The 252,479-nt window shown below is 46.2% G+C and overlaps 1 protein-coding gene and 2 long non-coding RNA genes across 5 annotated transcripts; 2 read left to right on the top strand and 1 right to left on the bottom strand.

Moving 5' to 3' along the window:
* Positions 1–30,597: 30,597 nt before the first annotated feature.
* ADGRB2 (adhesion G protein-coupled receptor B2) lies at positions 30,598–188,381 on the bottom strand. Of its 3 annotated transcripts, none has more exons than XM_083453080.1 (31): positions 187,716–188,381; positions 142,087–142,888; positions 123,529–123,612; positions 113,862–114,026; positions 98,854–99,018; positions 91,752–91,916; positions 90,208–90,309; positions 87,411–87,517; positions 86,357–86,551; positions 85,180–85,248; positions 84,993–85,101; positions 84,242–84,388; positions 83,186–83,261; positions 82,977–83,079; positions 81,991–82,034; positions 70,319–70,445; positions 64,814–64,917; positions 63,242–63,344; positions 56,107–56,257; positions 52,714–52,783; positions 51,991–52,057; positions 51,534–51,619; positions 48,763–48,861; positions 42,555–42,726; positions 40,367–40,462; positions 39,348–39,387; positions 37,771–38,435; positions 35,625–35,660; positions 33,156–33,260; positions 31,989–32,042; positions 30,598–31,586 (listed from the first exon to the last, which is right to left on the bottom strand). In XM_083453080.1, exons 2-31 carry the CDS (start codon positions 142,871–142,873, stop codon positions 31,404–31,406), a joined length of 4,476 nt encoding a protein of 1,491 aa, XP_083309206.1. In that variant the 5' UTR covers positions 142,874–142,888; positions 187,716–188,381; the 3' UTR covers positions 30,598–31,403. The 3 variants fall into 3 exon arrangements, with proteins under 3 accessions (XP_083309206.1, XP_083309207.1, XP_083309205.1); XM_083453081.1 differs by lacking the exon at positions 187,716–188,381 and adding an exon at positions 186,233–186,717; XM_083453079.1 differs by lacking the exon at positions 187,716–188,381 and adding an exon at positions 184,884–185,064.
* On the top strand, positions 31,593–35,618 carry LOC310683330. Its single transcript, XR_014514366.1, has 3 exons — positions 31,593–31,732; positions 32,626–32,717; positions 34,445–35,618. It is a non-coding gene; the product is annotated as an uncharacterized lncRNA (long non-coding RNA).
* A 55,351-nt stretch (positions 188,382–243,732) lies between the features above and the next one.
* LOC310683337 lies at positions 243,733–249,620 on the top strand. The gene is made up of 2 exons (XR_014514375.1): positions 243,733–243,886; positions 249,038–249,620. It is a non-coding gene; the product is annotated as an uncharacterized lncRNA (long non-coding RNA).
* The last annotated feature ends 2,859 nt before the right edge of the window (positions 249,621–252,479 follow it).

The following is a 252,479-nucleotide window of genomic DNA, read 5'->3' as shown; positions in this document are numbered from 1 at the left end:
ACATGACTCAGCACATAGATGCTCACAGGAATCCTGCACTTCTGGTCGCTAAGTAGCTGGCCTGAGAGGGACCATCCATGAGGTTTTAAGCGCTCCTGATACCAGATTTACTGTATTATTTTCCCCACAACCTCTCCTTGCACAGTGGGAGTCTAGAAGGTTTGAAGTGCCACGAGCAACATCAGACCCTTCAGCTTGTTTCACAATGGGCCAGGCCAGCTTAGAACTTTGTTGCCTCAGCTAACCATGTAAACACACAGAGCCTGGAATCCAGAGCCATACCCACCACTTTTGGAATCCAGACAAATTTACCGTATTTTTCGCCCTATAGGACACACTTTTTCCCCTCCAAAAATGAAGGGGAAATGTATGCATCCTATGGGGCAAATACAGGCTTTTTCTGAAGCCTGGTGAGCGATAGGGGTCGGTGCGCACCGACCCCTCTCCCTCTCCAGGCTTCAGAAAGCTCTGCGCAGCCCTAGGGAGCCCGGCGCAAAGCCGCGCCGGGCTCCCGAAGGTTGCGCAGAGCTGCCTGCGCTCCCGGGATCGGCACAGCTCTGCACAACACCCCGGAGCCCGGCGCGAAGCCGCGCCGGACTCCCGAAGGTTGTGCAAGCTCCCAGAGCGATGCCGAAGCTCTGGGACCCGTTCTGGTGGCTGGGGTCGGGGGAAGCTCGGGCTTCCCCTGCCCCCAGCCACGCAAGCTCCCAGAGCGATGCCGAAGCTGCGCTCAGCTTTGGCATCGCTCTGGCTCCTGTTCTGGGGGCTGAGGTCGGGGGAAGCTCGGGTTTCCCCAGCCCTGCGCCTGGGTGGGGGGAAAATAATTTCCCCCCCCCTTTATCCCCCCCCCCAAATCTAGGTGCGTCCTATGGGCCGGTGCATCCTATAGGGCGAAAAATACTGTAGTTGTTCTCTTATGCCCCCTTTGTAGCTATGCAGGCAAGGTTGCCAATTGTCCTTCAAGCCCTGCTCCTATGCTTTTTCAAACAGCCACACATCCGGAAATTATGCATAAGATTGTCACATGTGCCTTACACAGGTGTGAAAAAGGAGGGATTTTGGCAGATCTCTGGTATGATGTTGGTGCACCTGCCAAATTCCCTCTATTAATAATAAGATTAAGAATGTCACCACCCCCACCTGCTCTGCCTGAAACAGTGTTGAAACAAGGTGGAACTACATCAAAGAATGCCATCAATTCTCAGGCAGGTGGCAAAGCCCCACATGACACACCTCCTCATGACGCACCTCCACAGCCTTCTCTTGCAATGTTGGGGAAAAGGATCTGTGCCATAAGACTGTGTGACCCCAGCATTATGACCCTCTATAAGAACAAAGTGACTGCCATGATTGTAAGAACTACTGTGAATCTTCTTTCTGAGCACTGTGGGGGAAAGCCTTTGCCTGTGTATTTCTCAACAGATTACAGTTATTCGCTGACAGGGTCTATCCCAAGTCACAATGCAGCTTTAGAGCTCAGAGGTCAACAGTTGACATGTTTTTCTCACTGTGGCAGCTGCAGGAGAAATGACAAGAGCAGAGATGCCCCTTGTACATCGCCTTCATAGACCTGGTGAAGGCCTTTGCCCTCATCAGCTGAGAAGGCTGCTCAACAAAATAAGGGTATCCACCTAAGCTCCACAAGACCATAGAATTGTAGCATTAGAAGGAACCACGAGGGTTATCTAGCCCAAACCCCTCACAATGCAGGAATCTTTTTCCCAATGTGGGGCTCAAACCCACAACCCTGAGATTAAGTGTCTCATGCTTTACAATCTGAGCTCTCCTTCCAGGAGAACATGCATGGCACCATCCAATATCCTCAGATGCCTTCCTTATAATGAGCAGTGTAAAACAGGGCTGTGTTCTCACCCTAACTCTCTTTGGCATATTCTTCTCCCTGTTGTTCTCCTGTGCCTTCATCTCAGCTGTGTGTACTGGTTTTGGCCTATAAAGCCTGTAACTTCTCAAGGCTGCAATATCTCAAGGATGTCCTCTCCCCATATGAACCAATCTGGGCAATGCAATCATCTGCTAATGACCAATAACAAAATGAAGGTCTACCAGGCTTTTGTATTGTGCTTTATGGAAGTGAGTTGTGGGCAACTTACACCCTCCAGAAGCAACGCCTGAATGCCTTAAATATACACTGTGTTGGGAAGATTTGGGGCAGAGTCTCAAACATAGATGTGCTCTCCCAAGCCCACATTCCCAGCATGTTCACACAATTCTGTCTCTATGCTGGTTTGGTCATGTACACAGAATGGAAGCTGGGAGAATCCCCATGGATGTGTTCTGCAGGGAGCTGGCTTCAGGCACTAGGCCTGCTGGCAGACCAACTCTGTGTTACAAAGATGTCTGCAGATAATCATAGTACCTGGAGGCGTTCAGGTTGTGTATCCACAGCAGTGACCAGAGGAGGAATGACCATTGGAAGAAGTGCAGAGAGAAGAAACATCATGGTGAATCTGCAGCGGCAAAACCAGATGCCTTCATCTGACCCACCAACAATAAAACATGTCTCTCCCATATCAGTCTTTACAGTCACAGCAGGTTCTGTAACTCTCCAATGGTTTGACTTTACCCCAGAAAATGCACTCTTCCATTGTCTCCTGAGACAGACGTATGCCAACAACTCACTGCACACAAATTTGCTGAATTATGAAAGATTTTCCGCTTGGATCAGAACTGTCAAACTAAGAAATGCACCACTGCCAAGTGTGGGCCAAAGAACATGCCCATCAATGTTCACACTCCATATGGCCTGTTTCCTGACAGCCGTGTGTGCAGGAGGAGGAGGAGGAGATGGCTTTTCTCTCTCTCTCTCCTTCTCAGATAATATTAGAATATTGACACCCTGCAGACAAGTCCTACCCATGGCTAGAAGCACGGAGATAGAAAAGTGGAATTTCTGTATTCAGATGCGGTGTCTGAATATCAGATGCTTGAGGAGCTTCCTGGTGACATCTGGCCTAGCCACTCTTGCAAGCAGCTCAAAATGCACCTTTGCTCTGATCAGCTCAGGCCTCTCAGAGTCATTCCCCAGGCCTGCTTTCCTCTGGCTAACAGCCAGAGGTTGAAGATGCTGAGGGAAAAGAGGCCACTGCTCCAGCCGCTACCATTGTAGGCAGGAAACAATAGACAGGGAGGCAGCAAGCCATCTGGAAATGGTTACATGAGGAACTGCAAGTGAGCATAAGCACAAAGGGATTTCTGCAGAAGGTGTGACTGAGCAGGTGCTTTGGGTGGCCACTGCCTTTCATATCACAAGTGTTTGATGTTCTCTGTACAGTAGGAAACCGGGCTCACAGCTGCTTCTGTCCATCTAGCATGCTGGGTGCTTTTGAAAAATCTATGTCTGCCCTCCCTGGGTCAAATTGATCCCGCATGCAACTCTGCCATTTCTGTCCATGCCTAAGGAGTTCTTTTTTCTCTGGTGGACTGAAGACTGCATCTAGTTGCCTTCATTTTGGCTTCAAAGGACCAATGTTTTCAAAAGAGCACAAGCGTCAGGGTTTCAGAGGCACAGCCCTGAAGAATACTGGAGGATTTGTAAGGAGACTTCAGGAAGCTCAAAAATAACCTGAAGCAGTCTGCATTTAAATCTGATCATGGAAGACTTGGGTAATTGTGCAATGTGGACCATGTGGATGGAGGTGGATTTATATTTATGGCAAGGCTTTGGTATGCCATTTTCCTCAGGTGGCGGTAGCTAGGCAACACCCCCCACCTATGTTGGACTGAGGCCTTCTATTGCTAAGTTGTGGTGCTGGAACGTGGGTGGCACTGTGGGTTAAACCACAGAGCCTAGGGCTTGCTGATCAGAAGATTGGCAGTTCGAATCCCCGTGAAGGGGTGAGCTCTCATTGCTCGGTCCCTGCTCCTGCCAACCTAGAAGTTTGACAGCACATCAAAGTGCAAGTAGATAAATAGGTACCGCTCCGGCAGGAAGGTAAATGGCGTTTCCACGAGCTGCTCTGGTTTGCCAGAAGTGGCTTAGTCATACTGGCCACATGACCCGGAAGTTGTATGCCGGCTCCCTCAGCCAGTAAAGCGAGATAAGCGCTGCAACCCCAGAGTCGTCCGCGACTGGACCTAATGGTTAGGGGTCCCTTTACCTTAAGCTGTGATGCTGTCTCCTCTAGTAGTGCTGAATAAGGAGTGCCTCCTCCTTCAATAGCTATTTATTACTTCTTTATTCAATATGTGTCTATACTACCCTTTGTCATAAAACTGCACCACCACCTTAGAACTGCTTACACATATAAAAGCATTAAAACTATAAAACACAGTAACGTGCTACATATAAAATAGAAATGATGACATTTGTGAACTTGGGGTTGAATATCACCCAAAAGGACAGGGGAACCAGTGAGTTTTATCAATAAAGGGGGGGGGGAGGTTCTGTCATATTGTGGGCCCCTGCTACCTCCCTCCACAGCAGCTGCTAGTTCTACTCTGTAACAATATTAGGAAAGGGCTGAATTGTTGGCAGTAGCTCCACTGTGAGAACAAGATGTGGGGGCTATAGTTTGATGCAGCGATGGCTTCATCAACAGGAAGGTTAAGATTAGGTTCAAAGATAGGAAGAACCCACTATGTTTAAGCTGCCATTCCGTTATTAAATACACTGTTTCGGGGCACTTGGGGAGGTTGTGAGTAGAGATACCCAACAGAGGATAGAGTAGACCCCTGTGAGAGATATCCAGCCTTTTGGCGAAGGGGTAGATGGGCTGACCGGGTTCCCTTTCTGAATCTCTCATCCTATGTGATATAACTGTGGGTCCTAAGAGACACAAAGGGGGGGGGGGGAGAGAGAGAGAGAGAGAGATTACAAACCTCCAGGGCTTAATTTGAGGCAGGGCTCAGCCCCAGAATCTGTTTTCAGTGCCAGAGCTTAACTTGTAGTCAGTCCTATTTTTCTAGGAAAAGAGGTGCCAGAACTCACCACGAACCGCTCCCTTATTCTCTTATAATAGCAATGGTGCCCACCTGAGAAGTGCCGGAACTGAGTTCTGACTGAAAAAAAGCCCTGCTTGTAGTAGTAATAGAAGAAAATTCCCACCAGCTGGTGCAAAGTGCATTTTCCTTACACATATATAGGAAGGAGGCACAGCACAGTGGTAGAGGGCACTCTGTGCATGCAAAAAGCCCCAGGTTCAGTCCTCAGCAACATCTCCAGTTTAAAAAGTATCAGGTGATGAGAAAGTGAGACCTCTCTCTGCCTGAAACCTTAGCCAGCCAGAGTAGTCAGGACAGGATTGGACTGGACAAATCTTGTACTCCCATGAGTTGTCATTTTCCATTAGAGGAAGCATAGGGTAGTGGTTAGAGTCTTGGATTAGGCTCAGAGAGACCCAAGTTCCAATCCCTTCCAGAGTCCTGAAATGCACCAGTCACTGTGTCTCAGCCTAGCCTACTTCACACAATTGTTGCGAGGATGAAATGTGGTGGGGTCTCCCTCTTAAAAAGAATAATGGGGCAAAAGTGTAGAATAAATAAAAGCAAAGCAGAAGAGATTGCCTTCCTGGGGAACCTCAAACTGCACCACCAAACCCAATCCTGTCATACCTCTCCTGCCAACCAAGTTTCCAGAAACCCAAATCGCCATTTCCCTAGTTTAAAAAAAGATAAAACCAAAGTAACTTCCATTTTGCAAATCAAATCAGCACATCCATATAAAAATAATTTTGTGTGCGTGCTTATTGAACTTGCCAGTTTTATTACAGCAGTACAATTTGGTGCCATTTTCAATCACAGAATCATTAACACGAGAGCCGAGATGAAATTCTTCAGAAGGCACTTTATCAGAGAAATCTAAAAGGAGTTTTGTTTTGTTTTTCAGACCTTTAGAAGAAGACAGCCGCTTTACAGAACTTTCTCCAAATATTCTTCACTATATTTGTGGGGGTGGGGGGAGGTGCCAGTAGCGCCAGCGTCATGCCTTAAAACAGGAGCAGGGAACCACAAACCTCAGGGCCAAATGCAGTTCTCCCAGCCTCTCTTACCAGACCACACCCTCTCACTGGCCCTGCTTTGTACCCATCATTGAGAGTTTTTGCCTAGCTGTAATGTGCCCTTGAACACATTGCATAATGCCCTTTGCATGCTCGGATGGAAGATGGTGGCGCCAGAAATTAGTTTACTTCAGCTCTAGCATGTTCTGACCTCTGTTTTATAAAGTCAGGTTCATACAACATTAGCCACGATTCATCTGCAGCCAGTTGCTTTTTGAGAAATACTCCTCTTTGATATGCTTTCCCTCAAACCAGCTTCTGTGCAAACTGAAGACGGAAACTCCCATTCCATTGTGGTTTGAACAATTTAGGCAGCTTTTTTAAAATTATTATAATATTTTTATTGGTTTTACATAATTTTATACATTTCAACTTCAACCATTTCCAACATTAAAATAAAAGGTTCCTTTGAATCTTCAGACCTCCCTCCCTCCCTCCCTGTGTTCCATAATTAAAGTTTTCTGCGTCTTTTACCATTATCCATCTGTTATAAATCCATAGTTACCCTAATAAATTCAGGTGGCTTTTTTGCATGCGCAGATGGAAGCTTCACCAACTTGGAGGAAGAAATCACTGGGCAGTAACATCCCAGCCCCCATTCTGATGTGAACAGTAGTGGGAGAAAGTGACTTGGACATGTAGCTCCAGGAAGCAACCTCACGACATTTCAAGATGGTAATATGAACGTAGCCAGAAATTCCTATGATGCAGTGTGAGGCCTGCTTTGGCTGGTGGATGGGTGTGGACAACTTGTTGGGACAACCTCTCCATTATTGTGCCATTTTGAGCTTGTACTTGGACCCTGAACTTGAGAGCCTTGGTCTTGTTCATAGATCTGGGACAGGAGTAGCCAATTCCCTGCTGCCGAGTCTATTCTGTTACTCTGCCTTAATAAAATTTTAGATCTAACTTGGATTTTAGAGCATCCTCTGTTGTGATCTGGGACAGGAGACAAGACACCTTAGGACAAAATGACGAAGCTATGCTGCTGTCACTATCAATGGTGACCCCTACCTTTGAGAAACTGTTGGAGAATTTATACTTCAGTGAAATTGTCCCTGCAATTTCTCTGTGTGCAAATAAAGGTGGAAGATTTCAAGAAGCCATCCAAGCATAGATCTAACTGACACACATGCAAAGCTGCAGGAGTCTCTAATATGTAGTGTAGGTGATACAACACACTGTACAGCCTCTTGCAGCTCTGGAAACGACCACATAAAGGATGGAGTATATAAAATGTGCAATGAGGTTTCACAGGGCCAAGAGAAGCTGGGAAGTGAGATGGAATCCTAAAGTAACCATCAAAGAGTGTGGGGGGACTGGTGGTCACCCACCATCAGTCAGCAAGAACTTTAATGGTTGAACAAAGCTGAACTGTTGGTAACCTCCAATGTTTTAAAGCACTTTCTTAAAAGGAGAATGGAAGCCTTCATCCAGGTTGCACAGTGTGCATAACAGACTTTGGGTTTCTTCACAAGAGGAGAGACAAAAAAGAGATTGAGAAGTGGAAGGTCACAAAGAGAGATGAGAGGGTTTCTTTGTTAAGCAGTGGCAGGGGTTTGCAAGCAGATGTGGCCCAGTAGCAGGAAACAGTGCACAAGAGAGAACGAATACTTTTGGGCCAAGCAGGAATTCTGAGCGTTGGGACAGAAATAAGAGGTGGTGGGAAGGCAAAGGAGGAAGGGTATCTCTTGGGGAAGAGCTGCAGGTCAGTGGTGGAGCGTCTGCTTTGCACACAGAAGGTTCCAAGTTCAATCCCTGACATCACCTTGCAGTGCTGGGAAAGATGCCCTGCCAGAAACCCTGGAGAGTTGCTGCCAGTCAATGTGGACAATGCTGAGCAAGATGGACCAATGGTCTGACTCAGTATAAGGCAGCTCAGTGTGGGCCAGGGCTGCCCCTGCTGCCATCCAGGGAGCGTAGTGAGCTGTGTGAGGTGCGAGCAAGCACTGGCTGGGCGGCCATTTAGCAAGGGAGCCGGCCTCGGCATGGCCTGGCTTGGAGACTGAAGGGTGGCCTGGCCTCAGGAATGTGCCCTTGGCAGTGCAAGGAAGGTAGGCCTACTTTCATGTAACTTGATTCCATTGGTTTGGGTCCTTCCCTTCAGAGCAAGAGAGAAGAAGCTTGTTCCATCCTCCCATGTGGCAGCCCTTTAGATATTTGAAGATGGCTCTCATATCTCCTCTCAGTCTCTTCAAGCTAAACATACCCAACTCCCTCAACCGTTCCTCATAAGACTTGGTTTCCATACCCTTGATTATCTTGATTGTTCTCCTCGGCATACATTACAGCTCATTGATATCCTTTCTTAAATTGTGATGCACAGAACCGTGGTCTGACCAAGGCAGAATAGAGTGGTATGGTTACATTCTTTGATCAGGATGGTATACTTCTGTTGATGCAATACTTCTGTTGATGCAACCTAGAAGAGTATTAGTTTTATTGCTGCTGCATCACACTGTGGACTCATGTTAAGCTTGTGGTCCACTAAGACCCTAAGAAACTTTTCACATGTTATAGAGGCAAGCTAGGTTTCCCCCATCTTATATCTGTGCAGCAGGCTATTCCTGTCTAAGTGTAGAACCTTATATTTGTTCCTATGGAAATTCATTTTCTTAGTTTTGGCCCATTTCTCCAATCTGTTAAGGTCATCTTGAATCCTGATTCTGTCTTCTGCAGCATTAGCTGCTGTTTGGTGTCATCTACAAATTTGATGAACATCCCCTCACTTTCTTCATCCAAGCCATTTATAGAGACATTGAACAACAACAGGCCCAGGACAGAACTCTGTGGCACCCCACTTGTCACTTTTTTTCCAGAATGATGAGGAACCATTAAGCAACCTCTTTGAGTTCAAGCAGTCAACCAGCTCCAAATTTACCTGACAGTTATCTCACTCAGCCCACGTTCTATCAGCTTCTTCACAATAATATAATGGGGGACTTTGTCAAAAGAGTTACTGAAATCAAGATACACTACACTAGCATTTCCCTGATCCACCAAGCTTGTAACTATGACAAAGAAGAAGAAAGAAATGAGATTCATCTGGCATGTAAAATGTGACTAGGGCTAGTGATCAAGACATTTGGGTCAACAAGGCCCAAACTGCAGACAAATCCCATGCATTGCAGAATCATAGGATTGTAGCCAACTAAATCAATGGGCCCAAGTTAGTCAGTGGGTCTATCATTAGATACAACCCAGTGAACTGGAAGGAGTTTTCAAAACCATCTAGACCACCCCCTGCTCAGTGCAATGCATCCCTGACAAATGGCTCTCCTGCCTCTTCTTCCAGAGGGAAGCAGAGAAGGTAGAATGCCCCTCTCACTGCCTCCTGAGGGAGGGACCCCTCCTACCACGAGGAAGTTTCTCCTTGTCAACCACAATCCACTTTGTATCCATTTCCACCTCTTGGTCCTCATCTTGTTCCTCTGGAGCGACAGAGAACAAGCTTGCTCCCTCTTGTGTGATGTGCTAGCCCTTCAGACATTGGAGCAGAAGGCCTTTGTAGACATTTAATAAATCACGAAATTAAAATCCATTTCCATATTACCCAAACCTCCATATTTGGCGCCTTGGAGATATTGAAGGATGTGTAAGACAGCTTGAAATGAAATGGATTATTGAATTTTATGCTAATTGCTAATTGCTAAATTGTTTGGGCTTTTTAAGTTATCATTTTAATGGCGACTTATTTTCATTTGACTGAACAAGATGTGATTTTGTTGTTGCTGTATATTTTGTCATTTCTATGGGTTGTAAACAGCCTCGAGTATTACAATATAGAAAAGTGGTGTGAAAATTAAAAGTTTTATACATGTACGTGTATATGTGTGTGTGAACGTGCTGGGCGTTGAAGCAAAAGAAGGAAAGGGCACCTCTCATTTTCTTTCCCATTCCCTATTAGTTATGCACTAGAAACAAAATAACCCAAGACGCCAAACAAATGTGATCTTAACTTGAATTTAACATTTGCCCTCTGCAATTAATACTAGCCAAGCAACTTGAGCTTTCGTTGCTTGATTAAAATGATTCAGCCTCCATAAAGCACTTCTAGCCCAAATCAGCTCCAAAGGCAGGTTCTGCTGAACAGCTCCTAAACCCTGCTCCATGGTGACCTTGATTGCAAAACGCATTCTAGAATTCCCTATTGCAACCCAGTGTTTTCCACACAAGTGTAATAAATGACAGCTCAACAATTAAGGGTAAATTTGTTGAGTCCCTCTGACAATTAAGGCTATCTGAAGAGTCTGCCACCCCTCATGTAGATCTCCTCATTTTTATTGCTTTACAGCTTTGTGGGCCTCATGGGTGAAAACGTAGGGTTGTTTTTAAACAAACAAACAAATACACAAAATATCTGTGTTGATATTTGGCTGCTGTTTATCCTTGCTACAGCTAAAAAATATATTACAGTACTGTGAACAGTGCACCTCCCCCAGCTGCATTTGGAACCTGCCCAGGAGAACTTCCTCTGATGTTCAGAACTGGGGATCTGTAATGGAAAACTCAAAAAATCACTCATTATGAGGTAAGGCCACCATTCCTAAAGCTTAAAAGGTAAAGGGACCCCTGACCGTTAGGTCCAGTCGTGAATGACTCTGGGGTTGCGGCGCTCATCTCGCTTTACTGGCCAAGGGAGCTGGCTTACAGCTTCCGGGTCATGTGGCCAGCATGACTAAGCCGCTTCTGGCGAACCAGAGCAGCGCACGGAAACGCCGTTTACCTTCCCGCTGGAGCGGTACCTATTTATCTACTTGCACTTTGACATGCTTTCGAACTGCTAGGTTGGCAGGAGTCCCAAAGCTTAGGCCCATATTATAATGGGCTCACCACCAGCCATTACTTGATGCCTATGTCCCCCACCCAACACATTGATGCAGTGATTAGCCACTGTAAGAACAGGGCTATGGGCCTGATCCAGCAGGCTGCTTTTATGTTCTTGTGTAACAGCAGAAACCTTATCCTTAAGGCCTTGGTGCACCCATTATTGGAGTTTCTGGTTCCATGAAATGCTTCCCAGAGACAACAGGTGTGTCAAGGTCATGCAACAAACAGGCTATTGCCATCACAAACCAACTCCCCCACTACCAAAAGATTACATTGATTCGAGGAGGAGTGGGAAGGAGGTCTGAAAGGAAGCCCCCTCCCCAGTGAATCAACACCCCCTCTAACTTTCTTTGAGAGCTCTTTGCATTTTTAGCATTCCCCTGTTCCCTTAGAAAACCCGGGGAAAACAAGCAAATTAATGAGGTGTGTTGGAGAGAGCTTGACAAGTGCTATCAGATGAGAGGCAGCTCCACAAGAATATTAAGGGGGGGGGCAGGTGGAGCCCTGAGTTTATGGCTTCACTCAGAGCCTAAGGGCAGCTGGTAGCTCCTTGGCGTGCTGCTGCACAGACCGAGTAAGCTTTTTTGTTCCATTAGGGTGGCAGAGGCCTTTTGCTCTGCGGCTTCCTCCCCCTGCCCCAACCTCCCTCGGGCTCTTCTTACTGTACTTTTGCCTCTTATTTGTAAATCAAACTGCAGCAGGGAAAAAAGCAGGAAAGAAACAGGCTCCGTCAAGAGCAATCAGTCCCTGTAAGCTGTAAATGGTGTTTTACTGACCCAGAACTAATCATGAGAGAAAAAGAAAATTTCCATTAAGTGCTAAGTGCTCAGTTATTAAGCATATTTATGCACCTCGATTCTGTTTGGAATCCAGGGGGGGAAATAAGGCATGTATGTGTTAGCATTCCACCTCCCCTCTTTTTTTCCGTTAAAGTTTCCTTCCCATGGCCCCAGGAGAATTTAAAGAAAGTTCAGAATGGAGAACACGTGTTGATCATCAGCTCAACAATGGTTCCTTTCTAGGCGCCTCCGTGAAAATAACCTCATTCTTTCTTAGATCTGAGATGACCTGGAAATGGGAACCAGGAGGCACTGATGAGAGTTCAATTATCAAGTGAGGAGCTGGGACTGAAGGCCAGGAGAAGGCCATTCACATTTTTGCAAAGCAATTTCCCCATATATAATGCATTTTTATACGTTCATATGTTATAGGTTGGATGGCCATCTGCCTGGTATTCTTCAGTTGTGGTTCTGGCATTGCAGAGGATTGGACTAGTTACCCTGTGATGCCCCTTACAGCTCTATAATTCCATGATTCTATGATATACAACATTGTACAAAATATTTGGCTGGAGAACTACATTGCAAAATTTAGACAAATGTGAATTTGAGAGGACTGCCGTGAATTGGTTCATGTATTGTTCAGGAAAGTACAAATTAGGAAGGTTCACCTTTAAATATGGATGGAGTGGAATTTCTTCCCCATCTCTTCTCCAATCCCTTGAATAATTTCACCCTCCTTTTTAAACCTCTTAACGAGCTCCCTGCTGCTTTCTGTATTGATTTCAGACTCAGAAGACCTAATGCTGTTACGGAGCTGGGTGATATTGTGACCCCAAGAAACTGTGCTAGATATTGAAATTCTGGTAGCGTTCCCTCAAAATCTTTCTGCAGAGTCACACTGAGATTTTGCCGTGGGCACAATCTGGCAATATCCTACGGCTGTGCAAAGTCTCCCTTGGAGTGTTGTTAATCTCGTCAAAATTTATCTGCCCGTGGCATTCCTCAGCTGTTATGCCTGAGGATGATGCCCACCCCACACCCACAAAAAACTCACTTTGAATTTGACTTCAGGTGAAATGTTGGCATTAACTTCAATTAAGATTATTCAAGCCCTCAGATAAAGCACACCCAATCTAAAGCAACAATAACAATGTAGTAAAGCAAAATTACCTTTAAGATGCTAGTGGGAAAAGAACAGATACAAAACGTGAGATATAACTAAGCAACTTGGGCTGCTATTCCATTGGGCTTTCTGAAATGCCTGTGGGTCGCATACAATGTTAGTCATACTAAGAGTAGACCCACTGAAATTATCAGGGGCAACTGACTTAGGCCCATTGATTTGAATGGATCTACTCTGGGCAAAGCTTAACTGGATACAACCCTGTGTCATGTTTATTTGGAAATGGGTGCCAATGTATTCAATATGCTTACTACCAGGTAAGTGCACAGAGGGTTCCTACCTTATTCAACCTCTTAAAAGCCCAATATAAAGATATTTAGAGTCACTCATAGATCTTTCAATAGTATTATTGAACAAACAATCTTGAGGCACCTTAAGAACTATCAGCATAGCTTTGTGGCTGGTGCTTTTGGGGACCCACCTCATGCACTTGCTAAAATTTTATACTATGATTGTCTTTAAGTGCCACAAGACTCTGTGTTACTTTTGGTGGAAAATGCTAATATACAACCATCCTTCCTCACCCCACTGCCACCCTCATCTGTTTGGTTTTGTGCTATTGTTTTGCTTCTGTAGAAATTCCACAGCAATTCCTTGAAATTCCTAGGCAAAATTTATGGGTGGAGTGTGGGCCTGACTGGCTTCCCTGGGTGGGGGTGGGGGGTACAGAGGGTACCACCACCAAAGAAGGCCCTATTCCATATACACACCAACTTAAATGCAGATTGGCATGGTAGCCAAAGCAGGGATTCATCAGCAAACAAACATACAACTCCTCTCTCTCTCTCTCTCTCTCTCTCTCTCTCCCCGTGTGTGTGTGTGTGTGTGTGTGAGAGAGAGAGAGAGAGGGGGGGGGAGGAATGGGGGATACAGAGGGAAATACAAAGATGCACAAATGAATGACAAAGAAAAATGGTGCAAGAGAAAGAGCTAGGAATATGTAGCAGAAAGTGGTGCTGCTCCATTTCCACACACACCTCTGCATTCTGCTACTACCTGTTTGGAGATGGGGTCCTAGGTAGAGATGGCTTGCCAGGAGCACTGAGGTGTAACAGGGAGGCTTTCAGATCAACAGCGCCTGCACCCCTGCAGAGTCCTCTTGTAATTAAAAAGCTCCCTTCGGCGATGCGGTGCTGCTAAGGCACTCATCAATCAAACCTATCCAAAACCCAGCTTAGCTGATGCTCCAGCCCAGCTGCACAGCTGGTTAACAGTGGGTCCAGCAACATGTAGAAATGGAGTGGCAGCTCTCTGGTTTACAGGTGGAGCCAACCATGGATCTGTTTTAACTTTTGGATTTGCAACATATATAGACAATGCAGTCTTCAATCATTTTCTGTCTAGGGTTATTTGAATTTTAATAATGAATTCTAGTATTACTGATTTAGCATTTGGGACTTTTTAGTTTAGAGGAAAGACAACCTAGAGGTGATATGACAGAAGTTTATAAAATGATGCATCGGATGGAGAGTGTGGATAGAGAAAAGCTTTTCTCCTTCACTCGTAATACTAAAACTCCTTGACATCCAGTGAAGCTGAATATTGGAAGATTCGGGACAGATAAAAGAAAGAAGAAGAAGAAGAAGAAGAAGAAGAGGAGGAGGAGGAGGAGGGAGGAGGAGGAGTTTGGACTTGATATCCCGCTTTATCACCACCCTAAGGAGTCTCAAAGCGGCTAACATTCTCCTTTCCCTTCCTCCCCCACAACAAACACTCTGTGAGGTGAGTGAGGCTGAGAGACTTCAAAGAAGTCTGACTGACCCAAGGTCACCCAGCAGCTGCATGTGGAGGAGCGGAGACGCGAACCCATGCTAGTCTGTCACACAGTTAAACTATGGAACTTGGTCCCACAAGAGGCAGTGATGGCCACTAGCTTCAATGGTATCATACAAGGACTGGACAAATTCATTGCGGAGATCTGTGGCTACTATCCATGACGACTATGTTCTACCTCCACAGCCAGAGGCAGTAATGCTTCTGAATCCCAGTTCCTGGAAGCCACAGGACGGCAGAGTGCCCTTGTGCTCAGATCCTGCTTGTGGGCATCTGGGCAGCCATTGTGAGACTAAGATGGGCCATTGGCCTGATCCAGTAGGCTCTTCTTTTGTCCTTAGATGGGGCCAACCAATTCTAGCTTTGTCCCCATTGCTGTCTTGTACAGGGACAAAGCATAGACTGGGGAGGAGGAACTGCACAACCAGGGCCTTCCTATGAACTGCTGGCAATTGAGAAGCCAGGCAGGTAATAGAGAAGGGGAGGGCAGTGCACCAGTCCCCAATGGACCAGCCTCCCCCTGATGGCATGCACAAGACCACAGGCTCAATCTATGGCATCCTGAGGCCAATTAGTGCTGGGAAACGCTGGCTTTTGTAGTTCTAGCAGCCTGTTTAGAAGAAGAAGAAGAAGAAGAGGAGTTTGGATTTGATATCCCGCCTTTCACTCCCCTTCAGGAATCTCAAAGCGGAAATCTCCTTTCCCTTCCTCCCCCACAACAAACACTCTGTGAGGTGAGTGGGGCTGAGAGACTTCAGAGAAGTGTGACTGGCCCAAGGTCACCCAGCCACTGCATGTGGAGGAGCGGGGACACGAACCCGGTTCCCCAGATTACGAGACTACCACTCTTAGCCACTACACCACACTGGCTCTCATCTCCCATCACTGCCATTGCTGTGGCATCCCAAGAGGCCAAGGGGCAAAATGGACGTGAGGTCCATGCAGGGCAAATGCACCATCTGACCCCTGCTGGTGCAATTGCACTGTTCTGACTGGGTGGTGGGAGAGGTTTGGTAAGTCGCCCCACCAGATGCTACTGGTTTTTGCAATTGTTAACCAACTGAGAAGCTGAAATCCTTGCAGATGAAATGCAAATCATCTGGAAACCTACCTGCAGATTTCTATCTACCTCTTGCCCACCTCTGTGATGAACCCACGGGGTCTCTGGGTATAATGTTGCTTTCTGGAGCCCTATGTTATCTCAAAGTCCAATCCTTGCATTAGCAGAAGAACTTGGGAAGCATTTTCCAGATCACACATTGACAACCATGCCTGAATATTCTGTTGGCTGGGGTGGGGGAAGTTTCTACTTTCCAAGTGTGATCTCCGAGTCAGGAAACATTCACTTCACAGCTCAGCCGGCAGCTCACTGGCCTCATTAGCCTTAAGGAATCTCCTACCACTAAGCCTCAGTGCCCCTATCCGCAATATGAGGAGACCATAGGTCTACCCCACAGGACTGCTATAGGGATTTCAGCTCAAATGCCTGTGAAGCATTTAGAATCCTTCAAATGCAGTTTCTAAATCATGCATATTTAGATTGTAACCCTGTTACTTCTAATTACTGCTTTGCAGCCTCTAGTACCTGTAAGCCTCCCTTTAAAAAATAAACAAAACCAGAAATGTTGATTTATTTAGCACGTCCCCACTAACACACACTGTACAAAAGGGTGAAGCAGAGGGCCCGGAAAACAAGCACTAATTCTTCCTAAGATTTACGTGCATGCATGATGAATGATGCAGTTCCCAAGTATTTGTATTTCTAAGTTTTGTCTGGTTAAGGTACAGATGAACTTGCAGAGTTGGAAGATGTGAAGCTTTCTGCAAGCAATAAGGCTGCACTTTCCTCCAAATCAAATCCCCCTGTGGAAGGAGCATGGAGCAGTGGGGGGGGGGGCGGGCGAATGGCATGCTTGGGAACTCTCCTACCCGCAGAGAAAGCCCTACTCACATATGCACAGGTAGGCGAATTCCCTCCGGATGGCCATACATTATTTAACTGGTTACATTCTAATTACGCAGGCCCTCCAAGTGAAAGCGTGAGCTGGCAAATAAACAGCATTTCTCACCCTCGTTAGCACCTCCTCCACTCCCTCAGCAGAGATGCACGTACACCAATATACAACTTTTATATATATAAAAAATTCACTTTCACTAAAATAAGCTATCCATTTATTCTCGTTCTTGGCCTCCTTTGAGGTTCAGGGATTTCTTCCCCCGACTTCCCGAACTGCTGATGGTTGCAAACTAAATATTTCTGTTGCAAAGCGTTGGCGAAGAGAGAGCCATCAGGAAAGGCAAGGAAGAAAAAGATGGATGGCTTCGTCAGAGGAAATTAGCCAGGCAGCTGGGCCCATCAGGGGCCGCTCCAGACGTCCTGTTTATGGTGTATTTATAATGACTTGGGCCCATGATGTTTCCAGGGTGGTCATATGTGACCTCTGTCTTAATACTCAATACAGAAGACATCTGAAGGCAGCCCTGTTTAGGGAAGTTTTTAATGACTGATGTTTTAATGTATTTTTAATATTTTGTTGGAAGCCGCTCAGAGTGGCTGGGGAAACCCAGCCAGATGGGCAGGGTATAAATAATTTATTATTATTATTATTATTATTATTATTATTATTATTATTATGCCTGCAAAATTTTCAGGGCAGACATACTGCTTTGCTTCCAACTAGTGCATGTCCTGTCATTTCCTGGAGGAGAGGGCTATTAGCCATGATACCTATGCTCTGCCTACACAGCCGAAGGCAGGAATGCATCCGAATACTGGTTGCTGGAAAACACAGCAAGGGAGGACGCACTTGTGCTCAAATCCTGGTTGTGAGTTTCCCACAGGCATCTGGCTGGCCACCGTTAGAACAGGATGCTGGACTAGATGGGCCACTGGCCTGATCCAGCAGCAGGGCTCTTATTATGTTCTTAGGTTCCTGCTTAAATCCTGTCCTTCTAGATGGCAATCATGTAAATTGGGGAAGAATCACAGAACAACTAATAAAGTCAAATGATGAGTAGACAGTCCAGTATAAACCCACCACTAATGCATTAGAGGCCACTGTCACAACCAATCCAGCATGCTCCTGCCATCTCCCTTCTGGCCAATTAGCTGGTATCTTCAGAGAAAGGCTGTAGCTCAGTGGTGGAGCATCTGCTTTGCACACAAAGGTCCCAGGTTCAATCCCCAGTATCCCCAGAAAGAGCTGGGAATGCCCCTTGTCTGAAACCCTGCATACCACTGCCACTCACCCCATGTGCTGAGCCACTGAACTGCTGACATTTGCCTTGTTCTGGATTGACTCTGCCCACACAGGCTGACCACTGGCTTTCTTTCAGCAGGCAAGTGTATAAGCAGTTTCCTTTGGCAGCTGAGTCATACATGAACAATAAGGTGTCCCGAATCCCTGGACTATCTGGCAGCGATTCCATATATCATGTTCCCAGTCAGTCCAAAGTCCAGACTGAAGCATAGTCCCACAGAGATCCTAGAACATCCAAGCTGAGGTCCAGTTGAGCAGGCACAGATTTGTTGCCCTTCTATACTTTGCGTGCTGATTGCAGCATCTGGGCTTGACGAGGCATGGGACCCTCACCTGTTCCTACTCCAGCTGAAGAATCACATCCCTCATCCCAGAGCTAGCGAGCCCCACCTGGCCAGCTAGGGAGCTGGGCTGTGGGCCCTTGCCTGACTCAGCCTCCTGGAGCACCTCTCCTGCTGCTGCTCCCTATGCCTCAGAGCCCACTGTGTTAACGGAGACAGTGGTCCCTTTGGCTCTGGTGATGGGTCCTGCTGCTGTGGTTCCTGCTCACTGATGCCCATCCCTTTGCCATCCTTCATCACCCTGTGAGTACTTACTTCCCCATCCCCTGCCTGCCCCGGTGTGTCCCAGCCCCAGCTACACCCCTCACTGGGATCCTCTTCCTCCTCCCCATTGTCCTGCCAGTTCATGGCATCAGGTCTCCCTAAGCTCTGGTTTGTTCCTGTGCCCTGAGTTGTTCTTTGGCCCTCCTTTTAAGGAAGGGCCATAGCTCAGGAACAGATCAGCTGCCTTGCATGCATAAGGTCCAAGCTTCAGTCCCCAGTAGAATCTGCAGGTAGGGCTAGAATTCCCTGCCTAAGTGCTGCTGCCAGTCAGTAGAGACAACACGGAGGCAGATGAACCAAGGGTCTGACTATAAGGCCATTTCCTTCCTTTGGGTATTCAGTGCTAATCCTACTCAGAGGAAACCCACGGGCATCAGTAGGCACAGCTAGTTTAGGTTTCAATGGGTCTAACTTTGAGTAGGACTGAATGCAACCCTGTATTCCTACACCCCTTGCTTTTTGCTCCTGACTCCTGGCTTGCTCTTGCCCTCTAGTCTGTTATCTCGTCATAAAACCATGAAACTGTGCAGTTGGAAGGGATCTCAAGGTTCATCTAGTTGAACCCCCCTGCAAAGCTGGAATCACAAAGAATCCCTGGCAGATGGCTCTCCAACCTCTGTTTAGAACAGGGGTCTGCAAACTTACTGCGCCTTGGGCCAGTATCTCCAGCGCTGATTGCGCGATGGGCCGGAGGGTGGGGGAGCACATGCCCACATGTGTGTGCATACATTATTTCCGGTGCACTTTCGGGTTGGAGGAGCACCGGAAATAGCTTGTGCGCATGTGCACGGGCCTCCTCCAACCTGGATGTGCACTGGAAGTAATGCTTGCGCATGCGCACAAGCTATTTCTGGTGCTCCTCCGACCCGGAAGTGGGCAACCACACAGCGCAGCGCCAGTAAGAGTGGGTGGCAGCAGCGGGCAGTGGGGGTTGCCGTGGGCTGGATAAATGAGTCCCTTGGGCCTTATCCAGCCCGTGGGCCTTAGTTTGGGGACCCCTGGTTTAGAAACCTCCACAGCCTGGCTTGTTGATTCCGACCACTGGCTAGTCATGCCTGGCTCCTGGCTCAAAACTCATGGCTCACGACCCAACTCTGAGGCCCACGTCACCCCCAGAAACTTCACTGTCACCCCCACAGCACAACAGATACCCAGCAGGTAGGGCTGATTGGGCCGAGGGCTACTGAGAACAACTAGCGACACATGCAAGACCAGCGGTGGCTTAAGGATGATGGATCGGAGAGCTAAGCCCACCTGACAACTTAATTAATGCTGCTCAAACCACTACACAGCACTGTCTCGCTGTCATTGGGTTTAGAGGGATGATTTAGCAGGATGTTCTTACGAAAAAAATCATTCTCTATCAATCCTATTTCCTTGTGGAGTTAGCAATCTGCAGCCCTTCGGCCTCTGATCCATTAGTGTTTGTTTCTTGGGAGTTTATTTGAGGGATAAATCTTATAAGCAGGGGGTGGCAGCTCTTTGGCAGCGCTTCTCCCTGCCCCCACACTTGTACACACAGTTCACTGTGTGTTGCTGTGAACAGTAACAATGCACCAGCTCCGGAGAGTCACCTCTCCAAAGACAGCGAACGCCAACTGGCCCTGACCTCTGGGTGGTCATTAAAGAAAGCCACAGCAACATTCATAAATGCTAAAAGGCAGCAGGCTCTGCAGCCTGGCCAAGCGCCAAAGAGGGTAATTGACTTCAGCATCCCTAGATCTACCGGCAGCCTCAGCCGGAGACAGGATCCATAAAACTTCCCATGTTGTATGAGAAGCAGCAAGGCGTTGAGAGCCTTGAATTGTTTCGTAGCAAACCCCTGGATATCGGCATCATACGAGTGGCAGACAATCTCTGCTTCTGACCTCAGGGCTTGGAGGCTCCACTGGGGACCACTAAGGCACTGTTGCACAGCATCGGGAAGAATTGCAGTGCAGCTCAGGGATCAGCCAGTACAGTGGTACCTCAGGTTAAGTACTTAATTCGTTCCGGAGGTCTGTTCTTAACCTGAAACTGTTCTTAACCTGAAGCATCACTTCTAATGGGGCCTTCTGCTGCTGCCGCGCTGCCAGAACACGATTTCTGTTCTCACCCTGAAGCAAAGTTCTTAACCCTAGGTACTATTTCTGGGTTAGCGGAGTCTGTAACCTGAAGCGTATGTAACCTGAAGCGTCTGTAACCCAAGGTACCACTGTAGCTTGGTCAGAGAGCTAGTGCCAGCTGTATTTAGAGGGATTGGACCTTGCTTCCGTAATCCAGGAAAGAGTAGTCATGTATGAGGCTGCCCTTGAAGACAGTGGAGCAGAATTCTGGTCATGAATGCACAGCGATTGGTGCATATGGCCCCAGTCAAAGGAGCCCAACTCAAAGTATTGGCTTTGACCTTTAAATCAGGAGTGGGGATTTTTTGACACTTGAGATGTCCCCGTTGGGGGGAACCCCACTGCCCTGCCCTTTTCCTGCAATATTTCTGTTCCTGCTAGACGAAAAGAAGAGCGCTGGCCCCTTGCCCTCCCCACTATCGTGTCAGCCAGATGAAATAGGTGAACAACAATGCAGCAACAGCAGCAGGAGGAGACATAATTTAGAGGGATTGGTTTTTCCCCAGAGCACCAGCTCCCTGGCCCAATGAGGGATGAGAGGAGCTGTAATGGGAAGGTAATGAACCTGCAGAAGATGAAGGGGCTTTTCATTCACAACACAAAGGCAACAGAGGGCAGGGTGATCTCTGCAATCCAACCCCCACCCACAAACCAGCACTTTCTGCTCAAGTGATTGTGCAGAGGGCTTCAAAAAGCTTTGCCCCAGAACCTGTTGGGTCAGTCCCAGACTGCACTTGCAGAGTGTTTCGGTCACTTTCCGACAAATGCCAATCAAAGTGATGCATAATAATAATAAAAAAGAGGGCAAGGCTGGTGGCTTCAGGTACAAGGAGGCCGGTGGCAAATTGCCCTCCATTGGCCCCTCACAGCACTAGCAGCCCCTCCACAAGTTGCCTTGCAAGCAGATCCCATGATCTGCAACAGGTGCCTGTGAACCACCCACCGTTTTGACCTTCCAACAACCCTCTGGTGTAGAGAATGTAGTTGGAAAGCAAAAATGGCTGCAGTTCCAACACCTGCTGCTTCCATTTGGCAAAATGGAGGATGGAATGTGGGCAGGGTGAGAAGGGGACCACACAGGACAGGTGCTGCCACCAGTCATAGAAAACTCCTGGCAATCTATAGAAGCAATTAGTTATAACTAAAAGTAGGTGAGATTACCAAGACGACGACAATGACAACAACAACAACAACAACAACAGGAAAAAGCTCATCATCCTGTGGCTCCTTTTATCTCCCTATATGCTAACATTTTGATAGAAAACTAATTTGTGACCATTGGCCCTGGCAGTGCACATAAAATCATTTAAAGTGCATTATATTTAGTTAAAGAGCACTGAATTTGTTGAAGGGCATTGCATAGTGATTTCCCCAGTTTTCCATAAGAAAAAACTACTACTTTGCATAGCATGGATCACAGAAACACTATGGTTAAAGAGGTGGGGATACTGAAATGTTGTAGCAAGTAAAGCACATAGTGAGTCTGGCCTTGTTTTTTGTTTGTTTGCTCTTGAAGAAACCAGCTTGGCTGTAATACTTGAGGTACAACAGTAAAAACTGGCAATCTATACTGCCCGAAAGCTAAATTTGAGATGTATGTGAAGAATTCTGCCCAGGCAAAACAACTCTAGGATTATTAGTTTTTGCAGGGTAGGAATGGAATTTCAATAAAATTGGCCGTGTGAGTTCCACACAGCTTGAGGTTGTGAAATTTGAGGTGCATTTAGATGGTCCAGTGCAGGCAAGAAATCCACAAAAATTATGCTAAGACTGTGGGTAAGATAAGCAAAACTTCTCGAAGGGAGTTTTGTACATCTCTAGAATGCTGGTCTTCATCTAGTGGGTCAAGATCCACTGGTGGGACATGACCTGATCCAGGGTGGATCACAACAGGAGCACTACCACCATGTGGTAAAAGGTTACAAAATGGTTTGCCAAATGCCCGTTTGGGTTAGAAGTGGGACCTGGGTCTGAAAAGGTTGAAATTACCAGCTCTAGAAGATGTAAGACATTTATCACCAAATAATCTACTGTAGATGGAACTGCATTGGGGGTGGGAAGAGAAAGAGACCCCCACAATTCTGTTCTCAGAAATGGCTCCAAAGGAGAGTTGATCTGATAGTGGTGCTTTGCTCTTTTTTTTACTCCACCGTTCGCTTCTCCTGCATTCCAAACGCATCTCTTTCTGCATCCGAGAGCAATTAGACCAGCATCTCTCTCCTTTAAAAGAATGAGTCCATTTGCAGTCGGGTGGTGTTTCCTGTTTTTTGCTTTTCAGTTCCCTAATGGGGCTGAAATGAATAAACTGGCACTGGAGGAGAATAACAGAGAAGACAGCAGAGGGAGGAAGAAGGAGGGAGCTTCCATAATGAGGAGGGAAGGCAAGTGGAAGAGGGGAGGCACCCCGGTGTTCATAGCGTGCAGGACCAATCCTGCCATGAGGCACAGTAAGGCAACCATATGCCAGGGAACAGGAAGTTATTGGTGGTAGCATCGCCCTGCCCACCTCCAGCCACTCTTCCTGGGCTGGTGCCCTAGTGATAGGGATTCTTCTTATTGGCCTGGTCTGGCTGGGTGTCTCACCTGGGATGGGGAATATTAGACGCAGGGGCCAAATGTAACTCCCCACTCCTGTCTATCTGGCTCTCAGGACTTTCCCCAAAAACATTCAAAATAGGGTGGGGTGGAGAGATTTCATCTAATATTCTCTGAGTTGGGGGACAGAGGGGAGGGAAATTAGTTTATATGGGTAGATGAAGGAAGTGCAGAGCTAAGAGTGGAGACTGGAATGAACAGGGGAATCAAGCAGGCCATTACTTTTTGTAAAAAAAAAATAACTTTCAATAATAATAAAACTGGATCCACGATTATGTCCAAAAATCTTATTTAGGGATGTTGATATTGAGGAGTCATGTGTTTGTGTGGGTACGGGCGTGTTTAAATTCTACAACAGTTCGGGGGGGGGGGATTGGTTGAAAAAATGAAATTTTCAGAAAATTTTGACAGATCATCTCTTGGGCTATGACAAGTCAATCTGTTTCCCATTTCTTCGCCGGTGCTCTCTTGATATATCTATCTTCATTTAAAACTGTGACACTGTGGTGGACTTGTATTATTCGAGTTCAGGGTGGGGAGCCTGAGGCCACTTCCCCTCATCTGGAGTCTTCTGGGGGCCCACATGCCAGCGGTGGATGTGACAAATGGCAAAGGAGGCAGAGCAACGGATGAAACTTTTGTACAGTTGTGCCCCATTCCAGCCATGCAGCAGTGGGGTATTTCTGCACACCTCTCAGCTTCCCCTCCCCCCAGAAAACCCTCTCAGTTCAGGCAAGGAAGACTCTGGCACAGTTCAAGGACACATTCCAAGCAGGCAAAAGATGTCAGTGCGCACAAACCTCCCCTAGCTGGCCCACTAGAAGGAGTGCCCATTTCCTTGCCCAGCTGTTAAATGCTGTGCCAACCCTCTCTTTCAAAGAAGGGTACAGGGGCCATGTCACCTGCTGGCTCATCATCTGAGCTTGTGCCTTTGACTCCTAGTGCAATCACTCAGCCTTGCAACCTGGGACTTGCCTTATGTCCTATTCTAATCCGAAAATGGATGGGGTTTTGTTTTGTTTGCAAAACTGCTGTCATGAGTTCCAGTTCATCAGATGGGGAGAGCCAGGACAGGTGGTCCTGTTCCAAAAAGTCAGATGTCCAAGTGGCAGGGAAGGGAGACCTTCTTATCTGTCTCTATATGCTTAGCAGCCAGAGTTGCACCAACCAAATGGCCAAGCCTCAGTCAGCAGTGTGGCTGGGTTGTTTGCCATTGGCTCTTCAGATCACCTGGTCTGGCTGGACTGATAAGATGCAGGGGGGCACTGTAGTGGACTATTCTCTCCTTCAACCTACAGATTGCCCCAGTGGGGCAGGGAGTTAAATCACCTGCCCCCTGTTGCCAGGTTCTCTAGTTCAAGCTCCCTGGTGCATTAATCTAGAGCTGGCTCTAGGATGGGTAGGGCATTAGGCAACTTCTTTTCATCAGGTGCCCCCTCCCTGAGTACCAGTAAGTTTGCCACCTTTCACTGCTATTACTACTGCCTAGCTGGCCTCCTCTTTCTCTGAACCCGCCACCTACTCGAGGCAGAGGCAGAGGTGTGAGTGGCGGCTCCTTTTAATACTCCAGGAATTGGGTCCCTCAGGACCAGAGGCCAATTACAGCCCCCTGGGTCTCTCTGTCTAGCCTTTGAGACTCTCTGCAGGCTGCCTCCCCCCCCCCAATGGACTTACTTTGCAAATGCCTTGAGTGTGTTTGCCTGACTGGGAGGTGTCCTGGAACTCCGACCATGCTTCTTGCTTGCTTGGACGGAGGATATGTGAGTGCATGTCGAAACTAGCCCATTGTACCAAGAGAACAGTTACATCCATTGCTTAGATTGCAGATGTGTTTGTTTTTAGAAGCCTTTGGCGCACCAAGCTGAATGTAGCCCATGTGCCCCATTTTGTGGCCTGCTGGGTACTCGGCAGGTTTTAGGTTTATTTATTCCTTTCTGCAGACCCAGGCCAGCAGCAACCAGCAGTTTTTTTGAGCAGTTGTTCTAGCAAACCCAGGTGGGCTCATCGAGCCTCGGGTGGACCACTGTGCAGAACTGTTGTGCTGCATCCAGCCTGGTGGGCTGTTTGTTGTGTTGGGGACAGCTTTCGTGTGCCCTGGGACTCTGGCAGAAGAGTGAGCATCAGGCAGCATCATGTTAAGCACTACAAACCCCCAACCATGGAGATGGAGTTCAAGGTGCCAAAAGTGGTTCCAACAGCACACAAACACACAAATTCACTCCTGTCTTCGTGTTCAAGGGCAGTCCTGTTATTCAAAAGAAATAAAAAGCCACAAATGTCTGTGTGGGTGATTTGTTCCATTCTATTCTTGAGCCATCTGAAATATTAAAAAATTGAATTGTAACTCAAGGCACAAAGCACACTTACGCGTGCCTGCATGTGCGTGCTCTCGATTAAGAGCCAAGACTGGTCTCTGGCCCTAGAGCCAAGCCATCCATTATGTGGCTGAGTGATGGGAGCCTCACACCCTCCTTTCCTTTCTCCCTTCTGAAAAAGGGGTCAGCTCCCTCCCTAGGTAATGGCCCGCCTTTTCGTTCTCCAGGAGGAAAATGAAAATGCATTTGCCCGAATCCGCGGGGGCAACTGCCTGACTCCCTGCCAAGTGAATGGAAGAACCGACATGCAACCTTTCTGCCATGCCAGCTCAATCTCTTGGTGCTTGTGACGAGAGGAGAAAGGCAGGAGGGAGGAAGTGGCAAGGCGAATGAACACAAGAAGACATGGGAGAAAAGAGGGTTACTAAGAGGGTCACCCACTCCAGAGGAGTTGGGAGCCAGGAGCTCTTTCTCACACAAATATGCATTGCTTGGTTATTTGTTTAATCTGTATACCCAGATCTGCCACCAAGGAATTGGTGAGTGTGTGATCCCTGCCTCTTCTCCTGCTCCAGTTTATCCCAACAACAACCCATCAGGGTAGGCTAGGCTAAGAAACAGTGCTGAGTCCAGTGAACTTTGTGGCTGAGCAGAGATTTGAACCCAACTCTCCACCAGTCCAAATTCAGAGTTCCTTCCATGTTAGCTGCCTATCATCATAGCTGATTGTGTCAAAGGAAAGACGTTGCAAATAATTGCTTGTGAGGCAGTGCAATTCTGTACAGGAGTTTGATCCTGAATCACCTATTCAAGGGCATCTGTCAGATGAAGACTGTGTTTGTAGGGATGTCTCAAATCTAAGAAAAACTCACAAGTTGTATTGAAATGCTTTTTTGGCTTCCATTCAGGTGAGCCAGAGGCATCGCTACAGAACACATTTGAGGACACATTCCAGCCTGGCTCAGACACTCCAGGAGCAGGAGTCACTGAGAAGCCTGGCCTGGTCAGAGTCCTGAAGTCTGCATTTATCCCCTGGAACTTCATAATGAAGGAACAGAGGGTAACAAGAAACTGAACACTCCCTTTGTATAAAGCTCTGGTGTCTCTGCTTTTGGCAGTGTGATCCCTTATTACTAACCTGTCTGCCCATTATAGACTTGGATTAAATCTTACTCCCACATATCAAACCTGTTTTTAAAAGTCTGCAGTTCTCAGGAACTGTCTGGGGTCAGTCTCATTAGAAACCCAGCCAGATGCTTCAGCACCAACTGGCCAGCTGTTGCAGGAGGCAGCAAATTAGCAGTGTCCAAGGAAAGCCAAGAGGCATACAGTGGATTGGGTGATGCAGACAAAACTGGTGGGACTGGTGTTAATGGGTGAGTGTGCTGTGTTTAGGACTTTTTCTTGTTCATGGCCTCATAGAGCAGGAATTAATCAACTCCAGAACTCTGTTCCAGGACAGAATCCTCCATACATCAACTTCCCATGGACCTGGTTCCAGGAACTCAGAATTATTATTTTTCTTTGGCCCATGCCCTTTAAAAATTCCATTTTTAAAATGGAAGGGCATAAAGAGGCAACCCTATTATGGAATTAGAGAATTACATCCTCTCTTTCTTTGGGCTTTTAAATGCCTTTGCCAGATACACAGATTCTGTTCTAAACATGTGTTTGTGTGTGTGGTGGCCCGCACTGCTGGCAGCTTTCAAAACAAGGAAGAGGATCCTGTGGCTCTTCAGACATTGCAGAACTGCCACTGGCACCATCTCTGATCACTGGACAATGGTGACTGGGTTGAATGGGAGTTGGGATCTCACACTGGTGCACCCTGTTGGGCAACTCATAATCTCCTGCACTGAATGACCTGTCTTGGTTGCCAATCAGCAACCAAGCTAGGTTTAAGGTGTTAGTCTTGTTATCTGAGAGGGCCATGTTATCTGAGAGAATGTTCTCTGGTCTGTGGTTGGGGTCCTCCTGACCATACAATACCCTTCAGACACCCATCTGGTAGGGGCACACAGGAGGGGCTTCTCCATGGTAGCACTTACCATAAGGAATACTCTTCCTTATTGAGATCTGGTGAACACCAACCATGTCTCGCCAGAGTAGTACATGGTTTGGTCATCTTCCGCTTGAACTACTGCAATGCGCTCTACATGGGGTTACCTTTGAAGGTGACTCAGAAACTACAACTAATCCAGAATGTGGCAGCTAGACTGGTGATTGGGAGCAGCTGCTGGGACCATATAACACTGGTTCTAAAAGATCTATGTTGTCTTGCGGTATGTTTCTGAGCACAATTCAAAGTGTTGGTGTTGACCTTTAAATCCCTAAATGGCTTCAGCCCTGTATACCTGAAGGAGCGCCTCCCCGCTCATTGTTCAGCCCGGACACTGATGCCCAGCTCAGAGGGCCTTCTGGCAGTTTCCCCATTGCGAGAAGCAAAATTACAAGGAACCAAGCAGAGGGCCTTCTCAGTAGTGGCACCCACCCTGACATCCCAGCAGATGTCAAAAAGTTAAACAACTATACAGCTTTTCATAGACATCTGAAGCAAGCCCTGTTTGGGGAAGTTTTTAAGGCTTGATGGTTAGGATAGGTTAGGTTAGGTTAGGTTTCCTTATCCATCTTCTTTCCCTCTGTATTTTTGTTGGAAGCTGCCTAGAGTGGCTGGGGCAGCAAAGTGAGATGGGTAGGGTATAAGAATTTTGTTGTTGTTGTTGTTAAAGACCTACCTGTTCACTTGGGCCACAGGTAGCCAGCACAAGCCCCTTCAGAACTCCCATCAGCCCCAGTCTTCATGGCCAATGGTAGAGGAGGATGGGAGCTGCTATTCAGAACCCTGAGCCAGGCTTTCCCTGATCCGTAATATTGTTAATAACCACTTACCTTGGTTATTGTGTTAACTTTATTGATTATTTTTTTATTGGATAGTCTTACATTTTATTCTTGTCTGAACTGCTTCAGAATTTCTTTTGTGAATGAAAACCAAGATAGAAATCTTTTGATAAATTGCAAACACCTGAAGGTCGATAAAAAGAAACGGGGGCAGGGGGGGGCACTACCACCAATAAGATCTCCCCAAACCCAGACAAACCAGTTCAAAGGGTGCCCCCACCAAATAATAACGGAAAGAGCCTTCTAGATTCATCAGTTGTAATTGGGAGGCATGTGAGTTGTTTCACTTCAGCCCCATCTGAAGGCCTGATTGGAGGGCAGGGTGGTGGTGTGGACAGATAGGGCATGTGGGGCATGCCACAGATTGTGTTTGGTGCCTCCCCTCATTTCAGAAAACACAATTTCCCAACCAAATCTGCAAACTCTGAACTGCAGCTGGGTTGGAAATTGCCAGCAGTTCTAGACTCCTCCTCCTCCTCCTCTTTCTGGGCAAGGAAGGATCAATAATCGCCGCTCTTCCCTTCTTCCTTTTGTGTTGCTCTGGAACAGCTGCCAAGCAGAGCCTGCACTTGGCAGCAGAGCCCTCCCAAGGAACCAGTCCAATGTGGCTGCTTCCCATCTGTTCTAACAAGGTGACTCAGGCTGAAGGTGTTCTCCAAACTCCCCGCTGGCTGCATTTATTGTCAAACAGTTTTTGCTTTCCCCGCTGCCTCTGGAAACGTGCGGAGCAGCTGAAGATGCACAGTCATTTTGTCATTTTCCTTTCAGGGTACTCTGGAGCCCAGCAGAAATAAACAGCGCCAGCCCAGGGGTGTGCAAAACCTCACTCAGATACATTATCACTGCGATATATATGACCTAAGTAGTGTGTAGCCAGAGTTCCCCTGTGTTCAAGGAATCCAGGTTCTGTGATGTGCAAAAATCCTGAGACTTGCATCCGTCCCAAGTTTGATCCCTTGCATCTCTGAATAGGGCTGGGAAAGTCCCGTCTGAAACTCTAGATACCCACAACCAACAGTGTACAGATCAAGGGAAGTAATAGCACTACTCTGTTCAGTCTTAGTCATACCACACCCCGAGTCCTGTGCCCAGTTCTGAGCACCACAATTGAAGGATATTGACAAGCTAGAATGTGTGCAGAGGAGGGTGACCAAGATGGTTAAGGGTCTGGAAACCAAGCCTTCTGAGGAACAGTTCAGGGTTGTGGGTTCGAGTCCCGCATTGGGCAAAAGATTGCAAGTGGTTGGAACAGATGACCCTCTTGGTCCTTTCCAACTCTATGATTTTATGATTCTAAGTAAAATACAGTCCACTAGCCAGGTATGGTGACGCAGCTAAGGTTCAGTTAATATTTTGGTTGTACTGTCTGGTCAGAAGCCTGCATTTCAAGCATCTGGAAGGACCCCAGAGCAAGCTGGTGGGCTACATTTGGCTTAGCAGGTCCCAAACTGGGGAGGTCAGATCAAAATTGCACATGATATTACATCCCCCTTTTTAAGGAAGAACAAGCCTACCCAACCTTCCAGGCTGAAGACAGCCCAATAATATCCATTATGGAGGCTTGTTAGGGGTTTAGTAAGCCCCCAAATTTTGCTACTTCGCTGTCAATGCAAAAACCAAGGACAGCGGCTCAAGCATGAGCCAGCTTTGCTCTCTTTGAAAAGAGTGCCTTCTCAAGGCTGGAGTTCACCTATTTGGTTGAGTATTGAATTGCCATTGCATAGTTCCATTTCAGGCTGACCAGAAGATGATTTATGAAGCAGAGATTGATATTAAGTTATCTTGTTGCCGGAGTTCCATCGGAATTGCATCAGCAACAAATATAGAAGTAGAGAGTTATTCTCTTGGACTCTGCTTTTTTTCTAAAAAAAAAAAATGTTTAGGGGCACTCTCATTTTCCTACTCATATTGAAATGCTGCCCTTCAATGAGGCCAAAATTAGATTCACAAAATGTTTAGGGGTATGCGCCCCCCCCCCAAAAAAAGCACTGCTTGGACTTATTGCAAGAATATTGGACTGCTTGGCTTTGAAATATTGAGTTGTGTGTGTTATTTTGGCATTGTAAATATCATTTAAAACTCTTAAGTATTAGAAGTTGTTGAATTTTGGAACATTACTGTTAATGAATTTTCGTCAGCCATATACTGACTTGGTATAAGGCAGGGCGTCCTGTGCTTGTTCTTACATCATTGGTCAAAGAGCAGTAAAACCAAGAACGAAACAGCAGCAAAAGTTCCACAGAGTGAATGTTTTATTTCCAACAAACATAGCGCCCGCCCGGCCTGGGATAGAGCAGGTGAGGATGTGGAAGGAAGACGTGGGGAGGGTGTTCCAGGTAGGGAGGGAGACTCAGATTCAACCTGGGGCAGAATGGGGCAGAGAAGGAGCCAGGTCTTCTCCCCGTCTGCCCAGGCAGGGAGATCTGGTGCTGGAGGGAGGACGGTGCAAGGAGCCGAGTCTCAAACGGGGAGACGCAGGGCAGTGGCGACAGCTATCCCAGACTGCTGGCCGTGCACACAGTGCATGGCGTGAGGAAAGGTCCAGATAGAAAAGAGTTAAGGTTGGTTCTCTTGCCCCCAAGTGGGGGGAAACCTGCCCCTGCCCCTCCAAGTCCTGAGGCCGGAACAGCTGCTGGCGTGATTGTGTGAGCGCTTTTGGATCCTGGCGGTGAATCACTGCACGGGGACAAAGAGGGGCTGGCAGAAGGTGTGTGTCTTTCTCTCTGTGTGTGAATGCCTCCCCGCCTCATCATGACCTCCAAGTGGAGCAAGTGCTTATGTGGGGTGTGTGCATGGCTGTGCCTTTGTGACACTTCGGGAGGGTGCAGCTCCTGCTATCCCGCCCCGTCTCCTCCTCCTCCTGAGGACCATCTAAAGAGGTGGCCACTGTTTCCAAAACTGCCCCCCTCCTCAGTAAAACCGCCGGAAGGGGATGGAGCTGTCTTTTCTTTTTGTCTTCTTTTTCCAAAGTGTCAGTGTGAAAATATATATATATATTTATATATATTTATAGATCGATAAATCCCAGAGTTCACGAGGCTCACACTTCTGTCTGGAAGTCCCCCTCGGATAGATCCAGGCTCATGCAATGCTTCTCCCAGTCGGCGGAGTGCAGCTCCAGTTTCTCCCGGTGCTTGGAGGGCAGGGAGCTCAGCGTCATGGCCTTGAAGGTGCTCCAAGACTTCTGCTTCTGCTGCCGGCTCTCTGGGCTGGTGACTTCCTGCTGGGGAAAGAAGAGAGAGCGAAGGGGAGGGGTGCTGTTAGGCTACAGAGTGAAAAATAATCCACACAAGATACACAGAGCGGCTTCCGCTGAAAATGGCTGGCCCAGAAATGACTGTAGCAGAGCACATACAAGGATGCCTCCAGGTGGGACTGGAATCCTGTCCAAAACCCTTCATAGCATGACTGTGGTATTCTCTACATATAGCAATTGCCTATGCCAAGGCTCTCTGGTGTCCTGTGGACTCAGCAATAGCTTTAGAAGCTACAGATGCTCCTCTTGATGGCTTTGGCCTGTTTCCTACTTTGTATATTAGGTGACCAGCACCAGCAAATCCTCTCCCATAATGCCTCTCTCTTCTTCCTTCCTCTCTCCCGTTATCAAAGGATAACAAAAACTTACGCCAGGCATATTCTTTTCCCCACTCCCTGAAGAGACGCTCCACCGCTTTTCTCTCTGTGTGAGAACAACAAGAAGAATTAAGCCCATAGACTATGCCTCCCCTCCCACTCTGTGATCCAACTCAACCTGGGCCCAAACTGTGGTATTTCATGGTGTGGAATTCAGCAGTGTGGCATTCAGCAGTGTGTCATTCAGCAGTGTGGAATTCAGCAGTGTGTAAGCAGTGTGGATGGTTGGGGTTGGTCAGGGGGAAACAGCAGAAAAAGTACAGATGGTGACAGTTCAGTTAGAGCCAGAATACATGTCAGAGAAGCACAGTGACCCTTTTCCGATAGCAGTGATAAGTGCCAATCAATTTGGCAATGCTGGGTTAATTATTTACTGTTTTATTTCTTAAAATACATTCAAGGACCCCAAAGTGGTTTATAGAACAAAATTCATCATTCAAGTGTTAAGAGCATAAAATCTAAATAAAATCAACAACAAACTCTAAACAATGCTGGGGATATGTACATTATCTAAGATTGGCCAATAATGTAGTTGCAGAAAAGCCCAAGCAAACAAATGGGTTGGATGCAATGCTAGTCCTGTTTGGAGTTAATGGACATGACTAACTTAAGTTCTTTAACTTCAGCAGGTCAACTCTGAGTAAAACTTAGTTGGATACAACCCAATGTCCTCTTAGCTGCCTTCAGAAACACCCTACTGTGGATGCCTCCTATATAGCAGGTGAGTATAGTATTGGGAAAGAAAACCATTGTCTCTATTCAGACCCAAAGAATTTCAATTCTGTTCATCAAGAAGTGGACTCTATTGGTCCATAATAAGATTCCTAGTTTTTAAGGTGTCATGAGACTCTTTTTTTATCTTTCATAGTTAAATGCAACTTTCTTTAAAAAAAAATATCAGTGGTCATCCTGTCCAAACGAACCCCAAATGTGAAATCTGTGTTGCACCAATTAAATTATTTCAGCTGCCCTGACTTCTGCATATGCTCAGGAGCATTATGATGTCACAAGTTCCAGAGGCATTCAAAACAGGTGCTGAGTTTGAACCACACACCCCACCCCTGACAATCAGATTAAGCCCTGCTCAATACTATTGCCAGATGCTCTCCGAGCCTTAATGAGGAAGGATTTTGTTCCTTTGCTTTCCTCCTATTCTTACCTTTGCTGCGTTGGTAGCTGGAGCCCGATACCGGTCCAGTGTGTGGAATTTTTGATTCAGCTCGTGGTAAAGTTCTGAGTGGCGCTTTCTTGTATGCATGACTTTCTGCAGATTTTTAATCAACAAGTCCCAATAGGGGAGGGAGAGAGAGCAGAGAAAGAGCAGAGAAGTCAGTGGGCACAGGAGTTCATCTCCCCAAAGCAACTCTGTATGGTTCAAAGCACATGAAATGTGAGGAGCCCCTTGCCCATCCCAGCCTGAGCCTTGAACTCCTTTGGCAGCCTTAAGCCAGCACTTGCTTGTGTAGCAGGAGTGGAGAACCTCATGTGGGCTTCTGCAGATTCCTCCTCTGTTCACATCCCTCCTGCACACCCTCCTCCCCAGACACTTTTGCTTGCAGAGCAGGAAGATGCTGCATTAGACCATTGGTCCTTCCAGCTCAGCATTCTCTGAACTGTGATAATGCTTTTTGTGTATGTGTATGTAAGCTCTGACATTTACATGGCTGGAATGTACGTTAATGCTAAAAAAAGAGAGAAGAAGAGTCACCTCCATTGCTCCACCCACCTTTTTGCCTTTCACCCTGGCAGGTTCCCCTCACCCCAGAAGGTTGTCCGGAAGGGAATACAGCCCTTAGGCTGAAAAATGCCCCGCATCCTTGTTGCAGATGATGAGGATGATCAGTACTGGTCAACATTGCAGGGCTGTTCTGAAGATTTTTGAACCGGAAGAGTTTTGTGCTCTTAAGGGAAAATCTCTTTATTTCCCCAGATGAGGTGAGCTGGGATGACCAATAATATACTAACAATAAATACATCATCCTGATTAGTGTGGCACAAGGAGTAGCCACTTAGATAACAAGCATGAAGCAAACTCCATCATAGAACTGTAAAGTTGGAAGGGACCAAGAGGGTCATCTACTCTAACCTCTGCAATATATCCTTTTAGTTTTTGAAGGGGAAATTCAAAAGCATTGTTGAATTTCCACTCACAAAGAACCGGGGCTGGCTGGAGGCAGGCAGTAGTTTTTAAGAGAGCTTTAGGCGGTCTGAAAGAGGCATTGTTCCCTGTGGTTTTCTCATTCCTTGTGTCCTGTTGTGGTCTCAGGCTGTTGCAGGTTCCTGAAGCACTACAAAGCCTAGCAAATTCTATTCACAGGATGAGGTGGGTGCAGCCTGGAAGGTTCTTATCATACCTTGTGTCAATGCTCTGGAAAGTTATTGCCTCTCCCCTGCTGGATGTTAAGTGGCTGGCAGGATGGCCCAGAGTGTTGTTTTTCTTTTCCTCAGATCAACGACCAGAGAGTCTGTCAGGTCAACGTTTATGGGCGGAAATCAGTTGATGATGAGCCTTTAAGGCTGGCTGGAGCTGCACCCCACTATCAAACCTTTCACAGTAAGTGGAAGGATATTACCTCTTCCCCCATAAACTCAGCTAAAATACTCGCATCTCTGGCTCCGGCATTTTAATCAACTGCTAACGCTCTTTATTGCCTGTTATAAAACTTGGGGGCCTATTTCATCAGATTATGCTTAAATCAGAACCAGGAAAAGAGGCTTGAGAGAGGAAATAAACAAAATGGGTATTGCGGTGCCTTTCCCCTTCCTCATGCATGACATATGAGACTTTCCAGAAACTAGCTGGGCTTCTGAGAAGAGAAAGCCTTAAGTAAAGGGGTGGGGTGGGGGTTCGCTCCCCAATCCTGTTTTGTCTCCTTACATACCCATACACCAGCTGGCCAAAACCTTCTCTAACTTGTCACATGATTAGTTGTGCTCATGACTGCATTGGAGTGGTTACACATGGTGCTGCTTTCAACTGTTTGTGTAGTTTTGGGATGGAGATACTGCTTTGTTTCCCATCAGTGCATGTCCCATAACTTCCTGCCAAAATCCTGTAACTTGCTATGTCACACACATTCCATTTTGCTTGTTTTGCCCTGCTTTTCTGGCACTGTAGTGCAAGAGATCCCTCTCCAGACTAGCAACAATGATATAACACTAGGAAAGCATTGCAGAACAACTAATAAAGTAGAATGATGTGTGGATGGTCCCGTATAAATCCACCACTAACAAACTATTGCTGTATTAAGGACAGCTTGCAAAATATACCCAACAACAACAAGAGTCTGGAGGTGCATGCCATATATCCAGACTACAAACCTAATTGGTTTGAGACCAGTATCACTGACACAACCTTCCTCCAAAGAATCCTGGGAACTCTTGCTTGACATGAATAGCTAGAAATTCATAGGCCTCCTGGGCTCAGAACTACACTTCCTGAGGTTCTGTGGGGCGAGTGTTGGAGAGGGAATTATTCTTAAACCAGTTTAAGTCTGTAACAAACTGAAACTGATAGAGATCTGTATCATATAGACATCTGCTGTGCAGAGCACAAGAATAATCTCGTTGGGGCAAAGGAGGTCTCTTTGCAACATCAGGAAGAAGAGAAGACTGGGCAGGCACTTACCTCGAAATCCAGGTCAGAGTACCGCAGTCTTTTTCTCTGGGGAGGGATGTAGGCATATCACAAAGGAAATGGATGCAAAAAAGGAAAAAAAGGAAGGGAGGGAAAGAAGCCTTTACTAATTTGTTCAGCATTTAGAGATACAAAGTTCTGGAGAGCACATGTATGGGAGGAGGGCAAGCCCCCAAAGCCTAATAGCACATAGGGAAGAAAGGAGGCCCATCAACATGACTTGGGATGGGAGGATTGGAGTACAAATCTGTCAAAGTATTTTAGGAGGAAGAGGAGAAAGGAAGACCCAAGCAAGTATGACAGCAGCACAAAAGCAACGAGAGGCAAGGGTCCCAACCCAAAATTCCTGAGACAGTTTGACTGGCACTTCCTGTTTCCAGCTGAGTAGAGAGATTCAGGTAGCAACCAAATGGGAATTGACCCATGCAATGGTTACAATGCTTAGGACTTTTCGGTTTGGGGGAAAAGATGAGTAAGAAGAGGCATGATAGGGCAGCATAAAATTATGCTTGGTGTGGCTAAAGGGTTCCCCCCTCCCTATTTCATAATTGTAGAGTTTGGGCCCATCCAATGAAGCTCAACGCTGGAAGGCACAGGGTAGATAGACAAAAGAAAAGTATTTCTTCACACAGCACATAGTTTAAATCACAACTGGGGGGATCGCCAATGCACCCAGGTCCTGCTTTCAGCTTCACATAGGCACCTGGTTGACCACTGTGAGATCAGTATATAGATGGGCCATTGGCCTGATGCTGCAGCCGTGTTCTTCTTAGGTTCTTATTGGTAGCTGAGAAACTCTTCCACTCCCCCAGAAAGCCACATTTCTCTTCCCACATTGGAAAAGCTGCTGCCTGTGGCTTTGCACAAAAACTGTGGGCGCACATGTGTGTGTTCATTAGCAACTGCCGGTGAGCTGAAGCCAGCTCTTAATTAATGGGAGGTTATTCCCACAATCAGCTTTGTCTGCAGTGACTTCTTTTCTCCTTTGAAAGGCCAGACTTGAGGGTGGAAACCCCCCAAAATCTGCCTTTTCACAGCTGCAGGGAATCTGTTTTGCAAACAAAGTGGGGGGTGGGAAAGGACACTGAGCAAATGCTACATTTGGTGAAGAGTGGAGAAAAAGAGATGAAGCAAAACCCAGCTGGTCTCCATACTGATCTGTAGGGTCCTTTGGAGGATAGAAATGAGTGCCAAAGTGGGAAGGGGAAAGGCACCTTCCATGCTGATCATGAAAGTCTGAATGGGAACTTCTGCCTACTGCAGTAGCCTTTGGCAACCCGATGCCCTCCAGATTTTTGGACTATAACTCCCATCAGCCACATTCCAAAGCATCTGTAGGGAACCAGGATGGCAAAGGCTGTACTACAGAAAGAACGCTCTCCCTCCACACAATTCTTAACCCTTGCTGCTTGCTGCCGGCACCTCAACTTTCAATGGGTGTAGTGATGCTACAAACTTAAAAATAACGTCACAATTGCTCACCTGTGGAACCCTGGGGACTGTAGCTGTGCAAGAACTAGGCTTGTGTACCAGCACTTTCATTATAGTGCTGTTTCCAGGATTCTTTTTTTGGAGCTGGGGAGCTATGACGCTAAATTGACATAATTCAGCATTCTTTGCTGCAGATTGGCCTTTACATCCTTTGGAACATTCCTCAGCCATTGCATTAATTCATGCACACTCCCCTCTTTTGTGGCACCTTGTATTCATGCTCAAGCCACCAACTTGTGCATCCTTCTATAGATTTACCTGCACAGACATAGATTTTACCCACGCACCCTCTCTTCTAGCGGGTGCATAATTTATTCTTTTTGTAAACCGCTTTGAGGTTTAATTACAATCAAGCGGTATATACATCTTTTCAAACAAATAAATCAATAAAGTGGTGGCCTGCAGATAAATACAGATGTAGGCATCCAGACTCGATGCCCATTCCCACTTCAAGAAAGCACCGTCTACACCAGCCTTGCTCCCATCAGCTACAGACAGCACAGCACTGTATTGGCCAGAGCCGATGGAAGTTGCCATCCAACATACTTGGTGGGTTCTACATTGGGGGAGGCTGGCCTGCATGTCCACTGCCTCTGCATGTCATCAAACAGGCTCCCGGCCTGCTCCCGCCCACTGCCGCTCTTACCTCCAGGGAGCCCACCTTCATGGCGGAGCCAGGCACAGTGCGTGGCATGGTGCGGCTGCGCTCCGACAGCTCTGAGGCCAAGATCTGCCGTACTGTCGGGTGCTGCTTGAACTGGAGGCCGTAGGGGTGCTTGACTGTCCCGTACGGCTGGTTCAGGTTCACGTTGATGTGGTCCATGGAGGCAAAGCTGGGGTAGGCTTCGGCTTCCATGGGGTGGCGGCCCTTGGCCAGGCCCGGCGCGTCATCCAGTTTAATGTTGAGCTTGCCCTCCTCCCTGGTGAAGGGCTTAAGGCTCACTGTCCGCCGTGGCAGCACCATGTAGTTGCTCTCCAGGGTGGCCTCCTGTGGCCGCAGCCACCCATAGTCCAACTGCCGCAGGCTGCTGTCACCACACAGGTACACCGCACCCCGAGCTGGATCCAGGTTGACGTCCTTCTTGGCAGGAGGGTCGTTGAGCTCGTTGAGCCCTTTCACCACGTTGTGTGTCATTTTGGGCACCTGGACCAGGATGGAAGTGGGTGGGATATTCCCAGGAAGGGTGGAGAAGCCCAGGCTGCCCTCGGAGCTGGTGTTGAGCTTCGGATCCTCGTCCCCGTCCAGGGAGATGCGTGACAAAGTGCTCGTGATGGTGGCTGGGTTGCACGTGTTAACCTCTTTGAAGAGGACTGGGAGGGAAGCGGACAGTCAAATGGAACATGAAACAGTTTCTGGGAGAATTAAGGGGAGCACCTGCACTTAGGGAATGCTTCAGTCTGTGGGTTTGGGGCCGGGTGGGAAGGAAGAAAGGTGGAAAAGTCCCTTTAGCGGGAACGCTTCTCAGCCTGAAGAGCACACCAGGGGAGGGTGTTAGCTGGCGCTGTTGTCATGAATGGAGGTAACCAGAGCGGTTTTTCCAGGAACCTGGAGATCCGGGTTTGCTTAAAGAATGGCAGGCCAGAAGAACCTGGAAGATGAGGTGGAACTGTCTCTGGGCACCTCTGGGCATGCAAAAGCTGCAAGCTGGCATTTGCTATCCTGGTGCCCTCCCAATGTTTTGGTTTTCAGTTCTCGTCAGCTCCAGACAACATAACTATACAATGCTGGGGGAGATGACAGCATGGTCATGCTGGCTGGGGCTGATGGGAACTGGCTGTGGAAAATATCTGGAGGGGACCAGGTTGGCAAAGACCACAGAAGTGAAACTGTGAGCTGGGTAGATGACGTGGGACAGGGGAGTTCCTTGTGGCCAGTTGTGAATACTGGTGTGGGTGATTAATCGGAAGCCCCCTAAGCCTTAAGCTGGAAACTCATGGGACTGACAGCTAGTCTCTTTTGTCACCAGCTTGACCTAGCCCTTCCTATTTCCTTCCTGCCTGTGGGATGTGCTGTTCCTGGGGGCCTCAGGGGCTGGTTGCCCAGCAAAGAACCATTCTTGCCAAAAACTATGCTCCTGATCCCTCTTCCCTATGGAGGCCCATGTTCTACAGTGTCCTCAAAAAGAACTTTAACTGGCCCCTTCCCTATTTGGTGATAAGCTCTTCCCAAAGCCTCCCTGGCTGACCCATATGGGTGCCAGAGAGAAAGGAAGAGGGACTCACCTGTCTGACACGCCAGGTCAACATCCTTTTCAAAATCTGTCTATAAAAACACAGAAAGAGGGGGAGAAAGGGAGAGAACGAAAGAGAGACAAGAGAGGAAGCGAGAGGAAGAGACAGAGAGAAGGTGGGAGTGGAGAAATGAATGCATCGTGGGCAACAAAGGTGGCTCAGTGATGTTCCTTAGCTTTGAGCCTTTCAAGAGGCATAAATAATATGCTGGATAAGGAAGACCAAATGCTTTTTTGAACATTTTTAGCGAGTTGCTGCCAACTACGTTCTACTCAGAGCACTCAAGGAAATCAGTGGGCTAAGTTAGTCAATGCCTCTACTCTGCGTAGGCCTAGGATTGACTAAAACACTTTGTGTTGGTGATGCCATATAAAACCCACTCACCCAACCAAGCTCAAATGATTGTGCTGTATTTTCCTGTTCATACACAACCTGGTGGTGTTAAAATCTGACAACTGATATATATACACATACAGTATCAAAGATGGACATGCCTAATCCAAAATGGCAGCATTTCCAAAATGGCAAGTTTTGCCACCTTGGATGTGTTGAAAGGCTAAAACATAGTGGCCAAGGGCTTGAGCTATGCAAGCCAGTGATTAAGTCTCAGTAAACATAACCTCCCTAGATCAGTCTTCCCTAACCTGGTGCCCTCCAGATGTTTTGGACTAGGACACCCATCAGCCCCAGTCCCCCTTTGTGTCTCCTCTGTAAGAAAAATAACATTAGCTTAGGCCACAGAGCACTTGTAAGAATCACTGACAGCATATGTGAAAACACTTGTGGGAAGCACTATATAAGCACGGACCATTCCTTGCTGTGTGTGCCCAGAAAGGTTCTAGATCATGTCAGCATCAGCCCTGCGAATATCCCATCAAGGAGGACTCAGCCAAAACAAGCTTGTGAAGGCCTAGAAGGGGATGCGCGCGGGGGGGAGTGCAACACCCTTTGTGTACATGCGACTGGTTCTCCCTCCCCCACCCTACAACATGGGCCCCACACTCACTCACCATGATCTGGACTTGCCCATTCTTGCAGGAGTCAGGGGAGTTCTCATTCTCGTCACTCTTGCACACTCCGATCTGGCACTTCACCACATCTTGTACCTGGGAGAGGTACAGACAGGCAATGTGGTCTCAAGTCTCTGGAGGCCTCAGACCTTCTCCCTCACTCTGGCTCCTGTTCTGTTGCTACTTCCCCCACCAACCAGAGCCAACACTGGCAGTAGAGAGGATCAGGTTCCATCTCCGCCTGTTAGCTAGACCAGGGGTGGGAAACCTTTTCAAACACCGAGGGCCACATTCCCTCGTAGGCAACCTTTCGGGAGCCGCATGCCAGTGACTGCGGGGGGGGGGAGATGCAGAAGTGGGCGGAGCAAAATGGAGGTGCATGAGCTGTGGGCGGCATGTGCTTGGGGAGGGCTTTGCATCAGTTTCTGCTTCCAATCATGCGGCAACAAATTTCCTATTGCTGCCTATACACTGTTACCTTGGGAGTATTTGTGAGCTAGCATCAAGCTCCCTTCAACCCCTCCTCCCCCCAATGCTTTTGTTTATTAGTCTGCATAAATTGTGACTTGCTCAGCTTGCGTGCCTAAAGCACACCAGCCATTTCGGACGAGCTTTTTAGCACCCCGGTGCCAGCCTTAATGCCGCTGAGCGACCAAATCTGTGGCAAGGACATGGCTGTTACTAGCTCCTCGCTCCTGACAGGAGAGTGAGGAATGTGGAATGCAGCTGGCAGCAGCGGGCATTGCATGGGCCACCTCTGCGGGGCCTGTGCTTTATGTTTATGGAGCAGTTGCTCACCACCCATCGGGCGAAGATAAATGGGGGAGTGTAAAAAGTCAAGGGTAGGGAGAAAAACTCTGGCCTGCAGAGTGCATATGGATGAAATACGAAGAAGGTTGTCTCCATGTAGGCTGAGGGAAATGTAGCCAATTCTCCACCCATGTCCCAGGCAGCCATTAATTGGACTGACTGATTTAGAACCCAAGCAAATGAAAGTGGCTTGGGATGGCAAAGGCCGTTTATTTATTTTTTGCTTCATAAAAAATATATACTGCTTTGATAGTAGGGAAAAACCTCAAAGCTTTGAACAGTGGGGTGTGTGTGGAATAAATACATTGGGGGGATTCTCCTTCCCTGTGTCCCATCAAAACGACTGCCCCATCTGTGTAGGTCAGGGGTGGGTAACCTCAGGCCCAGGGTCCAAATGCGGCCCTCCAGGCCTCTCCATCAGGTCCATGGACTGCCAGGCCACACCCTTCTATGGCTCTGTTTGCCCACCAGGTGTGCAGGTGTAAACGTCTCGACTGTGCATGGCTTGCATGTAGGCTATGTAACTGCTATTTCTCCCACTTTTTAACCTCTGGCTACATCTACCACTGGTATGTGGCCCCTGGAAGGCTGCCCCTGAGGGAATGTGGCCTATGGCCTGCAAGAGGTTGTTCACCTCAGTGCAGAACAGTGATTCCCAAATGCTAGATAGGAGAGGTCGACTTATTATCTAAATGAAAACTGGAAAAACCTGCTGTTCTTAAAGCTAAGCTGAAATGTTCCATCCCCAGGAAAAATGGGAGCACCAGCAGGGGCAGACTTAAGTGGTTTTTATTTGGAGGGGATGTCAAAAAGTTCTCTGTATATGAATTTATTGTCAGAGAAGGAAAAAGGCTCGAGGGTTGTTGTTGTTTTTTAGATGCCTGTTAAACCAGCCTAATTTTGAGAGGCTACAAATTGGAGAAATGTATTATTACATCCCACTTTTTTATTTCAAGGTGGGGTGCATGGCTCCCCCCCCCCCCCATTTTATCATCACAAGAACCCTGTGAGGTACGTTAGGCAGAGAAATGATGACTGGCCCTGGTCACCCAATGAGATTCAAACCCCTGGTATGTCGTGCCCTAGCCCAATGCTCTAACCACTACACAACAACAGCTCTTGGAGAGGAGGCACCCATCAGTTCGTTAGAGCGTGCTACTGATAATGCCAAGGTTGCAGGTTCAATCCCCATAGGGTCTACCAGCACATTCCTGCATCTTGGTACTGCATCCAAGGATCCCCTACAATTCTATGATTCTTTTATCTCTCCTTCATGTGTTTTGTGGTTGTCTGTTAAAATAACAACTCAGGAAAGAGAAAGCACAGCAGGAGGACACCCAATGAAAGTCCCAGCACATTGGCAGTGCATGTCGCCCACCTCTCTGCGCAGAAAGCAGTGGACCGTGATGATGACGAAGCCCTGGACCGAGTTGAAGACTGCAAAGAGGACCTGGAAGAGGATGGAGCGCCGGTCGGTCATGGCGAGCACAGCCGACATCCAGGTGAGCGCCAGCAGGGGAAGGACCACGCAGGAGCTCCATAGCGATGCCCTGGGAGGGGGGCGGGAGGGGAGAAGGTGTGAGAGAGAGGTGCAGGAGCCAATCACAAAGGAGAAGGGGAATGCACACAGGCCGGGTCACCCATGCCACCCGACAAGAGCCCCTTTGCATACGATTGGTAGGTGACCAAAGGAGTTTGGGAGGGGGCAGAAGGTGATGGCAGGAAGCAGTTTGGTGCTGGCAGATGAGCATACATTAAGCAACATGGCAGAGGGTGGAGGGTTCCAGGAACATACGGATCTGTTCAGTTATGCTTATATTTCTAGAGAGATGTTTGGGCTCTGTGCAGACACCATGAAAAATGTATGGGCTCCCTGCTTCCTTCAGTGAAGGAACACACTCTGCACCTGGTCAGAGGCATTGCCCACTTGTCCCTTAAGGCTCTATGTTGCAGCATGGCAGTTAGATACACCCTCCCATGTCTAGTGGATTCTGGTGGCCTTTAATGATGAGGAAGACCAAGATTCCCCTGCATCTAGCAGCTCAGTTATTTTCCTTTCCTTCATTTTTTAACGACCTCAGCCTTGTCTCAGCCACATCTCAGCTTCTTACCTCAGTCGCCCAACCCACCCTAACTTATCTGCCACATAGTTTTGCCTGTCTGGGCAACAGCCACATGGCTTCTGCACCTTTTCCTTGCAAGTACACCAGGGGTTGCTAAACCCCAGTTCAAGGGGCCTGATCTGCCACACTGCCTGCCATTTTTTCTGCTCCACCCTCTGCAGCACCTAACAATTGTGGGGGTGGCAACAACAACAAAAATCAGATCTGGGGGAAAAATTGGCTCCTCCATGCATACCAGTATCCTGATGGGGACGCAAACCACCTCCTTCCCTGGTCATTAGAGTGATCATTTGATGACAAGGGAGGGTGCAGTAACCCATGTCCTCAGCTGATCTTCCTGGATTAGATGAGAAACGGGGGCTGTGTGCACCCTGTAAGAGTTAGGGGTGTCCACACTGACTTCTGGCATGTGGTCCCTGGAGGGTGGACCAAAGGTAAACATGGCCCTCAGGCCACAAATTGTTAGCCACCCATGTAAGGTAAAGCTAAAGGGACCCCTGCCCATTAGGTCCAGTCGTGACCGACTCTGGGGTTGCGGCGCTCATCTCACTTTATTGGCCGAGGGAGCCGGCGTACAGTTTCCGGGTCATGTGGCCAGCATGACTAAGCCGCTTCTGGCAACCTGAGCAGCACACGGAAATGCCGTTTACCTTCCCGCCGGAACGGTACCTATTTATCTACTTGCATTTTGACGTGCTTTCGAACTGCTAGGTTGGCAGGAGCAGGGACCGAGCAATGGGAGCTCACCCCGTTGCGGGGATTCAAACTGCTGACCTTCTGATCGGCAAGTCCTGGGCTCTGTGGTTTAACCCACATCCCAGCCACCCCTGTAGTAAGTAATAAATAAATGTAATTGCAGCCTTGGCATTGGCAGGGTCCCGGTATCCAAGAACTGGGGCAAAAGAGGCAGCTGACCTGGGATTTGAATTTCTGTGAGGCCTATGCATTAGCTCCCAGCTCTGTCTACACTGACTGGGCACCCTCCTGAGGTTTATTTCTTCAGTGACCCCATTGGTAAGATTGTGGGTCAAACTAGACAAGCTGGTGAGAGATCCATAAGCAGCTTTTTCAATAGGATGTAGGCTTCACAGAGGCCCAGAAAGGGACTGACGACTGGGTAGGCCAGGAGGTTAAGGAATAACTGCACCCTTTGCCCTCACCATACCCCACCCCACAATCCAATGAGTGTGGTACCCAGTGCTTCCCCCCTCCCCTTAAAAAGGTTTGGGGGTACTCTCATTTCGACTCAAGAAAATCACCATTTTATAGTTCAAATTGGGTAAAAGAAGTTCAGTAAATGGACAAAAGTAAAAAGATTCACAAAATGTTTAGGGGGTATGCGTCTCCCTGCGTCGCCCCAGAAAAAAGCACTGGCTGTACCACATTTTCTCTAGAGGTATCCTAATTGTTAAGAAGGAGTTGTCTTGCAACACGACAGCACTTTTCTTTTTCTAAGATGAGAACTGTCCATATCAAAACGGCTCTAGCAGAGACATAGCACCTCCTCCCTAAATTGCACATCTGGTCACATTTGAGTGGGGTGAGGAGAAATGTAAAAATAAAATTCGTTTTAGAACTGCTGTTTAACTCCATGCACATTGCCCTCTTTGCCTTTCCAGATCAAAATGGAAAATTTTCCCAGATGTGATGGATTCCCTTCATTTTCTCTCTGTCATGCAGAGAGAGAAAGAGAGAGAGATGAGAAAAGGGAGGCAGCCGCAGCTCATGCATGTGATTAATTAGACCTAACTATCTTTTAATTCTAACGTCTCCTCTTGTGCTTCGCTCGGCTGTTAAAGGCTCATTATAGGAAATGCAAGGAAACAGGGAGAATGTTCCTGGCAATATAATCGGGAGAAGACACTGTGAAGGGGAAGCGGATGGAACCAAGTGGCGCCTATTGCCAGTTTGCCAAACATGACCTGAAGGTTTGTTTCCACCAGTGCATTTTGTCTTTTGCATAGTCCCTCGCTCCCCAAATTGTTGAGCGTCCTGATTTTGGTCTTGCAAGAAAGCGCAGCCCGCCAGGCAAGGCTCCTGCACAAGCCTTGTCAAGGGCAGGACAGACAGAACTATAAGTAAGGATGCCATGGAATCCAGTCGTAAATGGAAATGGGGACAGAAACTTCCGTAACTCACATGTTTTGTGCAAGGTCTGAAACAGAAACCATGCAAGCAAACACAAGCGGAAGTGGCTATTGTTCTTTCTTCAGCCCACAAACGTTATGTTAAAAATTACATTCTTTTCTGCAGTGTTTGTGACGTTTCCCTTCCGTTGAAATGCATCAGAATTAATTATGTCAGTTTTGGCTAACGCTGATAGTGAGAAATATAATGTAGGTTTTAGTGGAAGCCAAACTGTAGAGGAACGGAAATGGAGCTGATTGCAATGGACAGGGCCAGTCACTGACATTGCTGTAACTTTAAGAACTTCTGCTTGGGCTATTTCCTCCTCCCTCCCCGTTCCCCCTTTTTCATGTGACATGATGTCTCTTCAGTCTGTGAGCTGAAGGGCTCAGACCCCCTTAGAAATGATTTTTGCCTACCACTCTGGGAGCCTCCCTGGCTATAATGGGCGGGGCATAAATGCTTTAAATAGATAAATAAGAAAGGCTCATTAAGATGAATGGGAGCTGTGCTGAAGCGTGAGAGTGCTCTGGGTGCTCAGCTTCTCATTTTTACTACATTTAGTTTGTCCCACTTCCACATAGGCTGGTTGTTTAAATTTTAAGTAAGCCCATGTGAAAATATGTGTGCATTTTTGTGCACGTTAATCTTGACATGTTCCCTATGTCTAGAATATGCATTTTTTGCAACCAAATCCCACCTGAATATGGGAACCTGGTGGTCTTCCAGATGTTGGTGGGCTCTTAACTCCCATCATCCATGACCACTGGCCATACTGGCTGGAGCTGGTGGGAGTCGGAGTCCAACAACATCTGGAGGGCCACCAGTTTCCTACTACATTTGCTTGTCTGTCCTCCCCCCCCCCCTTTCTCTTTCATTCAGAGAAGAGCAAATTCTGAAGCAGAGCTGTGTTTCAGTTTGCGTACCGTTTCAGGAAGTGCAAATGTGGCAGGTTCACATTAAAATGCAAACAGAATGGATTTCTGTCCCATCCCTGGTGGGTGCCAACCGGGCCTAATTCTAGAGGCTTATAAGAATAATCAATTTGCAAGAGGAGATGGAGGAACTCCATGCTGCCCAATTCTCCCCTCCCCCCGGGTAGGTTGGACAAGCTGGTACATGGTTTCTGCCCTGCTGCCAAAATAATTTCCATCTGAAGCAATTCACACATAAGGGGATTTTTCAAAAAGTGCTTCTTCAGCAAGGTGGTTTTTGTGTGTGTGTGTGTTTTTACTGCCTTTAAAAATTAAAAAACCCTTAAGCCACAGTCACTTCGCTTCCCTGCTCATCTCCCTGGAGCAAGCCCAGATGCCGCTGGCAACAGACCTGGGAGCAGAAGAGCAACTGATGGCAGCGGAGTCAGTGTGTGTGTGGGGGGGGGGTGTAGTTTAGCCTCAGGGCCTTGCAGGTACTGAGGAAGAGCAGGTGGCTCACAGTCCTTCCTGGTGAAGAGAGCAGAAAGGAGCAGAGTGACATTCTATGGCTCTACTACTGCAGCTGTTATATTGAAGAGCTCGGCCCAAACGTAATGCAGCGTCTGGGATTGCCTTGTGGGCACCCTAAAAGGACAGTAAACGAACAGTTCTTCAATTCATTAGATTTTTAAAAAATAGTTTTTGAAAGTGTCTTTTTTTTTAAAAAAAAAATGACCTGAAGGAGTTTTGACAGTTCAGTGGAGAGAAGATTCGGAGGTGATAAATTCAACTGCACAAGCATCCCTCTCGACTGCCATTGCCATTTGGGTGAAGGCCAGACCTACTGGCTGCTTCTTGCAAATAGTTTTGGCAGTGCTGAAAAACATCTTCCATTTCAAAAAATAAAATAAATAAATGATGTTGATTTTTCAGCACTACTGGCAAATGAAGTTTTTCCTCTGTTCTTTAAACTGCCTTCTCTTACGAACGTCCTGCATGACATCATGGAGCTAAATTCTGCATCATCAACATCATGACATCTCATTTGCTGCACGATCTAGGTCTGCAACCTGGTGTCTTCCAGATGTTTTGGCCTACAACTCCCATCAGATGTGCTGGTTAGGGCTGGTGAGAGTTATGGTCCAAATCATCAGGAGGACACCATGCGGGGGGATGCTGATCTAGGTGACAGATTCAGGAAGGAGGAGGTAGTTGAAGCACCCTAGGAAAGGCAGCACAAAGGTGAAAACAGCCACGTGAAGGGACTATGGAGCCACCACACAGGGCACAGGCCACTTGTAGAGCCTCGGTGCTTTGGGGGATGAAGTTCCACCCCACTGAAATGGCAGCTTCCAGCCTGAAATCAAGAAGCCCTGGTTTGGCAAGGAAAGAAGAGGTTTCAGTGGTGGAAAAGCATATGTGCTCTGCATGCAAAGGTCCAAAGTTCAATCTATGACCACTGGCGGAGGAACGGGAGTGTGGGGGGAGCGGACCGCCCCCAGCACCACTATTCCGGTAAGGTGCCATCGCAGTGGGCCCCCTGGACACATGCCACACACACACACCCCCCACACCAGGTGCATTGCCCTCACAGGTGGGCAGCCCCTCCCCCGCCTGCTCTCTGCCCCCGGTAGTGGAGCATGCAGCTTCACCACTCTCTATGGCATCTCAAAGATTGAGGATCACAGGAATTCAGAAAACAGAGACCTTGGGAATTGGTTGCCAGCCAGAGTAGACAATAGTATGTGGTGGGGGAGGGGAATTGGATCTGGCCCATGAGCTGCATGTCCTTACCTCCCCCAGCCCCAGAGGGGCCAAGCTAAACAGGTAGATGGGGTCACCCCCCCTCCCTGCCATCTGACAGCAGATCCATTTCCCTTGGCCTAATCACAGCAGTGCTTGTGAAGGTGCAGCACTTCCAAAGTACCAACAAGCAGCTGATCATTGTTGCTCAGGGCTTTCTTTTTAGGTAACTGTGCAAGCCCTACTTTTGACATGAGCCACGTCTTTACCTGCCCCTTACCCAGTGTCACATAGGAGCAGGTGGGTGTGACTTGGCTGAAACAGCCTTGTGGGCTGAATGGGGAGGTTTGGTGGACCTAATGAGATTCGGAGGCTGGAGGTTCCCCATCACTGCTCCATGGTATCCATCAACCGGCACTATAAAGAGGCTCCACAGCATCAAAAGTAATTGCTAGCCAAGGAATTGCGCCTTAAGTAAACGTTAGCAGTTCCCGTGAGAGCAGGTGACATTTCTAACTGTAAAATTACAGAGCCCAGCCAAGTGAAAGAAAAATTTAGCACCCATCAACATGCACTGTCAACAAAGCAGCCAGAGAGAGAGAGAGAGAGAGAGAGAAAGAGAGAGAGAGAAGGCAGCCAGCAGAGCAAGTGCGTGAGGAGGACAGAGAGAGAGACTAACATGGCGCTGTTGGCAGTGGCGGTGGGCAGGGCTGTGCTGGAGACCACACCGCACTTGGTACATTTCAAGAGCAGGCTGCTACACGGGGGATCCTTGAAGCTGAGAGTGGTCCCCGTTCCACACCGACCAACATGCATTATGTTGCACCCACCAGCCCATCAAGGTGTGGAAGGGAAGAGGCACAGCAAGAAGACAAAGTAGCCAGAAGGAAAAGGAGGTGACAAGGCAACAAGATCAACAGGAGGAGGAATGGGGAGAAAGCAATTGAGGAGGGGGAAAGAGAAGAGAGAGAGAAAGAGAGAGCTGGGTTAGTTGCAGGAAGCACGGCTTGTTAATGGCCAGCATGAAGCAAGGCAGGCAGAAATTCCAAGGGCAGGATTTAGCCCCTTTGGCAGGTGCTGAAGAGGCGGGGAAAGGCTGCCTTTTTGGGAGAGAGGGTGGACTTGGCATTGTCCCTCTTCTATCTCAAGCTGTGCCATACATACTGGCATTCCAGGCAGAGGCTGAGCCCTCCTCCCTGCCACGCCACCATCAACTGCAGCTCTGCTGCCCCAGAAGCTTTGAATGAGGTGTTCCTAAAATGAGGGTTTGAGCTTTTTGCCACTTTGTGTGTGAGAGACAGAGGCTGTACGATCAGGGCAGGAACACTCTACACAGTGGGCCACTGATGTCTGCACATGGCAAAAATGGCACTTTGAGGGTGAGCAGAGCTCTGACTCTCAATGTAGACCTGGGCAATTTGGGCACCCAACCCTCTAAGATTGGCTTGCGCAGCCGAGCCCTGCTGATGACAGGAATGCCGCTTGCCCCAGTGTCTCATCCCCAAAATAAATTTGGATTTTTGAGTGTGCATTACTTAATAAGCTTTTCAAAAGATTGATTTGCTCAAAAATCCCATTTAGGGGCCGCTCCCCATTTCCTTGAAGGCCTTATTCTGGAGAAGGACAAGCAGATAATGAGTTCTCATCAACATGCAGCCAATGCACAGTGGGCCTTTTCCCACTGGGGATTGTGGGGCTGTTGATCCTGAGCAGGAAATGCCATTCCCTGGGAGGGTTTATGTTCAAGGGAGCCCTTCAATGCACTTTACCCTCCTCCCTTCTTCATGGTAAGAGGCTGCCAGGGAAATACAGTGCTGGGATATTAGTCAGTTCCACTCTGAGTCAGACTCTATTCAAAGAGGGGCCTTGAACAATTTACAGTGGCCCGCCTCATTCAAGTTGAAAGTGTTCTTTCAAACCTCCCCCATTTCCAAAAGTAATTTTATGCACACGCATTTATGCATGCATGCACAGACTCACATATGTGCACATTCCCATTCATTATTTTAATCTCTCTAGGACTCAAAATAGGAAGGGAAAGTAGAGTAGATGTTTTATTGCCATCATTAACTCTGAGCAAAGCCGCCATGGGGTGACTTTAGCGGTGCATTTTTTCAGGACTCGCTTTCTCAACCTAAACCCACTGTTCTCAGCTGAGCCAGCCAGTGTTTCCAGCAGCTATTGCAGCTGCCTGTGGAGAGCCCCCTCGCAACCCTTCCTCCCAGCATTGCTGCTGTGTTCCAGCTTGCTCACCCTCCCTCCCACAGAGCCTAGCTTCTTCTTGGGTTTGAAGCTGCATCGGAGAACAAGCGGGCTCTCAGCAGGCGGTTGTAGCAGCTGTTGGAACAGCTAGCTGCTACAGGCACCTGGAGGCTTCACACCATGTGGCACTCTGTTCGCAAGCGCTTGTGTGAAAGAGGGCTTGGAGGAGTTGATGCTCTTTTCCCTAAAGTAACAAAAAACTGGTAACTAAGTGAAGTCTGAGCAACCACGCAGGCAGCTTGCAAACCTACCTTGGGAACTTGCATTTCTGATGCATTATAAAAGCTTTTCCCCAAAATGGCATCCTCCAGATGCATTGGACTATAATGCCCATCAGCTCCAGCTAGCATGATGCTAGCTTCCCAGCGGCTGAGTCACTGTTGCTTACTGGGAGAGAGCCCCTTCTATATATAGCCAACATGGCTGGTAGCCAGATATCCATATTACCGTATTTTTCACCCTATAGGGTGCCCTGGCCCATAGAACGCACCTCATTTTGGGGGGCGATGAAAAAAAATTATCCCCCCCCCCCCAGCCACGGGGCTGGGGCGGGGGAAGCCCGAGCTTCCCCCGACCCCAGCCCCCAGAACAGGCTGCTATCCGCAAGCCTTGCGAGCCCACAGGAACTCCCCCCGGGCACGCAGGCTTGCGGACACCTGCGCGAAGCACGGGGTGTCCTCCAGAGGGCGCCCCATGCTCCGGGCTGCAGGCTGCCGCCCGCAAGCCTGGAGAGCCCGCGGGAACTCCCCCAGGCGCGCAAGGCTTGCGGATAGCTTCCTGAAGCCTGGAGAGTGAGAGGGGTCGCACCGACGCCTCTCGCTCTCCAGGCTTCAGCGAAAGCCTGCATTCGCCCCATAGGACGTACACACATTTCCCCTTCATTTCTGGAGGGGGAAAAGTGCGTCCTATAGGGCGAAAAATACGGTAATTATTTTCAGAATCTGCTATAAGAATCAGATTGCTGGGATTTCTCCCTATGAAAGGGTAGTGGGGTGGGCTCCCCCCCCCAAAAAAAACATTTATATTTTGTTCAGCAGGAGACAAGCACCCTTCCTTCCTACATCATTGCCCCACCACATAAATGGCACCTTGTTCTCCTGGCAGGTATGCCAGCTTCAGCATTTTGTCACAAAAAGAGTGTCTGGAATTGGTGTGTGCAGTGTGTGTTTGTGTGGGGGACGGCCTTACCCAGCTCGCTGCTTTTTGGACTTATCTGAGATGCCATCCCGAGACATAAGCTTGTTGAAGACGATGATTCCGATCAGCATGTTGACCTGACAGTGGAGAGAGAGAGAGAGATCCACAATCAGCAGCATCCACAGGGCTATCTAATTTCTAGGGCCCTTAAAATTCACATTGCAGCAGACAGCTGTTAAATGAAAAAAGATGCCTCAAAGTGACTTACAATTCCATAAAATGCAAAAACAGTCCCTTTAAAAGCAAACAAAAAACATCAACAACAATAAAAGCAAAGGGCATATCAACAAAATTTCTTAAAGTGCTCAACCTAAAAGGGAGAAAATGGCGTGTCTCCTAAAGGCCTTTTGATCACCGGCATGGAAAGCGATGAAATGGCAGCATAGTAAATGATCCGCATAACAAGCTAACGGCCACCAACACCACTGGGCAGCATTTGAGCACCTACCAGAACAATCACAGCAGCAGGGCCAACAAAGGCGTAGAGCAGCCCTCCTTCAAGGGACAGCCAGCAGCTGGGGAGAGAAGCCAAGAAAGAGGCGGAAGGGTCAAGAAAGATCTCAGAGTTTAAGGCTCCTGGATTCCAAGTTTTTAAACAGGGGCAGGAGAAACATTCAATTTTGGTTTCTCGGTTTCTCACTTTTCCAATTTTAAGTTCAGCTCTCCATGTTTCATATTAGTTCGATATTTATATATATATTTTAAAATCCTCATGAATATTCATCAGCATTTCAGTGTGAATTTCTCCTTACATAAACACATTTTTGATGGAAGCCACCCAGTGGGTGGGGCAACCACTTAGATGGGCAGGATACTACTACTACTACTAACATTAAGCAACTCTGTCTTTAAATGCAAACATTACCATAGCATATGCATTTTTTCCAAGCATTATTTGGCTGGAGATCTGCATTACAATATTTGGAAAAATGTGAACTTTGAGGGTTGACTATGTTTCAGTTCACTTGTTGTTTTGGAAAGTGTGAATTAGGCTCATTGACCTTTAAATGCAAACTGATTTAAATCCTCCCTCCCTATCTATATCTACACAGCCTGCTCCCATCTCAGATGCGGTTCTTAGGTTCTCCTTAGATGTTTCAATTCTCCTTCCCCCTCCCCATTTCATTTTAAGAAGATGAGACCAGAAAGCTTTGGAACCCATGGAACCTACTAGCTGGATGTTCCGTATCCTTTGGTCCGAGTAAAGCCGACAGAGACAGCAACTACCAAGGCTGGCAACCCTAGATGGGAAATATAGAGATGAAAATGCAGGTAAAACCACAAAGGAATTCTGCATCTGAAGCACTTTGTGGAGAACCAGCTACCAGGGACAGGTGAATTGGGTCCAAGCGATGGGGAAAGGACCCCCCCTTGAAACACACACATTTTCCCCCCTAAGCATTTGCATCATTAACTGCATTGCAAAATTCAGAAGGCTATGAGATTCTGACTGATAGCTGTGTTCTGCATGTTGTTTGGCAGTTCTGAGCTTGGACTGTTGAACTAGGTTGATTCACTTTAAAATGCAGCCTGAATAAAATCCCCATCCATTCCTACATCTGACCATCTCACAAACCATCTTGGTTTCTATGAGCAGTCCTTTGGCATAGTCCCAAAATCCACAGGGGGGTTGAGAGCACTTGCAAAGAATGCTCACAAAACTCAGCACGATATATTTTTAATGCATCCTTGGAATGGAGGGGAGAGGGGCAGCAGGAGAGAGTTCTGCTTACTACCAGTGAAACATGCAGGCCTGCTAAGCTTCCTGACCTTGAAGTGACAGTTCTGACCATGCTCAGACCCACCATTTTCTGCTGGGACCAATTGGGCTGTTCTGAGTAAACTGCAGGTCCCTTGATCCCACAAGGAAATTATGTTTCTGAGCATGCTCACCCTGCTTGATAGTGACCTCGGCATGCTTCCAGCGTCAGTTACTCCCCCATTTTGCAATAGTGAGGGTTATTTTTCTTTTCTTCCAAAGCAATTTGGAACTGGCAGGGGAGGGCATTAATGACTTATTCTGAGGACTGACCCAAAAAGGTGTGTGGGTTTGCATGAATCAGGTTTCCCTCCCCTCCTCCCCCCACCACAAGCAGTGTTTTTGTTTTGCTGCTTTTGCATTTTGAGTTCCCCTGTAAGTTTTTGCCCCGTTCCTGGCACTTGATTCACACAAACCTCTGTAACAAAGTGGTTAGAGGGTAAAGTTGTCACACACAGATTTTGAATTGTACTGATTAGTTACAGGTGGAATTTCCCTATCTTTATCTACAACCAGCCTACCTTTTGTCTCAAAGAGCAAATGGAGGAACGTTCGACTTTCTACCAAGAATTCTTTGATTGTGTGGCCCAGTCTTACCTTTCTCTCCCTCCCTACCCACAAGGTTAAGTTTGGGAAAGGGGGGGGGAGTGAAATGAATAGCAAGCAAAGTTGGCATAGAGGTGAGCTAACTACAGACTGAACTGCTGGTTTCAAAATGAGCCAAGCCAATCTGCAGAGAGGGGTTTGGCTCACCTTGCAATGGCTCACCTCATAAGCTGGCCTAAGTTTTCCATTTTCTGAACATCCCCAATTCTGGACATCTGGGGTGCTTCCTGACTATTGCTTTTTGCAGGCGGGAGTTAGTCACCTACCAGCAAATTCAGGTCGCACTATTAAAGTTGCCTGGGAGCTCTTGTGCTACAAAACTGCTTCCCCAAAAAGATATGAGATAGCGATAAGGAAGATGACAGGGAAATGCACTGGAAAGTGTTGGGTAATAACACTTGCATCTCCCTGCAAAAAGTAAGGATGCTCAATAAACTGGTCTGGAAACCCCCTTGATGCCATGCCAAGTTCTGATTTTGTTGCAGCTTTCATTCTCCTCACACTTCCCAGTTTGTGAAACTCCTCCTTCCAAAAGCAATTGGGTGCAAACTGTGTTTTGCCGAGATCAAAGACTGGCTTGCAATAAGCATGCACATCCCTTGACTGCTCTGCACCTTACTGATTGCCTTCATCACCAAAGCATTGTGCTGGTGATGACAGCAGGTGCTGAAAGAATTCCATTTGCGGTGTTAGAAGCTGGCAGTGAGGAAAGGCTGGAGGAAGCTCTGCCTGCAGAAGAGAAGACTGAAAGAGCACATGGCAGCATCCTTTATACAACTGAGAGCGGTTTCACACAAAAGGTGAGAAAGACTTGCTGCCTGCTGCCCTACAAGGCAGGACTAGATCCAATGGGCTGAAGTGACAGGAGGGTTAGTTTTGGTTGAACATTCGGAAAATAAACTTCGTTAACAGTAAGAGCAATTTGACAATGGAGCCAATTGCCCAGAGGGGTGAAGGGCTCTCCCTTAAGGGTGCTGGGACTGTTCTAGTTCTGGATTCCTTGCACAGAGCAGGAGTTGATCAGCCTTCCCCAATCAAAAGCCCTTCAGATGCTTTGACTACAACTCTCATTCGCCTCGGCTAGCACAGGGCTGATGGCAGCTGTAGTCCAAAATACCTGGAGAGCACCAGGCTAGCAAAGGCTGGTCTAAGTGGCCTAGAAGGCCCCCTCCAACTCTAGGATTCTGCTGGTTAAGTCACTTGCACCTTCAAGCCACTTCTTGGATGCTATTGCTGCAGTCAGTAAGGTTTGTATCTGATGCACAGGTTCACCTTGAAGCTTTATTATTGTTTATTGCCAGTGGGCACGACAATAAAACACACATGTGTCAAGAAAGATGATCATCAAACCAATAAGACAGGGATGAACCCTGACAATACAATAAACAAGATTTAAAACATTCATTTATTAAAAACGCTCCCCTTAACATTTAGCACTGATCCAATTCAGAAAGGCCTCTACAACTAGTGAAAATAAAGTGAGCCTATAGCCGACGGATTCTCCTAGATCAGCTAGCGGCCATCTTATTTTAAAATCAGCTGGTTGGGCTTGTAAGCAGTAAGCAGTAAGATTAAACTTAACCTCCAATTAATTATATAAAGAACAATGTAAGATATAGTGCACCATATTCAATTTCACCTGTTCTGCATACACAAAAACATTCATTTTTCTGGCCAGTCAGAAAATCTAACAGGCAAATATTAAGTTTGGGATCTAAACTGGGTAAAAGCATGCCTCTAAGGCAAAAAAAGTTAATTCCCACAAATAGGTAGCCCTTTTATCATCCAGTTTTATTATACAAAGTGGCAGGCTTACAATTCTTAATGTGCTCAAGATCCAATATAGTGTGAAAGTCACCAAGCAGTATATTTGTTGCACTGGCAGAATGTTGCTGCACAAGATAAAACACAAGCACTTTACCCAAGATTGTTATGCAACAGGTTGCACCAGAAGAAATAGTTGTTGCACAACCTGCTTCTGCAAGCACAAATCTTGTGTTGGATTTCTTTGTTGAGCAACATTTAAACTCCTGCACTAGTGGACTGAGAATGTTAGATGTGCCCGCAAGCAACGAATGTTCCTGCACGAACCAGACCTATAAGGTGATTCCCCCTTTCCTGATGCCTCCTTGATCCTCCCCACCTCCCTGTAATCAGGGAGACAACACTCTGGCTCCAGAAGAGAAGATGCCCTCTTACCCCATCCGAGGCAGAGGAAGCGTTTACGAACTAGGCGTGTCCGGATCCTGCCAATCACAGCCAAGTAGGATTGCCAGGCCTCTGTCAGCACCCAGCAAAAGGAAGAGAGGAAGAAGAAGTGGAGGAATGCAGCAGTCATGGTGCACACGCCCTGGAGATTGGGGAAGAGAAGTAAGAGAAGGGAGTGAATGAGAGTCATCAGAATGCAGGAGCGTCCTACATAATTGAGTTGGGTTGTATTCTAGAACAAATGGCATGCATGCAGCCCCCTTGCAATTGAACCCCTTTCCTTGGAGATTCACTTTCCAAATCTAACTAATAATGCTTTTTCGCATTTGCGTATTTCAGGAATCAAAAGCAGGGGTGAGTGGAAGGCAGATTGGGATGCTGTGATGCATTATTGCACGCTGGCTGTTCAGGAATTTAGTATGAGCCTCTGTACTTGAACCCTCGAGGGGAATTTCCTCCCATACTGGCAGATTTCTGTGTAACTTGCAATAGATCAGAAAGGGTTTGTGACGTGCAACTGTTTAACAACAAGAATATGACCTAAATTAGGCTGCTGAAATAAAGAAAGCCAACCTCAGGAGTGGACTCTTTGTGTGTGAAAGGACTGGTGAGCTCAATTCAGTTCTGGCACTGAAAACAAATTCACGGACTCAGATGTGCCTCAGAGACACCCTGCCCTTTCTTTCTAACTGTATGTCTTTTCAACCTGGCTCTGGTTGACAAAAGCACGAAGTTCTACTAAAAATCCAAGTTGATATGGCAAACTGGGAAGTCTGGCCCAGAAATCCACGACCAAGCAAAGGGATTTCCTGTCTCACTCTTAGCCAGTAGCATATTGTGTGACTCTGCTTTTCCATGACATTGTCATCACTGATACATTGCTGTGATGTCATCGACCCAAATCACATGGGTCACCTTGACAATCAACTGGATTAAAACAACAGTGTGGGGAAATGAGGCCGATGATTGCAAAGGGAAGGAGCAGGATGGGGAAAATTGCATGAAGGAGAACAGTATAGAAACAAACTGAAGGTAGGATGTGCTTTTTGACACTCCTGAAAAAGTTGTACTGTGAAGAAGGAGGCCTTTAAGCATCTGTGCTTGTTGCAATGGGCATATTCTAAATTGTGAAGGCATCTGGTGCATGAATGCACACACATGTGCATACAGCTCCTGAAACACAACGCTGATCACAGGGCCCCAGTAGGGATGGGAAAATCTGTTGATTTCAGTTTCTCTCAGTTCCTCATTTTTCCAGTTTTATGCTCAGTTTTCCACATCACTTTGCAAATTCCTTTTTGAAAAAAGCCCTCATGAAAATTCACCAGCATTTTAGGGCTAATTTCTCCTAACAGATACATATTTGCAATGCTTTTTTTCTGGGGGGACGCAGGGGTACGCATATACCTAAACATTTTGTGAATCTTTGCACTTCTGTCCATTCACTGTATTTATTTTCCCCGATTTGAACTATAAAATGGTGGTTTTCTTGAGTCAAAATGAGGGTACCCCTAAACATTTTTTTTAGAAAAAGCACTGTATATTTGTATGCATTTTTGCCTACTACACACATTTTTGCACAGTGATTTCCCCTATCATGATGCATTTTAATGCTGTTTTCACTTATATACACACTTTTATGTGCATTTTACCCTAGCATATGAATTTCTGAACACCTTACATGGCCAGGGAACTGTACTGCTAGTTTTAAAGTATGGCTAAGTTTCAGAAAGCGTGAATTAGGTAGGTTTCCTTTAAATGTGAACTAAATCAAAGTTCTCCCCCACCCAGGGGCAGAAGAAGGGGGCGGTGGGCAGTGGGGGCGGTTCACCCCAGGTGTCAGTACTGAGGGGGGTGACATTTGGTGTGCCACCCACCTGCAACTCCCAAGCCTACCCCGAGCTGTTGGGGGAAGGGGCGGAGCTACGCTGCCTTACTGGCAGCCTTCCCCCCTTCCCCCTTCGTTTTGACAGCTCAGGGGAGGCTTGGGAGTCGCTGGTGGGTGGTGCGCCGTTGCCTCCCACTCCCCGGCTGTTTCCTGGGGGGAGAGAGCCTCCCCCGAACTGTCAAAAGGAAGAGGGAAGGGAGAAAGGCTGCTGGCAAAGCAACACAGCTCTCTTCCCCCCCTGCCCAGGAAGCAGCCCACCATGGGTGGCTCGCTCCACCCCCCATGCATAGCTCACTCCACCCCACTGGGCATCTCACCTCCTGGGACACTCGCTCCGTCCCCACGGCCCTGCCCCCGGGTGCACAGCATGTGCGTCGCTCCAGGTGCCTAAGCAGCTGGCTCTGCCTCTGCCCCCACTTCTGGGTTCATTTGCATATGGAAATTTATTCAAAATAAAACGGGCCCTGTACTTGAAAGACACTGCAAGCCCTGCACTGTATCATTGTGGGGCTGGATTTCAAAGTCTAAGGCAAGCGACACAACTGCCCCTTCCCAGATGCTGGATAAAAACTGGCAGAAGTGGCTGTCATACCCACCAGCCTCCACCTTCACGCTCCCACCGACTTTAATCAGTCAATTGCTGCATTAGGTTCACTGGCATTATAACAAAGAGACAAGTGCTAATAGGGCATGCCTGGCTCTGGTCCACAGGCTGGAGAAGGAGCTAAGCATGGAGAAGGGACCCAAAACACCAGCAGTGCACAAGCACAGTTTGGGCCATGAAACACAGGAGATTCCCAATGTTGCAACAAACAGCAAAGGGATGGTCCACAAGCAACATCAGCTAACGGGCTCTGCATTTAGCCTAAGCCAGGCCTGCACAATGTGGGACTAGGAACAGAGAAGAAATCCATTTTAAATGGATTTAAACATGGAATTTGTCAGTTCGAAACCACCCCTTGCATCGAGTGCCTGCTTTTGTGCATGTCTCCCATGCCTTGTTTTCTTAAGAGCCTGACTATGCATATAAACACATACAATAAGAGTCAAGTTCCACACTGTAATATATTCCTGCAGCATAATGTCACAAGTATATTCATATATACTAAGATCAAGCAGGTGCCTTCACTGTACTCTTTTCAGGGCCTGCTGAAAACATTCTTTAGTCAAGCTTAGAAAGTTTAGGTAATTTTACTCTGTTTCGTATTGTAACTTCTAAATCATGAGTTTTCCCACGATTTTATTATTTTATCTTTTTGTAAGCTGCTTTGAGGGTGGGTGTGTGTGGTTTTTTTTTTTAAAAAAAAAAACCAATCAAGTACTGTATACATTTTATGATAAACAAACAAGCACATACAACCCATTAGGTACATTTTGTATGTATTCGCTTCTCTGCTGGTTAATTTAGGAAACCTGCATATTTGTATAATATGTGATTAGCCTTAGATGTTTCAGCTTCTCATGGAGATTTAGGGATGGACAAATATGCCACTTCACCCCATGTTTGTGAATTTCTGTGTGCATTACTTGGTTGGAGAACTGCACTGCAGAAGCGTGACTCTTGAGGGATGGCTGTACTTTGGCTTGCATTTTGTTTTTGGAATTAGGTACGTTCACCTTTAAATGTGAACTGAATCAAATTTCTCCATCACCCCTATGGCGATTAAGGAGCGAGACAGGAATTAGGACAACTGATGTGGGTAAGGTAGACAGCAAGAGCCTGCCTGTGGCCCATGAAGCTGAACACAGCCCACCAGCTGTGCATTAAGGCCTTTCAGGGGCTTGGCAGCTGCCCTGTTTTTAGACCTAGCATGGCCCAAAGATTTAGAAGCAGAGTGGCAGATGGGACACCTGAAGGCGGGGGGAGGGGGGGTATATGCACACACGTTTGTTTCCCTCTAGCATATATTTTAATTTCTCTCTCAGAAACTTCAAATTGTAAGCAGGGTAGAAAGAAAGAAAGAAAGAAAGAAAGAAAGAAAGAAAGAAAGAAAGAAAGAAAGAAAGAAAGACTATCCTCCTGTGCCCCATTACAATCATATCTAGTATCTTTTTGTTTTTGGAATGGAAACCTATCTAGGCCAGTGTGCCAGAGGTTCCCTACCACTGACTCATAGGGTATAGTGGCTGGGGAAACCCCACCAGATGGGTGGAGTATAAATAATAAGTTGTTGTTGTTGTTTATTTATTTACACGTGCTAAGCAGTGAGAAATTTACAAGATACTTTTCATTCCCAAAAGAGCATTGTTGAATACCTAGGAATTGGGAAACTTTACAATCTGATAATCTGCAGTGCTGAAAATTTACGTTTCAACTTACTTTGCAATAGTTTTGTTTGTTTTGCAATGCATGCTGGCAATACTTGCTCAATCGCAATACGATTCTCTCTTTTGAAAACCAAGCAACTCCTAATTGCCTGTCTCCAGCCACAGTCCAGAAGCAGCAACTCCCCCAGCCATTTCATTAACAAGGGTTTCATCCAGCAAGGCCCAGACGTGCTAGCAGCTCCTCTGGCATACACGTGCCCCTCCTTGTACTACTCATGCTTGCAACATGCTTTCCGAGTTCCTCGATGTCTCTAGTACATCAAGAGGAAACGCTGCAGGGTGGTGATCTATTATGCACGAGGTCCCTTGCACAGCAATGGATGGGCTGCCTGGGGGCTGAGAGGGAGGCTGCAGCCACCTTTGATCTCCCTGGGCTGAAATTCACATGTCAGTTCTGGAGGATTTGCACTGGAGAAAGGATAGGTGTGGAGGGGAGAATGGATGAAGATATGCTGCTCCCCAGCTTGTATCACAGCAAATGGAACCAGAGCCTGACAGAGTTGTTTTTCCCCCAAAGAGTCAAATATGGCATGAAAGAACAATTGTTGTTTTAGATGGGCACGTTCTTTTCTTCCCTATCCCACTGGATAAAGAGATGCTACAGGTTTTGGAGTGTCCTGAAACCTGCAAAACCCATGTCACCAGGGATAACAGTTGGACACAAGAAATGAGTGTGTACACCACAACACTTTTGTGTATAAAGTTCTGACTAGTACAAACATTTTTGCAAGCAAACTCCTCTAAACTAATCAACTTCTGTATGTTATTTTCACTGTCATATGGAACCACACAAATTTCCCCCTAACATATGCATTGGTGTGCATTCTGTGAAGTGCATCGCAACATTTGGAGAAGTGTGAAATTAGGCAGTTTCTCAGTAAAATGCAAAGTGAAATTTCTCCCCCATCACTAGTGGTGGCTGCTCTGCCCACCAGAGCTTTGGGTCCAAAGGGACCAGGCAGGCTGGAGCAGCTCCTCTGAGATTACAGTGGTGGAGAGGAGCAGGGGCCGCAAGAATGAGATGACTTTAGTTGGCACTATGGGAAGGGGTGGGCCGTGGGAATGGTACAGTCCTCACCCCTTACATTTTAAGGGCGCTCGCTGAGGGCATCTTATCCTGGACTCCTCTCCTCCCCTGTAAAACTGCTCCCCCCACCTGCAAGTGATGCCCACGTTCTTTCAAGCCAACATCTGCACACACCAACAAGAAACAGACATTCTCAGGCACTGAATTCTGTGCCCAAGCGCTGCTTCTGCCTCTCTTAAATAAGAAACATTTCCCAGCACACAGTGCTTCTTTACTCGGCTATGGAGCATTACCCTCTTTTCTTCTTGGATGTGCAGGCTGCAGATAACCAAATATTGCAATTTCCTTCATGCAGACAGGCACTAGGGCAGGCTCTCTCACTCAGTATGACTCATCTCCCAAGCAGCTGCTGCCTCCTTCTTCCCTCTCAGTGACAATGATGTAGCCAGAGAGAGTTAGGGGCGATGGGGGGGGGGGAGAAGTGACTGGGAAAGCTCCTCAAACTCTTTTGAGGTGGAACATATAAAGAGTTCTGGGTGGGGTGGGAGCTTCTCTAGGTCAGAGTTCTGTTCCCAGCTGCATTCAGCTTGGGAATCTGTGCCTTAAGGCACAGATAGTCTCTATACACCTTCAAATATCAGGTTCCAAAGGCAAACGAAAGGAAGACACACAATCAGAAGCATAACCTTGAGAAAGAAGGTTGGGGGGGAGGCACACATTATGTGAAAAGCTGTAGAGAGGATCCCCTTCATATGAATTTAGAAGTCAAAATTAAATAGAAATTCTTTATGAGCTCAACTGTGTTTAAATATTTAAAAACAAGGTATAAAATACTCCATCTGCTGGGTTAATATTTAACATTATATTATTTCATGCACCCCGACTAGGTTGATAAAGTACTTTTTAGGTGCTTACATGATGCTATTAATATTATTTAGCACCCAATCTTGCCCAACTTTAAACTTTTAAATCCCACTGATCTCAGTGGGGATACTTAACCTCATCTTTAAATTAAATCTTCTCTGAAAGTTCTCCAACGGGACAGTTCAGCCTAATGTTGGTAGCTTGTGGGAGCACTGAAATCAGTGCCACCTTTGCACCACTGTTGTTGCCACTGCTGCTACAGTGGTACCTCGGGTTAAGTACTTAATTCGTTCCGGAGGTCCGTTCTTAACCTGAGGTACCACTTTAGCGAATGGGGCCTCCTGCTGCTGCTGTGCCACTGGAGCATGATTTCTGTTCTCATCCTGAAGCAAAGTTCTTAACCCGAGGTACTATTTCTGGGTTAGCAGAGTCTGTAACCTGAGCATATGTAAGCTGAAGCGTATGTAAGCCAAGGTACCACTGTATTTCACATGGCGGCAGCAAATGCCAGCAGTGCCTACTATTTTCCCATATAACCCTTATCAGGACCATGTTACATTATGATACAGCATTGCTTGGTAGACACCCTCACAGCCTTTGCTTTGTCCTCAAAGGCCACTGAGCTGCTCCTCCTGTCACTTTTGCAGTCTGCAGATGGTGCCAAGAAAGTGGTGGAAGAGCCCATTGACTTAAACCTCCCCACTGTGAAATCAAAGAGGTTCACAATTGCTTAACTTTAAGATAAATCATTTCCCTAGTGTTCCATTCAAATCTCCATCTTAATCAAACTGTAAAATCAAGATATCACGCATTTTGAAAAGGTGGCCTTTTTATCCAGATTTTGAATATCTGGCCCAAATTTTGAGTTTCCCTTTAGCTTTATAGAGAAGATGCGTTTTAAAAAGTGGAAGGTGGACAGATAGAAATGTATGTTTGAAGCAGCATGGAGCCACGCCCTCAAAGGCTGAAACAAAGCGGCATGATCTGCAGATGTCTTGCAAAGGAGTAACTTTTTTCACCTTACTGAGCATCTGGGACTGCCCCACCAGGATCAACACGTTGGAGGCCAGAATGGAGACACAGAAGTTCAGGAGAATGATGGAGCGTTCCGACTTGATAAACCTGCAAGAAAGAAGGTGATGGGGATGAGCAGCTTTGAGAGATACTTGGAGGACAGGGGCCAAGTTGCACCCAACATTGGGGGGGCTGGTGTCATATGCATGATATCATGTATGCAATTACAATAAAAGGGGGTAAATGTAGTATTCATTATAGAACATAATTCAAAATGACTTCGTGGCGTAACAGATGGGTCTTCTTGGATTCAGCAGTACCTTCTCTATGTCTTCCCCACTCCCTTTAGGATGCTGATTTTACAGAGGGTCCCCGCCCTCCTGATTCTATGATTCTTAGTTGCAGGCTTTTAAATGGTGACCTAGTCCAGCAGTTCCCAATTAGCTAAGTACTGCAGACCAGTGGCGTAGCGTGGGTTGTCAGCACCCGGGGCAAGGCAAGTAATTTGCGCCCCCCGCTGCACTGTCCCTCCCCCAGATAGTCCCTCGCTCTCTCTCCGCACCGCACCGCACGCCTGGCACCCCCCCCTCGACAGTGGGCGGTGACCCGGCGGCTTGGATCGGATTCGCACAGCCAGCACTGCAGTGAGAGAGTGTGAGTGAGCCAGGTAGGGGCAGAGAGCTGCGAGCGCCCCCCAAAAAATGTTGTGCCCGGTGCGGACGGCCCCCCCCCTGCACCCCCACGCTACACCACTGCTGCAGACCCCCTGTTTTTCAAAAGCCAAGCCATAGACCTGCTACTTTTGAAAATTTTGTTATGTGATTGGTGCCACGGACCTCCCGGGTGGGTTACATGGACTATCGATTGGGAACCATTGCGCTAGTCTCATGGGATGGGCTCAAAGAAAATCACCTCCCGTGGAGATAGCGAAATGCTTAAAGGATACCTCCCAAACTGCCATTTACCTGGCAATAATTGCTGCCTCCCCACTTATCTTCACAATCACTAATGTGGAACTGATTGGCAAATCCATACATATGCATGTATCAAAAGTAAGGGGAGAAAAATGCCACCCTTTTTGCTAATCTGTGGCTTAAATATTTTATTTTCAAGCACATTCACACCAAAAGGTCACTTTTTCTAATGGGAGGCTGTTTTCTTTTTTTACAATATCCTCTTTTATATATGTTGCTGAATTTAGGAGCTTTGACAAAAAATTTGGGGGAGGGGTTAATAAAGTAATTATCTTGATGATAGAATGTTGCTTTCAAATGAAGCAATAAAATGTCTCTTGCTTTAAAACAACCCTCTAAATCAAATCTTAAAAGGAGAAAGCAAAAGAAGCATCTAAAGTCACACTTATCAATGCCCCAAATTTCTAACGTGTGCAAGATTTTATTTCAGCTCAAATTCAGAATGCCATTCCCACCTCCCTCCCACCCGCCCCCACTCACCCACCCCCACCACTCCATTCGGAGGTCTCTGTCACATCTCTACCAGGATTTTGGTTAACCGGAGCTAGCTCAAAGAGCAGTTCTCGAGTCTACTTCTAGCCATGAATAGCTGAGCCAACCTACCTCCAAAAGGCAGCGTAGATCACCAGGAGGGTCAGTAAAGCCATACAAGAAACAGCACAACCAATCATAAGTGGGACAGAGGGGGAGCTGCCAGATTCCATGGCCTGCAAGAGTAGAAGCAGAAAATGGAGAGAGTGAGAGTGAGAGAGACCCCACCCCTCATGCAAGGTGAGCTAAGTCTGGCAGGACAGCTTACTCTATGGACTTAACCATTTGTTATATGAGGCTGGTTGTCCCACAGTGCCAGGCAAATGTTACCCACTCTTTCAAGTGCATTTCCCTGTCACTTTCCTTATTGCAAAAAGTCTAATCTGTTAAGCAAGTGAGTTTGTGGCACAAGGGCTCCAGCTCAACTCTAATTGCCTAAATCTGAATTTGTCACTTTGTGATTGTACCACACCAGAAAATAGCAACAATCTGGAAGCACCCTGAAATGTTTTCCTTCAGGGTCCTCCACTAAGGGTCCTTCAGGGTCCTCCACTAAGGACCTGCTTCCCAGGAGAAGCTCAGCATGTAAGGAAGTCTGAGATGGTTGCTGAAGCTCTGACCTCATGGCTCTCACAAGCTACTCTTGAGTTCCTGTACCAATAATTTAGGAAGTTTCATCACTGTAAATAAACCAAGTTTTACTGCCTGTGCAAGTTTGTTTTTTTATAAATGCTGTATGGAAAAGCACATGAATCTGACCTAAAGAGAGTTTGTGAGCAAATCATTTTTAGCTTACCAAATGTGTGGTCTTTTTCTAGGCTGGGGAAAAAATAAAGATTTGGAACCCACAAAGGCATATTTAAAAAATCTAACTGCCTACATTTCCATGCTTAATTTTGCTTCATATTTTGTGATTTTGAATCTCTGTTGGGGTTCTCTCACCAAAGAATACTAGCTCCAAGCTTAGATCTTGGCACCCAGGAATTCTTCTTTATATCTATATTTATTTATTTTTCTTGCACCAACAAGCACAACGTCATCTAACCACCCCACAAGCAAGTAAAAATGAATGCTCAATAAATAACTGCTGTTGTCTAAGCCCCTGGAAACAAATCAGTATGACTGCTCAGCAGAAAGGTCACCTGGAAATGACCAGAGGTGTAATAGGAAACTGCGATACCAAATTAACACCCTCCTCCCTCTTAGAAAGCAAAGAGTGGTCTGCCAACTGACCAGCAGGGGTAAAACTGGCTAGATTAAAGATCTGGCTCCAAGATTCTTCTCACCACATTTGTTAATAACTTGGGGCCGAAGTTTCATGCAGAAAGCATTATGCACATACACACAAATGTGGTAATTGTAGCTTAGTGATGGGCCTGGGAATTCCTGTTCCACAAACTACAACTCTTACGGCCTTCCTATAAGAATCTGGTTGGCCCCTTTGAAAGCAAGTTGCTGGACTAGATGGGTCTTTGGCCTGACCTGACAGCAATGCTGTTCCTATGTTATTCCAGTTCCCAGGGTTGGGTTGGGGGGAGTAGCACCAGAGAAAAATTCTTACAAAACCAGTTTGTGCCTGGTCTTTGGTCCCTGTTGAGATGGGGGAGACATGGGACAGCTTGAGGGCCCCTTTGGCAGGCGTCTGGCTAAAGCCTGCTCCCTTCTCCAAAGTACAGCCCCTTCTCTGACAAGCAAGAAGGTCTGCATCTCTGAATAACCCAATCTCTCCCTGCCACCTTCTTCTGTTTTGCTTCCTGTGGCACATGGCTTGAGGTCTCGGGTGAGGGAGGGAAAGGGGAGAGAATCCGTTGCCGCTTCTCTGCATTCCTTAAGGGTGGCTCTCCATCTCCTTGCCAATAGGGCATGCTTCCGGAATACCAATGACCCCGCCTGGGTAGGGAAGCATGAAAGAGGCTTGTGACCAAGGGATGCAAGCAAAGCTCCTCTCTCTCCCCTGCCTTCAGCGGCATCGCCAGCGTGGCAGAGGAGGATTCCCAAGCACGCCCCCAAGATGGTTGCCCATTTGCTTCTGGCACGGGCTCTCTATTCCACCTCCCCATCGCTAAGCATATTAATGCTTTGAAGGCTCGCTAATAACTCTTATAAATTTCAACCACTCTAGCAACGGGTGAGCGTGGGGGGTGAGAAACACTGCAGAGAATAGATCCACATTATCTACGGCATTATCTACTTAAAGGCGTCTGGAAGTGGGAAGAGTTCAGAGAGAAAGTAGGAGGGTGGAAACAATGGGAAGGGTGAAGGGGGCTGCTGAAGAGGAGAGCGGAGGAGGTAGGCACAGAGAGGAGACAAAGGGAGCAGATGTTGGGGAGTGGGGGAGGTGAGGAGTGGGAGAGAACAGTCACTGCCATAGGAAAGAGTTGGCGATTCAAGTCTTTCTAAACATAAAGCCTACGCCCTTGAAGTGTTTTGCAAATGTGTGTGGGAAGCTGACTCTCACCGCTCACTGTTCAGGGAACAGGTAACCTGCACTTTGCACATGTGCTGAAGCACTTTTTCAAATGTCTCCTCCTCGGTGGTGGCAGGCATCCTGATGATGGTATGCTCTCCCCCCCAGAAGTAGCAGCCTTGGCATTTTGGTGCCATGTTAAATCATATCTGTTTGCCTGGACATTTGCTGCAGTTGTTTCTTTTATACTGCAAAAGAATTTAATTCTTATTCTTTTCCCTGCTTTTATTTGCTGGATTATTTGTGTTGTATTAAAAACTATGGCAACCTGCCCTGGGATCGATCAACTGATGAACAGTGGGTTAAAAATGCCTGTGATATGGAATGAATTTATTTTAGGTATTTATAATCCATCCTTTCACTCAGAAGTCGCAGGATGGCAAACAATAACATTAGCATCACAATTACCAGTAATTACTTGATTATCACTGTTTTTTATATTTTCTAATATGAACCAACCAATTAAATAAATCTGAAGCCTGCATAATAGCACCAAACAGAGCTTTGTTTAAATGTCTGACACCTCCTGCCCATTCCCTCTCAAGACTTTGACTGGACACAGACTCTTGCGTTTTCCCCATCAGCCAAACCACTTTTGTCTCATAGCACTTGTCTGATTAGCCCTTGGTCCAGTCTTTGCCAACCTGGTCCCTTCCTTTGTTTTACGCTACAAATTCCATCAGTGGGTTGTGGTCCAAAACACAGGAAAGGAATCAGGTTGGCAAAGGGTGATTTAGCCTGATGAAGAGTTCTGGAGAACTTGAAACCTTGCCACATTTTGTTAAACCTTGTTAAACCTTGTCACATTTTGATTGACCTATAAAGGAAATCCTCCATTATGGACGCTGTGATTTTTCTTATGGGTCCAAATGGCTACCTTTACTCCCCACCAACTTAAATATAATTTTGCATCTCCTTAGATCAATGAGAAGAGGGATACAAGACTCTGAGTCGGGTACAACAGCAGTGGGAATGGATGGCAGAAAAACTGGGGAGGGGGGCTTGTTGATATACATTTACAAATTACCACCCCACCCTCCCCAACTACAACTTGAGGCTGAGCTATCTCTGTTCTTTTGCATACTGAACGTGGTTATGTGTGTGCAGATGTGTGTGTGTGTATCACTGTCCCTTAGTGCAAGCCCATCGCTGGCAGGGGCCTAATGGTGGCCATGGAAATGATATCGGTTTAGATCAGGCTGCAAATAGTTATTGTAAGGCCAGCATGAAACAGCCTTCCAAAATTCTCCACCCTATTTATGGATGGCACAAATAGTGTGGGTGTGATTTTACCAAATATTTTTGGTTGAGGGGACAAAATTATTATTATCGATTATTATTTATTGGACTTATTAGTCACTAATTGACGAGGTGGAAGAAAGAAAAATCAGAAAATGGTCTTCTGTGAAATTTCACTTCTGTTAACATAGAGCAAAACTGTATTGTTAGCTCACACTGATGACCAGAGGAAGAGATGGGCTATGAGAGAATGACTGGTACTCCTAAAGTCCAGCTTGTTGCCTTTCTTCAATAATATTCGGTTTGTTTTCTGAGAAATTTCAGCCTACCTCTGGGTTTAGGCCTAGCTGGAAGGCTGTGTCTTCCCCTCAGGCATGAGCCATAGGCCTTGCTTTCACAGCCTGCCCCTTAAAAACAAGGCATTCCCTTCCTTTCCACCCCTTCAGTACTGTTTTTTCTAACTTTGGCTCGGACATGCCCTTAGAATGTTTTCAAAAGGTAGGGGTGGTAACATCACAGAGGTGACTGCTTATTTGCAAAAGGAAAAGGAAATGAAGTGGTGTCAGAGTAAGAGATCTGTGAAGTTTCTGGGTATGTATGCACAAGCACATGAAAGAAAAGGCACCCAGGGAGAATTCAGGGATGCTTCAGGGATATGATCTTGGTCAGCTCTGATAAAATCTGATATGTTCCATATTTCTATACTAGAGTGTGGATGAGAACTTGGTTATCCACTGGTTTTTGAACATCCCAAATGTCCCAATACAGCTCTCATTTTTTTTTTTTTAAAAAAAGTATCAAAAACTCATTTTTAAATGTGTACTTTTGAGGGATGATGTTTAAAAATGCATTCTTTGAGAGGAATTGTGTTTACCACAGACTATTTGAGACAGACTGATCCATCTATATCCCTAGGAGAAATGAGTACATCTGCTATTTTAACAATAATGGTAACTCTAACAAAAACAACACACAATAACACTACTAATAAAAACTTGGTATTTATATCAACACTTTGATGTGTGAAAAATGTTCCATATAATAATACCTCAATAATCCTTTCAACAACATTTTAAGGCAACTCATTGTAAGACATAATAAACAACATTTCATTATACTCAGATTGCAAGATTGAGGTTGTGAGATTGAGGTATTGTGTATAGCTACCTCATGAATTCACAGTGGCGAAGATTTGAACCAGGGAACATTTGAACCAGGGAACTTTCCACACTTTTAAACCTTACCTCAGTAATCCTTACGGCAACACTTTAAGGCAGGTCAGAATTCTTATCCCCCAAATTGCAGATTGGAAACTGAGGCTGACAGCTACCTGGTGAATTTACAGTGGGCGGAGGTAAGATTCGAACCAGGAGACATTCCAGCTCACATAGCCCACACTATCAGCCTTTGCAAAGAGCTCTCAGGGACAAAGGTAAAGAGAGAGAGAGGTGGTAGACAAGAACATGCACGGGGAATCTGGGTAAGTGTTCAACAAAGTTGTGGGTGTGCACATGCAACTAAGCCTATCCACCCTGCAGGGATGCAACCTTTCAAAGTCCCTTTGGGTCCAGATCAATAGTAGGCTTGTTGAAAATTTCTCATCCCTTAACAACAGTAGACCTCCATAAAGCACACAGTACCTCTTGCAAACTCACAACTTCTTCCCTTAGCACACATGCAAAGCTGAATGATGAGCTTGTGTCCTGTGGGCCAGAGTTGCCATTACTCTTGCCTGGCTCCTTACTCTGCCACCTTTAATTTGGCTATCAGGCCCTCCTGTCTCAGGGTTGGGCCACCTCCGTTGGTGGGAGGCAGGAATGTGGCGCTGGCCGAGAGCCCAGCCTGCTCTCCCTCGTTCTGTCAAAACTTACCAGGTCTTTGGGCAGTTGGGCGATCACAGCAAAGGTGGAGAGCTGGCTGCAATGGCACTTGGTGTGAGCCGAGAGAGTTTCCACCGTCTGGCAGCTTTCGGTCTCCCAGTTCCCAGCGCCAACCTCCCTGATTGATGGAATGCGAAGGAGAAAGGAGAGAGAAGGAGAGATTTCAAATGATCAAACACTCACACAGCCCACATCCCTTCAGCGCATTGCCTGCATTAACCCTTTGCATGGCACGGCCCTAGTGATGTACTGGGTGAAGCAGGCTCTCTCGCTCTGTGTGTGTGTGTGTGCAAGTCAGGCACCAAGGTTCTGTCTGAGCGGCTTGCTTTATCTCCTGACCCAGTTGTTGGGGTGAAACGTCTCCACTCCCTCCCCATCCTCCGGCAGAGATCTCAGCCCAGTGGCCCCCCCCCCCCGCCAATCCGCTCCCGGCATAGCCCTATGTTGCTACAGACTCATTTCCCTGGTGGGGAAGATTGGGGGACGGGGTTGTTTGTTGCTATTGCAGTAAGCATTGATTTAATTTGAAGGTTGATGCCGACAGGGATTTGGGAGAGGGAGAGACTGAGATGGGCATGGATTCTGGATGAAGGGGGGTGTGTGTGTGTGTGTGAGAGAGAGAGAGAGAGAGGCAGGGGTTCTCCATGGTTTAGAGACAGTTAGTTTTCTGGCCTGCTCAGCAAACAGCCAAGGGTTGATGCAGGCTGCTCTGGTGGTTTCATGTTTGCATGATAATACAGCACAAAGATGGAAACCTCAAGCAAATTGAGGAATGGAGGGAGAAGCAGGAAGCAAATGTACAAAAGAAGGGGGAAAGGAGGATATTAGAAGAGAATGAATTTCTGTATTTGAAACTCCCTGATGAAGGATCTCAGGTCTGAAATGCACTGGACATTAAACTTTGTCTGCCAATCCTTTGTGTGAGCATGATAGAGGAGGGGCAAGGATACCATCCAAGAATTGAGAGGGGCCACAAAAGCTTCTGAGAACTAAATGGATACAGCTGATCGTGACTGGACCCTGTCTCAAACCCAACAATTAGCAGTAAATTCCTCAGTCTGCATCATGAGACAGTAGTGAAGATAGTCATGTATAGCTTTTTTTAAAAAAGGTATGTTTATGTGCTAGAGGTCCCCCCCCAAAAAAAAAAAAACAGTGCAATTTTTTTAAATGAAACAGACACTTGATCTATCACACAAAAGCCTCCAGTGTGCAGAGCTGATGCTTCAGCCGCACATCTGGATGTGTCCTTAATCCCATCCATATTGCAGTATTTATCTGGGCTGTGTCTACGGACACTAATTGTTGCCTGTGACTAGAAGTGGATCAGGGCAATTATGGGCCGATGGTGGGCTGAAAGGGAGGGGGAAGGAGGGAGGGAGGGGTGCAAACAGACTGGGGCAAAACCTCCCCTCCCCCATGAAGGGCTATTGACTTCCAGCAGAGGTGGTCAACCTGTGGCCTGTGTGTCCCCTGACGCCTGCTGAAGGTGCCCCATTCTTCCATCACAGTACAGGTTCTTCCTTTCTGTTACATTCATCCTCATTTTCTCCTGGTATGTAAAAGTGCCCCACTGCCACACAGCTCTCTATGTAGTTGTAAAACAACTGGAAGGGGAAGTATTCAAGCACCTAGCTGTTTCAGAGCAAACTGGTAGGCTCTACAGATATGTGTGCATGTAGCACACTAAAATCAGAACGGAATAATTTTCAGTTGCTTTCCTCTTCACTTCCTTCCTGACTCTTTCGTGGAAGTGCTTCCTCTGAGCAAGAATTTGGGGGGTGCAAGGATGCTCAGGGAATGGTGTACCTGCCTCTGACAATTACATCCACTATTGGCTCACACCTGGGAGACAGGATGTTGGTTGGACAGGATGCTCGAGGACAAACCCTCCTGCACACCCAGAATTCTCAGACACTGTAATATGCAGGCTCTTCATGAACCATCCAGGCCACCATAGCCTCAGCCTCTTCCTCCTCCCTCTGGAGTTTCAGCTCTGCTTTGCCCTGTGCATGCTTTGTCTCCCACCTCTCCCTTGTGCGCACAAGCAACGCTCGAGACTGAAGCCCAGGAGCAAAGAGCAGGCCCACAGCACCCTGAAAGCCCAGAGCAGACCTAGAGGGGCACATAGACTGTGTGGGGTAAGGCTGCAGGCCACATCTGGTTTGGGACTTTCCCCAGCCCTTGGCATTATTAGGTGCCCAAAAATAGCCTCTCAAAAATGACTGACATTTAGTTTGGTACACCATCGGCTCAAATCTCTCTGACATTGTCATCTCCTATTCATGTTTCCATTTCAAGCTTCACATATTGCAGCAGCCTTTGCCAAGGTAGTGCCCCCCAGATGATTTAAGATGCAACCCCCATCAGCCCCAGTCAGTGCACCCGCCTAAAAAAAGGATAGTCTCTGTGGCCCTGATGTCACTCCAGCTGACTGGGGCAGCAAACTGTCTTGGGACAAGCATTGGGGAGGGTGATGGCTCAATAATGAAGTGCATGTATTGTATGAATGGAAGCCCTGCCATGTTCAGCACTCAACACCTCTAGCCAAAAAGGGCTCTCAGGTAATAGGGCTGAGAATAGCCTCCTTCTACCGGAGGCCTTGGAGAACTGCTGCCAGCCAGAGCAGATAGTATAAAGCTATGGACATGGGAAGTGGCATCATTCCAGAACAGGCTATTTGTCCAGTATTGCCTATTATGGCTGGAAGTAGCTCTCCAGGATCCTAGGCAGAGAAGACTCTTTCACATCACCTCCTACCTCTTCCTTCCAACTGGAGATGCCAGTGGTTGAATCTGGCATGCAATGCATGTGCTCTTTGGCAAACAATGCATGTGCTCTGACACTAAGCTACATTCTCTCTCCCAAACTAGAAGCAGCAGTGGTCTGAATCAGTATAATAGAACTTAACGTGTTCAGTGGAAAACAGAGGCATTGACTCCTTTCATTCACAGTGCCAAGACTTTGATCTTGTTTACCTACTCCACACCTGTTGGGGAAGCAGTGGATATTGCTGGCTTAGTAGATTGTAAATTCTATGGAGGTTTCAGCATCCTCAATAACCACAGACTGCTGAGGCTGGGACCTCCAATTTATTTATTCGGCTAAAAGGAAAGCATTCTTTCTCTGAGCTGGAAGAAGCACTGCAGCAGAAATGCAATTCCGTTTACTTGTAAACTGCACTGAAAGGATTTGCATCCTGAGAGGGAGGATGTAATTAATTGTAATAAATAAATACATGGCTATGATGTACCGCAGAGATAGTGGCAACTGCTCTTTCTGATCTCAGATGTGCAGATACATCAGAAGAGCTTCTGCTTCACCAGCACATTTAGCATCTGCTGGCACAGAAAACTCCCCTCTCTGGTCACACATTTCTAAATGGTTAAGAAGAACTGAGAAGCCATTTTTTAAGGGTCAGGCACAGTAGGAAGATGCTCTATCTATGCTGTATCCATACATAAGCCTAAAGGATAAGACGGGAGATATTCTGGATGGGCCGGAAGATGGAGCCAGGTCAAGAGCAGAAGAAGGGGTTAAAAATCAGACACGAAGGGTTTTGTAGGATTGCCAAACTTTAGAACTTCAGTTTGTGTTAAGATGAAGGCAGGAGATAAATCACAGAATGTAGCTGCACATGGTTTCAAGCTGTGGGACTCCTTGGACTTTACTAGGGTTTCTCAATGAGAAGATCAGCCATGTTGGCCAAGCTCCTTCAAAAAACAGCTTGCAGGTATGCAAAAGAATTATTGGTACTTTCTGGGCCATACTGTTCTAGTCCATGTGAATAAACAATAAGACCCAACAGGCCCACCACATAAATCAAGGGTGGACCCTGGAACAATGTCCCAGATTCCTCTGCAATATACAGGTATGTGCCTATACTCTACATTTAACCAGGTATGGAGGGGTTGCTTGGCAGTCAAGTCAATATGTTTAGGCAGAATGACTCACAACCCTGAAAGTAAAACAAGGAGCTGCTACTTTCAAGATTCTGTTATGTACAACTGGTGCACTGTGTAGAATCTAGAAAGGATGCAGCCCATAAGAACATAGGAAGAGTCTTGCTCCTAGATCAGGCCAAGGGCAGAATTCTGCTCTCACAGTGGTGAACCACATGCCTTATGTGGGAAGCCCACATAAGGGTGAGTGCAGTAGTGCTCTTCCCACTTCAAATTCTCAACAACTGGTATTCAGAGGCACATTGCCTCTGACACTGGAGGCAGGACATAGCCATCATGGGCTGTAGCCCACACCCAGAAGGCTTGTCAACTGTATTAGACTAGGAAAAATGAGTACGGGAAAAGAGGTGAGGGGTTTGTAAGCAGTAGCAGCAGGGATGCAGTAGGGAGTAGGAGAAGATGCTGTTGCAACACTTGCGCCCATCACTCAGCCAACTGCTACTCAGAATGAGTGAGAAGCTTAGAGGATCAGGAGGCAGGAGTGGTACTCAAGAGATGTGGTTCTGCTATGATGTTAGCATCCATCTGTCTTGGGAGACAATGGAGGGGTTCTCCTTGGGGGGGGGGGGAGGTAAAAATGCTGGATGGTTTCAGTGCCTGCTGAGGCTGTAGAGACCGATGTGGGAGAGACATGCTTTGTTGCAGTTGGGGCAGATGAAGGCCTCCAGTTCTGCTGCTGCAGATGCACCATGGTGTTTCTTCTCTGCGCTCCTCCCAGTGGTAATTCCTCCTCTAGTCACTGCTGTGGATACACAACTAGTCTGCTTGTTTTTGCAGGCACTGCAGTCATCTGTGAGGGATTACCACATGGCAGGGTTGGTGTTGCCAGTCTCCATGGCACCTTTGCAGACACCTTTATAATGCAGAATTTGAGGATGCCCACAGCACCCAGAGACAAAGAGCTGCTGAATGCCAACTGCTGGGAGGTTACAGTGGGAGTGGACTATTGCCCTCGAACCCTGCCTGGAGGCTTTCAGAAGCAGCTGATTGGCCGTAGTTAAAAGTAGGATGCTCGACTAGATAGACCTTTTGTCTAATCAGGCAGGCAACCCAAGAAATGTCCTGGCGCACTCTTTGTATCTTTAAGGGACCTTTAAGCTCCGTAATTATTCTGTAGCTAAGCAATACAGCAGCACTGGCAGATAGATGGACAAGCCTCCAAAGAATGGCAACAGAACACTGTTGCCTTGAATTCCCAAGGTTTTACTGGAGTAATTTATCAAATGCTATTTATTAGGAAACAAAGCACAGAGACTCACAAGCAAAAACGAGACAGTAACACTGAATTATAAAAGCTAACTTATGCTGCAGGATACTGAAAGTGTGTGTGTGTGTATATGAGAGAGAGAGAGAGAGAGAGAGAGAGAGAGAGATGGCTTCCCCACTTTTCTTCCACTGTTTCCCCAGTGGTCACCCATTCAAGTGCTGACCAGATGCAGATAGCTTCAATAAGGTGGTGGCTACATGTGCCTTCAGACCATACCACTGGAAGAAGGCTGGACTCTCAAGTCTTCTTACAGATCAGGCTACTATAAGTTTTTCACAAAGCACTTCACACTTATGCCATGCCTAGAAAGCATGGATCTGAGCAGTGTTCTGTTTGACCCACACTTTCTAGGCACAGGTTTTTCCCCTGCCCCACTCCTTTCCAAGGGAAAACCCACTCTTTAGTGATAGATCAGAACAAATGGCACTCCAGAAAAACCCCAATTGCAATTTGCTACAATTGAACACTAAAGAACAGTTTTCCTTGGTGGAATTGGGTGGGGGCAAGCAGTAGGACAAGAGGAAGTGTGGATAAGCCCCAAGTCTCTTGTTCCCTAGGCACTGCTTGGGTTGTAGGGAAGTGGTTTGCTATATCAGTTGAAACACAAATACTAACACTTGTTTGGAAAGGAAACAAAATGCCAAGAGGAGATGACTGTCTTATAGAGCCATGTGACTTCTATCCAATGGGGTCTCACAGCTTGGTTTATAATAACTAATTTCCTACAGATGTAAACATCTGTGCATCACCCAACATATTAAACCCTACTTCCTTGCAGTTCAAATTCACATTAAAGCATGCAAACGAAGCAACACATGCAGGCATCTGCTTCAGCTGGATATGAGTTCCAGTGATTAACAAGTTCGCAGGAGTTATCACCAAATAACTCTCCATGTTGAATGTCCATTCACTGTTCATGAACTAACCTCATGAGGTGTGGAAATCTCTCTTCTCAACTAAATTCTTTGATGTGAAGGGAGACCCCACTTCAAAGGAAGGGCGCAATCTTAGTCGCTTTGCATTGCAAGCATCATAGGTAAAGATCAAAGAGTTTTTAAAGGGTTATCTGCTGCAGGAACAAATCCATCATTTGTGGAAGATAACTTTGGTGGCAGAAGAATGTCTAATGGATTTCTTTGAAACTTGCAATCAAACTGACAGAGTTTCGCTTAGACAAATTAAGAAGGCTCAAATCCACAGGAGAAACAAACATGAGAGCTCTTTTGGCCAGAAGAAGAAAGAAACATAAAACCCATTGAATAGCTTGGATCCAAACCTTATTAGTGCACGGATAGCAGACAATGAGGAGTCCCACCTAAATTACTCTGAACTACCGGTACTCTAGGAAAGGGATGCGGGTGGTCTGTGGGTTAAACCAAAGAGCCTAGGACTTGCCGATCAGAATGGGTGAGCTCCCCTTGCTCGGTCCCTGCTCCTGCCAATCTAGCAGTTTGAAAGCACCTCAAAGTGCAAGTAGATAAATAGGTATCGCTCCGACGGGAAGGTAAACAGTGTTTCCGTGCGCTGCTCTGGTTCGCCAGAAACGGCTTAGTCATGCTGGCCACATGACCCGGAAGCTGTACGCTGGCTCCCTTGGCCAATAAAGCGAGATGAGCCCAGAGTCGGCCACAACTGGACCTAATGGTCAGGGGTCCCTTTACCGTTACTCTAGGAAAAGCATGAGGCCATTATGCAAATAGATACAGACATGATTGCTTCCAACTAAATCATACTCAGAGTAGACCCACTGAACTCAGTGAACTCATGACAAACTTAAGCCTACTTATTTCAATGGGTTTACTCTGAGTATGACTTAGTTGGATATAACCCATATGAAATAAAAAAGATAAGTGATACAGGGGTACAACATTGCTTGTCCTTTTCCATTGTTACCAGTAAGCAAGGTAAGGGTCAGGATGGCGAGTAAAAGAGCTCAAATAAGAAAACAGATCTTAATAAAAGCTGTAAGCCCTATTTTTTTGTGTTACACAGCTGCTCACTGACTAGGTTCCACAATTCATCTAAGGAGGAGGCAGGTAAGATGGTTACATCTTACCCCAACTCCTTTCATCTTAGGCTGGTTATGTCAGTTTGAAAAGTACTTGTCCTGTGGAAAGAAGAGGTTCTTCTTGTGAGTCCCCAATTTTTTCTCTTACATGAATTAAAATACAATCCAAATGAGAATTTCCACCTTACCACCACCAACATCCAGTTGCCCATTGAAAAACTATGATTCACAAAGCCTTCAGTGCTGTGTCAATTTACCTGGTAGTAAATTCCACTGGATTTTCTGCTGAGTAGGCAGAAAAAATTGCTATGTAAGAGTGCTGGAAGGGGAAGAGAGGGCAAAATCTCCCTCTTCTTCTTTTGCAGTGGGAATGCTACCCTAGACCTGTACTTTTTAATGGAAGAGTGAGGAGGGAGTTTGGGGGATGTGATTAGGTGGGATGTACAGAGTCAGAGCAGGTGGGAGAGCTAGCCAATTTGCACTGGCTCAAAAATGAACTGTGTTATTTTCCCCAATTACTATTGTGTTAGCTGTGTTCATTTCCAAACCAAGTGAAGCAGAGCTGGGGAGCTTCTCCATCACTAGGGAAAAGCTATCTCCTTATTTATTGTCCCAAGCAGTTTCTCTTTACAGCTAAAGCCAGGAATTAAAGTTATAAAACAAATGGGGGGAAGTGACTCAATGGACAAATGCTTGTTTCATGTGCAAAGGATCCTAGGTTAAATCCCTGTTACTTCCGGGAAGGGCTAGGGAAAATTTACTCAAAAAACCCTGGAGAGCCACTCCCAGTTAGTGAAAGCAGTAATGAACTATGTGGAATAACAGTTTGACTTGGCAGAAAGCTGTTCCCTATGTTCCTATTAATCAGTCCTTGATGGAGATTAGGGGAATAACTTGGTTAGGAGTCATAAGGAGCCACAGAACAAGAAAACGGAAGAGGAGGCATCAGCAGCAAAAGGGGCTTAAATTCTCAGTGGGTGGGAATGGGCACACAATTCTAGCTGCCTCACACATAGCTCTTGCTACTGGTTATTCGTAAATGTCTCCAAGAATTACATTTGCCTCAGCCTACAATTCTAAGGTCTCCTCCAAATTCCATTGGCAACAGGGATGTCTAACATCTGGCCCAGGGGCAGGCTCAATCCCAACTCCCACCCACACAAATGTTTCTGTCGTCCCAATACAGAATTGGTAAATATATATATTTTTTAAATGAAGCAGACATAGCATTTAGTTCCTGCCTAGCTCAGTGCCCCATTTGGAAGGCAAAGTTCTCCCTCTGCGGACATCAGATTTAGCATTTCACAAGTGGGAAGAGGGTGAGAACCCCCCCCCCCCCAGCTGAGTTGCTGGGTAGGTGCATGTGTGAATGCAAGAGTATGGGTGGCTGCACTCACTGCTGGTGAATGTGCCCCTTGGGTCAGAAACGGTTAGCTCGTCCCGGTCTAGAACAACAGCTTCAACTACTGCATCAGCTTGTGGGTGTGCCTCTCTGTTGTTCTGAAGCCCAGCTGGAGGCTTAAGTGCAAACCAAGAGATGAGCACTGCAGCTACTCCTGTTACAACGTGTTTCAGAGGGGAATCTGTCCTATTTTATCCTCTGCCACTGTCCTCCCTCCCGGCCAGCTGATAATGAATTACATCTGGCAAGCAGGAGGCATCCATCTCTAAGCACCCGCTAATCAATAGCTGTTATTAACAAAGTTAACCCACAGTGGGGAGTGCAGAGGGGAGGGGCAGTTGGCCTCGTTAAGGGAGCCTGTCACTCTTGGCACAGGCGAGGAAGCGAGAAGAGATATTGTCAGGTTCCTTTTTGATGTATAATAATGAAATGTGCAACTACAATGCTGTGCTGCAAATGAGGGACATTTCAGCACTGAAGGACTGGATAGCTCTCCTTGCCAGCTCCAGGTAGCATTGAGAGAAAGAAAGGAGAGGGATGAGGATCTCACAATCCCTGCTGCTTTGCTTAAGACCTACATTCTGCAATCTTGGGGGAGAGAAGCTTTATCAAAAACCAGTATCTGGGCATTGTGTCTTTGGAGAAGGGATATGGAATAGCTGCATCCTTCAGAGCCTGTGTGGGATAGTGGCTGGAGTGCTGGACAAGGACCTGGAAGACCAGGGTTCAAATCCATCCTCAGTCATGAAGCACACCGGATGACCTTGGGTCAGGCACAGTTTCTTAGTCTAACCCTCCTCGGAGGATCATAGTGATGATAAAATGGGGAGAGGCAGTACTAAATACTCCACCTTGAGCTCATTGGTGGAAAGGAAGGATATAAATGAAAATTATCATCAAATACAACTGCAGAAAAACAGTGCTGAAAAAAGGGAAAGGAAAATCTTCTTTACACTGAAAAGTTCTTGAAGTAGGTTTCCATAACTGAGAGAGGGAGAGAGGTGTTGCAGTATAAGAATAGCTAACTAGGTGGTCCTCCTGTGCCCAAGCTATCCAAGTATCTACAAGTCAGCTGTGAAACAAGAAACCTGCTTTTTTAATTTATTAAGATATACCAGGCATGTCCAACTTCCAAGTGCGTTCTACTCCCACTATAAAAAACTGGCAGTGATCTACCCATTGGCTTTTTGGGGGGAATAAGACCCAAAGTTGTTGAACAACAAGGTTGAATTAATCCTAAATTGGGCCTGGTCTGAAATGAGTTGAGGTAGTTTCAGATGGGTCCCAAGTAGGTTGAATCATTCTGAAGGGCTTTGTACTGATCCTAGACCTACTAGTAGAGTGGATCCCTTGCACTCTACGAGCTTTTACGAACTCATGTGAAGAAACAACAAGGATGAGAAAGTTATGGCCATTTTACTTTTAATTTTTTCATTTCATTTTTTGAACAAAGCAAATTTTAAAGTGGCCAGCACAGAAAACCTGGATTTTACTGTCTGAAATTTGTAACGATTAATCCCCTCTTGGGGGAATACCATGACTCCATGCACCTATTGGGGGGGGGGGGACTGATATGTCATGGCCATTTTGGTTTCCCAGTGCAAGTTATGGGAGGACCAAAGGTTTACATTTCTGGATTTGGGGTTTGACTCAATTCAAAGCAAATCAGGGCAACAAATCAAGGTCTGAACTGAAATGGGGGGGGGGTGCTGCTGCTTGTGCAGCCTTAGCCATCACTAACTCTTATAGTAGCAAACTCCTGATGTTCTTTTTTGGGTCCATTTTGGATCTTCCAACATTCAGCTTCACTTGCTCCCCCTAAGTTCTTGTATCATGAAAAAGTGAGAGGATCTCTCTGTCTACTTTCTCCTCGCTGTGCATAATTTTATGCACCTCTATTAAGTCCCACTATACTTGCCTTTCCCCCCTAAACTAAAAAGCCTAAATGAAGGTCACCCTGTGAAAACTACATATGAGCAGAAAATTGAGTCTGGCCAATCTCAACATAACCTTCAAGCTGGTGGACTCAGCTAGGGAGTCTATTAGGCAGCATGGCGGGTAGAATGCCAACAGAATTTCTAAACTATTCCGGGCCTCAAATTCTAGGAGCACACCTTCCTTCGTAGGCAAGACAGCCAGCCACTGGGTAATTTTGAAGAGCCAAAATACTTTTACAGATTGCTGTCATTCCACATCCACGGGCAGAGACAATCTTGATGGCCCTCCATCCTAAAGTGATACTATTACAAAAACATATCTGAGCAAACACAGATGCCGCAGCCAACCAGGTCTCACTGATGAACAAAGATCCCATCCTGAATGTACTAAGTAAGAGAGGAGAAAGACAGAGACAAAAGGTCTTGCTCCTTGCAGTCTCGAGCTCATAACAATATTCTCACTCCCACCCTCTCAATTCAAACAGGCTCCCCATACATCCGTCCTTCTTTCTCCAAGGTCCAACTACTGTAATCCCTCCAACACGCAACATAGGCAAAGAACGACTCTGATCCAACACTTCTAAGATGGCTTTTACAAATGTCAAACCTTCAGTACATGGTCACAGAAAGCTACAGTGAAAAGATTCAGTAGGATCCAGCTCATGGGGCTACCCTAACACAACATCTGCAACTCAGAAGTGCAATTAGCCTCTCGCCTATTCCCTGGATTTGAGTAGCAATGTAGTGTCTAGCCAGGGGTAAGTGTTATTACAATGCTCTCCTGCCAGTTAGTACTCCTTCCTGCCACAGGGGGAGAATCTAGTGTCCAGGAGAGTGGGAATGGCAAAACAGAAATGGAAGAAATAGGATAACATTAACAGTGGGTTAAAAATGACTGTTTGCAAGGGATGACCTGTGTAGATGCATCTTGTAGCTGTCCCCACACAAACTTCATTCCTATGCACTAGAGACTTCCCTGCTACCCAAATCAGTCACCCTTCCTCTCTCTTAGTCACATGGGTGTGCCCACCATCTGCATGTGTGCTCTTACACAAACCCACACTATAGCAGGATGAAGTGTACTTACACTTTGGTGTACTCCCAAGTCACACACTGTGGATGCGAGGTGCCCTGTGGACAAAGCAGAGAAGGAGTGTGATCAGTTGGGTGTCAAGTGCCAGCATGGCTAAACTGGGTATTGTGAATACAATGAATATAATTTTCTGGTTTCAGTGGCTACTTATGAGGGTTTTGGTTTTGTCCTCAAAAGGGCAAAGCTCTGCCCAGACGTGCAATCTATTTCAGAAGGTTGCATTTCAGAAGGGCTTATTGTCAGCTGCCCTAAGAGCAGTGCTTGAAGGGCAGGATAGAAACATCCTTAATAATGAAAGATCTTCACCATCTGATTCAAAGGAGAATTCTTACTCCTTAAAAAAACTTTTTTAAAAAGAAGAAGAAGCTGCCATGCTGAGCAAAAATACATTGAGCCATGGAATATTTTTCTTTTCTTTTTCAGAGAAGTCTTATTAAAGAGGATTTTCCCTTGACAAAAATATTTTCAGATTGCACAGGGAATAAATACCAGACTGTGTTGCTGTTTCTTTTTGTGCTCATTTCTCTGTTTATTAATAATTCTTTTTGTTCCACAATTGTTGTTTTTCTCCCTGACCACCAACCCCCCAAAGACTAATGGGGGGGGGAGAGAGAGAGCACGTCTCCCCTTACCTTGCCAGACATATATTGTTTTCATTAGGGAAATTCACTTTCCCTGGAAACCCAAGGCTGTTTTCTACTTGAAATTCTGTGATTGTGGCTATTTTGTACCAACTATGTTTGAGGGGAACACAAGTCACCTTCATTATCCAGCTTTTGTTGTATGCTGAAGATACACCTCTTCATGCTGTCTCTTGAAAGACATGTATTTTAGGACACACTCTACTTGTGACTTAAATTTGTTTTAAAGGGTTTTAAATGTTGTATTTCACACTGATGTGATTTTCCCTTGGACCTCATCGTGAAGGGCGGGCACTAATGGGTATGGGCACTACAGCAGGAGAACCTTATACCACTTACATTGATGATATGGGACAACTCCACCATGATCAAGGGCTCCATGGCCTTGGTTGGGGGCTTCACTGTCACCGTGAGAACTTTGGACATGACAGCCAGAGGACTTCTGTGGGTGGAAGAGAAACAGGTTGTTTGCAAGCAATCCTTTTGGCATTTGAGTGTGTGATGTCATGCACATACCCCTTCCACATGCCACCTCCACAGCCACTCACCTAGGAGGAGGCAGGATTAATCCCAATGTGCGATACAAGATGGCACCAATGACAAAATAAGATGATTCATCTGTTTCTGCAGAGAAATATGGGGGAGGGAGGAAAGAACAGTATTGATTTACAGTAGGTTGTGGTTAGAGACAGTTCTAGACCAGCTCATACTAGTTGATGGGGGAGCTCATTTGGGCTTGAATTGGAATGAGCTAGCTCTGGGCAAGGTAATTTGGACTGGCACGTGCTTGAATGAAGCTGGTTAAGGTTGGCCACATTTTATGCTATGGTTCGGTTATGCTCCCATACTGGGAATATGGGACTATGACGAGGTCTGCAGGCTGTTACACCCCAACTCTCCTGAGATTCTCATTCTCCTCATAGAGATGTATGGGAAGGGGAGTGCTGAAATGGCTGCTCACACTCCACCCCATTCCAAGTCAGGCCATTGGTTCATCTGGCTCTGTAGTCTGATTGGAAGCTTTGCAGGGTTTCAGGCAGGGAGCGTTCCCAGTTTTACGCTGGAATATTTTGCATGCAAATCACATGCTCTATCAGTAAGCTACAGCCATTCCATTGTTACAACAAGGTCAGTATTATTTACACTGACAGGTAGTGGCTCTCTGGTGTATAATCCTGGAGTCTTTTCCTGCCCCACCTGGAGAGGTCATGAATTTAATCTGAGGCTTTTTGTGTACCAAGTGTGTGAGCTGTGCCCCTTTCTCTTCAGGAAGAATCCAGGCTCTCTTAGCTCTCTCTTCAAAGAATGTTTAAAATTCAGATATAGAATGAGAGATCTAAGAGGCTCCCAAATTCCAGGGTCACAGAACAGTACAGGGGCGTGGGAACATAGGAAGTTGCCTTATACCAAGCCAGACCATTGTTCCATCAAGCTCAGTATGGTCTACACTGGCTGCTAGGCTTTTACACAACTCTCCAGTGTTTTGGACAGGAGTCTCTCTCTCTCAGCCCTACCTGGAGGTACTAGGGGCTGAACCTGGGACCTAGATGCATTCCCACTGAGCCGTAGCTCTTCCCCAACACACACGGACACAGACCACATACCAGATGAGGAGAGGCTGAGCACTTCCTTGGGGATGAAGATCTTATCCTCAGAGTGGCGGGCCCAGTCTTTCATTCCACGCCGCCCCTTCATGGGGAAGTTGATGTCACTGGAGACAGCAGAAACCGGCTCTCTCTGGATGCTGATTACTGCCAAGGGTGGGAGAAAGAAAGTGGGGAGGGGAGGGTGTCACTACTGGGTATTGGGGGGGGGGACTCATTTTGCCCCTCTGCCAACACTCCAGACCTCTAGAGCCTCAGTGGTGGAGGGACCAAGCCTAGTATGCTAATTGGGACAGTGAGGACAGTGGACTCAGAGCCCCCTTGACTGCAAGTGAATGTGAGTGGTATTCCCTATTGTTTTTTTAAGTCTGTGAACACTATCTAAATAATTACAATGTTTCTGTAATGCTTTTGACATTCCCCTTCCCATTGAAATGCCTGTAAATTAATGATGTAATCAATCACATAGGTTTTGGCCCCCAGTGGATAGTGAGACAAGATGTGGGTTGTAGTAGAAGCTGAACTGTAGTGGAATGGAGGCAGAGCTGATTGCAATGAATGCAGGACTGGATGGAAGTTGCTGCCTTCTCACCACCATACTCAAGAAGGTCTAGCAAGCGACCTCAGGGACCCTGGATTGGAGCAGACACAACCTCCAAGACTGTGGATTTGGTGTACAACTACCCTGCCCTGTTCCCTTCCCTACAACCAAGCAAGGAAGCCATCCCTCCATTCTCTTCCAGCCACTCACCCAAGTTGTCCGTGACGATGAGAGAACTCTGGAAGGCCTTGAGTGCGTCTCCGACCAGGTGGATGAAATCCTCCACCACCTTCATCAGGAGCACAGAGCCAGGCATGACCTGTGAGGCAGAAGGAGGTGTTAACACAGGCTGGGGGTCCCCACAGCCTAGCCCCGCACACAAGGCATGTCAGCTCACCTGCTGTGCATCTTCCCACTTCTCCCTGTTTTCCGCATCCACCATGTAACTGACGACTTGGAAGAACCGCTGTGGGAGCAGAGGAGAGGTTGAACTGCAGGTGCTGGGAAGGCTCCAGCTGTCAACCTTCACCAACCTGGCATCCTTCAGATGCTTTGGACTACAGCTCCAATTAGCTCCAGCACATTGCTGGCTGGAGTTAATCAAAGATGTAGTCAAAAACATCTGGAGAGTATCAGGTTGGCGAAGGATGCTGTATTCAAAATTGATCTTGTGTGTAGGCAGGAGCCCTCTTGAGAAATACTGCTATTCATGAACACTGTTTTTCTTTTTGCTAAAGTGTTCATATGAAATATTAGCTGATATCATCATGTGTGTATTAAATGATTCAGCTCAGCAGGAACATCCATAACCTCAACATTTTGCAGTTGGTAAATTACATTAGGCAATTCTCCTCAAAATCCAGCTTTTGGCAGGGGAGAGGGAAGAAGCCTAAGTGCGCAGGGATGAGTGTGAAACTCTGCAGGCAGCACCTGGCAAAATCTCAAGGCACAGGGAATAGCTAAGCCGAGTTTCTAGTGGCAAGAGGAGGAACACAACTGCCACAAGTCACTTAATGCAAAATAAGCAGATCTCTGCCAGCCTGTTTGATCTGCAAAAAATTATGCAAGTCACAGAATATTGCCTTTCTTGTGGAAGAATTTGGTTTTGTTTGAAAGACATCTGGATTCATGGCTTCTTGTTGCTACTACTGCCTATTAGGGATACTGGACTATTTTGCCTGGTCTACATTTCAGTGGATCACTGAATTTTCAGTGACTTGACTTAATTTGCATTTCCTAGACTAATGTGCAAATTATAACACAGTTACTCTTTTGGCCTGTAAAAATTTTGTGATGAAATTTTTGGCTCAAAATTTGCCTTTTTGGGGGGTGGGGAATGCAGACTAAAATGCATTTTTTAGGAGAAAATATTTAAATGTGCATTTTTGTGTGTTTTAATCATAGAAAAAGAGACAGAATGGACTCATGACTGAACACATGGAAAACTGACACTAACAGGAAATTGGCTGATTTGTCCATCCCTGTCATATAGTGAGGCAAACGAGCCTCTTTTGTTACAATGGCCCTGCAACACGTGTGCCTTGAAACTGCATCTTTCCCATTCAGAATGGTACCTGAACATCATCTGAGGAAGGGATGTAGGTGGCTCTCTTGTAAGTGTCTGTGACATTGCGCAGGATCTCCACTGAGAAGAGCAGGTCTCCGCTGTAGTACGTCTTCCGGGCTACAAGCTCCAGCAGGCCACGGACCACCTGAGACATTCCCTCACCCGCCAGCATGCGCTGCCCCTTGGCCAAATGCTCTCGGAGCTTTGATCAGATGGAGGAGTGTGGGAAGAGAGAGAAAGAGATGGAGAAAGATAAGGCCAGGGATGGAGTAGGATCTGTGTGCCATTAGGCTTACAGTGAGAGACCCTGAGTGGAGGATTCTCTAGCCAAGGCCCATTGTAATTCAGTGGAAGAGCAGCACACCTGGTTTGCATGCCCAAGGCTCCTGTTTCAATCCCCAGGAATGCCAGTGAAAAAGGATTTCATGTAACAGGTCCGCCAATGCAGATCAGCTTCCACCCACCCGGTGCCCTCCAGGTGTTTTGGACTTTAGAACTTCCATCAGTCCCAGCAAGCATGGCCAGCTGGCTGACTGGGGCTGATGGGATCTGTACCTCAAAACATCTTGAGGGCACAAAGCTGGTGAAAGCTGGTACAGATAATAATACAAAGATAAACGTGTCAACAGACTACATAAGGCAGATCCTCGGACTAAGGGCTTGTATCTGAGCAGGCACACAAAGGATTGCATGTTCCTGTGATAATTACTTAATTAAATACTTCCCTAACACATTTTGCACTACCTTTGCCAGGGGAGAATGCAAATCCATACATACATGCTTGCCCACCAACAAGCTCATTGCTGAAAACGCCAGCATCAGTCATAATTGATTTGATCGGTATCAGTGCATTCATCTAAACTGATTTTGCTACTGCATTTTCTGTGCAGTTTGTGCAAACCTCCCTTTCCATGCTTAGCAGCGCCTGTCCCACCCCTACACCAACTCCCCCCCCCCTTTTATATATAAAAAAGGCAAAATAGGGAAGGGTTGAGACCATAGCCAAAAGGGATAAAAAGGGAAGAGAGAAGGTCTGTTTGCCAGCCAGAGTCTGCACCTACTGAGAGATGTAAGTATCGGTACTCGTGGGAGATGCAGCGTGCGAAGCTGGGCGTGCCCCAGAAAGCCACGCCTTGGGAGTTGAGCAAGCACCGGCGGCTGGCAGACCCTAGGAAAGAAGGTAAACCAACAGGTAGCACTTGTGGCTGAAGGTGCCCCAAATGCCCAGCCACTTCCAGGCCAGTCCCCAAGAAGAACCCCAAAACAAGGGGGTGTTTGCAACAGGAAATGGGCTGAACTTTGGAGAAGAAGGACATCTGGTGGTCCTTTTAGGCTCACAAACTGCCCAGTAAGGCATATTTAATGCATGTACTTTTTGGGATCCCATCCTTCACCACAAATCCATCACAAGGCAAGTCATCATAAGCATATTATGTAAATCCCATCACATCCAGGTACATCACAATCAAACTAAAAAGCAATCTACCTCTTCCTACCTTTGTCAGAATGACTATCTTAAAACAAATTGAACTTCAGCAGCTCTGGCAAAACAATGAAACACAAAAAAGAAATGTTTTTGCCTAATACTGAAAGCTCACCAGTTCAGTGACAACCTAAATTAGGGGTGCCATACAGATATATCTGGAATACTGCAGTCGGCAGCAGTGTCCGGGCAGAAATTGCAGGAAATGTCTGGGGAAATCCAGATGTATGGTAGCCCATGTTGGCAGTGCCATTTTTGCCATTTTCCCATAAAAATAGCTTCAAAACATATTTTTTAAAGCAATTTTCCCCAAAAAGCTCAATAACAACAACAAAAAGCTCAACAACTTTTCTGTCCGGATTTTCACTGTTTGAAATATGGCAACCCTAGCCTAAATCTCCTCCGGAAGTATGTTCCACTATTGGAGGAGGACTCTCCACTGAGAAGGCCCTATGATTCTGACTTTAGCCACAGAGGTTGCTCCAGCAGCTCTCAACCCATGAACTAGGGTGTGTATTCCCAAACCGTTTAGGGTTTTATAGACCAGCACTTGGAACTGAGTTCGGCAGATGGTGCAGTTACAGAAACAAGCAGTGCAGATTTGTCAAGACTGGTACGTGATCTCATGCAATCTCTGGGGCATCTTTAAGAGCAGCCCCACATAGAGCATATTACAATAATCAAGTCTGGAGATTATTAGGGGATGGATTATTATGGCCAAGCGATCAGAGCTTAGGAGCAGCCGCAGCTGGCCAACTAGATGGTGTTGGAAACAACCACACAACACTGCAGCCAACTGAGCCTCTAGCAACAAGGTAGACTCAAAAAAGGCACTCAGACTACAAACTTGGCCTTTCAGAAGGAGTGCAACCACATCCAGATGGGGCTGATCACCCAGTCCTTGGACCCCCAAACCACCAATCCATAGCACCTCCGTCTTGCCAGGATTAGACTTCAGTTTATGGTCCTCATCCAGCCCACTATCAAAATGCAGATTTATCACCTGAAGAGCTTCATCTAATTTTGATGTTAAAGACAGAGCTCCCACCAGCATCCCACTCATGGAACTCCCCCTGGTGCCCACATTGTTTCTCAGGTGCCAGGAAAGGACCTTTTGATGTTCCCAGGCTCAACAGTCCTGATCTATTTGAATAGTTGTAAAGACCTGTTGTAAAATGCAAAGGTCTGGTTCTTGAGCTTCTCAGCTATGCCAGCCTGGAGCTGACACACCTAAAAAAGGAGAAAAACACCTCGCTGCCTTTAACCCTAGCATGAGCAACAGGCCTTGGATGCAGCTGTCACTCTGCTCTGCTGCTCCCCAGATGAAGCTTAAGTTTCCTTCAGAGAGCTAGTTTATTTGGGTGAACATTTTGCAAATCCTGACATCCCTTGCCCCTGTCCTGCTCCTCACCATTCATCTTGAAGACTGTTATCTTTAAATCCCTCTCCCCACCCAAGAAACCCCTCTCTTTCCAACTATGTTTGTAAATGTGCTTGTTATGGGGCTTGAATAAAAACCTTTAAAATATTGTACCTTTAATAGACATTCTCAGCAGACCATGGCACAGACATGAACTCCAGACCCAGAGAGGTCAGGGCCTCTAGTACCATCTAATTATGTTATAGAATATGATGCTCCTGGGTTCCCCATGTGCAGTGCTGAGGACAAGCCTTGCACACTGCATTCTATTTCAGTGTGGGCTTCTTTCTCCCTTAGCAACTGAGCTATTCTTTCAAGTAGTAGTGTTTATTTCCATTAAGAAACCCCAATAATGTAGAAATTGCATGCAGCCAGATCTGTGCCTTTTTCAACGCTGTTAAATTTGCAAGTGCCCACAAATCTGCAAGGGGAGCAGAGGGAATATTCAAAAAGACATATTCATTGGAGGCTTGCAAAATGCAAGGCTCTGTGAAAATTTTGCAAAGGAAGCTGGAAAGAGGTTTTGGTTTTAATGAGGAGGTAAACGTGTGTGCAATCTGATTTCTTTAATATTAAGATCAACATGGGTGAAGAATGAAATGCAGGGCAATGCCCAAGAACTGGGGAGTTGCCAAGAGTTATTCATAGACACTTGTACGAAGATAGCCTTGCCAACTTAGTTCCCTCTGAATGCTATTGTACTACAACTCCCATCAGCCCCATCCAGTAGCTGGGGCTTATGGGAGTTGTGGTCCAAAACATCTGGAGAGCACTAGGTTGGTGAAGGATTTGAATATCACGGGGGGTTAGCAACTACCATGGGACAGTTCTACTTTGGGGACTGAAGAAGCCAGTCATCTTGCAGTACAAACCAGAGCAGAACCATGTAGCTGAAATCTGCTCAGCTAGTGCAGACATCCCTTATGAAGTGGCACCCACCCATGCAGCTGCCTACCTGTAGCATTGGATGGGCATTTGTTGTAGACAATCTCACCAGCAGCAGCTTTCTTCCAAGTCATCAACATCACATACTCGTCTTTGCACATTTCATGGTAGGCTGTGGGAGGAACAAAAGAAGAGCCTTGATGTTGTTGGATCAGACCAAAGGCCTATCTAGTCTAGCAACCAGATGCCCCCTGGGAAAGTTGAATTTTCCAACTTTCAATTTGCAAAAATGAGGGATGCTAAAGAGCTGTAACATGAGTTGTGAATTCAAAAGATATTTTGGTTAAATTAATAAAATTTAGTTTTGCTTGGTAAGTAAACGTGTGTACAATAGAAACCATTAAAACGATTGCCAATTACTTGCAGTTGTTATTGTTAAACAACCAGGAGTTAGATAACCTCCTTTTTAATCAGCATTTTAGTGTTCATTTCTCCTCATATACACATTTTTCCATGCAATTATGCCTAACAGAATGTTTCTTCACTTATATATGCAGTTCTATGCATGTTTCACCCCAGTATATGCATTTTTGCATACATAACTTGGGTGGTGAGCTACATTGCAAAATTCGAAGACCTGTGAATTCCAAACGGTGGTTGTGTTTTGGTTTGCATATTGTTTCAGAAAGCTGTATTAGGGAGGTTTGCCTTTCAATGGGAACTCAGCTGAATCCATAGTTGATGAAATGTGAACAGGCTGATGTATGAGTGGATGGTTCGCTCAGCATAGCAGGTGTATGTATGTATCAAGTGAGAAAAGCCACAATTTTTTTGAGGAATGCATGCATGCATTTTGATAGACTTTTTGGATAAGAGAGTTTGCTGTACTTAAGGGGAAAAACAACCAGACTGTCAGAACCAGGAATGGAGAGCATATTTGAACCCTTGACCTTCTGGGACTTGCTCTATTGACCAGATAGAAGCCAAAAACCATGATCCTAGAATTCATATCAGATCCTGTAGATCTAGGGCCTTCATAATGTCTGTCAATCACAAAACATGAATGTCTTGTCTCTTTATTACCTTCTCTTCCTTAGCAGCCTGGACCCACACAGTCCTAGGTGGCTCACTAGGTTGATTCATCTTCCCAGAAACCCTGATATAGTAAGGTTACCAGATTTTTTTTCAATGAATCTGGGGACACTTTTCAACTTCAGTCGGAATGGGTGGATTTTGTCAGGGGACTGATTTGTAAATCAGGGGACGTCTGGTAACCTTATAATATAGAGCTGTGGGGAGGGGTTGGGGGAAGGGAACTGAGAGATGGGCAACACAAACCAATTGGAGAGGTGATTTGCAAAGATACAAATTGCAGATGGGCAGCACACCCTGTTAGGGGTGGTGGGTGGGCAGAAAAAGTGAAGGACCAATAGAAGGATAGGCTGCTCAAATGACACAATGAGGCTGAGTCCTTTTAGTATGAATGAATGAATGAATGAATGAATCCTTTTGTTAGAGGAAAGGCGAGGACCTCTTGTCACTTTCCAGAATAAACTGGGATGTCTGGTGGAGCGCTGCTTGGGAAGGACTCAGCCAGGCGGCAAGGCCAGTTACCTGGGCATTTCTTCTCGTTGCATGTCTTGACTTCCTCCCCACTGCCCTCGCATGGGTAGCCTTGCACGCCCGTCCCCTGGCACATGCGGAAGCGCCTCTGCCAGCCCGTATCGCACGTCTTGGAACACAAACTCCAGTGGTTCCATGGGCCCCACTTGCTATCAGCTTCAGTTCAGGGGAGCAGAAAGGAAGAATTAGTAGACCTTTCTAAACCATCTCTCTCACTCGCTCACACACCCTCCCAATTTAGAGTCATATTAGCTGGAGGACTTGACAGAATGGCAAGGAGATAGAAGAAGTCCTTCTTTATCATTGGGATGCAACTGTGCTGGCTGATAATTACTTTAATCAAATATTCCACAGATGATTAAACGCATTTATCAATAATTCAGATCTCATTTAAGCTAAAATGCCCCTCTCCCCTTCCCAACCAGGCCATGACCGCAAGGGTGCCCTTTAACAAATGGGATTCATTTTCATTCCTCAGGAGGCAAGTTTCTTTCAAGGTTCTGAATCCTGCAGATTTCAACCAGCTTGAGTTGCAGGGTTTAGTGTGCCTTGCTACCAAATGCAGTAAGAGACAACACCACATCAAGAACCGAAACCCACCTCAAACCAACAAGCAGACAGCTGGCCAGATCTGGATCCAGGTTTCCCACATTCAAAGCCAGCACAAAAGCCTCCAATTTCCCAAATTTCTGTTGATAGCAGAGGCACACTTTCCTTGAATTAAAACTGGAACCACACTTCATCATCTACCACCAAAAAGGCTGTGCAAGAATTGCCCATCCTTGGAGGAGTGGAGCCACACCTTAGTTTCTGTGTGAGTCCTTGCTCTAGGCATGCATCCTCTGAGAGATCATTGCCTCTTGACTGAATGGCCCAGAATCTCCTGTCTCCACGGGAGGCTGATTGCTCTGGCCTTGCCTTCTTCCAGTGACTCACTCAGAAAAACAGTGGGAGGCCTCTTCCACAGGTGGGTAATTCTATTGCCTCTCTGCATCAGGAATGGTCCAATATTACCTAATATAGAGGTGCAGTAGATTGCTCACGTATGGCAGAGGCAAGTTGGAAGAAAGCTAGGCTGGCACAGGAAACCCTTCAGAGACACAGTGGGCAGATTCATTTATGGGTATATACTTTGGGCATGGAGGAGCCTTTTCTCATTATTGCAGGGGTTGCCAACCTTTTTGAGCCAGTGGGGGCATTTAAAGTATCATGATAAAGTATCACACAATAGCTCTCATGGAGCGTTGGCATTACACAAAATGACTGCCATGTCCAAAGAGCAGAAAAGGAGACAGGACCAAAGTTTTTTTTTCTAATGAGCAGCTAGACACGTTTTGTGCAATGTCAAAAAAGGGCTCAGGGTGAAATAAGCTTTTGCACAGTTGAGTATATGGGATTTAACAAGGAGTTGAGTAGATTCTAAAAAAGGTAGATGAGAAAAGATAAAAAGAAACAGAAAATGAAGATGTATGCTGGTTCCTTTCAAATCTTCATAACCTTGTCTCAATCGTGTATTATGGGACCAATTACTTGACTAGTCAAACACATTTATTGAACCATATTGAACTTTACTTAAACAATATATATAGATATAAAATCATTATATATCACCACAAAACAAACACAGAACAAAAGATCACACAGTTGTGTCATTGGGCCCCCTTTCACATTATGCTGAGTATGATTCTATGTTAAAAATTAATTTTGATTCAAGATGGCCAAATTGTCTGGGACTGGAGGATGTGAGTAGTTTTGCTCTGGGGGGAAAACAAAACCACACCCTTAAACATAGCTACAAAATTTGTGTTGGTAGCACTGGCAGAGGAAGGGGGTGCAATGGGTGCAGAACACCCCAGGTGTCATCCCTGAGGTGGGGTGACATTGCCCCCTGCCCCCCTGGGATGCTCGCTGTGGGAGGTGCCCCCCCCCCAGATGCTCGACCCTGCCCCCGGGTGCACAGCAAGTGCACTGCTCTGGGTGCTGGAGCAGCTAGCTCCGCCTCTGGTTGGTAGATGGTGTATGATGCACAAGGTGGTAAATTGTTGGGTGCCACCAGGAAGTGCTGCATGGGAGCTGATTTTGCACCAACAGCCTTAGTTGGATATTTCTTCATTCTTGTACAAAGTGCTACCACCACAGTCTTGGCAAAAGGAAGTTTTATGTTGAAAGCATATACAGAATATCAGCATCTGGGGTGGCTGAATTGAATGCATGGGTTAAAAGAAAGCAGTATAACCAATTTCCCTCCTTTGTCTCTATCTAAACATCCCTACAGACACAAACTATGTGTTTGTCTCAGCCAGCAAGAAACTATTTTCTAGGGGAAAGTGGTGCAAATCAGTGTTCAGCAAACTGTGGTCCCAAAACTGTCTCCATCTGCTGCAGTTCTCCTCAGGCCTTGACGTGACTCCTTGCTGCTCGGTCTTTCAGCAGAACTTAAACCTGGTAGCACAGCTAGTTCTCTATATTTCAACAGGGAGCTTGGCAAGTCCTGCCAGTCTCACATAATCAGAATTGTAGGGTTGGAAGGAACTCAAAGGGTCCTTTAGTCCACCCTCCTTCAATACAGAAATCAGAGCTAAAGAATGTCCTTTCAGCTCTTTGTGGAGGCTCCTTCTTTCTCTAACCCCTCCATTTTCTATTGCTGATCATAACAGTAGATGCAACAGAGGACAGGCCCTGTCCTATGGGTCACACAACAGTTCCTAAGATTCCTGGAGCTTTGTTTCTGTTTGTTTTGTTCTTCACCTGCCATGGAGAACTAATCCTTGAAGATGACTCATCTCTAATACTAAAGACTTCTGGAAAGTTCATTTCACCTTAGAGACTCCCAGACTGACACAAGAAGGCCTCTCTCCCTTCCTCTGCCAGGCCCCACAGACTGCAAGTCTTTACAGGATGGAATAGGTAGGACCAGTGGTGTAGCGTGGGGGGTGCAGGGGGGGCCGGCCACACAGGGTGCAACATCTGGGGGGGGCGCTCGCAGTTGCAGCTCTCTGCCCGTACCTAGATCCACAGGTTAGGGGGCGCAAATTACTTGCCTTGCCCTGGGTGCTGACAACCCACGCTACACCACTGGGTAGGACAAGAAGCACAAGGCAAACTGAAGCCCCAGACAGACTCAAGGACAGACAGATACATTGATATTAATAGGTTTGTGTCCTGGGCCTTATTCCAGACAGTGTTGTAAATAATACATGGGTTATAGGTAACAACTTTTCTGTCTTTGAGCAGCCATTTTGTGAAGGTGCTCCATTAACCCTCAGTACAGAATCTCCATCATATTTTACAGCTGTTTTGTAATAGGAGGCAAATTCAAGTCATTTCTGGTGAGAGCACAGCTTCAGTTATGCTTTGTGGGGAAAGGGAATCAATACAGGTTAAGGAAGGGAGATAATATCTTCCTCAAAATAACTGGAGGAGGGGATTCTTTTCAAGGCACCTCTGTTTTCTTGCTCCCTCACTATCTTTTTCATTTCTCCAAATTTCCTGTTTGTCCTCCGTTCTCTGTTATTTATTCTTCTTGTCTGTAGATTCTTATGTTCTCTTTCCTCTTTCATGTTATTTCTTTCAGGTACAGAAAGTTTGTGAGTGGGAAGTGTTCTGCCTGCTTATGCAATGGGGTGGGGGGAGCTTAGAATAAACCCTGGAGAAGACCACAGGGTAGTATGCAAACGTGCCCCTCTGTGGCCACCCCATTAATGGAGGGAGAGGCTCTAACATCCATGTTTGCTCATGGATAGAAGCTCTTTGCACCTCTCATCTGCTCAGAATGGAAGGATGGACATCCAGTGCAATGTGGACATGATCAGTGGAGGAGAGGCTGAGCCAGTGCAAACAGCAGGAAGAGCAAACAGTCTCTGGTTCATTGTGAATTTTTGAGAGGGTATTTACTGAGACCTTTATGAAGGTAGTATAGAAGGCACGGGGGGCACACTGTTGAGCCCCGCAAATGCATTTATCAGGGACACAATAACAGCTCTTGTCTGGCACAGTTGGGGAACGATTGCTCCAGCCTCCTCTACTTCTGCGTTTAAATCCCAACTCCTCTGTCAGTGCTATTGCCCTTTTCCTAGGCATTTCAGGATATTCAGGTGTGGTCCCCTCCAATGGAGAGACAAACTCCTAGCACACAGGCTGATAGCACATCATGTTCTGTATGTTCAATGAGTTTTGTTTCATTTTTTAAAATGGAAGAACACTTGAACTTGGCAAGCCCACCCCATGCTCATGCCTGCAGTAGGCAGAATAAGGCTTTTGCCTTATTTTACTTGCTATCAGGCCCTGATTTTCTATATTTAAAACTATGCTTGAGCCTATCTGGGCTGGACAAAAGTTTTGCTCCCAGAGCCAGCCCACTGGCAAATCCTCCATGAGCCAACCAAAGCACCCACCTCAACTGGGTTCCTGCCTTTCTGCATACTGAGATCCTCTTTGGGGCCATCTTTAAAGGTCAGCATGAGAAACTGTCCCCAATAGAGACAGCCAGGGCTCAAGGTCACAAAGAAGCAATGTATAGATAGCAGCACCCATGATACTGTTTTACTCTTTTTGGTCCACCTGTCCATCCGAGATGCTCTTATGCAGCATTTAAAGGTTAAGAGGCTTTTTGCCCAGTGAAACCTTTTTTGCTTAAAGGCTGAGCCAGTATGAGCAGGAAAGGCAATGTTGAAATTCAAAGGCATAGCAGAACCATTATACAGAGAGCTTCTCATACTTATTAATTTCAAAGCCCACCTTTCCCCCAAGGAGGTCAAGGCAGTATAAATGGTTTCGTCCAGCCACCATTTTATTGTCACAACAACCAGCAGTGTGCGCTAGCCAGCCCATTTCTTGAACTGCAATGAAAATTGCAGTAGATCGGCCACAGGATCGATCTCATAGATAGCAAGTCAGAATTAGATCAGGGAGGTCAGAGTTCAAGTCTCGCTTCTGTCATATTTACTATGTGAACTACTGCAAACTATGAACATCCCAGAGTCTGAAGCAGGTTTGCAAATTTAAAAACCAATGAATAAGAACAGAAGTTGCTTTGGTCACCTGCAAAAAGAAGAAGCCCCAGTCCTGTTGGCTAGGGCTAGGAATGGAAGGATCAGTCAATATTGGTTGACTCAGTTTCTCATTTTTCTTATCTTAAATTCAATTCTCCTCATTTCAGCAGCAGTTTGCAAATTTTGTTTTAAATCCTCATGAAAATTCTTCAGTGTTTTTGTACAAATTTCTCCCAATAAGCGCATGTGGTATACAGTTTTGACTAACGTACACACTTTTGCAAGCGATTTATAATAATATAATGTATTTTTGTATGTTATTTTCACTAATATTTTTCTTTTTAGGCACACTTCCCTCTAATATATGTATTTTTTGTAAATACTGCTTGGTTGGAGAACTGCATCGCAAAATTAGGAAAGGTGTGAATTTGATGGACGATGGTGTTTTGGTTCTCATATTGTTTTGGAAAGAGTGAGTTTGATTGATTCACCTTTAAATGTGAGTTTTATAGAATTTCTCCTCCGCCACTATCTGCAGCTGATGGCAGTTGTACTCCAAAACATCTGGAGGGCACCAACTTGGCATAGACTGGCTTCAGAAATCTCATGACCCTACAACCAGTCCTGGACGCAGCCACTTGTGGATTTCAGGTCCCCATCACTGGCTGTCACTCCTCAATAAAAACTGGCAAATGAAAATTGATGCCAGAGGGGGAAGAGGAGGCAGAAGCCGGAGGCCATCTGTCACTGCCGCTGGATGACTGGCATCTCCGAACCCGCCGTATTAGGAGCAGCGGCTTTATGGAGAGCAGCTGTCGCTCCAGACAGATTGGCAGAGCACGGGGCTGACGTCAAAGGCCTGCCTTGCCAAGCTTGAGCTTGTGGAAGTCAGACGGGGAGCTGGGTGGGAGCAATCCCAAGGTCTGCATCACAGTAGCAAGACAGGACTTTAAAGCCAGAGAGCTGCACCTCTTACTCAAGGGAAGGGCCCAGACTGAGAAGCACCCTCTTTTCTCTTCCTGTTTGTCCTTGGCCATCATCAGAGGCCTTTCACCAGGTGTCCCTGACTTCTGAAATGAGGAAGCTGGTAACTAAAGAGAGGCCTTTCCAGTTGTGGGATGCTCCCTGCAGCAAAGCTCATCTACGCCACTTCTGACGCCTTCCTGGAAATCTTGTTATCTTCACCCCTGGCACAGCATGTAAACGTTAGCTCGATTTTGCTGGATTGGCTGTGGTTCCCCTGCCCCCTGCTGTTTTAACCTGGTTGTTTTAACTATATTGCTGTTATTTTGTTTTATAAATTGCTTCGTGATTGTTTTAAAGATTTTCATTTGATGGAAAGCCAACCTGAGAGCTAAGTTGACGTGCACATAATGATCACAGGGTGGTTTTCCTTTTTAAAAAAGAAAGAATAAATATTCCCCTGTCCCCTGACTATGGGCAGCAGAACCCGAAATGAGACTCGGACAATTTGTGCTTCAGACTGTGGTCCCTGGAGGTCTGTGATGATCAGAGCTGGAGGCTTGAGTTATTTAGAGATAATTGTTCCTTATTTGCTGCACTGATAAAACCACTAACTGTCAGAAGAAACTGTACGCAGGGTGGTGAATTGTAATGAAAATGTTTGAGGCTAAAGCAGCTATAGCCTATGGTGCAGCAGGCAGGGGCTCTGCTGACCAGACAAAGGAGGTGACCAGGCTCAGCCACTCTAGAGACTTACCAATTGCAGGTGCTGACTTTGCACACACAGATACCTGTTCCTACCTGAAGGGGACGCCAAGGCCTTAGTGCACACACTCTTAGGTGACATACAAGCACCAGAGGCCTCCACTTTTCTCATCCTGTGGCTTCCCAGGGAAATGACGTCTTTGGAAGAGTTACCTGTGATAGCTTGACCTGCCTACTCTCCTGGGAACTGGCTGCAAAAGACCCAAGCTGTGCCCACAAGCCACGGCCACACCCAAGCTAGCCATGTCCATCACTCGCATGCTGGGAATTCTCACTTAGATGTGGCGAATGGCTCTGCAGTCCCTCTGGAGCAACAACTGCAACCTTCTCCTGTCTGCTTGCCACCTGCGTATGGAGACTCGTGGGATCCCTACCTGGACATTCAGGGTTGTAACACTCCCTGGCGTCGGCATGAGCCCCTCGGCACTCTGCCCAGCCATGAGCTGAGACGCTGCATTTGCGGGTGCGCTGCTGAGTCCCGTTGGAACACGACACCGAGCAGCGGCTCCAGGATCCCCAGTCCAGCCACTGGCCTTCCACTATTAGAGAAAAGCACAGGGAAAAACTCAATTAGTGCATGAGGAGGTTGCACAAGGAAATGCTCCATGAAGATGTCCCTCTGCCTCTTTTCTGGCACCCAACCAGTCCTTGTCAGCTTCTCACCCACCTCCTCTAAGGCAGGATCTTCCAACCCACATTTGCGCCATACATTAAACTCTCTTCTAGCTTAACCTTCACTATTAGTGTAAGAATCTCCATCCCACGGCAGCTCACGGGGCCAACTCCAATTGATAACTGGCCAGCTCTCCTTCCTACCCACCATGCAGGTCACTTCTGGCCGGGATCACTAGGATTTGGGAAAATAAATCAGCTAACAAACCCCACCCACCCTGTCTATCCTGGTAGAAGGGCTTCTGGGTCAAGAGTAAAGAAGGAGCAGCAGCTGGGAACTGGAAGCATAAGCAGATGGTGGGGTCAGTGGACACGGCCTTGGGGGTCTGGGCCCAAGGAGCCACCTACCAGCTAAGAGCATGAGAATAGCCCTGGTGGATCAAGCCAAAGGCCCATCTCACCCAGCATTCCACAGGGATCAACTAGATGCCTCTGGAAAGCCTGCAAGCTGGACTCGTGGTCCCCAGAAACCACTATTCAGAAGTTTGTTGCCTCTAACAATGGATGTAGAACAGAGACCTTGTGATTAATAGTCACTGATAGCCCCATTCTCCATGAGTTTGTGTTACCCTGCTCTGAAGGTTTAGCATGACTAAGCTCTCCCCAGCATGAGCTGATGGAAGGATGGTTGGAAAGCGGAGAGATGCTTTTTGATGCTGGTGTTTCTTTGGAATTTCTTTGGATTTGTCTAGTCTAATCCTTTTTTAAAAAATTCTGTAAATTTTATTGCTTTAACATTACTGAGCCTGTAATCTTTTGAGTGTTATCTTCTTGTGCATCCCTTTGGTAGCTTTCAGTTGTGAAGCTGTTTATAAATCTGCAAATGAAATAAATATGCAATACATAAAAGCCATCCAAGCTGATGACCATCATCACTACACCCAGTGGAAGCCCATTTGCTAGAAGTCTCTTCCCACAAGGAACAGCTCAGCAACACCACTGAGACGCTCCAGTCAGTAAGCTCAGTCCTGCACCACATGCAGGGCAGGGAAGAAACGAATGGTGAGTCTAAAGGCCGATTGATAAAAATAGACAAAAATATGGTGCCTGTGTATCTAGACTCGAAGGCTCGACATATACATGGACCACATTTGCTTGTAATAATGTCAGGGTGCATTCCTGCTTTGCTCCTCCCTTGGTGCAAGTGGGAGATTCACAACTGAGTTTGGCTTCCCATTGCGTCCTAACCATCCTTTGCTGGAGGGAGGCAAAGACAACTCCAGAGTCTGTTCCAGTCCTACTGTCCCCTCCCATGCACAGGACCACTAGCCTTGTGGGAAGGAAGAAGAGAGCAAGGGAGGCAAGCAGGGAAAATACCTGCTTCAGTTGGTCATGACCACAGGGTCACCTTTGGGTTCAAAACTATGTATTTGTTTTAGCGAGTTTAAAATAAAATCACCTTAAGTACCTGAGCAGAAAGGCAGTATATAAATTTAAACAACCAATCACCAGGGATTGTGGTTTCTTGTTCCCTAACAAGCCATGATCTCTAACCAGCTTTAAGCCATGGTTTGTTGAGCCCTTACAGAGCATGAGTTGTTAGGAAGCAACAAACCACAGTCCTTAGTTCAGGCAGAAAGGGAAGGGAAGGCTTCACCCTGGTTTGTTTATCCAGGGAGGGAACAAGGTGGAAACAACTGAGCAGCCAGCAGCAGGCTACTGATTTCTGCTAAACCATGATAAAACAGAAACCCTCAGTGCCCCACTCTCTTCTCCATCCTTGCTGGCTCTGCTTCCCCCACCCTCACCTGTCTGTGGTTCAGCATGACTTGGAGGCTCAATACAGAATGTCAAAGGTGGCTCTGTTGAGATGGTGACTTCATTGGCCAACTTAAGGCTCCAGCCAATGCCAAGCATCAGCCAAGACAGAGATATGGCAGAGGCAGAGGGCAGTGACACCTCTGTTCAGCTTTGACTTCTTGGTCTGATGCTGGATGAGCCACTAGGTGTGTGTTCCCTTCCCGCCTTCTTTGCCTTGCCCTTTCCACTGCAGACCACCTCTCCAGTCTGGGACTCCTTACTCCTTGGCATCTAATCAGCTAGCCAAGTGCGGCTTTGGGCAAGGGCCATAGTGCAGCATGCTAGAACACATGCTTTGTATGCAGAAGGTATCAGGTTCAATCCCTGTCATCTCCAGATAGGGCTAGGAATGGGGATGTTCCATCTGAAACCTTGGAGAGCTGCTGCCAGTAAGTGTAGGCAATGCTGAGCTAGATGGACCAGTGGTATAAAGCACTGTCTAGGAGCCACAGCTCAGTGGCAGAGCATTTGTTCTGCACAAAGGTCCTAGGTCCCAGAATCTCCAAAGAGGGTTGGGAAAGGTCCCTGTCTGAAACCCTGGAGAGCTGCTGCCAGTCAGTGCAAACAATACTGAGCTAGATGGACCACAGGTCTGACACTGAATGAGGCAGCTTCCTATGTTCCTGAAAATTATCCACTGTTTCCAAGGTCTGGTCCTGCCAACAGCCAGAGACCCTGCAGTGTCTGACACATGGATATAATTGCAAAAATCCTCACTCAGCACAGAAGGTTGACAGAGGTCATGTACGAAATCAGTCATTAAGAAGGCCCCTTTGCCCAATGAACCAATCAAACAAGAAAGGCTTTGTTTCCAACAGGGCTGCATGACACCAGACACTCTTCTCCTTCCCATTTTTGTGGCCCCAGGCACCAGGCAGCTCACAAAAATTGGATGGTGAGCCGTGTATGGCCAGAGGGGCTCCCTATTGTACAAGCCTGGCCGACAGTCTTGCTCTGAAAAGCACACAACACCCGAAGGACAGGAGCAGCGTGGAGAGGAGGAAAAACAAAAGCATGCGGGAGGCAGCCCACTTGGTTTCTCTGAAGAGATTTATGGCAACCAGTGAGAGTCGCAGCCTCCTTAGTGGAACTACAGACAGGCTGTGATCTGACGCTACTTGGTTCTGCTTAGAACCCAAAACACCTTCTTCTGTAATGCTAAAATACCCAACAAGCTATATTTCAGAACAATTAGTACTGGAATGCACAGCTGAATCTAATTCCATTTGGCATTCACATTTAAAAATGCGAAGACCCCCTGCCATTAATGCAAAGCCACGGTTATTTTAACCATAGATTTTCAACAAACCACAGATCACCTCACAGATGAAAAAAGAAGACATGGTTTGTTTCCTCTAAACTTGGGTTATTTTCTAGCTGTTCTTGCCTTGTGCTTTTGTAGCTTGATGAGAGTGTGGGGTGAACAAACCATGGCTGTTGGGTTTGGAAAAACTGCCAAACAATAGTTAAAACAAGCCACAAATTGTAAGCCAACAACAAACCACAGTTAGGCTAAAGAAAACAATGGTTTGCCCGGTGCAATGTAGTGGCTAGAGTGTTGGACTAGGACTTGGGAGACCAAGGTTCAAATCCTCAGCCATGAAGCTCATTGAGAGATCTTGGGCATCATCTTTCAATCCAACCTACCTCACAGGGCTGTTGTTCTCCACCTTGGAGAACAGCTGGGATATTGAAATAATAACAGAATAAATACATTTAAAAAGGGTGAGCCATGCTTTTAGATCGAAGGCATACAAACCAGATTTTGCCTTGGAGGGTGGATGAATCGAGGCTGATGAGCAGGCTAAGGTAGTTTTCTTTTTAAACAATTTTTTAAGTGTGTGTTAATTGTACTCCAAATGCTCTTAAACTGTTGATTAATTATTTGTCACTTTATATCTTAATGGGTCTTAGGACACTTTTGCGTTCTTATTTCAAATATTTTGTTGTTGTTGCTTCAAAGCAGTAGTGAAAGTTATTGGAAGTCCGATTTCTGAGTGCAAAGGTCTTTGAGCCAGCTGGGGGAGAAGTTTGTTTGTGTTCTGTGCTAGTGATGGAAGCTGCAGGCATCGAGTGAAAGCCTGAGCTTCCCTGGGGAGCTAACTCTTTATTCTTTTATTTCCACTACCTGATAAAAGCAGTGGGAGGAAGCATTATAGCCAGGAGGGTCTTTAATTCACTTAGACATCCTGCTTCCTGACACTGCCTATCACTAATAGTCCTAAGATTTCATAAAGCGTGTGTGTGTGTGCTGGACAGAGATTGGGGGAAGGATGCAAATCTAAGTCAATTCCATACATCAGAAGAGAGATCCCTACTGTACTGGCTCCAGCTAGAGGGTGGAAAGAACAAGGTCTATTTTATCCCCCACTCCTTGACCTGTCTTTTTCACTCAAGTGGCACTCCAGTGATTCTGTTCAAAGGCACGGCCCCTCCTTTGTTTACTCTCCCAGGAATGAGACCTTTTTCTGTGGCCAAGTCTAATTCAGGGCCTGCATGTGAACATCAGTATGTGGCGAAACGTTTCCTGGATTATACCATGTGAGAGTTTCAAACGTTTGACTACTCTGTTGTGGGGGGTGGGCAGTGGAAAGAGAGAAAGACAGCTCCTTCAAAGAGAAAGACAGCTCTTCAGGTGAAAGGACTTACACTCCTTTTCTATGGGAACAAATTGGTTACGTTTAGACTTAATGCTAAGCTACGGTTTCTAATGAGTAGCCACATTTAGTTGGAAACAGAAGTAAGAGCTTCCAGTCTTCACATTGGAAGCTTTCAGTTTTGTTTTCCAACTAGCAGAAGCCATGCTTTTCACTATGGTTTAAGAAAACAAGCCACCTTCAAACTGTGGTTAGTGCTAACCATAGTTTAGGGTAAGGCCAGTATGTGTGTGTTTCTGTGTGGTTGCAGCATTCAGCAATGCAGTTTGCCTCTCACCCAGGAGGAATTTTAGCCCCAAAGACCATTTCCGAGGAAAAGGCTACCACAAGCTGATTTTCCCTCTCACACTCCCCACTTCATGTTGAAAAAAAATCACAAATTACCTAGGCCCTGAAAGGCTGAAAAACAACTTCAACCCCCAGACCATGTTAGTGATATCAGAAGACCATTTTATCATGCTTAGAAATGATTATGTGACTCTGTCTAGTCAAGGGGCAGAGGACTTAAAGCTCACCTGAGGTTGTAGGACTCCAACTCCCATAAACCCTAGCCATTATCGTGAATGGTCAGGGGTGATGGAAGTTGTAGTTCAGCAATATCTAATAAGCCAAAGGTTTGTGACCTCTGATCTATTAGTACAGACTGGAGACAAAAGATTACTTATCTTTTGGGAAAGTAGGAAAACCTTGGCAGGGGTGAAGGAAGGGAGGGGGGGGGGATCCAAGGAGCTAATTACTAACCAGGGCAGAGAGCGATATTGCAGGATTTATTCTGCACCTCAGGCCCCTTGCAGGCCTTTCCGCCGTGCTGTGGAGCAACGCATTGCCGCATTCTGGTCCGCGACCCTTGCCCACAAGTCATCGAGCACAGACTCCAGGGGGACCAATCCTCCCATAGGCTGTGAACTGCAACACAGCACACAGCAATCATGGCTGGGCCTCCATTTCAGCCAGGGAGGGGAAAGGCATGGGCTTGGGAGTAGCAGGGCAGGAAAGGCGTATCGGGGGTACAAAGAAGGTTTGCACAGGGTCAGTGGAGGAAAAATGAAACAGAAAAAAGGAGTAGTGCTTCGCCCTATCTTCTGAGGATAGAACGCAAAGCAACTGGTCTGAGACGCGGGGTGCAGAGGTACAGGCACACCACTATGAGTAACTTTCTACTTATAAGGCTTAACATTATGAAGATCTTTCTTCTTATATATCATTGCAAGAAAGGGCTGGTGAATTAGATGATCTGACAAATCCCATTCAATGCTGGTGTCTTGTTTTGTTTTTGCTTTTTTGAACCCATTACAGTGAATACCCAAAATGTGGCCTGAGGGAATTCAGGAGTGGATTCAACCAGGAACCCCAAGTTCAATTCCCAACATCTCCACATTGGGCTGGGAAAGACCCCTGACTGAAACCCTAGAATGCCAATACTTGGTTGTATAAACCAATGGTGTGACTGGGTAAAAAGGAAGTTATCTTTTCCCTAAGGCAACAACCCAACTCTGGCCAAAGGAAGGACTGCAAAGAAACAACGTACACCAGCCAAGGAAGCCTCTCATTCAGCCAGAGTGCACCATGTGACATTGCCTGACCTTATAAAAGCTGCCAGATCAAACTAATTTATCGGCTTGGGCAAATAGAGTTCAAAGCTGCTCCAGTGCTCCTGTGTGAGACTCTTTTCCAGCCCTCTCCCTGGATCTCTAACCATTTCAAGAAATGCTTCTCATCTTAAATGTATCCATGGAATATCCAAACTGTATGAAGTTTTAATGCTAGTCAATCCTAGTTGACAAGGTCCAGTTGATCAGAGCCCATATTTGCTAGTCTGTCTACTGAGTTTCTCTAGCAAGTCTATCCAGATGGGAGATGTGGCCAAGGTAACATCATTCTCTGTGGCAGCTCCTAAGTTGTGGAATTCCCATCCCCACAAAGGTGTGCTTGACACCTTCATTGCTTCATTGTGCAGCTTTTGTCACATATGGAAGATACACCTCTTTACCCTGGTTTTTGAAATTTGAGATCTTATGCACCAGGTTCCGGGCCCCCTGAGTGCTTCAGCCCCCCCCCCCCCAGCATTCCCTATGAAGGGGTCAGGTACCCATTTTTTGTGTCGGGCCATATGCATCCAACATCAGTACGTCCAATGTCAGCACATCCACTGATGTCTGTGTGTGACGTCAGCATACTACGGTGGCAAGCTGATATCAGGTGCACACACTGGTGGGCTTGCTGACATTGGGCATGCATGTACATCCATGGCATGCATGACCCTAGGCACCCACAGTCACAGGTCTAAGCTGGCAGGCCTGCTTGAGATATATAATGATCCACACTAGCTGTGATTGAAATTTGTTTCAAACTTTTTTTAATCTTGTATTTTACATTGCTGTGACCCACCCCGGGACCTTCTGGCGAAGAGCATGTAATAATAATTCTGATAAATAAGTAAGAGATACCTTGTCTCTATTGTGTGCTAGGAAACATCTTCCCCAAGGCATTTAGTTGCCTAGTGTCAGAAGGCAGAATGCTGAATTATCTGGACTTTCCACCTGCCCACAAAGACAGTTTTTATCTTCTGTCGCATTCCCCCAAAGTCAAATCAGTGCTCCGTCATTTCAAGAGAGCAGCAGAATCCCCATTACTGAAAAATAGAATACATTTTGCTTCCCCTCCTTCCCTGTTATGAAAGTACACAGCTACATAAACAGACACTGGAGCTTTATTACGCCCTCCATTCTGCTGTCTAGTCCAGCCTGGGTGGAAAGAGGAACAGACAGGCAGTCAAACTCTGTTCTAAAAATGGTCGGCATACATCACGAGCACATCCTCTTCTTGATTTAAGCTTTGCAGAGAGCTGGCTAGAAGTGTTCAGTTTTTTAAAAATGCAACTGGAATTTATCTGCTCTAAAAGAAACTGCAATCTGAAGTGTTCTACCTTTCAGGGATAACATTGGAAGATTGACAAAAATATAAATTTGGCTTTTTTTAAAAAGCTGGTAAAATTAAATCTTTTTTGAGTATAATTGGGTGAAGCATGACAACAAGAAATGTACCAGAAAATGAACCTCTCTACACTTCTGTAGCAGGCTAGATTGTTGTACAATTAAGCCAATTGTGCATGCAATGTGCAACAATTATCGAGATCTGCATAAATGTATACTACACTCTGTGCTTTTGAATGGGGACAAGCATGATGTGGAATTAAGGCAGTTGCACATGCAATCCATGACAGATACTCATGTCTGCATTCATTTATGCTCCAGTTGATACTTATGAATGAATGGGGAGGGTGATGCGCAAGGAAAATAAGCTCAGTACTAAAGCACATCCTTTGCATGCAGAAGGTGTCAAGTTCAATCCTTGATGGCATCTCTGAGTAGGGCTGGGAAAGACTCCTGCACGAAACCCTGTAGAGCCATTGCCAGTCAGTGTAGAATAGCTTTTCCCAAGTTGGTGCCCTCCAGAGGTTTTGCACTACCACTCAGCTCCAGCCAGCACGGCAATAGTCAGGGATGGTGGAGGCTATAGGGGACATTTAGAGGACATGCTGGGAAGGCTGGTGCAAATAATACTGAGCTACAAGGGCCAGTGTGACTTAAGGCAGCTTCCTATGTGTATGCAACGAGTGACAATGATTCATATATGCACTGCTGCTTTTGCTCCTGAATGGACAGCATAATACCTGCAGTTGGCTGCCACCAGGGGATGGAGGATTTCATCTGCCATGCCCCACACGCTTTATGGATATTCTGGCTTAACCTATTAGTAAGCTGTACGCTTGCTTAAATGTTAATATATGTTAAATGAATGGTTAATTGTTGATTATTATTGTTGCAAGGTTGTTGTTTTTTTGGGAGGGGGAGTAAGGTTGTATGCTGCATCCCATCTAATTCCTGAATCCAGCAAGGGTTAAAATCTAATGGCAAATTCAATTCTTGAAATAGCCAGGCCAGCTTCTTGGTAATGGTCCTAAGCATGGGTCCCAGGAGGCAAATGGGTCAGCCCACTCCTAATGGGCCCTCTCCCTCACCTGGCTAGAAGCAAGAAAGACAAAAGATAGAGCTGAGCATGTGAGCTGGGCTAGAAGCAGGCTGTAGGCAGAACCATGAGAAGGAAAGCCATTCTGGATTTCTACTTGGATCCAAGGCTGTGATGACTGGAGGAGCAAAACCTTCTGGGGTGTTGAGCCCCTCCATCATAGGCTCAAGTTGTATATATTTGTAAATAAACCATCACAAAAGCACCACAGTCTCCATTGTCCCTCATTCAATGGAAACTGAACCCTTGGTAAGTGCCTGGCACCCCTGGAATCTTGCACCGCTTGGAGATTGGGGTGGTGTACAACATGATTATTTTAGCAGTTATAAGTCTAATCATGCATTGTTACTGTATTTAGATTTAGATTTTTCTGCAAACCACATTGAACAGAGTTGTACTTTGGGGTAATGTGGTCTATCAATAAACTGGAAATGACAACATTGACAATTGGCAATCACAATCTGGATCTGCTTTTCAAAAATAAAAAAAATGACACATCCACATTTGCTGATGACAAGCCTCTCAAATGTGTAATGCTTCTCATGTGGGAAGGAAGAAATACCTTCCAGGGCAAAGACGCCAGTTTGCCACCCCACCCCTGTTACATAATACCAACGTGTGGTTAGAATAATAGAATGAAGGAATCCTGCCCACAGCCACCCCTGGGTAGGTTTGAAACTACCAATCCTCTGATCAACAGCCAGATGCATTGACCCATTGTGCCACTGGCGGGGGCTGGCCAAGAAAGAACAGCTCAGCATCAGTGCCCTGCAGTGGAGGGCTCATGCATGCACACTCTACATGAACAATACTTCATGCTTGGATGCAGAAACGCCTCTGGAGCAACAACATGCTAAAATTGCCCACCTGACATTCTAAGAACATAAGAATGTCAACACAGTGGCCAACCAGATGCCTGGGGGAGAGCAGCAAGCATGACCTGAGCACTCTCCCTTCCTTTGGTTGCAGCAACTGGTATTCAGAAGCACTGCTGCCTCCTAATATGGCAAGTAGCTTTTGATAGCCCTCTCGTTCATGAATTTGTCTAATCCTCTTTTAAAGCCATGCAGATTGGTAACCACCACTGCTTCCTATGGGAGTGAGTTCTGTAGTTTAACTATGCACTGCATAAAGAAGTACTTTCTTTTATTTCTGCTGAATCTTTGAACGCTCAGCTTCATTGGATGTCCACGATTTGCATGTTATGAGAGAAGGTTCACTTCCCCTCCTCTACCCACTTTCTCCGTGCCATGCATAATTTTATAAATTTCTATCATGTCAATTTTGCTCACCACTCTCTAAAAGATCATTCCAGCAACTGTTCCTGATGGGATCAAGTGAGCTTTGGGCTATGGTGTAATTTTAAAGCACATTCAAAGCACCGTCCTCCACTTAGAATTGTAAGCACTGCAGTTTATCCCTCACAGAGTTACAATCCTCCGCAACTCTTAACAAACTGCCCAGAATTATTGGAGGGTGGAAATGTGCTTTGAATGCATACCCAGCCAAAATTTGTGGTCATTTTGATCTATTTTTCCAGTCCCATTTCTGCCTCTTTCCACAAGCTTTCAAAACAGAGGAAAGTAAGTGTAAAGGTTAAGCTGCCATCAGTTGCTACCAAACCCATGTCTCTTGGATGTGAGATCACAGCAGCCATTACAAATAATATGAAAGAGGGAGAAATTTCCCAAGATAATTTGGGTTTTGCCTTGACAGTGGATGAAGATACCCAGAAAACTGATTTCCATCATCCAGTTCCTCCCAGGCTGATAACTCTTTGGAGAACACCTGAACAGCTTCCTGGTCAAACTTAATCAATGCTTCATTTATCATGAAATCCATTCACAATATCTTACATTCAGACTTGCAGATGTTTTAATGATTGAAATTAGAAATGGAGTATGGTACTTCATTTTCTCTTTGCAAAAACCTGGGGAAACTGTCTTTGAAGTCTGCTACATTTTCCAAAAATTAATATTCAGCTTTGCTAATGTAAGAACTAGCAGGTTTTCTTTTTAATTCTGATCTCTCTGCCTTACAAGGGACCCAGGAGTTGTGCTGATTAGCGCTCAAGACAGATATTAATAATTACTGGCTTTTAATATTTTCAAAGGGAGAGAGGACATTGTTTGGTTATACCAGCATACTTTGGGGAAACCTGAGACCTTTTGTGACGTGCAGAAGCCAGTGTAACGGGCTTTTACAAGTAGGGAGTGATAATTGGGCTTGCTTCACATTTCAATTGTAAGCCTGTCTAATTCACACTTTCCATAACAATATGCAAACCAAAGCACATCTATCTTTTGAAATTTGCACTTCTCTAAATTTTGCGATCCTGTTTCCAACCCCAAAATGTATGTATTAGGGAAAGTAAGCATAAAATGCATATATTAGTGAAAACAATATGCAAAAATGCAGTTTCAAAAATGTGTGTGTTAGGCAAAATTGCATACCAAATGTATTAGGAGAAATGTGCAATAAAAATGCTGGTGGATTTTCATAGGGACTTTTAAAAAAATTACCAAAAACATAGTTTGTTCTTCTGATCTTTTTGTTCACACATCCCACTTTTTTCTTGGATTTGGTTAATTTCATGCCTGAGGAAACAAAGCAGCTACTGGACTACTTTCTAATTTCCAGCTAATCCAACGGCCATTCCTGTGTAAATTATTCCTTGCTCTCCCCCCCTTCCCCCCCCTAATATGCCTATTGGATGCCTTTTGCTGTTCTCCAGAATCTAAATACGCTTTCTGGGTTGTTTATCCATTGAAAGATTCATGAGGTGAAACCTAAAACAAGATGAGGAATTATTTTTCACCTCCAGCAGGCCAACGAGAAATTCAGGGATATCTAGCCTTTGATGAGTTGAGATTAAACAGAATGATGTGGAGGGGGGAAAACAACTTTTATACAGATATATAAATATTTCTACAATGACCTCCTGAGCTCTCCCAATTCAGCTTTGTTCAGTGTTTTCACGCTGGCATTAGATTTTTCAAGCAGATAGTGATCCATCATTGATTAGCTGTCATAGGCTCTGAATGCTAATTAATGCATTTCAACTCTTCAACGTCCTTTAAATCAAAGATACTAAAACCACCACAGTTTTCCAGGGCATGCAAAAGCCAGCACGACTTGAAAAGAAGAAGGAAGCCCAAGGACACTTTCAAAAGCATGCCTAAAGTAAATATTCTTATTTTTAAAAATGAGCATGTCAATTAAGTATGTATGTAGCACCAGAGTTCTGAAACTTGCAACTGCAGCATGTCATGCTAGAGATAGACACTGACTTTGATGGCTTTAAAAGACAATGAGGCAAAGTAACATTAGAAGAATCTTCTGGATCAGGACAATGGTCTATCTAAGCCAGCATCCTGTTCTCACAGCAGACAACCAGATACCAGTGTTAGAAACTAAGATATGAAAGCTAAGAGTTAAATGGCTCCTTAAACCTAGGTGATGGGCACAATAACGGAATGTCTAGGCACACTTTTTTTATAACAAGAATACAAAGCTGAAAATGAATGAACTGCAGCTAAAATACTATGTTCATTTTTCACATGGTCTAGTCCTTCCCCTGCCCACCCCCCTAATATTCTTAAGAGGGTCTCTTCTCCAGTCTTCAGAGACTAACTGGAAGTGGGGAGATAGAAAAAGGTCCTCCTTTCCTTCTACTCTGCAGTTTTAATCTGAAATTTTAGGTGCAGTGCTGCGCCCAGAGCTCAGAAACTGCTCACACTAATGAAATTCCCTGTCGCAAAATGCGCCTAGAACAATGGGAGCTTCGAACACTGCCAGATACTTGTGGGAAAGCCGCAAGCAGGACCTGAGCACAAGAACATTCTCCCCTCCTGCAGTTTTGAGCAACTGGTATTCAGAAACCTTTCTGCCTCCCTCCACGTCTATTAGCCATTGATAGCCTTCTCCTCCAGGAATCTGTACAATCCTCTTTTATAGCCATCCAAACTGGTGGCCGTCACTGCCTCCTGGAGGAGCAAGTTCCATAATTCAACTATGTGCTGCATGAAGAAACACTTTCTTTTAACTGTTCCAAATCTTCTACTATTCAGCTTCATTAGAGGCAAAACTGGGTGGACCAGGAACTTATCGAGGGAAGAATTTGGATCTGAAGAACTGAAACCTTCCTAGTCCCCTGGCATGCCCACCAAAATGAGGGAGGTGGGGATATACCAGCCATGCAGCTGGAATAAGCACTTTCCTCCCAGTGGAAGCAAGGAGAGGGAAATTGTAAAACAAAGGGAAAACAAAATGCAAGAGAAGACTCCCACCCTCCCTTCCTGTGCCTGGCCAGGCTTTTGATATCTCTGATATCCCTTTGGCTCTCTCCCAGCCTAGAGGCAGGATGCCTCCCAGCAGTGGGGCTGCTCCTATATTCCCAGGAATGACCCACATTGAACCTCATGGGAATTGCTTCTGAGTAGGCATGTGTAGGACTGCAGTTTTGGTAATGCTTCAGGGGTGTGCAGGATGACGAAAGGCAGTTTCTAAGAATTCTCAGGTGGGGGTGGTGGTCCTTGTTTACAAGATGGCCAAGGGGGCTTCCTCTTCTTTTTGGATTACAACAGCGACAAGAGCAACGACAGCCTTGGCCCCACACTTTGAAGTGTGGTTTGGCTTGGCTCTCCTCAGCAGCTCAGTTCAATGCCAAACCACCCATTATGAAGGGAAACCCATGATTTTATATTCATTCATTTATTTATGGTTGTATTTATTGCTGAATGAAACAAAAGCAGGCTGGGGGAAAGGAGCAACAGTGCCGGGGTCAGATGTTTCATTCTTTCACCTGACAACCCCATAATCTCAAACTCACCTCCAGCTGCTGCCTACCTTGCATTTTCCCTAAGCAGGGAAAGGCAGGAGAGGAAGGGAAAAGAGAGATAGAGAAAGAGGGGAGAGGGTTAAGTATCCCATCCTCAGCACCAGTGCCCCCAATTCAGTATCATCCTGCCTGCTTTTAAGACAGCCATCCTATGCATGCTGACTTGGAGTAAGCCCTGTTGAACATCCTTCTGAGTAAACATGCACAGGATTGTGCTGGAAATAAAATTCTGTATATCAGGGAAAGCCAACACTGTGCGCTTGTTTTGAACCACAATTCCCATCATCCTTGACCATTGGCCATGCTTGCTGGGGCTGATGGGAGCTGGAGTCCAAGAACATCTGCAAGCCACTGTGGTTGGCTACCCCTGCTGAATCTGTTTGGGAGATGCAATCACCCAGCTCTCAAAATAAGGGTCCATTTAAAGTAAGGTGGTTCAATGCACGGCCCTTTTGTGCCCCTTACCCAAGACCTCACACTGCCTTCCCAAAGCTGAGTTAGTGAGGTGCTGGGCTTTGGGAAGGAGGTGTGATGGCTCTGACAGGGTCCTAGAGTCCTCCATGCTCCTTCCCAAAGCTTAGTTAGTGCTTTTCCAGCTTTGGGAAGGAGGTGGGAGAACTCTAGGACCCTGGGATGTGTGTGTCAAATTTTGGCCTCACTCCCCCACCCTGCAGGACAAGCACTGCAGGTTCAAAGTACTCTTGTGGCTCACTTGGTAAGGAAAGTTGGGCTGCCCTGAGGTAAAGGATTCCTGATACACTCACTGGCTCAAAGGAGAACCGATTCAGTTTCTACACAATTTTGCATTACAGTATGTCCTTTTAACGGAATGGGGCATTGATCAGGCAGGAGAGATGCCTTGTTGCAGGATGGATAAAATACTCTTTAATTAAACAGGGCACATTAAAAAACGTGTGGCAAATTTACGGCAAGCTGTTTTAGTCATTTTTATTTCATTAATACTTCACAGTACTTATGGGTTATGGCTGAATTGGCTTTATAACTAATTAAACCTATTAAGTGTCTCATCCTTGCGAACCAGAATTGAACCTGTCCTTGGGGGTGGGGCGGGGCGGGGCGCCGAATGGGTTTCTAAATCTTCCTTGGGACTGAACTGGAAGCGACAGAGGCAAAGCTAAATCGAAAACAGAACAGAACCAAATATTTCAGAGGATGTTTATTCCTGCTTCTAAGAGTGCAGCCACATTAGCATATGAATGTTAATAATGCCAGTTGGAATGAACATTCTGGGAATACAAAACAAAGCGCGATGACAGACAGGCATCTCTCACGAAAGCAACCTGACACAACGAAGGAAGACGTAACAAAGGGGTGGAAGGAAGGGGAAACAGCAGCAAGCCCCCTCCCCATTTGCCCCGTCTACCTGGGCAGGTGGCGGTATTATTGCATATCCGGGTCTCCCGCAACAACCCGCTACATAGTGTCCCGTAAGGCGATGAGACGCAGGAGCGAGTCCGCACCTGGGTGCCTTGGCCGCAGGTCAGTGAACAGACGCTCCACTGGGACCACTCCTCTGCTGCAGGGTCTCCTGTGGGAAAGAGGGAAACACGCACACAAGCATACAGACACAGAGAAAAACTGGTTCAGCCACCTCCAGAACAGACGGAAGACCTGAAAGTAGCTCTGATGCTGTGCCCACGCACCTAGGGCTGGACAAATCAGGCTATTTCTGGTGGGCATAACTTCTGCTGGTGTTTGAGCAATTTTCCATTCTGTTCTCTTTCCACATTAATCTGTGTATGTGTGTGCATGTTTTCTTAAGAGCATCAAACATTTCGTGCAAATGTGTGTTCAAAATACTTGTATTTTCTCTTAAGATGTCCATTCCCATTCTCTGTCAGACTTCTGGGGTGTGCACTGACCACAGGATGTGGTTCAGAGACCAAATCAGTGCCTGATTTAGAGTAATAGAATCAGAGAACTGTAGAGCTGGAAGGAACCCACAGGGTCATCTAGTCCAACTAGTTGCCCTCGCAGGAATGACAGCTAAAGAATCCCTGGTGCATCTAGGCCAGTATTGATTGATAGCAATAGCTCTCTAGATTTCAGAGGGTCTCTTCTTGCCCTACCCAGAGGTATCGGGGATTGATCCTACGAGCTTTGGCATGCAAGGCAGATGCTCTACCGCTCAGCTATGGCCAAGCAGCCATGTATGTGTAAGGTTCAGAGCTGAAGTAGTGCACAGAGCAGCAAGCAAGCAAGCACAGTGTTTGGAGGAGGCTGCCACAGGCAAAATGTCTATCCTAACTGAAACAGCCAACTCAGAAGAGAGAAAACTAGCAAAGCACATAGAACAGACAAGATCAACATCCCTCCCACAAAGCACTCTGGCCGGAGGGCCTTGGCAGATCCTTTTTGTGTGTGGATGGACTTGTTTTTAAAAATTGCTATATTTGTATTGCATTGCACTTTGTATTTATTGTTGCTGTTAAATCACTCAAGATTTATTTTTGGGGGGGGGAACAATGCACAGAGTGACTAACAAACAAATATAGAATCCCTTCTGATTAGAAGTAAGATGTGTCAGTCACAAAAACACACACGCATACTGCCTCACCCTCCCCCCACCCTGGCAATTTCCATATATTGTATGGGAAAATTGGGGAGAAACATTGCAATTTTTGCAGATCACGTTATCCACAGCTCTGTTTGGTACCAAATTTTCTAATTGCTCACAAAGCATTGGGGGGCCCCAGTTTTGGTTCAGAGGGATTTGAAGGGAGCTCAGCCTTGGCTAACTCCAAAATAAGCCCAATTTCACATAATCCTAGAATTGTAGAGTTGGAAGGGGCCTCTAGGGTCATCTGGTCCAACCCCCTGCAATGCAGAAATTGCAAGTAAAGAATCCCTGGCACATGGCCATCCAACCTCTGCATAAAAACCTCCAAGAAGGAGACTCCACCAACTTCTAAGGGAGTCCATTCCACTTTTGAACAGCTCTTATCAGCAGGAAGCTCTTCCTAATTTTAGTCCTATCTTGTAATTTGAATCTATTGGTCTGGATCCTCCCCTCTGGAGCAACAGAAAACAAGCTTGTGCCATCTTCCACATGGCAACCCATCAGATATTTAAAGGTCACTGTCATATCACTTCTCAGTCTTCTTTTCTCTTGGATAAACAGATCCAGCTCCCTCAGCTGTTCCTCATGCTGCTTTGTTTCCAGAATATTCATCATCTCGGTTGCCCTCCCCTGCACACATTCCAGCTTGTCAATATTCTTCTTAAATTGTGGTGTCCAGCACTGGACACAGAACTCCAGGTGTGGTCTGACCAAGGATGAGGAAGGTACTATCAGTGCTTTTTTTCTGGGGGGATGCATATCCCTAAACATTTTGTGAATCCTTGCACTTTTGTCGATTTACTGTATTTATTTTTCCCAAGTTTAACTATAAAACAGTGATTTTCTTGAGTCAAAATGAGAGTACCCCTAAACATTTTTTTAGAAAAGAAGCACTGGTCTTTTTTACTTGCCTTGGTTTGGACACCATACTTCTGGTTCAGGATTCATAAAAATCCAGTGCTCTTCACTACAAAGTACACTTTTAAAACTGAGAATTGCATGAAAAAAGCTGGCACTAGGAATTGCAGTCAACTAACCTTTACTCAGAGTAGACCCATTGACATGAATGGCCCTTATTAACTTAAGTAAAGGTAAAGGGACCCCTGACCATTAGGTCCAGACGTGACCAACTCTGGGGTTGCGGCGCTCATCTCGCTTTATTGGCCGAGGGAGCCAGCGTACAGCTTCCGGGTCATGTGGCCAGCATGACTAAGCCACTTCTGGCAACCAGAGCAGCGCATGGAAACGCTGTTTACCTTCCCACCGGAGCGGTACCTATTTATCTACTTGCACTTTGACATGCTTTCGAACTGCTAGGTTGGCAGGAGCAGGGACCGGGCAACGGGAGCTCATCCCACGGCGGGGATTCGAACTGCCAACCTTCTGATCGGCAAGTCCTAGGCCCTGTGGTTTAACCCACAGCGCCACCCACGTCCCTCTTATTAAGTTAGGTTTCATTTATTTTAGTGGGTCTACTCTGATTAAAAGTCAGTTGACTACAAACCTTAGCTCCAATATGCATGTTAGTTTAAAAGGTGTGGATTTGTTTCTGAATCTGCAAAGATCAAATTCCTCACTCATCTCTAACCTGCAATCTGCTGGGGGTGGGAGGCAGCTGGAATAGCTAGACATTTAGCTGTTTCCCACAGTGTATCAAACATCAAACAATAACCTGAATTGAGACAGAACCGACTAATCACCACTGATAGAACTTCCTTACCCTATGAATCACCTCAAATGCTCATATTTGCTTTACAAACTAAACATAATGAGGTGGTAGAATTCTGGGCTGCATCATTTCAGGTCTGACATCAGGGTGTGGGTGGGTTTTGATGTTCCACAGACAAAAAGCTCCTTGCTGCAGGGAGAAAACTTGCACACTAGGGAGAGGTTGCATCCAGAAACCATCTCCTTCATCTGTTTATTTTTGCATGCCACCCCAATCTTCAAGTAGTGCAAGATTTCAGGGGTCCCAGGAGCTTGCCCAGGGTTCAAGTTTCATTTTGGAAATGAGGCACTGTGGAGACTGTGGTGTCTTTGTGGTTAATTTACACATATATACAACATCCACACTCAAAAAGTATCCTCTCTCAAAGCCACAGCCTTGGCTTCCAGCAGAATTCAGCCATGGCACTCCCTCTCCCTCCCCCCCCCCCTCTCTGCATTTCTAGCCTGCAACTATTTGCACCTGGGTCACATAACACACACACTTTCAACTCTAAACTCTGGCTTTTGTCCATTTCACTATCAGCCCTCTCTCCTTTGCTTTCTTAATGGCCCATCTTGTTTCCTTTTTTCTCTTAATGGCCCATCAATCGTCATCATCACACACACCCCAGTGATCACCTGAACACAGGAAACTAAGTTAATTTAGCTAACTAAAAAGCTAAGTTAATTAGCTTTTAACACATGCTGGGTCCAGGGGTTAGCTTAGGTGTTTGGCACCCAGTTTAATACCCCAAGTCTTGATTAAATTCTAACACTTACTGGATCCAGGAATTTAGAGGGGTCTGCCACCTTTGAACTCATGACAATATACAAAAAAAGTTTCTTTTTCCATGGGAGAGGGAGCATACAGAGATATAAACAAGGGGTACTACAATCAAGAATTCTACCACTTTGTTCTGCAGAAATCAGCCATCAAGTGAGTAATTGAGTGAGAAATTACTATGGGAACTGTATAACTTAGAGAGGAATTAAGGCAGTGTAGTTCAGGGTGTCCAAGAGGTGCTTGTACCCAACCCCATCAGCTTAGAACCCACCCAAAGCCTCTCAACACAGGATTTCAAGAAATCCACCAATAGCTTCTCTAACAAATACCTTTTATCTGTGGCACAAGAATATTTCTACCATCTTGCAGCTGTGTAAGTTCCAGAGAGATGACCACACATCCATTCACATTAATTTTCCATTGGGGTCCCTTCCAACTCTACAATTTGATGATTCCATGTTCAGATTCCTGCATTGCAGGGGGTTGGACTAGATGACCCTTGGGGTCCCTCTCAACTCTACAGTTAGATGATTCTATTATATATATATATGGCACACCATATATATTTTTCACCCTTCAGAGCTTTGGGTAACCCTCTCATGTAGGAAAAGTAGGTTTCAGCACTGTTCTTTTGGACAGCTCCCTGGATGGATGGCAAGGACATCCTAATACCTGACAGCTAAGATGAGTCTTCGTTCCCCACTGGAGCTGCTACTGAATTTTCACAGGAACATAAGAATTTCCCTTCATAGAATCATAGAGATGGAAGGAACCCCAAGGGTCATCTAGCTCATTCCCCTGCATTGCAGGAATCACAGCTAAATAATCCAACAGATGGCCATCCAACCTTGCAAGACCACAGGTTCACCTAGGCTGCAGCTCTCCAGGGTTTCAGCCAGGAGAACATTCCCAGTCTTACTGGGAGATGCCAGGAATTGAACCTAGACCTTCTGCATGCCAAGCAGAAGCTCCATATACCACTTAGCTGCATCCCTTTCTTTCCCTTTTGTTTCACAAAAAAAATTCAGAGTAATTCTGGAGGCATTGCCTTCAGTGAAAACATCTAAAGAATTGTGAGAAAAGCCTCTTCATCACTACATCACCATCAAGAAAGAAACAAACGAACGTTAAGGACCTCTAATGAAATTTCAGAGAAGGATTCTGCACATTCCTAAGCTACCACCTGTGTGCTCCTAAAATTAAAAGCATTCTAAAGTTTCCAAAGCCCAAAGTTTCTGTAAGACCAAAGAGAGATTTCTCTGTGGGCTTTTTCACCCTGGCCTAAAAACTGATGTTTCTGTTGTTGAACTCTTGCAAATCTTTTCTGTAAAAATTTTTTGTGGGCATTGGTGCATCTGAAAAACAGATGGCATGACTGGCCCTCTGCCCTTGAGGGCTCCCCACTTTTTCAGTCATGCAGATGCCCTTCAGAAAGCCATTGTTGGCCTGTGGAGAAAATATGTGGACCCGTCATTTGCTGAAATATGAGGCGGTCCACTCCTTGATGACCCCCAGTCAAGGCTGGTGGCTGAGGCACAGACCTGGTTCAACCAGCCTGCCTCTCTTTCCTTCTGCCCTGAGCAGGCAAGGCATTGACATTTACAACAATCTGGCTCTTTATTAGACTTGATGATCTATCTGAAGTTATTGGACGGGCTTGCCGTAGAGGACATCCATTTAAATTACGGAGGAACAGATGGAGGAGGAAGGAGGGAGGTGGGCTACATTTTTCCAAAGAGCAAGAGAGAGAAAGAAAGAGAACGCAAATATTAGCCGAAAGGGGCGTCCATGTGAGAAGTCATTCCTGCAGAACACTGACCTTCAAGTATGAGGGTAAAATGGATATTATTGTGTGTGAGAGGGGGGTGGATGCCTTCTGTTACCAGTATGCCTGGAGTAGACAAAATAAGACTCTGCTAGGAAATAAGAGGCCCAAGCCACAGTTGGTGAAATCCAGTGTATTTCCAAGGACATCAGGAGATGTCAGCCTTGGGAGTATGGTTGCTATCACCACGCTGTGTTTATCTTGATTTAGGGCCTTCTTTACAAGCCAGGAACCAATAGTTTCAGCAGGATATTTCAGAATGACTGGTATTTTTTATTTTATTTTTAAAAAAACATGTAGCTAGTCCGTAATTCAACCCTTCATCAGCCCATGAACACAACTGGATTTTTATAATAATTTTTGTAATAACAAAAAAGATTTCTTTGGCTATGTTTGAAACAAGAGGAAGAACTAACAAGTAGGAGGTCCTCTGCGCAGAGAAGCTGGAGGAATGCTACTGGGTGACAGAGAAGGTGAAACTGCTCGACACCTATTACCCTCTGTTTTCACCCAAAAGTGAAGCAGGGCTTAACCTGGGAATAACAGAATAAATGATGCAAAGAAGGGAGCTGCAGCCCAAGACAGGAAAAGTGGTGGAAAGGGAATGCCTAGCTACTTTAAATGAATTCAAATCTCCAGGGTCTGATGAGCTGCACCCTGACTCCGTTCATGACTAAGGGGACAGTGAGTGGGGAGGCTCAGAAGCTTCACAGGCTCCAGAGTGAGACCTCATGGGTGTCATGTAAGCTACAGGCACCACATTGGTGACCCATTCAGTAGCCATTGCACCAAACAAGCTTATTTATCAAGGTCAACAGACTTGCCACTATCTATATTTGCACAACTGGCTCAGCAGATCCCTCTAAATTCTCCAGGATTGTAGCTCCAATTGTCTTCGCAGGCAGTGCACACAATGGCCCAGAGACTATAAATCAAAGGCAAGGAGAAAGGGAGAGGAGAGGGGAAGTGAATGGCGTTCACATTACCCAGACGAATTTGCTAAATAAATACGCAGGAGCTAAACAATTAATACATTTGTTTTCTTTATGGGTCTCCAAGGAAGGTGCTAAGAGAACGCATAAATGGAGCAAATTAAACTCAGTTGCACCAGGGAGGGTGGTGGTGGTGGAAATAGGAAGAAGGGATAAGCGCACATCATCTCAATTCGCTGTCGCCATGAAAATGATGGGGCTCGGGGGATTGGTGGGGATTGAAGATGAGATGCAGGTTTTTCAGTCATTGGAGGCTGCATCTTAATTAAAATGCATGTGACTATTGGAGCTGGAGGAGAAGCTGGTGATGAATAGCTGGTCCCAGCTTAGACGAGCTACCAGTTGTAACATCTGGCAGGCGTCTTCACCCCAAAATTGGTTGCCTTTGAGCAATGCAAGGCTGTTGTGAGTATTGTAAGACAATAATAATGCTGTACTGGCAAAAGCACAGGCCAGCCTTTGCCAACCTGGTGCCTTCTAGACATTCAGGACTGCAACTGCCCAGCCCCAGAAAACACAGACTGCGTCTGAACACCAACAATGCTCTTGTGCTTGGATCCTGTTTGCCGGTTTCCCTTTGGGGGATCTGGCTGGCCACTGTGAGAACACGATGCTGCAACAGATGTATCCAGAAGGACTCTCCTTATGTTCCTATACCATCCTTCATCTAAAATTATTTCAGGGTGCTTTGCAAACTGGGAGGGAGGGAGATTTGCTGAAATGTTTCATGGTGGGACATTCCATGGCAGCGAGCAGCTGTGGTCTCTTATTTCCATCAACCCAACTTATTTTGAATATATACTACACAGTATATATTTAAGTATTCTTGCCACCATCTCTTATTGGCAGAGGAGCTTTATGCATGGGGACCAGCCTAAAGCTACCATTTCCCCTGTCAAAACAGAACACCCAACTCCAAAAATTAAGGCATTATCACTATGGAGCATCACTTTAGGGGCATTCTGGTGTGAGGTGGAGCAGGAGGAATGATGGCATCTCTCCACTCAGAAATGAGAGCAGGAATTATATGCTTTAAAATTGAGGTCCCTCATGTGGGCACCACAGTGCCTTCAGGCATGACCCCCTGGGGGCCCACCAAGGCCACCTGCCACTGAGATATTTATTTTGGCTTTTTGAAGAGATTTTTTCTTAGGGTAGAGTTCCACTTATTTGTCTGCTTGTTTTTTGTTTTTGTTTTTGCCTGTTGTGGTGTGTTTGTGTGTAAGCATTAGTAGTTTCCCATTGTGAAATGGTATATTGGGGGGCCCCTTGGCAGTATTTTATGATTTTCAAATGTGTCCCCAGGACCCAAAAGATGAGGGTCCCTGCTTTCAAAAGAGTTTTTAAAAAAGAAACAAAAGTGAATCAGAGTCAAAGATATTGAACTGAACGACAGAAAGGCCAGACCTTCTGTTCATCCCTAGCAGGGAGGCACCTCCAATGAGCAACATCTCAGTCAAAAGCCCTCAGAAATTAGGATATTTCTGCTAAAATGCAGAAGGTGTCTTAAAAAGTTGGTGTCTCCTTAAAATTAGCGATGATTTCACAAGTCTAATTAATCAGTATTCAAAATCAGTGATGTTGCAAGACTGGTAGAGAAACTAACTATGCTTGTGATGCTAATGTTGTAATTTGCAATTCACAACATGGAGGTGTCTGAAAGCTCTTGAGGTCTCAGCATCAGCTGAGGGTTTATGGGCTCCAGTTCCCACTGGGCCCAACCGCTATGGCCAATGGATAGGGTTGATGGGAGCTGTACTAGAACAGCATTGCTTTGAAGCAATGATTCTTCAACATCAACTTCGTTGGACTGGTCATGTTGTGCAGACGTCTGATAATTGTCTTCCAGAGCAACTACTCTATTCCGAACTTAAAAATGGAAAGCATAATGCTGGTGGTCAACAAAAGAGTTTTAAAGACTCTCTCAAGGCAAATCTTTTTTAAAAATGTAGTATAAACACAGACAACTGGGAAACACTGGCCTGTGAGTGCTCCAATTGGAGAACAGCCTTTACAAAAGGTGTCATGGGCTTTGAAGACACTCGAACTCAGGATGTAAGGGAGAAAGGTGCTAAGAGGAAGGCATGTTTGGCAAACCCTCACCATGATCAGCTCCTGCCTGGAAACCTATGCTCCACTGTAGAAAGATGTGTGGATCCAGAATTGGCCTCCACAGTCACTTATGGACCCACTGTTAAAACGGTGTTTATGGAAGACAATCTTACTCGGCTACAAGTGATTGCCAAAGAAAGAAGACTAGAACAACATCTGGAGGGCCGCAAATTCCCCATCCGTAAGCTAGTTTAGTTGAAAACATAAAAGGCCTTTGCAAAAGCTATAGGCTGGTCAGGCGGGGGAGCTTCTTAATTCTTGGTCAGTGATTGTACATCTCTCCCTCAAGGCTCTGGAGGTTCTTACTTCAAAATCCTCTTATGGTGACTTTGTTGAGCTCTGTCTGGCCATTAGCACCTGAGACTTGGATGAGGAGCACTGATTATATTGGAAGAGGAAACTTCAATGCAAAATAGCACAACTAGCACCACAATTTAATTTCGGAAATCAGGGCAAGTTGGTGGGGTGATAAGATTCCAAATGTCCTCTAGAGAAGCTGATCCAATTCCAAGTTAAACTGATGGGAGTTCAGACATTAAAATCCTTTCCTTCTAAATTTTTCATGCTGCTCATTCTGATGAAGAACCTTAACAATTTGCTTCAAATTTCAGTTTAGGAGAATTCTGGTGAAAATTGAAAGAATATGTGGAACCTCCCCAACGCCCCCTCACCTCTCAACCACCTCCCATCCTCAGAAACACTGCAAGTCTCATCAAAACTATGCTGTATTCCCACGGAATTCCTGGTATGTTTCACCTCAGGAGGACGCCCCAAATGTCATTCAAAATGTGTTTGAGGTGAAAAGCTGATAGCAAAACTACCATTGAGTCCTGGTCTGAGACTGTGCTAATAGACTAAGTTGTGGTGTGGTTATGCTGACCACAACAACTTCTTCAGTTTGCAAATATGCCCACGGACCCAATCACACCACCTGGCACGTACTGAGGAGAAGACTAAAGACTGGACCTGGCTGCAAGGAAGGATACCCTGAGAATGCCCTGATGATTTTTCTCATTTCCCCATGCTTTCCCCGGCAAGGTCATTTATTACCTGTTTGTGCCATGTACACCCCTGGTTCATCTGCTGACCGCGGCCACTGTGTCTTCACCTTCTGATCTGCTTCCACCCCATCACCTGAAAGAGGGAGGAAACCATGAAAGAGCTATCAGAGCTGGTGAGTGGAGAAAGTGGGGAGGAAGTATCTGCATGCTCTGAAGGGCATGCTCTGTACTCTGCAAAATACCATCATCATCATCATCATCATCACGTGCTATCAATGTGCACAATATTTTACCAAGTAAAAGACAAGCTCCTGCCTCAAGGAGTTGCAATCCATTTGAAGCTGGAAGGGCCACTGAAAAGATGGAAGGGTCAGTAAAACTAGGGAAGCAAATGGGTGGTCTTCAACCAAGTTTAACTCAGAGTAGAGTAGACCCACTGAAATCAATAAATGTAGCTCAGTCAGGCCCATACATTCCAATACTCAGGGTAAAACTTAGTTGAATACCACCCATTTGCTTCAGTTACATCTGGTTAGTTTCCCCATAGGGTGAGGCTGACGAACTAAGCCAAAGGCATTGTGGGAAAGGTGAGCTTTGAGAAGGGGCTTGAAGGTAGTGAGAGAGAGATACTCTGAGGAAATTTCAGGTATAAGTATGTAAAGTAAGCACTCATGTATCTTAATAAGGGGGGGGAGGTTGGGCTGGGGTAGGTTGACAAAATAGAAATTTATACAATGATGGAAGGAAGAAAGAAGGTATCATGTGAAACTAAAATGCAGTAAGATGAGGAGAGACAAAGTGTTATTTATCTGAGTGTTTCATAAGCCACACTTTCTCCTGAAATAAGCGCACTCCAAAGGGCATGCAGGGGAAACTAATCCTGAATCACAAAACGAAAACGAGTACTTCACACAAATGCACAGTCAACCTAAGGAAGCTGCGTGGGTTCCAAAAAGAGACGAGACTGGAGAAGGACAGGCCTGGCAACAACTGCTGGAGCAGAGCTGCTTGCCCACAAGCCACACAACTACTGATTTGGTGAAACAGCAAGAAAATGTAGAACAAATTATGCACAGTGAAACCAAAAATGTGCCAGTTCACCCTAACTGCATAATTCAGACACATCACAGAATCCAAATTTTCTTGGCAGGAATCTTGCATTGCCTGCACAACATTTTAGTTTAATCTTAAAATGCAGAGTACACATGATCTAGGACTTAGCTACACTGGCAAAGAAAAAAAAAATGCTTTATATGCATTGCTTATGCATGCTAACACTGTGACACCAGATGGCACTGTGGAGTTCTGTTTTTGCTAACCTGATTTCTCATACAAAGTTTGCAACATGTTTAACTGAAAAACAGCTTTGATGTGTCTAGATCCAGCCCTGGAGGTGAGGGATAGCAAGTGTGCATGCGCAGGGCAAAAATGGTGGGTGTCTCAAGCAGGGTTGCCATATTTCAAAAAGTAAAAACCAGGACACCCTGAAAACTTTTTTTCCGGTTAACTTGCCGAAGATCCTGGACAAACCGCCACCTTCTGGAAATCCCACAACTAATCAGGAGTGTGACAATGAATGGGTGTGTATGTGGATGAATAGCAGACTTCCTGGCACACCAACGAATATGCAGCCCACCCACCACCACCAAGGGCTCTTGAGGGCAAATGTTTGCCCACCCATAGTCCAGATGATCCTAGTTCAGTGTTGGGCCACTTCTGATGTTCTCCTGAAGTGGTTGCTGCACCAAGGACTCTGCCCTTTGGCTGCTTCCTTCCTTTTGCACACTATCTATGGAGCTCCTCATCCCCATTGCGGACTTGGTGGGTCTCCATTGTTTTCAAGTCTCCCTCTAGAGACAAAGGAACCAGCAGAGGTTATTTACCATATTTTTTACTGTATAAGACCACAAGACGCACCTAGTTTTTGGAGGAGGAAAACAAGAAAAAAAATATTCTGAATCTCAGAAGCCAGAACAGCAAAAGGGATCGCTGTGCAGTGAAAGCAGCAATCCCTCTTGCTATTCTGGCTTCTGGGATAGCTGCACAGCCTGCATTCGCTCCATAAGACACACACATGTTTCCCTTTACTTTTTAGGAAGGAAAAAGTGAGTCTTATAGTGCAAAAAATACAGTATGTACAGGGCAGCCGTGTGGAGATGTGGATCACAGAGACCGTCATGCAGGGAATGTTACCCCCATGCATACAAACAAAGGACACAATGAGCAGTCAGGGGTGTGTGGGTGTGTGGGTGTGGGTGTGTTCATGAGTGTGCCTGAGAGATAAGACATTCTACGAAGTGTTAGAGTGTGCAAGCCTTCTTGCCCTCCATCAAGCAGAATGCATGCCTCTGAGCAACAGCTTTGCTTTCAGACCTCTCCTTGGTGGCATCTAGTTCGTCACTGTGGGAACCCTCTTCTCAAGCAGAATTTGTTTCCTCTGCAAAACATTCCGCAAGAATTCAGTGTGTGTGAATGAATCTGAGATGAGGGGATGGATGTTTGAGGTATAGCTCAGTGGCAGAGCATTTACTTCAATCCCCAATGGCATCTTCAGGTAGTAGTAACAACAACAACAACAACAACTTATACCCCACCCATCTGGCTGGGTTCCCCCAGCCACTCTGCATGCCTTACAGCATACAGTCATATCTGGGGATAAATATGCTTCAGGATAAGTATTTTCGGGTTGCGCTCCACGGTGACCCGGAAGCAACAGAGCACATTACTTCTGAGTTTCGCCACTTGTGCATGCGAAGACGGTCAAAATGACGTCATGCGCATGAGCGGAAGCAGCAAAATGCAACCTGCCCACATGCAGATGCGCTGTCGCATCTCACGTTCTATTCAGGATGCGAACGGGGCTCTGGAACGGATCCCATTCGCATCCCGAGGTACCACTGTATATAAAAACATAAAAGCATTAAAAACCTCCCAATGCATGGGCTGGGAATGTCCCGGGGCTGAAACCCTGGAGTGTCACTGCCAGTCAGTGTGGCAGTGTAGATGGACCGAGGATCTGACTCAGTATAAGGAACTTCCTATGTTCTTAAGTTTGTCCACCACCATAATAGGACTGTCCCCACTTTGAGTGGGCAATTTCTATCTTCCAGTTTCCCCTGCCTGCTTGTGAGGGTTAGGTGGGGAGCATTCAGAATTCTCAAAGGTACTTCACCCTTCCAAAGGAAACCAAGAGAGAGAAGCAGAGGGAAGTGATGCATCAGGTTAGAACTGGGCGTGGCAAACTAATCATGTCAAAGAAAATAGTTTTATTCTGAGCCCAGTTCGGACCCTGTCACATGGCAGATGACATTGCAGCACAACAAGGTTGGATTCCACCCCTCATTCTCCAGCCCCAATCCCGATTCCTCAGTGGCATGGAAGATTTCCCAGAATTCCTGTCACTCATGGCACAATTACAATAATGGTTCAGGTGCCAGGGAGGGAGAAGATTTGGGCATAAGAAGGGCCTGGCTGCTGGATCAGAGCAGAGACACATCTAGTCCAGGTTCCTGTCATCACTATGGTCAGTCAGATGATGGTGATAACATTAATTTTCCACCCTTCAGCAGCAAATTCCAGGATAGGTTACAATTTGACAAGGCGACTCCTATTTGGGACATGACAACCCATTACTGCAAAGAGTGTGCTCTGAGGGAAGGAGCTTGGACTGAATTCCTAACCATGACCTATAATAAATTTGGACGCAGAAGGGAGACAGAGTAAACGAAGTGTGTGAGGGTGGTGGGGGAGGTGTCACTTAAACTACATTTCTCTTGGCCTCTCCAGAAGAAGTAATTGGCACAAGATAGAAGCACCAGGTTTAGGCAGAGTCTTCTGGTCAGTTTCCACTCCAACTCTACCACCTCTGGGAACCAGCATATCTCTCTCGCTCTCTCTCTCTCCATGTGGTATGTAACAGGCACATGCAGACCCACAGAGAGCCCTTCTTCCTCCCCGCCACCCTCAAGATGCACTTAACAGATTGCTACAGTGAGATGTCACAAATTTATGGCTCAGCTCACGAAAAATAACAAGAGATCCATCAAGGGCACTTTGCGTGAAATTAACAGGAACGTATAAAAGCCTGACAAAGATGCATTGTCAGCTGCGAGTCAGGAAGGGGAAGAGAGGGGAAAGGAGTAGGGGCTGTTTGATTCTTTTCCCCTTATCCTACTTTCCCCATCAAAGGTTTTTTAAAAGCCACCCAGGCAGATTACACACCATAGATTTAGAGGACATCTCCTCTACCTCCCCCCCAAATCCTGGGAAATGTGGTTTACCCATCACAGAACTATAATTCTCAGCACCCTTAACAAACTAGAGGGCCCAGGGTTCTTTGGGGTTGGGTGGTGGTGGAATGTGCTTTAAATATATGGTGTATATGCAGCCCTAGTCTGGAGAAGGGGGTCTTTCTCAAATACAAAACGAGAAGCAAAAATCATCAGTCATGGCACTTATGCCATGCTGGACCAATCAGGGGAATTTGTGCTCTCAAAGGGGTTGAATCGGAAGCCTTGCTTGTTAAGCTGTTTGGCCCTGGGTGCACCAGCGCTGGAGGATGAGGCATCAGTGCCTGCGATGACCAGGTCTGGTATATGTACCCAGAGCCCAACCTCCTAACCTAGTATGGACAACACAGGTGGGCCTCTTTACCTTCAGGCTTTAGGTCAGGGGTATAGTTACATTCCTTCCTAGGCAAGCTTCTCAGGAATGGTGGGGGCACATACAATTTATGTATTATTTATTTCACAAAAGCTATACACTACTTGACTGGTTTTTTTAAAAAAAGTCAAAGCATATAAATGTAAATAAATAATAATAATAAAGCAAAAAAGACGATTGAAAGGCACTGTAGGCTAGTTTCCAGGCACCGTCTCACATCCCTCTCTTTCCTCCATCCAGGCAAGCAAGAAACATTATCAGAATTCAGAATTCCAGGCACAAACCCTCAAGGACAGTGAGACGGAGGGCCAGCAAAGGGTGTGGCCTGGAGAGAGTTCCAAGGGCCAGGTGGAGAGGAGCAGAGGGCCACATGAAGTCTCCTCTAGCTAACTCTGGCAGGTCATTTCTCCCTGGCTTGTGTCATGCGACGTTTTCCTTTTTATACTGCAGGTTTTTTATTTTTATCGGCATTTTAAATTGGGTTTTATTATTCTGTGTTTTTTATTACTTGATTGTAAATAGCTTTGAATACTTTTAGGAGAAATGCCACTAACACATTTATATATACGGAGATAAAAGCTGCCCAGGATTTTCCCTGTTCAAGAAAAAGAGCTTGGGGAGATGCGGTTGGGAGGGCAGCTCAGCTCAAACCAATCTTACAGAATTTCACCCTTTCTTCCCCATTTTGAGGGTTTATTCCACAGAGCACGAAGGGTCTCTGGGGAGGGTCCTGATGCCCCTCCCCACATAGGATCCCCATGTGATTACCTTGCCGCAAAGTCTTACCCTCAGGGTAAACCGAGCAGGACTCTCGGCTGTAAACTGGACCAGCTGCCTTCTTTAATGACTCCATAAACTCTCCAGTGCAGGGAAGAGAAAAGCCAGGCGCTGGCAGGCTTCCTCCGGCTGCTCCCTGCTGCGGAGAGGGTTTGAAGCAGGCTGGAGGTCCGCATTGCTCTGAAAAAGGTGGGTTGGGCAGTTGCAAGATTTAAAGAGGAAGGAAAATGAATGGATATTGATTGATACTTATTAGTAACTTCGTATTAATGTAACATTTTTATGTGTGACTGCGTACCTTTGCAACATTTTGTTTTAGCTGTCTGCTGCTGCTGCTTTTGTGTACACCGCTTGGAAATATGTATTTTTAATACATTAAGCGGTATAGTAATTAAATAATCAATGGGCTATCCTGGTACCACCTGAGAAGCAAGTCCCACTGGGTTTAGTGGTGCTTGCTACGTAAGAATGTTAAAAGAGCCTGTTGGGTGAGACCTGCTCTCCCAGGGGCCGGCCAGCTGCTCATGCGAAGCCTGCAAGGAGGACATGAGCACAAGAGTGCTCTCCTCTCTGGCAGTCTCCAGCAGCTGGTATTCATAAGCATTACTGCCTCCGGCCATGAGCAGAGCCATCATGCCAACCAGCCACCCATAGTCTTATCATCCACTGATAGCCTTAACTGCCATGAATTTGTCTTCAAGCCATCCAAGTGGGTGGCCATCACTATGTTGTGTCCTGCCTCTGGAGTGCTGAAGGCAGTATGCCTCTGATTGCCAGTTCCTGGGAATCGCAAGAGGGCAGGGGGCTTTTGCACTGAGCTTCCTATGGGCATCTGCTTAGCCACTGCACCTGGCCCAGGAAAGTGAGTCTCCTGACTTCAGCAGTGACTCTGGGAGAGTGGCAGGAGAAAGCAGTGAATGGTGATGTGCCAGCTCTGACCACGAGGAAGCCTCATCCGCAGGTAGGTCTTGGGGCACCCCCTCATCTCGGCACCCTGTGTGGGAGAATCGCCTGCACTGCCCTGCATCATGCGCCCTGTCCTCAATAACAGCCAGAATGCCCCCCACCGCAATTTAATGGCCTGAAAATGAAGCCAAAAAATTGGGGGCATTATTCTCACCAAGACTCAGAACTGCAAACTCATTTACAAAGTAGCTCAGTTATTTTCAAATACAGCCCCAAGCCACTCGCTATAGCACAACAAGAAATAAATCACATTCAACGTTCCCCAGAGTCAAAGCTCTTTGGTCAAAGAGGGGATCCAACTTTCACTGCCCAGCCTTGGTCCTGCCTCTGCTAAGCAAAGGCAATGCTGCCATCTCTCTACACCAACACTCTAGATACAAAATCTCAGTAGAGCTGAGAAGAGGACCTTGTATTTGCTTTTTAAGTGCTCTGTTGGTGCATTTGGGTCCTCATTTGCTGTTCCCTTTTAGATAGACTGTAATAGAATGACACTGCCCTGGCTTTCTTGGGGTTTCCAGTAACAATAAATACAGGAAAGGCAACGTGATGCTCATCTGCTGCAGTAATGGGGGCCAGATTGTGTCATCTGTGATCGACAGAAGAAAAAATGGGCAGCAATGAAGGCGAAAGGAGCCAGGAATAGAGCGGAAAGGGGGTTATCGGGGAGGGTGAAAATTCTATTAGGCAGGAGAGTGAGACTCCCAAGGGAAGCAGCAAAGGACGGCAGGAGAGGGCTTATTTAAAATCGGCCCAGGCAATGCCAGTGTGAGAGAATGTGCAGTGATGTAAAAAGCAACAGCAGGCTGGGCTTTTACTGCAACCAGAGGTTCAGGACCCTGGAAACCTCCCCTAGCAGAGGAATGGGGACAAAGAAAGAATTATATATGGTTACAATCAGGGCTTTTTCCAGCTGGAACTCACTGGAACTCAGTTCCGATACCTCTCAGGTGGGTGCCTTTATAAGAGAACAAAGGAGGTGTTTGTGGTGAGTTCCGGCACCTCTTTTTCTAGAAAATAGCACTGGCTATAATAGGCAACAGTGTAGGGGCAGCCCCAAGACTGAGCCAAAGTCATCCCCCAAGACGACCAACACCCCACCCACCTTACCACAGCACCTGATGAGGGGGTGCATGAGCCACACACACACACATTGGAACTCCCCACAAAGGTGTGTCTGGCACCTTGATTATACAGCTTTTTGGGGGGAGAGAGATTTATATACTGCCCTTTATCCACAGATCTCAGGGCGGTTCACAAGATAAAAATACAAGTCAATAGTTAAAACAGAAACAACAAAACAATAATCCACAAACACTTTTCAACAGCTGTAGACTATTAATCAGCCAAAGGCCTGGGTTGAAGAAGAACATTTTTTGCCTGGCGTCTAAAAATATATTTGTGCATTCCACAGATGGGGAACCATTGCAGAAAAGGTCCTTTCTCACGTTGCCACCCCCTGGACCTCATGTGGAGGAGGCACACGAAGAAGGGTCTCAGATAATGAACACAGAATCCGGGTCAGTTTATATGGGGAGAGGCAGTTCTGAGCAAATGCTGGAGACCCTTTACCCTGGCCCTTGACACCTGAGATTTATATTGTTGGGACAGATTTTCCATTCCGTACACACCAAATGGGCAACAGGTTTTGCAAATGTAGTCTGATTGTATCTTATGTGCATTTAACTTAACGCAGTTTCAACCATAGGAGTTTGGTGGGTGGCTGGGCAAAATTTCGCAAGTTAAATGCGGGTAAGGCCAGGTTTTCCTGGAGCAGAAAGGGCTTTTTAAGCTCTCTGCCTTGCTTGAGGGGCATGGCCCACTCAGCCTGCCAGCTCTGGAAGGATAGGGCCACTCGTGTGGGGGCAGATCCATAGGAATTGTTGGGGAATACATGTTTTCGTGTCTACATGGCACTCTTGGAACTGAACATCCTCGTAAGATGTGGTCGCACTGTAGAGTCCCCATTCTGCACTGATGAAATGCCATCTCTTGGGTTTCCTGCTTGTCACCTCCCCCTCTTGTCCTACCTGAAAAGTCAAGAGGCTTTTCTTTGCAGGAAAGAGAAGGAAACGTTGAGAGGGCTTCCGCACATAGCAACACCATCAAGCTGCACCCGCAGGCTGCAGCACCAGCCCTAATTAACTCCCTTGCCCTTCAGATGTGACAAGAGGCTTTCCAAGCTCTTCCCTGCTTAGCCATCAGAAGCGCTGCCAGGTTTCCGCCTCCCTTCTTCTCCCCCCTTCTCCTTTTTATTATTATTAGGCACAACTCAAGTATTGCTGATAACAATCTGTCAATTACACAAAGCAGGGCTATTTGCCACTCCTGATGATAGCCTCCCATCTGGTCGCAGTGGGCGAGTGCTGCCACAGACGGCCCACACAGGGCCTGTGCTCATGTCCAGGCAGGAGGGGGGGGGCTGGATGGAGGCTGCTTCCCCCGCCCCGCAGACAGTCCCGTTATTGGCCCAGCAGATGCTTCGTGTCACAGGAAAACAAATGGCCACGAATAAAAAGCAAACATGCTAATTGGCCTTAATATCACCAATAATCTCCCTGGACAGAAAAGAGGGAGCGTGGGGAAAGAGGAGCTGCCACCACAGCTCCTGCTGGAGTTCAGGCAGCCCCTGTGGAAATGCTCCCAGGGATCAGGCCCACCAATAGCATGGGCCTCCTTGCACCCACCTGGGCTTAAAGAAGCTGCACAGGGAATGCAACACAAGACACTTGATGAACAGAGGTCATTTGAGGCACATCTGCAGCCTGAATAAAAGAAACTAAAAAAGGTAAAGGTAAAGGACAGTTAAGTCCAGTCGCAAACAACTCTGGGGTTGTGGCGCTCATCTCGCTTTACTGGCCGAGGGAGCCAACGTTTGTCCGCAGACAGTTTTTCCGGGTCATGTGGCCAGCATGACTAAGCCGCTTCTGGCAAAACAAGAGCAGCACACGGAAATGCCTTTTACCTTCCCACCAGAGTGGTACCTATTTATCTACTTGCACTTTTGGGTGTGCTTTCAAACTGTTAGGTTGGCAGGAGCTGGGACTGAGCAACAGAAGCTCACCCCGTCACGGGGATTTGAACCACTGCCAAAATCTCAACTGGCCAAGAACATTATTTGCATGCAAAAGGTGACTGGGAGAGACCCCTGCCTGATGTTCTGGAGGGTCACTGCCAATTAGTGTATACAATACTGTGCTAGCTGGACCAGTGGTCTGATTAAGGGGAGGGGGCGTAGCTCAGTGGTAGAGCATCTGCTTTGCAGGTTCAGTCTCTGGCATCTCCAGAAAGGGCCAAGAATGTCCACTGCCTGAAACCCTGGATAGCTGATGCCAGTCTGTATCAGGCAGCTTCCTGTGTTTACCTGATGTGGTCCTGTTGGCAGGCAGTGGGGGAGGGGAGCATTTTAGCAATTTTCAGAAATTGTCATTGCTCCTCTCAGAATATCCCTCATTAGCTTCTGTGGAAGTGAAGAAAGATGGCTGCCTCCCCTATATCATCCCATAGACATGAATGGCAGCCACAGACACTTGCACACAAAATGATTCTCCCCTCCCATGGTGCCTTGCAACATACTGGTGTCCTCTCCAGACTCACCCCACTGACAGACTGATGGTCATCTTACTAGCCAGTTACAACTATGGTTGCCTCCGGGCCCTTACTATTCAGTAAGAGGGATCCAAGAGCACACCACAACTTTAGGTTCATGCAGTTGAAGTGCATTAAAGCATTCTGTTGCCTTAGCACACACAAAAACGTAAAAACAAACAACAACTGAAGTTCGGCAAGTGGCAAAGAAAGGCATTGAAAAATGCAGAATGGACGAATCAGTAACCCAAAGAAGGGCAATCACCGTGCAAGTACTGTAAATCAGGATGGATGCTCATTGTCATAAACAAACCAGAATGAATGCTCAATAAAGGCTGGACATGGTCTAACCACCACGTAAGCTTTGTGCAAGCAAATCAGGATGAATGCTGAACAAACAGGTCATCTGGAAGGGCGACATGTCTGGAAGGCTTTTAGCAGCGTAATTGGGAGTCCATCATCGCCTCCTTTAGGACTTGGTCACTGGTGCGATTTATCAGCAATTCTCTCTTCCGTTCCCTCCCAAGCTATCAAAACCTGGGCATTATCCTCTCAGCACACAGGCATACCACCACCACCATCCCTGAAGCGAAAAGTCCACCAGCCTCTCTGTTTGAGGCCTTTCTTGCTCCCCCTGCTGCTGCTTCTGCTGCACTGATCGCCTTGACACTTATTGGCTCCATAAAATGGGTCCAAATTTACTAACTTTCCCTGCACACTCTATAATCCGTGCCCTGACGCTTTCATCGCTGAAAGCATTCATTCTGCTGCATGCAAGCACCATTTTAAAAAATAAAATAAAAATTCCACCAGGGGGAAAAAACAATCCCCTACCAGCTACAGAGGAAGAAATTTATTCTTCCTTAAAACAAACCTACTTCTTTACTGCCACCATAGTCCTAGGAAACAGGATCCACAGTCTAAAACGACAGCATTGCAATGATGTCCTCCACACACACACACACAATTATTAGCAATAGAACATAAGAAGAGCCTCCAAAGGCTGATTTAGTCTAGCATCCTGTTCTTGCAATGGCAAACTAGGTGCCCTGATGGGAAGCCCACAAGCAAGACATGAGCAAAACAGCCACACCCTCCAACTGGTATTTAGAGGCATACTGCCTCCCACAGTGGGGACAGAGCAGAGCCAAGGGGTGGAACAAGCCGAGATAATGTACCAATGACAGGGCCACACTAACCCCAGCTTGTCCTCCAATCAGATTGCAATGGGGAGTCATGTGACCCCACACTGTTCCAGATGACACAACCCCTTCAGACCAAGCAGATGCCACCAGGCACAGGGATCGTGTAATCCATGCAGCATTTATACTCTAGGCACGTTGCAACCAAGCTACAGGAATCTGCACCAAGACCTAATGGGGAGTGGGTTGTGTGACTCCTTTACCTTGCTGCTTATGTGACCCTTATTGCTTTGTTTGATTATTTAATATGTATATAGGCCACCTCTCTGCCCCAAGGCCCCCCAAGGCTGTTAACAGCTAAATTACAAACAGCAATTAAATTACTATGAAAAAACCCAAAACATTCACAGTGAAAACATACCAGTAAAAAACCAAAGAATTTACAGGTAACCACAAGCCTCAAAAGCAACACCCTCACCGAAAGTCCAGCAAAATAGTGCAGATCTTGACTGGGGTGGAATCTGTCAATCTTAGTCCTCTCAGTTTCTATTTTTTCCTATTTTAGATCTCATTTCCCACATTTTGACAGCAATCTGCAGATTTTGTTTTGCTTTTAATCCTCATGAAAATTCATCAGCATTTTGGTGTGCAAAATTTTCCCTAATAAACACATTTTTGCATGCCATTTTGACTCATGTACACATTTGTGCATGTAATGTATTCTAGTATAATGCATTTTGGTATGTTATTTTTACTAACACTTTCATTTTTAGGGACACATTTGCCTTACTTTCGTAAACATTGGTTGGTTGGGGAACTGCACTGCAAAATTCATAGATGTGCAAATTTCAAAGGATAGCTGTGTTTTGGTTCTCACATTCTTCTGGAGAGTGCAGATTTGATAAAACTGGATTCATTTGTGAACTGAATCAGATTTCTCCCCTATCTCTAGCCGTGATGGTCCAATAGAAATCCTAAAGCATAGGGAGCCTTGACCAAACCTCCAGGGGGGACAGCATTCCATTGCTTGGATACTGCTACTCTATGGAAGGCTGGTCCATTAGGATGAATGGAGCACTGCCCCACAACCTCAGTCAGCCTCTGCCTGCCTGCCTTCTAATTTACAACCAATCCAGAGAGTGGCAGTGATTGGGTGAGCTTAGTCTTACTGTTTACCTCAAAGACCACATCAGGCAAAGAGGATGAGGACTGAACTAGAACTAGCTGGCTCCACCTTTCATTGGCTCTGGCTCCACCTACTATGGCCTCCTTGCCTTCCACCATACCAGTCCAAATGGGCATCAGCCACCACAGCGCAACACCAAAGGCCCGATCCCCTCTTGCCTGTCCTTGATAGAACCTGGCAACTATGTGAAGCCTGAAGTTCCACTTCTGATTGAATGAATAGACTCAAACCCAGAACATCAAAGTGTTACTTTGTGGCGTACCTGCCTTCCAAAGAACAGACCACCCATCACAGACCCCAACCTACCAGCACTGTTCCTCTTTCCGTGAGCTATTGATTCCCCTCCACCCCATAAAACCAAGCTGAAGATCATACATATTTCTCTCCTCTCCCTAATCATCCTTGCATAAGGCAATTCCCTCTGGCATACCAGTTGCCATGGTGACCTGATGGTTTCCTACGATCTTCATTCTAACCTCCTCAGCAGAGTTGTCTCCAAGGCCGGTGTGGCACATGCCTGAATGGGGGGGGGGGACCAGGGGCCTGTGAATTGATTCGTTTCCCAAAGAGCCAGCCAGCCAGCCAGCCAGCATGGCACGAGGGGAGGGGGTGCCTCCACAGGCCCATGTTTTAGTGCCACAGAAGGCATATTGGCCCTGCAGGGGTTTTTGGAAGATTCTCTCGCATAGTAAGAAAGGAGCTCTGCGTGCCAGCGAGCTGCACCCGGGCAGCGGAGAAATTGCATGACATCTGTGAGCCACAGTGACAAATGGGCCAGAAGAGATGCCAGCGAGATAGACACACACAGCCCGCAGAAAAGACAGCTGGGAACCATCAAAGCCCAGAACTGCGAATTAAAGATGTGAGAGGTGCCAGCTCCGGCCATGGTGTGAGTCCAGCATGCCCACAGTCCTGACTCTGACAGTAGCCAGAACAAAGTGACTGAGTGGAGTTTTCTGTCCTCTGTCAATCATCCCCAGATTCCCAAAAAAACACTATTCTGAGCACATTCTCATGCTGTATATTTCACCCACATGCTCAGATGCACTCATGAGTCCTGGAGGGAACTGTCTAGAGGGCACAATCGGGACCAATTTATGCAACCAACAGAACTGGGGAGATTTGACAGAGGGTGGGGGAGAAGGGTAGTTAAAGCTTTCCCTGTTACTGTTTCAGGGTGAACTGCTTTGGGGAGCTGTCACAATTTTGCCTAATATACAAATCTTTGCACAGCATTTTTTCCTATTATAATGCAGTTTTGTGTGTTGTTTTCACTAATACCTGCATTTACATTGCACACTTCACTGTCGTATAAGTATTTTTGTGCACAATATTTGGCTTGAGAATTGCACTGCAAAATTCAGAGAAGTGTGAATTCTGAAGGATGGCTGTTTTTTTCTATTCTTGTATCTTTTTGGAAAGTGCCACTTAGGCAAGTTTGTCTTTAAATGAAAACCAAGTCAAATTTCTCCTCCATCCCTACTGCTGTCACATTACCCATAAATAAGTCATGCTTTGGCTTACTATTACCTCTGAACTGATGAACCACAAGCATTAAGTCAAGGACAAGCCTTGGATACAGTTCATGGTTTGTAGGACTTGAGACAAACCATAAGCCTGAGTTTGGACATAATGTTAAGCCAAACCAAAGAAAGAATAAAGCTGCCACAATATTTACTGTGGGCACCTGCATCCTTGCATGTTCACATTTGGCCATGGTTCGGCTTGGAGTTATGTCCAAACTGGGCTGAAGGGTCAATAGGTTTTCTGCAAAATTGAACCTTAAGGTATAACCATTGTATTACGGTGAAACAAACTTCCACAAACTACAGTCCACTTCATCAGATACATGATGAATCAGGTTTTCTGCAACTCTGTTAGAGCTGAAAAACTGAATGCTTAAAATAATGAAGCTCTGTATTTATATAGCACCGTAGAGTGCTGAATGAGCTTCCCATAATTATGTCAGGGATCCTTACTGCAAAGTAATCAGTACAATAGGCAAGTCGACATTATGGTCTCCATATTTCATGTTGGGAAAGGCAAGGACATCATGGTGTTTTCAGGCAGTGTTGCACCCAGGAAGGCTGTAGAATGCAGATCAGCTGTGAGATGATTTGTAGAATGAAAAAAGGACACCCACATCCACTTGGAAGCTGCCAGTGAAAGAGGTGAGGCACTCTAAGTCTGGTAGCTGTTTCCCTAGCAAAACATGAGACAATGAGACCTACAATCTGGGGCTCCATCCAGGACTCTTTATCCTGCCTGCCACCCACCTTGAACCTACTCAATACAAGTCGACTTTTGCATAATCTCAAATTTCTGCAAGACTGATAGTATGGACTGGCAAATCTGTCAATTTTAGTTAAACTAATGTTAATACTAATAATAATTTATAATTTGTACCCCACCCATCTGACTGGGTTTTCCCAGCCACTTTGGGTGTCTTCCAGAATATATAAAAACATAATAAAACATTAACAAGATTACCTATACAGGGCTGCCTTCAGATGTCTTCTAAAGGTTATATAGTCACTCATCTCATTGATATTTGATGGGGGGGGGTGTTCCACAGGGTGCGCTCCACTACTGAGAAGGCCCTCTGCCTGATTTTCTTACTTTTCTATATCTGTTTGTGATTATTACTATTATTTTTAAAAAAAGTATTCATGAATATTCATCCATATTTTCCCCCTAATACATACCTTATTGCAAAGAACTTTTCCTAATATTTTTCACGAATATGTGTGTTTTTATGCACACTTTATCCTAGTATATGAATCTGTGCGGACATTATTTGGAAAGAGAACTACACTGCAAAATCAAGAGACCTGTGAGTTCTGAAAGATGGCTGAGTTTCAGGCTGTGCATTGTTTCAGAAAGAGAGTACTAGGCAGGTTTGCCTTTGAATCTGTGCAGAACTGAATCTTTCCCCCATCCTTAGCCGAGACACCTTCCTTGAAACTCAGCTTTTACATGATGCCCAGTCCCAGCCTGGCTCTTTTTCAGCCACCTCTCTTCCCCACCCCCTGCCACCGCCCCACAACTGCAGTCGAGGACAAGTCCAATTCCCTCTGGCCCAGTGTCTGATGACTCTGCAAATAAAATAATGTATAAAAAAACACATTACCCCCGCGACTTTCCAGCTACACTAACGTTTTACGTCCAGGTGCCTCGGGGTTTTAATTGAATGTCAAACATAATTTGAGGAAGGTAACGGAGAGTTCAAGCTACTGCCCTTCGAAAGCAATAGCGGCTCTGGCGATTGCAAATTTATCCACATGCTTGCCGCAGCAGAAGGCTGGGAGATTACTCTCCCCACACTCCACCCCACCCTGAAGATTTCTCCTCGCTGACACTCGGCCCCGGCAGCTCAGCAGAGAAGGCAAAACTCCAAGCTGAGCTTTGGGGTTGAGCAGTTGAGATGAGTGAAGTATGTCTCCCCCACCACAGAAACATGTTACTTGTGTACACTGCAGCCTGCCAAACAGCTTTTCAGGAGGATGAGGAGAGTGCAAGTCACTGTAATGAATTTGGCGGCAGGTCAGGTGAGTGAGGTCAGGTCAGAGGGCAGCGGGGCAACCTGCGAAGGTCACAGGACACTCCTACACAGGCCACATTCAGCCCAACTCGGTTGTAAAGATCCCCGGGTTCATGTGATGTGATGTGCTTTGAACATTCAACAGCACAACATAAAGGCCTCAAATAATAATTGGGTTTCCCCCCCCCAAAAAAAAAGTCAAATCAGCTAACAACTATCAGTCGTGAAAACTAAGGGAAGTGGCAAAACCACAGCCACGCAGCTGCAACAAGTCACAGGCAGCCACCAGTTTATGCAATCAAAGAGTAGGGATAAAAAGTAGGTGCTTATGGGGTCCAGCAAGCTTCCCTGGGGATGACACTCTGTACCAGATGCACCACCATGTAAAGGAAGGCGTGTCAAGGAAGAAGAGGAGGAGGAGCCACTTTCTTCAAGGCAAAAATGACTACCAGTTATCTCTTCATGGGATTCTTCACTCAAAGGTCCCAGGGCACGTCACAACAATTTAAAAATACAGTAATTAGAAGCAGTTTAAAACAAATAATGCCCCCGTCTCTCAAAACAAAATGTATTTTGGTATGTTTTATGAGTCAGGGACTGTGTTGAAGCATTTAGGAAGAGCGAAAAACCAGTGGGCAGCTAAGTTCTGATTGTCAGTTTAGTCCAGGAGATAAGGATCATATTGGTTTGTATTAGAATCTGCAAAGATCAAATTCCCTCCCAGAAAGGAAGGGAAGTCACTTGAGAGACCCCACCTTAAGGGGGCTGGCACACTTAGGTCAGTGTGCAAGAGAGGGCTCCAGATCAGGCGGGGTGGGGAGTGGAGCGGGAGGAACAACCTTTTCCCAAGGGAATCACTTCACAGGCGGTCGTCCGCTGGACCAGAGAGAAAAGGTTTCATTCCACTTTCAGCTTGCGCTACCGTCTAACAAGCAAATGGCCTCATTCAGCCTGGTTAATAGTCTGCTCGGGCTGAATTGCAGCTCCTTTATATTCCGGCTTGGAATAACAGGCACCTGGGCCATCATAGTCATGGGTAATTTGCCACGGGAAAAGGGGTCATTTTCCCTGTAAATTGTTTTCTATGTCTCTGCCAAGGCAGAGTGACAACAGGGCCTCCTCACATACTTCTGCCTCCTCACCAGCTCAGGGAGTGGAAGGTCAGCGGGGGAGAAGCAAGAGCGGCTCAGCTGGGGCAAAAGACTCGCTTAAGAAGCGGCACCTTCCAGCTCGGAAGGTATGAGCGCTAGGGAGAGATGTTGCCCTCCTTCTCTCATAACGTGTTAATTCAGGACCACAAAACACATCCGTAACACACACAAATGAGATACTTCATTCTGACACAGGACATGGTTAACTAATGGCACTGAAGCAGAGGTGGGGAAGTTTTTCCAGTCTGAGGGCCACACGCCATTGTGAGAAACTTTCTGGGGGAGGGGGCACATGCTAGTGGTGGGTGGGGCCAGAGGTACCTACAGACCCAGCCTCCAATACTCACGGAGCTGTCAAGAAAACACCCTTCAGCTCCTTCAGAAGAGGGATTCAAGCAGTATTTGCTTCTTTGGCACAGGAGCTCCCTGCTTGTCCTTCTCCCATTCACACAACACAGAAATACAGGATCTTTACACAAGTAACAGGTCAAATGTATAGCCCTTCCATAGGTGTGTACACAGGGTTTGCTGGGTGTGCCCTGGCACATCCTGTTCTAAAAACTGTGGATTGTGGCAAGAAGAGGGTATGGACCAGGGAAGAAGTGGCCAGTGAGAGAGGAAGGCAAAAGGCGGCAGCAGGGGGAGGGAAGCAGCCAGAGAGATGCGGGCAGAATAAAAAGGCTGGAATGGATCTGGAATGGATCTGCAGCTTCTGCCTGTGTCCATTTCCGGAAGAGGTGGTGGGGTGATTGGCTCTAGAAGTAGCAGCAGTAAGGGAAGAGGAGGGGCTGCTGTTTCTGGAGCCAATCACCCCACCACCTCTTCCGGAAATGGACACAGGCAGAAGCTGCAGATCCATTCCAGTGTTTTTCCTCTGCCTGTATCTGTCTCATGGCAGTCTCCATGTGAGGTCCACTCATCACCTTTTGTGGAGAGAGATCGATGGGGATGTGGAGCTGCTTTTGCGGTGCACAAGCAAGGCCCTGACCCTCCAGAACTGCCCTGCCTCTGGTCAGCTTGGCACTGGTCATTTTCTCTGGAGGAAAAATATATTGTTTTGGCTTTTTGACCTCTTGTGTTGTGGTTGTTTTGTTAAGCTTTTGCCTTCTTACCTTTACCATTTTTTTATCTTGTCCTTTCTTGAAATAAATTTTAAAAAATATTCCCTGGATGTGCAGCCCAACAAAATGTGCTGTGCATGTCTGTCAGCCCTTCCGTAGTCTCCATACTTCAGTGTCCACACTTCCTTTTACACAATGCATCACATGGCATGGTATAATAAAAAAAGACTTGAATGGTTGACTGGTCAAATATTGTTATATTTTGCTCAAGTATTATTTAAGAAAATATTTTTAAAGAAATAGCATTATCACCAAACCCTTTGCAAGGGGTAAATTATTTTGCAAAAGATGTCGCAATCCCATTTCAGCTCATCTCTGACACCAGTCATTAGTAGAACCAGTGAGCGATTCAAAATTATTTGAAGCACTCTGAACATACAAAGGGCAGAGACTTCCACAAGTGACCCTTTCTATGATGTTTACCACAGGACCCGTTTCCACAATGCCTGAACCCCCTACCATGCATCCACACTCACCGTATTTAATCTCCGGAGAGTATACATCATTCGCATTCCCAGAATGCAATTCGGTCACGCAGCAATCACTGCTGCTGCTGCTGCTGCTGCTTGTCACAGGCGGTGTCAGAGCATTGGAGAGCGTCTGGTTGGATTGGGGAGGAGCCGGGAGGGTCTGGGGGGTCTGGCAGGTGCAGCCGGTTTGTGAGAGGCCACAGGATTGGCTGGTGCCCAGGCGAAGGCACTCTTCGAGCCAGCGGCACAAGATGCTGCAGGTGAACTGGCTGGAGTTGTTGTTGTTGATCAGGAGGACTTCCACGAAGCGGAACTCCACGGCCTCGGGGGGCAGGAGCCGGGTGGCCGCTTCGGGCTCCTCCGCCAGGCACAGCTGCACAAAGTTCTTGTCGAAGTGGAAAAAGGTGAAGGGGCCCCCTCCCTGGCACAGCTCCAACCTGACCTCCCCTCCGTCTTCCTCCTCTTCCTCCCGGGTTGAGGCTGTCACCTCTGGCTGGCTGCAGGTGTCGTTGGAGAGGTAATGGTCCAGTGGCAGCACCATGGGCGAGTAGTGGGTGCAGACCTGCTCCTCCCGGTTGAACCTGAGGTACAAGGAGTACTTGGTGGGGTCGGGGTTCTCCAGGGTCCACGAGCAGCCAGTGGAAACGGTGGGGAAGAGGTCCTTCAGTGAGAAGGAGCCGTAGAGAACCCCGGAGGCCAAGGCGGAGCAGGCGCTGGGAGCTGGGTCAAAGCCCCGGGACAGCCACAGGAGACACGATATCACAGACAGTAAGAGTGGTCCAGCAGGGTTCATCCTATGACATTTGCCCTTAAAAGAAGAAAAAGAAGAAGAGTTTAACTGGGGGAAGAGTCTTAACTCTGGAATCTATTTTCAAAGTTGCAATTGTTCAAATCTGACAATTTTGGTTTCTTCCACTTAGCAATTTTCCAGTTCATTTCTCCACATTTTCATACCAGTTTGCAGATTGTCTTTTTTAATGCTCTTATGAAAATTTGGCAGCATTTTGCTGCCGATTTCTCCTAATACAGTGGTACCTTGGGTTACATACGCTTCAGGTTACAGACTCCGCTAACCTCGAGTTAAGAACTTTGCTTCAGGATGAGAACAGAAATCGTGCTCCGGCGGTGCGGCGGCAGCAGGAGGCCAAATTAGCTAAAGTGGTGCTTCAGGTTAAGAACAGTTTCAGCTTAAGAACGGATCTCCGGAACGAATTAAGTACTTAACCCGAGGTACCACTGTATACATGCCCTTCTATGTAGTTTGGCCTTATATACACATTTTTGAAAATGAAATTTCACTTATATAATGCATTTGTTGTATGTTATTTTCACATGCATTTTATTGCACGCTTGTATATGCAATTTCATACACATTAAGTGACTGGAGAACCACATTGCAAAATTCAAAAAAAAGATGAATTTTGAAGGGTTGCTATGTTTCAGAGAATTTGAATTAGACAGGGTTGCCCATAAAATCGCAGTGAATGGAATTTATCTCCCATCCCAATGCCTGCAACCCAGCCCTGAAACACAGGAAGCTGAAGGTGCAAAAGGGGGCTAGAGGTGAAAAATAATGGTCAGGGGTGGGCTGTGCTTTCTGCTAACCCTGGAGCCACAGCAACTGGCAGGCTGTCCTTAGAGGGGGGAAATCCCAAATCTGAGGAAAGGCTGTGGCTTTGGGGCAAGCTGGAGCCTCGCTGTCTGAAATGTAACAATGGACAGAATTGTCAATTTTGGTTCTTCTTGGCTTGCCATTTTATCAAGCTTAGGTTCAGGTCGCCCAATATGTCCATCTGTATGCAATTTTCATTTTTAAAATTCTGCACAAAAATGTGGACATCCTTTGCATGCATTCCTTCCCGCATACATATTTTTGTACACAACTATTGCACAATACTTATAATTATTATTAATTGATTCCTAGGCCACTTAATACCCAGATGGTTTCTAAGCAGTTTAACAAGACATAAATACTGATCGCACAACGTTGTTAAAATACAGAAGAATTGAAAACACAGCATATTTAAAACAATAGAATATACCCATTAAGATATTACTATAAAACTGATCATTATTAAAATGTGTGATAAAACAGCCCCATTAAAGCAACACATAGGGGCACTGTGGCTATTGGCACTTTTTCTGTTTGTTTGAGGGGTGTGCATTTTGAAGGGCAGTGGTGTTTTGCTTTGTGTTTTGGCTTGGGAAGTGCAAATAAGGCATAATTGCATTAAATGTGAACAAAATGAATTCTCCCCATCCCTCCAGGAATGCAAGGAGCAGGTAGAAAGACCTGAATGTGCCAGCAAGAGCAGGGTCCGTCCCCCCCTCCATCCCTGCCATATTCAGATATCCAACTCTGTCTCCCTCCAAGCTGACACTGTGTAAAGTCTTGCTGGGCCTAAAATAACAGCATCTTTAGTTCATCATTATTATTGATGAAAAAACCTCTAAGCATGTGCAAAGTGCATTTTGCTCACAGCTGAGTAACAGAAACCAAACGTCTGCCTCCTTCAAGCCCCATCCCCCAAACACACACACAAATGTCTATTGGAACCACATTTCACACTCACCCCCCCCCATGTATTTTTACACTGCAAAAACGGTAAATGCACCCCACCCTCTGAGATGGCTGCCTGTTGTTTCTCTGTACAAGCCTCTTGTCTCAGCTTGCCTCTTTCTGGTCAGGAAATATGACTTTTGCAGAGACAGCAAGGAATTTGTCCCTGGATGCTTTGAATTGGGGTGCCTGCCTATGACTAATTGTTGAGCTATCATAGGTTTGCCATATTTGAAAAAGTGAAAATTCCGGACACAGAAGTTGCTGAGCTGCTTAAGGGGGCTGAATATCGGCTATGTCCAGAAAATTCCAGATATATGACAACCCTAATATTATCAGATAATGATATGTTATGTGGTACTGCCCTTCTGAGGACTGTGCCACTTCAGAAAGCAAGTGAGAGACAGCATGACTGCATACTCTCCACGGAAGGGGTGAGGGGTGCTCAGAAAACTAAGAAGGCAAAAACAACATGAGGCTAGCTTCTTTCTCCCTGATTTCCTTTAGGGAATGTTTGACTGGGGGAGAGGGAGAATGACACACATGAAATGCTCCACATCCACCTCCATCTTCAAGAGGTACAATCCCAGGAGGTACAATCCCACATGATATTTTCTTCTAGCTGTGGATCAACCCAATTCCTTGCTAGAGTTTCCTTCTTTGTGGTTAAAGGAAGTACTACTTTGCTACCTGCCCAGATGGGTATCACAGCAATCACCTCCTTCCTTGCCACTGCTCCAGCATCAAAACTGAAGCATGAAGGAGGTCAGTGTGATCTGAAAAGCATGCAAGCCTAGGCTTCTAAACACCAGTTAGCCAAACTGCAGAGACCATAACATCGTTTCTCACGACTCCACTCCACCAAATGGTTTGGGGAGTGTCGTCTCTTCTGTACAAAGGAACAACCCATTTACACCCACCCTCTAGAATTCTCTTCTCTCCCCCCCCCATACCCCACCCCACCCCCTTGCCGCATTTTCGTTTTAATCTACCAAGCCGTTAAGTGCGAACAAGCTGGCCACGGGTAAGTGCTGTTTATAGAGTCATAAAGAGCCAGACCTCAGCCTCATAAACCCTGCAGGATGTGGAGTCGGGAAGCTGAGAGGTTTCCCAATCCAGGGAGGGAATGGAAACCCAGCAGAATTCCCAACAGCAGAATGGCTGTTGAAAGAAGCAATTCCAGTGCCAGGGCACCAGCATAAAATCATTTTTCAGGAGGAAGCACCAGAGTTGCTTTAAATGTCTGGGTACCCAGCTCCTCTGATTTTTCTGCCCTGAGAGTCCGTGTGCAATGTCCATCAGCTAAAGAACAAAAGAATAGCTTGTTGGATCAGGTCAAACCATCTAGTCCAGCATCCAGTTCTCACAGTGGCCAACCAGACGACTATGGGAAGCCCACAAATAGGACCCAAGCACAAGAGTGCTCTCCTCCAATGGTTTCAAGCAAACAAGTTTTCAGAAGCATTCCTGTCTTCAGCCATGGATGCAGAAGGTAGCAATCATGGCTAGTATCTGTTGATAGCCTACTTCTCCATGAATTTGTCTAAAAGTTGGTAGCCTTCACTGCCTCCTGTGGGAGAGAGTTCCATAGTTCAACTATGTTCTGAATAAAAAAGAACTTTAATTTGTCCTGAAACTTTTCTTTCTCCAAGCCATGTACTTCTCCCATGTCACCTCTCACTTGCCTTGCTCCTCCGAAGAGGGCATGGGGCTCAAGTTCAGCAATTCCATCATCTAGGGCCACAACTCATGCTGCCCCCTGTGCAGACACAAAATGAGAGCCAGGCTAGAGTTGCCTCTTCACCCCAAGAAAGATAAAAGGTGAAATCTGCAGGGTCTGCAACTGCAAATTGTGGGAACTGCAAAATTATAGGAAATTCTGGAAGGGAGGGGAAGGGGGGAAAGAAAAAAGAATTAATTCCAATGTGGAAGAGATGAATTGGATACATTTCGCCAAGACACAATACAGGCTTCTCACCTTTTAACTGTAATGGAAGATGCATGCATGCAAAAATTATCACTTGAAATTATGGGACTTATGTGGTGTGATTGAGCCAGAGCATTGGGCATGGAATGGTGGTGGCAGGGGCAGCAGAGTCTAGGGAGGCAGAGAGGGCAACTCCTATGCCCAAAAGAAGCAGGGAGAGTTGCAAGGAGAGCCAGGCCTATGGAATCCTGAACCCATATCTCAAACCAGAATGATTCATTTGCCAAACAGATTATTGGCCCGACTAGAAAGCCTGGCTCAGCTTAACACACCCAGACACCAACACGCAGCCCCTTTTAGCTCAGCCAGTAGAGCGTGTGACTCTTAAACTGAGGATCGTGAGTTTGAGTCCAAGATAGGGCAAAAAGATTCCTGCATTGCAGGGGATGGACTAGATGACCCTCGTAGTCCCTTGTAGCTCCACAATTCTATGGTGTCTACATTTGCATCTATGCATACACATACACATCTTTGGGCCACACTGTGCTTGGGATATCACACAGGTTAGGCCAGCCTCTGCCTCAGTTGGCCTTACAAGCCACTCCAGTAGGTCTGCTACAAATCGAATCCGGTATTGTGTCCAGACCTGAAGGGCTCCAGCTCTGTATTTATTGTTTTATTTGTTTTATTGCCTTTATACCCCACCTTTCATCCGAAGAGCTCAAAGAGCACGGTTCTCTTCAACCCATTTTATACTCACAACAACCCCATGAGAGCCAGACTAGACTTGAGAGACTGTGAATGGCCCAAGGTTACGCAGTGAACTTCATGGCTGAGCAGGGATTTGAACTCCCAAGTCTTATTTTTTTATTTTTTTCCAAATCCTTTATTATTTTATTCACATAATATACATTCTTTACAGCAAACAACTCCAAAATAAGCAGACAACTCCAAAATAAAATCATATGTAACAAAACCATAAGTCTCATGTTTTCAGTTGCACTGATCTCCTCTCCGATACTTTTACTTGACATTTCTTGCTGCTTTCTACTTTCCTTATAGAATCTAAAAATTTAAATCTCTTAAATCCTATACCAATCTTTAACAATTTCAATTAATCCCTTCACCTCCCTCCCCCACAACCCAGTACTTCCCTCCACCCGTGTGTGAACTCCCAAGTCTTAGTCCAACATTGAAAGCACTGCACCACACTGCTTTCTTTCCTCACCACTCAACCCACCCAGTCAAAATAACCCCCAAAGCAGGGTTGAACCAGAGGCTCTGGCAGTCCACTGTCTCTGCGGAGCCCTCGGCTCCCCAACAAACTGTCACACTCAGCCTGCACCTGCTATGTTGCTACTAGGCAGTGGCGAGCAGAAATAGCCCGGGGAGCGTGAAAGAGGGTGTATCCTGCACACAGGAGCCCCACAGAAACAGAAGCACCTCTCCTTCTAAATTTAGAGCCTGAAAGGTAGTTCCTGACACTGAGACAAATGAGCTGCTGTCAAGGAGGCAGCCACGTTGAAAAATGTGCATGCAAGCATGAGAAATAAGCAGTGTGGGAGCAGAGCGGACCTCCCTTGCCTAGCTTAGATGGCCTTCAGGGGGATGGAGGCAAAGTCAGAGCAGGGCTGGGGTACCTGAGGCCCTTCCAGATGTTGTTGGATTCTGACTCCTAGGACAGCCAGGGATGCTGGGAGTTGGAGCCCAGCAACATCCAGAGAGCCAGGCTCCCCATCCTTGAATTAGGGAGAGAGAGTCAGGGAGCATAGGTCTATTAATGACTATCAGTCATGATGAGAAGTCAATAGAACTTCCATGATCCGAGGCAGTCTACCTCTAAATACTGATTGCTAGGGAGAAAACAAGAAGAAAGGACTCTTTTCTTCATGTTCTTCTTGGGGCATCTCGAGTAAGCTGTCAGCAGCCAAAAGGGCTTTGTGGCCAGATCCAACAGGGCTTTTATTTTGTTCTAGTGCTATGAAGATGGTCCCATCAACAGGACTTGAGCAGAAGGTTATTAGTTCTCAGGCCCCCAACTTGGTTTTCAATGACTGATGCCAGCTTTTAAAACATTGAATAATAAGGGAAATGAAGTAATTGTGAAACATAGAGTGTCTCCAAACATGTCCATGTTCCCTTATGGATTAGAGGAACCATAGCCAGACCTTTTGGACTGGTGGGGAGATGAAATGGTGTGCGTGGAAGGCCCAATTCACCATCCCTCAATGTGGTTCCAAAATTATCCCTGCCACCACAATCCTCTCTGGATTGGTCATTGTGGGACCTGGCAACACATCAAAGAAAGGTGGATTTGTCCAGGATCTGATTCCCTAAACTAAGCCCCTTAGGAAGAGACTGTGACACTTGTGCTTTTGGAAGAAAAACCATCACACTGCTGGCAATGGAACAGATGTGAAATAGCAGCACAGGCTGCCATTGTGTAACCGTTCACATAGCAATCGTACATCTTACATTCCGAGCCTGCTGCAATCTTGCCCTGCCTTGCTCCACATCTTCAAGCATTGACTTTGAATTTTAGATATGTGTCAACAGGGAATTATAAATGTTAAGGGTTGTGATAGAGATTTCCCCTGCTATGCCACCTGTTCCTGCTAAGCATGTAGAGAGAGATATTTTTCTTCTGTGGTCATATCCTGGTCCACCCCTCAACCTGATTTCTCTCTATAGACACAAATTAATGGCTGCATCTTGGTTCAAGGACAGGAGCAAGGGGATCACTTCTCCTTTATTGGTCAGGCAGTCTAATTAATCCTTGGAGGGTCTTTCAACGAACACCTTGACTTCAGCTCAGGGGTCAATGGAGCTGTGGCAGGCTTGTTACCCTGAGCTGTGTGCTTCCCCACAATTAATAAGACACAACAGCACAGATACAACAACTTGCTGTCGCAGGAGGCAGCGATGGCCACCAACTTGGGTGGCTTTAAAAGAGGAGAGGACAAATTCATCAATGGCTGCTAGCCATGTTGGTTATGCTATGTCTCCATAGTTGGAGGCAGTAAATACTTCTGAATACCAGCTGCAGGAAACCACAGAATGAGAGTGGCTTGTGTCCTCAAATCCTGCTTACGGGTTTCCCACAGGCATCTGGTTGGCCACTGTGAGAACAGGATGCTGGACTAGGTGGGCCGCTGGCCTGATCCAGCAAGTTCTCCTAATGAAATAAGAATCAATACATCTAGAACAGGGGTGAAGGGCCTCTGTCCTGAATCCAGCCTTAGAGCCATCAGGGGTCTCCACAGGCCATTGGGAAAAGGCCATAGCTTCGGGGCAGAGCACATGCTTAGCATGCAGAAGTTCTCAGATTCTTGGTGACTCAAAGTACTGATGGGAAAGACTCCTGCTTGAAACCCTGGAGAGCTTGATGGACCAATAGCCTGACTTGGTGGAGAACAGCTTCTTGTGGTCCTATGCCCATTCGTCCAGGCTGTCACCCTCACTGGTCCTGCTCCAAGTCCTGTTTGAGCACTTTTGCCTGGTGAGGATTTGTCCTTGACCCTGCCATGATGCCTGCTTGGAAGAAGAGAAGATGCTGAATGTGGGATGTGATCCATGAGAGGCAGTCAAGTACAACATTCCTTGTAATGCTAGAAAAGACATGAGAGGGAAAGTTTGGTCCAGCCAGTTGAAACTTCCTGTCCCTCCTGGCTGAAGCCTCCTTCCTTTTGTATGTGATAGAAGGTGGGCATGACCTAACCTGTCCAGGTAACAAAAGGACGAGTCATGCAGCACCTCCTCTTTCTTTTTGACTTTCTTCTTCATTTGAGCAGCTTTTAGCTAGAACTGCTCTGTTAACTCTCAGCTAGCAGAAGCACTGGGATTATTCCCCCATATGGGGTAGATCCACATGTACATATTTGTAATTAAATCTGCTTTCAGGGATCCAACTGTGAACTGATGTAAGTAAACTTCTTTTGTTGACTTTGAATAAGATTGTGGCGTCTTTATTCTTTTAAAAGGGATTCAAAGGAACTTACCAGGAACATACAATTCAATCTGAGACAGACTGAATTGTATAATAGTGAGAGGCTCACACGAGCCTGCAACCAGCTATCTGCTGTGCATGTAAAAAGGGGGATGTAACTTTGCTAAGTAAAGGAAATTGTTAACGCAAGTTAGGAAGGATATTAATAAACAATATATCCTCTCCTGACACCCTGAACATTCCCACACTGAATTGGACAGTGTGATGGGGTAGAGGGGCTTACCTGACTGTTTACCAGGAAAGGCACTACGAGGCCGATGCAGTGCAAATGCATTGGTGCACCAACCAGGCGCTTCTGCTGGTGTGTTGGTACTGCACACTCCTCCTCACTGACTCACCCTCCTCCCTTCTGCTAATCAGCAGCAACTCAACGTCTGGGAGATCAGGTAAGTGTCTCCGCCCCACCATGCCATCGACTACTAGATGTACATGTATCGAAAATACTGGCTGTTGCATGACTGGGATGTAGCCTACTCTATAAAGGAAAGAGCCTCATCTGTTGCTGTGCTTACTTTTGTCTCTGGCACTGCCCACCACTGGTAAGCACCCCTCAGGAAAAGTGCATGTGGTCCTCAGGATGAAAAAAGGTTTCTCACCCCAGATCTTGAGCCAGAGACCAAAATTTGTGGTGGATATGGAATGTCTGTGGGTTGCAGAGGATTCTGGGAAGTGCTTGAGGTGGCACCCTCTGCTCACAAGGAATATTGGCCAATGCAGTGCCACTGTTCTGAGTGAGCAGGGAGTGTGCTGTGAATATTGCCAGAGATGCTGTGTGCTGCTACGGGAGATTGGCAGCAGCACATAAACCGTCTTCCAGGGAAGTTGGTCCGCCATTACTGATCCTCTCCTTGAGGAACCCTTGATAAATTTCTGAGGAACCGTCAGGCTCCCTGGAGCGTCATCTGAAAAATCACTGCCTTCCGCCAAGAACTTTCAGTTGTCATTTTTTTACAAAGCACTTTATATCCTAGCAAATGGAGTAAACCATTTCCCAAAGGCATTCAGAAGGAAGGTTTACGGACGTTCTTACTTCTGCCTTTTGAGCATGCTGTTACACGGAATGCAGCCCTGTTGTGACACAATGCTTCTTGTAATTGTATTTAAATTCATTCTAATTTCCATATGAATGCTCAGGTGTACTCCGAATGCAAAGCTGTTGTCAGGGAAATAAAACATACAGCAGCACTCCACATTTCCCCTGCTCTCCCAATATATGCACAGCTGGTTCCCAACTTTACACCAAGCATCATGAATGGAAAAGAACCCAGAATACGGCTGTGCAGATGCAGAGGCGGAGCTTTGGTGATGCTCAAAGTGTCAATCATAAATGACCAAGAGAAGGGGATCACCAGGGACTGGAAACTACTTTAGTTTAATTTTGCCAGAAAAACCCTGACATTTAACTGCGTCAGACTCATTGGCATCTCTTGAGTATGGTGACCCTATCAAGTATGAAATCTCTGAAGCCTTAAATTGTTACTACTAAAAATGGTCACATGCCAGTCATTGAATACCATTGACTCTTGAAAGCCACTGACTGTCAGCCCTTCATTACTGTCAAATATTAAAGGTAAAGGTAAAGGGACCCCTGACCATTAGGTCCAGTCGTGGCCAACTCTGGGGTTGCGGCACTCATCTCGCTTTATTGGCCAAGGGAGCTGGCGTACAGCTTCCGGGTCATGTGGCCAGCATGACTAAGCCGCTTCTGGTGAACCAGAGCAGTGCACGGAAACGCCATTTACCTTCCCGCCAGAGCGGAAGGTAAATTTATCTACTTGCACTTTGACGTGCTTTCAAACTGCTAGGTTGGCAGGAGCAGGGACCGAGCAACGGGAGCTCACCCCGTTGCGGGGATCCGAATCGCCGAACTTCTCATCAGCAAGTCCAAGGCTCTGTGGTTTAACCCATACTGCAATAAAATAAAAAGAGATCTAATATTTGGTGAATATTCGGACTAATACAGAAATAGTCAGAAAACACCTGATGAATACTAGATTAGACATCAAAAGTTGGAGGAATTTTTTGGGAAGCAAATTCATTTCATCTCAAATACCAGCCTACTTCAGCTACAGGTTATTTTTAAACACATTCAATGGATGAATCAGATGTTTTTAAGAGAGTTTTGACAGCCCCTGAATTAACCAGGGCCCCATTTCTCATCCCAACTCATTAGTTTCCGGTGGGCAGGAGGGTATATTAAGTCAGCCAATGCCTTAAACCAGGGTCAAGAAGCATGTGATCTTCAGGTGTTGTTGGACTCTGATACCCATCAACCCCCACCAGCATGACCAACAGTCAGGAATTATGGGAGTTGTATTCCAGTAATATCTGGAAGGCCAAGGGATTGTCACCCCTGCCTTAGATTTCTTTTTATTAAAAATATATATGCAAAGGGTGCTGAATAATATGGGGAATGAAAACCTATGATCACATCCTCCCCACACCGGCACCTACACAAGTAAGAATGCTTCCAAGTCTTTTTTTGTTTTTTAAAGCAAGGCTAAAGGTTCTTTTTTGGAGGGGATACTTGATTTCTGGAAAATAATCCAACCTGCAGAGCCTTTTAGCCTTCAAACAGCTTTTTGATAACTCATTAATAAAGCAATGAGGCTGGGGCTGCCTTCTTAAGTCAAGGCTCTGAATACATAATGGGTTTAAGGCCACCTTGGAGCCACACAGTTGCAAAGAGACGTGTGGAGAAGGTAAAGCGGTGCCAAGGAGGGGTCGAAGGTCTGCAGAGAGGTGGAGGGAAAGGGCTGGAGGGAGATCCAAAGAGATAAGAAAATCAATTCCCCTCCATTCATGCCTGCTCAGCCCTTGCACACCAGGGAGATTGGGACTGGCGATCCAATACAGCAGAAGGGAGCATGGGGGCAATAGAGCAATTATTTGGAGATGCTCCAAGCTCAAGAAGGCAGCCCCCAAAGACACAGAGGAGCAAAGAAGTATCTACCTGAAACTCTTAACAGTTAGAGAGATCCAACTATTATTACACTGCAGCTGAGCCCCTCTTGGCTGTGAGACCTGGAAGACCTGCTCCCTGCCTTGCAGGCCTTTTCCCTCCTGGCCTCGGAGGGCAGGGCTCTGATTGAATAGAGAAGCTGTGTCTGGTAATAATTTAATAACAATAATTTTATTGTTTATACCCAACCCATCTGGCTGAGTTGCCCCGGCCACTCAGAGCAAATTCCAACACATATAAAAACATAATAGACTCTTCTGTTGGGGTATTGGGTTTTGTTGCTGCTGCTGTTGTTGTTAATTTTGTGTATCTCTGTTTTTAGATCTTACTATTATTTAAGTGGAAATCACGCAATTTGGTCATGCACTTTTTGATGTGGTTTATTTATTTGTTTAGGGATGCGGGTGACACTGTGGGTAAAACCTCAGTGCCTAGGACTTGCTGATCGTATGGTCGGTGGTTCGAATCCCTGCGGCGGGGTGAGCTCCCGTCGTTCGGTCCCAGCTCCTGCACACCTAGCAGTTCGAAAGCACCCTTGGGTGCAAGTAGATAAATAAGGACCGCTTACCAGCGGGAAGGTAAACGGCATTTCCGTGTGCTGCGCTGGTGCTGGCTCGCCAGCTGCAGCTTCGTCACGCTGGCCACGTGACCCGGAAGTGTCTTCGGACGGCGCCGGTTCACGGCCTCTTGAGCGAGATGAGCACGCAACCCTAGAGTCGGACACGACTGGCCCATACGGGCAGGGGTACCTTTACCTTACCTATTTATGTATGTATGTATGTATGTATGTATGTATGTCTGCTTTTGTCATTTGTAATTATGTCCTGTCCCCCCGCATATTATAAAGCCTCCTTGAGCGTGGTTTTAGCTATGGTAAAGTGGCATACAGATAAAATGATGTCTATATGTATGTGTCTCGTCTTTCCTCCAAGGTGAAGAGGGTTACATGCACTGGGTTTCTCCCCTTTAATGCCTGCCCTGTTGGGTAGTTCAGGCTGAGAGATGGTGCCTGGCTCAGGATCACTCAATGAGCTTTATGGCCCCCAAGGGACTGACACTCAGCAATCGCCCAGTCTAGCCCAACTTTCTTCAACCTGGCTGTTCTCCAGTTGTTACTGGACTTCAACTCCCATCAGCTCCAGCCATCATGGCCAATGGTCTAGGAAGATGGGAATTGTAGTTCACAACATATGGCTGGCAAACTTAACTCAAATCACTGGTGGAAACACAGTGGAACAGAGATAGGAACCTACTGCTACACCACACAAACACAGAGAGAGTAAAATAATTACAGGATTAGATAGATGCAAAAAATAGAGATGGGCTGAGCAGCCAAGTCTGCACTGCTAGATTTGACTGTATAGGTGTAATTCTATATATGTCTACTCAGAAATAAGTACCATTGAGTTCAATGAGGCTTGCACTCAGAGAAATGGGTACAGGGCTAGTGTCTAAAACATTTGTGTTGCTTGCTAAAGATCTTCATGCTCTATGTGTGTGCAAATTGTTGTGGGTTTTAGAGAATTACAGAAATGGGGTCAAACTAGTCAGCAAATTCATTGCAAACAAAAACAAAAAAACCCACCCTCTTCCCTTTCCCATCTTTCTGTAACTCATAGCTGCCTTTCAGAAAAAAAGAGAAGGAAAAGGTAGAACCAAGGATTGAGAACCTGTGACCTTCCAGGTTTTGTTGGAACTGCAACTTCCATCCTCATCCCTGACTGGTGGCCAAGTTGGGGCTTTAGACCACAGGGATACATTAAATGTTCCAGTTGCTTTGAAGTATAATACAAAATTTCAACATCACCACCACGTGCAGCCTGAACTGGTGCCGGCCATGAAAAGCTTTACCACTTGACTCTCCTAAATTTACAGAGCAGAAAATGGGCAGAGGGAACCACACACACCATTCAGTTTCACTCAGAAACATAGAATTGTAGAGTTGGAAGGGACCCAAAGGGTTAACTAGGGCTTACTCACACTCCCTCTTGTTTCACTGCTTTCCCCTGGGGGAAACTGCCCTTTAGAGCTCAATTGGAGCAAATGGCAATTCAGATTTCTGCCGGATTGATGTTTGCTCCAATTAAGCACTAAAGAGCAGGTTTTTCCCTGGGAAAGGAGCGAGGCAAGGGGGAAACTGCTTGGACCTCTGCTTTCTAGGCATGGGGCAAGTGGAAGTGTGGAAAGTCCCTAATCTAACTGCCTGCAATGCAGAAATCACAACTAAATAACTTGCACTTCTTAGTGCAAAAGCAAACAACACACACATTTATGTTACATTTACATCCAACACTTTTTCCAAGGGGGTTCAAAGGGCTATTGTATTTTATCATCACAACGACCCTATGGTTAAGGGTATGGCTAAGTGGAGAGAAGGATGCTGCCTGGGTATGCAGGCCCAACCAATGCTCTGGCATCTGCAGAGATTTGAACTCAGGTCTTCTATCCAAGTCTCTGCCTGCAATATTACTCCGGCCCACCCATTTCTTGCTTGGGAGCATTTGTTAAAGTCAGCAAAACCGTATCTGTCCTCCTGAGTAGGGATGGATGGCTCTTTCTGTTCTGGTTTTCTCAGTTTTCCCTGTCTCAATTTCTTCCCCATCTCTAGTCTTGAGAGAATTTCCACTGAACTTCCAGACAATTAGCCCTGATGGAGGGCTGGAGATACATAACCATTAGGATTTTCTGAGCAAACTTCACATTCGCACCTATTGTGCTGACGTGAAAGCTGATTTGCTGCTCCCAGAGTAAAGTCGAGAGCAGCTCTGAAAGACAAGAAAAACCAGTAGTGTTTGCACTTCAGGGTGGACTGCCAAAGTAGAAAAAAAGTAAGTGTGTGTACATGCACATTTTAAACCCTGGGTGCTGTTTGCCTAGGAGCTTAAAACAACAACCATCACTAACAGAGACAGTTTGGTGGTTAGGGTTATAGGAAGCAGACTCAGACCACAGGTCCATCTAGCTCAGTATTCCCTATACTGACTGGCAACAGCTCTCCAAGATTTAGGGAACCTGGGGGTTGAACCTGGGCTTTTGTACATAATTCCATGGCAGACATGCAGGACTTTCTCAGCAAGGCAGCACAGGAAGCAAGGGTGAGCAGCATCAGCCCCTGAAATTTGCTGGCAGTGTGAAGCTTCTGGATTGGCCTGGCCGAGATGGGATCTTGGCTGGTGAACAGAGCAGGATCATTTGCTCGTGGTTCTTTAGCCACAGGTTGCAGGGATCCTGGGCTAGGGAAGGCAGAGAAATTTGGTTCTGTTTAGGTTTTATGCAAACCTTCCCAATTCGCACCTCCTGAATCTACCTATACCCTGAAATGCAGCTATCCTTTGAAATTTGCACTTCTCTGAATTTTGCAGCGCAGTTCTCCAACCAAAAATGTGTACAAAAAGACACAATTATGCTAGGAGAAAGTGGGCATGAAGGCACATATATCATTGTATTTGTGGAAAATTACTTGCAAAAATGTGTGCATACAAACATGTGTAGCTTACAATTTATTTATTTTAAAAAATGACAAACTAATGCAGAAAAATGTGTCCAACGGAACTTAGCTTGGAAAAATGAGAAGTTGAGAGGGTCCACAGCAAAGTGCTTTTGCCTGGTTTTACCTCTGACATCTCCAAGGTAGAGGTGGGAAAAGAGGCTTCCTAAGACCCTGGAGAGCTGCTGCCAGCCAGTGTAGACAATACTGAGCTGAATAGACTGGCTGTATAAGGCAGCTTCCTACATTCCTAAATTGAAATTGACAAATATATCCATCCCTACAGTGCACTGGAAACACCTGTCTTGTGTCTAAATCTGGCCTGGACCCAACACACAGCTGGGGACCCCTCTCTCACCCCACTCCCCCACAATTTGTTCCACGAAGACGGATGTCCTGCCATCTTTCTACTCTGTCGAGCTGGTCTGCATGAAGTGGGGGAAGCGGCAGCAAAATGCTCCCCTAGGGCACTCTTCTCCCAACTTCTTGTCTCTTTGCTTTAATTAGTTCCAACAGAGCAAGCCTCTGACAGTCATTCCTCCTGATGGCTCAGGATCGTTTCTGCCTGCTCTGATCCCTGCTCTGGCCCAGTGAGAGAAGGAGTTGCACAGTGGAGGGGGGAGAAAGAGGTCAAGGAAGAAGACGCAGTGGCCTACCTGACGTTGGTTAGCTGCAGGGAAGAGCCTGACAACTTCCCTGAGGCGGAGGAAAGCATTCGCTGCTAAGTACAGTATCTTCAGTAGGCTGGGAGGCGGAGATGCCCACCAGCTAGCGTGCTATGGATCCAATCAACAAAGCCATGTTTCGTCAGGTAAGCAGAGTTGGAGCAAAGATGCTCTGGGGCTTGGCAAAAAAACAACAACAGCACAGCCAGTGATGGAGAATTTGCTGCCTTTTAATGGGATTCTACAAATCTGGGATGCCTCAGCCTTGCAAATGGAAGAACTGGAAGAAAAGCCCATTCATTCCAGATTCTGCCCGGGCTCTGCCCCAACCCACCACATTTTGTCAAGGCTGGGGGGAGGGGGGTGGCAACTAAAATAAAATAACTGGGAGCTCAGATAAGCCCCATTCCACATAATCACTCAGATTACTGTGCAATTACACCGTTTGAATGGCAATGCCCCTGGCCCCCTCAAATATTTTATTGGGGTGGGGAAGGATCTCAGCCTCTAGGAGTTGGCTCCTATGGTCCAGGGTCCACCTTCAACATGCCTTTGGGCTGCTTTGGCCAGGTTGGGGGGGTGGATATCCAAAGCATGATAGCAGATGGATCCCATAGGGCAGCATTAGGGGAGCCTGTGGCTTTCCCCATGTTGATGGATGACCAGCTCACATAAGCCCCTGCAGTCAGCATGGGCAGTGGTCCAGAAATGATGGGAGTTGTAGACCAGCAACATGCAGGCTACCTTTGCTGTAGAGGAACTGTGTGACAAAGGGCAGCCAAGAGGGTCAGCTAACCCCATGGTGAAAGGAAGGTATCCAAGTGGTATCCCAGGACACAGTCCGAAGGCAGGTGATGCAGCCCCCTTGCTGACTCAAAGCAGGGAGGTTCTGTATCTTTTTCAAACAGCATGCTTAACAAGCTGGTTTTTATACGTTTCAAAATGCCTTTAATTGTTTAAAATGTGATAATTGTATCATTTTATCACTTCTGTGTTTACTGCCCTGGGCTCCTTTGGGAGGCAGGTCAGAATAGAAATTTCATAAATAAACAAACCAAGCCACTTTATTTTGAAGGGAAAGCAGCAACACAGAGTCCTGGTCCTGGGCTGGGCTGCTGATCCAGAGTGGGCCCCTGTGTGGGTTTTTTGCCTCCCAGCTGCTCTTTGCCTCCACGGGTGCAGTTGCAGAAAACAGTACCCACCCATGCACCCCAAAAAGACATCCCAGGGAGAATTATTTGGAAACCAGCATAGTACCAAACTGGGGTTCTGTGCACCTCCTTGAAAGGGTTGCATCCACAGTGGCATGGGCAAGAGTTCCACTGGTGCAACACATTCATGTCCTCTCCCCCACTGTCCCCATCTTCTCAGGAGGGTCCTCTCTGGAGCTGCTCAAGTTGGCATACATGTTTCTCCTCCCTCCCATTCTTCATTTTGCCCTCACAACAACCCTGTGAGGTAGGTTAGGTTGAGAGACGGTGGCTGGGTCCAAGTCACCCAGTGAGTTTCATGGCTGACTAGGGATTTGAACTCTGGCATCCAAAATCCTAGCCCAGTTCTCTAACCATTATGCCACACTAGCTCAGCCCACTCCTCATAGCTCCTTCTCGCATGGTTCTCTGTCTCTGCATGTTCCTTCATCCCAAATAGGCTTTTAAAATCCTTCTTCACTGCAACACACACAACACTGAACACTACATTCTGAATTGTGCAATTCCTCCTCACACACTCCCCACAAATTATGCAATGATGTAAATCATGAGATGCGAATTTACATCACTTGTTTCGAGCACAGAATTCAGGTCTTCTGGTTTCCCCTCTGCAGAATCCCAGGGTCCCTTTGCCAACCAGAGGGAGGAGGATTTGACAGTCCTTCTGTAGCTGCAGAAGACAGTCAAGGCAGGGAGAGAGAGAGAGAGAGAGAGAGAGAGAGAGAGAGAGAGGCAGGTCAGCCTGCCCCAGGCGCAAGCAGCTGCCTCATTCCACACTTTCCTCCCAATGACCCGGAATGCCGGAAGGATGCCCAGATCTCTCTCAGCAGCTCTCACCTGAGCGACAGACCCATTAGCGGTGCAGCTGCAGCAGGAGCCAGATATTAAGAGAGCTGTTGACCCCAGTGCAAAAAGCTCAACTTGTGTCAGATAACAGGACTGTGTGAAGGAGTTGCAAGCCTTTATCCGAGGCTCAGGGAACATCTGGCATGAAATGCTTGGCACTACCTCTAGAATTTATTTATTTTAATGGCAGGATTCCATCAGAGCACACGCATGGGACCATTAGGCAGCAACTGGTTGCACACACACAGCTCCCCCAGACAATCCTGAGAACTGGAAGCGAGAGCAAGTAGGTCAGTGTGCTGATCTAGAGAAAGCCACAAGGGTAAGGGATCCAGCGCCTCCCCTTTACTCCCTTGCCATTATTTGCCTCCTCCTAACCAGCTGAGACTAAAACCTACACCGGGGTGGCTGACATGATGCTCTCCAGAGGTTGGGCAGCTGTCCAGGCTAGGTGGTGCTGAAGTATCTGAATTGTCCAGTTACTGTACACTGTGTTTTGAGACAACTTCAGATACTGTATCACCCCAGGGACTCCAATTATTGAATTGTATTATTTTGATGAATTTGGTGCTGTTTGCTTCATTTATACACTACTGCACTTGATATTATAGTGAATGTAATGTTTGTTGTTTTGTCTGCAACAAAGGCTAAAGCCAGGGTTCGTGCACTCTCTTGTTGAGTCCCATTTGTGCCTATTCCCTCAGGGGACCCAGGGAATCAACAGGCCACTCCCCCAGGATGGGCGCAAGGCACAATCTGGTCCAATGCCAAAATGTCACCTATGCCTGCATTTGCAGCCATGACATTCCTTGATCCCCTTTGCCTTTGATGTCTGGAGCAACGGAACTCTGGGGACTGCATGAGGCAAAAGGCATCTGACACAGCCTGGATCACAAGGAACAATCCCCTTATACCTGCCCAGGGAGGGATGCAATGCAAGGCTCAGAATACTGATAGACAGCAGCACACTGCACAGGAAAAGGTGCAGGAGGAAGGTGCCTTGAGTAAAGCAACACAGGCATCACCAAGGAGGAAGGCTTGGTGGCTGGAGGTTCGTAAGCATCTTGGCTGCAACATGGGCTTTGAGGATCCCTTGCCACTACAATTAGGGCTGTGCATGGGCCAGGATTCTGTGAACAGAAAGTGGCCCTGATACAAAATTCAGCTCCCTAAAAATCAGAACCCTTTTAAAAAGCAGGGAAAATGAGTGGGGGCAATCCTGTGATTCCCACATTGCAAAGGTTGGACTAGATGGCCCTTTGGTTCCCTTCCAACTCTACAATTCTGTGATTCTTTGCCAGCTAATCTTTCAGGTGGAAGAGAGAAAGGTCAGCTGAGATTTCTGGTGGCCTGATGGGGCTCTGGCCTGTCCCCCAAAACAGGATAATTAGTGCTGCATCCCACCCCAATCTCCACCAAATAGCTGCATGAGATCCCAATGGTTCCAGGTGCTCACCTAGGGTTCTGTTTCCTATGGGAAATCAAGGCACAGTGGAGAGTAGTGTCTTTAAGAAGTATGGTTTCTTGTACACATACTTACACCTAGGTGTGCACTGGAGAGAGTTCAGAGCATTACATCTCAAGAGGGGCTTGTTCCCCATAGCAGTGCAACATTGGAGTCCAAGGCATCCTGCACAACTTCTTAGTGCCTCTGTCCCAACCTGCCATGATGGTTCTGCCCTGCATGGCCTCTGCCTTGAGTTGTGGCTCCACCCTTTTCCTTCCCAAAGACCCTTGCCAGAAAAAATCAAAGCCTTGTGTAAAATGACACCTTTTCCCTATAGCCACAGCCCCCATCATGGTTTTCATTGATGGGTTAATGCCTTGCTTCCATTAATGACTTGTCATTCTTATCAACTACTGTCTCAGACCAGCCCTGGCGTCTTCCCTTCAGTACTCCACATATTATCAAAATTCTACCATGTATTAATTAATGTAGTTATGGGTGCACCCCCAAACTCTGTTACCCTGGATCTGTGACAGTATTTTACCAACACCAGTTATCCATCCAGTATACTCAGGTCCTGCTTTAAGGCCCTGAGAGGTTCGCAAAGTAGCTTACGAAAGAGAGTCTCACAACAAAGTCATGCTCAAATCTAGGAAGAGAAACATTGTTGGTTATATGGCTGTGTGTCACTCCGGGTACATTAAGCAGAAGAGCAGAATAATAAAGAGTAATCATTATTATATTGAAATGGCAGAAACCGGACATTATGCAAAATAAGAGACATCATGCCAAGCTGAACAGCGGTTTCGGAGTTCTACAGAATCCCAGTTCTCCCGGCACGGAAGCTCAATTACCTTGATGCAAAGCTCTCAATCTCCCTTCCCGTTTGCCCAACACACACACACACACACACACACACACACGACAGGCCGCCAAATGGTGCAGTCGCTCCGAGACAGGCACGTAAGCCCTCTCTGCATGAACCCGCCAAGGGCTGAAGGCAAGCACCCCTCCGTCTTGCTCCCCACAGCATCCCCCTCCTATTAATCCCCCATCAGCTCTCAAAGCCAGAGGCAAACAACTACTGCGAGGCGGAGAGAGATCCCAGCCCAGCGCAGCTTTCAGAAAAAAGGCGACTGTTTTGTTGCGATAATGGAGAGCCGGCTGACAAGAAAGAGCAGGAGGGGGGTGCCAGGGACTAATTTCCTGTTGATATTTTTAAAGCCTCCATTAAAGACTCAGCTGCCCTCCGCAGGGGAAGCTTTCTCCATCACACACACCCTCCCTTGCACCCACAACAGCTGTGAGCTGCACAGCAAAGTGGCGGGTCAGGTGGGGACATCCTATGAAAGGCCGCTCCCAGGCTTCAGAGGCAGTGGCGGAGCGGATAAGTTCTGAAGTGCAGACCCTCTTTGTGACAACAACACGCACCCCCTCCCAGTCGCTTCTAAGAAACAGAAATCAGAGTTTGAACAGGGCAGAGATGATGGCAGGAGTGTACTAAGGCAGCTTCTTGCTGGCTCTCACCTACACATTTTGCTCAACATCCAGCCTGAGAAAGACCCCTGGTGGAATCAAAAGCTTGCTCACACTTTTGTGATCTTTTGGTAGGTCATAATGGTAGGCATTTGCTAAAATAAAATAGTGGCAGCTTAACCCTTAACCATAGATGCCTACAGCCTGGATAGCTCAGATGGTTAGAGCATGAAGCTGGCAACACCAAGGTTATAGGTTCAGTTCGTGTATGGGACAACTGCATATTCCTGCATTGCACGGGGTTGGACTAGACGATCCTCAGGGTCCCTTTCAGCTCTACAGTTCTATGATTCTATTATACTATGTCACCTATACCTTCCTCCACTTAGATTATTTGGTGGTTTCTGTCTAAAAAGGAAAAGCTTGCTTATTTGGCAGGCACCCCATGAAAGGACATTACTATTCTTATTAAATTTTATCCCACCTTTCTGCTGAGCAGCAAATAGCTGGCCCTTGTCCCAGCTGTGAAAGAAAGGGGTGGTGCTTTCACCAGGTCTTCATTGCTGCCATTTCACAGTTAGAGTCATCCAATCCCTTCAGAGTCACCATTTCATAGAAAAAGTAAGTCCTGGGCAAAAACTGAGACTGCCTCCCCCAGGAAGACTGCCTCCTCCACCCTTCAACGAGGATGCCTTGCAAGTGAGAAAAGTCATCAAAATGATAAATGCTACTATGAACAATTAGGGATGTCAAATAATTCCAATGCAAGTGAAAACAAGAGTGAAAATTGGGGGTGGCCACTTATTTGTCCCATGTCCAGAATGGAAATTAATTCAGCAAGTATGATCAGTATATGCTGCTGTTGCTGCTTTGCTTTGGCAAATGAAGCATAATTAAAATAATAGAATTGTAGAGTTGGAAGGGACCCAAGGGTCATCTAGTCCAACCCCCTGCATTGCAGGAATCTCAGCTAAAGCATCCATGGCAGACGGCCATCCAACCTCTGCTTTAAAACCTTCAAAGAAGTCCACCACCTTCTGATTGATGGTGTTTCCCCTCCATTTGTACTGCTTTTCCTTTGCTATGAAATGAATGGCCTTTGACTTGAAATGCTGTGGAATAACATACGGATAATGTAATTATGCAAATTCTGCCATAGAAGACAGCAAGATGAAGCCAAATTGCAGCAGAACAGAAACAGCACTGCCCGTGACGCAGATGGATGGAATGGAAATCAATGCCTTCCTATTTTGCCACAGCTGAAACTTTCCTATCTCCTCACATTGCCTTGAGGCATTGCAGTGGAGTTGCACTCCATTCACACATTCAGCCATGAGTCGTCAAGGGATGATAAATTCGGTGGTTGATATACCTTTGTGGGCCAAGCCTCCCATCCAGAGAATGCCCATGCTTTGTCTTAAAAAAATGGAAATCCATTCACACATTCAGCTGCCAGCCACTAAGGGCTGGTGATCGCATGCCATTGGCAACTTCAGCATCAAAGGCTGGTTTATGTGAATGGTCCAGCACAGATTATAATGCCACAGACAGCATTTATAGGCTGCCTCTCAGGCACCCCACTTGCCAATAGGATGAGTCCACACACTGGCTGTGCAGTCACCAAGTAAGACAATGAAGCAGAAGGGACACGAGAAGGTGCTTCATACAGTCAGGCCACTCACCATCTCACTCAAGGCTGGGGGATTTCTTGTGCCCCCCCCAAGCCATTTCCAGTGGCCTGCCAGCCCCCTACCACATTTCCTTTCAGTGCTAGAATAATAAAATCATTGAAAAGCACCATCTGTGCAGTAGCCAGTGGCTGCTGAAGTGTGGGGGGGTGGAATCCCCTCCCCTCGCCTTCCCCGAGACCATCGGAGTGGAAGTCATTGGTGGCAGCGGCGAACTCCAAGGAGCAGCTGAGCTGCTGCGCTCCAGTCTTCCCTGAGTGCTTGGTTATTGTCGTTGGTGCTCAGGAAACATCCGAGCAGATGGGGGTGCTGATGTGGAAGTAGGCGGCCAAGCGCTCTGCTTTCTCCTAAGCGTGCTCAGCAATCACTACTGTCGCTTGAGAATCACTGGAGCGCTCAACTGCGTGCTTTCCCCTGTGGAGGAGAGGAAGAGGGGCCTCGTCTCCTGGCTATCTCCTACCCCACAGCTGAAGAGAGAGCTGTGTGAGCAGGAGACAGAGAGAGAGAGAGAGAAGGAGGTGACCACATCCCCACTGACAAACAGCCAAGAGTGAACTCTCCATGAGAAATGGTCCACCACCCTGATCTAGCTCAGCGTAGTCAACACTGAACCCAGGGGTCATCTACATGCAAAGCATGTCCCCTACAGCCCTTTCCCAAAACAGATATGAAGATGGTATTTTGTTTTACTGCAGAGGAATTTCCCTTGTATTGCTCAGCATTGTCTGCAACTCTGCACTGAACGCGATAGGCTCTGCAGGACCTCAGAAGAGGGTCTTTCTTGGCCCTCCCAGGTGATGGAACCTGAGACCTTCTGCATGCAGTCTGACCCTTCTCCACATGCCTGCTTCAAAAGAGTCCTAACAGGTAAAAACATCCATACCTGAATGGCTTTCACCATGAGATTTCTGTCCAGATCATAGTCAGAATTGGCAAGAGGAGATGCATCACACTTTCCCAATTCTGGTGCTTTCCATATGTTTTGGGCTACAGTTCTCATGGTGGCTGAGGCAGATGGAAGTTGTGGTCCAAAGCATCTGGAAAGCACCAAGTTGGCGAGGACAGACATGCAGGAAGCTTCTAGCTGGCTCTGAAGCAGGAGGCAGGAGCAAACTCATAACAAAAGGAACAAAACAAAAGCTGAAGGTGCAAAAGCAATTGGGAAAGTTAACTGCTTTCAATACGGCAGCGGTTCTGTGAATTCTTTAAATTCAAAAAGTCAAAGAAAGCAGTCATTAATTGTTTCATCAAAGTCTGCAGCACAGCGCCCCCTTGTGTCACACTGATGCAAGTGATGCTGCCTCACCTTACCAGTTAAGTTCGTGTGTGTGTGTGCAGCGTCACCTGCCCTCACGAACTCTAGCAGTAAAATACTTCTTCTTGGTACAGGTGGACCCACAGAAGTAGCTGACTCCCCATTGCGTTCTCAGGGTGGGCACTGCAAAACAGAGGTACTTTGCCCCTGCTTGAAAGGGTAGATACAACCCAAATGTTAGAGCTGCCCAGAAGCCTTCAGGTGAATTGTGTTTGACTTGTAAAAACTGTTTTACTCTTCCACTGAAATTCCTCAAATGTGACATCCAAGAAGGCAAGGCAAGTTTCTCCTAAACTGGCAAAATTCAGTGGGCAAGTGAGAGAATGTCCGTTTGGTTCCCCTTTTAATGAAAGTTGGCCTAAAATGCAGCTACCCTCTGAAATTCACACTTCTCCAAATCTTGCAAAGAGAGAATATGGCAAAAAGTGTGCATTTTAGGCAATATTGCATACAAAAATTAGAAGAAATGTGGTCTAAAGTGTTGACAGCTTGTTTGAAGATTATGTGAGGAACTGTACTGAAGACTGGAAAAAACAAGAAACTCAAGGAAAATGAAATTGACAGATCCATCCGTTCTTAATCCAGGCACGTGCAAAAACACTGGAGAAACTGAGCTAGTCTCATCAAAACCTGTCTATGAACCTGGCTCTATGAAAAATTACAGAATTAGATGAGCTTTACTTCCTTCAAAACCCGTAAGTGGTTGAGAGAGCAGCAGGGCTGGGGGAGAGGGGATTTCTTTGTTAGCACTTCATCATAAGCAGGGCAGGGACTTTTAAACTATGCTCAGTCATAACTAGCTAATAATTATCTTGAACAGATAAAATTATCTTGCTACAGATCTGCATTGCTCTGGCGGTGCCTGATGGTTCCCACCTTCCCAGTCCCTACTTGGACTGCTCCTCCCCAGAGTCTTTTCCACACAATAAAATTAGTAAGAGTGTGGAGAATGAAGGTCGTGGTTATCCACTTTCAGCCCCCACCTTCAGGAGCCAAAACTAGAAGATGAGGGCCGGAAGTCATGGCCACCCATGGGTGGCTTTCAGCAACCGCCTTTCAAGTTTGCACCTCAAAGAAGCTTCCTGGCCAGCCAGCATAAACAGAATCTGCCCTTTGATCAGTAAGTCAGACATCAATCCTTCCCTTTGAGGGGCTTCAATATTTTAAGGCAAATGTTCAAAGGGGCCTGATTCCCTTTTTTAAACCCAGCAAAATGATACTCCTGCATCCTTGAAGGCAAAAGGATATTCCTGCAACCTTCCGCCTCACTCAAGTAAGCTCAAAAGCACGATGCTAGTACAGTGGTACCTCGGGTTACATACGCTTCAGGTTACAGACTCCACTAACCCAGAAATAGTGCTTCAGGTTAAGAACTTTGCTTCAGGATGAGAACAGAAATCGCGCTCTGGCGGTGTGGCAGCAGCGGGAGGCCCCATTAGCTAAAGTGGTGCTTCAGGTTAAGAACAGTTTCAGGTTAAGTACGGACCTCCAGAACAAATTAAGTACTTAACCCGAGGTACCACTGTAATTAGGTGAGGTGGGGAGGAGGCCATAAAGAGTTCACCTGTCACTGTTTCCAAAACAGCCAGAAAAGCCTGTGCCATCACTGGGGGAGAAATTTGGTTTGGATCACATTTTAAAGCAAAACCGTCCGAAACATAACAGAAACACAGCAATCCTTTGAAATCTGCCCTTCTCAGAATTTTTCCATTTTCAGGGCTGTGCTGCCTCTTCTCTGCCCCTCCTGCCCGCTCCCCTTCCTCCCAGGGTGACGATGGCCGCCTCTGAGAGACGTCCTGCCTGATGGAGGACACGGCCAAAGTACAAGCTCATAAACAGGCAGTACAAGCCATGCTTTTTACTGGTTCTATTTTTACGAGGAGACGCCGTGAACTGTAACGAGATAATATTCTGTTCTTGGTCACCCTGTTAAGAAATTATCATGGTCGTCCACTTGAGAAACTCGCCCCAGGCGCCCACAGGGATGATCAGCACAAAAGCACAAGTCGGGGGAGGGGGGCAGAGGGGGAGTAAAGGAGGAAGGGTTGCCTGAAATGTTTCCAAATGATTAAAAAGCCACTTTGCAAAAGGAGCTCCAGCTGTGTGAAAGGCGGGGCAAGAGTAATTCCCATCAGAGGCTGCAGAAGAATTTGCTGCATCCCAAAGTTAGACCTGGAAAAGGCTGTGCCTTTCTGTGCACCTGAGTCAAATGCTCACTGATGCTCCAGGGGCCTGCCTCCTTGGAGAGGGTAAGGAATCATGGAATCAAAGACATAGAAACAGAGAGCTGGAAGGAATCACAAGGCTCATCTAGTCCAACCCCCTGCAATGCAGGAATCTCGGCTAAAGAATCCCTGACAAATGGACATCCAACTTCTGTTTTTTAAAAAAAGGTATTCAACCCCACTGTCAGAAAGTTCTTCCTAATGTTTAACTGGAGACAAACAGCTGGGGCAAATGCTGAGAAGGTCCCATATTGAGACTGCAAGACCCATCACCCTCAGCAGGGAAGCAGCATCAAGCTTTGCCTCTCAATGCCTGTTATTTGTTTCCTTCACCTCTCCAAGGTTAATGTAACTGGGTCACCTCAAATCTGCTCAGTCACAAGCATTCAACCATTTTTTCCAACACAAGTGTCTAGTCCTCAGGGGTGCAGGGGAGAGTTTGAAAACCTGCAACAGTGCTTTGGGGGAAATCCAGAAGCCAGCGGGTGGCTAGTAACAACAACAACAACAACCACCACCACCACCACCAAATGAGTAAGACGCTGAGGTTCCCTGAGATATAGATATTCCCTACCCTACTGTACCCTGAGCTCACTGGAAGGACAGATCGTGAAGCTGAGGCTCCAATACTTTGGCCACCTCATGAGAAGAGAAGACTCCCTGGAAAAGACCCTGATGCTGGGAAAGATTGAGGGCACAAGGAGAAGGGGACGACAGAGGATGAGATGGTTGGACAGTGTTCTGGAAGCTACAAACATGAGTCTAACCAAACTGCGGGAGGCAGTGGAAGACAGGAGTGCCTGGCGTGCTCTGGTCCATGGAGTCATGAAGAGTCGGACACGACTAAATGATTAAACAGCAACAACAACAACACTGTACCCTGATGCTACTGGGCCCTTCTTGTATTCAGACATTCAATATTTTGCCTTCGGAGCAGGAAAAACTTTTACCACTCAGTTCTTCTGAATACGTAAACTACATTTAGGGCAGCAGAGCAAAGCAGTAAAGAAGACTGGATTGTTTTGGAACATAGGTGCAAAATGCAATTTTTGAAGACTCGTGTTTACAGAGAACACCAGTATTGGTTGTACAGATGGATTTCATGTACTTTTAGTGTTTTAAATTTGGTGTTCGGGTCTTGGTTTTTGTGTGTGTTTGTGTGTTTGTGTGTGTGTTTGTATGTGTTTTTGGTGCACCACCCCAATATTTTTGCATGGAAAGAGAAGGAAAAGAAAAGAAAAGAAAAGAAAAGAAAAGAAAAGAAAAGCACACCAGGGGAAAGATGCTATCCTACCTTATCCCTTGCTAAACCATTCTTTTTCTACTAGTAGTGATTTAAAAGAAAACTGCTGGGGTGCATTTAAAAATATGATTCTCCGCCTGTAGTCTGAAGTGGTACAGTCCATTCTATCCGCCACAGGCCTCTACCACCTCATCCCTTTGCATGCATGAACCCGGCCTAAGCCGCCAAGCAAAGTGTTTTACATGGGCTTTTAATCGCTTAACGGCTGGTTAAGATGCTGTAAGCCGTTTAATGTGCTCTGAGCTTCCCCCGTTGTGAAGTTACCCCAAAGGGAAGATGCAGCAAAGAGGGGATCAGAAGCAGGAGGATTTGCTCATCTGCTTACCCCGCAAGAACCCAGGCAAGGAAAGAAGCGGATGTTCTGCATTGCCAGCCACCTTTGTAAAAACGTTTACACCAGGAAGAACTGGAAAAGGTAGTGGGAACGGAAGCAGGCATCTGACCGCCATGGGCTTCAAAAGCCTCAGTTTCACTTAAAAGACTAAAAAGCTCCCAACATTTTCCAGGATTGGTGAGGAAACAAAAGTCATGTCACTTCAACAATGCAGCCCCTTGCACCCCAGAGCCTTGCTTATTAATCCAGATTTATGCATATCCACTCACTTACGTTCAGTTGGTCTTGGTAGTGCAGATCAGCTTCTTTCCATTCTGTGTCAGTTTAGCACATGCTCAGACACAGATGTAGTCCATCTTGTTTCCAACGAACAACCCCCAATATCTAATTTTCCACAAGTTCTTCCTCTAAAATATGCAGGTTTTTAAAGACATATTCCCTAAAATATGCATTTTTTTATTCCCCAGAAATTGCACATTGGTACATATGCCTGAATGGAGATTCCTGCATTGCAGGGGGTTGAACTAGATGACCCCAGGATCACTTCCAACTCTACAATTCTATACATGTTTTCCCACCAAAGCTGCACCACAGATTTTGGAGAAATATGTTCCAATCTGCATGTAAGCCAGCCAATGAGGTCAGAGTGTTTTAAGGCAAAGGCGGAGAACCGCTGGCACTCCAGATGTTAGGGAGCTGCTTTGTGATGAATCAGACCATTGGTCCATCCAGCTCAGTATTGTCTACACAGACTAACAGCAGTTCTCCAGGGTTTCAGGGAGAAATCTTTAACAGGTCTACCTAGAGATGCCTCCTTCTGCATGCAAGGCAGTTGCTCTACCACTGAGCTACGACCCTTCCTCTTGGAACTCCAATTCCCATGAGCCCCAGTCAACACGGCCAATAATGGTTAGGGATGATGGGAGCTGAAGCCCAACACCATTTGGGATGGGGCTGCTAGTTCCCCCTCTCTCTGCTCTAAAATACAGTGGTACCTTGGGTTAAAAACTTAATTTGTTCTGGAGGTCCGTTCTTAACCTGAAACTGTTCTTAACCTGAAGCACCACTTTAGCTAATGGGGCCTCCCACTGCCGCCGCACCGCCAGAGCACGATTTCTGTTCTCATCCTGAAGCAAAGTTCTTCACCCGAGGTACTATTTCTGGGTCAGCAGAGTCTGTAACCTGAAGCATCTGTAACCTGAAGCGTCTGTAACTTGAGGTACAAGCCGACAAAACTCTTCCTCCCTCCCTAGTAGCACCAGACAGTTGCATCACAAGCAGCAGGAGAACTGAGCACCGGGAGACAGTGATGCCCCTCGCTGCCTTTTCCGCAGCCCCAATCCAGTCATTTACCAGGCAGAGGGGAGCCTGTGAGGTCTTTTTCTGCAGCCAAGAGAGGCCGGCGCAGTTATAAGACAATTAGCCTTTGTTTAGAATGTTCATTATCTCACTCAGCAGCAGCCGGCAAGGGGGGGTGTGAGAATAAGGGAGCGCTCTGCTGCAGAAAAGCTGGCCCACTGCAATCCACCTTCCTCATCTCATAATCCCAAAGCCAAGCTGCAGATGCCTCCCCAGCTGGGTGGTGGAACCCAGGATTCCTCTGCACAGCCTCCAGGAAAGAGCTATTGGCGGGGCTATCCCACCAACCAGACATTTTTCATTGTGCCAAAAGACATGTTGTTCAATAAAATGTTAACTTAGATTAGGTGATGGCATCCTGGTGCCCTCCAGTTGTGGGCTGTGCTGGCTTGACAGCACCAGGTTGGCAATGGGGAATAGCATGGTGTAGTGGCCCGAAACAGAGGAAAGGAACCTGCTGCTCTGGAAATCGAGCTGGATTCTACCTCCCACCATCCATGATCATTGGCCAGGCTGGCTGAGGCTGATGGGAGATCAACCTCTTAAGAGTATTGGACTCAGATCAGGAAAGCACAGCTCAGTTCTCCATACAGCTATAAAATTCATTAGGCAAGCCTGGGCCAGTCACCCTCTGTCAATCTAACCCACCTCAAAAGGCAATTGTGGTGATAAAAATGGTAGGAGGGGACCGTGTTTTCTGCTATGAGTTCCTTGGAGGAGGAGGAGGAGGAGGATCAAAAATAATACAGTAATGTTAAGAGATGCAGCTTTTAAAAAGAAGGCTTGGAGGAATTAATGAAAGATGGGTCAAGTCAAAGGCTTTTAACCATAGCAGCTGAACTGAGCCTCCGCTTAGGGAGGCAGACTACAAAATGATTAGATGCTGGGAATAAATGGTGGGGTAGCCACCACCTCTTTGTGAGTTTCCAAGGGACTCTTGCTGACCAGCACTAGAAAGCATGTTTGGCATTATCCAGTTATTGATGTTTTTAAGGTATTTTTGAAGCTGTTGAATTGGGATGGATCAGCCATCCGGCAAGTTCTGTATTGGCTGGGGATGATGGGAGTTGTTGTCCAAAAAATTTGGAAGGCATCAGGTTGGTGAAGGCTGCTTTAGGGCTTAGCTGGGTTCTTCAACCTGCTGTGCTGCTGTTGCCTCCTTCAGGGCAATGTGTTTTTCACATGTGGGGCTCTCTCCTTGGGGCCTTCTCTGTGGACCAGACGTTGGCATTTAGCAGCAGAGATGCCTTCTCAGGTGAGGCTCATGTGCCCACAGACCTGCACAGGATGGACCAAGAAGTAGATCCAGCTTCTCCCTGGAGTTGCAGCTGCCAGAGGACTCTGGCTTCATGGAGTCCTGGTCTGGGGCCACAACACAACTGCCGTTGCTGGATACCCCTCTGTGGGTGATGTTTTCAGGAAAGGACTGTATGTTTTGCAGAGAAAAAAAGGAGAGTCCCAAGTTTTGGCTTTGTGGAAAGGGGCATCCCCACAATTTTTACCTTGAAAGCAGAATTTAAGCTCCGTAATGCCGGAGAACGGCTCCTCCTCTGCTCTTCCATCAGAAGACAGATTTCTTCAAAAGGGTATAGATGTTTTCCTGATAACATCATAGTAGCAACAGGAAGATAGGGCAATTCCTCAAAGACCTGATTATAATTCAGAGAGACTTCACAGAATTTCAATTAAGGGCAGAAAAGAAAGAAAAGAGAAAAGAAAAGCCAGACAAAGCTTCTCGTTCCCCAAAGCTAGAAGTGACTGAATGACTTCTGTGAGGGTGTCTCACAGAAGAAAGGAAGGAGCAGCATCAGCTTGGAAGGCAGAGGACAAGAGAGGCAGGCAGAGATTCTGCAGTGCTACGTCAATCTCACCCACACACATTGCGGGGTAAAATGCAAGACCCACATGAATTACAGTTCTGTGCCATCTTCTAAGAATGGCCATGGTAAAGACCAGCCTGTCACCATTTTGAGTAATCCATAGGGCCACACAGACCCAAGTTCGGTCATTTGTGGCCAGCGAGTTCACAAAGCTTTTGATTCCTGGTCACCTGGGAGACAAAATGTATTTATCATGGGAGACCAAGCAAGGAGCTATCTAGAAGCCTGGTCTGTCTATATCAGGCATGAGAAAGCTACACTCCTGACTTCTGTGGGATCAGCAAGGAATTGTCGTACCTCCTGAGCAGCAACAAGACCCATCAGCCACTAAGCCTGGTCACTGCTGTCAAATTCAGCTGGATCCAAACCATGGTCTACAATGTTCACCAGGAAGTTTTTAAGACCCCTGGACCTCTTGACTACGGCTGCAGTCAAAAGTGCATAGCAAAAGACTCAAAATCCTCCTTTCATTCCCTGTGAAGATGCACTCAATTTACAAGACACGCTGGATCACACTGGAGGAGGCATTATACCTGGATGGCCAGCTGGCAACTCCATCCAGGAGTGCTTTTTGGCCAGCTGAAGCTGTTGAGCTAGCTGCACTCATCCATCTTGACCATAGGAACACAAGCCTCCACAGTTACATCCAGGGTGGATGACTGAAACACATTCTCCATGGAAAACCCTCAAAAAGCATCAGCTGTTTCAGTATGCAGATGCAAGGATGTTGGTGATCGCACACGTGTTGCACTAATTCTGCAACAGCTGCCTTGGTGGTTATCCATCTGTTTCAGTGCACAGTTCAAAGTGTTGTTGAGTACCTTTAAAGCTGTACATGGCTTAGATGTAGTATACCTTAAGGCAAGGACACTAAACCTTGAGCTTGGTGGCTCCACCGTGACCCCACCAATTTCAGTGACCATAGGGGGGAATGAAGAATTGGGAAGAGTGCAGTGCACTAATTGATGGACCTGCCATCCACTCTCTCCCTGGTCATCAGACTGACTGTTTGATGAAAAGAGAAGGGACAATAACTCCTCCTCCTCCTCCTCAGTTGATCTGCACTTCTTCCTAACATCTTTGGATGTCCCTTTGGGGCTGTTGCTATCAAAGTGCAACTGCTCTAGATTCTGAAGTGGGTCTTCCCACCAAGGGAACCTGCACAACTTAAAGAGTATTTGGAAGACACCTGTATGCCCTGGTGGTTAGCAGACTAGAAGCAGGATGTGTTTCCTTTTTTAAGGTGATGTGGCCTTACATGTTCTTTCATTTTCAGGCTTTGGACTCATTTTTCAGGCCATCCTTAATAGTTTTGCCTCTCTTCTTCCCACAGATGCGAAGAAGAGATGTCCTCACCACCACATTCATTCCTTGTGTTTGGGAAATCTCCATTTTTGCTTTTCACCCTTCAGACTCTCTCTCTCTCTCTCTCTCTCTCTCTCAGTGATGCCAAAGCAGCCTAACCGACAGTTAGAAGGGGCCCTTGGCCAACCTCTGTCTGCTCTCACTGGGGCTAATTGTTGTTAGCAAATGATCCTCCTTTGGGGTTTTACTAGACCTCTGGGACCATTTCTAGCCAAAGTATGCAAGAGCTATTGGAGGCAGGGGAGGCATGAGGACAGCGAGATTTTGGTCTAATTTGGCAGTATGCCAGCCCCCTGTTTGCTTGCAAAACTTGAACCTTAGCATCTGCCTCAAACAAAGAGGTATGAGAATTGCAAATTCTGGGCAAAATTCTCCATTTGAAGTTTGGAAGCCAGCTCAAGCCCCAAGAAAGGAGCCAAGAAAGTTGTAGAGCACACTAATACCTCCCTCAAGCAATGAGACATCACAATGAAATTTGGAACTCATAATCCTGTTTTGCATTCAGACATCAGCTTGACACTTGCACCCAATTTCAAAGAAAAAATATGGATTCTCATGACACTGTAAGCCAAACTATGCTCACTGAAACAGGTCGTGCCTTCAGAGAGGAGCTGCAGCTGCTGTGCTCCTCTCTGGTCCCTTCTGCTCCCTGGCCACACTGAGCTAAGCCACACTTTGGCTTAGCAGGTCATCTGAATCCAGGCTTAGGGCTGAGCTCTTCCCTTCTTAACCAAGCCAAGGAGGTCTGGGGAGGAGCAAAGTGGCTGGGATCTCCTCTTTGAGAGCCCCAGTGCTTGCCTGGTAAATGGCAGGCCCCAGACTGAAGAATGGTTTCACAGGAGGCTGCACAAGGGAGACAATCCCAGCAAACTGGCATTCGTGTGGCATGCAATGAAAGCTGTCCAGAGTACAGCCCACTGTTGAGGGAGGTTGGTGGGGGAAGGAGAGGGGTTTGCCCAGAAGTGCCTACAGAACATCCCACTGGGCCGGGAGCCAGGGGAAGGCTCCTTTTCTCCCTTCCTGGCCCGCTGCCACTCTCCATTCCAAGGAGCCTGAATGCATCTTTGGCACAATTCACCAAGCTGATGTCGTTAACAGCGATGCTTTTTGCCAATCGCTGGATCAGAGTCGCTATCACTGGCAGCCAGGCGGCCCTTTTGGGGAATTTATTTTACCTTAACTGTCATTAAAAAATTTTTTTTCAAAGGTCTTCCAAATGCGAGTTTGAGTTTAAAAGCTGCTCCAAGATTAAGGATTATTCTCTGCCAGAGAACACTCTGTGCCTGCCTTATAGCCTTGAGTGATTTACAGGACTGCCCATGCCTGGTGGGGGGGGAGGGGGGAGAGGGGGAGAGAGAGAGGGAGAGAGAGAGAGAGAGAGAGTGGTGAGATCAGGGAGAGCACTGGGACTAGAGTTGGGGGCAACAGCAGCAACAGAAACATTGAACATCGGTAGTGGCGCCCTCCCTGTGGAACGCCCTCCCACCAGATGTCAAAGAGAACAACAACTACCAGACTTTTAGAAGACATCTGAAGGCAGCCCTGTTTAGGGAAGCTTTTAATGTTTGATGTATTACAGTATTTTAATATTTTTTTGGAAGCCGCCCAGAGTGGCTGGGAAAGCCCAGCCAGATGGGCGGGGTATAAATAAATTATTATTATTATTATTATTATTATTATTATTATTATTATTATTATTATTAAAAAGTGTTTCACATTACTATGCTACTACCCTTACAACCACCCTGCAAGGTAGGCGGGCACTGTTAGTCTCACAGTGCAGACAGATATGGGGCTGACCATTCTAAGACACCCCAGAGAGTTCCTGGAAGAGGCAAAAATCTGAACATGGAATGGACCTCCCAATTCATGCATCAGTCTTTCCACCACTAAGCTAATCCAATGGAATACTGTAACATCCTTTGCTTTGCACCAGTATAAGAGCTGCTGTGACTTGCTTTGCCCCAAGGCACATCTAGCTCAACATTGAACCTTCATAACTACTAATTCACATGCAGCCATCCTAATAAGGGAACACCTGGATTTAGGGCCCCCTTTTCCCTGTGACCCCAATTTGCAATTAGTTTACACCTCACCTTTCCTGCTATGAACTCAGGTAGATGTAGACTCTTCTCCCTGCCACCCCCATTTTATCTTCATAACAGTCCTGTGAGGTATGTTTAGGCTGAGAGACAGTGACTGGCCTGTGGTCACCCTGGGAGCTCCCTGTCTGAGTGAAGATTTGAACCCTGGTCTCCCAGGTCTGACACTCTAACTTCTATACCACACGAACAATTGCAAGAATGGTTTAACAACACACAGGTACATGAGCTGGATCCAGATCAGCTACCTGGCAGAGTAGAGTACAAAATGTGGGGAGCAGGTGATCAGGTCCTATTTTGGGGCTTCCGATTGGGGCATTTGGTTGACCACTATGAGAACAGGAGGGTGGACAAGAAGGACCACTGGACTGATCCAGCAGGCTCTGTTCTTAGGAGTAGTAGAAGGGGGTTAAACATTTTCTGTTCCCTGCTGTTGCCCTGATCTGGAGCAGAGACAAACACAGAATTGCTATTTGCACTGGAAAGAAACCTCCCAGCACACCTCCCAGCACATCAGTGGGAGCCTTATTTGGAGATGCAGAAGGGCTGACCTGGATCGAGGCTGCAGCAGGAGGCAAATGGCCCTGGGATACCCAATGGAGGAGTGGACATTAGCAGTAGAACCATGCCAAGAGGTTTTTAGGATCCACTTACACTGCGTCGACCTTCCTTCCTCCTCTCCTTGCCACATGACCAGTTTTGCACCTGTGACAATCACAGGCAACTCTGGCTTTGTAACTTTGAGAAGCAAAGCACAACCCCGATTTCAGCACAGAACAAAGAAGTGTGTACCCCAGTGACTGGAAGTTTGAGAAATGTTAACGTAGCATACTCTCCTTAGCTTAGTCTGGGAGCTGGCATTGTAAAGCAGGGAAAAACAAAAAGCAGAACTTGGTTAAGAATGTAAGAGGAGCCCTGCTGTTGAATCAGGCCAATGACACACCTAGGCCACTAAGCTGGGCTCCCAGTGGCCAACCAGACGCCTGTGGGAAACCCAAAGGCAAGACCCACGCACAAGAGCCCTCTGCCCTCCTGTGGCTTCCAGCAACTGGTATTCAGAAGCATTACTGCCTCCAACCATGGAAGCAGAGCAGAGCTATCATGGCTAGTAGCCATTGGTAGCCTTTTCCTCCACGAACAGCCTTCACCAACCTGGTGCCCTCCAGATGTTTATCTGGAGAGCAGCAGCTTGGTGAAAGCCACTGTAAATCAATGACTACATACAATGGCAAAATCCATGCCCTGTTAGGATTGCGTTTCCTGTTCTCTTCCTTTCTCTCTGCCACAGATCCCCTCTTCATATGTTTCTTATCTGCTGTATTTTGTGTGAGGGGCGGTGGTGGCAGGGGGAGTCCCATGTGATCCGCAGTTGCTGCAGTCTGTCTCCAGACTGGGGTGGGTGGGGGGAGTACCGCTCCACTAGCTGTCACGTCTGGCAGTCATGAAGAGGCCCAATCCGAGCGCATTTCTCTAATTTGTTTTTAAAGGCAGTTGAGGCAATGGCCACTCCCAGCATCCCATAGCAATTAATTTCACTGGCTATTTATATGGAGTTCCTTCTCTTCATTTTTTTTTTTAAGCTTGCTGCTGTGCTATTTTCACAGATGGGCCCCCGTTTTGCTATGCGGAGGGGGTGTAGAAGGGCCTTCACTGCCCTGGTGCTCTCCAGGTGCATTCTTCTGGCTGGGGCTGAGGGGAGTTGTATTTCAATAGTGTTAAAATAGGATTGGACAAATATGGAGTTAGATGGGCCAGTGGCCTGATTCAGTATAAGGCAGCTTCCTGTGTTCCTTGGGGCTGCAGTATCACCATGATGCCACTGTGAACAGGGATGGCTTCCCTCAAAGAATCCTGGGATCTGTAGTTTGTTCCAGATGCTGAGAGTTACTGTATTAGGAGACTCCCGCTCCCCTCTCAGAGCTACAGTTCTCAGAGTGGTTTAGTAATAAATCCCTTTGCACAAGGAACTTTGGGGGTTGTAGCTCTTTGAGGGGAAATAGAGGGGATCTACTGACAGCTCTCAGCACCCTTAACAAACTCCCTGTGGGGAGCCATGATGGTTTAATGTGGTATCATAGGGTTTTAAATGTGAGGTGTGGATGTGGCCAGGTCTTAGGTGGGAAGGGAGCCCCCTAGACTGCACTTCCATCCTGAAGAAAGTCAACTGACATCCTGCTTGAATATATTCAGCTGACTCTGCAAGCCAATCAGGAAGCACCAGACCCTTGCAACCAACCCAGCTCATCCCTCTTAAGCATCCTGTTACCCACTCAGCAGCAGCTGCTGTTTCCTGACTGTTGCATTTAATTGTGAGCCCTCCCTGCCTGCCTTTCAACTTCTGCCCCTCCAACCATCTATTTCTCCTTGGAAGTCAACCCCCACCTTGCCTCTAGGGATGTAAGGAAACCTTGTTCTCTGTTTCGTTCTGCATTCATCACACAAAGCACTGTGTCCTTTCTGCTGCACTTCATCTTCTGCCAAAAATGACATTGTTTGTTTCATTATGATGGCAGTGATGGCTACCAACTCGGGTGGCTTTAAAAGAAGACTGGGCAGATTCAAGTTGAAGAAGGCTATCAGTGCCTGCTAGCCACAATGGCTACACTCTGTGTCTACAGCTGGATGCAGAAATGCTTCTGAATCTCAGTTGCTGGGATCCACAGGAGAGGAAAGTGCTTATGTGCTCAGGTCTTGCTTGCAGGCCTTCCACATGAGAATAGGAGGGTGGACTAGAGAGGCCATTGGCCTAATCCAACAGGCTCTTCTCATGCTGTTATTGTCCACTGTAGCAAAATTATGTAATTCATCACATCACTTAAAGTAAATTACATTGCCATTATATCATTACACCCCATTCATTTCAATGCAAAGGAATCACTCTGCAAATTGGGATGGGGGGAGGACATAATCAATTATATAACATGTGCAGACTGAAAGCAACAAGAGCAAATACCAATCCTTGAAGCCTGATGACTTTTGCCCTCACACTCTTCTTGTGGGCCACAGCTGGAATGTCCCCAGCCTAAACTGGACCATTGGTCTGATCTACTAAGGCAGTCCTTGGGCTCTTAAGACAATGAGTATTTTTATGTCTCTCTCTCTGCTCCTTGTCTAATCACTAATCTCTCCTTGCCTCTCCTTTTCTTATCTTCTCAATCTTGACTTTTATTAGTCAAATCCTGCAAACCTCAAGAGAACAGACTGCTTTGCTCTGCAAGATCTGCTTCTGAGACAGGAGCTGACAGGAGACCCAGATACTTGCTACAATCAAGAGATGCTGACTCTCCTGGGCAGTGGACAGCACTTCCAAGAAAGGCTTCTCTAATGATAGAAGGAGCTGCATCCTGCCAAGCCAGACCAATGGCCTGCTGGTCTCATCCAGCAATGCTGACCCACATTGGCAATAGCCCTCAAACCCAGTCTTTCCGGCTGCTTCAGATCCCTGATGCCTCATGGGGTGCAGCTTAATTGGATGGTGTGATGAGCATAATGCAAACCTCCAGAAAAGGAACCAAGTCCCCTGTGGATGAAAAAGATTGGTCTCCAGGCAACCACACTGGAAAACCATGCCAAAGCTGTGTTTCCATTTCGGGGTAAAAAAGAGTTAAACCTATAACATTCTTTGCAGTAGGCTCTGCATGTAATATATTGGCAGGTATTAAACCGTCTTAAATCACAAAATGACCTGGTTAGCACATAACACAAAGACAGAGTTTGTCTAGGCAAACTGTGGCTTGCTTGAACATGAGCTAGAATCTAGATCGTCCGACAGCCCAAATTAGTGTAAGGCAGCTCCCCATGTTCCTAGCAGGACTCTCTCACAATCTCCCTGAAAGTGAAAAGGGACCACAGAGGTCTATGAGAAAGCCGGATACCTGCCCTAGTTGCAGCATTGGCTCATTGTCCTTCACTATGATAAACAGGCTTACCCCAACATTGGATAATACTCAACTAAGTTTTACTCAGGGCAGATCTATTGAAATCAATGGACCTAACTCAGAAGGTGGTTTGTAAACGGAGGTTGAATGGCCATCTGTCAGGGTTTCTTTAGCTGTGATTCCTGCAGTGAATGGGGTTGGACTACATGACCCTTGGGGTCCCTTACAACTCTATGATTCTATGAACACATAGCATGAAATTAGCATTCACTAATTTCAATGGACCTACTCTAACTTAACATGGCTTCTATCTCTGTTGACAACCAAAATTAAGAAAATGACAGGTTCCTGCACAGCAGTCTTATGTCACTCAACCCTCTAATAGTCCCTCTAAGACTCCAACCCTCTAAGACTCCAACCCCCCCCCCAAGAGACCTATGGGCCACTCCCACCCTGGTTGGGGAACCAGCCTGAGGTTTCCCAGCCCAGGTGGAAGTGACCCATAGGTCCTCCAGGTCTCTCTATTTGGCCAACAGGACTCTTCCCAAGCCATGGTTCCCCTTCTGAGGCTATATCGCTCCCCAGGCCTACCCCTGCAAGTGCAGTTCTGCAGCTGAAAAATCTCTTTGCTTGCTTGGAAACTGGAAAGATGAAAAGATGGCTTGGGGTGGAAGCCTCTGACTTTTTGTGTGTGACTGGAATGCAGCTAACTACAAAAGTGGGAGCTGCCTACCCATTGCCCCACCCACCACTTCCTCTGGCCCTGCCTACCCTGGCATGTGACCCCCTGTCTGAAAAAGGTTCCCCAAGTGTATATCCAACCACAGCCTTACAAACATCTCTGCACAAGGGGCTTCTTTTACAAAAGGGGTTAAGAACAGACAGATCAGTCTATTTCTGGTCTCTGTTCATTTTGCAGGTGCACATTAATTTGTGCTCTCACATTAATTTGTGATTTTTTTAAAAGTATTTTATCTCAATGAATGCATTTCTAAATGTATTTTATTCGAAACTATTTTTTTTATTAATCGTGACATGTTTTTTGAGCAGAGAACTCCACTGCAAAATTCACAAGTGCAAAATCCAAAGTATAAGTACGTTCTAATCTATGTATTTATCTGGGAGTTGCAAATTGGGTCAGTTTGCTTCAAAATGCACAGCTCCCTTGATGAAGCAAGAAAACGGGAGTCTTCCAAGGGGCAGGAGGGGAGGAGGGAGCTGTTTTAAGCACAACTTCTCTAACTATGCCATGCGATGTAATTCTGTCATGCAAAACACAGGCAAAGGGACTTGGGAGGAGATGCATGGAAAAGAGCATTGCAGGATTGCACTGGATTTCAGAGCAATTTCTCCCTGTCCTCCTGGGCAGAAATTAGCTGGCTAGAGTGTCCTTATCAAATGTGACACGTTCCTCGTGCTCTCCCTTGCGCCGTGACAGCTGTCGCATCGGGAGGAATTACAGACTCTGGATGAAACAGAAGCTAAGCACTCTCACCGAATTACAACTGGATTTCCTGAGTTGATCTGCAAGGGAGGGGCAGCCACAGATGAATAGCCATGCTGGCTGGGGGCTGATGGAAGCTGATCTGGAGGGCACCAGGTTGGGCACAGCTGCAGTAGGAGTTTGGAGACTGTTTCTTATCCTGTCCAGATATCTCCTGTTCTCAGAATTCACAAAATAAAGCCCTGGTCCCTTCCAGTGGTCTATCTCTTGCTCTGCATGCAGATATTTCTGAGTTCAATCCCTGATGTGGTCTGAAGTGGAGAACTACAAAAGGCTTCCCTCTCCTTAAGACCCTGGAAAACCACTGCCAGCTAGAATAGACGGCAGCATAAGCAGCTTCAGACATTCATCAGATATGAGGTTAAGAGTTCTGCTGAAAGCCTGCAGCCAAAGAGTTGGCCATTGGTTGAATGTGAATGGGCCCTTTTATCTTCACCTCTCCACCTCCTGGCTGAGTGAACCTTGTTCCACTGGATAAGTCTTCAAAGCTTCCTTCTTAGAATGCTCAGTTTCTTAGGCAGACTTCTTTCTATTTTTCCACTCTAGCATGCCCTGCCCCTTCTCCATCATCAGAGCAGCTCAGTCCAATGGCAGCCTGCTTTGTGCTCTTCTGTGATACTCCGGCATCTCAGCCAATCACTGGCAACGGTTTCGTGGCCACCAGCAAACCTTTTAGCATATTCCAGTGAAGGTGATTCTTACTCTGAATGTCCAAATTCAGCTCCTTAAAATACAACCCCACCACCACTGGAACTTCTCACTTTACTGGGAACGCAGAAGCAACAGCCCACTTACTTAAACACTCCACGTTTAGCATGATGGCTTTGTTTCATTCCATGCGCACATTCCCAGGCACCCCAGTCCCCCACTATGCCACAGAAGCTGCTCCATGCACTACCCTTGGTTCCATTTCTCGCTTGCAGCTCCATCCCACAGATGGAAAGACCCTGTGATGACAGATCTGCCTGGGGCCCAACCAGCACTGTCTCCACCGCCATCTGGGGGTAGAGGTTCCATTCACAGCTGTACACTAGAGATGCCCGTTCCGCAACTTCACAATTTCTGCCTTCTTGTGCCTGACTGAGATGCCAAATGGGGCCATCTCAAGAGCGTGTCGCAGAGAGCAAAGCGTTAAGCAGTGGACTAGAAAGGCAAAAGGGGTCACTCAGTGAGAGACATATTTCTAGAGCAGCGGAGGGGGCTGCCATCACTGGCCCTTTCCTGTGAGTGAAGATGCTGCCAATCTCATGGCCAGCTGAGACCAGGACTAAATAAAACCCATCAGCCCGCTCCAAGCTGGCTTTCTTGCTGTGGAGGATGGGGGACACATCCGGTCAACTTGAGGCCCACTACCTCCAATCTGCAAAGCTCTCCACAGAGCTGTACAGCAAGAGGGGTGCAAGGATTTCCTAGCTCTGCCTGTCCCCAAGCTGATGCTTTGGACTCCAGCTCTCACCAGCCCTAAGTAGTCATGCTGTGCTGTGGTTGATAGGTGCTGCAATCTAAAACATCTGGAGGGCACCAGCTTGGGGAAGGCTGTCCCAGATGGACACACACACACACAATTAATCTCTCCTGGATTGATTGACACAATCCAGATTCTAATGCATCTAAAGGAAGGAGAGCAAGGCAGGCAACTGTACAGAGCAGAGAAATCCCAGCAGCGGTTCATTTCTAGAAAGAGAGAGGCTGATGGGGGTGGGTTTGAGCTTGCATGTAAAATGTGTGATGCATCCTGGAGACCCATGCTTCCCAAACCAAATTTGGGGAGCCTAGCTGCTGTTACTTGGCCATAGGCACTCTTCACATGCTCTGGTTATTTGACAGGCTCCAGCCCTGAAGTTCAAACAAGCTCTGGAGCAGAGTCCCAGCTCAAAGCAGTTCAAGAAACTGAGGCAAGGTGCATGATCCTGGAGAAGGTAAAGAACAGCCCCAGAATCACTAACTAATCTGATGTGGCAGGAAAAAAGAAAATCCTTCCCACCTGTAAATCCATAGCATCAAACAATGAGCAAAGGGAAGTAGGTAAACCTACTCACTGCAGATGAGTGACTATTTTATAAGTCTGGCTTAAGAATCTCAGTGATGAGGCAAGTAAACGAACCAGCTCCATAAGGTCTTGTAGCATGCCATGCCAAAAAACGTTTGATATAATACACACAGAGATTTCTCTGCAATCCAGAAATCACGTTTAGGCTGTAATTCAAAACACATTTACTAATGAACAAGCCCCATGAACAGCAAGGAGCATGCTTCTCATTAAACATATATTGATTTATGTAACAATATGATCATAAAACATCCTGCAAAACACACACACACAACCACCCAAAACCATAGCACTTAAGCCTGGGCTCAAATTCTTAGCACACTTACTAGAATGTGAGAGCTGTTGGATTCCATAGAACCTACTTCTAGGAAAGCCTGCCTAAGATTTAATTGTAAGATTTTCAAAAAAAAAAAAAAAATAGTATTCTCTACACTGAATAACACTTGAGAATATCTGTAGCACATTTGAGAATGCAAAATGCTCCATGTCTATCTGGGTAACCCTTCCAATGATGCTGTAAGGCAGGTCAGGATTAATATCACCCTCATATGGTTGAGAAGGAGATGAAGCTGAGAGCATAGTCCCCCCCCCACACACACACATACACACACAACCCTGCAACCCTCCTGGCAAGCATATCTTCACTGAGGTGTGGGGAGGGGACCAGGAGGACCTCTTGGCTGCCTTACAACAAATGAGATCCTTGGTCCTTCTGGCTCTGGAAACTTCAACCAGCAGCAACATTCCAGAGATTCAGGCAGGGCTCTATCCCAGCCACACCTGGAGATGCTGCTGGGGACTGAACCTAAGTCCTTCTGCATGCAAAGCATTTGCTCTGCTCCTGGAACACAGGAAGCTGCCTTATACTGAGTCAGACCATTGGTCTACCTAGCTCAGTATCACTGACTGGCAGGGGATCCCCACCAGGGCTTAGGCAGGAGTCTCTCCCAGCCCTGCCTGGAGTTGCCATTGGGGACTGAACCTGGAAGCTTCTGCCTGCAGAGCAGGTGCTCCACCACTGAGTTCCAGTCCTTCCCCAACCCGTAGTGGCTTGCGCTCTCAACCAAACAGAAAAACTGCCCCACTGTTCCATATGCACCCATTAAATAAATAGGGTTCGAAGGGATCACTAGTCTCTAAAGCCGGGGCGAGGAACCTGTGGCCCTACAGATGCCGCTGGACTACAGCTCCCAACATCCTTGAAGATGCTCACCGGGGCTGATGGAAGTTGGGAGTCCGACATCGTCTGATGGGCAGCCACATGTTCAACACCCCTGTTCTATGGTCCGCGGGAGCTGAAGCCACCCTTTGTGTCACAGAAGTGTTCCCAGAAATTGCAACGAAATCTGTCCCTCTGAATGCAGTGAGGCGAGTGCATAGAGGAACGGAGCAGAATGTTAACCAACGGTGCAAATGAGGGAAGGGAAGGGAAAAAACAAGGCAGATGCAAAGAAGTGACTCATCTCACTACACCTCCCCACCAGCATCTAAATGCACATTTTCACTCCCTGTCATGTTGCACACACATCCTCTTATTCATCGCTCCAAAAAGAATAATGTCAGACCAGCGTCTATAGCAAAAGCTGCTGCAGGTATTTGAATCCAGCCATCACAAAATACTTTATATTGAGACCAGCCTTCAACCTGGTGCTCCCCTCCATATGTTTTGGCTAAGGCTGATAAGAATCGTAGTCCAAAACATCTAGCAATGACCAGGCTGGCAAAAGTTGATTTAGATCTATGAAGATATTTAGTTCACACACTAGAAGGGTTAGGAGCAAGTAACCCACATTTTTTATTAAAATATAGACGGAACAGCATGCCCTAAGTGTTCTCTCTCTAACCACAGCTGCTGAAAGATGGTACAAAGCGATAATAAAATAAAGCTCAGATTCTGACTTTGGCGAATCTCCAGGGAAAATTCTGTGCTCCAGAGCTATTTGGAAGGCCTCACTGTCACACTCTTAAGACACTGCCTGAGAACATGGATGGCACAACTTACAAAGGTGCAGAGGTCAGTGAGACATGGGTTGTAAGAATAGAAAATATGTAGGCATGTTGCATTTTACCTCTTGAGAGTTTCACGCCAAGCGATAGCTGGCATGTTTACAAGCCAACCTCCAATCAGTGGTAACTCAATGCAACACAAGCAAACAAGAATCTATCGGGAAATAAACTTCAACCCTGCTCCTAGCACCCATAACACAATTTTATTTTAAGATACAACTCAAGAGTCAAAACCCAGCACCTATGGCATCAAGTGGAAATGGGGTTGTATACATGAGCTATCCAGCTGTCACCACCACTGATAGAATATGCCTGTACCCAAGCCTTTTTAATGGTGTTGGTTCACACATGCACATGTCAGTCATGAGAAAGCAAGGGATTACATACATGTGAGAACCAATCATCATTACCAGGAAAAAGAGTGTGTGTTTTAGACAGAAGGGCACTCTGGCCACCGAGTGTCATTTCTTCCTTCTCCTACAGTGGGCGCCAGAAAACACTTCTGAACAGAATCACCCACCTTGTAAAAGAAAAAGAAAAAAAGGGCAGTATTACTTTTTTAAAAAACGGGAGTTGGAAGTGAAGCTTCCCTAATGAATCCCGTTTCCTTCTTCGCCTCGCCTTCTGTCATCGACCTTCTCTCTTCAAAGCAGAAGCCTTTCCGTATTCTGGATCTGTTCCTTTTGGGGAAGGGAGGCGGGTGGGGAGTCCTGCATCCTGTTGCCACCCCCCAAAGAAGAAACACTGCGGCTTGCAAGCCAAAGCAATTAAACTGCCGGAGCCGCCGAATCCAATTGCAATTTAGCCAGCTAACGAGACACTCTGTTGCCTTCCGCCGAGAGAAAGAGAATTTTTTCTCCTTCTTTCTTCTTCCTGGCATTAGGTAATGCAACACCAAACGACCACCGATTTTCTCTTCCTCTCCCCCCGCCCCCCGCCGATGCACAGAGACCTCTCCAAAATTTGCAGGCGATGATTCAGATCGCACCCATTTCAGATGCAAACGATGTTGGGAAGTTGCATGCACGAAAGAAAGGAATCCGCTGGGAAAATCTCCTTCCCTCCTACCCCCCCCCCGGCTCTTTTGCATCAATAAATCCACATACGCATTAAAAAACAAACAAAAAAACCACCTAAAAGCCTCGAATTAAACGTAGCCGATTTACGCTGATTCGTTTTCATGGCGTTAAAAGCTAACAGCAAAAAGCAGCCGGGGGGGGGGGCGGACAGCTGAATTTGGCGGGGAGGAGGGGAGGGAAGAGAACCTTTCGCGTGAATGCAGCAGAAGGAGGAAGAAGAACCGGACACTTGTATCTTTCGCCTCCCCGGCCAAAGACGAGAGCGAGAAACACATACAAAAAGATATTTATTCTCTCGCCTCTGCCACCCTCACGCCGCCGCAATCTGCCACTATAAATATCAGTCTAAAAAACTTCCAAACCGACTCATCCGTGTGGGGGGGGGGGTCGTTCTCATTTGCAATCATCATCATCATTATTAGAAAAGCTACCTTTTTATAGTTTATTCATTTAAATGTGCAAGCTGTAAAAAGCAGGAGCAAACTTGCTACCTTAGGCGGAGGGAGAAAATTTTGCGTGGGGGAGGGCAGGTTGCGATTAGTAGTTGTGCCATTTTGCGAGCGGCGTTCACAAGCGGGGCAATTAGGAATAACAGTAAAATAAAGATACTAACAATTAATTGGCGTTCCATGCCATCAATTTGAAAGGAGGAGGAATCGGGATGGAATCCGGGGGGGGGGGGGGAGATAAGAGAGGAGCAGGAAGGTGCTGGATGGAAAGACGGGGTGAAAAGAGAACTCATCCTGCAATCAATCGCAACCAACTTTACTCCGGAGCCCGGCGGCGGCGGCGGCTTCTCCGCGGGCACTTGATGGGCAAGGCAGGTGGCAGCGATGGCGCGGCGGGGAGCGCCGTTTGTTGGAATTCCGACGAGCGGCTAACGCGTGGCGACCAAGCGCTCGCCTTTGCCCCCCTCTCTCCGTTCCTTCCATCCTCGGACAAAGCCCTGTGCTCCTTACCTGATCTTTGTTCAGCAGGACTTTAAGATCTTCCACGATGAAGCAGCCAGAGAGCTGAAGTTTGCCATCCCTTGCGTTGGGGGTGATTCATTTATATTATTATTTTTAATAAAAGAAAGAAAGAAAGAAAACGATGGGGGCGCAAATGCAAGGAAGATTCATTTAAAAGGGCTCCTTTTAACTTGCACTGCGTATGAACCCCGTAGTTGATACAAAAAATGAAAAAGTCTCCACCTTCTTCCAAAAAAACAAGAAAGAAAGAAAGAAAATTAGAGGAGGAGGGGGAATCTCCCCCCTCCCTACTCCCTCGGTGCGTCACTTGAACTATTGCACAAGCGTTTCCCAGATCTGGTGGCGGCGGCGGCGGCAGCGGTTGGGCTGCTGCTGCTGCAGACGACGGACCCTTGCGGAGCAAACGCAGCCAGCGGCTCGCATCCTTCCTCCCTCTGGCAGGCGGGCGGGCAGGCAGGCGGGCAGGCACGCGCGCCTGGGCCCGGGGCTGCCGGGCGCCGCCGCCGTTGATCCCCTTGCCTCGCCTCTCCTTGCAACAGCAGCAGCAGCAGGGTTGGGCTCGCGCTGCTCCGGCTCCTGCAGGGCTCTCGCTGGAGTGTGTGTGATACCAATGGCAGCGGCGGCGGCAGCGGCAGCAGCAGGCATGGCGAAGAGTTTGCGCGGAAAGGAAGAAGGGAGGGGGGAACCCAAAGAGGAGGAGGAGAGGAGAGAGGGAGAGAAGAGAGGAAAAGGACTTCCTGGGCTTTAAGGAAGCCCCGGACAGATCGAGGCTTGGAAATGCGGGCGACCCGCTTTCCGACAGTGCGGGTGGGGAAGTGACTCGTTCAGAAGTCCCCGTAAAGCTGCAGTCCTAATGTGGGCTCGCCGGGGAGTAAGGACCGGCTCACACGCGAGGTAGAGCTCTGGATCGTTGTCTCATATGTCATCGAACTGTACAGTTGGAAGGGATCCTAAGGATCATCTGGTCCAACCCTCTGCAAAGCAGGAGTCGCAGCTAAAGCATCCCTCACAGATGCCCACCGCACCTCCGCTTAGAAACCTCCAAGGAAGAGGCCACCACCTTGCAAGGGAGTTCATTCCAATGTCAAACGGCCCTTGCTGTCAGAAAGTTCTTCCAAAGGTTTCCTTGCCGAATTTCCTTTCTTGTAACTTGAAGCCCTTGGTTTAGATCCCACCCTCCAGAGCAGGAGAAAACAAGCTTGTTCCCTCTTCCAGGTGACAGTCCTTGAGATACTTGAAGATGGCTATCATATCTCCTCCTTGTCTCCTCTCTTCCAGGCTAGACATACTCATCTCCTCAACCATTCCTCATAAGGCTTGGTTTCTAGACCCTTGATCATCTTGGTCGCCCTCCTCTGCGTACATTCCAGCCTGTCAATATCCTTCTTAAGTTGTGGTGCCCAGAACTGGACACAGCATTCCAGATGTGTTCTGTCCAAGGCAGAATAGAGTGGTGTTATTACTTCCCTTGATCAGGAATTTCTGTTGATGTAGCCTAGAATACCATTAGCTTTTTTCTTTTCTTTCTTTCTTTTTTTTTTTTTTTTGCTGCCACTGCTTCACACTGTTGACTCATTGTTGGTTTATTTATTTCTTTATATTTATTACATTTATATACCACTTTTTCTTCCAAGGAGCTTCACAGAAAACCTGTATGGCAGGTTAGGTTGAGAGACAATGACTGAGTGAGGATTTGAACCCTAGTCTCCTAGGTCATAGCCCAACTCTCTAACCATTAACCTCGTGCTTTCCCTGAAGAAAACCCAAAGTGGTTGGCAGAGTGGGGTTTAGAAGGACAAGGGTGGAAACCAATCGATACCCCAGTATTGGAATGACACCCAATATTCTATTTATTGGTAAGGAAATGTTTTTTCCAAAATTCATGCAGAATATGGAGTACCTTAGAAGTGCACAAAGACACAATGGGTTAAAAAGCGAGGCAAGAGGAAAAGCAAGTCCTCTGCCATACCGTCAGGGTGCCTTATGGACTCCCTCATGTCCTGCTTGTGAGCTGGCCACATACATCTAGTTGGCCGCTGTGATGAGCAAATGCAGGACAAGATAAGCCTTTGGCCCCATCCAGCAGATCTTATGTTCCTAGACAGGCCCCTGCTTCCTGAGATAAATTAAAATAAAAAGAATTCAGAACAGCTAAAAACATTTCTAAATCGTAAGATACCCCCAGAGTTAATTATTCCAAGATTACCAAAAGCAGCCTCTTTCAACCATAAAATAATAAGGAAATAGGCAGGGTCATCCCTCCAGGGGATTCCACAAAGGAGGAGCCACCACCAAGCAGTCCCCATTGTGGTGGGGCACAGCCAAGCAGGCAGCATCTAGCAGCAGCACCAACATGGCCTCTCCTGTTGACTGCAGGGCCCAAGCCAATTGATATTGGACTATTCAGGTCCCAGTCCATGTCGGGCTTTGTAAGCTATCCCCAACACCTTGAATTGGACCCCGTAGCTCACTGGCCGCCAGCACAGTAGAGATATTTATTCAGGTATTACGGTAAGAGATATAATGCTATTGCTGGTAAAGGGCCCCAGGGCATGATCCAAGCCAGGGCTGAAGGGAAACAGGTGCTATTTTGCCATGGTGAGTTGGGTATGCCTAGCTTGGAGAAGAGAATAGGTGATGTGATAGCCACCTTCAACTATCTCAAGGGCTTTCACATGGAAGATGGAGCAAGCTTGGTTTTTTGCTGCGGCACAAGGTAGGACTCAAATTAATGGATTCAAATTGCCGTAAAGGAGTTTCTGATTAAACATTAGGAAAAACTTTCTGATAGGAAGAGCTGTTTGATAGTGGATTGAGCTACCTTAGAAGGTGGTGGACTCCTTCATTGGAGGTTTTTTAATAGAGGTTGGATGGCCACATGTCAGGGATTATTTATCTGTGATTCCTGTATTGCAGTGGATTAGTCTAGATCAGGCATAGGCAACCTTCCGCCCTCCAGATGTTTTGGCCTACAACTCCCATGATCCCTAGCTAACAGGACCAGTGGTCAGGGATGATGGGAATTGTAGTCCAAAACATCAGGAGGGCCGAAGGTTGCCTATGCCTGGTCTAGATGGCCCTCGAGATCCCTTCCAGCTCTACAATTCTATTAAAAAGACTCTTTCACTGCAGAGTAGTGGCACTTTATAACCTTCAAAAATCAAGAAGACACAGTATCTACATTTTTAAAAAAGAAAATACACATACCTGAGCTTATTTTCATGTGAACTGACTCCTTTCCAGTGATATCCACTTCTGCTTTCATCCATGTTGCCACCCACAAAAGAAATGTTTATGTTAAATTATGTTGCAGTTTAAGTGATGTTTTTCCTTCCACTATCTCTTTTGTCAGTACTTAATTGAAAACCTCAATAAACAATTTATAAAAAAGCAAAATGCATCAGACGCTGGGGAGGGGGGCTCACTTTTAAGAAAATTAATTGAACATTGACTTTGTGCTGAGGAAAATGTAGGGGAAATGCACTATAACGTGTGGGATCCCAATAGCTTGATGTGATGTCATCTCACCTCCTCAAAAACACATCAGAACAAATGCCCAATGAACCACAGATGCTGTAGAACCACATCACACACATTGTGCAGACCAACCAGCCTGACTGTTTAAGAAACAGGGTGTCCTATGTGAGGAAGATTCAGCTCCAAACCCAGCTGAGGCACAAAAGCTAGGAGGACAATCACTTTCCTGCAGCCTAACCTCAGGCATTTTCAGAACACAACATAAAAAGAGACCTGCAGTTGGATCAGGCCAGTGCTCATCTAGTCCTACAACCAGTGGCCAGCTAGATGCCTTTGGGACACCCACAGCCAGGAATTCCAGAGCAGCTTTACTTGAGCGATCTGAATTTACCTGCATGTGACTGAATCTGTCCTGAAAATAGCAACAGCCTGCAAGAAGCACCCATGTGTTGTTGTTGTTGTTTTTAAAAAATAATTAATGGAAAATCAAAATTAGAAACGAAACAAAGGAGCACAATCAAAGTTACAAAACAGGAGCATTGCAGGAGTTGTATTTTGTCGAGTAAATAAAGAGGTAAAAATATAGAAAAATAAAAGCAGCAAAACACATTATGAAAGCCAAATTTTATGATTTTCTGAGGGAAGAGAGTTTTTTATATCTAATCTTGACGCATAAGAAATGAAATCCCACCCAATGGAGTAGAAATGTGCTGGGTCTTCATAACCCTTAGAATTGCATCATTGGTGAGTTATTTTCTCTGATGCAACCAGAGCCCACATCTTCTGGAAGCACCCACATGTGACAGGGCTGTTGTTGGGTTGAAAGGCAGGAAGAGACATGGGCACACAACTTTTTTGGAGGAAGGGGAAGGCTATGAGTGATGATGATGAGGGTTGGTGGGATGAACGATGGAGTCCCTTCCCTGGCTCCTGTGTGACATGTTGCCACTTTCCTGCCCAGCTCGTCAAGGTGTGGATGGCATGTCCAGCTGGTTGTCCTGCCCATGTAGAGTAGGTGGGGGAGCATTCCCTTCTGGGCAACCTTCTGGGGGCCACATGCCAGTGGTGGGCAGGGCCATTGTAAAAAGAAGGCAGGGCATCAAATGTGAATTTTACCTTTGTGCAGTCGGCTTGTTTCTACACACCCCCATGCATCCCTCTCTGTCATCCATCTAAGAAGGCAAGAGGCATTATTGGAGTTCAGGTACACAATCCAGCCAAGCAGAAGCACTCAAGGTTTGTGAAAGAGGCATGTGACTGGAGGAGAACCTTGAAAGCCAGACCGAGAGGTCTGGAGGGCCACATTTGGACCTGAGTTCTGTGGTTCCCCAGAGGTTCATCCACACATCAATGTTTTGAGAAAAAGAGACACTAACTTCTGAATTATACAGAACTCTGTTTCAGACAATGATAACCACACATATTTGTTCATTTAGGGTGCAGTTCCACATCCCCATGGTGGGCAACCCATAAGAAATATATGGTCCCCAGTTATTGGAGACAGCTCTGGTGTCAGAAAGGGAGATCTGACGTCAGAATCCCACTTCCTGATGCTGCAAAAACCTTTGAGACCCTGCCCTAGCAGATGCCTGAGCTCTCACGTCAGCAGGATTCAAAGGAGGCGTTTTACAGTAATTGGACAGCAAAATAAATCAAACTCTTATAACACATAAACGTTAACGACACTAAAGGCAGCAAACTAGAGAGTGGCCAACAAGAGCAAGTTTTAGAACACTGCAAATATTAAAACCCACATCCTAAAAGGCCTTTGGCGATCTGGTGCCCTCTGTGTGCTTCAGACTATAACTCCCATAAGAACAGCTGGGATCCCAGCATCATACAGCTGTGCTGGTTGAGACTGATGGGAGTTGGAGTCCAGAACATCTGGAGGGCATCATGTTGGCAAAGACTAAAAGAACAAAAACCTTGCTACCTGGTTCCTCAATGATGACAAACTTGGGACCATATAAATTTCACTGGGAAAGAATTCCCTTGACATGAAATCATAGCTGAGAACATCCCATTTCTGGTTGCCACCTCAGATACCGTGGGCACCTGGAGGAAGTTCATAGCAACTGGGCAAGTTGCCCTGGGATACATGCTATAAGGAATCTCTCATTCTCATTCATTGAGGAGGAAGGTGTGTAGCTCAGTGGTAGAGCATCTTCTTTACATGCAGAAGGTCCCTGGCTCGATCCCGGGAGCATCTCCAGGTTCAGCTGGGAGAGAAGCCTGTCTGAAATCCTGGAGAGGCCCTGCCAGTAGGAAAGTGCTGAGCTAGCTGGACCAATGTCCTGAGTCAGTATAAGGTAGCTCCCTGTGTTTATGCTGATATCCGTTCCTCATGGATTAGGAAAGTTGTAGTCCAACAACGTCTGGAAGGCCACAACTGCCTTATCTGTGTCCATTGGCCATGCTGGCTATGGAGATGACATACCCTCCAACATGAAAATAGGGACATCCCATTCCATATTGATAATTTTACTATTTATACCCCACACATCTTACTGAGTTGCCCCAGCCACTCTGGGCAGCTTCCAACACATATAAAAATATAACAAAGCATTCAACATTAAAAAAAAACTACCCTATACAGGATTGCCTTCAAAAGGCTTGGAGTTTGATAACTCCATACCCTCCAACATTTCTCCAATGAAAATAGAGACATCCTAAGGAAAAGTGGGACATTCCAGGATCAAATCAGAAACCGGGTTGGCTTACCTTCCTGGAAAATAGGGACACTTGGAGGGTCTGAGATGATAGAAGCTGAAGTCAAACAATAGCATATGGGATACTACAGCACCCCAACCCTCTTTTTGGGGTTTCTTCAGATGAGACACAACCTCTTATTTGAGGACAAGCCCCAAACTAAAAACAACAACAGTGTAGTCTGAGATTTTGTAGTATCCACAGGAGACTCTGCAGTACTGGCCAACACTGGGCTGCACAAACCCAAACAATTTTGCTGCATGTAGTGTGTGTGTGTTGAAGGTTGGTCAAGTGACTGTCAGAAGTAAGTATCCAAAGAAGCTCTAAGAGCCAGAAATTAAAATGCAGAAGTTCTTATCAGATCACGTTGGACTTCATAAGTATGTTTTACAATTTGTTCAAAATGGCTGCTGCCTTTCACTAGCAGTGCCAGTTTTTAACTGGTTGAGCTACTGTGATGTCATAGAATGTTGTCAAACATTCAGACATCTGAGAGGGAAGGCCAAGGACTGGATGTTGACAACCAGGGCAAAAAGTCACTCTGGATGGAGGAAAAACCTAGGGACAGGAATGACATGTTTGCAGTTGCTGGGAACACATCCAACATGTCATTGAGACAGGGAAATATGGAGGTGGTAGAGGAAGGTCTGTGTTGCAAATATTCCTTTGAAATAACCAACTAAATTTGGGGGGCAACAGCTGTCTATTGGTGCAGAGAACTGTGCATTATTCCCCACTACTTTGATAGCTAAATGGATCATCCAAATTCAGAGGAAGTACACCTCTGAATAACAGGTTTTGAGAACACCTTGCTTGTGAGCTTGTGATCTGGCTGTTTCCAGTGGTTGCAACAGGATGCTGAACTAGACAGGCCTTTGGTCAAATCCAACTGGCCTTTTCTTGTATGCACTGCTGCCCTCTAGTGGATGATTTTAGAGCTGCTTTCTAATATGCCACAGACCTTCTACTGCTTTAAAAGCCTTTGATGCATCAAATAATTACACAAGAAACACTCTTCTCTTTGTTGATGAAGGGCGGGGCGGTGGGGTATAGGAATCATCATTAGTTGAGCTGCCACCCTCTGGTTAAATGTGTGCCACCAATAATGGCAAATTAGTGTCTATGTGGTAATAAACAGGGAGAAAGAAACTGTAATTAAAAGCAATTAGCAGAGAAAGTCTAGGACACAATAATATAGCTATATCCTCATAAATGCAATTAATAAGTGTATAATGTAGGGACTACCCAGGGATTAATATATGCAAATGCTGATATGTTGTAGCTACATTAGAGAGAAATGCCCCACAGTAACTCTATGCAGATAAGTGGCAACCGAATCTGGCTGTGGTCACCATTAAGGCACAAGTATCTTTTCTCATCAGACAATGGATTTAAACTTGGAAAGATTTATAGGCAGAAGAAAATCCTGCCTTTACTTTCTAGACTGGACAGAGCATGGTGTGTGTGTGTTTGCAAGGGTCATGCAAAGTCCAAGCAATGCTTCATCTGATTGTGAGGTGTTTATCCTACCTCTCACTCTGAATGTTGTGCTCAAAGCAGCTGACATCAGTGAAAAAAATAACAATACATGTGTCTTGAGTGGGAAAACTTGGGTGCAGGTACCAAATCCAGCCCCCTCCCCAACCTCCCCACCTGGTCTTTGGAACTCTCCTCCAGCCATGTCCCTCACTGGCCCTGATTGTCTGTGCTGGTTGGGATGTGTGAGGGAAGACAGGGAGTTGTGTGTAGAAACTAGCCAGCTGTGCAAACGTAAATTTTCCATTGGCTGCTCTGCCCACATGGGCCTCTAGCCCCACCCAGCACTGGCAGGTGGACCCCAGAAGGTTACCCAGATGGGAATGTAGCCCTCTGAGTGAAAAGGGTTCCCCACACATGAAATACATGGTCAAAAATTAAGAGTAAAGCCGGTGGCTGAGGGGGTTGTGTGGCCTGGGGAGGACCCATAGGCCTGGCATAGATCGCTGGTCACCCACATTTGGCTCGCAGGCCTGAGGCTCCCCACGTCTGGCCTACACTGTCCAGCAGTATCTCTCCAGAGCTTCTGATGGAGAGCGTTTTCCAGCTGTATCTGGAGACACCAGGGATTGAACCTGGAGCTTTTTGCCTGCTCTGGTCCCTTGGTGCAGGCAGGCAAATCTTGGCTGCTACCAATTTGGGATGCCTCTGGGTCTCATTCCACTCAGAGTCTAAATGAAATTTCATGTAAACTCCAAAACCCAACTATTAAATAAGGTATTTGCAGCGATCTCAATTGGCTTCAGTTTCTTAAAAGGTAGCTAAGATGGTGGTGCTAAGTGACTTTTCTTGAATGCCAGATTCCTGTGAGGTCAGTGGGACTTTTAACTAGACTTCTGAGGGACTGAAATAGCATTAACAGGTCAGGGGTTTGTTTTGTTTTTAAGTTTAGGATGTGCCCCCTAGTGGTCATTAGAAAAACATCCATGTCCACTTAAAAACCAAGCCATCCTTTAGAGCACTTATTATCTGTAATGTGGGATTGGATTCACCCAAGTGACTGAAGCCTAACCTCTTCCATGTCCTCTTTCAAGTGATGTTTTCTGTCGCCCATAAAGATATTAAAAGTTCCCGGCAGTGCATTATGAACCAATTAATGCAAATTTCCATGGCACTGCAGATCAAATTTAACCGTGGCTGCACACAGAGGTTGCAATTAGAATGGCAGACGCAATTGCGAAGGTTATAAGACCAGGGCATTGTGGGAAAGAGGGGAAATTAGGCCTGTCCTTTGGGGCAATAATAACTAGTAATATTTACATGTCTGTTTTGACAATCAGGCGTATCAGCCTTAATGTTGGTACAAAAGAATCTTAGAGACGGGCTGAAAGGATACTGATTCTCGAGTTATTCATTGAGACTTCACTTCATCTTCCTGGAAATCCCACTTGCTCACCACCCCAGCCTTCCAGTTGTGATAAAACAAAGTTGGCATGAGGCAATAGTGCAGAAGTGGCTGGCCTTTGGCCCTACAGATGTTGCTGATTTCACAGGAAATCACAAAAGGGCCAGGTTTCGCTCCACAAATCTCTCAAAGGCCACAAAGAGCTATGTTCCAAATGCCAATTGTAGCCACCATTTCCTCACTGACCAGTCCCTCCGTAAAACTTCACAAAGAAGGAAAGGAAAGGAAGTTTGGGATGGGTCAATATACGTAGCCATAAAAGGGAGGAATTTATTTCCCCGAAGGATCTGTTTTAGGGGGAGGTGTATGGAGCTAGCCCTCCTCCCCCCACCCCCATTTCTCTAGGGCATCCCAGTCAGAGTATTATTGTCCACGATATGCCCTACAGTTCAACTGAAATCCTAGTTCAGGGTGGGAAGCATGATGAGAAACTGATCCCATATGGTGCATTTCGTTACAAAACTCCAACAACAAAAGTGAAGCTGTGCAGAGTACAATAAACAGCAGCCACTGAAAGTGCAAGGCCCTGCCAAAATGAATTTTTGCAATCTGAATTTCACCAGTGTGAGAGACGACACAAGGAAAGAGGAAAGGGTGGAAGGCAAAGAAAGCGGGTGGACGTGAGCAAATTACAGTTTTGTGAACTTAGGATTCATCTCTGCTGGGGATGAAGTCGAAAGCATCGAATCCAACACTTCACGGAAGAGGTGGCTTTTGAGGAGGGATTTGGAGGTAGAGAGAGATAATATAAGGCTGAGTTTAACAGTTGCACTCATGTTAGCTAGAGGATCAGCAATATGAAATGTGTTCAGATGGAGGGCTTTGCTAAGGATCAATGAACCTGGGTGCCTTCTTATAATTTTCACCCACCAATGGGGTGGAATGAGGAAATGGCCAAACAGGAATCCGAAGAAGGCGGCCATTCTAGCTGGGCTTACCGATTCAGCACCACAGACAGCTCCATAGTAGGCATTTGTGGGGAGATTAGTTTGGTTGGCATTTTAAGGAGAACCTGCCCTGATTCACACGTATCCCAAGGAAAAAATGTGAACTGAAGCACAGCTATACTTCAAAGCCCACACTTCTCCAAATTCTGCCTTTCAGATCTTGAACCAGGAATGTGCATATTAAAGTACACATGGAAAATCTATAGGTAATATAGCACATTGATGTATTATTTATTCATCTGTTACATTTCTATCCCACCTTTCCTCCAGGGAGCTCAAGGTGTATGTACATGGTCCCCCACACACTCATTTTACCCTGTGAGGCAGGTGAGGCTGAGAGCCAGTGATTGGCCCAAGGTCTCCCAGTGAGCTTTCATGATTGAGTGGGGATTTGAACCCTGGTCTTCCAGATCCTAGTCCAAGACTTTAACCACTGCAACATACTGGCTCTGTTTCCCTAATAAAATGTATTAAAGAAAATTGCTCACTAAAATGTTCTATCAGGTGACAACACCTACGAATTTTATATATTCAGAAAAATGTGCGCTAATTTAATGTGACTTAAAAAAAAAATCATAGATTTATGGAAATGGAGCAAGTTGTGAAAATAGAGCAAATTGAACTCAAGGCTGGAAAGATGAAGAGAAACCAGAGGCAAAACTTTCACATTACAAATACACTGCACACACACACACAAAACTTCCTAAAAGCCTTAATGTAAAGCATTCCCCAAAAGTATCTCTGAACGAGTGGAGGCATGTGCAATTCATAGTTTGCTTGGGATGTGCATGTGCAACAGCATCTCTACAGCCCTCTTCAGGACCTCTTACTCCCATACATGATGGCTCTTTCATTTATCCCCACCTCCTCTCCATGAGGTAAAGGCTGATTGAGTGAAGAAGGAAGGGAGCTTGCTGTTCTAGGTTCCCCATCTGTTCTTTGGTTTTTCCAGGATCCTACACAACACAACCTCTGCTTGGAATAAATAGAAAAGGCTTCCCAGTTTACAACAGTGCTTGAGTAGGGCTAACAGTCTTGTACCATTTCATTGTCAGACTATTACTCAGGACCAAACTGCATGTGACTGGCACATCTGAGTAGCATTTGTGAGTGTGGCTATTGGAAAGTACCTTAAACCGAGTAAGACCATTGGTCCTTCTAGTTCAGTATTGTCTGTGCTATGGCTCTCCGGGATTCCAGACATTGCTCTCTCTCAGGGCTACCTGGAGATGCTAGAGATTGATCCTGGAACATGCAAGACAGATGCTCCAGCACTGAGCCATAGAAGGCTAGCCTGGTTATTGTGTAAGCAAATAACCAGGCTTGATGACAGAGTGGGGTGAATGCATCTCCTCTTTAAAACCCTACCCCCAGATATTCATTGATTTGTTACATTAATATAGCTACACAACAAAAAACACTGTAGGATATTCCTGTAGAGCCCAATCCAGACAGGGAGCACAGTGCAAGGAGAGAGGAATTATTGGGAATGGATTTCCACTGAGTAATTGGCTGGGATGAAGAGTCAAACGCTCTTCCTTCTGCACTATGGTTGCAACTGAGATCAACCCATCCCTGCTGTTGCTATTTGAAAGACATTTAAAGAGATGGAGATGCATCCACACATCTCCATTGTTATGGCTAGCTTTGCCATTAAACACAATTGTCATATACACCTCACCTGCTGTCCTTCAGATGTTTTGGACTCCCATCAGCCCCAACCAGTGGCTGATATAGACACCCACAAGCACTAGTCACATTTCATTGTTTCACACAAACACAGCCTAACAGTTGCCCCACAAACAGCATACAGCCCCCCTCTGTCCTCAGGCCTGATATTCTGTCAGTTTTTGATAACACTTCTGAGAAGCTGGAATGTTCATACATATTCCATACCACCTCAACACATGTGCCAATAACTGGGGAAAGTTCATTTTAGCTGTAGCCAGAATTCTCACAGCCAATAACAACTTCAGAGACTACCACCTGCATTTACCCCAGAGTGCCCTTTTGATTTTCCTTTGTTGAGTTTCTCCAGTTTGCAGGACCAGTTGACTAAGCCCTCTTGCTCATTTAGATGTTCTGAGCTTTAATTTGGTATCTCATCTATCTCCCAACAGCCATAGTGATGTCCTAAAAGGTAGTCCAATACTTTAACAGATGTGTAGATTAAGCAATGTGGAGGGTGGACTATGTTGAAAATATTTAATATGCACGTGTGTGCACATAGGTAACACTGTAACAGTCTGTGTACTCACCCTAGTGTTTAAATCAATGCAGAGGTTCCATTTTTAAAACAAGTCTGGAATGCATCTCTCTGCAATTATAAGTTCAGCTTGGACAAGTTGTTCAGCCTGAATGAAAATATTGACAAGAACACAGATTTATCTAGGCTCTTACCGGGTTGTTCGATGTATTAAGTCAGGAGGTTGCCTCACCTTAAGGCTGATTAGCGATTTTTTTTAAAAAAAAGCAACAACAACAACATTAAACAAAACAAAATGGTAATTTGCAGAACAAGAACTGCTTACATAAAGCACACATTGTGCAGCAGAGATTTAGGAAATAATACATAAATGTATGCAGGGTTATACCAAAAAGTGACAGGGAAGGGGGAGAGCAGGGGAGATGGTGTTGGTTAACAAATGGCAGGCTCTGGAGGATGGTAAAGGATGGGCCAGTGGCGGAGCTGAGGGGGAGGCGGTGGGTATACCATTTGGGGCAGCATGGAGTCTGCGCATGCCCAAGCCACCACATGTGTCTCAGGAGAGACGTGTGGCTCGGGCACACTGCAGCCCCCGCGGTGAGTGCCACCGGCATTTTGTCACTCCCCCCCAGTGGTGACACCCAGGGCGAACCGCCCCCACCACACACCTTTCCTCCGCCCCTGGGTTGGGGTCCTGAGGCAGTGCATGGAAGACGTTTCAAAGGCACCTCAGGCTCTGTGCTTCAAGAGTTTGGCTTCCAATTAGTCCATCTGATTGCATCCACTGTTAGGGCAACAAAATGTGGGGTGAACTGGAGCTCTAAGCTCAATTTCTCATGAATCAGAGGCAAGGCTGGCACAGGAATTAGGGGTGAAGTGGGCACAGTGTGCCTGGATGATATAAGAGAGAACAAGGTAGAGTTTTTTGGGGGGTGGGTTTACATTGCTAAAACCCTCCCCAGGATCTGACTCCTCATCTGTAACCCCCTCCTGGGATGACTCCTCTGCCTCCCAGGGTCCTGACTCCTGATGCAGCCTCTTCCAACCCGCTGGCCCCCTCCCCAGGGTCATCAACAGGCAGGTCCTTCCACCACGTATCCTGCTCCAACCAGATTCTCCATGATGTTTCTTTTGGGCTCATGACACCAGCCTCCCTAATTTGCACTTTCAAAACAGAGATACAACAGTTGTTTGAAATTAGCACTTCTTTGACTTTTGCAAGGTGGCTCCGCAGCCAAGCAGTGTGTAAAACAAATGCATATACCAGGGGAACTGTGCATGGAAATGCATACATTTATGAAAGTAACGTTAAAAGGCATTATATTAGTGCAGGCACGTCCAACAGGTAGATTGCTATCTACCGGTAGATCACTGGACGTCTGTGGTAGATCACTGGTAGATTACTGGCTCCCCCCCAAAGAAGCTCAACAACTTTCAACTTTGACCTGAACCCCAAGAAACAGGGCTTTCCTTCCTAAAAAAAAGCTCAACAACCTTCACGTGTGAGCAGATCGCAGTGTCTTGGGAGTTGGCCACCCCTGTATTAGTGGAACTTGCTTTGCAAAAAAATATGCAAGATTGCAGAAGTGTGTATATTAGATTGTATGTGGAAATGTGGACAATTTCAGATTGGAAAAGGGAGAAATTGATGGATACTGAAATGGAAAAATGTGTCCTTGCCTAGTTCAACCTGGGAGAGGTAAAAGGTATATGGGGTAAAAGGCAAGGTGGGGGGTGGGCTTTCAGCTGGCTTGAATCTGAGGAATAAGGCAGTTGCTCAGGCCTGCTCCCTTCCCGGATATCTGTATTTCCAGCAGCCATATGCCTGCTGAAGTTATTGGCAAATCTCCCCCTGTTGACTTCTCGTGGGTGGATTTATCATTCTTCTCAAGCCCCCTGGTTACCGTAGCAACTGACACTTACACAACCTTTAACTAACACGGCGGGGCACGTGGAAACAGGTACATGTTAATGAAGGGCGGCCGCGGGATTGCTGAAAGATGTGCATATCCATTTGCAACATCTGGGACCTTTCGACAAGGGATTAAATCTCGACAGCTTCAAGGAAAGGCTGCAGAGGGGGGAGTCAGTGAGGCACAGAGAGAGAGAGGAAGGCTCCTTGCTGCTATTCCAGAAAAGACAGCATCAGATCAGCTGATCCAGGTACCTGAGCTTCTACGGAAGCCCTTTCCCAACCAGAGGCCAGCCAGAAGTGTGGGCATACAATCCCCATCAGGCCCAGTCAGTTGGGGCTAATAGGCATTATAGTCCAATATATCTGGAGGATGTGAGGCTAGGGGAAGGCTGTCCAAAGGCCTGGTTCAGACATTCATGCCTAAAGCAATGGGAAATGACCCTGGGTCACTTCGGGAACACAAGTGTCAGTTGAGGAAAATTTACCACAGTCTGGTGTTGTGGTGATTCCTTCTCCCTTTCCTGGCCCCCTTGGCTTGATTTGTAATTGGGCTCCATTAATATCATAAGAAAGCCAGTTATTTCCAAGCCAGGTTGTATGCCAGAGATCTGCATCCTATCTCCGTCCTTATGACATAATCCAGAATGCAGCAGGTGGGTCCGTATGGCAGCAGGATGCCCTTTGGCAACCCTAAATCAGGAGTGGCAAATGAGACTCCATCTTCCATCAACGCTAGCCACCATGATCAAGAGGGAGGGGTTGAAGAGAGCTGTCCAGCAATATGCCTATCCTAGAAACTAGAATTTCTAGCATTAATCCGACTTGGGTCAACATCTCTGTGGGTGACTGACAGTTTGCTACATCCACCAGGAAAGTCTGGGTGTGAAGAAGGTTCACAAGACCATCCAAACCAGGGTGGATAATCGTTTTTTCTATTGAAGGTCACATTCCCTTGGTCGGTAATCTGTCAGGGGCCAGAGAGTCACAGATAGATGTGGGCCATCCCTTTCTCTCTTTCTTTCTGCACCCGTTCTCGCCCCCCCCCCCAATGAAATTAGCCTGTGGGCCAGCTGTGACCCCAGATCTGCTTCTGATCTAAACTTTAGATTCTAAAACCACACACCCTGGCATATAATGCCACTCTACTTTTGCTTTATGAACTAACATTGGAAATTAAAAGATTCTACAAGAGCAGGAAGTGCTCTGGAGCAAGAAAGTTGCCATAAATATTCATGGTAATTAATATACATGAGAGCTGCAAAAGACGCTGTCTGAGCTTTTCGTGGGAGTGTTATCTTTTTCCCCCTTCTTTTTTATTTTTTGCTCCTTTCCCCACCCGCACCCTGTCGCGAGGCGTTTTGTGGGGAAGAAAATACACCCAGTAGCTTTTTTTTGTCAAAGCAGCTAACCAAAGTGGCTTCTCCTTCTAATGTGTGGGGAAATCAGCCTCCCAGCCCCCCACTGTGGAACACACAGCTTAACCGCCTGGCCCCATTTATGCAGCGGGCAACGAAAAACCTTGAAGCAGTGAGCAATGAAAGCCTTTTTTCTTTTTCTCAAAAAGGGACCTTCCACAACTATTTCTCAGGAACACAAAAGCTTTAATTTCTATCCTGAGACGCCTCAGCTGTGACTGAATAACTGGTTTCAGAGGAAGTGTGACAGCAGGGCAGAGTGATCCCCACACACCTCCAGCAGCCTTGCTCTCAGCTACCCCCATGAGTGATTCCAGTCCTTCTCTTTCAATGTCCCCTTTGCCGGCAGCTCCCTCCCGGAATTCCAGACATGTGGGACCTCAAGCCTGGAGGCTGAATGCAGCCCTGTGGTCCTTTCTTTCTGGCCCTTGGAACTGCCAGAAGCCCCCACATCATGAACCAGGGGTGGGAATGCTTCCTTGTGGCTGGACTGGGCTGCCTGCCTCATACACTGACCTTCTCCCAGCGCATCACAGCTAGTATGATTGGAAAAGGCTCTTCACTGAGAGAAAGAGCCAGCCCAGGCAATGCACCCCAGCAGCCATTACACATGCATTGTTCTACTAACATGATCTATGCTGGCCCCACTGCTGCCTTGTGTGATGAAACCTACAGCGTTGTCAGGATTGGGACCAGTTTGGCAGGCTCTGGTTCAGGAAGAGGCAGAAATGGGTGGGTGGGGAACCTGGGTTGGAGGAGGTTAGATAGCCCCTTTCCTGTCTTTAGTCACCTTGGAAGGGGGATGCTGGCTCTCCCCTTTGACTTTCCTATGGAATGGAGAACCTCAGTAGTGGCTGGAGAGGGCTTTGATCAGCTGGCGAGGGAGGCTGTGACTGAACAGGAGGATGCAGCCTTGTTGCTCAGAACCACCTTTGTCACTTCCATCTGGTTCTGAACTTCTTGCCCTGCATCATGTCCACTGCCCAGCCTGTACTGTTACTTCCCTGAACAAAGGCTCCTTACTTACCTACTTACAAGAGCCTGTCTGCATATTTGGGGAGGAGTTAGGAAACCCTGCACCATTTGCTTGAACGGGGCCGTCAGCTAGGGGCCAGGTGGAGTGGGGAGTGATGGATAGTATTGGGTTGGTGTGCCATGTGATCTACCCTGCACTTCCTAGGCCAGCTTGTTGCTCTCAAGTAGAGTGAAGGAAGCTGCCCCATCAGCAGGGATGAAGTTCATCTTCTGGTCAAGTTGGCTTTTATATGTAGAATGGAGACTTGGCACCATCTTGCCCTTTACTTCAGGCAGCAAATTGTCTTGGACCAGCCAGATAAGATAATTCTTAATGCAGGAGCGGAAAATCCGTGGCCCTCCATATATTGGAATATCTCATCATCCCCAGACAGCATGGCCAATTGTCAGAGATGTGGGGAGTTCTAGTCAAACACTTGGGGGTGGAACTAACACTAACTGGCTTACAAAAGTTTCCACTGGAAGCCCTTCAATGACAGGAGACTCTTTCTGGCTCTTACTAATTCAGCCGAGCTCAGTGGAGGCTCAAATCAGTTACTTGCCATTTTGAAGAGAGAACAAAGCCATGTTTACAGTTGCCTCTGTCTGAACTGTGACAAATCTGAGTAGGAGAGTTGTTGTGGGGCAGAACATCTTGAAAGTCAAAGGAGGTGGGGGCGGGAGAAGCTTTTGAAGCTGAAAAGGAATCTTTGAGGAGGCCTTGCATCTCAAATGGGGAAGATAAGGAGAAAGGGGGCTGCCTCAGCTCTGTGAGTCAAAAGGCCTTGGAGGGCTCTGTCCCAGGAGCAATCGGCACTCAGAGCAGGGAGTGCTTCTGAATCATTAGGAAATAAAAGCATGCTTGGAGTGGACAATGCTCAGCTGCAAAAATATGAAGCTACCTGCACAGGTTTTCTAAAGGTGGTGTTTGGGATTCAGAAGGGGACCAGAGAAATCTGGGGTGCTGCTGGCAACAAATCCTAAACTGTTCAAAAGATTCTCTGTCTGTATTAAAGCATAACCATAGAACCATAGCATTCTAGATTTGGAAGAGACACCAAGGGTCATTTAGCTCAATCCCCTGCAATGCAGGAATCACCGAAGAATGCCTGGCAGATGGCAACCCAATCTTTCTTTAAAACAAAACCAAACCAATGGAGACCACCAATACCTTCCAAGGTAGTCCACTGTCAAACAGCTCTTCCCATTAGAAAGTTTTTCCTAATGTTTAGTCAGATTCTCCTTTTGGATAATTTGAATCCATTGGTGTGGATCCTACCCTCTGGAGCAGCAGAAAACAAGTGTGCTCCATTTTCCACATGTCAGCCCTTCAGAAATTCTGTGGGAAGCTTGGGAGGGGGCACTATCTTGTCTTTCACCTCAGGAAGCAGACTGTATCTTGGGCTAGCCCCACTGGGCAGCCATTGGTATTCCCCCTGTGCTTGGTGAATCCTAGGGAAAGGGGCCTCTTAGTTCTGGGCTGCTTATGTCCACACATTGCTGACAGTACCCTCAGTGTGCTCAGAGACACCGTCTGCTTTATTATTAGTTCATTTACTTAGATTCCAGGCTGGGCACCACCTGTTCCTCACTGACTACCTGTTACGCCAAGTTTGCCTCACTCCTTCATTGGCAGCTTTCAGGCTCCATCTCAAACAACCCTCTTCCAGAGAGTTTTTCAAGATGAATTATGGAGAGGAGAACTGCTATTGCTTTCTTGCCCTGCTCCCAGGTGCCCCACAGGAATTTGATTGGCTACTGTGGACAAGCTCAACCTTTGCCAACTAGGTGCCCTTTAGATGTTTAGTACTACAATTCCCATCAGCCCCAGTGAACATGGCTTGCCAATGTTATTTGCAGTCCAAAATGGCTGTTTTGGCTGGGGCTGATGGGAGTTGTGGTCCAAAATACTCAGAAAGCTCCAGGTTGGATCTCTGAGCTGAACCTGCAGTGCTCTTCTTACATTTGTATGAAAACTGATGGCTGTTGACAGAATTTTAGCAATGGCCATTCCTTTATTCATTTTGGTTTTATATGATATCACATCAGTCTGTCTGAAGCTAGCTGAGCTTCACTTTGTGAACCACTTGGAGATTTCAAGTCAAAAGCCTGCTTGTGAAAACTTTAACAATTAAAGAAACAAGCACATGTTCCCATGAGCCTTGCAATTTTTTACTTTGTTTTGGCCCTCACACCAAGGACTGATTTCCCCTCCAGCAGTACAGTCCACTGTTTTGTCATGGAGCCTGTAGCTCTTCAACTCCTGAGCTGTTGGCTAACATGGAAACAGCAGATTCATTTCAACTCGGAAGGCAGAAACCAGCAGGACATTCCAGGCAGGGGTCTATGTCAACAACACACCATATTCTTGCCAGTGGCTCTTTAAACAGCGTGGCTCACAGACAATGAGGATAGAGGAAGGAGGGGGGGAGTGCAGCAGCAGAGCATTGGAGCTTGACTGTCACGCAGAATAGGTGCCCTGTAGGACCACAGCTGACAATGCCTCTTGAGCCTGCACAGAAGGCATCCATAAAAGCATCCGACCCTCCAAGTCAGCCTTTCCTGGAAATAGAGCCACCTTAGTAGATCACCTGGGAGAAAAGGAGCAGAGGAATTAATGGCTCCAAATTGCCATTGTGCAGCCTCTGATATTTCACAGATGAAAATCAGGACATGCTTTTGTGCTCATGATGACCCTCCTCCCACACAGGGACTCAGTGCCTGGACTGCACACATGCCATGGACCACCGTGGCAGGTTGCTCAAGGCTCTGTTGTACACCATAGTTATTATGCAATCATTTCCCCAGTAATGATTTGAAAAAACAAGATGGGTGTGCTGCTTTTCAGTTAGAAAATTTAGCGGGGACAGAAGATTGGGATGGATGGACCTGTCAGTCCTGGTTTCTCTTGGATTCTTTCTCTGCCATCTTAATTTTGGCTTGCCACATTTCCACATCATTTTGCTTTTTTGGGGGGGGGGGGCGGGACAATTTTTGAAGATTTGTCAGTGTACATTTCTCCTAATATACACATTCCCAGCTAAATATTGCCTCCTATACACCTTTTGCAAGCAATTTCCCCCAAATAATGTACTTCATTTTCCAGAAGTGGCTCATCAAGAGGGGCAGAACCAGATATCTTCCAGGCAGGTGGGTCACTGTTGCTTCCCAGGAGGAAGGGGAGATGGAGGGGAGGTTGGCACAGTGCAAATGCACTGACCAATCTCATCAGGCTGAGCCAATCCTGTTGGTGCCTTTGCACTCTGCCAACCTCCCAATCACCTCCCCAATCCTTCTCATGAAGCAACAGCAACCCACCTGCTGGGAGACTGGCATAGTGGTTCTGCTGCCTGCCTCCTTGCCTGGCAAGCCACTGCTGTTATATTCACCAATCCATAAATCTTTATATACTCTTTCTCCTAATATTTACAAAAGTACCAAAAACCCTAATCAAAATTATAAGACATAGGAACAGTACAATGCTATCTATTTTTCCAAATAGTTAGAGAGCAGATAATGAAGAAAAATAAAAGCAACAAAACAGATCATGAAAGCCAAATTTCACAATTTGGTGGGAGGGTGGAGAGTTTTGTATATCTGAATTTGATACATATGAAATGAAATCCCATCAAACATCATAGAAATGTTCCAGGACTTCCTTATCCTTAGAAATGTGTGATTTGTGAGTTATCTCTGCAGCAGCCAGAGCCCACATATCCTTGCACCACAATGGGAGGTTTAAGTCCTATAATGTCTTCCATTTCTGGGCCAAATAAGTTCTCACTGCAGCCAAGAACCACCTAAGAAGCTCCTTAGATTCAGAAATGGTCTACAATGTCTCAACAACAGTTCAAAATGAGCCACAGCAGGTCCAGTGTGTGAACTGGCGGATTGAAGGGGTTAACAAGTAAAGGTGTGTCTCCCGCTTCACCAAATGACACCCCGAAGTCTGACCCCAAAGAGGGAATGTGGAAAGTGTTAGACGGAGAGGATTCTAGGCCACCAAAGTGCATGCATGAAAATCTGAAGCTATGGGTTCAATGGCACCGTGAGGTGATCCTGTTAGAAGGTAAAATGGCAGAAAAAGTTAAGATGGAAAAGGCAGCTAAAACCCAAAGATCAAGAGGCAACATTCTAAAGTTCTTGTAGGGGTTTATTACACCTTTTTAGTGTGAAAACAAACCATAATGAATATTAAGCCCCTAGTGTATACAATCAAATAACTGTATTAATGCCATGTTTGTTCATTTATTATTTCATTCATTCATTTATGTGATCCATAGCCCACTTTTCAATGAATAAGATGCTCCTCATAAGTTTGCTAGTCTTCAAGGTGCCACAGTATTCTTCCTTGTTTTCATCAGGACAGAGAAAGAAAACTGTGGCTTGCTGTAGCAAATGGGGATTATTGGGAACATCTAATTTCCTAGTCCTGAAGCCTCTGCTGTTGCTGAAAAGATCTGAGAGATTAGGGCTTAATGCTAGGGGTAGGCAGCAAGAGAAAGAAGCCAAGAACTACCAAAAGGTGAAAATTGGGCTTTGAGATTTTCACAAGGCACAAGAACCACTCATGTTTCATGTGTATCTCATAAGCTTGCTGAGTTTATCAAGAGGCTACATTTTGTGCCTCATACCAGACTTCATCCTTAAAGGGTACAATTGCCTTTGTGCAAAATGCACACACCCCTGGCTCAAAGTGGTGGTGGTGGTGGTGGGATCCCTAATGAAGAAAAGTCAAAACAATTATGCATCCAGGGTAGCTGAGCCTATCAAGCAAAATACAAGACCCTGTAAGTAGCAGGGAGATGAAGACGTGCTATTGCACTCTGTCATCACAGCCAGAGGCTGCTTTAACTTGATAAAGAGCATCCTGGAAATCTGCAACATCCTGTACAGAGCCCTTCACAACCACCAGGGGACTGGCAGTGATGGATTTCAGAAGGGTTGGGTTGGTGCTTCGCACCTTGTGGGGCAGGGGCCCTCCCAGCAGCTGTGTCACAACAACAAGGTTAATGCAAAAAGCACTTTAGGGCCCTAAGGCACGTTGGCGTCTTGCAACCCAGGTCATGCAACCAACTTCAAATAACTCAGAGTCATTTCAGGTTGGATAGATGTTAGAACTTGGGGATTCCCTTTTCTAGGTCAGCACTCACTGCTGGTAACAAGCCTCAGCTCCTGAACATTTGAAGCGGCATCAGAGCCAAAGGCAGCGTGTCGCCAAAGTAGGGATGACAGGAAGCAGGGTGTTCTCCAGGCACCTTCTGGGGATGGGCAGACCTGCCCATTTTGGTTTCCCTCTGTCTCCCGCTTTTCCAGCTTTAAGTTCATTTTGTGTCATGATGCCTGCAGTGCTCTTGGCCTGCTAGTCCAAGCCTGCACCCTAGATGGAGGAGGAGGAAACAGAAGGGAGCTGAACTGTGGGAACCTGGGTTGGAGGAGGGAAGATCTCCCATTTCTGCCTTGACTTCAGCCACTTTGGAAGGGAAAGCCGTGGAGACTGTGGCAGACTGTGATCAGCCCATGCAAGAGGCGGCTGAACAGGAGGTGGCAGTGATTAAAAGGAGAGCGCAACCCTGTTGACCAGAACCAAGCGTGGCCATCACAGAAGGGAGAAGACCCATTTGCCCCAATGCAGTGTATGTGTGCAAGGCAAGAGAAGTCCCATCTTATCTTTCAGAGTTTGGTGGGAGGGGATCAGGAAACTTGTTGGAATATCTCCATTGCTTCCATCCAAGTTCAGAGTTTCTTGTCTTCTCCTGAACTGCTTAACACAGTGTCCTCTGCCAAACCTTACTTGCCTGAACCTTTTTCTTTCTTACAAGTGAGAGCCTCTGTCTGTGTGTTTTAGGCGGGAGCCAAGACAGTTTGCCACATTTCTGCAACAGTTTGCAAGTTAAAAGGAAAAAATACGCCTCATGTAAAGCCATGAATATAATATCCTAAAATATGTATGCACTTTTGCCTAATATACACATTTTTGCAAGTAACTCCCCCCATTTTTAATGCATTTCTGTAGGTTATTTATATATTAATTTTTATGCAAACTTTCCCCTAACATACAGATATTTGTGTACCTTGTTTGGTTGGAAAACTGCACCCCAATATTTGGAGATATGAAAAATTTAAAGGATCCTGTGTTCAGGTCTGCATATTGCTCTTGGAAGGATGAATTAGTTAGGACTGTGTTAAAATGTGAACCAAACTGAACTTCTCCCTAGTAGCCTGTTTTCACCTCCTTGAATCAAGATGGCATAGGAGGGCCCCAATAATAAAACTTGCTAGCTTTATCTGCAACTAAATCCAGCAGAATGGAATTTAATATTTAGATGTATACTCCACCCTTGCAAATACAGAATCAGGGCAGTTAACAACAAAGTATTGAAAATGCCATAAAATTGCCAATATATGCAATTAGCCTTAAGCAGCAATGGTATAAAATCAGCATCCAAATAAAATAGATCACTGAACACTGAGGAGCAAAAAGTTTGGAAAAAATTAAAACACACATACTGAGAAACATCACAGAAGCTCCCCAAATGAGCAGGTTTCAGACCCAGTCCTCAGACCAGGATCATTTCCTTTTTATGAGTGGTGACTGTACATTTACAACAAAAGAAGGAAAGAGGCACCAGTGAGGCAGGGGTTAAATCTGCTCCTCAGTGAACCTTGGCAATGTCTGCAAAAGCTCCATCCTGGGTTGAGTTCTATTTCTACCCATTCTATAATGTGACAGAATGGTGGGAACTCATACACACACACACACACACCTATTCTGAGGATCATCTTCACAGGTGACAGTAGCTTCAGGTTCTCAGAAGGAAACACCTTGGGGGTGAAACCTGCCTCCAATTCTGACTCTCCTGACTGGATCAAAGTGTCTCCCCAGCTCCCTTATATCTATTCAGATGTAGACTCACCAAAGATGACCCCAAGGTCCTATTTAAGCACAAGCATATTCATTCACTGCATGTACAGAGTTGCCAAGACGGTGCAGAAGTCAGCAGCAGTAGCATCTGGCAAGTGGATCATCACGTGCATCTCAGAGTACATTGTTCAAAACACACATAAATGGACTTAATACGCAGATTTTTTTCAGATCACAACATTTGGGTTTCTGGGTCATTTAATTTAGAAGGTTTGGGGAGACAGGGAAAACAGAGGTTGAGAGGAGGGTATCTCACATCCTGTGAGGAAAAGGGTTCCTGCTGCAGAGGCTGGAGGTTCAATTTCTCGTTGTATGAAGAAGAATATTTCCCCTTCATCTCAGGAAGATGACATGGCAGCCCAGGCATTTTGTGCTCTGCTAAGAAACCCATAAATTAAATGCTTCCAAACCTGAAAAGGACAAAGCCTTTCCCAGCTAATGATAACATTAAAAAAAAAACCACAAACCCACATGAATTGGATTGAAAATTTGCATGAAGCTTATTAGAACACCCTACAAATACGGGCAAACCTAATTCAAACACATTTGGGTGATAAAATGATATTGACTCCAAGTAATTAAAAATCATTTCCATATTCAAATGGGACTGATGGAGGAGAAATGGCTTCCCTTAATTGCTTGCAGGAAAATTATCGACTCGGGGAGTTTTTAGAGGCCGGGTAAACGAATCTTAATTCAGTGGCGTGTGTGTGCGTGGCAGAGGAAGATGCAGGGTGAAAAGGCAGATGGCATTTTTTCTGCCAGGAGGGAGGGGGGAAAGTGGATCATTAGCAGTGAAAATGGACTTGGGAGCAAGAAGGATGGAGATGGAGGTGAGAACTGCTAAACAAGTGACAATCTGTAGAGAATAAAATTGAATAAAGCAGGAACACTACTGGAAATCACAAAGTTGGAGAAAACAGAAATGGTCTAATGCAGCAGAAACATCTGGCTTGTTAGTCCCTTTCAGGTCAGAGCAGTCATCCTGCTTTTGGGGAAGGGCCAACACTCAGTGGTTCAAGCCCTGAAGGCATCTGTAGGTGGGGCTGGGAGAGAGTCCATCTGCAACCATAGAGAGATGCTGCCAGCATAGATTGTCATGAGCTAGGTGCTCTCATTCTCTACACTGCAGCTTCCTGAGAAAGCCAGTGTGCTGTAGTGGTTTGAGTGTTGGACAAGAACTAGGAGACCATGGTTCAACTCTCCACTCAGCCAAGAAGCTCAATGGGGGACCTTGGGCCAGTCACTGTCTTGTAACCTAAGGCTTGTTCTGAAAATGAAATGGGGAGAGAGGAAACCACATGGGCCACCTTGAGCTCCTTGGAGGGAAGGTGGGATATAAATCAAACAATAATTAAAAAAAGAAACATTCTTTTCAGGGATAGCCAACCCTGGATCCAGGATGGTGGGCAGAAGTGCATTTTAGGCCCATTTACAAATGTATTAGGAGAAATGCACACACAAATATACAGATTTTTAAAAATAGCTAACTAATGAAGAAATGGAGTGAACTAAACTTAAGGCTGGTGTGCTTGTGTGTGTGTGTGTGTGTGTGTGTGTGTGTGTGTAGGTGTCCAGAGCTGGGACCTTCCAGGAAAAGTCCTGCTGTGTTGACCTGTTAAGAGCAAGAAGTCCAGGTTCTTATGTTTATGTCTGGTCTGACCAGAGGCCATATATTGCCAGCTGATCATTTGTGCCTGCAGACGACTTGAGGACATGAAACCTCAGGCCACAAGGTTCCACCCTCTTGCTGTGAGGTTTTTGATCTTGAGTGTCCCTGACACCTCCTCCCAAAAGTCTGGAGCTTTGGGATCAGCAAGTGACCAAGAACAAAACAGAATTGGCGCCATCTAATTTTACTAGGCAGCATATGGGCCATTAAACAAAAGCCATTTAAAATAGAACAGGTGAGAAACATATTGGGGTTTTATTTTAAGAGACAGAGAGAGAGGCAGAGATTATTTAGGTTTTAAAATCACGAGATAATGTGTGTACTTTGAACTAGTGCTGTGCTGAAAATTTCTCCTACCCCTCCCTTCTCCCTCAATTAACAAAAATAAAAAATAGCATTTGAAATATAGCAAAGGGGAGAGAAAGAAATCAGTGATATTCCGATGGGTGTGGGGTGGGGATTGGTTGTGATTCCCTTGCTTTCAAAGGTGACTGAGGGGGGGGGTGTGTGACTGTCTTTTCTTTCATTCTAGAACTTACCAGTCCTCTTCAGTCAGTAGCCTTCCTGGGTGCCCCCATTTCCTAGGAAAACAGTGATGACCTCAAGATGAAGTGAGCTTGTTTTCCGTGGCTCCAAAGGATAGGGCCTGAACTAATGGTTTGAAATTACAAGAAAGGAGACTCGACTAAACATTAGAAATAACTTTCTGATGGGATGAGCTGTTTGATAGTGGAATGGACAACATTGGAAGGTGGGAAAACATCACTGGATGTTTTTAGGTAGAAGTTGGATGTGTTGGACTAAATGGCCTCTACCTAAAGCCAACCCAGCTTTCTGCATTTGAATTAAACCCCTGGGGAAGATGTCATGAGGTAACGTCTCTCCTGGGCCTTTTCTAGCTGAAAAGGTGTGGCCAGCTAGGTAAATGGCTGAGCACTGGAGCCTTCTAAAGTAGAACATGTTTAATGGAAAGAAAAGCACACCCACCAGCCTCGGGCAACTTGCAACAATAAGGGAAGCCAAATGCTGCAGCCACTGAAATCCTAAAGAAATTCTAAAGCATCCTGAGAATGAGGAAGAAAAAATGTAAGTCTCCTTTGGTGAGGAAGAAAACTTTGGAGAAATTGGTTTCAGCACAGCACTTTTTAAATCAAGTGTGTAAAACAATCCAGATGCTTATTCCACTGGTGTACCTAAAACTTCTGCACAACTGGCAGTAGAGCCATGGAGGTGGCATGTAGGACCCATTTAGTACCCCCTCTCACCGGTTTCCCACCAGCTGCAGCCAAGTGTAACATAGTGGAGGGGGTGATGGAAGGCATGTGCTTAGAATAAAAGAACCAGACATCTCATCTAAGTGCATCTCAGACCAGGAATTAGTTTTCAATACCAGAACTGAGCTCACAGTCCTTACACACAAAAATCTATTCCTGGTCTCCTCCAACAAGTTTTCTTTCTCTGAGCAGTCTAATTTAGGGAGAAGAGTTGTCACTATCATTAAACAAGTGGGAGGCAGAAATCCATGGTGATCTACCAGAGCTCCCATAGAAATCTACTAGTAGATATGGATCTACCTTCTTCTCGCCCTTACAACACGGGGTTGCAAGCAGGAAGGGTCTACAGATGGGGGGAAATATTTTAGACTCCAAAATCAGTGTTTAGGCACCTACCCAGAACAGATCTGGAAGAGGATAATCGTAACAATACAGTATGATTGCATCTTACCTACATTTAACTTGCGTGATTTCAACCTTTCGTGGTTGAAGTCTGTCCAGTTGAAATGGTGCAAATTAAATGCCCACAGCATTTTCCTGGCATGAAAAGAGCTTCTAATAACCAAGGCAGCGAAGGCAGAAAGAGCTTTTAAGCTCTCTGCCTTGCTTAGTGGGCAAGGCCTGTTCAGTGCAATGGCTCCAGATGCTCACAAGGGAGAGGTTCAAGTCTGTATATGCAGAAACCTTGGAACCAAACTGCTGTGTAAGATGCGACCATACTGAGTGTAATATGCCATTCTGAAATTAGTGTCCTTTTTTAAAAATAGCATGGCAAATAAAAGCCTGCAGGAGCTCAATGACAACCATTTCTTTCATTATTATTTTTCGTTTGTTTCTCTTGGTTGTAATTATGCTTATGCAAAAGCACTTATATGAACCGCAGGTTTGCAAGAATGGGAGGCTAGTGGCTAGTTTCTGCAAGCGAGAGGGACAAAGTAGGTTTATACACATGCTCATAGATAAAATCTGCACTCAAATCCACCACTGGCTGTGGTTGCCTGATTCTTATGTACAATACTCCATTTCTGTGAATTGCTTTGCAAACTGACTGGAGGAGGAGTGGTATTGGGAGGTCCGGGGTCTCCCACCTGGCCCCAATCAGGGGAGGGACAGTATATCTGAAGTAGCAAGTTGCAGGATGGCAGTAGTTGCTTTGCATCGAGAAGGTCCCAGGTTCAATCCCAGGCATCTTCAGGTAAGAATGTCCCTGCCTGAAATTTTGGTGAGCCACTGCCAGTCAGTGTGGACACTACTGAACTAGGCAGACCCAGGATCTCAGGCTTCCTCCTCTGTGTCTGGAATATCTTTTGCTCTTTGCTCTCAACCAGATCATGGTTGACTAGGTGAAGCTCAGGTTGCCTTGATCCCCTCAAACAAGTGGCAAAGCCTGATAGATTGAACTGGTAAGAAACTGAGAAGGGTCTCCTTCTCCACACACACACATCCTGCTCTCTCACACCTCAGCATCCCCCCCCCCCATGCACACTATGACATATCTGCTCCTGGCAGTTCTGTGCGCATACAAACCCCACTGGAGCCCTCCGATTTTTCCCTCTCTCCATTTGTCATCTTTTATTACCACTGTCATTTATGTCCCTTTCTTCTTCTTCCGCTCATCCTTTCCCCCCATGGATCACTTCAGAGACAACAGGTTGCCTGCAAGGAGCCAGGAGCTACCAAGGGAGAGAGGCAGGCGGCAACAGCCCCAACAAAGCCCCACTCTCCATCTCTGCCAGGCACACACATGGCCTCGGGGGGCCTTGCAACGCTGGCTGTTCCTTCTCACCCCCACCTCCTCTGGTGCCCATCTTCTTTGATACCTGGCCCTCAAAAGGCACTGACAGCACAAAGGCAGCAGCCTCTCGCCACCTTCGGAGATTACCAATTTCAGCTTGTAATGAGGCCTCCTGATCTCCCCTTCAGTTTCATTCTGGCTCTCCTGGGATTTTTCCTGAACTTGGCATCTCAGGACGAGGAGCCTGGGTGACCACAGAAGACTGGATGATGGGTAAGGTGGCACTTGCATTAATGCAGGACAACTGCATGGCATGCCTGGGGTGCTGACTCTTGCTGGATGAGGGTCCAGCTCTTTTGTCCTCTCTGATTCTCTGGTGTGCCCATAGTGGAATCCAACTGGCTGCCCCACCAGGCCCTTTAATGGCAGAATTGGTGGCAGGGCAGGAAAAAAGGCAAGGATGCCCACGGTATTCTCGTTCTCTGGGCCTCCTATTATGCACCCAACGGAGTCACCACCCCCAGTTTGCCTTCAATGGCTAAAGCGACAGAACCCTTATCTGCAAGGGCAAGGAAAAACATTTCTCTCTTTGTGATGGAAAATCAGCCTGGCTGGAGCAAGCAGCTAATGTGTGTCGGGCAGCCTAAACTTCTAACAGGGATATATAGCACATCATTTAAGGTGGCTTTTTTAAAATGCTGAAATGGGAGAAAGCAGCTGCTATCTGTACAAACAAAATTAGGGCAAGGGAGGAAAGTCATTTTGTAAAGAGAAATCAGGTGATGCAGGCGGAGATGAATAGCTGGCACATGAATAAACGCAATCTACATAGAAACAGATAAAAATTCAATTTCTCAGCACACACATTTCCTGTCTGGCTCCCTCTCCCTCTCTCTGTCTCTGGGCCTCGTTGCATTTACACTCCACCTTGCTATGCTGCTTTCAAAGCTTCCAGCTGGAACGTGGGAGGCTGGAACAGAGATTCAATTCAGACCTGAACATGCTGCAAAATTAGCTTGGATAATGTCACCCCCTCCCCTCGCCCCCACCACTCACAACTCCTTGGAATTAGGTTTGCTGTATAACGTACTACAATACAGAACATGCTCTCTCACACATGCACACACTTGTCCAAACTGCAGGTGTATGAAACGTCTAATTATTGAAATCTGTACAGCCTCAGGCTGGCATCATCTAAGGTAAATAAAACATTCCCTTTTATCAATATCAGAACACCCAGTTATCTGCATGTTTAGATGGATACTGCAGGGCCTCTCTGCTGAGAGACCACCAACTTTCCACCCCCTCCCAAATTACTTCCCTGCTGCTCACTACATGATCTGTTTAAAAAAGAATTAGTGCCTAATCTTGCTTTTTTTCCCTCCTCCCCTTTCCTTTTGTGCCATGCCTCTTTGATTGTGAGTCTGAGGACAGGGACTGTCTTCTCAGTGATATTTGGAATTTAGAGAGGGGCCTTAGCTCAGTGATAGAGCATCTGCTTTGCACACAGGATAGGCTGCAAAAATTCTTCTCAAAGGTGCCTGATGTTGCTTCGATGGCAGAAAATACTATAGAGATAGAATTAAAGCACCAGAAAAAAACTGAAAGGGTGATGGTGAAAATTACTGAACTGCAGTTGAGATCAAGGACCAGGAGAATTGAGATTACTGTCAGGATATTTGCCTAAGGATAGTGAAAGATGGTCGGGGGAGGGGGGTTATGCTCTCCTTTCTGGTGGCATGGATTAACAGCACTGTCCTGAGCCACAATATTCTGAGGTAGACATAGAGCAGGTCACAGGGTTAGGAATGGGTCCACCAGACCTTCTAGAGACATTGTTGTTGTTGTTTTCATTGATGAAGTACTTCCTACAAAGCATCTCATGCCTTTGCTATACACTTTTCAATACCTGCTCATTTAGGCAAGCCTATCCAGGCATGTAGACGTTGATGTGTTTTAATCTTTTCTTGTTAACTTTAATCGTCTTTTAAATGCTATTCATTACTTGTTGTTTTCTATTGATGAGTTTTAATATTTCTTGTAAAGCACCTAGAGGTTTTATTACAATCAAGCATCACAGAAATTTTGTTAAACGAATATGAAACTGACTTGAAATGAAAATAAAGCATTCAGGCATCCCCGCTGGTCTCCATCAAAAGACATAGCCAGCCACTTTAGCAGGTCCAGGATGGATGTCATGATGGTGATGGTGCTGAGACAATTGCACCCATATTCGTAGTGTGCAAAGAAGGCTGCTCATGTATATGGTTTCCTGTTGCTGGAGCGCTTAGGGTGGATTGGAGCAGGATGTTATACTTCATAAAGCATTTTAGAAGTTAGAAAAGGAAGTTAGTTGTTCTGGGCCCCCACCCGCCCACTTACCACCAGAAAAATGAGAAAGAACAAATGTTTGCTCATTCTGAAACATACCTGAACACTCCCCTTTCTAAAAATAATTCCTTTCCCCACCGGCTCACTGCACAAGAGAGACTAAGGGTGAGATTAAGTTATGCAGCTAAGGTAGGTCAGACATCACCTCCCCTTTTGAATTTGCTGTTCAGTTATGTCATGCAAATCAAATAAATTAAATATAAATAGAAGTCTAATAACCAGTGTCAGAAAGAGAAAACCTTGTTCATCACAAAACAGACAATGCAGAAGTAACATGTTTGGATCAGGAATAGTGAACAGAAATGGCACGGCGGGTGATAGCAGATTCTGGACCACAGCTCAAAAGGGAAAGCTCTTGGCACTAGGACAGCTGCTAAGGAGATTCAGGGGAGCCTAAGTGAAGAAAAGAGCCTCTCCCCCTGCAATGAACATGCAATGGCACCTGATTAAATGTGCTGGGAATTCTTGATCCTAATGGAGCCTGGGCACAGGAAACTGCCTTATACTGACTCTGAGCATTGGCCCATCTGGTGCAGTGCTGCCTGCACTGACTGGCAGCAGCCCTCCAGTGTTTAAAGCAGGAGGCATTCCCAGCCCTCTGTAGAGACTGAACCCAGAGACTGAACCCTGCCTTCTGGGTGCAAGGCAGGTGCTCTGCCACTGTGATCTGGCGTTGGTCACTGTTAAGGTCAGCTTGATATGCGTTCCTCATACCATCGTTAGAATCCTGCCCATGCCCTCCAGCATTCTGTTTCCAGGATCAGGGCACGAAAATGAGCTTCTAGAATTCAGTTATATGCCAACTCTGAGCATGGATCTTTCATTTAGCTATTATAGCAAAGAACTACTGGTGAATCAATCCTTTTCTAAATCACCTAAACACGAAGAGTATCACTTAATTTTGCAGCCGTGAGCAAGCTTAGGGTGAAGGGCAGAAAACAAACAAACAAACCTTCATTTTGACTGCCCTAAATAAGCCACCAGGATCATAATTGGTATACCCAAAATTTCAGTATCATGAAACTGGGGGCTGGAGTCCCTCCTATGCAGTCTGAAATGAGATCGTCAATGACATGCTCACAAAATGTAAGCTGTGTGTATTTAAAACACACCCACCCCAAGAATCCTGGGAACTTTAGTTTTCTTAAGGGTGCTAGGAACTGCAGATCTGTGAGGGGTAGACTACAATTCCCAGGATTCTTTGGGGGAAAGGAAATGCGCTTTTAATTGATGGTGTACAATGACAACTGAAAATCCAGGTTTTGCAGAATTTATCAACTGCTCCCATGAATGATCTAATATATTCTCCTTCCAAACGAAAAATGGTGGGAAGTCAGTGCTGTAAGTAAGTGTCAGAGTCCTGAATTGTCAGTTATTTTCAGAATATTACAACTGAAGCAGTGAAAAAAGAAAGCTGAGTTATACCAAGTCAGGCAATTGGTCCATCTCTTCTTCTTCTTCTTCTTTCTTATTCTCCCTCTTCTTTGGCGATCACTCGTAGCCAAGTAAGATTGTCTTCCATAAACACGGTTTTAACAATGAGTCCAGAAGTGACTGTGGAGGGCAATTCTGGATCCACACATCCATCTAGCTCAGTGTTGGCCACACTGACTGACACTCCAGAATTTCAAACAGTGTTCTTTCCCAGCCCTACCTGGAAATGCTGCTGGGGATTGAACTGGAGACCTTCAGCATGCAAAGCTGATGTTCTCTCACTGAGCCCTGATTCAAAGGGGAAGAAAAACCCCTTATACCCAGACAGACTTCATTGGTCCATCTAATTCAGCCTACAATGATAAATAACACAGAAATGGAATTCAGATCCAGGGTGTGCAACTCTCCAGTCTACTTTGGTGGCTGTGATTAAGTAATCCTGATCATGAGATGCAAGCATGCAAGAAGGTGGTGGAATCTATGAGAATCATGGGACAGGGTTTGTGCGTGTGATGGCCTGGGAATCTGATTCAGAGGCTGAACCTGAGGAATCCCAGCCTGCACAGGAGTCCCTGCCTCCAGGGCTGGCTGAGCTGGGGCAGGGGCTTGAACCTGAAGGGCCCTCACCTGTGCCGGATCCTCAGGAGCAGACACCAGCTGAATCCGCTCTGGCTCTGGAGGTGATCGAGGACCCATTGCCTGCAGGTGCTCCTCTCCCAGCCCTGTCAGGGGAAGGTGAGGTTGCCTCTGGGTCCAGTAACCCTCCAGCCTCTCCTGAGCTGCAGAGGCTCAGGGTGGAGAGGCAGAGGGAACTAAGTTCGCGCAGGAGGAGTGCTCCCCTCCAGGCCAAGAGAGGCGAGTCACCTGTGGACCGAGGCTGCCCTATGCCTCAGAGGAGATAAAGGCCAGCCCACCCAGTCCCAGGTTGCGGGAGCAACATCATTGGTAACCTGTTCCTGCCAGGACCCTGTCCTGCTCTCCCAGAGTCCCTGACCACGCCCGGCTCCTTGCCTTGAACCCCACATCATCCTTGACGGACAGCCTCCATACCCTCGACCTAGGACTGGACCTAGGACCAGACTCAGACCATGCCGCACGGTAAACCCCCCCCCCCAGCACAGTGTGTCTCCCTGCTTAAACAAATTCTGACCCAAAACTTCCTTTCCTCCTTCCACGGACAGCTCCCTTGTGCTGTGTCTTGGGGACTTGCAGGGCTGCAAGTGATGTGTTTGCGGCTAAGTGCGCATTGCATTCACCATCATGCTAGAGGAAACAGCAGGTGCACCCTGTGATTGACTTCCCTTTCCAGGGTCTGTTATTAAAAATGTATAGAATTACTCATGCACACGCAAAAAAACCCCACAAAATCTTACAAAAGCGCCTGCTTACACACAAGGTCTTTTGTGAACACATTTCTTAAAATCACATCATTTGTCACTCACTTCCCAACTGTTAGTGATTCATTCCTGTTTACAGTCTTCTTCTTATTGGCATTTTTGCGCCTTGTTTCTAGGACACAAGCAAAACGGCTTTGTTATCTCACTCGTATTCCATCATGTCCTCGGATTTTCCTTGTCTCTCGTCGTCACTCCCCCCTCACACACAAAATTGTGTGTGTTGTGGGGGGAGAGATCTTCTCACAGATTGCCTTGACCCACTTTTCATCCCTTCAGAAATTGCCACCGAGATTCAACGTCATTTTGCAATCAGGCAGGCCCAAAGGGGTTACGAGGGGGTTCGGCAGAGTGAAAGCATGGAAAGGCTTAACAATTTGGCTGGTCTTATTGAAACCTCTCTTTACTTCACTTCCAAATTCCTTTGCTGTTTTTCTGAGGCAGGAGCTTTCTGGCTTCTCCAGCCGTGGAACCCCAAAGGGACATCCAGATTTGGTGGGACACAGAAAGCTGCTTTATACCATGGCCTATACCCAACGGAGGGACACGGGTGGCGCTGTGGGTTAAACCACAGGGCCTAGGACTTGCCGATCAGAAGGTCGATGGTTCGAATCCCCGCGATGAGGTGAGCTCCCATTGCTCGGTCCCTGCTCCTGTCAACCTAGCAGTTCGAAAGCACGTCAAAGTGCAAGTAGATAAATAGGAACCGCTCCGGCAGGAAGGTAAACGGCGTTTCTGTGCGCTGCTCTGGTTTGCCAGAAGTGGCTTAGTCATGCTGGCCACATGATGTGGAAGCTGTACGCTGGCTCCCTCGGCCAATAAAGCGAGATGAGTGCTGCAACCCCAGAGTCGGTCACGACTAGACCTAATGGTCAGGGGGCCCTTTACCTTTATACCCATCAGAGGCCAGAGCTCTGAGACTGTGCCCATTTCCCACCTGAGATTTAGCCATTGATTCAATTAATGGAGTGAATGCTGTAGTCATTCACAAGAACACAGCAAGATCTCTCTCCCAAAGTTCAACGAGAGGTGGCTTTGGCCTGCAGCCGCAGCGTGAAGAATTGTTTGTCTGAATCTGCTCTTGGCATCTAATAATCCCAGGTTACATGTGACCAGTGTTTCTTTTCTATAAAAATAGGTGTTGGTACTCACCAGGAAGTTGTTACACTAAGTGCCACACATTTTAGCAACATTCAGCAAGCTGGGACATTTTAGTCGGTCCCAGCCAGATGGGCGGGATATAAATAATAAATTATTATTATTATTAGGTACTCCCTGAAAAGAAAGCACGGCATGTGACTCTGATCACATGTTCCTGAGCTTGAAGTGTTCATGGAATGAATGCTAGGCAGCCCGTGGACATCTGCAAGATGGATGAGTCCTCCCGAAATATTATTAGTAACAAAACATTTGTGGAAGTATAAACATGTTGGATTAATTGGGCTTGTTTGCTTATTTCTTCCTGGGACTAAGAGGGCTGATTCATGCATCGTGTTCCTTCCAGCTCCTGACAGTGAAACCATTTCAGCTCTTAATACATCGCCTCCTCTCCCCCACTACCCCCACCATGCTTTGCTGGAACAGGCGAGTGCTTTGCCAAGTCAACAAGATGAATGGCCGAGAGTGATCAAGCCTGATTGGGTCAACAGCTTCGCATTCAAAAACATCGGTCACATTACTGAAATGCTGGAGCCCTGGAGCAAATCTTGCTCTCGCTGATGCTCTTTCCCCTTTGCAAAATTCTCACCTTGGCTTGGCAGTTGCGTTGCTATGCTCATGGCTCCCCTGCTTCTTCTTCCAGATTTCTCTGGACAGAAATGTCACAGCTACAACCAAGGTTGTGCCATATAACGTTTGCTTGGAATGACTCAATATATGAGGTTTGAGGAGGTCTAATATCTATTATGTGTTTACATGGCATGTTTATTCCCTCACCTACTGATTAAGTTCTTGAGGAGGCTTATTACAATGCATTTGAAAATACAATAATTAGACAAGAGTTACAAGGGCATGTTAAACCACTCTGGAGGGACTCCTTTGCCTGCAAATTTTATCCACTTATGCGAAATGGGGGAAAGGATATAGACATTTTTACCTTCCCAATTAGAATCAGTGGGGGTGAGAAAGGGCTTCAGATTTAGCAGATCAGATTTAGAGCACAATAATGAATCAGAACAACACAGAGCAGATTCAAAGCAGATCAGGCTACTTCAAGACACAAAATATATATGAACACAGCACATATAGTTTGCAAACCCCTAATATATAGCCATAATGATGAACAGCCGTTGATATCCTTATCCTCCTAGAATTTGTCTAACCCTCTTTTAAAGCCATCTAAGCTGCTGACCACCATCACATCTTGTGACAGTGAATACCATAGGTTAACTATGCATTGTGTAAAGAATTCCTTCCTCTTGTCTGTCCTTTATCTTCAGGCTTTTGAATGAGCCCACTGAGTTCCAGCAGTATAAGAGAAGGAGAAAATCCATTTCCCACACATCCTGAATAATGTTATAAAGCTCTGCCATACACCCCTCTGTCAAGTGTACCGCAGGTCTTGCGGGTAACAGCACTGGGTGTTTTCTTAGCTATTCTGGCTGTGAAAAGACCTCCCCTCCATGAGCTTTCCCTAATCCACTTTTGAAGCCCTCAGAGTAGGTGCCTTCATGCCATCCTGTGGCAGTGAATTCCATATGCTGATTATGGAGTCATCTGCTGGTGAACATTACATATGGGTCATTTCCCTTTATATGTAACAACAACGAAGTTCAGATGGGTTATCCACTACAGACATGTTTAAAATCAGCAGGAGCTCTTGATTTCTGACCACTTTTCAGCAAGATGTTAGAGTCTGACCCCTTCCCTTCCCCAGGCATAAAGAGGGTTCTTGGGAAAGGGCTTATGTCAATACTCTGAAAATTACACGTTCCACCACATTGCCCAGTAATTGCATCTCCAAAAAAAAGTAATTATGGCTACCGTGTAACTTGCACACAGTGGGCTTTGGAAGACAATGCATTATTTATTTATTTATCCCTCTTCTAACGATGTAACTGGCCTGGAAGCTTCTCCCCCTGATGCCCGCTTCATGGCAATTAACCTGTGATTAAATGGGCAGACATGACCATGGAGGGAAATCTTTCTAGTGCATGCCATTTCTCCCCATCCCTCCCTCCCTCCCATGAGCACTGTGCCCCTCATTTTTTTCTCTTGAGATACAGTTTGGGATCCATTGATGCATGAATGAGGAGAAGAAGCAGAGTTACAATTACACAAATGCTTTTTTAAAAGGAAAAGGAGGGGGGAAAGCTTAGCAATGTATAGGAACATAGGAATCTGTCTTATACTAGGTGAGACCATTGCTCCATCTAGATGAGTTCTAAGATATAGCCCTTTCCCTTTATGCAAAATAATTTCTTTTATGCAAAATAAGTGACCATTTAGCAACTGTATGTGATTTATACTGACCAGGGAAGAAGGGTAGCAAGGACTGCCCCATCTCTCTCTCTCTCTCTCTCTCTCTCTCTCTCTCTCTGTGTGTGTGTGTGTGTGTGTGTTGCTGTGGCATCAGTTTCAGAAGAGTGGGGAGGGGATAAGCCTTTCACACACACATTACAGAGAGAGAGAGAGAGAGAGAGCTTCAAGCAGTTTTTAAAAAGCTGAACAGCAGTAGCTGTAGTTCAGTGAATATGTGGGGTATTCAAAAAACATGCATGGACATAAATGTGCACATGGGGAGTGGGATGAATGCCATCCCAGCTCCATATCCCTCCAAGTTGATCAAAGGTCTGGAAGCCAAGCCTTATGAGAAATGGTTGAAAGAGTTGAGTATGTTTAGCCTGGAGAAGAGAGACTGCGGGGTGATATGAGAACCATATTCAAATCTCTGAAGGGCTGTTTTCAGAACCCCCTGCTTCACCAGAAGAATGCTATTATAATCCCCCTTCTAACCTTCCTGTTCAGTTCAGGAAGTCCAGGCATAGAGGGGATGTTAGGGCTGAGGTGGTGCTCTGGATGCCCACACATATTGTCTGAACATACACAGAGGGTTATAAGTGATGAAATCTCCTTGATGGTCAGCTTCCCCTCCCCAAACTCACCAATAACCACCAGGCTCCGAGGTCAGACCTGCTCTCCACTCTGCTCCTGAACAAGAAAGCTCTTCCATCATGACCCAACAAAGTTCCAGAGTTTTTGATTTCAAGAGCTGGCAACCATCCCTGAGAGCTTTGCCACATACCTCTGCCTGTACCATGCCAAGTAGGGAGTGGGGGGGCAGTAGCTCAGTGCTAGAGCATTTGTTTTGCATGCAGATGATCCCAGGTTCAATCCCTGGAATCTACAGGTAGGACAGGAATAGACCCCTACGTAAAATCATGGGGAGCTGCTGCCAGTCAGTCAGGCATTTTTGAGCTAGAAAGACCAATGCTATGGCTCAGCATAAGGAAGCTTCCCCTGTTTCAACCTTAGATTGCCTACTGCCACACTGGTGCTACGTACAGCTTCTAGCGAGCTCTACAGTTGCCTCTATGGCCCTGTCTAGATGTTTCTGAAGCCAGAGCAGATACAATCCTGATCTCTCACTTGCATAGCCTGATGCTGACCTAATCAGCCCCAAAGCCCCTCTGAGATGCTCCTCACTTCAAATATCTAAAGGGCTGTCACATGGAAGATGGAGCAAGCTTGTTTTGTCCTTCTCCAAATGACAGTACCCAAACCAAAGAATTCAAACAACAAGAAACAAGATTCTGACTTTCTGGTGGCAATAGATGCTCAACAATGCAATGGACTCTTTCAGAAGATGGTGGACTCTTCTTCATAGGAGGTTTTTAGGCAGAGGAGGGATGGTCACCGGTCAGAGATTCTTAGTTGCAATTCCTGCATGGCAGGAGATCAGAGGACCCTTGGGGTGTCTTCCAACTCTACAGTTCCACCATAGTCCATGTCTGGCCACCTCTCTCTCTACCTGCCTCCACAACCACTTGCTAGTGTCAAAAACTCAACCTGTTTAGGCTGCTTACTGGAGCTGGCAAAACTTTGCTTCAGAGCAGCAGGGTCACCGAAAGGAGACTGGATGGCCACTCTCTACTGTGACAAGAAAAGGGAGACTCTTCCTGCAAGGAAAGGGTAATCCGGAATGCCACGTCACACTTGCTTAGTGTCAATAAAGACCTCTTTAGCAGGGATAGTATAGATCGGCAGTGGGGATTTTGCTTGTTGCAGCAGAAAATGCCAGACAGATGTGTACATTTCACACATTAATGCATCAGACAAAATCAACCATTTAATCTTTCCCTCTATCAACTCCCCCACCTCCATCCAAACCAACATCACATCGACCGGAAATGCATATAAGAACATACGAAGAGCCAGCAAGATGGCATATACAGTATGCCAAGTCTAAAGTTCAGCGGTCAAGAAACACGGTCTGGTGTCAATCCATATAAGCAAAATCCAAAGCCCAGTGGTCAGGAAACCTCCTGGCAAACTGGGAATATCCCCTCACTCCCACAGTTTAGGACACTCCATACCTTTCCTTGGCAGAGTTTCTTTTTCTTTGAGAAAAATAAGTGGCTCACGTAAGTGTAAGCTAAGCTTCAATGAAAAAGAAAACTAACACAATAACATGAGAAAAACTAAATACCGTATTGGCCTGAGTATGAGCCTCACTTTTCCCCCAAATTCCGACCATGAGAAGTTAAAGTGCGGCTTATATCCATGACCTTACGCTATGCAGCCAGGAGCGTGGGGCACACAGCGCCAGGAGCATGGCAAAGCAGCTCCGCGTGTAGTCCCCTGTCCTCTTCCCCAAGGCCAGGAAGGGAGAAAGAGCAAGGAAGGGGAAAGGCCGTCAGCAACACAACGCAGCGCTGCTCCCCCGCCCCCAGTATGCAGCCAGGAGCAGCGAGGAATGGAGTGGCTTATATCAGGGTATCTCCCCCCCCCCCCCCCGCCGCCGCCGCAATTTTAAAAGTGTGGCTTATATTCAGGTGCAGCTTATATTTGGGCCAATGCGGTACAACAACACGAGGCAAATCTGAGGCAAGAAACAAGATGAGACGGTTGGTCCCTCTTAACTGAAACTCAACGGAACACCCTGAGGGGAGGGGCTGATTCCGGAGCAGAACACACAAGCCCCACCCACCAGATACCAGACATTCTACTGATCAAACAAGGCCCTAATGTTTTTCTTACACTGTACCCCCGGCCTACCTGACAGCAAGTCCCACTAGTGAGCACAGTATGTCAAGTCCAAAGTTCAAAGGTCATGAAACATTATCCGGGGGTCAATCCATATAAGCAAAGTCCAAAGCCCAACGGTCAGGAAACACAGTCCAGGGACAATCCAAATAAGGAAAGTCTGAAGTACAGCAGTCAGGAAGCACAAACCCATAGTGGTCCTGGAGCGAGCCAGTGTGGTGTAGTGGTTAAGAGCAGTAGTCTCGTAATCTGGGGAACCGGGTTCGCGTCTCCGCTCCTCCACATGCAGCTGCTGGGTGACCTTGGGCCAGTCACACTTCTCTGAAGTCTCTCAGCCCCACTCACCTCACAGAGTGTTTGTTGTGGGGGAGGAAGGGAAAGGAGAATGTTAGCTGCTTTGAGACTCCTTAGGGTAGTGATAAAGCGGGATATCAAATCCAAACTCTTCTCTTCTTCTAAGCGGAGGTCCAGCAACATGGGCAGTTGAGCAGACACAGCACCTTTATTCAGCTTATTTTTTTTATACTAGTAATAATAATAACGACAACAATAAACCCCAGCCACTCTGGATGGCTTCCAACAAATTAAAACACAATATGGCATCAAACATTAAAAACTTCCTTGAACAGGGTTGCCTTCAGATGAATGTTGATTGCAGCATCTGGGTTTGATGAGTCATGTGACCCTCACCTGTTTTGAGCCTACTCCAGCTGAGGAATCTCACACCTCCTCCCCAAGCTAACAAGCCTCACCTGGGCTGTTGGCCCTTCCTGCCTCAGCCTCCTAGAGTGCACCTCCCACTGCTCCCTATGCCTTGTTTGTGGAGACAGGGGCCTCTCTGGCTCTGAGGAGGGGTTCTGCTCTTTTGGGCCCCATCCTCTCACTATCCTCTATCATCCCCTGTGTACTTTCCACAACCCCAACCTCTCCTTTCCCATCCCCGTCTTCCCCTGGTGGGTACCAGTTGTGACTGCACCATTCGCTAGGATCCTCTTCCTCATTTGCGTTGTCCTTCATGATAGTAGATCAGGCCAATGGCCCCTCTAGTCCAGCTTCCTGTTCTCACAGTGGCCAACCAGATGCCCCAATGGGAAGCCTGTAAGCAGGACCTGAGCACAACAGCCACTGTTCTCTCTTGTGATTATCAGCAGCTGGTATTCAGAAGCATTACTGCCTCCAACTGTGGAAGCCAGTGTTTCCCAGACTTGGGTCTCCAGCTGTTTTGGGACTACAATTCCCATCATCCCTGGCCACTGGTCCTGTTAGCTAGGGATCATGGGAGTTGTAGTCCAAAAAAGGCTGGAGACCCAAGTTTGGCCAACACTGGTGGAAGCAAAGCAGAGCCATCATGGTTAGTAGCCACTGATACTGTAGATTTCTTCTCTATGAAATTGTCCAATCTTCTTTCAAAGCCATGCAAGTTGGTGGCCATCACTCCCTCCTGTGGGAGTGAGTTCCATAGTTTAACTATGTGCTGCATGAAGAAGTCCTTTCTTCTATCTAACCTGAATCTTCCAACATTCAGCTTCATTGGAGTTCTAGTGCTATGAGAGAGGGAGAAGAACTTTTCTCTGTTCACTTTCTCCAGTTACTTGTTCACTCCTCCACCAAACTTCAACATTTAATCAGTTAATCAGTAAGATAATTTCATGAAAACACTTTTAACCAACTAACCCACACCCTCAATTAATCAGACAGTAGATTCTTTTAAAAATGGTTTTAAGTAAGACTGCAGGTGACATGCCTTGTTATAAAAGGCTGTCCTTTTCTCTCTTATGAAAGGTTGTGACACAGACATGCATCATCTGAAAGCACAAAAGGGGATGCCTCTTGCTTCAGTACTACTGTTTTGCCCATATGCAAATTTATGCAAATTTAAACGGTTGATTAATTGGCAAGTCAGATCTCTTTTAATTAGGTGGCAGAACTACAAAAAGAGGATTACTGGGTGGGGTGGGGTGGTGAGTAACAAGCAGTGGGAAATTCACAAGGTAAGCCTTTTATAGATTGTGGAAGAAGTGCAGGAGAGGGGGAGCATGAGAAGTGAGCCAAGTCCTACTCAAAGCGGGCAGGATCCATGTCAAAATGGAGCCAGACACTTTGAGTAGAAGGGCATTGCATTATGATTTCTCCCCATTGCCCAATTGAAGTCCCTAAACGGCAAATGGAGAGAGGCCTTTAAGGAGCCAGGTCCTTCTGAGATGAGTTCACACCCTCCAACACTTCATAGGTAAAGGTAAAGGTACCCCTGCCCGTACGGGCCAGTCGTGACCGACTCTAGGGCTGTGCGCTCATCTCACTCAAGAGGCCGGGAGCCGGCGCCATCCGAGGACACTTCCGGGTCACGTGGCCAGCGTGACAAAGCTGCACTGGTGAGCCAGCAGTGAGCCAGCATCTGTGCCGCACACGGAAATGCCGTTTACCTTCCCGCTATAAAGCGGTACCTATTTATCTACTTGCACTTAGGGGTGCTTTTGAACTGCTAGGTGGGCAGGAGCTGGGACCGAATGATGGGAGCTCACCCCGCTGCGGGGATTCGAACCGCCGACCTTACGATCAGCAAGTCCTAGGCACTGAGCTTTTACCCACAGCACCACCCGTGTCCCAACACTTCATAGACAGAATCAAATAGGAGTGATTTTGTGTGTGTGCACTTTGAAGATCACAGGAAGCACCACCATCCTCCTGAGTACAAGGACACACCACCCTCCATTAATCTGCTTCATCAAATATGAAAGGGGGAGAAATTTGATCCATTTTGCAGCTCCATGTGAGCCTCCCTACTCTGTACTCCCCAAAATAAACAGAAAATGACATGCAGGTAATCCCTGAAAATATTTGCACACCTCCCAGTTTTGAGATGCAGGTGTCCAACTCAAAAAAAATGTGCCTATCCCTAGGAACAGCTCAAGCTGCAATTCTGACCATGCCTACTCAAAAATAAGTCCCACTGAATTCAGGAAAGTGGGATTAGAATTGCAGCCCTTCCTGAAGAAATACTTGCATTTTCTCCTCTTCCTCATTACCTCCTAATGCTACACTTCACCTTCAAAGCAGAAGTCCAGAGGAAATGAAATCAATAAAAAGGATTTAGCCAGAGCGCAGAGAACATTTCTGAAAAATAGTCAAGAGGACGCAGTACTGGCAGGAAAACAGGAATGAGATTGCAATGAAGGGAGGGGGGGGTTTCTTTTTTCACACTCAAATGTTACTGTTTGGGACACAGAATCCATAAATTGAGCCAGTCTAAGCAGGCATATCACTGTGCACCTAAGATCATGGGAAGAGTTCATCAGACTCAGGACCAAAGTTTGCCCACTCAAGCATCCAGATTTCAAGTGCAACCAGCCAGGGGCTTCAAGGAAACTCACAAAGAAGGTTACTGAGACAACCCACTCCCTTGTTGTGTGACCTCCAGGATATATCCTTCCTTTTAGGATACAAAGCCTCCCAAATCAGTATGGTGGAATACTACAGTTGGGAGGATGAAGAATAGCATAATAATTACATAAGGAAAATAGTATAATAATTGCATCAAATTGCATAAATAGTTTACAAGTTACTTTGAGAATAAATCCAGAGAGGGAGGGAGGAAGGGCGTGGTTCAACTTTAACTTGAACAAATCCTTTTAAGGCAGCTTACAAGTCACGTAGAGACATGTGAATAAAAGAGACATGAGTAAAATCACAATAATGGTATTCAGCTTCAACAAATCACAGGGCAGTTGATGTTGTGTGTCTGGAGCCAGCTCTGAACACAAGCTTTGCAACTGGAGGTCATCCTACACACAGTTCGTGCTCTGGGCTCTTTGGGCTACAAATGCAAATGTTCGATTTCCACTAGCAGGATGTTTTAACCAAAGAAGCCTAAAAGCCATCCTTGCCCCCCTCTCCTTCCCCCATATACTAAGCAAACTTTTTCACTTAGTAAATGCTTCTGTTTTTCTGGGGGAAGTTTAGAGTGAAAGACAGGAGTCTGTTGCTAAGGATTCTGGGTCCAGAACATCTACACGGCTCTATTAATGTTGTCTAACCAAGTACGTTACACCTGAGTAGCCCTGTCATTTTCCAATAATACAGACAGAGACAAGCCAATAAATCATCCAGATCCTCCAATCAGGAGCCGCCCCGTTCCAACAAAAGATAAGGACTAAACAACAGCTGACATTTTAAAAGGTTGATATATTAATGCGGAATTGCAAGAGCTCATCTTTCAGAAGAGGACACTGAGGTTCTGCTGGTGGCTGGGGCACCAACTCCCTGTGTGACCTTCCTTAGTCTTTTTTCATTCCACCAAAGCTTGCCTGGGCTCCCATCTGCATTACACATATAAAGCAGTAACCTAGAATCACAGAGTTGGAAGGGACGCTGAGGAATATGCAGCTGTCCCATATGCAGATTGAACCTGCAATGCTGGTGTTTTCAACACCATGCTCTAACCAACTGAGCTATCCAGGCTGCCTGTCACTTCCAACCAGCCTCGTTCCAACCCACCACCAGCCAAATTCTAAGAACTGTAGCATGTTAAGGGTTCTAACAGCTGTTAGCCTACTCTCCTTCCAGACCTAAAATGATCCACTCTGAGAACTCTGGGAAGAGGATAGAGGTGTCCTAACAATACAGGGTGTCACTGAAATTTGAGAGCCCAACGTCTGCCACTGTTCCTGGGATTCTTCAGGGGCAGCCATGCCTGCTTAAAATAGTATGATGCTGCTTTAAATGTGTAGTGCAGATGAGGCCTTAGTTGCTGACAGGTTTACCAACTGGAGTTGTGCTGAATGGTCTCCAGTTTGACTTCAGGCTGAAACTAATGATACTGAATGGGATGGAAGTTTCTACTCTCCAAAAATGCCAACATTCCCCCCGATTCTCTTTTCTACCACCTGGCTAACCCAATGTGCTTATCCTTGCCCCTTTTGTGGATTGTTCACATGAGAGATTTCTCCATAGTATGGAATTTACTACCACTTCATGCACTTGGGAAGGGCTCTTACATTTTTAAACACTGTCTGCCCTCCCCCCGCCCCTGATAAAACTCTATGTATTAGAAAACTGGCACCCCAGACTTCTCACCTTCTCTCTGACATACTAGTTTTCTGTGTGCAGGGGTGCTGTTTGTCCATAGAAAGGGGGCAAATGTGCAGAACACCAACTGCTAGTTGAGTTTAAGGTGGGGGGAAACTTCACTGTTTGATTCTGTTGGTTGCAAAAAGTGGATGGATGGATAGATCCTTGGGAACTGAGGCAGAATGCTACCCATCCGTATGTGCTGTATACCAAAATATGAGTACCAGTTGGCCTTCTGAATTTGGACCAATGACCTTCTGGATACAGACACAACATAGCTTTGCAATGAAAGCCACACTTCCCTGTTGTAGATTTATCCCAGGGAGAGTCCAGATGTGTGGCCAATATGAGATGGGTCTCGGGAGTTGGTTTTTTCATGTCCGGTCTCCTGGAAACCCAGGATCCCATACAGAGGAATTTTTTTTATAAAAAAAAAGGTCTTGCAGTTTTAAAATCGAGATTTCAAATGAGTAGCAAAGCAAACCCACTGAGCCAGGGCAGAGAAGCTCTCACTGTAGCTGCATTGGGATGGAGGAGGCTTGTGTCTCCTTATCAATCAAGCAGGAGAGTCAAAAGACATGTTTGCACATCACCAGCAGAGTCATTATCATTGTTAGAGGTCATAGGAAGGGGAGGTGCAGCGGTGAGTGGCTGAGAGCTTAATAAACTTGGGGAACAAGGAGAGAAGAAGCCCTTGTTTATCAGGATGCAAGAGGGAAGGATGTTTCTGGAGAGGAAGGGAGGGCAGCCGTCAGTTGTCTTGAGCAGAACATCTCTCTCTCTCTCTCTCTCTCTCTCTCTCTCTGTGTGTGTGTGTGTGTGTGTGTGTGTGTGTGTGGATTCTGCGTGTCTGGTTTCTGTTGATTAATCTGACTGGCTCTTTGCTCAGGGAGCCTCAGCCCTACATAAGATTCCCTTCAATTTTGAGAAAGTGGAAAATTTCCACTTAGCTCTAATGAAGAAGGGGCTGAGTACTGCTTTAGAGGGAACTTAAACTTTTATTTATTTATTTTTAAAACTCTTTGCTAGTGTGCCATTTCATATGTGCTGCACATGTGCAGGTGTGCGATGGGCAGAATTCAGCCATATCTGTCAAGTATTTAATCTGACCCCAAGTGGGAGCAGGTTCACATGGTGAAGTAAACTGCCATGGCATTCACACATGTGTGTGTCTACTCTGAGAAGGGCTAGCATTGGATTCAACCCATTGTCTGTAGTTTGGGGGTCCTCCTGGATCCACCCAGCTGCATCTTTACCTGCCCCATCCCTAAAATCATGTATTATAATAGGTGTAGGTAGGGATGGGGGATTTGGTTCAGTTCTCATTTATTGGCAAACTTATCTAAGTCACACTTCCTGAAACAACACGTGACCCAAAATGCAGCCATCCTTCAAAATTCATACTTATAAGAATTTTGCTAGGGAGTTCCCCAACTAACTACCGGTAATGCATATGAAAACACATATATATGGGGAAAGTGTGCATAAAAATGCATATTTTAGTGAAAATAAGATAAAAAATCGTATTATAATAGGGGAAATTGATTTGTCTAAATGTGTAAGCAAAACTGAATACAAAAATATATTCAACACAAAAAAACAGCGACAATTTGTTGTTGACAAAGGACAGCTGGACATATAAAGGGCCCCATTACCTTCAGTAGCTTAGGGCCTCATCAAACCTAAATCCAGCCCTGACTGCAATGCAGGCACATGCAGCAAAGGACATGTACTTCTTAGGTCATAACACTTTTTCTTTTACTCCTCTGCAAATTTATGCAAATTTAATCACTTATGTAAGGACTCAAACTCTTCGGATTAATCAGGTAAGGTTCCTTTGACTGAGTGATCTCTCTAGTTGAGAAGCATCTGACAAATGACAAAGGGAGCAGGTGGGTGGGAAGAGACTTGATGCAACCAGGGACTTAATGCTCCCCAGGACCCCCCAGGCATCCCTAGTCCTAGACCTTTCTCTCTCCTCCTAGAAATCCAGCTCTTGGCATGAGCTCCTGGTCTGCCTCCCCTCCCTTCTCTCTCCCCCCCCCCTTTCTTAGAGCTCTTTGATCTGCTTTTAGTTGCTGCCGATTCTGCTGCCACATTTGCTTTAGCCTTCAGAATAAATGTCCAATTTGGGGCTTCCGCAGGGCTCATAAATCTCTGGGCTCTCGTTAATTTCAGCCGACGTCTCAGCCATCCGGGTACTTTGGCGACAGGCCTGCCAGAGCTCTCCACTCCCACTGTGACTTCCTTCCCAATTCCCAGCTCATTTTAAGGCCATTTTTAAAAGCTGTACTTTCCTCTCTCTATAGCCATGACAGATGTGGGCATGTCTCTTTTGACAACCCTGAAAAGCCCCAACTCATAATTTCTCACTCTCTCAATCGGTTTGAGGTCATTTGTCAGATCTGGGCTGAAAGCAAAAAATAACAAGAAAAAAGAGTTGAGATGTTGAGAAACTGGAAACTGGAAATCTTTGGGAGCCATTGTCGGCCAATTAGGCAAGGGATCATGGCCCTCAGGTGTGGCAAAGCAGGGGTTGGGAGCCCAGGAATTGTTGGACTCCAACTCCCATCAGCCTCAACTGGCTTGGCCAGTGGTCAGGGATGATGGGAGTTGAAGTTGCTAAAGCTAAGCAGGACTCAGTCTGATGAGTTCCTGGATGGGTGTCAGCCTGGGTACCACACATAAGTCACCTTAGGTTCCATGATGGAAAGGAGGCAGAATATACATTTGAGGAAATAAACATGGACATGCACCCCTTCTTTGTTGGCTTTTATTGGACATTCTTGCTGATACATTTGCACAAAACTTGCACAGAGCTTCTCTGGCATCAGCTGTTTATTGAGCAGTCATCCTGAAATGTTTGCACAGAGATTATAGGACGTTGCCAGGTAGTGGTCATTTATCCCCTTCTTTCAGGGCAATTTTCCATCACTTTTTCTTATCAGACATTCTGCAGCCAGAAAAGGGACGGAATAATTGCACTAGAAAGGGCAACCAAATTTTGTGCAAACAAACAGGCCACCAAAAAGCTTCCTTGGCAGAGCCCTGGAAGCCCTTTGTTGTTACTATTGTTGTTGCTCCAGTATGTTTTGGGGTGATCTTATGGCGTGGTATTTTAATCATCGTTTTATTTCTTTCTATTGTTTTAGCTTTACTAAACGTTTGCTGTTTTATTGTTTTTGTTAGCTCATAAGTTCATTCTTTTATTTTATTTTTTCCTGACTGCTTTGTAAGCCACCTGTCAGGGAACTGCCATCAGTGCCGGAGGGAGAGAGCAAGCTCCAGAGGGATTCCAGAGAGCGTCCCGGGATTGGGAGAGGCAGCCCATCTTCTGGGGAAGAGAATCAGCATAGCACCAGTGGAGAAGGGGGGCAGATGGGGGAATCGGCAAGGCGGTCCCATGACTCCTTGCCGGGGACCAGTGGGGAGAGTAAGGGTCCTCCGCTGCCTACGCCCTCCTTGCACAGAAGGCTTCCACGTAGGGAGAGTAGGAGGAGACTAGGCATCAAAGAGCTTCTTTGCTGGAAGAAGTTTAAGAAACGCTCACTGACGGATTCTGCCACCGATTGACCCAGCTAGGTGTCAGCACCGGCTTACGCACGAGCAACCCCTAGAACCATTACACCACCTTAGGAGGGTTAGACAACTTTGTGGAGGAGAGGTCTATCAATGGCTACTAGCCAAAGTGGCTGTGCTCTGTTCTCCCTACTTTCTCTTATCTAGCACCAACTGCCCCATCAGACTTTAGTAGAGGAAGAGACAGGACTACAGCATTCTAGGGTTGCCATATGTCCTCTTTTTCCATCCTCTTATTCATGGGTATGCAAAATGAGAGTTGTCATAGCGATCCATAGTTAAAAGTAGAAGTTGGCAATTGTGTCCAATTTTTGTTGTTGTTGTTCTTCAAAATATGGCAACCCTAGCATTGGCTAAGCTGTGAGAGACCAGCCACTTTGGTCTCCCCCCTGCCCAAAACTATTTCCATCCAAGTGGCTTATTCCAATAACTCTGTAACTATGATCTGGTGCCTGAGTTTGCCTTTTCCCTCCTCCCTCCTGATCCCTTTTCCTTTAGTGTTGTATCATTTAACCTGCAGACAGACAGTCTTTTGCAGTGGAAAAGCAGAGTAAAAAGAAAAGAACAAGCAAAACAAGAGGTGCTTCACAGGAGCGGGTGCCCTTTTGTTCTAAGAAAGAATTTTTGGTGGCAGTGGGGAAGGTGATGCCAGCCCCGAGGAACAGCACCACGGTTTTCAGGAAGGACTCCTTTCTTCTCCTCCTACTCCCTCTCTGCAAAATGACTGAAATCTCCCCCCGCTGTCAGCTTTACTACCTGTAAAGAAGGCAGTGAATGGTGGGCATTTTGGCACAACCTTACAAAAAAAAAAACCACACACACAATAATAATGTATTTTCAGAGGAGACTCTGCCTTCCCAAAGAAATTGAAAAGAAATGTCTATATTTCACTTGAGCTGAAGCACCCTTCTTTCTTGCAACTTGAAAGGAATGTGCTCTACTTCCCCATCAGGCAGGAACTGGTGTCTGAGAAAGGAGGGGAACATCTTTTCCTTTGGGGTGACTATTGGGGAAAAGGTTACAGAACAGGAAGGAAAGCCAAGTGGGGGGAGTTCAGGATCTTTCCTGCTTTTCAGCATCTGTCTGGAAATAATAATCATGTATAATTCTTGCTGTTTAAAATGAGAGGTGCAGCCAGCCTAGAGCAGGGATGGGAGAGCCATTTGATGCAGTTCCCATTTAAAAACAAATCTATCCAATACACATTTTCCAAAATAATATGTGAACCAAAATATATCCATCCATTGAAATTTACACATCCCTGAAGTTTGCAAGGTAGCTCTCAAGCCAAGTAATGTGCACAAAAATGCATATACGAAGGTAAACTGCTCAAAAAGCCTATGCTAGCGAAAAATAAAGGGACGCAGGTGGCGCTGTGGTCTAAACCATTGAGCCTAGGGCTTGCCAATCAGAAGGTCAGTGGTTGAATCTCCACATCGGGGTGAGCTCCCATTGCTTGGTCCCAGCTCCTGCCAACCTAGCAGTTTGAACACACGAAGTGCAAGTAGATATATAGGTACCACTCCGGCAGGAAGGTAAATGACGTTTCTGTGCACTGCTCTGGTTTCACCAGAAGCGTCTTAGTCATGCTGGCCACATGACCTGGAAAAACTGTCTGTGGACAAACGTCAGCTCCCTTGGCCAGTAAAGCAAGATGAGCATCGCAACCCCAGAGTCGTTTGCGACTGGACTTAACTGTCAGGGGTCCTTTACCTTTACCTTTAGTGAAAATAACATACAAAAATGCATTATATGGAGGGACGTTTATGTACAAATGTGTAAATTAGGGGGAAGTGTGTGCAACAATGAGAACATTAGGATAAATTTTCAATAAAATATTGACGAATTTTCATCAGGGCATGGAAAAACAAACTGATGTGGAAATGTGGAGAACCAAACTTAAGATTGGAAAAACGAGAAACAGAGAGAAACCATAGCTCAGTTGATAAAGCCCAAGACTCTTAATGTCAGGGTTGTGGGTTCAAGCCCCACCCCGGGCAAAAGAGATTCCTGCATTGTAGGGGGTTGGACTAGATGACCCTCGTGGTTCCTTCCAACTCTACAATTCTATGGTTCTATGAACCAAAACTGACATATTCACCCATCTGTAGTCCAGAGAGGGTGTCCTGAGGTAGCAGCACAGAGAGAAGCAGCAGCATGTGGCATAGCCTGGTCCACAGACTCCAGCTTCCTAAGGACAGCACCCTCAGGCAGCCTTGTGCAGCCAGTGGGGGAGAGGAGCTCCTCCATCCCTTAGAGCCAAGGATGGCTGAAGGTTTCCAGGCCAAGAGCTGCATTGACTCCAACCATCTGAGGATCACATGTCAAAACAAGTGTGGTGTGTATAGCACCAGAAAATGCAGTTCTCGGTCAAGATTGCCTTCCAAAAGACTTCCCCATCAGCTTTTCGACACTTTAATAATAATAATATATGTTTTACTATTCATCATTCGTTATTAAATTCACCCCTCTCACCACCCCAGTTCTCCAAAACCCAAGCTCCAAAATGACATAGAAAGGCCCTAGTGTTTGCAGCCAGAGGCTGTGGGAAATTGCAAACCTCCATAAACTTTGGTTGCAAATGACAGCTTTCTGCAGCCAGGAGGTGGCTGTTTCTGGCCATCTGAACTCTCCCATTTGCAGAGGTTTAAAGGTAAGTGGCTTGTGATGATGTGTGCAGGTGGTGGGTATCATTCAAATTGGCTTTGAAAGGAGCCAAGCTGTCAAACAGATCAGTTTATTTCTGAGTCAATCCAAAACACAAATTGCCTGCCCATCTTTACTCTGCGCTGTTCTTGGGCTCAGTAGTCACTTCTTTTGGCCTGAGCTTCCCTCATATACACAGGACAGAACTGGCCAGTTCCAAGTACATTCAAGAGAAGAAGATACATTGGAAGTGGGACAGTCAAAAGGTTCAGCTGTGGCAGAGCATTGCATCCTGTCCCCATTATTTGCAGTCTTTCCCTGAGGTAGGGGGGGGGGGGGACATTTTTGTCCAATCCTATGATGGATGAGGCCAGAGGCAAAAGTAGGTGGAGAGTTTGTGTGACTCTTACCTGTATACACAAGCCTACATTCCAGCTGCACAAAATGAGAAGTTTCTACACTTTTATGCAAACTAATATATACTGCAAGAAGCAGGGTCTAGACAGCAGTGGCCCCAGTGTCATGGAACTGCCTCCTTTTGGAACTAAGCAATTGTTCTCCTTTGTTTTTGCTTTGTTTTGTTGGCAGGGTTGCAAAACTTCCTGTTCCTACCTGCACGATGCCCATAATACACTGTAAAAAAGCATGAAGGTCTCAGTTTAAGATTCTGTTCAGACAGCATATATGATTCATAGAATTATAGAGTTGGAAGGGATCCCAAGAGTCCTCCAATCCAACCCTCTGCCATGCAAGAATCTCAGTTAAAGCATCCATGACATTCAAAAGAACACAGAAACCTGCCTTATACCAAGACAGACCACTGGTCTATGTAGCTCAGCTTTGTCAATGCTAACTGGCAGTCGCTCTCCATGGTTCCAGCCAGGGGTTCCTCCCAGTTCTATCAGGAGATGCTGGGGACTCAACCTGAGACTTTCTGCATGCAACACATGTGCCACATTGAGCCACACAGCCCTTCCCCAAGGAAGGGGAGGGAAGAATGAATAGGATTGATAAGATAATGAACAAAGAATGAAAAGGATTTATCAAAAGAATTGTTTTGGGATGCTGGCAATGTGGTATTTTGGATGAAGGCTTATTTCAGGTGTTGTGGAGTTGCCCCAACATCCAAAGCTATTCGACACACTAGATTTCTCATATAATTAACCAGATAACAAGGATTAGACTAGGCTTTCAGTGCTTTGACTTTACTCTCAAAGTACATACAGAATGTATCAAACAATGGAAGTGAAAATGTGATTGTCAATCTTTTAATTGGGGCAAGGATTGTCCATGCAAGACACTGGGAAAATCCAACTATTGCATCTTTAAAGAATGGCTACTGAAAGCATTAGGAACTGCATGCATGGTTAACCTAGAAGAAGAAATGGACAAATTATATAAATCAAATCCCCCAGCTGCCCTGCCACATGGCATTCTTTTGTCTTACATTGGAACATTCGTTTGAGTCTAAGGAGATTAAATATGTCGGTATGTAGGGATTCTTGAACTGGGTATGTAAATATTTTTTTTTTAATTATTATTATTATTATTATTATTATTATTATTATTATTATACTCTGGTGCAGTGGTAGAGCGACTGCATTGCATGCAGAAGGCATCTCCAGGTATTATTATTGCTGTTATCATTATTATAACTGATTTATTAATTGCCTTCTAAACAGGGCCAGCCCATCCATGAGGCAAGGTGAGGCAACTGCCTCAGGCATCAGGATTCACCAGGGCAGCAGATCCCAATGTCGAATTTTCTTCCCTCCTTGTTCCTGATGTAAAACTTCCCTCACCCCTTCTTCTGTGGCAGAGAGAGGGGTCCATTTTGGGATCCACCTAAGGGGCCAAAATGTCTTGGAATGGCTCTGCTTGTAAGCAATCATCTTAATCCCCACTCAGCCATGAAGCTCCCTGGGTGACCTTGGGTTGATCATCACCTTTCAGTCTAACCTAACTCACAGGGTTATTGTGGGGAATAAATGAGGAGCAGGGGAGAATCATGTACACCCCCTGGAGCTCCTTAGAGAGAGAAAGGGGGATAAAAATGCAATAAATAGATAAAACAAGTGGTACCTCAAGTTAAGAACTTAATTTGTTCTGGAGGTCCGTTCTTAACCTGAAAATGTTCTTAACCTGAGGTACCACTTTAGCTAATGGGGCCTCTCGCTGCCGCCGCACTGCCAGAGCACAATTTCTGTTCTCATCCTGAAGCAAAGTTCTTAACCCGAGGTAATATTTCTGGGTTAGCAGAGTCTGCAACCTGAAGTGTTTGTAACCCGAGGTACCACTGTAAACAACAGTAGGAAGATGAGAAACTGAGAGAAGCTGAAACTGATAGGTTTGTCTATTACTAATCATAACTGCTCTCCCCATTGATTTCAGGCACCTACCTTCCCATTCCCTGCCCCTCCCCATTTCATTTCAAGAAGTACTCCCCCCCCCCAACTCAATTGCTGCTCCCATTTGGTAGATATAAACATACCAACAACAGCCATCCGCTTGTGAGCCAAGGAAAGCTGCTGTGTCGGAAACCCTTCAATTTTCTCTCTCCCCTCTTATCTCTCTCTGGGCAGAAGAGAGGCCTCCGACAATGGAAGAGAGCACTTCTACTCTTCAACAAAACATTTGAGAAAGGGATTGAGGATGGCGTGGCAAGGGGGGGTGGCGAGGATGCGAGGAAAGAGAGAAGCTTTCCTTCACAAAAATAAATGTATTGACCTGGAGATAGACAAGCGAAGCTCGGCTCCTTCCACGCTACTGTCTCCGTTTCCCGGACTTGGCAGAGGATGTCTGATGAATCAGACATTCAAGCATCAAATAAATAGAATTTGCCTCTTTGGGTGATTATGACAACTCTGCAAAGCGATAACACTTTGTCAAAGCACACACACACATGCCGATTCAGAATCACAGAGCACCGGCCCTCGGTTTTCTCGCCCCAGCAGCCTGAGACGGAATCAAGGGATTTAAAACAAAATATGGAATAAATGACCTTTCCTCACCCATCCCCCGCCACCTCACCAGTTTAGCTTTTGCCTTTTTAAATTCCCTGGGCCATATCCTCAGCTGGCGTCACCCAGCATTGATCTGCTGACTCTTGCGGAAGAGTGGCATGGAGTAAAGCTTTGGCCAACAGAATCAATATGCAGTAAGGGGGCTTATCTCCTTCCCACATCCCTATCTCTCATTTTCAGCAGGTGCAGAGGGCATTCACGCATTGCAGTCCCAGGGAACACTCTGCACTGCTCCCTCAAAGCCCTTTTCTGCCTGCTGCTCAAATCTCTGTGGACTATTGTTCCTACCCGCTCCTTTGCTTTTAATTGACTTTGTATTGGCTTTACCATAAAAATAATATAACCTTATTACTGAGTGAGACAGGCCATAGAAAGCATTCTCGGGAACATCCATTGCTTCTTTTTTACTGCCAAGTGTCACCTCAGAGAGAGGTGGCCTAATGGGAAAGCTGCACAGCCAGAGCCAGCCCTACGGTTAGACAAAGGGAGGCAGTGGCCTCAGGCAGCAGATCCTGGGGAACAGGGGGGGAGACACTGGAGGACACAATTGTATGTGCCACATATGGGTTGCCCTACGCAGCGATGACCCAGCAATCCAGAAATATTGGTAATGTGAGGGTTGGGTGGGCATGAGAGGCTGTGTGTGTGGTCCACCTGACAGAGTGATGCTTGCTGTTGGGTTTGGAACCAGGAGATGGTTCACCTCTTATTTCATCCTTGGAATCACATTCTCTCTGTTTCAATACCCCAATTATAAACAGCGAATAGTTTCGGTTACAGAAACCCAACCTCTACAGAATGTTGCTAGCCTTGTTTGTGAAAGCTCTTTCAGGTGCCTTCAGATAGTTTGCTTGGCTAGGAACCCCCAAACTTAGATAAAATACAGTGGCTAGATAGGCATTCTGTTGTGCTGTAATTCTTTTAGTTCCTCCCAAAATTCATAGCCCAGGCAGGAATTGGCTATGTTGAAATTATCTGAGCATGCTGATGGGAGTTGCAGTCCAAAACCCATGGATGACACTCTACAAAGTTTTCTGCATCTGACTTCCCTGCTGGTCTCAGCAATGAGGCGGCCACTTCTGCTCTTGCTGTTTCTTGGACTCCCTTGGCTGCACCCGATTCAATCTGGGTCCCATTCCCAGCAAATTTGGGAAGAGGGAGGGCAGGCAATTAGTAAACGAATCATTGAGCTTTAGCAGCTCAGAGCTGTCACATGGAGATGGTGATAGGCAGCATTATCATTGCTCTGTGGGGCACCTGGGACCAAGAAGGCTTGAGGAGAGACAGAGGAAGAAAGAGAGGGGATAAATATATAAAAGTGAGGGAGATAGCAGTGAACAAGATAAGTGTTTTTGTTTCTCAATGGGAGGCTGGCACAGAGACAGAATCTAAACCATAAAGACAACAATGAAGTGTACTGTAGAGCAGCTTGGAATGCTCTCTTTTAATTAGCTGCCGGTACAAAGAAAACCACTTTCCTCCTCGAAAGGAATACTGCTTCTGGTTGTATGGATATCATATAGCTGCTCCATCAGTAATAGTCAGCAGCAAGGGTTTATCAATCTACTCTGCGGCCAGGAAACTTCAGGTTTCCCCAGCACGGACTAGAATGCTGTGCCACCAATGTCACAATTGTCCCCAGAGTAAAGGACCCATTAAATTTGCAGACTGCAATCAGCCATGTCCACATTGCAGAGCCCAAGCGTTGCATCCCAGCAAGTCCTGCAGCACTGCAAAGGATCCTGGGTAGCCTCTTCCTGAATTAGGCTCCACAGCCAATTCAGCTTGAGAGCTGCATTCCATTCAAGGCTAAATGTTTTTTGATAGATGTAGCTAAGTGGTAAGTAATCCTCTCTCATCTTATCTCCAATATGGCCAAATTCTCTGAGGGCTGGAGGTGACTCGCAAGACAGCGCTCATCTCTCCTGGCAAATCAACTGCCGCTCTTGCTCTCAGAAACCTAGGGGCATTGTCAATATGCTCTATCCAGAAAGGGCCCATCGTCTTGCTGGTAACAAATAAAGGCAAACAAGAGCCCATTGTGAAGAGAGAAAGATCAAGAATGTGCGACCCAAATTTATTCTTACTTTCTTCTTCCCAGGAAGCCCCTCCAGCAAAGTCGGGACTGAGGTCAGTGGTGGGATCCTCTAGCCCACCAGGACTCCATCGTTGACCTGTGAGGTCATTTCAGGTGAGCCACGCCTACCTGTGTGACACCTAACACCACACATGTTGCCAGGTGCAGGGCAGGTAAAGATGGGGCTTGGCTGTAAGGGGTGTGCATTAACAGGTGATCAACTGCTCAGCACTGCTGCAAAGGCCAGCTCAAAGGGCTCTGCAAGGCTCGACCAACAGCAAGAATCTCTTCTGGGGATTCACCTTGGGACCTTCTGCATGCTCTCCCACTAAGCTATGGCCCTTCCCCAAAGCACATAAATTTATTCACACACATAACCTAAGAGTAATTCTTTTCTATTAATTCAAATGCCCAGGTGACTTACAACTCAATATTCAAGCAGGCCCATGACAGTGAAAACCCCATTTAAACCAGTTCAGTTTACCGAGCAACATCATCTCCAAAGTGTCTGGTTCTAAGTTCTAAGGATGTGGTTTTGAGTTAGCTATGTCCATGAATTTCAGTGGGTCTACTCTGAGTATGACTAACATTGGATACAACCTTTTCTCTTTAAAGAGACTTTGGAGTCATCCTAAATATTTTGGCTGCTGTGGCATCTGATACTGTTTTTTTTTACATCATTGTATTTTATTCTGTGGTTGTAGGTTGTTGGGTTGTTGCTCTGATCTCCTGAGGAATGAAGATATAAACAATTTTAAACAAATACATTTTCCAAGACTGCTAGTGTCTGGTATTACAACTGGAGCAGGGCAGCTGAGCCTGAGCAGGAGCTTGGGCCTCATATGAAGGCTCTTCTGGGGCTAGGAGCCTAATATTTATTGTAGGCTTGGCCAATCCAGGGGCTAAATACTGCCAGCCAATCACAAATGATGATACTGCTCTTTCTTCTTTAACCCAAAGACCTGTTTCTTCACAAACCCTTTTTCTCAAGATTATTTGAGAGAAGCCGTAATTTCACTCCAAATTTCAAGACTCTAGTCTTAAGGCAGGTCTGCTTGGTCTATTTCAGCTGGGACAGCAATTCCCAATGACATATTCGCATTGGCTAATGAATGCAACTGAAAGAGGGGCTAATGCAAATCATCAGCATTAATGATAATAAGAATAGTTATTATTACTATTATAAAAAATACTTGGTCTGCTGTCAGTGCCTTTTCAGAAGAGGATCTTAGAGTCTTGTAAACATTAATTAATTAGGCAACAAAAGGAAGCTAATGAGGGAGCTTGTTCAGATCAGTTCTTGACTGTTCAGTGTTGTTCCAGTAAGCATCAGGGGGAATTTCACTCAGTTTGCTCCATCCTTGATAACTGGCAGCTGAATGTGTGAACCATCTTCACTGAAAAGCACAGGGAATTTCTGTCTGTAGCATTTGACATGTGTTGGTTTTTTCACACATACAAGTGATCACTTAATGCAGCCCTCAAGTGTTAAGCATGCGTGAATGGTGGGTCAACCAAGTATTTGCTTGTGTGCAGGAAACAAGGTTGTTTTTCTGCATATATGAAACTTAACCCTAAATATCTCTGTGAACATGGCATAGGAAGCATTGGGTGTCCCGTTGAAGGGCTGTGTGGCTCAGTGATAGAGAAGCTGCTTTGCATGCCCTCCCTGGTTCAGTCAAATCATCTCCAGGGAGAATCCAGGTGAAAACTTGATTAGGTAGGTGAATCATGAATGCTACCCTGGACTACAGAGGATAGAACAGGCTTCCTCAATCTCAGCCCTCCAGATGTTTTTGGCCTACAACTCCCATGACCCCTAGCTAGCAGGACCAGTGGTCAGGGATGATGGGAATTGTAGTCTCAAAACATCTGGAGGGCCGAGGTTGAGGAAGCCTGGGGTAGAACTATGGCAGCCAATAGGGTGGAGGCAAATTTCGTCTTCTAAAAGTTCCTATTTTGGCACTACCTGCCAAAATCAGGTAGACACTGCAGATCTTAGCCTGTGTGATACCATTGTTTTTATGGGATGGGAAATATATTTGTTTCAGTCCACATTTAAAGGTAAACTTACTTAATTCACCCTTCCTGAAACAATGCAAAATTCATTTGAAATTCTCACTTCTTTGAATTTTGCAATGCTATTCTCAAGTAAGGTCCCCCATCCTTGTCCCCTGTCCCCCGCTGCACATACTGGGGCAAACTATATATGAAAATGGAAACATTTGAGAAAACATACATAACATGCACTGTATTAGGGAAGATATTTAGGCAAAAATATGTGTATTAGCATAAATTCACATCAAAATGCTGATGAATTTTTATGAGACTGCTTCAGCTCTTCCAGGAACATTTGTGTAAAGCAGTGGGTCCATTTGATTCAGCTTAGATGGGTTTTTGAATGCTCAGAACTGCTCTGTACCACTCTGTCCTGCTCCTAGCACAGTGCTGAAACTAAATACCCATGTAGCACTAGTATATCTGTGTGGAGGTCTGTATTGGAACTGACAAGCCAGCTGGAGCAAAGAGCACTGATAAGTCAATGTCAACATGATCCCATTATCTGAGACTGGTATTGGTGGGACAGACCAAAGCTGTGGCATAAATTGCCAGCCTTTACCAGCTTTGTTAATTGCATGAGAGCGGAGTCTGGCACATAAACACCCCGCCAACCATTCATCAGCATTCCCTCCTTGCCACCCCCTAAAGCTCAGAGGCAGATGATAAAGTCTTTCCATTTCGTTGCCGGAGAGCTCTGAGAATCCCCGAAGAAACAGTAAATCCCCCTTTAGCTTGGAACTGATTACACACCTCACTTTTGTAAGAGTGTGATAAAGGCTTTGGCGGAAACCCAGTCGGCAGTATACCTCCCCCTCCCCTCCAATCAAAGCATTGCAGTTCCGCCAACAGATCCAGAGACCTTAATTCACAACAAACCCCCCGGCCCACATGAGGGCTCCAAGAGTTACCCATCCCTGCTCTTTCTGTTTTCTTTGTCCACACTCTCCAAGCCCCTGACCATTATAGTTCCCACCCTGGTCCTTCCCAGGCCCATTTCCTAAATTACTGAGAACCAGAGTTGGGTCTGCCCCAAGTGGACACTTGGGAGGAATCTCCAGTGAATGGAAGCTCTTTGACAGGGGCGCTTATATGCTGCGTCTGTTTGCAAACCCAATTTTGTTTTATGTACATTAAGAGTTTTAAGTGCATACATAAGGAATCAGTGTGAAGAAAGAAAGAAAGAAAGAAAGAAAGAAAGAAAGAAAGAAAGAAAGAAAGAAAGAAAGAAAGAAAGAAAGACCCTTAGACCCATGAGGAAAGAAAACCCAAGAAACCCAGGTCCGCTGCAAGTAAACACTCTGAGCTGTTTTACAAACATACTTTAATATACCACACCACTGAAATACAAGTCACACCTTAGCTAGGAGTCCTTTGGCTATTTGCATTTGGTCAGAGAGAGTTGAAGTTTGAGTTTCTTGGAGCTGATGAGGAAGAAGTAGAAATTTGATGGGGCTGCCTGCCCACTTGCCCCTGCTCAGTGTAAATATTTGTAAATAGTGGAAGGAATATTACAAAAAACTTCCATTATACCTCCTCACAAGGAAGCTGATTTTGTAAAAGTCCCAGCCACTGGAACTTCCTATCACAAGGAGTTGCTACTATATCTTCATACTTTTTTAGTGATCAGCAGGTACAGGGCTATGTGTGTACCAGTTTTCACCTTCTTGAAAAACTGGATGTACTTTAAGCATTTGGGAATATAACTCATGCCCCCTGTTCCTAGGGAGAGGTTTACAAATGGCAAATTCTCATTTCATGCTTTGTTAGCAATTAGTGTGTCTTCAACTATACACGTAATAAATACAAGCTTTCTAGGGTGCCTAGAAATATAGTATTATTATTTACAAATTTCTTAACCATGGTTCATCGTAAGGTCCCAGGGTAGGTTATAGCAATTTAAAACTCAATATAAAAAACAGTTTAAAACAAATTATTGTCACAGACCGATTATGTATGTTCTGTTAAACATTTTCGAGTAGTAAAAATGTCCCATATTCATAGGAAAATGATTGCTAATGTGTCTCTTTCAGATTAGGATTATATGTGTACAAAATTCAACACCCCCCATCTCTCTCTCTCTCTCTCTCTCTCTCACACACACACACACAGACTTAAACTATTTGTGATATAATTTGAGTTCCCCCACTTTGAGAGAATTGTGTATAAATGTCCATTTTTCATTGCTGTGAATAATCCAGGTGTCTCTTGCATGTGCCATGTAGAACGAGCTGCTCAGTCCTCTAGCACATGGCACAGTATCCTGGGAATTTCAGTTCCCCACTTCCCCCAGTAGGGCTCAAGTGCCACCATCTATGCACAGGGGACAGATGCAGCTCTCCTGTTCCCATGATCTACAGCAGTTCCTTTCCCTTCTCTCTTGTGACCTTTATTTTAAAGCAAAGAAAACAACCTGGATAGTTGCAATCTGGAGTACATACATTCTAACGAGGCAGGTAACAGTTGGGATCCATTAAATTTAGATTTGAAAAAGAACAAAAATGAAAAGAATTGTAGCTCGGCACACTATACATTTTCCTTCCTTCCTTCTAGGAGAAAAAGAAAGACTATTTCAAAAATTGCTGTCATGCTCCCAGACTGATCCAGAGATGGAAAGAAAGAGGCAGAATTAAGTGCTTTGGAAAGCTGGCAAGGATTCCTCTGGGAGCTTTTTCTAAAATCTCTTTTCCACCCCTCCCTCCCATCAAATATTAAAAATGAGATTATTGTCGTTCTGCTGACAATTCAGTCTTTCTTTTTTTTCCCCCAGCCAGGTGTTCCTGCCTTCATAACATGAATCACTGGCCCCAGGCTTTTGGGGGGCTGTCCTTCTTGGTCAAATGAGGGGCACTTGAGGCTTCATGTCCTGCTCTTAGCCAACTTTGGACCACCTCTCGTCTGGGTGGGAGCAACAGTAGATCTCCCTGGCAGTTCAACACATGGGGGGGTGGGGGCTTGTGATCTGATTCTCTTATGGCAAGAAAATGTTGATGAGCTAAAAATATTTGCTAGGCCACATTGTGTCAGCAGGTTGCATTGTCTCATTGCACACAGAGGCATCTGTTGGCACGCATGCGTGCAGGCAGGAAGATTTGCAAGTACACTCTGCAAACAATGGCACTAGCTCCCACATCGGCTCCCGTTGCTTAGATACTTAACACACCTTACACATCTGAACTCTTGTGCTTGCTTTGTCTTCCTCTCCAGAGCCAGCTTCATCAAGAGAGGGGGCTGGGGAAGAGGCCATCGTTACTCCACCCCCTTCATCAGTGGTTGGCAGAGAGCAGCTAAACCGAGTCTGTGTGCCAAAGCTGACATGAGATGACTCATCTAAGCAAGCCAAGCCGCATGTAGGGATGAGATGTTCGATTTGAATTTTAATGAGAATCGACCAAAGTCATGCTTCCCGAAGCAACACATGAACTGAGACATGGATATATTTCAAGATTCACACTCCTCTGGACTTTGCAATACAGTTGTCCGATCAAAGACCCCATGCCAAAATGCATATGCTACAGAGACACTGTGCTAAAAAATTGCATATGCTAGAGAAAATAGCATAAAGGAAATACCATTTGTAAAAATGCATACAAGGCCAAATGACATTCAAATATAATATCTCAGTCCTTCTGGATGCTGACACCAATCAGTTACTGCTGTTGGGCCAGAGCTGTTGCCCAACTCTGCAGCCGCTGTCTCCTGTGTTCTGAGGAATAATGAAGTCTTCCGAGTCTGAGGAATCTGGCAAAGCAACGTCTTCTACCTAATAAAGTCTAGTAACAGGAAACAATGCCTGCACACCATCAATGCCTTCTTTTGAGCTTGGGGTGAGGGAGCTGGGGGGGGAATAGGAAACCTTCAGCCTGCTTATCAGACTCTCACCATTCTTCAAGATGAGAGCACCATAAAGCAGATTCCTGTCCCTTCCCCCACCCACTAGCACACAGCCTCCATCATCAGGAGGTTGGCTGAGACAAAGGAAGCTTTCGGGCTTTTTGATCCAGGGCCAACCTGAGACAAATCCTTATCCCGAGTGGCTATACCCTACAAGGTAGGTGTGCCCCGAGTTCCAGTACAACGTCACAGAGGGTCCTGGCCTGAACCTCTCAAATCTCTAAGTGTGGGTCCATTTATTCTACTCATCGGGATATAGGACACTTCCTATCTCAGCAAGTTATGGGAGTTGTAGTTCAACAATATCTGGAGGGCCACAGCCCCTATCATCTCTGGTATAATCAGAATTCTTTTTGCCCCAAATATTTTGTCTGACCAGAGGTGGGGTGCTCTGGAGGTCTAGGTATGTCCTGTGGGCCATGAATTAGCTACCCCTGCACTGAAGAAATTTCACAAATCCTACTAAAGCCAGCTTTGCTATCCTAGAAAAGGCCCAAAGTGTTTCTCTCAAGTAAGACCCCCAGGGTCCACTTTGAATTTTGATTTAGGAGACTGTGTGGCCACATGTTAGTCTATTCCCATCTTAGGCATTCCACAGGACCTGAAATCCTCCCTTCTCCCCGCTCTCCGCCCTTTATCAGCTTCCCTCCATTTGCTTCCCTTCAGCTTGGCAAGCTGCCACCCCAGTGAGCAAAAGAAATCTGCACTTAAGCACGGATATTTAAAGCAAATGTTGGGGTGAGAATTCAATCTGTAAGTGGGAGGGCAATATGCTGGTTTATATATTAGCAGCAGCCAGGATGATATCAGCAGGCTCGGCAAAATGCAGAGGATCTCAAGAGTTGCAGTCGGGGGCGAAAGGGGACCGGCAGCAATAATGACAAATAATGACGCCTTTCCTCCTTCGTGTCTAAGCAAGGGCTCCAGATGCATTTCTGGAAAACAACCTGCCTCTCTCTTCTACTCAGCCCCCAAATAGTCCCTCCCGGAGCTCCAGGAAGCTCTGAGCCGCCGGTTGCAAGAAGGCGTCTCTCCAACAGAGAAGTTGATGCTATAAATTCCTTTCCTCCCTCCTGCTTATAATAATAATTATTACTTGAGGAGTAAAATGAGCAAGTTGCAGCTTTTGGGTGATTATATACTATATATATAATATCAAAGGGGGGCCGCAATATATCTCAGATTCCATTACATAATGGAATTCTCCCTAAAATACATATATTTTAAAGAACTCTTGGCATAATAGGCAGCCCTGCTTAACCTTGGGTGCAACTGCATTTGCTCGCAAGCCTCTCTTGGGCGCCAAGTCTTGAAAGAGCTATGCTGGACAGATTGGAATTCACCAGCCAGCCTGTGCCCATCTGTAGCCACAAAACCCAACTCATTTCGTGAATACATGAAACAAAAAAAGGAAAACAAAATCCCATTGATTTTGACAATGGAAAATCTGGACTCTTTGTTGAGAACTGATGGGAGCCAGCCACAAGCCAAGATTACAACCTCTTCTGGGAACTAGCAAATCATGGATGTCCCAACCAGCCAGCTGAGCCTGGTAGCTAATAAATCACCAAGCCACAGTGTTGCCCTGTCCCTTGCTCTCTATTTTGTTGGCAGAGATCTACACCAGTTGCCTTTCTGAAGCCAATATATCCTTCACAGGACAAAACTATAAGGAGAGGGAACCCTCCTGGAGGCTGTATGGTCAGCTCAGGCTCACGTTAAGGCATCTAGCTTGTTGGCTGTATTTTCAAGCTCCCCTCTGGCTCCATTTTTACAACAGCAACATCTGTATGGTGGAAGTTTTGCTGGAAAATGTGAAGGCACAGCTAAGGTTTTGCAACAAAGGCTGACATTCACACTGTGAGGCAGCAGGATATTGATCTATTTCACTATTTGTTCTTACAGCCTACTCTTCACCAAACGGCCCCTTGGAGAGTTACAAAAAGATCATATTTAAAATATATGCAAATTATCGTTAAGTTATAAAATAAAGCCACAAAACTAACCAGTGACAAAGTCAACCAAACAGCAGGACAGAAGGAGGGAAGACCTCCACTCTACTAAATGCAGGGGTAAAGAGATGCATCCTGACAAATGCACATATTGTGCCATTGTATGCCTTAGAAGGGAAGACATTCCATGACCTGGGGGCCACCACAGAGCAGACCCTCTCTCACACCACTGCCCTTTGAACCACAGAGGGCTATAGCTATTGTGATGCAATAGCTCTTCCAAGATGAAGCCTTGTGCAGGGTTCAGGAGGAGTATGATTTGGGAGCAGAGCTCAGATGTTGTTCCAGCACCAGTCAGCCTGTAAAGGAGAAGCAGTTGCAAGCTCTGATGTCACTGAAATGTGCCTCTTAAGCGGAAGGGGCCTAGCCCACCCTAGAGCAACAGGGCATTGGAACCATGAGACTCATTTGACGGACTTACTTCTGGAGCCTCACTCTCATCTCTTGAAGAAGGGGAATCAGATTCCATTTCATGGCCCTTGCATTGCCAAGAGGGGCTCCTCAGCTTTCCTTAACACCTGGACAGGTCAATGTGGGAGGGTCTGCTCCTTCAGCTAGTGAGAGGGGACTCCACATGCCACCTGTTTGGCTTCAGCTTGGAAGAAAGAGGAGGGTTCAGATTTAATGCCTTAGCATAGAGGTTTAATGTGTCTCTATATTCTTATGGGTGCTAAGAGACTCTGGGGGATTTCTCAAGCTTCTGCTTCATTCCTTAAGGAAGTCAGACCCGCCTGTTTCTTCGC

This window comes from Podarcis tiliguerta (assembly GCF_965153285.1).
Source record: "Podarcis tiliguerta genome assembly, chromosome: 8".
NCBI classification, from domain to species: Eukaryota; Metazoa; Chordata; class Lepidosauria; order Squamata; family Lacertidae; genus Podarcis; species Podarcis tiliguerta.
The sequence above is the reverse complement of the archived record's forward strand: the minus strand, read 5'-3'. Positions and strand labels throughout refer to the sequence as shown.

Bases quoted from the DNA above. Each gene is read 5' to 3' on its own strand.
- ADGRB2 (XM_083453079.1), bottom strand. From the start codon at position 184,913: ATGTCGGACTCCCAACTTCCATCAGCCCCG. The intron at 99,019-113,861 runs GTAGACGGGGCA...TTTCTCTAATAG, and splicing joins TAATACCGCCACCTGCCCAG to TGGAAGGCCAGTGGCTGGAC. The intron at 32,043-33,155 runs GTAAGAATAGGA...GTTCTCACACAG, and splicing joins CAGCTACCAACGCAGCAAAG to AGAGAAAAGCGGTGGAGCGT.